Source organism: Mya arenaria, chromosome 9, assembly GCF_026914265.1.
Source record: "Mya arenaria isolate MELC-2E11 chromosome 9, ASM2691426v1".
NCBI lineage: Eukaryota > Metazoa > Mollusca > Bivalvia > Myida > Myidae > Mya > Mya arenaria.
Window position 1 is genome coordinate 39,872,254 of NC_069130.1, and position 288,358 is coordinate 40,160,611.

At 34.9% G+C, this 288,358-nt stretch overlaps 11 protein-coding genes across 27 annotated transcripts; 7 read left to right on the plus strand and 4 right to left on the minus strand.

Moving 5' to 3' along the window:
- Positions 1-12,926: 12,926 nt before the first annotated feature.
- LOC128245996 (uncharacterized) lies at positions 12,927-17,705 on the minus strand. The gene is made up of 5 exons (XM_052964204.1): positions 17,513-17,705; positions 15,092-15,302; positions 14,047-14,234; positions 13,589-13,670; positions 12,927-12,968 (listed from the first exon to the last, which is right to left on the minus strand). The coding sequence occupies exons 1-5, from the start codon at positions 17,527-17,529 to the stop codon at positions 12,927-12,929; spliced, it is 540 nt and encodes a 179-aa protein (XP_052820164.1). The 5' UTR covers positions 17,530-17,705.
- A 3,305-nt stretch (positions 17,706-21,010) lies between these two features.
- Positions 21,011-46,275, minus strand: LOC128246679 (transmembrane protein 209-like). Of its 5 annotated transcripts, none has more exons than XM_052965002.1 (18): positions 46,213-46,248; positions 45,449-45,518; positions 45,011-45,171; positions 43,673-43,731; positions 43,090-43,221; positions 42,283-42,397; positions 40,759-40,879; positions 36,734-36,878; positions 35,557-35,640; positions 33,588-33,748; positions 33,167-33,229; positions 32,546-32,642; positions 29,440-29,565; positions 29,122-29,225; positions 26,051-26,165; positions 24,563-24,657; positions 23,367-23,440; positions 21,012-22,355 (listed from the first exon to the last, which is right to left on the minus strand). In XM_052965002.1, the coding sequence occupies exons 3-18, from the start codon at positions 45,169-45,171 to the stop codon at positions 22,301-22,303; spliced, it is 1,707 nt and encodes a 568-aa protein (XP_052820962.1). In that variant the 5' UTR covers positions 45,449-45,518; positions 46,213-46,248; the 3' UTR covers positions 21,012-22,300. The 5 variants fall into 5 exon arrangements, with proteins under 5 accessions (XP_052820961.1, XP_052820962.1, XP_052820960.1 ...); XM_052965000.1 differs by having other exon boundaries at positions 46,136-46,215; XM_052965001.1 differs by lacking the exon at positions 23,367-23,440 and having other exon boundaries at positions 21,011-22,355; positions 46,136-46,217.
- A 4,736-nt stretch (positions 46,276-51,011) lies between these two features.
- Positions 51,012-77,806, minus strand: LOC128246681 (bifunctional arginine demethylase and lysyl-hydroxylase JMJD6-like). Of its 7 annotated transcripts, none has more exons than XM_052965009.1 (10): positions 77,702-77,806; positions 70,145-70,305; positions 69,405-69,639; positions 67,255-67,366; positions 64,710-64,862; positions 62,279-62,440; positions 58,945-59,030; positions 55,257-55,377; positions 54,466-54,615; positions 51,012-53,749 (listed from the first exon to the last, which is right to left on the minus strand). In XM_052965009.1, the coding sequence occupies exons 2-10, from the start codon at positions 70,284-70,286 to the stop codon at positions 53,618-53,620; spliced, it is 1,293 nt and encodes a 430-aa protein (XP_052820969.1). In that variant the 5' UTR covers positions 70,287-70,305; positions 77,702-77,806; the 3' UTR covers positions 51,012-53,617. The 7 variants fall into 7 exon arrangements, with proteins under 7 accessions (XP_052820969.1, XP_052820968.1, XP_052820967.1 ...); XM_052965008.1 differs by having other exon boundaries at positions 77,713-77,801; XM_052965007.1 differs by having other exon boundaries at positions 77,526-77,795.
- Positions 77,807-77,825: 19 nt separating this feature from the next.
- On the plus strand, positions 77,826-115,873 carry LOC128246677 (GRB10-interacting GYF protein 2-like). 2 transcript variants are annotated; one of them, XM_052964998.1, is made up of 26 exons: positions 77,826-77,938; positions 83,212-83,249; positions 83,677-83,766; positions 85,998-86,133; positions 87,036-87,141; positions 87,772-87,880; positions 88,537-88,722; positions 90,326-90,500; positions 91,441-91,515; positions 92,301-92,933; positions 94,243-94,378; positions 94,885-95,051; positions 96,135-96,319; positions 96,758-96,928; positions 97,878-98,070; positions 98,918-99,061; positions 99,532-99,819; positions 102,337-102,489; positions 103,754-103,867; positions 104,492-104,580; positions 106,281-106,389; positions 106,682-106,863; positions 107,157-107,262; positions 108,718-108,814; positions 109,510-109,673; positions 110,199-115,873. In XM_052964998.1, exons 2-26 carry the CDS (start codon positions 83,218-83,220, stop codon positions 110,409-110,411), a joined length of 4,053 nt encoding a protein of 1,350 aa, XP_052820958.1. In that variant the 5' UTR covers positions 77,826-77,938; positions 83,212-83,217; the 3' UTR covers positions 110,412-115,873. The 2 variants fall into 2 exon arrangements, with proteins under 2 accessions (XP_052820958.1, XP_052820959.1); XM_052964999.1 differs by having other exon boundaries at positions 96,138-96,319.
- Positions 115,874-122,962: 7,089 nt separating this feature from the next.
- On the plus strand, positions 122,963-131,591 carry LOC128246680 (uncharacterized). The gene is made up of 3 exons (XM_052965006.1): positions 122,963-123,443; positions 128,056-128,213; positions 128,650-131,591. The coding sequence occupies exons 1-3, from the start codon at positions 123,274-123,276 to the stop codon at positions 129,714-129,716; spliced, it is 1,395 nt and encodes a 464-aa protein (XP_052820966.1). The 5' UTR covers positions 122,963-123,273; the 3' UTR covers positions 129,717-131,591.
- A 63,308-nt stretch (positions 131,592-194,899) lies between these two features.
- On the minus strand, positions 194,900-202,588 carry LOC128245997 (FMRFamide receptor-like). The gene is made up of 3 exons (XM_052964206.1): positions 202,512-202,588; positions 196,096-196,373; positions 194,900-195,813 (listed from the first exon to the last, which is right to left on the minus strand). Exons 1-3 carry the CDS (start codon positions 202,586-202,588, stop codon positions 194,900-194,902), a joined length of 1,269 nt encoding a protein of 422 aa, XP_052820166.1.
- Positions 202,589-212,460: 9,872 nt separating this feature from the next.
- Positions 212,461-250,503, plus strand: LOC128246685 (transcription initiation factor TFIID subunit 10-like). 2 transcript variants are annotated; one of them, XM_052965022.1, is made up of 5 exons: positions 212,461-212,588; positions 244,250-244,392; positions 248,139-248,203; positions 248,638-248,743; positions 249,973-250,503. In XM_052965022.1, the coding sequence occupies exons 1-5, from the start codon at positions 212,579-212,581 to the stop codon at positions 250,060-250,062; spliced, it is 414 nt and encodes a 137-aa protein (XP_052820982.1). In that variant the 5' UTR covers positions 212,461-212,578; the 3' UTR covers positions 250,063-250,503. The 2 variants fall into 2 exon arrangements, with proteins under 2 accessions (XP_052820982.1, XP_052820981.1); XM_052965021.1 differs by lacking the exon at positions 212,461-212,588 and adding an exon at positions 230,970-231,024.
- Positions 219,525-237,753, plus strand: LOC128246682 (chloride intracellular channel protein 2-like). 5 transcript variants are annotated; one of them, XM_052965015.1, is made up of 2 exons: positions 219,525-219,667; positions 231,680-237,753. In XM_052965015.1, the coding sequence occupies exon 2, from the start codon at positions 232,040-232,042 to the stop codon at positions 232,787-232,789; it is 750 nt and encodes a 249-aa protein (XP_052820975.1). In that variant the 5' UTR covers positions 219,525-219,667; positions 231,680-232,039; the 3' UTR covers positions 232,790-237,753. The 5 variants fall into 5 exon arrangements, with proteins under 5 accessions (XP_052820975.1, XP_052820976.1, XP_052820978.1 ...); XM_052965016.1 differs by lacking the exon at positions 219,525-219,667 and adding an exon at positions 223,490-223,610; XM_052965018.1 differs by lacking the exon at positions 219,525-219,667 and adding an exon at positions 223,547-223,565.
- Positions 250,504-252,840: 2,337 nt separating the features above from the next.
- LOC128246684 (uncharacterized) lies at positions 252,841-254,467 on the plus strand. The gene is made up of 2 exons (XM_052965020.1): positions 252,841-253,209; positions 253,480-254,467. The coding sequence occupies exons 1-2, from the start codon at positions 252,885-252,887 to the stop codon at positions 253,887-253,889; spliced, it is 735 nt and encodes a 244-aa protein (XP_052820980.1). The 5' UTR covers positions 252,841-252,884; the 3' UTR covers positions 253,890-254,467.
- Positions 254,468-261,960: 7,493 nt separating this feature from the next.
- Positions 261,961-263,583, plus strand: LOC128245638 (EMILIN-2-like). The gene is made up of 2 exons (XM_052963844.1): positions 261,961-262,295; positions 262,683-263,583. The coding sequence occupies exons 1-2, from the start codon at positions 261,974-261,976 to the stop codon at positions 263,090-263,092; spliced, it is 732 nt and encodes a 243-aa protein (XP_052819804.1). The 5' UTR covers positions 261,961-261,973; the 3' UTR covers positions 263,093-263,583.
- Positions 263,584-269,993: 6,410 nt separating this feature from the next.
- Positions 269,994-273,729, plus strand: LOC128203368 (uncharacterized). Its single transcript, XM_052904768.1, has 2 exons — positions 269,994-270,391; positions 273,159-273,729. The coding sequence occupies exons 1-2, from the start codon at positions 270,070-270,072 to the stop codon at positions 273,566-273,568; spliced, it is 732 nt and encodes a 243-aa protein (XP_052760728.1). The 5' UTR covers positions 269,994-270,069; the 3' UTR covers positions 273,569-273,729.
- Positions 273,730-288,358: the final 14,629 nt, after the last annotated feature.

The window sequence follows — 288,358 nt, forward strand, 5'->3', positions numbered from 1 at the left end:
TTTTTAAGTTCTAGGTTATTCTGTAATCATTAACCATCATTGTGCCATAGATAGACCTGTGAAAAATTATTATAATGTACTATGTTATATTATTGAATAAAATACTGAACATGTTACGGTATGTTTGAATTTGGCTGATCATTGAGTAGTTGAGGGATTTTTATAGTCATATTTAGATTCCCACTGAACCTGAAAAGGTATACCATGAGGTTTTTTCATATCTACATTGTATATAACAGCGAGTGCTTTCCAATGCTTTAAAAAGATATTTCATGAAATAAAACAGATATCTGATCATCTCAAACAGTGCACATATAAAAGATAATTTTTCGAAAATTTTCCTGTTCTCGCATTATATTGAACTTTCAGTATGTACAGGGCTGGGACACAATATCATCGGTGCAATTTCCTTAATAAAATCACTTTCATATAGAATGTACAATCAAGTCATTTTATAGCCATCTTTTTGTGGATATAGTAAAAGAAAAATGTTTATTTCAATATCATGCTGCATGATGTTTCACCTTGTGAAAGAAGTGAATTTTGAGAATATCATTTGAATATGATATTTCATTGTTTGAGAAAGTGACAATATCAAAAAATATTAAAAATATTTCCATTTTTATGAAATTCAATCCCCTCAGTGACAATTAAACAGTGCAGTGATACCTATTAATTGGTGACACACATTATTGAAAGAAGAAGAGAGGTAAGCACAGAGCTTAAACACAATGTCGATGACATAATTTCTGAAATGACACTACAGTTTCTGCATACGAATTGCTGCCTTTATCTATAAAAGTGATTAAATGGCATTCAACTTAAACCCCCGTTTCAATGTAAGAAAGCAATATTGTACCTATGGCTACATGAATTTGGCAGTCGAACGTTTTTACTTATAGGTACAAATTTGACTGACAAATAACAATTTGCAAATCATAGACTAATAGAATATTTTATTTAAAAAATAAGGTAATGTAATGTAACTTTGTGAAAAGTTGTGTATACAGAACCTCATTTTATAATTCTGTCGGCCAATTCATCATGCGAGTACGCTGAGGGTCGATCTAACGTGGAATTATATTTTGTATAATCTTTGCTTGACCGACCACAGCCTTTCCATTGAAATTTCCAGCAGAACAGAATAAAACAGATTTTCATGATCTTTTTTGACACCGAAAAATATAGAGAATTTCCGGTAAATGTGTATAACCCGGTTCCCGTAGCAGTTGTTACTCCAAGAGAAAGTGGCATTCATGGTAAAACTCATTGCACTTTTTTTCTGCAAAATCCATAACGGCGGATTTTCTAGCGTCCAAATGACCTTTCTGTCGGCATTGGATTATCATATCTATTAAGACCTGGCAGTTTGTCCAAATCCAGGTGTAAAATAGTGAACAATATTACAAAAAAGGGTTTTCATCCAGCCGCAGTCAGCGTTGAAAGCCTATTTTACTCGTACAGACGGACGACCGCACTTCAATTAAGCAGACATGAACGTTTTTGTAACATGATGTTGTTTTTTTCTCAGAGAAAATGCCAAATATTATAGCATTTAAGGCTATTTGGGCTTTCATCTTTTGTCCAATGTGTTCTTAACCGCTCTTGAATACGCACCGAGATGGTACATCGGTTTAAACCGTTTCTACTCTTTAGCTGGTGCCTAGGAAAAGCGGATAGCCCTCACTCAGTTGTTATTAGCTGTAACCATTCCGATAGCATATGACTGATTAGCCTTAAACTTCTTTATGAGTTAAACGATACATTTCCAAAATGCCCATTCCCCCGTTTATTGGCCAGGTTTTAGAACCCGCTCTTGAACCTTTCTGCACGATCCGGGTGTTCACGACTTTTAGCAATCTACCATTCGAAGCATCTTGTAAGACCATACTTTAGCCCATTTAATTCGTGGGTTTATCCCTCAAATTGGCCATAAAAGGTAAAAACCGTTATCGGGACTTTGCCGTGTATGTCAATTATACCGACACAAGACGTAAAAAACACCTTTTTCTCAATATTTTAAAGCGGCGGCACCTGAGATGACACGGATCAAGAGTGTGCGTCCGTCCACAAGTCTTGAGATCAAAATGGCCATATTTGAACAGTGCAAACCTTATAGGTGAACAAATTTCCAACCAGCAGAATTTAGTTAGTACAAAATATACACTTGGATCGAAGTCTGATTTTTTTTAACGTGGGATATTTAACATAAATATGGAAGTTGGTCAGGGTCACGAATGTTGTCATGGTCAAGTTATATTGACCTTCACGCATGACCACAGCCATTACTTTATCTGATCGAGGGTCTAGTTTAAAAAAAAGGAGTTAGTCAAATATGACAAATCTACCACAAAGCGGGAAGTTTACTCGGATCGAAGTGATTTGCGTGACTTTAAGGGTCGAGAAACCCTAGATCTACCTCCCTATGGTAAGTTTCAAAACAATCTCTCGAGGGAACAGACTGATCAAAACGGACATTGGGATATCAATTTTCAGAATTTGTACCTTGCTAAAATCATATGTAGCTTGTGTCAATAACTTGTTGAATTAAGTTTGATCCAGAATTAGGTATATTGTAAAATCACCACTTTGCTTTCCTAGTTATTTCGTTTTTCGTACTAGCTTTGCATTTATGTGTGTAATTATACCTAGGAATAGAGGGCTGCTCTAAATCTAAATATTTCTTACCAATGCTTAATTTTGTTATCTTTCGAGAGTACTTGATATTTTATTCTGTTTGTCTACTTGCGTACATAATATGCATGTTTGGTTTACTCGTATTGTTTGAATATTATTGTGTTAAATGTAATTCATAATATGTGTCATTATTAGTATATATATCAATGTTTGCTCTTCATTTCATGGAGGAATAAAAAGTATCTATCAGGCTTACCTTTTACCTTTTGTGTATTAGCTTTTGACTTTGGCCAATGAGGCATTTATTACATTTTGTTACCATAAACGACTGAAAGTTTGTAATAATTAGCATTTTCATTTTTTTTCAATAATGAACATATCGGGGCAATGACTGTTTGATGTTAGCCAGCCTAGAATTATCTACTCGCTCCAGTTTCTTTGCACGACTCCATATTCTAACTATTGTGCTTTGCTGGCAATGTTAACAGACATTGCGATAATAAACAATGGTACATTCTAATTCTAAGGAAAGAATTCCGTCTGAAAGTCTCCAAACAGCAAATCTCATACATCACAAACATTACAGAAGGTTCCATACACATGTTCGTGTGAAATTCATTAATTATGAGGCAAAATCAGAGACGTTCACTCAACAATGCTACAACGAACAACTAGACCCGTAATAAAATTTTATTATAAGATCATAAAACATGACTTCAAGCATTTGATTTATAACAAATTATAACAAAACAGGAATTAAATGTTTTTTTATAAAATGAGTCCAAATAAAACAGTGTAATATATGTACTGTAACATGTGTTCTCAGTAGTTACATAAGATGTTGTGAAACAGCACGTGAAGGTGTACTTATAAGTGTGTGTACAGCTTCCATTCAGTTTACTGCCGTCTTTTACTGCAATTATTTTAAAATCGTATATTATTCATACCTAGCTTTCATTATGTGCAAGGGGTACCCAGCATGTACACATACAAGTGGTATTTAACAATATCTTCAATTACTTATGCAATATAGATTGTTATATCATACTTAAGAAACAATTTAAGTTAACATTCCACATTGATAAAATGTGTATAAGCGAATGTATGACCTTAATTATTTGTACAGAATTGGGCAATTTCAGTTTCTTCTTCTAACATTTTTAGCTAAAATCTTTCAAGTGACTCTTATTCAAAATCAAAATATACACATGTATGAAACATACATTTCGACTGATAAACCTTTAACTACTTACTAAATAATGCATTTATGGAAAATATTGATTCCTGATAACAATATTGTAACTGTGTATTTAATTCCTAAAATTAAAAATATTAAATGATTGGCGAGTGCTAAAAGATTGATTATGATCTTTATGTTTCCTGCAACCTTCTTTCAAATTCAACTCTGTATCCTTCATAAGAATCTTATTTTTTTATATAAAAAACAATCATATAAACTGTGGAATATCTAATTTGGGAGTAAAAGTGCATCTTTAAGCATAACAGAGATTGGATTCCTATTGTAATACTTTAATCAGAATCATTCCTTACATTATCAAAATCTAGATATTGCAACAAATAATGGAATTCACCAGTTGAACATTTACAGTGTAAACATAGTCTCTGCCTTATCTTTTAAAATCCACAAATGTTTCTTTTGCTGTTCTACAATTAAATAACAAAACTTGATATAAAGGGTTATACGATAATTGTAAACATTTATCAACACTTAATTGATTATTATACTACATATAATACAATACATACTGTTCACTACAGGCACTAAGAAGAACTGATCAATCAAAATTATATTGTTTGACACCAACAGATTTATGAAAAGAATGTCTTTAGATCGATCCTTCTGGTTCCCTTTTGTTTATCCACATAAAGGATGAAGCACTGAGCTACAATTCCCTCCAAGCCTTCAGATTAAGTAGTTGCACATGCCGACACAAGTAGATTGGATGAAGACGCTGTGGAAAATCTGCCTCAAACCTGAAAGAGGGATATGAATTTCTATAACAAACATATTAATTCATAGCTTTATAGACAATCAACATTTTTCTTATGTAATTATATATATATATATATAAGATATTTATGCTTTGAACTTTTAGTTACAACCATGTAAATAATTATTAACATACATTAAAATCAAGACGTGATGTATTTCTGGTGGAACTTCTGGTGGAACTTGTTGACCTTTCTCAACAGCAAAGCTGGAAGCCAAAGTTGGAAGTCTGTGCGCTCAAACTGAAACATACTAACAAACACAGCAGAAACCGAAAACAATTGCAGATGCAGTGATAATTACTAGTCAAAAGTATACGCAAATGAGAAAGTCAAACAAATATATATAAGAAGGTGAATGAAATATAAATTAAACATAGTTCATTTGATCATTTTATGATGCACAGCTCTCTGAAAATCAAAGTTGTTATACATTTCATAAAAGCCCAGCTAGTGCAGTGCTGATTTTCCTCTTGTAAGCAACTCTTTTTCTCCTGTTCCACTCATGAATAAAGAACTGAAGATAGAAACAGAAATGAGATTGTGTCATTTGTCTTGCTGATTTCTTCAGAATCTGGATGAAGCTGTTGAACTGTTCGCAGATTTCTGAGTTCACACTTTCAAATCCTTGAAGTCGAGAGCTTCTAAAAGAAGTAGAGCATTTGTGTGAATAACCATGAAAAATATCGTGAAAAAATCTAACATTCTTGTAGTACCCACTCTCTCTGTTGAGGCAATATTCCTGTAAGTTACAGGCAAAGTCATAAAACACTGCTTGTGGAGGTTTGGCTAGATGAGAGTATAATGAAGCTGATGGATCTTTTCTGCCTTCAGCCACTGTCATGTGGAATCCATAGCAATGACCAGTGATCTGGACAAAACCAAAGAAACAAGTTAGATGTGCCGGGTGCTGATTGTTGTATTTTTAGAGTAAATCTTTCTGCATCGCTCAAAGTCCATAGCTTCATCATCATGGTCATTGTTTCTGCCTGCTCGGTCCTCATCTATCTGAAATTTGCGTACATTCCTCAGTTTAACACCATGTTCATTGAAGTAATAAGCCCGGCCCAGCTTCTCAGGGTTGTATGTTCCGAATTGAAAAGTAGCATCCTCTGGGGCATAAACTGGTAAGTTTAGAGACTCATTAGTAAGATGAACTAGAAAAAGTTTAATGTCATCAGGTAGAATGTTGTTATTGTTCAACATTGATCTCCTGCAATCAAGTCCCGTATTTCTGGAGCAAATGATCTCATCTCATACATCTGTCTGTTAAACTCAAAATCTGAAAGATTTTCATTAGTTAGAAATTCCTGCAAGAAAGTGCATATTCTGGTGACAAAATGCTTGTCACAGATGCTGTTGTAGCCAACATCTTAAGGACAGATGCATAAGCTACTCTTTCAAATTCTGACATCCCTCGAGTAAATCGCTGGAATGATTGATGAGCCTCCTCAGGTAGAGCCTGCATAAGTAAATTAATTCTATCATTATTTTCTGGAATATCTAACGGTTCAAATTCTGCAAACTGTAGTTCGGGCTATATTATCCAATGCTTCACGATAAGCAATCATCTGTCTCTTTTCAACTCCAGGCTTATTCTTCAGGTAACATCTGTCCATCCGTCGATGCAATGTTTGCTGTGTCTGTAAAGAACTATCAGGTGTACTTATTTCTGTGAAATTTGAATGACGGAAACCTACGCCACTCTGGTTCCATCACAGCACAAGTCTATTAGGCTCATACCTACAAATGTCACATGGTTGTCTGAAATCAATGTTCATATTAGCTGCCCAACTAAACCACCATTTTAAAAAAAACTGTTGCATCCATAAACTTGGCCTTTGGGTCACGAGTTCTGTAAAGTTCATCCTTCATCTGACAGTATGCTGAAAAAGTGCAACCAGTTTTCATTACTGATGATGTAAACTCCCATCCTATTTCGTCACCTGCAGCTGTTTTACTACTAAAAACATGAATTGATTCACTCTGGCCTTCATTCCATGCAAGTTCACAGCGACTGTCGTCTATCGGGTTGTAACAGACTCTTTTGTAAACATCACACTGCACAGGCGCAAACTGTGTGTAAACTGTAAGAACTCGACCTAAAGGAATCAATTTCCCGTTTTCAGAGTAATCTGGATCATCATCTCGCTTCAACCATCCAGATCCACAGCAGCATGTATTGTCTGGCATATCTGGATAGAAATTGGGACCCTTCAATGAACCATCAGCCTGCCTACTTAAGGTCAAATCATTCCATCCGTCACGTTTGATGATGTTACGCCTCAACATATCACTCTCTCTAGCTGCTGCTGGATGGCTGCTCTCACACTTATACTTCCATAGACCTGTTTCAGGATCAAAATTGTCATTAGTATCAACAGGATCACCATCACCAGCATCATCATTTGTTTCATCATCTAGTAGTTGGTCATCTAAAAAAGTTTCATTAGTGGCATTTCTTTCATGCAAATCAATCCAGGATTCTGGATTATGTTTCAGCACAAATAAATGTCTGCAAAGATTGGAAGAATTCAAGTTATTTAAATATCGTTTGTGTCCCTTCTTTGATTGACACTCGCCATTGTGACAGGTCACAGTATAATTTGCTTTGGCCTTGTTGTGACTCAGTGATAAAAAAACAGGTTTAGTCTCTCCTTCTGCCAAAACTGAAAATTTCCGTGTACCATTAAAGTCACTTAATTCAATCAAATCCTTGCCAGCACACTGCTTTCCCTCCTGAACAAATTTACGGGTTTTGGTTTCTGTAGCCCTTTCATCTATCTGTAGATTTGGAAGAACAATACACTTAAGGAATGTACAGTGCATGCAGCTATTCCTGTTTGAATAATTTAGAGTTTGGCTATGAGCTATATCAAATAAAGTTCTATATATACTGCAGGTACAATGGAAGTAGTCTCCAGATTCTTGTTTTAGCCAAGTGGTATAAACATACACTTCTTTTCTTAAAGAACCAGAATCATTATAATCATTCATACAACATATCATGGTGTCTTCCTCAGCTACCTGAATATATATCTTTCCATCCTCTATTAAATCAATAGAAAATTGTTCATACATAGATTTTTTTGATTCCTGCATAACACTCAATGGCTCCACATCTTTTGTCACCTTCACAGAGGCTGTGCTTTTCCTCTTCTTAGATGGCCTCTCTAGTGCAGGAATTTCTAAAACCTCACATTGAACCGCATTTAAATCTGGGTAATATGTTCTATACTTAGTGAAAATTGTATTAATTTCATTCTGCAGAAAGAGACTGAAAGTAAGATATCTAAGTGATGTTCTGAGTCGAGGTTTTTTCTTGTTTATGAAGTTGGATGCAAATTTTGGATCACCTTTGAATAGTTCGGTTTTTCTTTTGACGTCACCTGGTAAACAATTTAATGCCTTTGACTGACTTAAAAGGGTTTCTTCTCCTTCATATTGCTGCTGAAATATTTCCCTCGAGTTTCGAGGAACCTGTTCCAATTTTGAGTGCCTAAAATCTAAAAGCAAAGCTTGAAGACGGTCTTCCTTTCCTGCAGTACAAGCATCCATAAACTTGGCAGTTGAGGTTGAAGAAAAGGGCAAAATTGATACTGCAAAGGATAAACAATTAATATTATCAGTGTCCTTCATTTGTCTTGTATCAGCAATACCTGGAATGAATTTTTGCTTAAAGAAATCATTAAGTCTGCTGCTGGCTTATATGTATTCGGCTTTTCCTTTTTATCTTTTATATGATCAGATTCCATGTTCTGTATATCTTCCACTGTTAATGTATTATGCAAAAACATATTATTGTCAGTGTAATGAAATGTATCTTTGATTTCTTGCAAATATTTCTGTTCCATTAGGCCAGCATACACTCCAGACTCAACATAGCGGATGTACAGATATTCAGCATTGTCTACAATGATTTTAAATACATGACAAACAAAAACACCTTTGGTGCAGGTTTTGGCTGATGCTAATAGAGCAGTGTCATATTCTAACTTAAGAAAACTTAGTTTTTTGCAATCAACAATTCCTTCTTCTAAAATCAAATTCAGAAATAAGTTCTGCATAGTTATGGCATGAGAACAGAATTGTAAATTTGTCAGCAAGATACTTGACCATTCATTTGGAAATGTACAGGAAGCTTTTCTTTTTACAGGCTTTAACTTAGTTCCAGAATGAGAATTTGAACTTAATTCAGGACGTGAAGTTTGGACAAAGTGGAATTGATATTTTCCACCATGGAACTGCCTGTGCTTGCGGACTTTTGGATCTGGACTTAAAAGTGAATCAGTGTCATTTTCCTCAAATTTACCATTATAATCTGACCAGTCTTCACCTAACAAAAGTCTTTTTTCAAGAATTTTTTTCTCAATATTTAAGAAATTTTTAGTATAATGATTACTTTCCAAATCCAGTGTACACAGGTGGTCGCTCATTGTGTAGGATTTGTTTGTCGGCATGTCCAGGTAGTCCTCATCAAACAGTAACAACTTCAGCTTGCTTCTCTGTAAAAGACATTGAATATTTGTGAGTGAAATATTGCTGAAAAAGACTCCTTTATTTCCACATTGAGTTCAAATATGGAAACTATTGAAAAGGTCTTACCAGGTGTTTTGGACAGAAGCGTAAATCAGTGGTTTCTGGGTCGATTCTTTTTTCTGGGAGATATTCCAGCCAATCATCTAGGGAAGGAAAGGTGATTCTGTCCTAAATAAAAAATCATTTGGGAAATAAAATTGACAGAAAGATGTCTAACAGTGTCATACATGAACACAAGGGAATGAAACAGCTAATTATTTATTGCTCAGTAGGTTAAGGAGATCATCATGGCTATTGATAAACCCTGTCATTACATTTTTAATTTTCTATTTAGTGTTATAAACATGCAAAAAAGTTAAACATTACAAAAAATTTTTGCACCATACATCAAAGAAGTGGTCGTGTATAATGTGTAACTCCAGGTCTTCGTAGCTCGTTCGCTGAAATCCATTGCATTGCGCCCATTTGCATTCCTCTTCTCGTCCATGTTGTCGCAGGTGTTGTCCCATTCTGGTTGTTGTTAGCCCGATGAATCCACAATTATTCCATTCACAGTGATAGGTCTTGGGGACAAAAACAGAAGAAATTTGTTTATATGGTAAATAAATCATTTAATTTTTTCTGAATTATTACCTTCATTCAGACCATAGAAAATGCAAAATTTTTATTACAAATCTGTTATATTGCATGTTTCTTAATATTAGTCATTAAAGCAAGACCAGTTTAAACTGTTTTATTTTTTTAAATGTCATAAACAAACTTTAGGATAACATGCAGAAGATGAAGGTTGGCACTTAACTTAATAATAGTAACTTTATATTTCATAAATTTTGATCTCTTCATTATTTTCATGTTAACATATTTTATAACTCACAGGTCCAGGATTTTGCTCAACATCATTTGATAAAAGTAATTTTAATTTGGAGAAATCGGCGTGATCTGCGATATCCAATTCATCTGTAAGAAAATCACAAATTTCTGAATTCATGTACACTTGAGCCTTAATAACTTTTATTTTTACACAGATATTAAGTTGATAAGTAAGTGTTGACAAAAAGAAGCATGAATAACATGAAAAAATTATATAAACAATGTTTGATTTAGTACCCAAGAAAGAAATTAAACCTTGATGGGGAGGTGAAGTTTTTTCTACAGGGTTCAGGCTGGATGTTGAAATGGTGCTCTTCGAGTTTGGCTGACTTCTGCTGCTCTTCGTTGATTTCTTGTTCGTAAATTGTAATAAAATAATTTCATTAAACATTAATATCCATTTTTATTATTTTAACATTAAAATTACCCTAATGGAAAGTTCATTATATATAGATGATGCTTGTTTTGTTTTTCAATGTAATATTGTAATTTATTTCACTGAACGAGCAAGATAAATGTCATTTCAGAAAGGATATCATAAATTTATAATTTGAGTTCCTGGACCCTGTTTGCACTAAAGTATGGTTTTGACATTAAAACTGACTAAAATTCAGAACAGTGTAAATAACCATTTTGTTTTACTGATAAATTTCTTTTATTAGACAGAAAGCACATAATGAATATTACATATTAATCTGTCATTTTTGGCATTAATTCAATTAAATTTGATTAACATTACAATGAATTGACAATTATTGACAAGCAAGAATCATTGATTATCTAATGAGCATTAAGATTCAGTAAATAAACAAAACTAATGCATATATACAATTATAAACATATCTTTCACTGGGGATGAGGGGAATGTCACATAGAGAAAGTAGACAATCCAATGTATCTTACGCCAATATAAATTTATTGCCACATTTTCATCAAATTCTTGTTTTAAATAGTGGTTTGGGTTGTGTGTTTTTTATAAATGACTGTATCACATTTGGATATGTGTTCATGGCTCTGTCTTATTGCATAACACAATGTAACAATCCTCCCTTTTTACATGTAAATGTTTACATCAACACCAGCTGGTATCAATTTAAACTGTTTCCAATGCCTGACAAATATGCAAGACGGTTAGACCCGTGTTGAGCATTTTTATATCAGTCAATAAATTTAAGGGGCCAGGGGGAAATTTCCGAAAAGGGGGTGGGGGATCAAAATATACCAATTTAATCATAGCCACCTTATTAAAACTTACAAAGTAGTCATGTAAGAAATGAAGATGCCAATGACTATGAAAAATTTATTATACAATGTATAATTATAAACTAAGAGGTAAAACTCATTCACTGATATAAAAAAAACTTGTTTACCGTACTACTCAGTAAATATCTAACATACCCGATGACAGAAAGAATTGTCAGTGTTCTTCTTGTATTTGGTCCCTCCAGGTACATGGCGTCGACAGAAATGGTCCAGTAGGAAATCTTCTCTAGAACACTTCACTGGGCATAGGGGGCAGTCAAACCATGTCTGCTACAGTTAACGGACACAATGCATTCAATATTTCTTGCTTCAAGTTATAAAATGAGGTTTTTACAATTCACTTCGTAATATTGCACGTTAAAACATTTCAACAGAAAGCATCAAAGCAATACACCAAAACATTCTTAGAAATAAATAGAAAAAAAATATGATAATAATAATAATGCAAACTCAAGGGCTATAACTCTGATTTTACTAAATGAAGCTGGGAATGAAATCCTCATAGATTAACAAAGGCATTGGTTTTGCATTTGCCTACCCTTTTTTTATTAAATTATTGGAAAACTGAATTGTATTTAATTTAAATGATGCTGCAATTTGTTACAAATTGCAATTTCATGTAGCATGTTCTTACCTTGTTTATCTTCTTAACTCCAGTCATTGTAGAGCAGACAGGTAGGCGCTTCTTTGTGGTAATGGCGTCTTCTTTCGTGCACTAAATATGCAAGATATCAAAGCATTTATTATCCATAACCACCATCAAAAGTGTTTCTTCTCTCTATTTCAAGAACACATCAGAACACTAGGACATTGTTATGGCTCAGAAAATGATTAGGATTAACTTTGATAATTATGTTGATTTTAATCTTCTTTGAAGAAACTACATCACTACAGGAATATTGTAACTTACCATCCAGATGCTATGTACATTGTCTGCCTTCACCTTTACTGTTACATCAGATGTCAACGGAATTTCAACGTGATCTTTATACTGCTCAGATCTACAAATATACATGTGGAAACATAATTGTAACATCAATTAATTGATTTGACAAGTAAATTAAACAGAAGCTTTAACATCAGTAAATATATTTCATTTACCTTTGAACTTTCAGCTGTCTGTGTTGCGTAAATTTTCTTCGCCTTGCCCTTCAATGTTTGTTTGATCTGTGGTTACATGGTCTGGCTGATCTAGCACATTCATCAACCTAAATATTAATAACAAAAAACGTTGGCTACCTTCTGGGTATAAGTCAATCAGGATATATAAAAATATAGCAAAATATGGAAATGTTTCAGGTTGTTTAACCCTTGTCCCTACCAAAGGTAGACAAGAAACAGACATGCTTTAAATGTTTTCATCAATGAATGTATTTAAGTTTAGTTATGTAAATGCTCATTAAATTTTATTAAAATTGTTGCATTGCCCATCTGAAACAGCTTAACAGGCTTTCAAAAAGAACACCAGCACAGGAATCTCAGATTGACATAAGTTTTTTTTTGCACTATTACCTATATTTATTAAATAATTATGTTATAATATATATTTTAAGTACAAAACAAACATAACAGAGACCTTCAATACATTGCGCCTTGGTAACTTCACATTATGCTGCACTGAGGGTAACATCTGGAACTTCAGCTGCTGGCTGTAAGAATAAAACAAATGTTCCTTTTGCGGTCATAATATGAAGTTCAGTTCATCCGTTTTATGAAGTCACTATAATTAAGAATAACCTTTGTTATCTCCTCTGAATAGAGGCATTTTCAAAATAAAAGAACAGTGGTACAAAATAGGAATTAAGGCAAAAAAACACACAACATATTTGATTCTTCCATGCTAAGGTTAAAACACTTGACATTGACCACTTTTGCCTTAGTAAATAAGTGTTAATTTACTTTCGACACAAAATAGATAAAATATATATTAGCACAAGCCCCATCCATGCACTGGTAAAATGTGTTTTGGCTTCCTCAATTTCTGGGTTTTATACTGCAGGGCTTGTTAAAAAAATCAAATGCCAAGCATTTATACATGAATTCGGGCTTGTTCATCCGAAAGACTAACTTGATGACTGACCAAATGTTACGAATATCAAATTAGAAAAGGTTCATAATTGTTTGAATTACCTGTAAATGATAACTTATGAATGAACATCCTATATCTACCAACCAACACAAGCATCTTATCAGAGAATTCAATGCTTTTGATAAATTATAACTATTCATCTAGCAAATGCCATCCATTTAGAGCAAGTGTTGTATTTACCAAACGGACTATTTCCGAGTACAAAGGCTGCTTGCTGGCCTGGACATTCTGGTCACTGACTGGTTCAACAGCAGCTGCCAGGCTTTGAAAATAGTCAGAGCTAAAAATAAGGCACCAGGAAAATATTGTTTTTAGTATCTCAGACGTAGGGAGTTAGGAACACCATATGAACTATAATTAAATGGACATCCTTCTTTTAACTGACTAACATATTACAAACCGAACAAGAGTCATACTTAACCTTGCATCATACAACAAGCAATTAAGTGAGACAGTATCGAACAATGCCAACATTTAATATAATTCTTATCATTGTAAAATATTTCATGTTAATTCATCAACACGACATGTTCATCTTATACCCTTAAACAACACTGAGGTAATGACAATATTCGGATATTTTACACAGGCAAAAACTAATTAACTCAGCTGAATTGAAATGTATTTGAAACAAATACCACTGGTCAAAGCTTGATGCATCAATCTCTGCTGAATGTGGTTGGCGTATGTCTTCATTCCAATGTACATCCTGCTGATAGGCTATTTCACTCCAGGAATACACATCCTCCTCAATCACCTGACTACAATGTCTACCACCAACACGACTCAGATGAAGTCCATCACGACCCAACACATCAGCACATTCCTTAATTGTATATAAAAACAGAATGCATGGTTTAACAAACTTTTCAATCATTGGAATATTAAGTCTTCATCTTTGCTATCTTCAATATACTATCTTGTTAACCGAGATACAGAAACAAAAATAATGATATTGCTCATATACTGTTTTTGAAAAAGTTGGTGAATATTATATAAATATTGCATGCCTTCCAGTGTGACAGTACATATTGTTAACATGAGGGAAATACTGTTACCCGAGGAGAAGCCGAGGGTAACAGTATTTACCCGAATGTTGACAATATGTACTGTCACACTGGAAGCCATGCAATATTTATTTTATTATACCGAACACAGTTACATTTATATACATGATATATAAGATTTTTACCATAACACAACTTTCAAGTTTAATCTATTTATTCTGTAATTATTGTTTGTTTACTTTAGCTGTCATTTTGTTGCAAATGTTGTTTAGAAATAAGGCAAACACCGGTTGTAACCAGATTCACAATACATTTTAATAAGCGCTTACCACTTCAGACTTGGGAAACCAAAAAATGCCTATTTTAAGATGTGCGTGCTATGTGACAGTATCATGTCAACCGGTCAAAACGATACTGTCAGTGTGTGACAGTACGAAATTGCCCATGATGGGAATATGAGAAATTAACATGGGCAGGTCACGTGACTTATAATAATGATATATGTATACCAATGAAATAAACAATATCATTATGACAACCCATATCCACAAAGGCATAAAAATGCATTACAGTTACATATTTCTACCTGTCTATATAAATAAGGATCATCTTAAATTTGCCAAATACCTACAACTTTTATTTCTGTATTGCATAAACTTATTTTGTTGATTTATACCTGAGCTCCATATCCAAGGAATCTGATGTATGGGATGGCCTCTGAAATGTCCATTAGCATGGTGTTAGCATTCTGGATCCATCTGTTGAAGACTCTCGCTAATGTTGAAGATACTCGTCTGTCATTCTTTTTTCGTGGCAGAATAGAACATAAAACAATCTCAGTTTCCGGACTCGTCTCGTGGATACTATCACATACCTCAGTGACTCTCCTTTGAAATAAGCATACATTATTAGACTATTAATAAAGCCAAGGCAAACAAGTAGTGACTTCTTCAAATAAAGCATTATAAAGTCGTAATAACACTTTGTCATAACTTTCTTGAATCAGGCATATTTCATAACATTAAAACTTGAGGAAAAGGAGATTAAATAAAATTTCATAAATTGTTTTGTTACTTAGTAGACAAAATGTGTGTCATAGAACTAGAGTACGCCAAAGGGAGTTTTTAAAAACTGGTACCTTGACGAAGCTTATTGAAAAGACTGCTTCGTACGTAATAGAATCAAACATATTTAATGTGTACATATAAAACACATCCTCTCTGGCTTGAACATCATTGGAGCTAAGATGAATATAGACACATGGGTAAAACTCCTTCTTCAATGAAAGCTGCAGAACTGCCACAAATCCCTTCTTGTCATTCACAAACTTGGCTCCTACAATTGAGGTAAACTGAACAATGGTAGCTTTTGTTTTTATGTTTTCTTTAACCACGACCCCCCCCCCCCTTTGGGTCCAGAATACCGGTGACTTTGACTCTCGGTCCAGCAAATCCCGGGTTTAACCCCAGCCCTGTGGGGACAAACTGCTAACCCTAACCCCGGTAAGGACCATTTCTTGGGGGGGGGGGGGGGCCTGGTTACAATTGACTGATGCATTAATAATATTATTTTGGTATTGGATGGTTCAAATCAATCAAGAAACATTTGATTCAATAATTAATATGGAATGGAATATGCAGTACCATATCTTGTGATATGATTGGCGCATGGAATTTAATTGGTATTAAATAAAAAAACATTTTTCCTTTTCTTTTCACATAATACACTGTTTAAAAAGTGGTCGTGTGGAGTTCTTGTTTGTCCATATACATAAAAAATTTATTCAGTTTAAATATAAACAGTAAAAAACAGTAAAAATAAAATTTATGGTCCAGTGAAACAGCCTTGAGAAGCCTTTGCACAAAATTAATCACTGGAATGCCATGCTAGTGCAATCATGGGTTCAAGCCACACACAGGATGCACTCTTTCTCGTAGATAAATGTGTTAGCTTTGTAACAGTACCTTGTTTGTTAAAATCGGTGCATAATTAAGGGAAAAACAGCGGTCAGATTAATGTTGGTATCATTTTCCCATACATTGAGTTGTTTACCTTTCAGTATATTATATATAAAAATAGATAAAAAAAAATTACCACACGCTAACCACCTGTGATCGTAAACTTCAATCTGCCAAATAAAATTTGTAAAATAAAAATCGTTTATTACAAAAAATCCGAATCGGGATTTCCGAAATATTGCTACATGCGCAAAAAGCCATTCTCAGTTTTAACACATTCTATTAACTTTAAAAGTAGCGTTTCGGGAGATTCTCTTAAAACTAAATAGCAAATATACCTTTAAATCGACGAATCGATGTTTTTAGAAGTTGGTGGTGGTCGTCTTTTTCCAATACTCGTTTATTAATCTTCGTCGTCTGTCATATCCGGATACGAACCATCCGGATACATGTTTCTTATTGTCCGATCGGAAATTTCCGTAATCACCCGACGCTATCTTAACCAATCATATAGCTCGATTGGCAAGATGTAAATAGGTTCGTTAATTTCCGGCTTTACACTTCCGGAAAACTCACCTTTCGTACCCATATTGTTCGAACATAACTCGAATCGCTCCCTATACCCATCCCTCCCTAGAAAAAACTCAACGGATTTACATATATATATTAAAATCGATCTGTGGGGCCTTAAATCCGGAATTCCGGATTAATCCGGAATTTTAACATCCCTGGACTCTACATAAAGCCCAATCTCGGCTTAATTTGGCGCTATGACAAAAACACCGCAGTCACCCGGCCCTGCGGGGCCACCTGGAAAGTAGAAACATGGCCCTTTTCACCGGCTATCCCTGGTATTCCCCCGGACCTGGGGGGGGGGGGTTACAATTTACTGGTGCATAACATAGCGTTTACAGTAATAACCATCAAATATATCAGGGAAAATTGGATACTATAAGGAATAAGGTCTTCGGGTTGATGAAATATGTCGTCTGCAAAACTGAAGGAGACTATAAGTTGAATATTGTGGCAGATTATTTGGGTCATAATACATTCACTAACATCTTTATGCAATATTGAAGCAAAATAGTTCGCCATAATCATTTAAATAACATCCATTTGCCTTTTAAAAATGTGTGTACCTGATACTGGGAGGCATCGAATAGTGGACCAATTTGGAATCGCTGCTTGGATACGATGTACGTTGGAATCACCTGCCACAAGCGCACTACCAAGACATCCACTTGAATCTGCAATGGAAGAAAACACACGCTCCTCGACCTGGATGTGCATCTCGACAGAAAAGAAAATATAGACAAATACTGCTGTTTTTTTTTAAATAAAGTCGCGAAATCAAATGACGATTCACAATACAAGCGAAAACGCGATAAATAATTCTAGGAACTTAATTCAGTCACAATTATATTCAAAAAAAAGGCGCGAGTAGTATTTTGATTTAAATCTCAGTTTCAATCTCAAGAAATTCGAATCAAATCTCTCTCGTGAGCTTTCCGTGACAGAAAGCATCAGTTTCCGGGTCATTTCTCCAGAAGTGTGCGTAGATCGTAACCTTTGCAATACGTCATGTGCTATTTTAAGCATTTTCCATATAAGGTAATCCTCTACTTCCGATACCGAAAAACTTACAACAGGCCTCTCTTACAACTCGGCTTTCTCCGGCAAGATTCAAAATAGACCACATACACACTCAAAATTGGCCGTCGGTCGCTTTCATTGGGTGGCTGGGTGAGCCGTAGGGTTTACATCGTTTCTGCCTGGCTTCTCGAAACTTATTGAAGACATTCCGAACAAATCGTAACAACTCGGCCTACTCCGGCAAGTTACGAGATAGACATCCTAAATAGTAGTAAGGATGCACGAAATGTGATGAGGTCGCCGGCGAATAACACAATTTTTAATCCGCGTAAAGAAGGCTCGCTGTGCTATCAAAACAACAAGGAAATGGATTTGGGTTGTTATTACTTGTTTCAGAAAATATATTTATTCAAATATCAAAGTATTTCCGCATCTTAATGTTTAGAAGTTCTTAAACTTCTTTACAAGGAGCACTGTAAGACCTTATTATTATTCCTAGATCATATTCTTCACAAGTCTGTGAAAAATAGGGTCTTATTCTTCACAGTTTCAAACTGTGACATATATGATTGACCAAAATGGTGGTAAGTAAGAGAATCATTTTCTTCACAGCTTGTGTCGACGACATTGCTGTTTGGTAAAATAATAAAAATAATAATAATAATAATAATAATAATAATAATAATAATGACAATAATAATAATAATAATGATAATAATAGCATGATAAAAGAAATAATAATAATAATAATAATAGAAGAAGAAGAAGAAGAAGAAGAAGAAGAAGAAGAAGAAGAAGATGCTTGGCCATATCAGGCAAGCTCGGAACAGAACTATCTTAAAACAAAGCTCTTCTAGCACTGTGGTATTCACTGCCTGTCCGATAAATAGTGTACATTTCTCAAATATCTCTGTCAATGTTATTTTTGTTAAGAATGACACTTAATAAATGAATTCAAAGTTTGTTTGTTTAGTGAATGACACTTGAACCCCGTAATAAGACTACAACACCTTTTTCCAATATGTCTATATTGGCTGCGCAACCGCTGCGTTTTCCCTATATGTTTATATTGGCTGCGTTAATCGCTGCGTTTTATACCGACACGAAATTTAGCTGTTGAAATACCTTTTCCAGTACATCTGTCTATGCCACCACAACTCACTCTACCTTTACTAGGCATACACCAACTATTACGGTGCCAACAAGAACCAATACTTATCCTACTTATACCACTTATACCCGTACACTGGCGTACAGCAACAACATTAAACTCAAAAAACAACAACAACAAAACTACTATCTCTTCAACAACCGCCACTGCGCCTTCAACTGCAGCCAACTAACAGCATCAACAACAACAGAAACGACAACAACATAATCAACGATTCTTTTTGACTAGAATATATACGCATACATGTATATTTACAAAATATATCTGCAATACTGGAAATAGCAATCTGTGACAAATGTGACTCAGTTGTAATATTTACTCTTTTTTTATAAAAAATGAGGCAATTTTTTACCTGTGAGCAATGTGATTTCATGGTACATAAAAAACGGCTTCGATCACAAATTTCCCAGGAGCTGTGACATATATGTTAGAAATGTGTGACGAATGAGATCTTATTTTTTTCCCAGCTGTTAAGAATATGATCCTATTTTTCCTAAACGGGAAGAATATGATCTGGGAAAAATAGGATCTTACAGAGCACTGAGTAAATGTATACGACAGAATCGAAATGAATATATAGTTCATGCATAAAGTAATACATCTGATTAATTGAATGTATTCATTCTGGACTAGATATTGATCAGCATTTTCTCAGTCCAAGTAAGTTTACCTTACGGAATGTGATACTTTGCTTATTTATTTCAGCCTTTTCCCCCATTAAAACAAAAAACTATTCAATCTGTAAAAACCATTGCTTGCACTGTGTAGAACTGTGTGAAGTGTGGCTGGGGACGAGAGTGCTGGTGAGCTAGCCGCCAAGTTAGCTATCAGTTGATTGCCGTTCATGCCTCTGTGTCAACGTTGTGTAGGGGGAGGCTAGCCACGGGCGCCAAGTTAGCTATCCGTTGATAGCCTGTCATGCCTTGGTATCAAGGTTGTGGAGGGGGGAGGGGGCGAACCATCCAGTTACCTATCAGTTGATTGCATTTCATGCCTTTGTTTTAATGTTGTGGAGGGGGAGGAGAATAGCCGCCCAGCAAGCTATCATTTGATCGCCTTTCATGCCTTTCTCGGACTGGGTGTAAATGACCGAATTCTTTATACTGTCCCAGAGTGTAAGCCTTCCTGCTTGGCACGAATTTTTCGAGGCTTGAGGTATCTTCGCTGGTCCATTGGAGTTCGAGCCAACGAGGTTCGACTGTACTAAATGTTGTGGCTGCATGCTTATTAACTACAAACAAGAGGCCCAAAAGGGCCTATGCTCTACTGGCTGGGTTTGTGTGGTCAACATCACTGTTTTCGAAAAGAACCAACCTCTTATGGATATCTGAATACTGTACAAGTTTCATCGAGATAAAATCAAAACTGAAGACTGTATCATGTTCGCAAGCATTTTTGTACACAATAGCATTTTTTTATACTATCAAGGCCCATAATCTAATCATTTCAAGGCCCATAATCTAGGCATGCATGGGCAGATCTAGCTATTTTTCGAAAAGAACCGAGCTCTAATGGATATGTAGATACTGTACAAGTTTCATTGAGATACAATCAAAACTGAAGACTGTATCATGTTAACAAGGAATTGTTTACAGGCACACTGATTTTTTTTATACTATCAAGGCCCATAATCTAGGCATGCATAAGCGATCTGGCTGGTTTTCGAAAGGAACTGAGCTCTAATGAATATGTAGATACTGTACAAGATTCATCAAGATACAATCAAAACTGAAGGCTGTATCATGTTAACAAGGAATTGTTTACAGACGCACGGACGCACATACTACGTACACATTACCATCGCATAAGCTCTTCTGGCCTTTGGCCAGTAGAGCTAAAAATGATAAATTTGTTTATTTAAACAGCTGTTTATTTACCAATACCAATACACATCCGATTGTTGACACTTTCTTAAATGTATTAATATATAACATAAAACCCTCTAAACACTACACGGTGTAATGTACAAGGTCTACAGACCCAGTCACAGGTTTGATTCATGCTGCTGGCATTTTCATTCATGTTTAAATTACTTCATCATTAGAACTATATTCATAAAACTAACTTTTATGTTTGTAAATTGTCACCTCAGTTAATTGAACATTTTAGATTTTTTTACAATTGATTACTTTAAAAAAGCTACTGTGCCTTTAAGTTTAACATTAAGAGTACATATACATGTAAGTGCATTATGCATACACCTATGATACACAGGGTAGTGATTCTTTTCAAATAGATGTTTCTTTCCAAATAAATGTTTAGGTAGTCGATATTATTTACTTGAAGGGAGAGAGTGGGTGGTTCCTGTTTCATCACAAGTAGTTTTATTTTAGTTTAAAATCACAGAAAGAGGAGGGCGAGGGAGGGAGGACGGTTACTGTTTTATCACACAATTTTATTCAAGTTTACAGTCATAAAACATTAAATGATGACTATGATACAATGTAGCATAATAATATAAACTTATCCTTTCTGAAAGAAGCTGAACATTCTTTTTTATCTCAGTCATTTTTACACAGAGCACAAATCAATGCACATACATTAAGGCAATACTGTCATAATAACATTTCTATGTGTTTTCTTATATCTGTAAATCCATTCTTATGTACAAATAAAATGTGTACATTGTAACTAGAAATAGGATAATTGCTCATTTTACCGAATGAAGCTTTTCATTTTGAACCGAAGGCATCACATTCAATGCAGACATCACATTCAACAAGATTTAGGGATGCTTACATGCATCTCTTTCTTTGCTATTCATCGTAACACATCCATTAAAATATAAGAAGTTCTGTCGTTTCTTCCCATACATTGCAGTTTTTCCTTCAGAGGTCATCACTGTCTTCTACACACCATGCTTTTCATGTTGTACTACCACCATATTTAGTTATGTAATTCAATTGTCCTCTGAGCAATAATACTCTTCCACTGAGTTACATCCCTTCACTTGTTCTAAAACTGTTGTTCACTAATGTCAAACTAGTTCGCCCTTTTCTATACACTTTTTTACAATATCTCGTAGGTCCATTGGTCATAAAAGATGGTATGTAACCTTACCCACCGTTAAACAGGCAAACGCCAATACCATGTTGAAAGTTATCCCCATTATCCCAGTAGAGTTATCTCCCTTAACGGCCAAATGATTGTAAGCACCTAAAGTTCATTTGTCCAGGACACATAGTAGGTTGACCCCCGACATTCCAAGATTCACTCTCCTGAAAAAAGAGGGAGTAACGATCGTTATGAAGGTAAAAAGAGGGAGTAACGATAGTTATGAAGGTAACTATGATCAATTGACTAAGCTAGTCTCATTGACAAAGCTAGTCTACTTTTCTTGGTTGGTCAGGGGACAAAACTTAGTAGGGATATTTACCAAGGTAAAACAGCGTCCAACATTATGTGTATTTATATTGTTAATATTAACATTTGAACTAATTTCTATAAGCAAGAGTGCAGCAGGACAATTGCCGACACAGGGGCATAAATCAACAATAATTGTTGCCAGAGTTACGTACCTTGCTACACATTTTGCCTGTCAACACGTGTACTAAGTTTCATTTGAATATCTTGAATGGTTTAAGAGATTTTGTCAAGGTTGGCGTTTTTGCACAACGCTGACTCATCCAATAATACTAAGGCTACCACAATACCGTGACTTTTTCTCGAGCTTTAAACTTCAATACAACATAAATACTTATTTTTATCTTTAAATACTTTACCATAGTAACACATTGGACAGATTGTTCAGAACATTGTTACAGATAACAACGTGATTATCGACATCGTTGTTAACTTTCAATCGTTAACAGTTTGATGACTGCTTATATGATTATAAACAAGAACAGTGGAAACAGTTGTGACAAATCTTGTTAGAAATTCAGCAGATCACAAGTGTATCCATTAAACTTCCTGAGCAGTTATTTTGAAAGTTTACAACAACGAAGTTAACAACGTTGTTAATTTTAACAAAACTCTGAACAATCGGCCCATTGTTTTCAGTATGCAATGAAAATGACATGCACCAAAGTATTACAACTACTGGCATGTTAGATGAGTGGGGAAAACTATTTCTGTACAGTCATTGAAATCAGACTTATGGATGAACAAATGTAGACTTCTGTTTGTGAGCCTTAGTCAATAATCTCATTGAGTTTCATATCACACACTTATTATGGAAATTACCCTTAAATGAAGGACATTAAATATGAACAGCCTAGTAAGCCTACCCTAACATTCCATTTTCCTTGTGCTGTATGTGGTACAGGAAAAACAGGATGGCATGGAACATGTTGTTTCTACCCTGAAAACATACAACTGAGATTTACACATAGTAGATTACTCTTATTGCGGAATGTCCTTTATCACAATTTTTATGTTGGGCAATATCGCTCAGTTTTAAAGATAGGATGGTCAGACGCCTTTATTTTATCATGAGCACTGGATAGGCATAAGTTATGAGTATTTTGTAAGGTTTAAAACTCTTATTCTAACAATTTGTTAAAATTGTGAATAATACCTCAGGGAAATTTGAAAACAATCTCTTGTGAATCACTGATGTGAATAAACAAAGGGAAGTAACTCTCATAACATTAAAAAGTAAGACTACACCTCTGCCTCACAAATTATGTCAGGCCCTTGTTATCCCCAAACCCTTGTGTGTGCCTAGTTTCACTCCACAAAACAGAAAGAGCTATCATGTTAACATCAAGTGAAAGGGCACATACATTTATAACAAGTCGCAATGGCTAATGGTAAAATATGTAAGGCACTAGTACTTTTAATGGTTAGCGTGTGCAGCCATTGTACTTAAACATTTTGATCCACATTTCCCAACATCCCAAAAGCCTGACATTTCTACTAAGCTCGAAAAATTGCACCAAAGCCTCCCGTATGAAATCAGATTTTGAACACTGAATGTGTAAAAAGTTTCAGAAGATTTCATCTTAAATTGTCAACTATTTTGAGCCACAAACATTTAATAACAGACCATCCGAATAACCGACAGCTTGATTCCATTATATCTTCTAATTCATAATGATATTACCAGGACAAACTGTAGCTGAACTGTACCAGTAAATATCACTTTTATACACATGGCCATTCACCTCCAAAAAGGTGTATAAATATGGGGAATTATTTAAATATTTAACAAGAGTGCAGCGGAGCGGACACCAATGCTACCCTGTTGCTGTTCATTAGTGAAAAAGGTGGCATAGCTCTACAAATAACAAAGTCAGAGTTATGGACCTTGAAATACAAGCTATCTTATGCAGCATGTGTACCAAGTTTCATTTGAATATCAAATATACAAAGTTGACAATACAGAAAATTACACCAAATCAAGAACAAAACTATTTTTTTCCTTAGAAAGAAGATGAAGTAAAAAAATTATAATTGGACAAACTAATAAGCTATAGAATACCTTGGGCAGGTTGAACACAGTGTCTTTAATGACCACTTGGAAATGTGGTGGGTTAATGCTGGTCTGGTATAGCAGTAAGTTATCCTTCTCAAGGTCTGAAATAATGGGCACCATGGCATTTTAACAACATATTTCATTTCACGATAGAAAATAGTACTTTTATAATGCTTTTCATAATAACCAATAAAACTACTTTAAGATAGAAAATGAGCAAGGTTTAGCAATCAAGTATTTGACTTGAGAAACACTAATTATATATAACTGACATTGGTAACCATTGGTAACCACAAAGGATGGGTATTGATGGAAAAAAGTACTGCCATATATCACAATATTTCCGTAGCAAACTGTTTGAATAACAAACGAAGATCTTGTGATGAATTTATACAATTGTATCCTTATTTATCATACAAGACGCCAATGCGGCAACACCGCATTAATGATTATACAAGATGCCAATGCGGCAACACCGCATTAATGATTATACAAGACGCCAATGCGGCAACACCGCATTAATGATTATACAAGACGCCAATGCGGCAACACCGCATAAATGATTATACAAGACGCCAATGCGGCAACACCGCATTAAAGCCGGATTTTTTCTTTGACGATGCAATTTTGAAAATCTAGGAATTGAGGTAGTGACCTAGTATTTTTAACCGAAAATACCCATATTTATACTTATCGGAGATATCGTTCATACAAATAACCTGATCAACAAAACCTATTCCATTTGAGTGAGGAAAAATCAACATTTTATAATTACATCAGCTTTTCCAAAAAAATCTGTCCCAGAGACCAAGTTTTTGACCCTAGATGACACAATTTATCATCTAAGATTTCTTTTTTTTATGACATCGGGAAAATAATTCCTTAGATTTGACCTAGTCACCTAGTTATTTTATCTGAGGTGACCCATATTCACAAATGTTTAAGACAACATGTAGACAAATATTCTGACCAAGTTTCATAAAGATTTGACAAAAATTAATGAATTTTTATGACCGTGTAATTCTTTCTCCTAAGATTTGATCATGTGACCTAGAATTTGACCCGGGATGACCGATATAGAAAATAAGCAAGATATTATGCAGACAAATATTCTAACCAAGTTTCATCAAGATTTGATTAAAATTGATGATTTTATTACCATGAAATATTTCTTCTAAAGATTTGACCTAGTGACCTAGTTTTTGACCCGAGATGACCCATATCATATATATTCAAGATAACATGCCGACAAATAGTCTGACCAAGTTTGATAACCATTGGATAAAAACTCTTAATTTAATTACATAAAATGAAAACTTTAACGCTGAACTGTTAACGGCCGCCCGCCCGATTTTCGTCATTCTATAACCCGTAATATTTCGTTGAAAAGTCTGGCTAAAAAGTGGAAAATGATGATTTGTTCCACATTTCAAAACACATTGATGAACCTGGTTGTCAAGTGTTATTAAAACATGTAAGGCTACATATCCTTACTAGGTTTGTCTGGAGTTTTGAGGAAGTGTTGGCTGGTGAACGTTTTCCCATCAGGGTACCTTAGGTCCGGTGGAAGCCGCGAATCCAGGTATGTGCAGAACATGTGCATCACCAACTGGAGAAAAACCAAAGTGTAAATGAATGCTTATCCTTGTCAGTGTCAAAACTGGGCAGCACAGAACAAATATTAGAGAGTCAAAACTGGGCATAACTGGACAAATATTAAGAGTCTCAAAACTGGGCATAGCTGAACAAATATTAGAGTCTCAAAACTGGACATAACTGAACAAATATTAGAGTCTCAAAACTGGACATAACTGAAAAAATAATAGACTGTCAAAACTAGGAATAACTGAACTAATATTAGAGTGTCAAAACTGGGCATAACTAAACAGATATTTGAGTGTCAAAACTGGGCATAACTGAACAGATATTTGAGTGTCAAAACTGGGCATAACTGAACACATATTTGAGTGTCAAAACTGGGCATAACTGAACACATATTTGAGTGTCAAAACTGGGCATAACTGAACACATATTAGAGAGTCAAAACTGGGCATAACTGACACATATTAGAGTGACAAAACTTGGCATAACTGAAAAAATATTAGGAGTGTCAAAACTTGGCCGAACTGAACACATATTAGAGTGTCAAAACTTGGCCGAACTGAACACATATTAAGAGTGTCAAAACTGGGCATAACTGAACACTTATTAAGAGTGTCCAAACTGGGCATAACTTAACAAATATTAGAGTGACAAAACTGAGCATAACTGAACAAATATAAGAGTGCCTTTTGGTATCATCCTTCTGCCCTCATGGAGATCAGCATGGGTACCATTCTGCCTTCAGAATTTAATGCTATCGATAATAAAGTAATTGCTTTATTCAGTTATAAAGCTTATTTTATGCTTATAAATATATTCACACTTGGTATCTATGGTAATTGGAACCTGAAACTGTTCAAGTCAACACAATTCTAACTGTTTTTGTCAAATTCATAATATTAAGGTTCAACACAACCTGATACAATATGCCCTTTCCACCCTAAGCACCCTGTCCCTTTATACAGCACACTGCCATTTATACAGCACACTGCCCTTTATACAGCACACTGCCCTTTATACAGCACACTGCCCTTTATACAGCACACTGTCCATTCATACAGCACACTGCCCTTTATATAGCACACTGCCATTTATACAGCACACTGCCCTTTATACAGCACACTGCCCTTTATACAGCACATTGCCATTTATACAGCACACTGCCATTTATACAGCACACTGCCCTTTATACAGCAAATTGCCATTTATACTGCACACTGCCCTTTATACAGCACACTGTCATTTATACAGCACACTGCCCTTTATACAGCACACTGCCATTTATACAGCACACTGCCATTTATACAGCACACTGCCATTTATACAGCACACTGCCATTTATACAGCACACTGCCATTTATACAGCACACTGCCCTTTATACAGCACACTGCCATTTATACAGCACACTGCCATTTATACAGCACACTGCCATTTATACAGCACACTGCCCTTTATACAGCACACTGCCCTTTATACAGCACACTGCCATTTATACAGCACACTGCCCTTTATACAGCACACTGCCCTTTATACAGCACACTGCCATTTATACAGCACACTGCCCTTTATACAGCACACTGCCCTTTATACAGCACACTGCCCTTTATACAGCACACTGCCCTTTATACAGCACACTGCCCTTTATACAGCACACTGCCCTTTATACAGCACACTGCCCTTTATACAGCACACTGTCCCTTCATACAGCACACTGCCCTTTATACAGCACACTGCCCTTTATACAGCACACTGCCATTTATACAGCACACTGCCCTTTATACAGCACACTGCCCTTTATATAGCACACTGTCCTTTCATACAGCACACTGCCCTTTATACAGCACACTGTCCCTTCATACAGCACACTGCCCTTTATATAACACACTGCCCTTTATACAGCACACTGCCATTTATACAGCACACTGCCCTTTATACAGCACACTGCCATTTATACAGCACACGGCCATTTATACAGCACACTGCCCTTTATACAGCACACTGCCCTTTATACAGCACACTGTCCATTCATACAGCACACTGCCCTTTATATAGCACACTGCCATTTATACAGCACACTGCCCTTTATACAGCACACTGCCCTTTATACAGCACACTGCCCTTTATACAGCACACTGCCATTTATACAGCACACTGCCATTTATACAGCACACTGCCCTTTATACAGCACACTGCCCTTTATACAGCACACTGCCCTTTATACAGCACACTGCCCTTTATACAGCACACTGCCCTTTATACAGCACACTGCCCTTTATATAGCACACTGTCCCTTCATACAGCACACTGCCCTTTATACAGCACATTGCCCTTTATACAGCACCCTGTCCCTTCATACAGCACACTGCCCTTTATAAAACCAGGCAAAAAACATAATATGTATATTGCCTCTGGCAACATGTGTACCCAGTTTCATTTGAATATCTTGAACGAAAAACAACAACAGAGGAGCATGAAAATGTAACCAATATTCAAATTTGACCAAGATACACTGCGGACGGTCTGAGCATGTTTCATGAGAATTTATTTAAACAGTTAGCTTCCAGAGTGTTCATAATGATTTTCTAAAATTTCATCAAGATTTTGACCACTGTCTTAAACTAGACTTAAATTTCTCTAAACTTCTCACCTGGGTGAATGTTTCATAAAACCACTGAAATTTCTCATTTGAGTGAATGTTCTCATTGGAGTGAAAGTTTTCATTCAGGTGAATGTTCTCGCCAGAGTGAAGTTTCTCATTTGAGTGAAAGTTCTCACCCAAGTGACAGTTCTCAACTTCTCACCCGAGTGAATGTTTTTATCTGAGGGGAAGTTCTCACCCAAGTGAAGGGTCTCATCTGAGTAAATGTTCTCACTGATTGATGGTTCTCATCTGAGTGAAAGTTCTCTCTGAGGGTACCTGACCAAGTTAATTTTCTAACCTGAATGGAGTTGAAGTTCTCACCTGAGTATCTGTGGGCAAGTGTTCGCTCCATGGTTTCCCATACTGGCCCCCACCACCACCTCGATTCCACAAGAACTCGCTGACACACCCATCACTACCCAACTCTGAAAATGTACAGGGGTATTGATACTTAACGATTAATTTATTTTTCGCATTGCAGCCTACTGTGCTTCTAGACTTTAAGGCAAGTAAAACAGAAGAATAGATATCTACACTCAATCCTATTGATAGATAGTGGACGATCATATTGAGGGTAGGTACATGTATCACTATGACCAAAGTACAACAGATCGCGAGCTTAGATGAACAGATGCCTACCTTTAATCCGCTTGACCATGTACTCCTGATTTGATGTACAGTCGAGATAGGGGACCATCATATTGAGGGTTGGAACATGCGCCACTTTGGTCAGAGCCAGCTGTTTCAATGTTGACACACCAACTTCTGTAAAATAAGGACATCGTCTGTCATTGATCATTGCAAAAAAACATTGCAATTAGATGCCATCATCCAATTGTACCATGAATGAGATTGATGTTGTCTATAGATTAACTCCCATATCAGAATGGTATTAAGAAGGCGGAGCTTGACCGTTCAATAACCTCATGCACATAGATTACAACACTATTTGATTAAAGTGCATGCTTTATATTGAATTTTGTCATTGACAACATGACATCATTCATGTTATCATTGACGACATTGTACTAAACAGTTACGCTACCCACTACCCAACATGAATGTTATCATTGACAACATTGTAAAAAACAGTTATGTTACCCACTACCCAACATGAGTGTTATCATTGACAACATTGTAAAAAACAGTTACGCTACCCACTACCCGACATGAGTGTTATCATTGACAACATTGTAAAAAACAGTTATGTTACCCACTACCCAACATGGATGTTATCATTGACAACATTGTACTAAACAGTTACGTTACCCACTACCCAACATGAGTGTTATCATTGACAACATTGTACGGAACAGTTACGTTACCCACTACCAACATGAATGTTATCATTGACAACTTTGTAAAAAACAGTTATGTTACCCACTACCAACATGAGTGTTATCATTGACAACATTGTACGGAACAGTTACGTTACCCACTACCCAACATGAGTGTTATCATTGACAACATTGTACGGAACAGTTACGTTACCCACTACCCAACATGTATGTTATCATTGACAACATTGTACGGAACAGTTACGTTACCCACTACCCAACATGGATGTTATCATTGACAACATTGTACGGAACAGTTACGTTACCCACTACCCACATGAATGTTATCATTGACAACATTGTACAAAACAGTTACGTTACCCACTACCCAACATGAATGTTATCATTGACAACATTGTAAAAAACAGTTACGTTACCCACTACCCAACATGAATGTTATCATTGACAACATTGTAAAAAACAGTTACGTTACCCACTACCCGACATGAGTGTTATCATTGACAACATTGTAAAAAACAGTTACGCTACCCACTACCCGACATGAGTGTTATCATTGACAACATTGTACAAAACAGTTACGTTACCCACTACCCGCATGAATGTTATCATTGACAACATTGTACAAAACAGTTACGTTACCCACTACCCAACATGAATGTTATCATTGACAACATTGTACAAAACAGTTACGTTACCCACTACCCAACATGAATGTTATCATTGACAACATTGTACAAAACAGTTACGTTACCCACTACCCACATGAATGTTATCATTGACAACATTGTACTAAACAGTTACGTTACCCACTACCCAACATGGATGTTATCATTGACAACATTGTACAAAACAGTTACGTTACCCACTACCCAACATGGATGTTATCATTGACAACATTGTACAAAACAGTTACGTTACCCACTACCCACATGAATGTTATCATTGACAACATTGTACAAAACAGTTACGTTACCCACTACCCACATGAATGTTATCATTGACAACATTGTACAAAACAGTTACGTTACCCACTACCCAACATGGATGTTATCATTGACAACATTGTACAAAACAGTTACGTTACCCACTACCCACATGAATGTTATCATTGACGACATTGTACGGAACAGTTACGTAACCCACTACCCACATGAATGTTATCATTGACAACATTGTACAAAACAGTTACGTTACCCACTACCCAACATGAATGTTATCATTGACAACATTGTACAAAACAGTTACGTTACCCACTACCCACATGAATGTTATCATTGACAACATTGTACAAAACAGTTACGTTACCCACTACCCAACATGAATGTTATCATTGACAACATTGTACAAAACAGTTACGTTACCCACTACCCACATGAATGTTATCATTGACAACATTGTACAAAACAGTTACGTTACCCACTACCCACATGAATGTTATCATTGACAACATTGTACAAAACAGTTACGTTACCCACTACCCACATAAATGTTATCATTGACAACATTGTACAAAACAGTTACGTTACCCACTACCCACATGAATGTTATCATTGACAACATTGTACAAAACAGTTACGTTACCCACTACCCACATGAATGTTATCATTGACAACATTGTACTAAACAGTTACGTTACCCACTACCCACATGAATGTTATCATTGACGACATTGTACGGAACAGTTACGTTACCCACGACCAACATGAATGTTATCATTGACAACATTGTACAAAACAGTTACGTTACCCACTACCCAACATGAATGTTATCATTGACAACATTGTACTAAACAGTTACGTTACCCACTACCCACATGAATGTTATCATTGACGACATTGTACGGAACAGTTACGTTACCCACGACCAACATGAATGTTATCATTGACAACATTGTACAAAACAGTTACGTTACCCACTACCCACATGAATGTTATCATTGACAACATTGTACAAAACAGTTACGTTACCCACTACCCAACATGAATGTTATCATTGACAACATTGTACTAAACAGTTACGTTACCCACTACCCACATGAATGTTATCATTGACGACATTGTACGGAACAGTTACGTTACCCACGACCAACATGAATGTTATCATTGACGACATTGTACGGAACAGTTACGTTACCCACTACCCACATGAATGTTATCATTGACAACATTGTACAAAACAGTTACGTTACCCACTACCCAACATGAATGTTATCATTGACGACATTGTACGGAACAGTTACGTTACCCACTACCCACATGAATGTTATCATTGACGACATTGTACGGAACAGTTACGTTACCCACTACCCACATGAATGTTATCATTGACAACATTGTACAAAACAGTTACGTTACCCACTACCCACATGTTTTTACATGATGTACAGAGATGTAGCTAGGAATATGAGCCTGGTTTCAATTAAGGATTACAATGTCAATGGTTCATACCCCCAATTTCTGTATCTTCACTGCCTATTTTCCGAAGCTGTAAATTGATAGCGTCAATTTCCCGTGATAGTTTCACCATTATTGTATTGCCGAGCCACTGGAAAACAAAACATTGAGGATTCCTTGAAAACACTGGTTAGCGTGGTCTTCCTACAGTCATTTACTGAATCTCACTCTTGGGCATCTTCATACAACTTAATATAAAAGCAGCTGTGTGGCACATACATATACAGTGCAAGTTGAAAACAAACAAGAGCTCTACAGAGTAAATGCCAAAACTTGTTTGTTCTGCTCTTTTTTCACTTGAACAATGGGCATAACTCAATTTTTTTAATAAACCCAGAGTTTTGCTCTTTGCTTTTATGTGCATATTGTCTGTCAGTGCTCCAGCTATGCCTAAATACCAGGGGGAGCGCCTTGCTGCCCTTTTATAGCCACCTTCTTCCCTTTTACTACACCCAGCTATGCCCTTTTGTTTGTCAGGGCTGCCTTTGATGAATATTAATATGATAATATGTATTATGTTTATATTTGTATCTTTGGCTAGTGACCTTAAGCAGAGTTCAAGTGATTCAAGTGATTGTCAATATAAAGAAGAATCATTGAGCATGTGATACAGACCTTTCTGAGGCGCTCAATCCAGAGGAACAGGTCGTCATCCGTCACTCCCAGAGGCCTCCAGACCTGAAACATGCAACAAAAACATTTTAAGCAATTAAAACATATTTATATTCATTATTCAAGTAGTTTGCAAATACAGGAGATTTACATTTACACAAATTTACCTTTTATTTTTAATAGTTAAAGGGAAGTAATCCTATTAATATCTATGTATAATATGCTTGTACTAATGCTCTCCCCTGACTCAAGTTTTCATTCATTTATATTGGATCCTATGTATTTTGGGCTGGTGGCCTTTTATAACAAATTAAACAATTGACTTGAGATGGACTTGACCTGACAGCTCTTTTTTTTACAAAAGCTTATTACCCTTCATAAAAGAGTGACCCTACTTAAACCCTGTCTCGATATTGTATATTACCTCTTCTCCCATATTATCGCTATCATCCGTCCGCGACTTATGGCTCTGTGGGGAGCGACTGGCAAGCTGGTACTGGTTTTTACGGAACACATGGCTCAGATCCAGGCTTGGACGGCCGTAACTCCAGAATGATGAACTGTTCAGCGACATGTCCTGGCAACCTGTGATCAAGTGAATATCTTATCAACCAATGCATCATTTGTTTGATTTTTGGAATCAATTGTTTTTATATACCGTAAATGACTGGGTATTAGACGCCCTTTTTTCCCTCAAATTTTGATGCAAAAAAATGCCTGCGTATAATACCCAGTAACAATTTTTTTAACTTTTTTCTGAGGTCGCTTTCAAGCCTAGAGTTGTTTAGATTTATGTAGAAAGGGATGTTACTCGAGTCATATCAATCGAGTATATATGAGTTAAAACGGCAGTTGAAGATCGGGATATGGTATATCGTAAGACGTTTATAATTTAAACAAAAATATTTTTTCGATTTAAGTTATTCAATATTATTTTGAATAAGAAATTGAATTGAACAATAATTAAACTTGCATATATAAAAAGCAAAGTTGGGCACTGTCAAAATATTTTTTGTCAGTTGTACAAGAAGGTGTGAAAAACTCGACTGCTTTTAACCTGTTTATCAATGGTCATTAACTTATTTATTATGCCTATAAGTGTAAATCCTTCATCAAGTTATTTAAAACACCATTTTATACATGCATTGAATTGAATAAACACATTCTATCGGCTTTAGATCAAAGAGTCACACTATGTGACGTCACATAACTTACAGTTATACCCACGAGGATCTTGTGGAGAGCATGGACATTGCTATGCAGGATTAATGTATAACTGTACGATTATTGCTTCATACAGTCTTTAGGTGTGGTACAAGTTTAAAAGTTTATTGGCAGATCGTTTTACAAACATGTCATGTTTATGTTTTCTTAATCCCTTGATTGCCCTTGTTGTTTCTTTAATCCTTTAATAAATATATCACACTTCCTTTTCAACAGGCAATACATCGTTTAGGATGGGGTAGTAACTAATTAACTTGTCACAGTGGTGTATATGGTTAGGTAATCTAGCCAGGCATTGTAAAGATAAAAATCAATAATCTTCGTCTGTGAAAGTTATGATTGATGTCCTTTGGGTGTCCGAAAATTAGTTACGCAAAATAAATTATTTTGGAAAATAATTATGGGTGTCCGAATATTTAGAGTGTCCGAACTCTTAGGTGAATTACGGTACTTTATTCTTTTCTGTAGGTGTTGACATTTTGAGAACAAACCCGTACAATATAAGGCTTTTGCATAACTTAACTTATCATTCTCAACAGTTTATCATTGTATTGTTTTCAAGATAACCGTAGCCATTTTCACGAAAAAAATATTTTTTGTCACTGTCAACAAACATGGTGGCCGAAAATGCCAGACGATTTGACATCTTTTCTATGCGTCTTTTAACCAAAAACATAGATTAAAAGTTTTTTTCTTGGACTTCTCACATATTTTTTTCCCTGCGTCTAATACCCCCTATCGTCTTATACCCAGTCATTTACGGTACATTGAATTCTTAAAGAATTGTTTTCTTTATTTAACTTTTTTCAAAATAAATAAATGAATACTGAACATTTCTACCAGTATTATATTGAGAAACATGTACATGTTTTTCAGGATTCTAAAGATGTTTGTGTTGTACTTGCACAAATGTAAAAGTAATTGGGCAACTAGGGGGATTTGGTGGCAAGCCAATATTTTAAAATTGAGCCCTTCATTTTCAGCATTTTAGGCCATTCTGAGAGCATTTATAGAGCACTTGTATTCTTTTCTTTAACCAAAAAAGTAAAAAGAGTAGGGCTTTTCCAAGACAAAGAAGGTAAAAGTGAGCCTGCTTGAAAGCCTGAATTAATTTACAGGAAAAAGCTAAACAACAATAGAAAGTAAGGCTACATAACACGCGAACTTACTGAGAGCTGCCTTGTAATCTTTCTCATCCTGCTCCTTCAAGTACACTGACAAGGACTGTAAGTCTGTCATCTTGTCAGATGGGGCTGAAAATTTAATGTGGTTGGTTAAACAAGATAAAAAAAACTTAAATAAGAAAACTGCAAGTCCATGACCATGCCATGAGCATTGCAAGTTCATGACAACATCAAGAGCATTGCATGTCCATGATAACGCCAGGAGCATTGCAAGTCCATGACAACGCCAAGAGCATTGCAAGTCCATGACAACGCCAAGAGCATTGCAAGTCCATGACAACACCAAGAGCATTGGAAGTCCATGACAACGCCAGGAGCATTGCAAGTCCATGACCATGCCAAGAGCATTGCAAGTCCATGACAACGCCAGGAGCATTGCAAGTCCATGACAATGCCAAGAGCATTGAAAGTCCATGATAACGCCAAGAGCATTGCAAGTCCATGACAACGCCAAGAGCATTGCAAGTCCATGATAACGCCAGGAGCATTGCAAGTCCATGACAACACCAAGAGCATTGCAAGTCCATGACAACACCAAGAGCATTGCAAGTCCATGACAACACCAGGAGCATTGCAAGTCCATGACAATACACACAGATTATATAAAAAGGGATAACTCATTACTAATTAAACATAGTAGTCATTAAAAAACGTGCAGCACAACGTAACCATTTAACCAAACAAAAACCTTATTTAAATGTGATACGCAGGCTTAAACTTACTTATACTAGTATAAATCTCCTCCAATCATATCCTTGAGCTTATCTTTTATTCTAGCTTGATTGTTTATTGTGCTAGAGATGATATAATAAAACAAAATCCATACCATTTTATAGAAAGAAGCCAGTACTTGCGAGAGTCCAGAAGCAAACTTTGGTTTGGTCATATTTAGCCAAAATCTTTATTGATTGGTCAAAATTTATACAACTTCTTTTATTAACCAATCAAATCATTCAGATATACAATCAAGCTTTAAGATGACCTGTGTGCAAGTTATATACAATTCGTAGCAAAAACAAACACTTTTAGCATAAATCAGTTACTGCAATTTTCAGGTACGCTCAGTGCAAGTAATCCCAATATGTTAATGTAGGAAGAATAAAGCATATTAGACGTCACATCTGAGGAGGTATACAGGACAAACAAGATGGATGGTACTTACAAGGGGATCTAAATGATGATGAGAGTGAAAGTCTGGATTGAAGTCCACTGCCATCCAGACTTGACAGTGACGCACCGGGCGAGTACGGAGTAAATGAAGAGTTGGAAAAACCTGACAAGTGACCACCGCTGGTTTGGAAGCCACTCTGAAATAGAAATGTGGGGTGAACAGCAGTGCCAATAGATGTTTTAACTTTAACTCTGTAAAACATGTGTAAGTATTGATAAAGGGTATCACCACACAATTGGATAATACACATTTAAATAGGATTTATCCTCACAGGTGACCGCCACTAGCTTGAAAAGTAAAGTAATTAGATGGTTCAAACAAACACATGGTCATAGATGAGTCAGAGTATCCTGACAGGGGACCGCCACTAGCTTGAAAAGTAAAGAAAAGAGATGGTTTAAACAAATACATGGTCATAGATGAGTCAGAGTATTGTGACAGGTGACCGCCACTAGCTTGAAAAGTAAAGTAATTAGATGGTTTAAACGAATACATGGTCATAGATGAGTCAGAGTATCCTGACAGGTGACCGCCACTAGCTTGAAAAGTAAAGTAAATAGATGGTTTAAACAAACACATGGTCATAGATGAGTCAGAGTATCCTGACAGGGGACCGCCACTAGCTTGAAAAGTAAAGTAATTAGATGGTTTAAACAAACACATGGTCATAGATGAGTCAGAGTATCCTGACAGGGGACCGCCACTAGCTTGAAAAGTAAAGTAAAGAGATGGTTTCAACAAATACATGGTCATAGATGAGCCAGAGTATCCTGACAGGGGACCGCCACTAGCTTGAAAAGTAAAGTAATTAGATGGTTTAAACAAACACATGGTCATAGATGAGTCAGAGTATCCTGACAGGTGACCGCCACTAGCTTGAAAAGTAAAGTAAATAGATGGTTTCAGGGCTCGACATTAACCACTGCCCGATTGCCCGGGGCAAGTAATTTTTGCAGGCGGGCAGTAGTTTTTAGAATCTACCTGCCCGATCGGGCAGTAACAAAAAAAACTCGTCATAGTGGCGACTTTTCTGGTAAAAAATAGTAGTCCGTAATCTCCTTCTTGGAGAGTATTTATCAAACCGAAACTAATGCACTCATTGGTTGTTGACTCGAAAAATCGGGTCAAACGGAGCCATTCGGAGCTCCTCGGCCATTATTTTCAAAAACAACCTCGGATGTATGCCGGTACATCAGTTGAAGTAGTCCGTATATTTTTGAATAATATCATTAATTAAATGTAGTGTTTAAGAGTTGTATTCATTGCTCTCAGTTTAAATTGATTGCCAGTGAAGTGTATTATTGCAAACATGATTAAGATTCCCAAGAGTTAAGTCATAAAGTTTAACAACTAATTCAGATTACTACGCGATCTATTTGCAGCGGACTTAAACGTACCACTTTTTGAGTATGTAAACCGTCCAAATACATCCGAGGTTGTTTTCGATAAAATGGCCGAGGAGTTCCGAATGAAACGGAGCTCCTCTGACATTTTCATTCGAAACTACGATGGCAAAGACTGCCGAATATTTTCCGATAGAGCTCGAGTAATTCCGTCTAGATCCGTTGGCCAATCGCGTGAGCTACACCAAATCCATATAGCTAGCATTCCAGTTAATGCCCTCACAATGTACACAAATCGTCAAATGATGTTTTGGCAGTCGACGCTGTCAAGTATTTTTAATGTTTCAAACGAAAAAAGGCTAAGTCATCCGAGAAAAAGACCAGCTATGAAAAGAAACGAAAACGACGCTGGGTCGAGTCTTGGGGAAACAATTTTCCTGGACTCGGACACAGCGAGAATGGTCATTTTGGCTATTTTTCGGACTGCTCCAATTTTCGGATGCTCGGTTTTTGGAACTTTACGATTTCACTTTACATTGCGATAAATTGTAAGTTACTTCAAAATAAATGTAAGATTACAAGGCTAAGATAATAAGAGGTTGACTGTTGGTTCTTATAATTCAATTTTATTTCATCCTTAATAATTTGAATGTATGTGCTATTAGTTACAAATTTCATGACAACTGATTTATTTCAAATACAGCAAGCCCTGATGTGCAGGTTGAATCTGGAAATGGGTTTTGATGTGAAGTATAACAACAAAATGAGCCCCCAAAAATTGGGCAAGTAAAAAATCCATTCGGGCAAGTGAAAATGGCTAGGTGGTTGCCCAAAGGGCAACCAAGTATTAGAATAAGCGTCAAGCCCTGGGTTTAAACAAACACATGGTCATAGTTGAGTCAAGAGTATCCTGACAGGGGACCCATGATGTTGTAAGCTCTCTGTACTTAAGTTAGCCAGGCTCGGGAACCATTTTTTCTCCCACCTCAGATAAGTAGATCCAATAATTTAACCATGCTAGATAGTCTTATCTTGCCCACGGGCGAAGATAAAATGCCCGTATGGAACTCCTTTTTATTGGTCACCACATTGTAATTACCTCCCTTGATGAAGACTGTCGTCAGTAGCATCAAGGAAATCTTGTCTTATGGTAATATTTAGAACGCTAATTAATTATTTCTCGCTTCAAATGTCACCATAAAACAGTTTTAACGCACCATTCAAGAAATAATGCTTCATTCTCCCTAGAACTATTTAAAAAGACTGATTTGACTATTAACATTAACTGGATCATTGCGCACATATTCATGACAACCACGTGCTATCGCATATCCATACGTAATTATTTTCACTAAGCACAAAAGAGTTCAAGCAAAAATAGTTTTACTAAATTTTGTTTAACTGAGGTGGGAAAAAAAGCATATTCCATAGCAGCTCGTGTAAGATAGGTTCATCCCGACCCTCGCGCAGGGTGTTTGGCGGTAAACCTCGTTTCCGCAAAACACCCTACGCTCGGGTCGGAATGAACCTATCTTACACTCTCGGCCATGGAAGATACTTATTATGGCTTAATCATAAGCAAAGAAGGTAACATCCATCAACAAGAGCACCGCGAAACGGAGCATTATACGCCCGAAGAAGATTCGGCTTGAGGTCTTTAATAAACATTTAGGTTATGCTAGTATACTGCTTACTAGGTGTGAAGTGTTTACAACAAAGGCTTAAACTTCCAATATTGAAACTTTAATGATACTTAAGTTAGCAGTGCTAATAAAAATTGCTAACGTCCCCCCCATGGTGATTCTAGCATTTGAGGTATGGACCTGGAAATTGCGCGCGACACATCCTTTTAATGTGATGATGCTTTGTATAAAGTTATTTGAAAATGACTTTATTAGTGACCAAGTTGTGGCCCGGACACAGATTTGCTAACGCACCCCATGGTGATTCTAGTCTTTGAGGTATGGACCTGGATATTGCGCGCGACACATCCTTTTAATGTAGTGATGATTTGTATAAAGTTATTTGAAAATCGCTTCATTAGTTACCAAGTTATGGCCCGGACACGGAATTGCTAACGCCCCCCAGTGAAATTAGCCTTTGAGGTACGGACCTGGAAAGCATGCTTGACAAATCCTTTTAATGTAGAGATGATTTGTATAAAGTTATTTGAAAATTGCTTTAGTAGTAACCCAGTTATGGCCTGGACATGGAATTGCTAACGTCCCCCCCCATGGTGATTCTAGTGTTTGAGGTATGGACCTGGAAATTGCGCGCGACACATCCTTTTAATATAATGATGCTTTGTATAAAGTTATTTGAAAATGACTTTATTAGTGACCAAGTTGTGGCCCGGACACGGATTTGCTAACGCACCCCCATGGTGATTCTAGTCTTTGAGGTATGGACCTGGAAATTGCGCGCGACACATCCTTTTAATGTAGTGATGATTTGCATGAAGTTATTTGAAAATCGCTTTATTAGTTACCAAGTTATGGCCCGGACACGGAATTGCTAACGGACGGACAGACGGACGGACAGACAGACGGACAGACGATGGAGGCCATAACATAATACGACCCTTCGGGCGTATAAAAAGTCATCCTTATATTGAGTGTAACATGAGAGCTACTTTTTACCAATGTGGCTAAATACCCCTTTGACACAACCTACCCTGTCTAAAGATGCGTGACCACTCGCGGATAGGAAGGAGTTTCTAGGACTTGCGTAAGTGTGGGAGGCATTAAATGACCCAAGGTTGGTTGGAGTCATGGCCGCATTACTGCTCCAATGGCTGGAACAGTAAAATAAAACATCTTAATCATCACAATCAGTTGTTATTCAATACCCTAGTGTTTATCTTGTTAATTGAAAAAATCCCACCACCACAACCAAATTTTGGATAGACTGACCAAGACCCCCTCCCCCCACCACATCTTGCATAGACGAACAAAAATCCCCTTTAACCAAAATTTGTATTTCCTAACCATAACAGACAAAATCCCAAGCCCCTTGCATTTAAACTGGCTTCCTCAATTTTATTTATCAGTTCATTCTTATTTTTGTCAGATAATTGATGATAAATGTCAGAGATGGTACACAATAATAAAGATTACCACTCTAAGCATAGGTGTCCGCCTCACACCAAAAACTGTGCTGTTTTAAAAATAAGATTTCTAAGACACTTCATGTATGAACAATGTCAATAGCCTATAAGTACAAGTAGTTAATCCTTCACTGTAACATCAGTCAATTACCAGGAAGAAAGGTACACAGTACATGAGCTAGCTAGGGAATGTATGTTTATCCTATGATGCCACTGGCCTATCCATAAGTGTCGGCCCCAATAAGGGTTTTTGTCATGAAGGGTTTTAAGGCATAGTACACAAACAGAATGTAACTCTGGTTATTTAACATTTGCCAGTGTATAGCACTGTTACATAGGACCCCCATTTGACAATAAGTATTTCAAGTTGTGAGGAGGCACTGGCACCCCATTGAACAGCCCTGAGGAGGGTGATTGAACTTGCAAACCATGGGTTGACAGTCAAGTGTCTTACAACCTAGCCACAGAACTAACACAGCCCTCCCTGAGGACAACTAGTATTTAAAGTTGAGAGGAGGGTGATTGAACTTGCAAACCATGGGTTGACAGTCAAGTGTCTTACAACCTAGCCACAGAACTAACACAGCCCTCCCTGAGGACAACTAGTATTTTAAAATGAGAGGAGGGTGATTGAACTTGCAAACCATGGGTTGACAGTCAAGTGTCTTACAACCTAGCCACAGAATTAACACAGCCCTCCCTGAGGACAACTAGTATCTTAAGTTGTGAGGAGGGTGATTGAACTTGCAAACCATGGGTTGACAGTCAAGTGTCTTACAACCAAACCACAGAACTAACACAGCCCTCCCTGAGGACAACTAGTATTTTAAGTTGTGAGGAGGGTGATTGAACTTGCAAAACATGGGTTGACAGTCAAGTGTCTTACAACCTAGCCACAGAACTAACACAGCCCTCCCTGAGGACAACTAGTATTTAAAGTTGTGAGGAGGGTGATTGAACTTGCAAACCATGGGTTGACAGTCAAGTGTCTTACAACCAAACCACAGCCCTCCCTGAGGACAACTAATATTTTAAGTTGTGAGGAGGGTGATTGAACAAGCTTGAGTGGATAGAACTACGGGTGACCATACCTGGACGGACTATAAGCAGTATGAGAGCTTGATGGAGTACTACTGGAGAATACCAGGCTATTCTCGCTATTAGATGGAGCAGAGCTGCGGATGGGTGACAGGCTGAAACCAGGGTCTGAAATAGTACATATTCTTTAGTAATATACAGAACTTTATTCAGACAGTAATTTCACTCCCACCTCAGTCTTATTTTAAACTGTTACAATGTACAATATATCAGTAACAAATGAAAGGGACACATTAAATGTTATTTATCTACTGTGATATTTCATTTAAACAGAAATATGCAGTGATTTTTTTTTGGAATTATTTTTACTGCCAGTGCCTTGCAAATTGGGAAAAAAGTCGACATTGGGAAAAATACAAAATGAGGCAAAAACAGCTAATATAATAATACATGTTTTAACTTTTTTATGCATACATTATGCTGTGAAAGAGTAAGTCTTGTCAAGATTGTGTTTATATTTCAAGAAATTGCTTTTTTATTCATTTACGTAATCTGCATTTATCAAATTTGGAAAAAAATATAAAATTTGGGGAAAAATGGACAGTTTTATGCAAGGGGAAACAGCCTTGAGAAGGCAGTAAAATTGCACCAAAAAAATCACTGATATGGGTGTATGAATAATTGCCCTGTTAATACATGCTACAGAAATAAATGATATCGGAACGCAGGCTCAGCTTTTAAAATGATGTCATCACCAACACCCTAAATGGAACTGGGTGAAAAACATGAGATTAAGAAACAAACCACAACATTTTGAAAACACCATAATGACTTGACGCAACCTTGAACATTAACCATACCATTGTCCTTGACCCCAAGGAGTCGCTTCTGTATCTGAGTGACTTCCAGTTTGTTGTTGAAGACATAGTACGAGAGGCATTTGAACACATCGGAGACAATACTGAATACTAGCACGACAATTAACGACACCTCTGAAATAAACATGGCAGGGCTTAAACCATCAGAAGAATATGGTGGATGTGCCTTTGTTTTATTTGATTCATCTTTCAAATCCTGTTCATAAATTTATTATAGTTCAGTGCTCCTTTTCGTTTGAAAGGATTTTTTTTTAATGAACTGCTACCGGTACTTTTTTTATCCAAATGTTTTGTTTGAATGTTATGTTTTGGTACTACCAGTAGTGAAAGTTTTTGTGAAAAAAAATTACCGTGTGAATGCTAGTCAAGCCAGAGTGAAAAGTGACTAAACAGAAAATATTCTCAAGTATGAGACCCAGTGGTCTAAATCAGCACAATCCTGCAAACCCTAGACAGCTTTAATGCGTTCTGGGCTTGCTCAAACTCTGGATTTTAAATAGCAGGACTTATAATCTAAGAATTCAGACTCGTTCATACAAAAGACTCATTACAATGACTACTGTACCTATATACCAGAAGACTGTCCTGCCAATCTGCAGTACTGCACTCAGAAAGAAAATGTTCCTGAAGAAGAAAGGTACATTTATATGCAAATATAGTTCGAAACTTCATCGATATTATGATAAACAAAATGCAGCCAATGTAAAATTATATAAATATCAATGATTTCATAAAGAGGATCACAGTATGTTTTTGCATATATATATCATATATAACTATTTAAAGAAACTAGAGTGCCATGGATCGAAAAACAAAGCTTTGCTGTTGTTGTTCAAGTAGTTTAAGTTAATCGGCATTACTCAATTACAATTAAAGCTAGAGTAATGTGTCTTCTCCATGTATATATATGTGTATTCAAATGTCTGTTGCAACATGTGTACCAAGTTTTATCTAAGTATCTTAAATGGTTTTCGAGTTATGGCCAAGTTGAATGTTTTTGCAATTTAACAATGCTCGTATTGAAGCCAACAACACCGACACATTTGAGCGAGGCATTTTAAAAGAAAAAATAAATATTGAATTTTATGAATTTATTTTTCAATGAAACATCCGATCATTTATAGGGACAGTTAACTAAGAAGTGGTCGTAATTTGCAGCCAGCAAGCCAGCTTGTTGAAAATACTACACAACATACTATTTGAAAATAATTTCATAACCTTTCCATTTCGTAACTACTGGATGTGGGTTATTTCGTAACCATTCTGCTAGTCAATTCATAACCATCAAGAAATGAATTGGTCATATGGTAACTATCAGTTAACGAGGTGATAAATGGTACACTTAGCACCTCGTCAAGTATATTGTCCCATACTGAATGTATATGGCACAGCAACCACGACACCAATTGGTTGACACTACTCAAATTTTCATTAACAACAAGCCAATAATTAGCGTCGAAATACACTCATCAAATAAAAATCTAAAGTTAAACGGTCAAAATGAAAAAAAATTGTCATAAGGTTATATCACAATTTGTCTAAATGGTAAAACAATCTATGAATTAAAAAATATATAACATTTAATAGTCGGCCTACTTATAATATTTCCTTAGCAACATAAAAACTTGCTAGTTTGAAATTTCTTTAACAGATAAAGTCGTGACTATGAAACACTTTTCTGATTCTATTTAATTTTGAAGACAACATGTACACTTGAACTAAAATGTTCAAAGAAATCCTGCCTTTTGTATGTTTTCTGCGTTTCTCCATGTCATTCTACGTGTATGTTAATTGTTATCGGAGTTTCATAAAACCCTTCTCTGTCTATATTATCTGCGTTACTCTATCCCTTATCTGCGTTTAATCCTGCGCCGTAAGAAGCAAAGGAAAATAACAAACTCACATGTCAATATAAAGCAAAAATATTGCTACTCCACATGCCATGACGTTCCTCTGAGCATGTTGCACATCTTTCTGTGTGAGTCGCTTCTTCCATGACTTATCCACAATAGGGCTGCAAGTCTGGCCTTGCACCATGGGGGAGGGACTGCCAGGTTGTCCCATCTGCCAAAAGCAAAAAAAAGGTAACCACTTTTGTAATGTTTATTGTTATTTGAATGTCAAGCTAGACTAGCTATATTCTATCTATCTTCTATTAATATCAAACCCCTACTGGGGATCTAAACATTCGCGCGTAAAACTGCAAGAATGTTAGTTAAGGTTGTGAAAGAAACGGAATTTTTAAAAACAAAGTTAAAATGAGGAGGTACAGATTAGGTTAAAAAAGTAAAGAGTTTTGATAGCTCATAGATGGCGAGACATGTTCAATCCGGCAGACAGCCTGATTGAACTGCTCCAGGGTAGGGCAGGCCACTATGTTTGGTGGGAGGTTGTTCCAATGGAAGACAGCTCTTGGGTTGAAAAAGAATTTGTATTAGTTGTTGGTGGCAGATATTAATCTGTAAGAGCTGTGATAATGCATAGATGGTCTTGTCAGAGGGATAAGGTAGCCAGAGATAGGGATTGCTATTCGATATATTGGCACAGCCTCCAAATAGTTTGATAGGAGTTCACTTCTCTGCTAATGGTATATAGCAAAGATGTAATTTAAGAAGTATTGTAATGTAATTCAAAGAGATTATTTAGGCATTTCGAGATTTTCTGACTTTGTTAAAGTGCAGTAATTGTTAGTATATGCTAGATAGTTGGTATGAGTGACCCCTAGTCATTCTAAAATGCCGTCCAGGCTTTTTTATTAATGATGATTAGCCTGGACTAACCATCATAAAAAAAAGCCTGGACGGCATTTTAGAATGAATAGAGTGACCCCTTGGATGAATCTGTAGATTTTTTTTTATATTTTAGGTTAAATGTCACTGAATTTTGTACAGGTCAAATGACACCAAAGCAGGAGCTCATTCCCACCAAATCACTGTGAACTTTTCAATATTCGGCCCCTAGACAATGATCTTAAAAACTTTTTCACATATCTATACAATACGATAACACGACCACATAATAATCGTACATTTCAAGTTTATTGATAGTCATACAAAACGAACAAATTCGCTCAAAAGTGCAAATATTTTAATTTTCGAACCTTGCTGATTTTTTTAATCTACGACATAAGGCGCTTTGCTAAAAGGGTTACACTACACGAAATGTTTGGTCGATGACCCGGAACTGTCGAGATCACGATACTCAACGCAGCGGTAGCTTCCCTTTGCTGTACAATATTTCAAGATAGTAGTTCTTAACCATATCTAAACCATTTAAAGTGTAAGCTCACGAACTTCAGCATAATCAGCTTACTTCCTAATTTGTGTATTGAATTCATAGAAAATGAGGATTTGAACAGAATTAAATCCACAATAATAGACCATATACTGTAAAAAGTTTTTTTTCTTTTGTCTCTTTACTTTGAAGGCCATATTGAAAATTAGAATTTATGTTCTCATAATTATGTCTAAATGTGTAACCTTTGGAAAATAAAGCTTTTATTATTATTATTATTATTATTATTATTATTATTATTATTATTATTATTATTATTATCATACATTTTAAAAATCTATGTACTGTAAACCATAAAGTAACAGTCATTGTAATTTTGTTCTTGTGATAATTTACTGGTATTCGTTTTTAGTTTCATAACATGTCTGAATACTAAAAACTCTATTAAATTTATGTTAACATGGCTAATACATGACATTTTCCTATGCTAAGAATCTATACATACATATACAAGTGTGGTATTCAGATGTCGAATATGCTAATCTGACCTTTTCATTAGAAAGGTGAAGGGACTTATCATTATTTTAATAATACATATGTCATCTGAAAGAACCCTAGCTACATGTATAACCTTAGAGTTTAGGCCCACTTACGACCCAAACAACCGAATGAAAGAACCCTGCTGTATTGTTATGTGTTAAGTATAATAAAAACACTCAGACACTTGTGTATGTAAAGGGGTAAGTCAGACCCGAAACGGGATTTGTATTATAGGTAAATTCTGTACAACAGTTAAACATAAAACAAACTATGATTCTTGAAATACATTATCACAATGCATATGATTGATGGTTCGTATAGGCGGAGCTTATCAGAGCATATCAGAGACCACTACACATACATGTATAACCTAAGGTTTATGGCCACTTGTGATGCCAACAATCAACTGAAAGAACCCTACATGTATAACCCAAGGTTTAGGGCCACTTGTGATGCACAAAATCATCTGAGAAAACATTAATTGTATGGGTATGCAAGACGTCTGTCCAGTTTATGTGAGCAAGCTATCTATAGCTTTATAAAGATCACTGTTTACTAACCATGGATTAACCCATGCTATCTTTTCGGGAATTTGAAGACATGATAGAGGGGAGATAAATAACATATAATTTATGAAAGATAATATTTTATTGTAAGCACATAACGTCATATTATATATTCTGAGCAGTCTGAACCACCATTATGTGGTAATCTAAAGATGTGGTATACATACAAACAACATTGGCAGCTATTTACATTCAATGCATTCTGTTAACTCTACACTCTTTCTGTTGAATGTAGTTAAACGGAATGGGTCAGTCGTTGGTATCTGACCATGAACTAACAGTGACATAAAAAATTCACATTATTAAAGGAAACACAGCAGTAACAACAGTCTTCATTATAAATCAGGAAATAATTTTTGGGGGTCATCTTACCAAGTTACCAACAATCATTTGATCATATGATCCGAACAATATTTTTGTTAACCTTTATTCTTGGCAACTTTGAGAAATATTTTGAAACAATAATAAAAAGTAAATAGGCTGATTGAAAAAGAATCTAGCATGTTCATATAAACTTGCAAATTTGAATCTTCATTTGATTTCCAAGCACACATGTTATATTTGTGATGTAGACCCAATGATATGATGGCCCCAATTGCCAACAAAAACAAAAACTACAACAACAACAACCAATTAAGTTCATGGTTATGACATTTTTGACAATATTAATCAATTTTGTGGTGTCATAATTTTTCTAAAGAAAGTACTAAAACTACATAAAAAATAAACATATACATGTATATCAAATAAGACAAAAATTAACAACTAGGGTTAAATCATGTTAACACGCACGCTACAAATGACTGGGGCCGATTAAATTTTGACTCAAGGTTTTTCTTCATAAAAATCTATACAGCTGACATTTTCTTTTTTTGGTAACCTTGAATATGTTTGTTAATAATTGGCATAGGTTAATTTAATGATCTGTTGTGGATGACTTGATGTGAAAATCTAGCTGTTGCCATTACTGACTAGTGACATTAGTGTATTGCAGATGATCGATTATAATCGAAAAGGCCCAAGTTGACGACAATCGATAGTGAAATTTGAACAATCAATTATAGAAACAAGGGATGTAACTGCTATAGACTATATTTCTTTTCCTGGTTAATGCTAGTTAATGATGAAACGTTAAGGTGTTACTTTGTACAGTTATCTAGTCATATTTTTATCAGGTCAGTAAATCACTACAGAACCTTATTACAAGTTTTCTTTGTAATTTAATTGCTGAAGGATTGGTTCTCAACTTTTTATGATTGTGGTTAAAAGCAATTTTTAAAACATGTTACCATTAACTTCTTAATATGTAAGAATTTATTTTTCTAAGTTTTCTGAAAGAAAGTGTTCTTTTAAAAAATATAGAATTCAACTGCTTGTTGTTCTTGTTAATCATTAAAAAGAAATTGATATTTTATAATCTTTGTCTTTATTTTACATATGTATACACCACTAAATGTAAGGCAAAAATGAGAGCCTGTGGTCTCATGTTCTGTGATAGTAACTTGTAAACACTAAAAGATAGTTCTGTTCGGAATAAATTATGTTATTTATACAAACAAATGTACAAACAATATTAAAAGGGAACATTGGTGCTTTAGACTGGTGCATGTACTGTTTCTGTATGGCTCAATGTGATTACAAAAGATTAATAATAACTGTCATGTGTTCCCGTTCTGGATAGAAAAATCCGACCCGAGGGCACCTGCGTTGCCAGGTAACGAGGCTTGCCGAGTAACCGGCTACGCAGCGTGCCCAAGGGTCGGATTTTTCTATCCGGAACGGACACACATGACAGATATTTTTTCTAGCATACATTAAATTACATTTTTTGTGAAGAAAATACATAAAATAACGCATTTTTATACGTATCACCAAAAAGTGTGTGCGATGATGTTTACTGACGTCATGACGCGCAGTAATTTGTATTCACTGCATACGTCAATAAGTTCCTTCGACATCACGTCTTTTAACGGTTATTTTGTTTTATTTTTTAAAGTTTATTTTTCTAAAGTTAATGTTAATGGAACTCATCTATTTAAATATCATAATTATGATTACATAAAGTGTATTATAAAAGAAATTGAAATTATTACGTCACAGCGCGTGACTCATCTGGCATGGGGGGATGCCAGATGGAGTTTTCCAGCACGGCTAAATTCACCGGAAATGCCTATCCAGTGTGCTAGAAAATTAAATAATGATTAAATCAATTAATAATCGATCATTGATCGGTTTCATAAACCGATTATCGATAGTATTTTTTCTGTTCGATTCCCAACACTAAGTGACGTTCCTATCTTAGTTAAAGTTTAAAGTTGAGACGAAAATCCTCAATGAAAACTGGCCCCAGTTGTGAACTATAAAAATAATGGAAACATGTAAAAAAACACATACCAAAAACACACAGAAAAATTGCATAGTAAATGTTTCAACTAAATATCTTGCATTTCCATAAATATAATAAGTTTACACTGGTGATTTCTCATATAACCAAAGGTAAGAAATACAAACATAAAAGGTAGGAGAGCAGTGTCTGGCAGTATTAGTTTTTTCACATAAGTATTGACAGGCTTTTCAAGAGATTTTGATGAAACAGAACAGCTATTGATGAAATAATACTTAAAACTAACTGAAACAGGGAGTAAAAGTTGTATGACGGTCTATTATTAAAATTTATGACGTCATTTAACTCGCACCAAATTAAAGCGCCATAGGGGGAAATCAATCAGGGCCCAATTTATGGTATGTGAGAGTAACACCAAATTAATGTGTTTTTGTCAAGTTGAATTGACTTCTATTTCGACTTGAGTATCAACACACTCAATCCTAGTAAAAACAAATGACATGGTAAGCATGTTTCAATTAAAATTATTTCATAATCATGATGTCATTAAAAATCGGCCGATTTCTGTGTTTAAACATCTGACAAATAAAGCACTAGTTATTGCCTTTTTGAAGCTGTGATGAGCCTCGCCATACTAATAGAAAAGTTGAGCACATGTTTATAAATTTTGAGTTATCTCCCATGGAAAATGAAATTACTGATATTAATCGGTGTTTATTTTTTTTTTAAATATGGAAATCAGTATTAATTTTGCATTTATTTCATTCAACTGATTTAATAAAGGTCCGTTTTTTGCAGCTTGTAACATGAAAATTAATACAAAACTGATATTGCTTTCAGGGCAAAATAAACCCATAGCCCATCGCAGTCAAATAAGCGTGACTATGTTCCACATGAAAATCTGCACATTTTATGAAAGTTTCCTATTTTTTCAAGACAAACATACAAATGTTTTTGCATATTTTTTTTGAAATTCGAAGCAAAATTACAAAATTTCAAAATAACATTTAAAGTCACCATGAAAAGATGTGTGTAAATATAATTTGCTGGCTACTGCTTTCTGCTGGCAACTACTCTCCATTTAGTACAAAATTTTAAAATAAAGTAACATCACTCTTTTATATGATTAAAATATTCAGCAGTACCTGTTTGACAACTTGACATCAAGATAAGTAGCCCCCCCCCCCCCCCCCCCCCCCCGCCCCCCTTATAGCAGCCAATCAGTCATTTGGCTATTGACCTCAGAGTCAATAGGGTTAAAAATATAAAATTGTTGTGGTAAGGATAACATCCTTTTCCAAAACAGGTAGGGTAGATAGGGTATTTATTTCATTTATTTTTTTCTGTATAAAGCTTTAATGGTTTTAAACTACAAATTACACCACCCACTTAAGAATAAAAAAAAAAATCCTGTTTTTTTTAACCAACTGTCTATAAAAATGGAAGACTCTGAGCCTTTTTTGTAGGTTGGGTGGGGTAACCCAAACCAATGTTGCTTCTTTTAGACCTAGATATCATCATTCAGCCAGTCTTGCCAAACCTACCTACCAAGTTTGAGGACCGTAGGGTCAAGTATACTCTTTGTTTTCAATCAAAAAAGCTTTTTGTGACAAAATCATTACCACTGTGACCTTTGAGCTGGTGACCTTAATATTCATAGGGGTCATCTGCTGATAATAATCAACCTCCCTTTCAAGTTCAAGAACCTTAGGAAAAAGCATTTTGAAGATATCAATCTAATAAGATCAGGTCAACCGAAATGAGTATCAACCAACATTTGCAAAGCAATATATCCCCACTTCTAAGAAGGGAGGCATAAAAAAGAAGTTAAAACTGTAAAAACAAAAATACAATATGAATTACATCTTTTTATAAAAATATGTTTTTGTTCAGAATGTTTTTAATTATAATAGCCAAAAATCACAATCTTATACCATTTTAAGTTACCAAAAAAAATACAAATTTACAATTCAGACATTTCTACAGAATATTTGAGCCTTTTTTTCTCAATCCACTCTTGTCCGACAACCCTATTTTATGAGTCAAAACAAAAAGAGCCACTGAGCGAACGCCTCTTTGTTGTCTTTTAGTAAAAAAAGGGGCAATAGCATAACTCCATGATGAATGAGGCAAGAGTTATAGCCCCTACTATGCATGTGTTCAATTACCAGTAGTTTAATTTGAACGTTTTTTTGAAATTTGACAAAGGGTTATAAAAATTGCTCACTGACAATGTTCACAGTGAAGCTCAGGCTACAACTACCGTAAATGACTGGGTATTAGACGCCCTTTTTCCCCTCAGATTTCGATGCAAAAAAATGCCTGCGTATAATACCCAGTAACAATTTTTTAACTTTTTTTCTGAGGTCGATTTCAAGCCTAGAGTTTGTTTAGATTTATGTAAAAAGGGATGTTACTCGCGTCATATCAATCGAGTATATAAGGATGTTACTCGCGTCATATCAATCGAGTATATACGAGTTAAAACGGCAGTTGAAGATCGGGATACGGTATATCATAAGACGTTTATAATTTAAACAAAAAGATTTTTCGATGAAAGTTATTCAATATTATTTTGAATAATAAATTGAATTGAACAATAATTAAACTTGCATATATAAAAAGCAAAGTTGGGCACTGTCAAAATATTTTTTGTCAGTTGTACAAGAAGGTGTGAAAAACTCGACTGCTTTTAACCTGTTTATCAATGGTCATTAACTTATTTATTACGCCTATAAGTGTATAAAATCCTTCATCAAGTTATTTAAAACACCATTTTATACACGCATTGAATTGAATAAACACATTCTATCGGCTTTAGATCAAAGAGTAACACTGTGTGACTTCACATAACTTACAGTTATACCCACGAGGATCTCCTGGAGAGCATGAACATGCAGGATTAATGTATAACTGTACGATTATTGCTTCTTACAGTCTATAAGTGTGGTACAAGTTTGAAAGTTTATTGGCAGATCGTTTTACAAACATGTCATGTTTATGTTTTCTTAATCCCTTGATTGCCCTTGTTGTTTTTTTAATCCTTCAATAAATATATGACACTTCCTTTTCAACAGGCAATAAATCGTTTAGGATGGGGTAGTAACTAATTAACTTGTCACAGTGGTGTATACAGTTAGGTAATCTAGCCAGGCATTGTAAAGATAAAATCAATAATCTTTGTCTGTGAAAGTTATGATTGATGTCCTTTGGGTGTCCGAAAATTATGTACGCAAAATAAATTATTTTGGAAAACAATTATGGGTGTCCGAATATTTAGAGTGTCCGAACTCTTAGGTGAATTACGGTACTTTATTCTTTTCTGTAGGTGTTGACATTTTGAGAACAAACCCGTACAATATAAGGCTTTTGCATAACTTAACTTTTCATTCTCAACAGTTTATCATTGTATGGTTTTAAAGATAACCGTCGCCATTTTCACGAAAAAAATATTTTTTGTCACTGTCAACAAACATGGTGACCGAAAATGCCAGACGATTTGATATCTTTTCTATGCGTCTTTTAACCAAAAACATAGATTAAAAGTTTTTTTCTCGGACTTTTCACAGATTTTTTTCCCTGCGTCTAATGCCCCCTATCGTCTTATACCCAGACATTTACGGTATATGGGATTTTCTTTGCTTATCAGACTATTTAAAAATAGACATGACAATAAATGGTACTAATTGAAAAGCGTCTCTCTCATCCACCTTATTTATAATAACAAAAACGTGGATGACAATCTACACATATAATTATCTGTTTCTTAAGAAGGCAATGAAATGTTTCCCTTTATAAACATATTTTCAACATATAGTGTTTTTCTCTAAGCTTCTTCTAATGCAGAATTGTCCAAGTCCTGTGTGCTGGACATATTCACACTCTCTAGCACAAAGTCTGTAATTTCTTTTCCTTGCTTCAATATTTTCTTTGGGATCAAAGACATAAAAAGCTTGACCTGAAATCATAAAATCATATCAATGTTTAAGTACAATTGAATACCTCTGAGAATTCATTGCATTTTTATATAACGTCATTCCATCTTCCATAACACACATTTTAAAGTCGAGTTCTGGCCCTTGTATTGTTGAAAGAACTAAAGTAAAAGAAGTTGAGTTCTAGCCTGAATTATTGAAAGACCTAAAGTTAATTAAATCGAGTTCTAGCCTGAATTGTTGAAAGACCTAAAGTAAAACCAGTCGAGTTCTAGCCTGAATTGTTGAAAGACCTAAAGTAAAACCAGTCGAGTTCTAGCCTGAATTGTTGAAAGACCTAAAGTAAAACCAGTCGAGTTCTAGCCTGAATTGTTGAAAGACCTAAAGTAAAACCAGTCGAGTTCTAGCCTGAATTGTTGAAAGACCTAAAGTAAAACCAGTCGAGTTCTAGCCTGAATTGTTGAAAGACCTAAAGTAAATGAAGTTGAGTTCAAGCCTTAAATTGATGAATGACCTTAAGTAATACAAGTCGAGTTCTAACCCGAATTTGTGAACGACCGAAAGTAAATCAAGTCGAGTTCAAGCCCAAATTGATGAACAAACTAAAGTAAAACAAGTCCAAAAACTCTTAAAGTAAACATAATTTCTTTTATATCAAAACAAAAATAGTGAGCTTAGCTTGATCCTGTTATAAGGGACTTAAAAAGTTTTGAGAAATTGAGCCTACAAACTTTTTTACCTGATCAGGGGGGAGAAGCGTGTTGAAGTGTGGAGGAAGTTGTTTCCTGTTCAAGTTCTTTCCCTTGATGATTTCCTCGAGTATCACAAGGTAATTGTTTCGGTTCATTAGCTGGGTTGAGATCGATAAGGTTTCCTCCTCATTGAAAGCCTGTAAGCATATTTATAAACTGAAATATAATTAATTAAGGTATTTGCTATTTTATCAGTTCCATCAAATTGTTTTGTAAGATATTAAAGACTTATTATGCAGTCATTGAAATTAGACCGAATTCTTTAACTTATTTTGAACAAGCCCTGCTATGTAAAAATCAAAATTGCCAGAAAGGTCCAGAGGACATTTTACCAGTGCAGGGTTTGCAGGCTTGTGTTAATTTCAACCCCTCACCTCCATCCCACATCACTCTCCCACACCTTACACAAATGCAATCCCCGACCCCTCATCGAGCACTTCTTTGTAACTTGAAACTCCGCCCCCTCACCTCCAACCCCCACCACTTTCCACTACCTTAAACAAATGCCTAACCAACCCCTCATCCAGCCTTTCTCTGTAACATGAAACTCAGCCCCCTCACCTCCAACCCCCACCACTCTCCACTACCTTACACAAATGCCTACCCTGACCCCTCATCCAGCCCTTTTTTGTCACTTGAAACTCAGCCCCTACACCTCCATCCCCCACTTATCTCTACTACCTTAAACAAATGCCTACCCAGACCCCTCATCTTACCCTTCTTTGTAACTTGAAACTCTGCCCCCTCACCTCCACTACCCCACCCCTTCCTTACAAACCTGGTGGAACCAGCCCGAGGGTATAACCAGCACTTCCCCACTATTCTGTTCTACTTCGATGTACTCAGCCTTCTGAAACTTTGGATACCACATGTAGTCCACGTCAAAGCTGTCAACTTTGCTGAAATTCAGAAAAATGAACCCCATAACTTTGATGTTATCAAGATGTACTAACATTTAAACTTAACTATTTTGACAATCTGTACATGTACAAAGAAATACCATAATATGTTATCAAAATAAGTGGTATTCTAGTAAAATTAAGACTATTTAACAAATAACATTACATTGCTTGCTACTATACCATTTAATTGAAAGGGATTAAAACAAGAGATATTTTTAAAACATGTATGCCCCCTAAGACAGCCAATTAGTTGTTTGGCCTAAAATGTTTGTGGGGCAATTTAAGGCTCTGATCAACACCTTTCCGAGTTTGAGAACAGTTGGTAAAGTTATAGTAGGGGCCGTATTCAATAAGCAACTTAGATTGAACTGAATGTTAAGATTACAAACTAAGTGTTTTGACTGGCCTGTATATATAGCTGACCAATAGGCTGAATGGAATCACTGAGGCATGTCTAAGGATAAGGATAAGATCAATATTGAATACTGGCCCAGGGGCCATATTCAATAAAGAACTTAGATCAATCTTAAATATAAGAGTGAAATCTAAGCTTATTGATTGGACTGTAAAATAAATTGACCAATCAACTGAATGGAATCACTGAGGCATGTCTAAGGATAAGGATAAGAACTTTATTGAATACCAACCCTGGGGCCATATTCAATAAACTTCTTAAATTGAATTTAAATTTACGATTAGAAACTAAGTGCTTTGATTGGCCTGTATATTTAGCTGACCAATAGGCTGAATGGAATCACTGAGGCATGTCTAAGGATAAGGATAAGAACTATATTGAATACCAACACTGGGCCAATTTTCAATATTGATCTTATCCTTAGACATGCCTCAGTGATTCTATTCAACCTACCATATTGGTCAGCTAAATATACAGGCCAATCAAAAAACACTAAGTTTCTAATCTTAAATTCAAGTTCAATCTAAGTTGCTTATTAAATACAACTCAAAGGGGCGGTATTCATAAAACTTCTTAAGTCATTTCTTAACTTAAGTCAATTTCTTAACATTTTCAAAGTCAAATGAAAATAAATGTACGAGTATATTAAAGTGTTTTTAATATTTAATCATGTTTTTTTCAATAAGGTCAATAGAAATAATGTATTTGGATTTTTTTTATTTCATATGACTAAAGGGATAATAAAATTAGGAAAGTGACATAAGTTCTGAAAGAACTTAAGAAGTTTATGAATACCGCCCCAGTTTCCAATGTTGTTATAAGAGTCAATGAGTCATAGTTTCAAGTATAACATGTATGCATCCCCTTGACAGTAGTGAATTAGTTAAATGTATTATATAAAGTTAAAAGTATGGGTAATGCAAGTTATACAGACTGATATACAGACACCAAAAATATTTAAAATAATATGACAATGGTCATTTCTTTTGCAACTTTCAAGTAAAACATTTCAGTTCTTAATCATTGTAAAATAACAAACTGATTTAAATGATGACCATGACTGTGGTCAATCTGGTGATTTGACCATTGATATAAAAGTAATTAGAAATCTTAAATAAGGATCAGCAGATCATGACCAACCTCCCTACCAAGTTTGAGTAACGTAGGCCCTAACATACTCTATTATAAATTAAACAAGTTTTTGTCACCATGACCATAACCTTTGACCTTCAGACATCAAAATCAATATGGGTCATCCGGTTTGGTCTACCACCTGACCGACATATGCAAAGCAATATACACCCACTTGTTTTGGGCACATTTGAAAAAATAAATAATTTTTTTTTAAAAAATAGCAAAAATGTCACTAGAAATTGTGATTATAAAATCTTAAACAAGAGGCAATTGTACACATTCTTGGTAAAAACATTCCTGGTGCAACTGCTTCCATGAACTCAGGTTGGCACTTAACTGTACGATATTCACAGACAAATAATTCATACAACAAAAGAATGCAAAGAGATAAAAGTCTACCACAAAATGAAAAAATATGCAAATGCATACAAACACAAAAACATACCATAGGCAAAGAAACAACATACAAACTCTAATGGTGTGCAATAAAACACTAACAGACAAACCAAAAAAAAAAAATGAGACTCCTTTTTCAAGAATAAAAGAATATAATGCTTATAAATGAGAAATATATAATGTTATGATACATGTTGACATCATTCTAGCCAACAGAAACAAGAAAGGTCTTGTAACAAACGGATGCTTAAGAGTTGTCCTTAGAGCAATCAAGAGCGATAACAGCTTAAACAATGCACCCATGAATTTATAATAGTCTTTAGAGCACTCGAGAGAGCTAACAGCTTAAACAATGCACCCATGAATTTATTTTTGTATTTAGAGCACTCGAGAGTGCTAACAGCTTGAACAATGCACCCATGAATTTATAATAGTCTTTAGAGCACTCGAGAGAGCTAACAGCTTGAACAATGCACCCCTGAATTTATAATAGTCTTTAGAGCACTCGAGAGAGCTAACAGCTTGAACAATGCACCCCTGAATTTATTTTTGTATTTAGAGCACTCGAGAGAGCTAACAGCTTAAACAATGCACCCATGAATTTATTTTTGTATTTAGAGCACTCGAGAGTGCTAACAGCTTGAACAATGCACCCATGAATTTATTTTTGTATTTAGAGCACTCGAGAGAGCTAACAGCTTAAACAATGCACCCATGAATTTATTTTTGTATTTAGAGCACTCGAGAGTGCTAACAGCTTCAACAATGCACCCATGAATTCATTTTTGTATTTAGAGCACTCGAGAGTGCTAACAGCTTAAACAATGCACCCATGAATTGATTATTGTTTTTAGAGCACTCAAGAGAGCTAACAGCTTAAACAATGCACCCATGAATTTATTATTGTTTTTAGAGCACTCGAGAGAGCTAACAGCTTAAACAATGAACCCATGAATTTATTATTGTTTTAAGAGCACTCGATAGCTTACAGCTTAAACAATGAACCCATGAATTTATTATTGTTTTAAGAGCACTCGATAGCTTACAGCTTAAACAATGCACCCATGAATTTATTATTGTTTTAAGAGCACTCGATAGCTTACAGCTTAAACAATGCACCCATGAATTTATTATTGCTTTAAGAGCACTCGATAGCTTACAGCTTAAACAATGCACCCATGAATTTATTATTGCTTTAAGAGCACTCGATAGCTTACAGCTTAAACAATGAACCCATGAATTTATTATTGTTTTAAGAGCACTCGATAGCTTACAGCTTAAACAATGAACCCATGAATTTATTATTGTTTTAAGAGCACTCGATAGCTTTCAGCTTAAACAATGCACCCATGAATTTATCATTGTCTCAAGAGCACTCCGTAGCTTTAAGCTTAAACAATGCCCCTATGAAGTTATGATTGGAGCATATGAGAGCTAGCAGCTTTTGCAAGGCACTCATGATTTTATTTTTGTCTTTACAGACAAGCTCAACAGCTATCTTTTCAGGCAACATGATTTCAGGCAACAGAAACATGTTTCCATGAACATGTAGATGATTTATAGCAGATGCTATACAGAGCTACACTAGTCTAATAAGTGCATTACAACATGGTGTGCACCTGTTATATTTTCTACAATCTAGAGGGAATCCACATCGTTGTTTGGGAGATATATACAGATATGTATCCTGGCCAGGGGGGAAAAGCTTGTAATAGAAGAGTTCAGTGTTAGCTTAGGGAAGTGTTAGCTTACCAAAAAGTTTTATTTATGCACAAATTGAATGCATGTCAGCAAGTTCTATTTTTGCACATATCATTGTTTTGCCAGGAGGCTGGGGAAATGGACACACAAAGGACTTTAGCCACTGGTTTTATAGGTTAAATAATACTAATTTTTTGTAACTCAATTGTGACAAAAGCTGAACATCAACGAGCCCCTTTCCTGGGTAGAAACCAGTATTGAAAGGTCATAAGAAAGAAGTTCCCCTTGTAGGCGATCAAATCCAACTACGCAACCCAATAAAGACCCCCCTCACCAACCCCCTAGAGCACCCCCCCCTCAAAAGCCCCCTAGAGCAACCCCCCCCCCCCCAGAGCACCCACTTCCACCTCACCAACCCCCTAAAATATCCCCCCATCAACAACCCCCTAGAGCAACCCCCCTCACCAATCCTCTAGAGCAACCCCTCCCCCTCCTCATCAACCCCCTAGAGCAAAACATTGATAGGAGCATTCTACTGCATTACGTATTATAAGTTATAAGGTTAGTAGGTGACCCGATATGGGATATGAGGGGCAAAGGAAACCACATATATGGTTTCCTGCATATATATCACGTCGACAACCTGTTAACATGGTTAAATGTTTCATTTATTCATCGGAAAGGGAAAATAGACGCCATTTTGGTCAATATAAATTTGGTGACCCAATATGGAAAAATATAGGGTCACAGCGTGACAAGTCCAGGACCAATGGTGCTGTGTCATTTATGTTGAAGGCATGATATATATGGTTATTCAGGCAGGAGTAGCAAATTATGGTGTTTCATATTGGTTATGAATTTATGGGTTTTTATGGAGCTGTTACGCTCCTTTTAAAAGGGAATGAATGACCATTTAAAAGATTAAAGACTTAAAGTATCGGATGTACAATCATGTGGTTTTTGGGTGCCAAGTGAGCCATATTATTTTGGTATCATGTAAAATTGTTTTATAAGTAGACAAAGAATACCGGTATACGATAATAAATCGGCGTTGAAATATTTCAAAATAGGTTATTTCATGTCAGATTTAAGATGATATAAAGACCATAAATATAAACATCCATTATTTCGCATATAACGGATTTTCAATCATTTTTTATGTACGTCACTAGCGAGCAATACTAGTGATGTTCTTCTAATTGATTACAATCGATATAAATTGATAAATTGAGCCTTAAATTGGCGACAATCAATTTTATTTGGTCATAATTGATTATCGATTCAACCATCAAATTGATTTTCTTCTACCTCTCGTTATTTGCATTCATTTAATTTCCACCAATTTTCTCCTTTGTGTTCATTTATACGCTAGGAAGTGTTTAGTTGTTATCATTAACAATATGGTTGAAAGCAACAACACTAAATAACTTCAAACATACGCATACCATAAGCATAGTTAAAGATTACGATTTCCAACAGTATTCAATACCCTTTTAAAAGATACCAAAAGTACATTGGATCACCCGGCATCCAAATTTAACATAATGGCAAATGGCTTGCTACTCTGTACAAGCTAATGTGTATATTGGATACCTCAAAAATCAATCTTCATCAGCCGGTACATTTTCTTGAACTTTAAGTAAAGGAACTCTCTCATATATATGCACCACATTCCATTTAAGGTAAGCCATCCATCATTAATACAATAAAATGCTACTGGTAAAGTTTCATTTAGAAAATGAAGTCGAACCCCATTGGTTGAAAATCACTTGGCCCGAATTCCTCGATGGCTCAAACTGGATGTAAAGGAATGATTTCTCTACACAGAAGATAAGAATTTCTGCTTGGCTTGAATTCTTTGAGGCTTGATGTATTTTCACCAGTCCCTGGGAGTTCGAGCCAACTAGGTTTGACTGTATTACAAGATGTTAAATTTGATTATCTACAGCTTTTTTGAAACAGGCAATATGTTATTTAAGGAACATTTAATAAATTAGCTATCAAATCATGTATAATCTTCCATTAACAGCGTTCTCAATAAGATCCGGCTGCCGGTCAAAATGTACGGTTCAAATGGCAATAGGGCCGGTTCAAATTTGGAAAACTAAATGAATTTTCAGTAGAATAAGTAGAAGCTGGTCGGTTACTTTACTATTGGAGATGGTTCAACCAAAACTTATTGAGAACCCTGCATTAATATATCATATCGTATATATATCAGGTAGCATCATAATGGTGTTATTCAAAGATGAAACCCATGCATAATATTATGGTTATTATAATCAAAATAATTTAAACATAGAAATAATCTTATTGTTAATATCTAAACTGCACTAGCACATCATTGAATCCTAATAATGTATGGCTTACCTTAAAGCTCGTTCTCACAGATTGAACGTTTTGTCAACTGTTTTATTATTTTGACTTGGAACGAGTAAATTTTTGCGAAAATCCATGGAAACCAGTGATACAAGACATGTGATAATAAATTAGATCGCAGAATTTTATATCTAAGTTCAAAAAAGGATTTTTTATGCATTTTACTTAAACCGGTAGTAACGGTTTAAGCCATGAAACATTAATTTTCGAACGGAAATATGAAAATCTACGATCTGATTTTTGTCAACAATTTTGTACCATTTGTTTGTAGATATTTATGCAAAAATTTGCTCTTTCCGAGACAAAAAATAAAAAGGTTGTAAAAATGGTATATCTGTGAGAGTGCAGCTTTAAGCTTATATTAAAACAAGAGTAATGGGCCAAATTTTATATGTCAATATTGTTCCGAGAGAATATCTTCAAAACAATTTTAATGCCTTATGTTAAAGCTCTTAGATGACAGTGACAATTATGATTATGATGATGATGATGATGCCGATGACGACGAAGACGACGATGATGATGATGATGATGTCAGTGATGACAATGATGACAATGATGATGATGATGATGATGATGATGATGATGATGATGATGATGATGATGATGACAAGACAGTAATGATGATGACAAAGTTGACAATGACAATTATGGTGGTGACAATGATGTTAATGGAAGTGATGATGATGACAGTAATGAAGGTAACAATGACAAAGATGGCAATGATGATGACTATACCCAGGCTTAGACAGTACTTTCACAATTTTTTTCAATAAACAGACATCTAAAACTGGGAAATTGGCGTAAAGTCACTCAAAACATTTAAATATTGTTGCTATATATGAATACTGATGAAGCTTAGATCAACCTTACCTTCCAACGTTTGCGGCCCCATATTACGGCACTCACGGCTGTCCAGTTATAGGGATCCATATGGAGTGTGGACCGTGAATACTTTGTTCCCCAGAGTAACATGGAGTCCCATGGTCGGATTTGCGGAGGAAAAAGGTTGAAGAAATTCTCATCTAGCAGGTACTGTGGATTTCAATGTGAAAGTATTTTTTAGCTATTACCCCGAGCAGTGTGCTGTAGTACAGCATTTAGATTTGATTTAACAAACTAATATGCAATTTCAGTATTTACTTGCAAATAAGGTGTAATATTTCAGACAGAAAATACTCTAAAGTTTCGCTTCAGTATTGTTTCTGTGGAAAATGTATGTTACGCTATACATAAATGGAGTTGTCCCAAGGGTTCAAACGCTTGTAAATATACCTCCAACAATGCCGCCACCTTCACCAAAGCTAATGCAATTCCTTAATGTCTTTCTTGAAAAACCGAAGAGCTGATGTTGATCATTACATTGGGATCATAGTTTAGAAACTGTGTTAAAGTTAACAATGAGATTAAGGAGATCGTTGTTAACTTTTTAATGTGAATTATTTAATTATGCACTATTATATTAAATAAGGCTGAAACAGATGTCCAAAATATTGTTAGAAATACAACAGACCACAACTGCATTCATAAAATGTTCAAAGCAGTAAAGATTTGCATGTTATCAAAGGTGACGTTAACAATGTTGTTAACTCGACGTTCTGAACAATCGACCCAACATTGTTGATTTTTTGCAAAAGAAAATATAATTTTCTACGTCAGAGTCTGTATTCACTAATGTCTGGGGCCATGATTACGAACAGTCTCAAGTCCAAGTCTATACTCAGACTCAGAAAAGCATTTTTATAAAGTAACAAAAAATCATATCTATTCCATTTCTTATACAAAAAATCTATAAATACTAACAAAACATTCAAATAGTAATTTAATTCAGCAAATTTTACCATCAATGCTCTGATAGTTCTGGAAAATTACAATGAAATGAAGTGTTGCCATAATGAGTCTTGAGTCTGAACTCAGACTTGAGACTATTCGTAATCACTGCCTCTGGAGTCTGAGTTTCAGACTCAGGTTCAGAAAACTGAATTCTAAAATGTTTTAAAATATCTATAATAAAACTAATTTTGACAAAAGATGTGTGCTTGAATGTTAAACAGATTATCTTTAACACTTGTATCATTTTTACCATCTTTGCTCAAATAATAGCATTTTAAAACAATATTAAAGTGACACTTTTATTCAAAATCAATACATTCACATGTTTAATAAATATAAATTTTGAGTGATAAACCTTTAACTACTTTAATACTAAATAATGCATTTATGGAAAATATAAATTACTGATAACAAGATTGTAACCGTACATTTAACAGCAGATTAAGAGCAAAAATATTAATTGATTGGTGATCGCTAAAATATTTACTACATGGTCTACTATCGTCTCATAAGCTAGGAATACCATGTTTTTTGCTCATTTCTTTCAAATTAAACTCAGCATTCTTCATAAGAACCATTGTTTCTGACATATATCCATCATTTTTGAAAAATTAAAACAATAGAATTAATTGTGGTAAGTTTTATTTGGGATTAAGAGAGCATCTTTAAAGTTAATCCTTTCTGAGTTTCAGGACTCGGACTCGGAACCTAAATGAACACGAGCCCAAATTTCATTTGGGATTAAGAGAGCATCTTTAAAGTTAATCCTTTCTGAGTTTCAGGACTCGGACTCGGAACCTAAATGAACACGAGCCCAAATTTCATTTGGGATTAAGAGAGCATCTTTAAAGTTAATCCTTTCTGAGTTTCAGGACTCGGACTCGGAACCTAAATGAACACGATCCCAAATTTCATTTGGGATTAAGAGAGCCCCTTTAAAGTTAATACTTTCTCAGTTTCAGGACTCGGACTGGGAACCTAAATGAACACGAGCCCAAATTTCATTTGGGATTAAGAGAGCCTCTTTTAAGTTAATCCTTTCTGAGTTTCAGGACTCGGACTGGGAACCTAAATGAACACGAGCCAAAATTTCATTTGGGATTAAGAGAGCCTCTTTTCAGTTAATCCTTTCTGAGTTTCAGGACTCGGACTGGGAACCTAAATGAACACGAGCCCAAATTTCATTTGGGATTAAGAGAGCCTCTTTTCAGTTAATCCTTTCTGAGTTTCAGGACTCGGACTCGGAACCTAAATGAACACGAGCCCAAATTTCATTTGGGATTAAGAGAGCATCTTTTAAGTTAATCCTTTCTGAGTTTCAGGACTCGGACTCGGAACCTAAATGAACACGAGCCCAAATTTCATTTGGGATTAAGAGAGCCTCTTTTAAGTTAATCCTTTCTGAGTTTCAGGACTCGGACTCAGAACCTAAATAAACACGAGCCCGAGATTCGAAGTGAAAAAGCCTCACATTATTGCCAATATGGCTCCTCAGCTCTGGACGTTGAAGCAGGAACATCTCGTCCTCGATGTACGACCAGTGCCGCATGTCCCCACACTGGTCCAGTAACGACAAAAACTCCTCGATGCTGCGTACAAACGCTACGCCTTCTTCCAAAACACCCTGCATGGATAAAAATAGTCAATGATAAATAAACATGTAAATTTATTAATGTTATAGACAAGTTATTACACTTCAGTGTCTAAAATCCCAAAAGCTACAGTTGTTCCTTAATTAATGGTGAAAATAAAACCATAAATGCTACACCATCCTCTTAGACACTCTCCTTCGAGAAAATATAGTTGTAAAAGTACATGTGCTATAAAGTTTGGAGAGTTTTATAAACCTGGCTCCAATTTCACGAAACTTCTTCAGTTCCTTATAACAATATTAAGCTAATATCACTAATTTTGTTTCCCTATAACTTGTGTAATGTTTTCTTTTTTTAGAGATTTTAGACTTTAAATATGAATTATGTTTATGATAATCACAATAAATATTTTGGCTAAGTAAAATCAGCTACTTAAGCCTGTTAAGCTTAAGTTGTTTTGAGAAATTGGGGCCTGCATCTTAAATCCCTGCAGCAATAGGAAGTCCTAAATGGTGTTGATATATATGCAACACCATCCCCTGACAAACCTTGCATCAAGAAAATACAATTATAAACATACTTTGTCACCTTAATGCAATAACTCAATAAACTGCATATGGAAATAAAAGCAGATTATAAGTATCTTCCATGGCAGAGAGTGTAAGATAGGTTCATTCTGACCCGAGCGTAGGGTGTTTATGAAAAACACCCCGGGCAAGGGTCAGGATAAACCTATCTTACATGAGCGGCTATGGTAGACGCTTTTTCTTCCACCTCAGTTTAACAAAATTAAGTAAAAATGTGTTTGTTGATGGAACTCTTTTGTGCTTAGTGAAAATAATTGCGTAGGGATATGCGAAAATTCGTGGTTGTCATGGATATGTGCGCAATGATTCAGATCATGTTCATAGTCCAATCGGTCTTTAAATAGTTCTAAGGGGTGTGAAACATTATTTCTTAAAAACAGAAAGGTGCTAGAAAAACTGTTTCATGGTGACATTTGAAGCAAAAAATAATTAATTAGCGTTCTAAATATTGCCACAAGTCAAGGTTTATAATGCTACAGACGACAGTCTTGAACAAGGTAGGTAATTACAATGTGGTGGCCATTAAAAAGGAGTTCCATACGGGCATTTTATCTTCGCCTGTTGGCAAGATTATAAGTATCTTCCATGGCCGAGAATGTAAGATAGGTTCATTCCGACCGGAGCGAGGTTTACCGAGTTTCCGTAAAACACCCTGCGCGAGGGTCGGAATGAACCTATCTTACACGAGCGGCTATGGTAGATGCTTTTTCTCCCACCTCATTTAAGCAAAACTAAGTATAAATGTATTTTTTGCTGGAACTCTTTTGTGCTTAATGAATATAATTGCGTATGGATATGCGATAATTCGAGGTTGTCATGGTTATGCGCGCAGTGATTTCAATTATGTGAATAGTCAAACTTGACTTCAAATAGTTCTAAGGAGAGTGAAGCATTATTTCTTGAAAGGTGCGTGAAAACTGTTTTATGGTGACATTTGAAGCGAGAAATAATTATTTGGCGTTCTAAATATTGCCACAAGACAAGGTTTCCATGATGCTACAAACGACAGTCTTTAACAAGGGAGGTAATTACAATGTGACGACCATAAAAAAGGAGTTCCATACGGGCATTTTATCTTCGCCCGTGGGCAAGATAAGAATTTCTAGCATGGTTAAATTATTGGCTCTACTTATCTGAGGTGGGAGAAAAGAATTTCTAGCATGGTTATATTATTGGATCTACTTATCTAAGGAGGGATTAATTTAGTTCTTGTACTATGGTGATATACTGTGTAACTTGTTCTATAAAATATTTAGAGGGTAAATAAAACAGCATCTTAAATACATGCAAGGCAGGATCTTCAATGATGCAGATAAGCATAGTATATTACTCCATAGTAATGAGTTAAAACTTCCAAACTTGATTTCATGGAAGTACAAAATCTTCCATAATTTTGAAGAAAACTTCCAAACTAGAAAGCATGGAAGTTCAATATATCAAAAACCTTGGGTCAATATTACGTTTATGGTCACAATATCAGTCTTTAAAAAAAGGGAAATATTTCCATATAAGTCTTTGAATTAGGCAAGATTAAGTTGCACATTAATTGAGTTTCAACATATAAGTTTAAAAAAAGAGTGGAAATAGATATTGTATTCGAGAGACTTACACTTCCACATTTCAGTGAAAAAACTTCCAAAATTGATGGACAGAAAGTTTATACTTCCAGTTTCAAATTCTTAATGGAAGCCCTACAATAAAGGGTTATACCATTCCCCAAGACTATCTCTTGGAGAGAGGCAGAAATCCATGCCACTGGAACGAAAAACCTCATGGCTAAGAGGCTTAACTATACCACTAGATCACTCTCCCTGATTTTACTAAAAATTGGTCATACCTCCACAGCTTTCAGCATTATTCTGTGGTGCCGGTAGTTTTTGAGGAAGAATTCTTTACTCCAAGTTTTGTAGGCCTCCCAATCCGGGACTATGTCTTGGACTATCACAGGCCTGTCAAGTAGAGTTTGGATTAAAGGCGAGCAAAATTATGTCGATGCAATAAAATATTTTTTGAATTTTAATGCAATTTCATGTTTAACTAATTTTTCTTTGATGCTAAACACATAAAAATAGCATATAATTTTGGAACAGATAAAAAAATATTAACCTTTCTTTCATGCTTTACGATGAAATATGGGGTTTTAACAGTGAAATAACAACAGTGAAAATATAAATTTGATATAAATAAATAAAGCTATAAGAATGAATAGCAGACCGAAACAGAAAAGTTGACAGCTATAATTATGCATGAGGGGCACCCCACGTGTAGCAGCGTAAAACCCACCCGTTTCAAAAAAAGGGGGTAATACAGAAATAAATAAAAATCAAATAAAACTCTGAAAATAAGCATAAAAGAAACAGAAAATTTGTTTATTTCAGTGTAAGATCGTATTTAATTTCACTCGTGATCGTAGAAAAAATACATTTTCAAATATGTTTTTCTATGACACTCGTGAAATAAAATACGATCTTACACTGAAATAAACAAATATTCTCTATTTATAAAAAATATTTTTGGGGTTTAATATCTATGTGGCCACAAATTCCCAAGTAAAAAAGCGCCAAAATATGGCGATAAATATTTTTTATCTGTACCTTAATCATATGCTTTTTTTTTGGTTTTGAATATTAGAGTCAAATAAGCCAGGGCTTTTTCACCTTCTTTGCTAGGGGCCGAAATTAGGCCACTTCACAATTGGGAAAAATGGCATATTTTCCCAATTTCCAGATATTTTTTTCACAATTCCCAGATATTTTTCCCAAAAAGGAAGATCTTACTTCAAAAATTTTCAATAATAATTTATTCTGTTTGAGCAAATTATTCTTTTTATCTTTTTTAGTTAACATAAGAAGAATGCTGTATAATTTAAACGTAAATTGAGGACCAATTAGTCCATATATTGTTATCAATTCTTTAACTCGATTTAGAATCAACTCTATGAAGATTAAAACTAATCTCTCTCCCTCTCTTGTCATTGCGTCATGTTAAAAAAGCGAAGTCAAAGACATGATTTCTCCCCAATAAGATCTACATGTGTATCAATTGCAAGTCCATACATTTTAGACCTTTCAAGCTTGACCCTGTGGAGTGTTTGTACACATTTCCTATTAAAAAGGTCATAAATTTTATGAAAAAAATCAGCTAGAAGTAGACTCACATGTAAGATATGAGCCTGTTTTTTGGAACATGAGTTCCAAGTTTCATATGGATACCTTGACCCGTGTTTAAAACGTGTCTTCAATCCTCATATGTGGAATTTCCCATTTTGAGACGTTTATGCATTTAAATTTCCCAATTTGCAGAATTTCACGCGTTTAAATTTCCCAAAATGAAAAGGCTAGGCCTCTTCACAATTTTTGGTGAAAAAGCCCTGTCAGTGAAACATGATAATGCAGTCAAATGGATAAATCTTGTTTGAATCAACATTTATTGGGTGTGTTAAACCTACATGAACAAATTTCATTCAAAGAGTATGGCTGTACATGTATGCCTTAGTTGTGTAATTCATTGGTCAACTATAACTGTCAAATGGCCATGTCCATTAAATTTTAGTTAACATTAGATTTAAGGTTTTACAATAAATAATTAAACCATTAAATTACCACCACAGATGATAGATATATATGAATAGATACTACCAGTAGATACTAGTAGTAGATCTCAGAAAACCTTTCTTTGGCAGTCATAATTCTTAATTTGTTTCTACAAAAAATATCAAGTTTCCTGTTGAAAATTTAAAAGGGAGTAGACACCAGATGGTCCAAAAATCAGCAAATAAAAATTTAATAGACAGAAAAACAGAAAATAAAAAATGTTGGACTATCCATTATCCACACCCCTACTGGTGAAATATTTTAAAAAAGATACAATTACAGATTTCTCCAGCCATATGTTCCATTGCTCAACCTTGTGATGAAGATCAGAGCACTGAGTGTAATTGAGTACCCGGGGTATTGAGGTTATCCCATAATATCCTTATTTACCTACCACTTAGCATCATAGAGGTCCCAGAACTCTTCCAAGGACAAAGAGGACCGCTTTTCCACTTTCTGAAAGGACGGTGAATACCCATAATGACTCAGCATTTCCTCTCTCGTCTGCTTCAGACACTGATGGTCCTGTACATATGGACGTTTTGTCATGTTCACTTCATCTGTATCGTCTATAATGTATTCCTTGTAATCAACGCTGTAGGCAATCAGCAGAACCAGGCAGATTGAAACTGAAAATTCATGAAGCATATCCAAATAACTAATGCTAAGCCATTCATATACATTCATAATGCACAGAAATAATTATAATCTTGCTATTGAAACATTTGGATCTGAGGCACTGAACATGAAATTTGATCCCAATTCTCAAATAAGATAAACTTTTTTTTAGTTTAAACTTTATCTTTTTTGCAATAATTGTGTATGAAGTTATAATAACTTAATATGCTTAGTCACTCACGTTAGCAGAATGTTACACGAAAGCATGGCATTGTGTTTTGGGTGAAAACATAGTACTCAAAGAAACCCACTTGTTTCGGCTTGGTGACTGATCACAAACTAAACTCTAATATATCTAAGCTTGGAATCAGACCCGGGAAGCCCTGTCAACAAGAAATTACACCTAACAACTGCACTACCCCGCCAGCCTCAATAAAGGTATTCCATTTACCCAACTTATATCTGTTACTATAAATAGACCAAATTCAAATCCGTTACCATAAATAAATCCATTACCAATAAGCACAAGCAGAAGTCTGCAGGGCGTAACTAGTTCCCGAGACTGTAAGTATGCCAATTCCCGTAGATGGCTACGTAACTTGTGAGGGTTTGTAGGCTTCCCTGGCATCCGCCCATCCTTCAACCAGCCTCGCTTCATCTCTCACTGTGCTCTCGGTCTGGAAAAGTACAATAATTATGAAACAATGTATTCATCGCGAAAAGAATGTTTTTATATTTTTATACCCCTTTAACGCAATCAAATACTCAGAGATTTTGGTGGTTAAGTGTATAAAGTCTAAATATGGATTTTCAGGTGAGTTCTTACATCATGAGTAACATTATTTTGCTCTCAAACTAAAATAAAGAACAAAGCAGAATTAAGTTTTTGACATTAGCTGGTTTTTCTCCAAACCTTTCTGTACAGTAACTGCACTTTCTGTTAAACAATGATTCCACCACATGGTGAACTGTGAAGTTCAGGAAACAATGTTTGATTGTTATCCAAAATGTTTTATAAACTGCGGTGTCATTTTTTTAATTTTAGATTAATGACATGACCCATTCTTTGACCATCCAAGACTTGTAAAACAGTCCATTCTTTGACCATCCAAGACTTATGACATATGCCCTTCTTTGACCATCCTAAACTTATGACACAAACCAATCATTGACCATCCTAGACTTATGAAACAAACCAATCATTGCATCCTACACTTATGACACAAAACATTCTTTGACCATCCTAGACTTATGACACAACCTATTCTTTGACCATCCTAGACTTATGACACAACCAATTTTTTGACCATCCTTATGGCATAAACCATTCTTTGACCATCCTAGACTTATAACATAAACCATTCTTTGCCCATCCTAGATTTATGACACATACCATTCAGTGACTATACTAGATTTAAAAACCAAACAATTATTTGACTTTTCTACCATAGTCTTATGACACAAACCAATCTTTGACCATCCTAGACTTGTGACACAAATCATTCTTTGACCATCCGAGACTTATGTCACAAACAAGTCTTTGACCTTAGACTTTGTCACAAACAATTATTTGACTATTCTAGACTTATGACACGAATCATTCTTTGACAATCCTAGGCTTATGACACAAACCACTCATTGACCAAACTAATCTTGTGACGCAAATCATTCATTGCCCTTCCTAAACTAATGACACATAAACCACTCATTGGCCATCATAGACTTTTGAAAACAACCACTCATTGTCAATCAAAGACTTATTACACAAACCACTCATTGACCATCCTATACTCATGACACAAACCACTCATTGACCATCCTATACTCATGACACAAACCACTCTCTGACCATCCTATATTTATGACACAAACCACTCTCTGACCATCCTATACTCATGACACAAACCACTCTTTAACCATCCTATACTCATGACACAAACCACTCATTGACCATCCTATACTCATGACACAAACCACTCTCTGACCATCCTATACTCATGACACAAACCACTCTCTGACCATCCTATACTCATGACACAAACCACTCTCTAACCATCCTATACTCATGACACAAACCACTCTCTGACCATCCTATACATATAACAGAACCCATTCTTTGACTACGTATGACACAACCCGTTCGTTGACCATACTAGATTTATGAAACAATTATTTGACTATTCCAGTCTTTTGACAAAAACCAATCTTTGACCATCCTAGATTTATGTCACAATTCATTGACCTTCTTAAACTAATGTCACAAACAATTATTTGACTATTCTAGACTTATGACACAAATCATTCTTTGACCATTCTAGACTTATGGCACAGACCACTCATTGACCATCCTAAACTTATGACACAATGCATTAATGATCATCCTAGATTTATGACAGCCCAATTTTTGACCATCCAAAACTCAGGTCTAATGGTTGTTTATGCTCTTAAATCATTTGCACAAGTTCAGAACATACAGCAGATGTTTAAGAATAAGCTTAGGATCAAGAAAGAGCTAAAGATCAAGAAAGAAGCCAATGACTGTTATAATAATATAATTATTCTCATTTTCCCTAATACGATGGTCATTTTTGCTCTTTATAATATGAAGAAAAACTTTAAGACACAACAATAAAAATACATTTTCAATTTAAAGCTCAACTTTTTAGAAAAACCTTGGTATTATAATTGATGCTTGACATTTTCCACTGTCCGCCCTCTATATATTCCGTATTAAAAGGCAGCCCACGACACCACTCTTGAAAGATAGGTTTTGGTACTTACTTGATGAAAACTTCTGTGTATTACATTAAAACAAACAATTATCCTCTTTTTTTCTTGATGGCAGAGCTATGTCTTGTAAAATTTATAAAAAATAAGCATACCTGTTTCTAAACCGCATCAAACTCAACAAATAATTTATCATTTGCTAAAATTATAAACATTTGCTGATGATTTCAAATCACAAAATAAATTATTTAAATAGAGACAAGTATTTGCAAACAGCAAAATCAATATAGCAAACTTTAGTGCCATCTAAAAAAATGAATACAAAGTTAACAGCTCTGGTGAATATTTCATAACAAAAACATTTGTTTCAGAAAATGACAAAAGAACTTTTAGCAGATACGACTTCCACTAGCCTAACTTCCACTAAAAGAAATCAATAGCTGCATGGATTACATAAACGTCTATTAAAGGGACTGAAGTTGAACTTGATCAGTCTTATTATCTAAAGGGGCTAGACACCAGATTGCAAGAAAAGACGAAAATTGTCAAAAACTTATATAAAATTGACATCGTAGTGTACAACACATTACTTACTGATGTGATCACATCACTTACTGATATATCACATTACTTACTGATGTGATCACATCACTTACAACTCATTCATCTTTTGCAGTTTTTGAGCATTTTTCCAGTTTGAAATTTACTTCAAGGTTGTCTTCCACAAAATCTCAGTAAGTTTAAAAAAGAACTGGTATATATATTTAACTGTACTAAAAGACTGATTAGAACTGGGAAACCATTCTGCACTATTTTTAAACGGAAAAACACAGATGAGACACTCAGCAACATGATTGTTTTGTTTATTATTTTAATCATGTAAAATGGAGTATGATCAGCATCCTAGCTACTATCTCAGATTGACAATTATACACTTGTTTAGAAGAAATACTCTATTTGACAATTTTGGACCATCTGGTGTCTATCCCCTTTAAGCTTACTGACTTAATATTTTTGTACCATTTGAAAGTGTTTTTATGAAAAAAAAAAATGCAAAAAAATACAAAAAAGAATACTCAAAATATTTAAAAGTGACGCTCTTATTCAAAATCAATACATACACATGAATAACAAACATACAATTTGAGTGATAAACCTTTAACTCCGTACCAAATAATGCATTTATGGAAAATATGAATTATTGATAACCGGATTGTAACCCTGTAATATTTAATAGCTGAAAACGCAAAAATATTAAATGATTGGTGAGTGCTAAAAGATTTACTGTGATCTTCTATTGTCTCATAAGGTAGAAATACCATGTTTTCTGCACCTTTCTTTCAAATTAAACTTGGTATTCTTTATAAGAACCATTCAGGCATTGTTTTTGACATTTATTCACCCTTTTTGGTATATCTAAAAACAATTGTATTAATTGTGGTAATTCTTATTCTGGAGTACTTTTAGAGTGCATCTTTAAACAAAAAAAAACCTTTCAGGCATTCAAAGACTGCAAAATATTTACTTCCGATTTCAGCTGAAACAAGTAAGAAAATAAAAACTTTCAAACCATTTTAATTAGTTAGGGATACCAGTAATCAAAAGCTAACATAAAATGGCCATAATCAGAAAAAACATGTGTTTTTTGAGAATTCCTTTACAGTGTTAACAGCCTATTAACATTTATAATTAAACATAAAGTTCCCCACAAAAATAATGGTCTAAAATCATATGACTTTAAAAGGATTTTCTCAATTTATATGACAAGCTATGATGTAAGAAAGCTGAATAAAGTGTCATTGTTGAGTGTTAAAGATGGGACAGTCATGTGACAGAATCTATTTTTACTTCACACTACCTGAGTGCTGAAATGTAATGCTACGTTTAGACTATGTTCCCGGTGGTCACAGCAGCCCCGTTTCAGACCACCGTGGAGAAAATGGGATAAACGTGAGACAGCGCGGGGGACAATATATGCAAACGTGACAGACCGTTATTGCCGTGCATGCTGGGCCAGAATTTTAAACTGTCAAAAAATGTGTCACGGCAGCCATGGTGTGCATGATACACGTAGTAGGTCGTAGTAAAATGGGGTAAACGTAATGACACGTGACAGTACATAATAGGCCGTTAAACAAATCGTCCGTAGGGGGGCGGGAATCATATGTAATCCCCGGCATTTGAAGTTCATTTCCAGTTTTGTCACATTGTACTTCGTTTTGTCACGGTTTTCACGCGCCCGGACCTGAGTGCGCCTTGGACGAACCACTTTTTCGCCCCTACGGCTTGTCACGGTTACCTTGATAAAACGTGAGGCAACTTAGCACAGCCTAACAAAACTTGTTTATGGAGACAAAAATGGCCAAAATCACACGGCGCAATACGTTTCGGGCAAGCGGGGCTGCCGTGGCCACCGGGAACATAGTGTTAACGTAGCATTATGGAAATCTTATCTCAAAAAGTGTAATGTGTGGTTAGTATGGTGGCACATTACTGCCATAAGATAACCTGGTAGTGTTTGCGAATTGTTTTCTGTTAACCACTTAATTTTGGCGATAATTATCAAGCTATCTAGTTAATATTTAGATATGTGTTTGGCAAGATAAATATCATAAGATTAAAAACAGACTTGAAAGTGCCCAAAACTGCCACCTATTACCCTTTTTTGCTAAACAACACTAAAAGGTTAACTATAAAGAAGTTTGCGAATTCCACTTAATAAGTTAAGAGGTTATCTTATGGCAGTCATTATATGCCACCATAGGTTGATTACTGTAAGACATAATGTATTTAAAACCTTGTTGACCCCAACCCTGTTGTTCAAAATATGGTCTGTCACTTAAAAGACAATTAGCTTCCCATCTATATCTAATAAAACAGTAGTTAACCTGGTAAATGGGGCCGAAATATGGCCTCATTTTCACTCCGAAATAAATAATGATGGTCTTGTCAAAAACTCTTTGCAAATTGCTTACCGGTATATATGCTGACTTCAAAACTGTTTTCTCAAAGATGTTCCAATTGATGTCAGTATGTGAATTTATTAAACAGATAGAAAATTTAAGTGATACTGTTTAAAAACAAGCTCACCCACTATTTTTAAAAAACACACTTCCTGAAATCCTTCTGTTATAAGTGTTCTGAATACACAGATTGTTAACATAATAGTTAATTTCCATTTAATTTCGGAAATGGACCTTTTAATAAATACCCCATGTTCTAGGTTTACAACTGAAAGTTTTGCCTAAAGTATTATATATACTTCCTGCTTAACAATAATTTTCGTCAAATAACAAACTAAAAATGGCATAAATTAAAGGAACTTGCTCACGATTTTAGCGAAACAAAGCAGATGTTTACCTTAATCTGATGGTTGTGATTATTGTCACTTTTATTTGGGTGTCATCAACAGTAGAGCAGATTTCTCAAGTGGATGATTATGAAGCAGAAGGCAGATATTTCAAGGACTACTTAGTGTCAAAAGTGTGCCTAGGAAAAAAGGTGTCACAGTGGTGCAGTTTGAAAGTGATGTCATCTTGTACATTTCAGAATGTTTTTGCAATTACTGTAATATTATTAATTTTGCCTATAATCAGTAAAAAGAAACATCTTCAAAATGTTCTTTTTTTTATTTATAGTTTAGTATACAGTATATACATTTTCATTTTGCTTCCAACAACATGAAGGCTAAATGACAATATCTAGCATTTTCAATTTCCCTGAAATACACATGAAACAAAAATACTAGAATTCTGCAAATTGAATATGTCACCTGCATGGTGCAACCTCTTACATTTATTAGTTATGAGTAGGACCTGTAGACTGAACTAGAGCCCTTATTTCACTTTTGGACTTGCTGGTAGGCAAAGAAGTAACCAAATTTTAAGGTAAAATTTTAATAAGAATTGCTTGAGCTAAGAGGATAAAGTGAATAATTATGGTCAAATTTTGACAAAATAAGGGCCAAAACTCATGAGTGAATAGTGTGATACGGCGATTGAAGGAACTTGATTGGGACACTTAGAATACATGTGAACATTGTTACCAAGTTTGGTAAGGACTGGATGGTAGGAAATGAAATCAATGGTCTTACCTCTGTAGTGAATACAGTGTGATCTGGCTCAGTAGTACTTTTGTCCCATTAAACATTGTGGCCAAGTTTGGCAAATAGACATGGAAGACATGCGTTTCGGCCCTGCCTTCGTCCCCTTAATTTAATTGACTAGACGTTTCGGCCCCATACAGAATTTTTACAGAGACATTTTGGCCCCTTATTTTTTATTTTGAATATAAAGAATAAACATACAAACTGTCAAATTTTATTTCAAAAGAAGTTGTACATGAGATCTGTAAATTCACAAATAGACATATATTCATGAAATATATTGATAAGATTGCAAACAAAAGCATTAAAATCTAAACCCTTATTTTTAATATATATTTTTTTTTTAAATATAAGAAAATATTTGGACAAAACTTTTAAATTTGAATTGATCAATAAAATCTTTGTAATGTCGGATTCGAAGTTGTGTATTGAGGTTGATAAGGTTGTGAGGCCTCTGCAACATGCTTTCATCTGCGATGAATGTGAGTGATGGCAGAACCGAGTGATACAAAGAGATGTTAGCAATATTAATGGTTTTTTTTTACCCAAGTGTAGATGGATCAGGGTTCTCAATAAGTTTTGGTTGAACCATCTCAAATAGTAAAGTAAACGACCAGCTTCTACTTATTCTACTGAAAATTCATTTAGTTTTCCAAATTTGAACCGGCCCTATTGCCATTTGAACCATCCATTTTGGCCGGCAGCCGGTTCTTATTGAGAACACTGCAAATAAACTTGTAAACTTGTTAAGTGTCACAAATTCCAACGCCTGACACCTGTGAGTGTGTGGAATGTGACAATTCGCCATTAGAGATTTTGAAAAATGTTGGTGTAATCTACGGCAGGCGATAGGTGAGTGATTGACACTTGATACAGTTTTTTCAGTGAACTTTATGTTAAACACATATCATTATACCTCTTGTAAATGATAGCAACATAGTAAAATAAAACGTCTAAAGATTCGTTGACAGCCATTTAGGTGGATTAATGTTTTTCTGTTCTTAATCTCATGTCTTTTATTCATGTCGTTCTCCAAAACTGTATGAAACAGTACATAAAACTTACTTTTTCAAACTTTCCTGAATACTGTCATGGTAACTGTCTTTTATAATCAGTTCATTATTTTATCCGAAACCAAACCTCTTCCGGATTATATCAAGTTGATCAACAATTCAAAGGTTATTTACAAAGAAAATGTGAACAAACACTTAATCACTATAGAAATTAAATTGATAACGAACTTAATGGTTACTTAAACGATGATGAGTATTTCCCATTGACAGTTGCAATATATGTAGCAGTTGTCTGTAAACAAAACAATGTTTGCTTGTCAAATCTTCGATAACTTCCGCCGAGTGACGAGGTGCTCGGAAAGGTCACGTGACAAACACACAAAATACAGCCATATTGGTTTTGAGCTTCGTGTTCAGAAAAAAAGTCAAAATATTTTACGTTGGTACGCGGTACAGATAACACAGGTAGCTTTGTCACTTGCATAACAATGAAAACAGAAATGTTGGCTTGCAATATTTCCTTTGTCTGAAATTGCACGTACGTGCATTTCCGTTTAGTAGACATTTTCTTTAGCGACTGTTTTGTCAAAGAAGAACTTTTGATACTTTACCACGTTATCACTTGAGTTTTGAGAAAATACGTTGCTGTCATCTGTCTATGGACAAAATTAAAAAATCAAAACACATTGTACTTGAATTTATTTTTCAGCTACCATTTCTCCGCTCCAAGCATATTTACATTTATATTGTTAGGGAGTGGGGGGTTGTGAGTATTTTTAGGATAGGTACGACAGTAGTCTAGTCGAAAATAATAGACGTGTTATACGGGATTCTTCCAATCCCTAACGTCTAAACGGGAATGTGCAAAAAACGGGGGTGTTTTAAAAATATCGAAATTGTTTTAAGTGAAGTATTTTATGGTTGAAATTGATCAGAAAGAGTTATTTTCATATTTTGCTATGTAAGTGAAATGTTATTTTGCCCTAAACAAGCATTTAATGCATTAAAACAAGTTGTTTACCTTTCCAATGAAACGAAAGTTGACTGACACAGATAACAATTATGCGAAGGGGAACAACTCGATACAATCGTAATAACTCGGCCTCCTCCGACAAAGCTTCGAGATAGACCTCGTTATACAATCGTAACAACTCGGCCATGGCCGAAATGTTTCGAGCGATTTAAAACTGTGCCCTGAAGCCTTGCAGGTGCCCTTCATGTATATATCGTTATGTTTTGACAGAATGAAATGAAGAAAAGCCGTCAAATTCATAATTATAAGTTGGATAAAAAAAAAATTATCTGGTAATATTTCTTGTTTTTATGATATTTTATAGACGCTATATGCTTTAACCCGGAATCCTCATCGGAACAACTACCCACTTTTGATACTAAACAATTTGTACGTGAAGGATTTGCCATATCAAAAATCTAAAAAAAATCCGTCAACGTACAATTATTTGGACTAGACAGTAGTCCACCTAAATGGCTGTCAACAAGTCTTTAGACGATCTTTTTATTATGGCAGACTTGTGACATCCACAATCCCAGCAAAAAGTAGCACAGGTCCTTGTGCAGAGAATCCCGTGGCCACAATTTTGAAATTATCTCCATTATAAATTCAAATTTCAACAAAAATATTGTTGCCTACTATTTTAAACAAATATTTATATATGTCATTTTGCCAAAAAACATGTTCAGATATCATCAGACAGTTACATGCGAGTTTGTTTATTAAGTATCCCGATATCTGTAAATCTGGTTCAAATCTGACAGGTTGTGTACTTTGTCTAAAATATACCAGATTCTTCCAATCCCTAACGTCTAAACTGGTTTGTGCAAAAACTGGGTGGGTTTAAAAAATATTGAAATTTTATTTAGTGAAGTATTTTATGTTTGAAATGGATAATAAAGGTTTATATTCATATTTTACCATGAAAGTACAAAGCTATTTTGCACAAAATAAGCATTAAACACATGATCTACCTTTCCATTAACCCATTTCATTCTGAGACCCAGTTAGATATGATACCTTGAATATCTGGGCATTTTCCAATAACTGATAAGCCATCTGCCTTTTTATGACCATTGTGTTGTATAAACACTAATAACTTCTTTATTATTGGTACAAGACCCAATAAAGATTACATATTTGGAAAGGAAATAAAAATATGCACAAGTTTATGTAAGTTTTATTAGCAAATGATTTTAAATAAATTATTTTTTGCAAGTTAACCAGGTGATGATGAAAAAAAAAACACCAAAAAATAAATATGCACAAATTGAAAGCAAAAAAAGCACACATATTTTTTTTCAAATGTCACATAATCCAATGTATGAAAGTTTCTAAATTAATCTGTCTTTAAAATGCAGAAAGAATTATGCATATATTTCAAATCTATAAAAAGTTATAACAGTTTATATCATCCCATGTCCACTTCGGAGCAAATCGGGCGGGTGGATGTTCATCGCGATGTTGGTTGGAATAGCAGTTTGAATCCTCGACCAGTAAGGTCCAGAAGTCTTGCCCCCATAACAGTTTTATTGATAAATGACAGTAATGCAATATCCTGGCTTTCTTGGGTCATATTGTTCTTTAGGACCACCATTCTTTGTATTCCCACTTGGAAACCTTGGGGTGATCCTCTTTGTCATTCAATCATTCTAGAACTCCTCAAAATCGTCATAAAAACTCCACCAAATAATGCAAATGTCAGAGTTTGTGATTTCTATCGATGTTTTAATATGTCTTCTGTTTGTATCAAACAAATTCACATAAACTTCGTCATTATAACCATCCCAATATCACTATCGTCACTGTGGTCGAGAGTCCTATCCATTTCAACCAAAATTTGCATCAAAATCGCAATAAAAAGCTTAAATTTAACTCGATTTTTGAGTTTTAAAATTATTCTTCATTAAAATTTTCTGCGCATCTATCTGCGCATAACATCCGGTCATTCCGGAAAACGTATAAACCGGAAACAATACAGTCAAAACGAAAGTAAATAAAGTGAAAGTTCAGTACGTCAAAAACTACACCTTTTGGTGTATCCCGCATGTAAAGGGTAACTACACCAAAAGGTGTATCCCGAATGAAATGGGTTAAAACAAAACTTGGCTGACACAGACAACAATTATGCCAAGCGGAACAACTCGACCCAATCATAATAACTCGGCCACCTCCGAAAAGCTTCATGATAGACCTCGTAAATACAATCGTAACAACTTGGCTATGACCGAAGTGCTCCGATTGTTGTAAAACTGAACTGCAGCCTTGGGTTATGTTTTGACAGAATGAAATGAAGAAAACCCCATCAAACTCATAATTATTCGTTGGATATTTATTTTTTGTGTACGGAACTAATATAAAATAACATTATCTAGTAATATTTCTTGTTTTTTTTTTATATTTTTTGGAGGCAATATGCTTTAACCCGTAATCCCGATCGGAACAACTACCCACTTTTGGTTCAAAACAATTTGTACGTTAAGGATTTGCAATATCAATAATCTTAAAAGGAATAAGTCAACATACAATTTTTTTGACTAGTTATGTACATGTATAAAAGGGTATTAGTGACCCAGAATATATTTATGTAAAAATAACGACTTTAAAGGCAAATTCAATCCAGTTTAGATCACTGTCGGGTATATATTGAACAATTTTGTCATTATTATTCAACATCGATGCATTCTATTACTGTATATTATTTTGCCCTTTGTTAAATGGTAGAGTGTTGTAGCGTTACAGGGATACATAAAAAATGTCAAATTAATGGAAAAAAAGTATCCCTGATCGCTCATTATTGTAGCTAGGTATGACAGATGGCAGTTCACTGGATTCTGATTCCATGAGCGAATAAGTGAATTTTTTTTTTATTATAAATCCTCAATATGGCAACCTTTTTGACGAAAACATACAAATCCCAGAGTGCTGAGTAGTACATTTAAACCTTAATTGCTTGGCTTATGGGCATTAGCATGTTCCGAGCTCTCCGACCCTTCGCCCTTATGAAAAGATTCATGGGAAAATCCAATCTGATAATATTAGAATTCAAAAGCAAATATAACACAAGATAACACACCTCTAAAATGTGCATTTTTAAATATGCAAGAACTCTATACTGTTTATATGGCCAATAACTGATATTGCTTCTATTTCCGGGCACATTTGGAGTTGCTATGTATATATAATATATATATATATATATATGTATAATTTTATGTAGCCCTTCAACTAGAAGAAACAACAAGGCTTAGACTGAAGTGCATAACCGTCTTCAATATATAAAGCACTATATAGTATAATTATGGTAGAGCCTGACCAGAAGCATCAGATTTTTTAGCTCGACTATTCGAAGAATAGGTGGGCTAAACTACTCGCCCCGGCATCGGCGTCCGGTTAAAGTTTTAGGGCAAGTTGGGATTTTCACTTATAAGTCCAATACCCTTCATTCAATTGACTTAATACTTCACACAGTTGTTCAGGGCCATCACATGATGAGGTTAGATAACTCCATATCATTCTTTACACAGATTATGGGCCCTGATTGACTATGGAACTTAGGTTAAAGTTTTAGGGCAGGTTGGGATATTTATTAATAACTTCTATACCCTTTGTTCAATTGACTTAATACTTCACACAGTTGTTCAGGACCATCACACAATGAGGTAACATAACTCCATATTATCCTTAATACAAGTTATGGCCCCTGATTGAATTAGGTTAACGTTTTATGGCAGGTTAAAGTTTTAGGGCAAGTTGGGATTTTCACTTAAAACTCCAATACCATTCATTCAATTGACTTAATACTTCACACAGTTGTTCAGAGTCATCACATAATGAGGTTAGATAACTCCATAATATCTTTAATACAAATTATGGCCCCTAATTGACTATGGAAATTAGGTTAAAGTTTTAGGGCAGGTTGGGATATTTATTAATAACTTCTATACCCTTCATTCAATTGACTCAATACTTCACACAATTGTTCAGGACCATCACCCTATGAGGTTACATAACTCCATATCCTTAATACAAGTTATGGCCCCTGATTGACTTAGGTTAAAGTTTTAGGCAAGTAAAAGTTAAGGGCTAGTTGGGATTTTAATATAAAATCTTCTATACCGTTCATTCAATGCACTTAATTAAATTCAAAATTATTGACGACCATCTTACAACAAGGAACATAACTCCATTTTAACTCTAAAAACAAATTATGGCTCTTGATTTTTTTTTTGATTTTTTAAAAAAAACACATTTTCATAATGGGAAATCAAGTTATTTAAATGACTTGCATCATTGTTCGAGCGGGCTGGTGGGAGGGCAGCGTCAAAGTCACCTTATGTTTCGAATAATTTTAGTTAGGTTTGACATAAAGAGACCAAACTTGGTATTATTACATTGTTATTGTATTCACTTCTTAGTCAAAGCGGCGTAGTCGAGCGCGCTGTCTTACGATCGCTCTTGTTTTACTTGGTCTTACTTGACAGACTTGAACAATTGTTGAGAAATGTTCTTCACCAGTTAAGAAACAGAAACATGAGCATCGTATAGCATTAATAACAATGTATTCTGAAAAATAATCTTATGGGTATATAATTCTGTAGAATTAAAAAATCTTGTATTCTGACAACTTAAACTTGTAAATTACATTGGTGGTTTCACAATTATTCTCCTGCTAATAAAAAGCTTGTATAATTTCAGTTACAATTGTTGTATGTTATTGTTTCAGTGAAAGATGGCAGACACCTTAAAATTTGGTCCTGAATGGTATGTAATCTTACTAATAAAAACCAGATTTAACCAAGGATTGAAATCATTCTATTAAGTTTTGTCATCAGTCATGCCTTCCTGATGTCCGAAATCACAAAGCTTTTGAGGGTCCAAAGCAAGGTTCGAAGTAACCCCTCGTTATATATCAATCTGTCCAAATGTTTATTGTATGTTGCTTGAAATTGCATGTAAATTCAGGGTTCTCAATAAGTTTCGGTTGAACCGTCTCAAATGGTAAAGTAACCGACCAGCTTCTACTTATTCTACTGAAAATTCATTTAGTTTTCCAAATTTGAACCGGCCCTATTGCCATTTGAACCGTCCATTTTGGCCGGCAGCCGGTTCTTATTGAGAACACTGTAAATTTGTCAGATTCCTAATTTTTACCACATAAAGTTAAACACATGTGATGTGTGTATTTCAGGTTGCGTCAGTTGTCAGGTGGGAACAATGTCGGGACCCCACCCCCTTCCCCCGCCCCGGGGTTTGGGAAATACAAGCTAGCAGACTACAGGTGGGAGAAAATTTTCATGATACTTTCGTTCTCTCCTTAATTTCCTTCCTCTGAGGAGATATTTACTAAGCATTAAAGCTGCACTCTCATAGATTATAGGTTTTGACAACTTCTTTATTTTTAGCTCGTCTGTTTTTCGAAGAAAAAAAGTCGAGTTATTGTGATAGCCTTGGCGTCGTCGGCGTCGTCTGCGTCTGCGTCTGCGTCGTCGTCGTCGTCCAAAAACTTTAACCTTACCTCATAACTCAAAAACCGTTCAACATTTTCACATTAAACTTGCTACACGTGTTCCTATTAACACTATGCATGTTTATAGCAGGTCATATAATTTTGCCTTTAATTAATATTGAGTTATCCCCCCTTTTCGACTTGGAAAAAAAAACAGACGAGCGTTGGCACCCACTCCGCGGTGCTCTTGTTTTGTCTTGGAACGAGCCAATTTTTGGCAAAATACGTGGAAACCAGTTATATAAGACTGCTGACAAAAATTAAGATCAATTTTTATATTTCAGCTCAAAAAATGATGTTTTATGCATTTTTCTTAAACCCTAAAACATTCATTTTCGAACGGAAATATGAAAATCTACGATGTGATTTTTGTCAGCAATCTTGAATCATTTGTTTGCAGATATTTATGCAAAAATTTGCTCTTTCCGTGACAAAAAATCAAAAAGTAAAACTGGTGATATCTGTGAGAGTGCAGCTGTAAGTCTGAGATAAACATTAAGTTCTGAAAAAACAGAATGTCCTTTTTCTGGCAATTATTTCCATGATTGGTTGGATTCCAATGAAACAACAACCTTGTGCATTTTGTTTAACTTGATCCTGTTTGTGCTATATCAAGACAATACAATTCATGAATGTGACTAGTAGGAGTTTATGTTACTCAAAGAAATTTCTGATTTGCATATTGATATTCAGTTATGACAAATATTTGACCATTTATTTTGATCCTTAGCTCACACATTTGTTAAAGCCTCTCTTAACACTATCTGTTTGAGCCCTATGCAAGGCAGCTTTTAAATGCAAACCAGGGAGATGATTTAAAAAAAAATCATCTGTAAATAGGTAGCTTGCCATGACAAAGCGAAAACTTTTTTCTTCACAGACATTGCGACAGGTAAACAATAAAATTTTCCTGTCGCAACAAATTTTTACCTGTCACAATGTTTCAAACAGTTTACAGATACATCAACCTAAATCTTAATTTTAAGCATCTTATTACCGGTAAATAAGTTTTGTGATTTTTCACTAAAAAATTCCGATTTTCTTTGTTGAATGTGTCCTACTGTTATAAATTAAACAATCAAGACAAAAAAATCAATATTTCAATATTTTTCTTCTTTCTTTGAGTCATTATTTTTTCCTCCCTTGCCTCCCAAATAAGTCATATAATTAGTCCTCCTCTGGTTCGTCCAAATCTGGAGCTTTAAATTAAAGATATGGGTATAAAATACAACAAATAGTACTACAAGTAACAAGTGAAATCAGTACATTTACAACATAATACAACATTTTTGCAAAAACCAAAGTAAGGTTCTTGTTATTAACAAGGGTAAACAGAACAGAAAGAGTGTCAGCAAGGTATATTTCATCATCATATTTAAATTAACTTGAATGCTGGTAACCACCTTGCTGAAAAAAAAATTGTACAGAGTTTTGTAAATTACTCAAACTCTGATTTAGATACCATTTAAAACTAAACATTTCAAGTGCAAAATATTTCTGATTCATAAAACACATATTAATAATAATTTCCTTTGACACTGTGAAACTGCTTTCGTTTTCTGAAGACTATAATTTTTTGACTATGACCCAAATCTAGATAAAAGAATTTCAGGTAAAGGGGAAAAAATTAATTATTTTTCAGGGAAATGGAAGCTTTTGAGGAGGGTTTAAAGCTGATCTTTGGCACTAAAATTAGCCCAAAAAATCTCCAACCATGACAACACATTTAAGTCAAATTCTCTATTTTTGGCCAGCTTCTTTCATAGGACATAACTACCTTTGTCCTAACTACCTTTTCAACAATTAATTCCACTTTGTACAAATTTTGATATACTGAAGATCAATTTAAAATTAAAAATTACTTTGTGAGTCTTTTTCTGTTGCTAGTTATGCCAGATGTAATTTTTTATCATTTACCAATAAAAAAGAAACTTGAGAAATTGCAAAACTTAATGGTAATGCGGTATCAATGATCATGTTTGTGTGTATGTTTTGGTGTGCAGGTATGGCAGAGAGGAAATGTTGGCGCTGTTCACGCCAACAGAAGGCGTGCCAGAGGAGCTGCAGCAGTTCCACGCTATACTGGCAGATAAATCACAGGAACCCATGGCCTTCATGCCACCCACAGAAGAAGAACAGGTGAAGATTTTTTTCAGGGTTTTGTAGATCGTCTGTTGTGGGTTTTTTAAGTAATAGGCGAGATATTGTGATAGCCTTTAATTCTGCCTAATACTAGCTTGTATTTGACAATTATATTTTTGTGTTTTTGCTGATTTGGAACGATCAGATCTGGGGTCTAGTCCCTTTAACAAATGATTGTGAAGACTGAAAATTGTTGTAAAATGATTCGAAACTGATGAAATAATTTCCTGTTTTTGCTTATATTTGTTGTCTACTTAGGCCCAAAAAGTTAGTTTGGTTAGGGTTACATCGTTTTCAAAAACCGGTATGGAAGGTAGGCTTTTTTTTTTTTATTGGGCTATGTTGGTGTCATCATTGGAGCATGGTATTAAAGAAATCTTTTGTTTAAAGCTTTAATGGCATTAAACTACATAATCAATTTTTTTTGAATTTCAGTATTTTTTTTTCTAACTGATACTAAACCAGTAGGGTTAGCGCCTTTTTCATAGGTAGGGTTGTTGGTTTTTAAGGCCTATGTCAGAAAAGCTATTCTTACATTTCCATTGGAGTCTGCTGGAGAGCCTGTCAAAGAGTCAACATGAACCATTATTGTATGAAAGCGTTGGGACAGTGCACAGCAGCAGACTACAATTATCCTTGCACTCTGACCAGATGTTTTCATGCACGGATAAACACAATTTTCAAATATTCAATGATTATATCGATGAACCTTCATTATTTGCAAAACTTTTTACCGAAGAATACTCCCAAGACAGTGAATTGTAGTCTAAATTATCGCAATGCAGTGTTTTTCGATGTTGTTGCATTCATCGGAATATTAATGCAATAGACAGGATATACTTTTAGCTAGGAATGTACATAATAATACATGAATATAAAAGTCTTGTACTTGTTTTCAGAGGATCTTGTCTCAGTCAGTTAACAGTCAAGCGGTGTTACGAGCGATGGGGCGTGTTCCTGCCATCAGGGGACGGGGCTCTGGTATGGAGAGGGGGCGGGGCAGAGGTAAGATTTAATTCACTATGTATTTTATAACATGCTTAATTTTTCCTGATTTTTTCATGGACTTGCTTTCTGATGAAAATTTTATGATAGCAGATGTTAAGCATTGCAAATAGAAAGACTATAAAATAAAGAAAAGTTATTGTAATAACAAGGTGATGTTGGCAACAGTGCCAAAATATTGGTTCCTGGCCGTTACTCCAAATCCATTTAAAGATACTCACAAGAAACCTTAGAAGTACTCCTGTTTTGCCTGCAGCTTGTACAGTCGAACCCCATAAACTTGAACTCCCAGGGACTGGCGAAAAAACCTCTAGCCTCCGCAAATTCCAGCCAAGCGTGATTGTTTACCTTCAGTATAAAGAAATCGGTCCTTTACATCTAACTCGAGCTAAGCAAGTTCGAGCCAAGGAGGAATTTGAGCCAAGCGAGTTTTAGCCACTGGAGTTTGACTGTATATAGCAAGGCCCATAATTTGGCTTTAATAGTTGACAAGTTATGCCCCTTGTTTGACTGAACATACAAGAACAGACAAATGTTTGCGTACATGCTTTTGTTCAAATTTTGATCTAGGTTATGCTTTTGTTCATAGTTATCAGTGTTTATTTGGATGTTTGTATGTATGCTGTACAGGTCGTGGACGGGGCGATGGATTCATGCAGCGCGGTGTGTCGTATGACGACACCGAGGGGGGTGGCTTTGGTCGTCCCCGACAACGACCAGATGGATCCTGGGAGGAAGGGTTTGTGTTTGTAGTTTATCTATTTGCTCACATCAAATACTCTTTTTCTTTTTTGTTAACTTGGCAAATTTTTACTCTCGCTTAGACATATGAAATAAAGTGCCTGATTTTACTGGCTGATGTGGAAATACACAAAAACCTTAGCTTTAACTAAGTATATGTATTACAGTATATATATCTAAAGTGTATTTAACCTTTAGACAAATTTAATGTAGAATAAAGTTAAAATAAGATCATAGAAAAATCTCGATTTTTAACACAGACCATTCATTTAAATTTAATTTAAATGAATGGTCTGTGTGAAAAATCTCGATTTTTAATTTTATTCTCCCAACCATACTAATTGTATGGTTGGGAGAATAAAATTAAAATCATACAAAATAAAACGGTTCTTATTTAGTTCTTCACAGCCTGATAAATGTGCCATTTTTCTCCCTCAGCACCTTGTCTCTCTTACGCAGCACCCAGCCTCTCTTAAACATAGCATAAACCTTATGATATATAGGCATATGTTTTCATACCTGTATATTTACACCTCATCTTCCGACATCACACATTTTAAACAGCCCAACAGCATTCATACCCCGAAAATTACATCATTCCCCTAAATCGTTCCTCAAATGGTTGAATGTTTACATTATTTATTTTCATAACAGGGAACCAAAGTATCCAAGGCCATACCAGAACCGGTACTCAGACCCAACCCAACCAAACAAGGTGTATCAGCGCTCTCTTAGCAGCGACAACTGGCGGGACAGAGAGGAGGATGACGAGGAGGGTGGGGACTGGAGAAGGGCGGGGTCAAAATGGAACAACCAGCGGGGCTCCTGGAGGGATAACAGGTACTGTATACATTCTTTGCTTAAACTGTGAAATCATTTATATTCGTTGGCATGAAATTTCGTGGTTTGCCGAAAATTTACAATTTCGTGGGTACTTGAATTCTTGGTTTTTCATTTTTGAAAAAAAAATCGAAACTGCGATCGTCCTAGATCATCTGCATTATCTGCACGCGCTGGCCTGTGATTTCTGTCTTCCACATCACTCGGTTTATGACAATCGCTCAAGTGGTACAACATGCCAATTAGTGCATATACCAATGTCAATTATCAATTTAATTGGAAATTAAGTTCATAAAAGAAGATGTATCCTGATCATAAATAAGGATAGGCGAAGCCATTAAATGCCAATTAAGAATTTTGCAAACTGTGAAATCACCGAGAAGGTCCGTATATTTGAGTATGCAATCCCAATAGATAGCTGATGTTTACAAATTTAATCACTTTTAAATATCATCTTATCTCATATCAAATCATTTCAATATTTATTTACATGTTTTTGTTTAATATGTATTATAAACACGTTGTTTTGTACATTGTCACGTTGGGTGCTCAGTAGCCTCCAATGTAATCGATTAATTATTTCATTAAAGAAAAAAATCGAAAACCAACACTCATCACTCACATCTTGTAAACCTGGAGATTTTCATGAACAACACACGTTTAGGCACGTGCTTCTCTCATTTGGTTAATAAAAACACATTTAAATGATTTAGTTTATATTTTGTTAAAGGCAGATATAATATATTAACAAAACAATTAAAGTAAGATATACAGTGAGACGGATATTTATGCTGTATACTGCAGCCTCTTGTACGAATAAACTAGTGTATGTACATAAAGTGGCAATTGAAAAAGTGAATAAAGGGTCTTTATTTCGTGGGATCTTGAATTTGATTTGAACCTAACCCACGAAAACCATGAACATTAATGCCCCACGAACATTAATGATTTCACAGTACTTGTTTATTTAAGCCGGATTTTGAAGACATCAATGTATGACTCACACTCCAGTCTGTTTCCTTTCAAGAAACCAATACAATCGTCATTTTTGTAAAGCTAAGTGGAAGTTTCCCTGCTAGAGCTTGAACCCATGACCTCTTGTCTGAAAAGCAGGAAAATAAACTAGACCACTATTATCACTTTTATGTCCTTAAAAGTCCACAAGTACATACATGCAGGGGGATCTATTTGTGGGTAATGTAAAGATGCTGCTAACTGCTATCGATTGCATATTGGCTGCCATATTGTTAACAGGACACATGCTGACATTGTTTATATAACCTGCTAACCCATTCATTGAAATTAGACTTGTTGGATGAACAAGCCCGAATTCTTATACTATTGCTTGGCATCTATTTTTTTTACAAGCCCTGATATATAAAATTCAAAATTTGAGCAAGTCAGGAAGATATTTTACCTGTGCAGGGCTTGTGGGCTTGTGTTAATTTTGACCACTGCTAACCTAGTTAGCGATGTGAGGTTACAAAAAACTGATTTTGTTTACCATAAATATTTGGTACATAGAAATTACTCAATGGGGTAAATATGGCAGATTCTCCAAGGTCCAACCAAGCCCCAAATATATTTATACTTTTTCTCATAGGGGATTTGACCCAGGCTACGAGCGTGGTACTGGCAGGGGCTACTCTGGCCAGTACACTCGACAACGGAGTGGAGGTAACTGGGACGAGGAGGAACTACCAGAGTGGAGCATGGACGGGGAAGCAGACGAACTCGGAACTTTTGATGCCAGCGGGGCGTTTGTGTCTCCGAAGAGGGTGAGATACAGGCCCCAATTTCTCGAAACTTCTTAAGTCCCTTATAACAGGATTAAGCTAAACTCACTATTTTTGTTGTTCTATAATATGCGTTATATTTACTTCTTTAAGACTTTATAAATTTTATCAGAAAAATCAGTATGCTAATTAGAAGAAACCATTTTTCATTTATCAAAATCCGTTATTAGTATGTATTTTAGCTAATTGAAATAAGCAACTTAAGCCTGTTAAGCTTAAGAAGTTTCGAAAAATTGGGGCCAGAAGATAGCAGCTTGAATTGGTTAAATCTCACAAGGGTTAAATGTTTGGAACTGTTTGCAACTTGGTCATGCTGTACACTTAAAGTGACCTGTTGAAATTTGGGGTTCACTCTCACAAATTTACAGTTTTATCAATGTTTAAAAAAAAATGAGCTGTAAATGTTTGGAAACCAGTAAGATAAAAACAGATCCCAGTTTTTCCTATTTACTTTCGAAAATTTATCTTTTTTGGCTATTGCTAATGCTTTAAGAAAAATAACCATTTTGGCAGTTTTCAAATAATAAAGATTTGTTCTATTCAGAGTTAAGTTGTTTTGTAAATTAAAGGTAATGATGCCAAAAGTTGTTTTGTAAATTAAAGGTAATGATGCCAAAATAAGCTGATTCTGAGACAATTTATAACATAATGTCAATACCGTCACCTTCAATCTCAGCTTTAGTACATGGAACTTACTTTTTCTCTGTCTGCCAAGATTTAAACCACTTAATAGGAAGTTTAGGTTTAATATATTTCTGCCCTGTTTGATTTGGATGTAGGGCCATTCACAAAGAAAGTAATCAAAAAGATAGACTTAACTTTTGTACCAAAGCTGCTGAAGACAGTCCTTAATGAAGTTGTATGTTATTCATGTAGTTCATTATGTCCATGGTTGAAAAACAAAGTTGTTGAATGTTTTCAGTTTAACCGGAGAGAGTTCGATGAAAGGGACAGTTCAATGTCACCGAGAAGTGAGGGGGAAAATGATAAAGATAAGGTACATAATTATGTAGACAGTAAGACACAATACACACATGTACAGTTAGGCTGATAACTCAGGCTTTAATAATATTTGAGTTATCATTCTTATTCAACTGAGAAAAAAACTCATAAGTAAATTGGAATTTGCTTGCAATGCTTATGTGAAATCAACGTGAATGAAAAAATGGCATAGTTTAGATCACAGATGACTCATTTTTTTGGTGCAATTTACTGGCTTCTGAAGGCTATTTCCCCATAAAAAATGTCCATTTTTCCCAAAATATTGTATATTTTGTCTTAATTTGATAAATGCTGATTACCTTCATGAATAAAAATTCAATGAATTTCTTGAGAAATAAACAAAATCTTAACAAGATTAACTCTTTTAAAGCAAAAGGCAATCATATAAAATTGAAAACCTGTTTATTTGCCGTTATAAATATTAACTATTTTGGCCTGATTTTGTATTTATCTCAAAGTCAACTTTTTTGCAATTCACAAGGCACGGACAGTAAAAATAATTCCAAAACAAATCACTCGATTATTAAAACATTTTTTTAAGAGGTTAATCAATTGGAATTCTTCATATATGCACATAGAGAATAGTTGGATGTGTCCACATTGTAACCGTCATTACATGGGTATGATTTTCAAATAAAATAACACGCCAAATCGTATTGCGCAAAAAGTTGATGTGGCATGTGCAAGACACTTAATAATAAATGATTGTAATAGAAACAGCAAAAAGGGTTTGAAGTCCTGTAAGTGCTAAACAACTTAAGTTGACGTTTGCTTTTGTAGAGTAAAGAAGTAAACGCCAGAGGTGCCGCGAATGGTGGTAAAGACATTAATGATAACCGCCAGAAGAAACTACTTCCTGAAAAATTGGACCCGAAAGGAGACCGATCTCGATCCCCGAGTGAAAACCCACCCCCCAAAGCCAGTGCTCAACCCAGTGATAACAAGTCATGTGATACAAACAATAAAAAACAGTCCCACCCAAATAGTGCTTCACCCCACCCATCTCCTAAACCTCAGGCGAAAACTGAGAAAGGCCATGCTCCTGGTGTTAAAGATAAGACTTCTGATAAAAAACAGGCCATACAGTCATCAGGGATCAGCAATGAAAGTAGTACGAATAGTAAAAACAAAAAGAATGAAGAAAAAGGCAGTGGTACTGGTAAACAAACCATGGCTAAGAAAAATGACAAGGCTGTCAGTAAGGGGGATAACAAAAGTAATGATGTGTCTGCTAGAAGTGCAAGTGGAGCACAAATATCCACGGACAAGGGGAAGGGGGGAAGGGCGGAGAATAACGAGAAAGGACATACAAAGGATAACAAACGACGAGAAAAGTTAAAGTCAGAAGCGGAAGCTTTGGACCAGTTACAAGAAACTGTAGAAAATATGGTGGCTGGAATCACGATACTAGAGGTTTGATATTGCTCTTTTTTAAAAAAAAAAATTTTCGATTGTTATGAAAGTCTTTATATGGCTTTGTTCTAGATGCCAAAAGAAACACATTGTTTCCTTATTTGAATTACCAAATGGATCTTTTAAAAGAAACTTTTTTCTCTCACTTGCATTGCATTAATTAAATTAGTTGAATAACTGATTGATCAATATATATCTTGCTTTTAAAACTTGAATGTTTTTATTATGTTTTGGTCTGTTTCCTAATTTCAAATATATGAGCATGTTTCCTTCGAGACCTTCACAATATTGTTTAAATTATGATTTGTTTCCTTTTGAAACCTTCCCCATATTGTTTAAATTATGGTTTGTTTTCTTTTGAAACCTTCCCCATATTGTTTAAATTATGGTTTGTTTCCTTTTGAAACCTTCCCCATATTGTTTAAATTATGATTTGTTTCCTTTTGATACCTTCCCCATATGTTTTTTAAAATTATGATTGTTTCCTTTTGATACCTTAATTTGTGCCAAACTTAAATTTAAGTAAGTCATGTCATTTGAAAGCAATATTCTCATTAAGGGTCGGCAGCGATGCAAAAGTCAATTGAGGGACCAAATTTATTGGAACTGCCCAATCAACAATCTCTTGTTGCGTTGTGTTGAATGCAGCTATTTTAAAAAGAGATATATGCATTTTTGTAACCAAAAAATGAATTTCATCCATGAAATTTCTTTATTTTTCTGAATAATTTTTTTATTTGATAAGATATCATCAAGATCTCTCAAGACATTGTTGAATAGGTAGTCTGGGGCATTTTAACATAAAAACAAAGTACTAATGTCGACAGACCTTTCCGTAATAATGTGAATGCCTTTTGATCCAAAATCTGTTAAAATCTTTTTTTGTAAAATTTGTTTAACTCCTTATTGCCCCCAAACATTTCGCCAAGAATAAATGTTTTACTCCAAAAAAGGATCCTTCCTCAAAGTAAAATAAACATGTATTTTTTTAACGTTTTATTTTTTTACCTTCCCCACCCACTGTTGCATCGCTGTCAGCCCTTAATATAATCAAGTTTACATGTTACACTTAACTTTCAGCAATGCCAATCTTTGACTTAGGGCTGTTCCATTCAAAGATGTAATACATGGGAAAGACACTTTTAAATAATAGCATCCTCCCCCTACAGAATCAAATTTACCCATGGGTTATATGTTTTACTTGAATAGCCCTTAGATAATTCGTTATTTGTGGCCATCTAGCTTAAAAGACCAATGTTGGCATTTCCTAGCAATTCTCTTGTTTATCCTAAAGTTATCTCCCCTGCAGGATGAAGAGGTGGTCCAAGAGCTGTCTGCCCCTGATGGTGCGACTGCCAGCAGTAAGTCCGGGACCTGTGCCCTACCCCCTGAGCATGAGCATTACAACAAATGGTTCTACAGGGACCCTCAGGGAGACCTACAAGGTGCGGACAGGGGTCACTTGACAAACACTTACAAACACTTTCAACTGTTTGTTATGCTCTGAGTTGGGTTCATTCGTCCCTTTTTGGGGCTGCAATCTGGCCCCATTCCCCTCCTTAAAAAGTAGATACTTTTCCCCTACCCAGGTAAAAAAATCCTCCAAGTTTTTTTTCAAAAGCATTGACCTCTTAGCCATTTAGCAAATGTATGAATAAAATAATCAAATTTCATTCATGTATATGTTGATTTTAAAGTTTGTTGAATGAAAGGTATGAAAACATGTTGGATATTATATGAATCATGATAATATCTTCCCCCTTTTTGACCAAATGATGCTTATTTTGCCATTAAAAGGACCTCACCACCATTCCCTTAAAAAGGGAAAAGAACTTTGGATCAAGCTGGACATTTTAGATTTTTCTTGTATTTAAATAGCAGATTTAAAGAACTTAAATTTGTCATAAATGGAAACTACAATTATATTCATTTTAAATTGTTTCCTGTTCAGGTCCCTTCAATTCCACCGAAATGGCGGAGTGGTTTAGTGCGGGCTATTTCACAATGAACCTACAGGTCCGTCGGGGATGTGATGAAGTGTTTTCACCCCTTGGAGAGCTAATTAAACACTGGGGGCGTGTGCCCTTCCTTCCTGGCCAGTGGCCTGCACCACTGTTGGTAAGTATTGTAGTTAACTACACATTTTGATAGTCTACTGTAGATGGTTTAATTCCTTAGATGGGTTACTTTTTTCTTCAAATACCATACCCTTGTCCCATCAGGATGACTGCCTCTAATTATTCAGAACCATCTCAAGTCAGGGTTCTGACTCATTTGGTAAAACTAATGATCTTCATTTCATTGTAACTTTCCTTTGAATTGTGTTTTAATGATGACATTTTATTGAATCTTATTACTTTGAATTTGTGCTATTTTTTACATTTATTTTGTAAACAAAAGATGTTTTTTTTGTAATTTGATAGAAGTGTTTTTCTTAGTCCGAGTAAAGACTCACACTTGAGATTATTGGAAATCATGGCCCCAAAAACCTTACATATTAATGACTAAATAAGAGCTCAATTACCACACAGAATGGGGCAGTCTGCCAGGGCCCTGTTTCAATAATATATCTTAGTTGTAAACTTCACTCTGCTTAAGAATGCACGGGTACACCTGTTAAAGCTACACTCTCTCAGATTGAATGTTTTTCCAACTTTTTAATTTTTTGTTATGGAATTAGCAAATTTTGGTTAAATATCTGCAAACCAGTGATAAAAGACTGTTGAAAAAAGATCAGATGGCAGATTTTCATATTTCCATTCCAAATTTAATGTTTTATGGCTTAAACCATTTCTAACGGTTTAAGAAAAAAGCATATACCATCAATTTTGGAGTGGAAATATGAACATATGGGATCTGATTTTTGTCATCAGTCTTTTATCACTGGTTTTCAGATATTTATGCAAATATTTGCTCGTTCCAAGACAAAAAATAAAAAAAGGTTGTCAAAACGTTGAATCTGTGAGAGTGCAGCTTTATATAAGGGCATAATCTGTCAGATAGATGTTAAAATACTTTTAATGAAATACTATTTTACGACCAAAACAGGAATGCGAATGGTAATTAACGATCTTAAGCTTTACAATTGTTATTGGAATGGGGCCCTTGAACCCAGCATACAGCCCTAAAGTCAAGCTCCCAAGATACAGGCCATCTGTTACTGTATATCCTTGTGACTGGTCTACATGTTTATCCACACAGAAGGCTGCAGCCAGCCCTGAGCCCGCCACTCAGCCCCAGGCTCCAGCCACTGCGACCCCACCACAACAAGCTAACTGGGCAGAGAACATTGCAGCACCTCAGGACCATCAACAACTCCTTCAGCAATACATGCAACAACAAATACAGCAGCAGCAGCAGCAACAGCAGCAGCAGATGCTCATGAGGTGGGGTTTGCATTTTTTATGTATTTTGATTTTAGCTTATCGCTCTGTTTGTCTAAGAAAACAAGTTGAGATTTTGTCATTCCTATTGTCAGTGTAATGGTGCAAGGACATTAATTCCAATTCAATTCAAACTATAATGCTCTACAAGCCCAAAAAGTCAGCAGAAAATGCAAAATGCCATGTTGAAAAGATTTGTGAAATGTTGTAACTGGCTATTTTTAGGCATCCCACTGGTCAGTCATGCAATTTAAATGGCAACATTCATAAGAAAAATGCAACACTCATTTTCACTAACTCTCAATTCAAAGCTTAAGGCAATAAAATTCCTAGTTTATAAGATGAATTCTTATATCCAGGTTGCCATAAAAGTCCATTTTTTATTTTTTTATCTTTCTCATAAACAGAGATTATAGTTTTAAATGTGTGAATGTGTTTCAGACAAATACAGTTACAACAGCAAGTGCAGCAGATAGTCAGCCAGCTCCAGGAGAACGGACAGTTTAAAGCCTTACCACCGATACAACAGCAACAGATGGCTCTACAGATCCTGGCCAAGCAGGGAGCCCTTGCCACGCCTCCACCATCACAGCCCCAGAAACTCTCTCCCAGGTAAGGCCATTGTAATACTCGTAGTGTTATAAAAATGGACGTCGTATGCACCCAGATATGGAATCAGACTTTGGTTGACTATATTTGTAAAACCTGGGGCTGCGTTTACCAACTTAGTTGCAAAATGCCTGCTTTCTTATCTGAATTTGAAGCAAGCAAACAAAGATTGTACATTTATGAGTGAATGGGCTAAATTATAAACACATATGAATATATTGGATGGAAAATAGAGGGGATTTAAGGTAGTAAGACCCTAATGGGAATCATTTCAAACTATGTTCAGCTTGATAATTTCTTAATGTGTATCATTTCCTGGAATTTAAAAACAAAAATTAAAAAGAATTACCGTCAAATAATTTTATTTCAACTATAATTACCCTACCTGAATTTCACTAAGATGCTTTATGAATACAGCCACCCGCCCCATTCCATTTATAATCCTAGGAATAATTTTGAACATCGAAGTCTGAGGGGGAAAAATGCGTCTAATACCCAGTCATTTACGGTAGATTAAATCTTAAAAGTGCAGTTTTACTGTTTTAAACCACTCCTAGGCAGTGGTCGAAATTAACACAAGCCTGCAAGCCCTGCACTGGTAAAATGTCTTCCGGGCTTGCTAAAATTCTAAATTTATGTAAAAGGGCTTGTTCAAACATTTGATACCAAGCAGTAATTTCTTATCAACACTATTCTTGTTAAAGGCATTAGACAGGATATTTAAAGTTTTAATTATGCCCCACTAAAAACTTCTTTTAAAATACGATCTGTCTCCTAATCCGATTGTTACAGTTTCTATATCGGGGTTTTATGGCTATTTGATATTTAAATTATACAGACTCCCTTGGCTAGCAATAGGTGGTCATATAAAATGTTGGTGGACTAAAGAATGGATTGTTAAATCCTTTTAACACTGTTCCATGTAACTCTATTCTTAAATTTTCTCCACCAGGTCATCAGAAGCCCCCATGGCAGTAAGTTCAGCCTCGCCGATCTCCCAGGTATCCTATAATCGATCTGTCTCCACCCCGAACACTTCCCAGGCCAGCCCACTGCCTGCCAGTATCTGGGATATCGACCCCTCAACTATTGCGAGTATGCCAGCAGGGGGGATCTCAGCTGCTGATCTCGAGGCTCAGTTGAAGGTACTTTATTTACTGTAGGGATGGAAGTGCTGTTATAAGCTTGACCACTTTTCTTGAGGAAAAAACGTCATGGTTTGGTGCAAAAGAAATTCCTTTAAATTTCCTGATTTTTAAATTGCCTTGAAAACTGCCTGACAAATGCTGTTTTTTTCAGAATTTGGAAATAGGCCTTTAATTTCCTTGTCCTGCTCAAAATGGAGCGTCTGTAATGAAAATAGGTTGTCTTTACCAATAAAACAGTTGAAGTGGAAGCTTTGCAAGTAACTCTTTGCTATTTGTGTCTCAATTTAAATGAGGACTGGGTCAGTTTATTCTCGTTTCTAGTTTCGTTTTTGCTGTAAATGTCTTGGATTTTCAACAAAAAGTTTATTTTGCTTTTACTTAGCTTTTTGACCATGAAAATAAACACAAAGAAATGTGTAAATATTGCATAAAAGTAATTGACATCAGTTGAATTGACGAGTTATGACAATATGTCGATCATTGGGGATCTTGCTACATAAAATGTATGAAAATATTTCACAAACCATAAATAAAAAGCATTCCTTTCATTTAATGAGCATTTTTTTTCACCAGCACGGCCATAAAATATTTGAATTTATTTAGGCTGTGCATGTTCAATGCAAAAAAACTTAATTGTATTTAATTTGTAAGAAAAGGGATAACTGAAATACAGAATTCTTTTTAATATAGGTTAAATGATCAGTACAAATAGTCATGTTTTAGCAACTTGACTGGGAAATCATTTAAGTGATGTAATTTTGAATGTCATCAAGAGCCAATTTTAGGAGAACCTGCTCGTGTGTTGTACCTTTGAGGTGTTATAATGTTTAATGAATGTTTTCAGGAGAAAGAAATAGAAGGAGAAAGAAAGAGAGCCGAGAAACAGAAGGAAGAGTTGCGGAAAGAGCAGGAAGAACTGCGGAGACAGATGGAAGAAATAGAAAAACAGAGACAGGAAATAGAGAGGAGAAAAATCGAGGAGCGTACGGTGAGTGGGCTAGTGTTCACAAAACATTTAAAGCCATTTCTACAAAGATGCAAAAAAATTTATAATTCTTTAAAATTTTATTGCATTATTATGTTCATCTCAATTGACCTTAATGATCAAAACAAAAAAAACAAACAAAAAAAAAATGATTTGTGTATAGATATTAAAAAATATATGCAATATTTTGACACTTTTTTAATAGGAGAATTTGTGGCCATATATCTATTAATTGAAAAAACAAACATTTTTAAAGTCCAATATTTCTTAATCTAGAATAATTTTAGGCTTGTAATAACAAATCTGATTTAAGAATTATTTCTTTTAATGGTTCTGTCTCTTACATATAACCACATACACATACATGCTTTATTGTTTGTGTTTAACAGGTCAACCAGTGATATCTGATGGTATTAATGAATAATCAACTATATGAATCTATATCTTATGATAATTAAACTCTCCGTTGACAGAAACTGGAAGAGGAAAGATTAAGAGCAGAAGAGGAGAAGAGAAAATATGAAGAAGCCCAGAGAGCCATGCAAATAGAAGAACAGAGAATACGACAGATGGAAGAGGAGAAAAGGAAGTTTGAAAAAGACCAGATTGCTAGACAGCTTGAGGAGCAAAGGATCAGGCAGGAGGAACAGCTACAACAGAGGATGATGGAGGAGGAAGAGGGAAGGAGGATAGAGGCGGAGCAAACACAGAGAGAGGAGATGGAGAGACAGAGAGAGATGAATAGACAGCAGGAAATACAGGTGAGGTTGTTGAATATCTAGTAGACTGAGTGAGAGATGGTTGAGGACTAGGAGAATAGAGGTTGAGCAAACAAAGAGAGAGGAGATGGAGAGATAGAGAGAGATGAATATACACCAGGAGATACAGGTGAGGTGGTTGAATATCTGGTAGGCTGAGTGAGAGATGGTTGAAAACTAGGAGAATAGAGGCTGAGCAAACAAAAAAATGAAAAAATGGAGAGACAGAGATTAATGAATAGACAGCGGGAGATACAGGTTAGGTGGTTGAATATCTAGTAGGCTGAGTGGAAAACATGGCTAAATGCTAAGGGAAAAAAGGCTGAGCAAACACTGAGAGTGGAGATGAAAGAAAGGGAGAGATGAATAGACAGTAGGAGATACAGGTGAGGTGGTTGAATATCTAGTAGCGTTAAGTGGAAAGGATGGTAGTAGGCTAGGAGAATAGATCTTTTGAGCAAACAAAGAGAGAGAAGATGGAGAGACAAAGAGGGATGAATAGACAGCAGGAGATACAGGTGAGGTGGTTGAATATTTAGTTGACTGAGTGAAAGAGATGGTTGAAGGCTAGGAGAATAGAGGCGAAGCAAACAGAGAGAAAGGAGATGGAGAGATAGAGAGAGATGAATAGACAGTAGAAGATACAGGTGAGGTGGTTGAATATCTACTTGACAAAGTGAATCAGATGGTTGAAGGCTAAGGGAAAAAGGCTAAGCAAACACTGAGAGTGGAGATGAAAGACAGGGAGAGGTGAATAGACAGCAGAAGATACAGGTGTAGTGGTTGAATATCCAGTAGGCAGAGTGAAAGAGAAGGTAGAATGCTAGGATAATAGAGACTGAGTAAGCACAGAGAGGTGCTTGAGAGACAGAGAGATTCATAGACAGCAGCAGCCATTTGTTTAAAACTTGAATAAGTTGTCCACAGGTTATATTTTTCACATAGTTTGCACATTAAATTGATTTGATTGGTTTATAGTACTTATTGGATAAGTAAACCAATCAGTAAACATTTAGGTTATCTTCGACCAACAAAGAATTAACCAGTTTTGTACAATTGGCTCCAGGAGATACAGGTGAGGTGTTTGAATATCTTGTTGAGGGAGTAGAAGGGGGCAAGGAGAATAGAGGAGCAAATGCAGAGAGAGAAAGAGGGGAGTTTTACAGGGTAAGGAAGTTAAAGAGACAGAGATGCAGTGGATGTGGTTAAAGATCTAGATAAGGGAGTAGAAGGGGGCAAGGAGAATAGAGGAGCAAATGCAGAGAGAGAGAGAGAGAGAGGTTTTACAGGGTAAGGAAGATAAAAAGACAGCAGGAGATGCAGCAGAGATGGTAACATATCTAGTTGAGAGAGTAGAAGGGGGCAAGGAGAATAGTGGAGCAAATGTAGAGAGAGGAGATTTACAGGATAAGGAAGATAAAGAGACAGCAGGAGATGCAGCAGAGATGGTAATATATCTAGTTGAGAGAGTAGAAGGGGGCAAGGAGAATAGTGGAGCAAATGTAGAGAGAGGAGATTTACAGGGTATTGAAGATAAAGAGACAGTAAGAGATGCAGCAGATGTGGTTAAATATCTAGACAATGGAGTGGAAGGGAGCAAGGAGAATAGAGGAGCAAATATAGAGAGAGGAGATTTACAGGGTAAGGAAGATAAAGAGACAGCAGGAGATGCAGCAGAGATGGTAACATATCTAGTTGAGAGAGTAGAAGGGGCAAGGAGAATAGTGGAGCAAATATATAGAGAGGAGATTTACAGGGTAAGGAAGATAAAGAGACAGCAGGAGATGCAGCAGAGATGGTAACATATCTAGTTTAGGGAGTAGAAAGGGGCAAGGAGAATAGAGGAGCAAATGTAGAGAGAGGAGATTTACAGGGTAAGGAAGATAAAGGGACAGGAGTATATAGAGGTGGGGTTGTTAAATATCTTGTCAAGGGAGTCAAAGGTGGAATAAATAGAAATGGATGTTATTTGGACAAGGCATCTAAAGGAGATATGCTGATAAAGGACAATGTGAATATCAAGTAAAAGTAAGTTGCACAAGGTTCCCATGGTCAGGGAAAAGTCAGGGAGATTTCAAATTGGTCAGGGAAATGGGCAGAAGTTAGAGATAAATCAGGGAAATTTTGAACATGAGATCGAGGGTTGTGAAAACAATGTGTAAAATAGCAGAAAGAAGGAAATCATTTTGATAAAAGAAAAAAAAGCCTATTCATATTATGAGAAGAGGGAGATTAGGGTTGGCTAATGCAGAGAATGGAGGCCAAAATTACCAAAGTCAATAATTACAGTCATAGATGACCAATTCAGCTCTTTTAAACACTGATTGTTTGGTGAGGGAAAATTGGGATTTTGTCATGGAAAGGAGGAGCAATAAGGCAGTAAACTATTTCTGTATTTTAAATATTTAGATAAATTATTGATTACTTTCCTTCTCTCGTTATATTTACAAAACCATGAATGCAAAAAGATTGCCGTTTGTACATAATCCCTTAGTTAGCATCCCTGATATTACATTACAGAAGGCCCAGGAATCCCAAAGACAGCGCGAGTCAGATGAGGCCCTGAGACAGCAGCAGGCTTCAGTCATACGCCAACAGCAGGAGGAGGCTCTCCGTAAACAGCAGCAGGACGCATTGCGAAAACTACAGAAGGAGCAGCTTGCCAACATGCAGGTTAGCTTCTATGAAAACATGTGGGTTGGGCTCTGTGGTAAATCTCTATGAAACATAAGATTTATGCAATATCATATAATGTTAGGCTCAAGGGTACATGCAGATTAGGCTCTATGAAACATGCAGGTAAGGCTACAAGAAGCCTGCTGGTTAGGCTTGTTGAAATAGCTGGTTAGACTATAAGAAGCCTGCTGGTTAGGCTTGTTGAAATAGCTGGATTGACTATAAGAAGCCTGCTGGTTAGGCTTGTTGAAATAGCTGGTTAGACTAAAAGAAGCCTGCTGGTTAGGCTTGTTGAAATAGCTGGTTAGACTATAAGAAGCCTGCTGGTTAGGCTTGTTGAAACATGCTGGTTCGGCTTTATAAAACATGCAGATAAGGCTCTAGGCTCTATAAAACATAAACATGCAGGCTAGGCTCTATAAAACATAAACATGAAGGCTAGGCTCTATAAAACATAAACATGCAGGCTAAGTTCTATAAAACATAAACATACAGGCTATGCTCTATAAAACATAAACATGCAGGCTATGCTCTATAAAACATAAACATGCAGGCTAGGTTCTATAAAACATAAACATGCAGGCTATGCTCTATAAAACATAAACATGCAGGCTAGGTTCTATAAAACATAAACATGCAGGCTATGCTCTATAAAACATAAAAATGCAGGCTATGCTCTATAAAACATAAAAATGCAGGCTATGCTCTATAAAACATAAAAATGCAGGCTATGCTCTATAAAACATAAACATACAGGCTATGCTCTGTAAAACATAAACATACAGGCTATGCTCTATAAAACATAAAAATGCAGGCTATGCTCTATAAAACATAAACATACAGGCTATGCTCTATAAAACATAAACATACAGGCTATGCTCTATAAAACATAAACATACAGGCTATGCCCTATGTTACATACTCAGAGTTCTGTATGAAACATACAGGTTAGGCTCTATGAAACATTAACTTAAAGGCTAGACACTATGAAGCATTAACATACAAGCTATACTCTATGAAATATGCTGGTAGTTCTGTATAAAAAAAAGTACTGTTAGGCTCTATTTGAAAATGTTGATTTGGCTATATTAACCATGCATGATTATTTTATTTACTGAAATCTCCTATTATAGTAGTTATTTTATATGCAGATAAAGCAAGAACTAATAGGCCATAGATAGAATTGGCAACAAAATGTAGGATAGGTTCTTTGGATATTGAGTTGTGTAACATCTATCTCTATCACATTTGGACATTGCAGTTGCCGTCGCACGCGCAGTGGGCAAGCCAGTCGGGTGGTTCCCAGTCTGGCGGAGGGAAGTCCCTACTAGAGATACAGCAGCAGGAGGAACAGGAGAGGATGGAGAGAGAGGAGGTAAGTGGTTTCTATAAGGCACACTGTAGTATGGGGACTTATCCAAAAGAATACAAAAATATTTTTGAACAGATGTTCAGAGTTCATGAAAATTTGCTAATATTTAATTTACCAATCTACATAAAGGCAATATGAACTATTTAGGCTTGGCTGAGTTGCAATGAATATGTAGAAAATTGATATGATGCTGTGCCACCTAGATCTGTAAAAAATAATGCCTATTTGACAATCATAGTCGCATAATTAACCCTGGTCCCCATACACATACAAACAATTTTTTTCCCCAGGATATTTTTAAGGGATGGCGGACTGAACGGGGAGGGCCAGGGAGGGTTCAATGGTACAGTTTGGGCTAATTAATCGATAAACACCAAACCTGATTTAAGCAGGGCTAATTATCTGACAATAAGTGAAATGCAAACTTTATGGCCTTCTCGCAGGCAGATTAAAGAACAATTTCACAGTTTATTACATACTTTTTATGACATGTCATGGGCATAAAGCATGTCGGACCAATTAAGGCATGTTTGGATTACAGCTCGGTACCGACACCCCAAAATGCCTTGGTGGAAAGACTGCATACAAGAAACTCACTGATTTGGTGACATGTTTTATGTATTTCAGTTGCAGAGGAAACAGATGGAAGTACAGAGACAGCAGATGATGACATTACAACAGCAGCAGCAACAGCAGAAATCATGGACCGCAACTGTGTATGTAGCTTTGTAAAACGTCATTTCTTAAAAACCTAGATAAGTTCATTTAAATTAGGAATTGGGGTGTTTGCAGTTGAAAAAGTCCTTAGATGAACTGCGTTTTAGTTGCAGTAACTTCTGCAGAATTACAGAAAATGATTTGCAAAGTGCTTGCATCGGTCACAGAAATGAGGCTCCATCACCTCATGTAGAAAGTTAGAGGGCTTAGTGCAATTGTTTCCTTTAACCATGTGATTTTATTTTTATTCAAAACATAGAATAAAGGAAAAGTTTTGCAAACTATTTAAGCAATTGTTTAAGACTTTATGCTTTTTATAGTATAAAAATCAAATAAAAAATTAATCTCTAAACATATGCAAAATATTGATTTATATATATATATATATATTAGGGATGCAAACGAATGGCAAAACAGATATTCGAATATTCGGTAATTCTTTCGATCGAATATTCGAATATTCGATTAGCGAAATACATATTTTAGAAGATGTAGTAAACTACTATTATTATTCGCTAAAGTAATAGCCTGGGCATTTAAACCCAATTTTGTCGTATCCAGTACGCGCGGCGGACCCTGATTTCCCCAAATGAGCCTTTGAAATTCTCCATTTCCAGGAAGTAAAAAGCAATACATTATAAACAGACAAACAACAAAATCGAATAATTCAATTCCGCTGCCTTTTGTAAACAATGTGAAATTAGATGGATTCCTTGTAAAACAGTGTTTTGCGCCAATGGAAGGTCTTTCCGTAGGATGATCAGCCTCGTTCTGAGATTGACCTCTAAACTGACTAAATATAACTATGGAAACTCAAACCAACTCGGGAACTAGTAAAATAGTAAAACGAAAACATAAGTGGATTGGACTTATTTATTGTACAACAATAGAGGAATTATATTCAAAAATCCATTTCAAAGCACGAAAATTGTATTGAAAGATGAAAACAGTTTAAAGCACATATATGCAACAACATTATTGAGCACAATATTACATTATTGTGGCATTTATATCATCACCTCGTTTTGCGCTATTTTGCACAGCATAATTTGCAGCCAAGACAACACATTGGTGTTAAAGCCGATCCCTAGCCAGTTATTGTAAAAGTAGGGGGACTTTTTATAGTACCCGACGAAATGTCCCTAAATGACACATGTCGCGTGTCTAGTCATCACATTCACACCTCTGGGATTAGGGGCCAATCGTTGTAAAAACAAGATAAACAAGCTTTATAAACAACATCAGTGATGAAGGCAAAATGTGTTTTGTTCTCTTTATTGATTTTTTTTTTTCGAATATTCGAATACCGATTTTGACATTCGAATACCAAACGTTTGATCGAATATTCGAATATTCGTTTGCATCCCTAATATATATTCTTGTCTACTTTTGCTGATAAAAAATGCTTTATATATGCTCAAGCCTAAAGTGGCAAATATAATGTTTAAATAAAAATATTCAGGAGGATTAATATTATATCAAAGTACAATATCTTTTTCATATTCTTGTTTTCCCCATATTTTGAAAAGGCATTTGAAACATGCTTAAAACCGAGTCAAAGTGTTGTTTTCATTCGATAAATATTTTATCAATGAACATTTAAGTACAGTGAGAGCAATTTTAGTCAAGTCGGCCGAGCTACAACTAACTTCATATCATAAAACCACATTTCAATTCAAGTTACATTTATTATCTTTAGCTCACCGAAAGCATCAAACAAGTCGTTACTTGAGATACAAGAAGAGCAGGCACGTCAGTTGGAGAGAGAAAGACAGAAACGAGACGAAAATCAACAAATTGCAGCTAAGGTAGGTACACAATCTGTGGGCTACCATGGGAAGACATGAAATTCTTGATAAGACCAGAGAAATGGAGGATTTTTGTTAAGGAAATAGAGTTTACAAGTGCATGTTCAAACAGATGATATTTCTAGATGCATAAAAATCTTATCATGATAGCCATAGGCACACACATGATACTCATAATAAATCTGTATTATACAGCTAAGAATTATTATGGTAAACATAAAACTCTTACCTATTTTAGTTTAGTGTTAGCAAGCTTTAATGGTATGTTTAAACACCTCTCATTTCTACTCAGAACATGTCACTTGGAGCTGCAAGTGTATGGGGGTCGTCCCCAGCATCAGGCAACTGGGCGAATGAGGGGGCGTGGGGTGCAGCTCTCAAACAAGCCCAGGGGAACAGTGGGCCCGGGCTTGGGTTCTGGGATGATGCTATCATAACATCTGGGCCAGTCAAGAAACAGTCAGCCAAACAGAGGTATGACAATGGTGATTTATTTCTTTATGTGAGATAAGTGTTCATGTGTTAAGTGTTAATGGACCATTTACAAGCCCTGGGTATTAGTGTGGCGTGGACGGGCTTCTTGGATGATGCTGTGAACAATTCTGGGCCTCTCAGAAAACAATCGACCAAATAGGTGGGAGAAGGAATTATTTTGGGGTTTGTTTAGGTCGTATTTTTCACAAATCTCGGGGTAAGGGCGGTGCCATTAGTTTTGCAAAGCGCTCTAGAAAGTAAAGAAGTAACATTATCCTTATCATCCATTCCAGCAAACAGCAAACTGGCGAGTTCCCAGCGCTGGGGGGAAAGAAACCTGACAAGGCCCGCAACTCCGCTCCCAACAAACCTAAACCTTCCAAGTCCAAAAAGGAGGAGGTCAGTTCACTGTGTTTTTAATGCTATTGTAGACTTCATATTTTGTAAGCATTTAACATCTCACTGTGTGCAAATGATATCATGATTCTGTTGCAAATTTTACCCTTCCACTTTTGGCCAAAACATTATTTAAAAATGGCCTTAATGTTTCAGTAGTATTGTGAATTAAAATGTATGATGGGTTTCTTGCATAAACCATAGTCCATAAGTATAAGTGTCATATTTCTAAATAAAAATGTTTTACTCTTTGATATCATAATTGTAAAAAAAATACCAAAATGTAAAAAAAAATCGAGTCAGAGACCGGGTTCGAACCAGTGTTGCCAAAATTGCAGTCCAGTGTTGTATCAACTGTGTCATGAAGGCTCAACAAAACGGATGGAATATTTAAGCTATATACCTAACTTGGTTATATCATGTGATAACATCGACTAGCCAATCACGCATAAGGATTGAATGGAAAAATACGAAAAAACTGTGAAAATAAATTAATTGTAAACTATGTGGTACTTCAGTTTTTAGTAAGTTTCAATGCATTGTTCACATCGATACCAAGTTTATGTCAGTTTTCGACAATTTTCTCTTTTTTTTCGCTATTTCATCATATGGAGAGCAGCCCCTTTAAAAGTAAATACTAAATTTAGTTACTTGTTGGTGAGAAATATATATTTTGCAGGGATTACATGAGCAATCATTGAATATGAAATTACAACTACAAAGTATTCAAAAAATGCAAGCCTGGCGTGTTTTATTTTATTACTTTTTGTAAACAATATTAACAATATATTTAATTATATTTTTATATTATATTAATATATTTTATTTTATAAAATGTATTTAATTTTGGCGCCACATTTTTTTAAATAAAGGTCTATATAATAATTAAAGGTCTATATTAATAATTAAAGGTCTATATAAAGACCTTTAATTAAAGGTCTATATAATAATAAAAGGTCTATATAATTATCAAAAATATGGCAACATCATTTTTAATGCACATTTGAATTTCCTCCGATACATTGACATTTGTACCCAGCGGCAAGTTGTGTAGGCTGTGAGTACCACATAGAGCAATATCAGAGCCCCATGCCTAAGCAAGGCCTCAAAAAACAAAACATTTGGTTCTGGTTACATCATCCTACCTATCTACGAAGTAGGCGCCATTTACTGTTTGTGTTGTCAGTTGAATAAAAAATAAAAAAATAATATTTGTTTTAAGTGTGTTTAATATGTGCAGAAGTTAAAAACCTTTAATGCTTTATACAGAAGATTACTTCAACACCATTCTCCATTGATGATAATAAGGTTCTCATATAAATTCTAGTAAACAGCTGAGCCGAACACAAGTTATAAATGACTTGAGGTGGTACCCCATTTAATGGCTTGAGGTTTATCAAAATACAGTCCCAGCTGTATACATATTGAGTTTAACACGTATATATTGAATGTGTTCAGGAGGCAGTCCAGCGATTGTTCCAAACACAGCCTAGTGAGGATGACTTCACCCAATGGTGTAAATACCAACTTAACAGTATGGCTACATCAGTTGACAGTAAGTTTCATAATATGATAATAAAAAATCTTGCTTATCATTATATACAAGACAGTCCGCATACAACCCGATGAAGCAGAGGAATGCATACCTGACTTTAATATCTCAAAAATACTCTGAAGTCAAATCCAATCTCAACTGGTTTTATCATATAACCTCAAAACTTATTTAAAATTGAATATGTTCTAACTCTTATAAGCATATTTTCTGATCATATGGGTTGATAAAGACCTTTTGTCAATATTTCACGGAAAACATATTCTAGAGGAAAAGTGTATTTGAGTAACTGCTGAACAGAGCAATGAGTCATACTTAATTACTTTTCTTGGTGTAGAATAACTTTTCTTAAGCTTTTCTTAGTTATATTGTTTTGAACCAATCTATTTTATAAGGGAATGTACTTTTAAGAAGAGTTAAAAAGATATGACTTTCAATAGCCCTTGATGTAAAACAATTGGTGACGCTTAAAATTAGTGAAGATTGAAATTTGACTTCTGTATGTTCGGGATATTAGGGCAAGGTCTTGGAGCTTTATTTAACAATTTTCTCATTTTGTCAACTGCTTACTTTTCATATCAATGCATTGTACATAATGGTTTTCTAAATAAAATTGGAAAGCTCATTTGTTTGCAAAGACATAATTTGAAGCATGAAACATATTACTATGTAATATATCATATTTGTGCCCACTTCAGTCCCGACGTTCATAGCCTTCCTACAAGAGGTGGAGTCTCCGTACGAGGTCCATGACTATATCCGCTCGTACCTCGGCGAGAACAAGGCCTCTGAGGAGTTTGGCAAGGCGTTCCTTGAGAAACGCAGTCAATACAGAAACAAAACCAGGCCCGCACAACCGGTGGTAAGGAGCGACGATAGAGTTGAATGATAGAGTTAAATTGTGTTGTGTAAAACTGATATGAATGCAAATAATGTGTGCGTGGTTGCAGCAGAAATTGGGCCCCCATTTACAATGCTAAAACATACATTCCAAATGTAAAAAAAAGATTCCTTTTTTTTATTGGTTTTTTTTACCCAAAGAAATGAGGTAGCCAAATATGCAAATAAGTGAAAAAACAACACTGCTGGCATTCTTGTGATAATTTATGGCTTAGTTTCACTCTACGATGACTTATATGATTGTAGATTTTCCTTTCGATGTATGAAATAGTATTTTTTCTAATATGATAGTTATGTTGACTTGGTTATCTTTTGCCATATGGACAAATATCTCTCTCAAAAATTCTCTTGTTTTATTTTATAAACAAAATGTAGATTATATATTAAATAGTAAATATTAAAACAATAAATTGTTTGTGGCTTTTTACAGGATGTCTTGCAAGCAGCTTAACTTGATAATAAACCTGTCTATATTTGGTGTTTCTAGGACAGTATCTGGGGTCCCGCCCCGGCAGTCACCCCTCGGGAGCTGCGACAGGCGCCACCCTGCAACGACGATGCCCAGAAGAGTAAGGCCAGCAAGAAGAAGAAAAACAAAATGATGAAAGTGGACGCCAGCATCCTTGGATTCACCGTCCATGCCGCTCCAGACAGAATAGTCGGAGAAATTGAGACTGTGGAAGCCTCGACAACGAGATGAACAGACAGATGCAGGTGGTCGGACTGACTTTTGGATACCTTTTTGAGAGAGCTGCTTTCTGGTGATCTTCTGATCTTGTTTTATATTGCTGTTGAATGATAAAAGACAAGAATGATGGGCATTACATTTGGTATGTCTTGTAAGTGTGTGGGCTTCGTAGGATTTTGCAGGCCGCGCTAAAGCTCGGTGTGAAGTAATGGCATGGAACACTGACCAATAATGGCCCTGGAAACTGACCAGTGGAGGTCAAGTTTATGAAAACTGTTCATATGTGCTAAAGCTTTAAAAGGATGGATTTAAAAATGGTCCGTTATGAGTAAAGAATGGATGGATAGTCAAAGAAATGGAAGACTGTGATTATAATAGTTTGGGCTATCCCATTTAATAAACAAACCCATCCCAGGAGGACACTTTCAAATTTGACCGTTCCTCTTTAGAAATTCAATCAGTGTAAAGAAAGCTCAAAATTAACAGGCACACAACCCCCCCCCCCCCCCCTCCCCCCCCCCCTCCCCCTTCCTCTAGGTAGAATTTCTTTATTTTGCCTTCCTGTGGTGGGTTGCACGTTCAAATGGAATATCCCTTATTGATTTAACCATCAAAAATCAAGTCATCTTTTGTATGTTAATTTGCCAATGAAAATCTTAAAAAAATTGAATAGTACTTGTTATGTATTCAAGTTTCAATATTAGGCCAACATTCCCTGATTAAAATTATTGTAACGTGTCTGAGGTTTGTTTTCTTGTGAAATGTAATGTACAAGTGCTATGCGCTATATTCGACAGACAAAAGTGTGCTTTACTGTATAAGACTAACAGTATTCGTTGCCTACAAGTTAGGTAGTTTCATATAATACATTTGCATGCTTTAAGACATCATGATCATTTGAAACTACTTGTCTGGAGCTTTGTATTGTCTAAGAGTTTTACATGTGTCTATTCAAGGAATAAGACACCTAATCATTCGGAGCCCCTTATCCATTTTTATCAAAAACAACCTCGGATGTATGCCTGTACATCAGTTAAACTAGTTCCATAATTTTGAATTATATCATTAATTAAATGTTTTGTTTTAGCTTTTATTTGTTGATCAAGTTTAAATTGATTCCCAGTGAAGTGTATTATTGCAAACATTATTAAGATTCCAGAGAGGTTAGTCATTAAGTTTAACTGCTAAATTAAATTACTACGCGATCTACTTGCAGGGGGCTTAAAAAGACCCGATTTCTGACAATGTAAACTGTCCATATACATCCAAGGTTGTTTTCGATAAAAATGGCGTAGGAGATTCGAATGACGTCTAATGATGAGTTGAAATTTCGACGCCATATAACCCAGTTTTGTGTTTGAATCATTTCAATAGAATATTATTTTTTATTTATTTTTTCACGAAAGTACCAGTACTCTTATTTTATTACGCTCTTTAAAAGCTGCAGATTGACAGACATTGAATGTTTTGACATTTTGTTTGAATTTTTTCGTATTAGAAGGAGCCAATTTTTATGAAAATGCATGGAAACCAGTGAAATAGGACTGTTGACAAAAAAACTAAGCTTTCATTATTGATGTTTGATGCATTTTTCTAAAAAGTGTAAGTAATGAGTTTGGCCATAAAACATAAAGTTTCGAACATAAATATGAAAAACTGGGATTTGATCTTTTGTCAGCAGTCTTATATCACTAGTTTCAGATATTAACACAAAAATTGGCTCATTCCAAGACAAAAAATATTAAAGTTGTCCAAACGGTAAATCTGTGAGAGTGCAGCTTTAAGATATTTATTAAAATTTATATATGTTATCTAAACATTTGATAAACATAATTCATATTCTTAGACTTCCTAAAATCATCCAAAAGATTCAGTCAACTGGCATCTAAATTTAACATAGCTAGTAAAGCTATCAAATAACTAGAAAAAAGTTGTATAAGGAATGGGAACTTAAGAGGACCATTATAATCGTAATGGTTTGGTTCTTAATGTAACTACTTTTGTACGGTTAAGTGCCCTTGTTTTAACTGTGTTTGTGTATTATTCCTTCTAAATGGTATTATAAATTTAATACTGTGTATTTTTTCTGTTTATACAATTTCTTTTTTATTTTACAAACTCAAAATGGCTCTTTGATTTTTAGTTGGTCTGTTTTTCGAAGTTATTGTTTATGTGATTGTATTGGTGTCCTGTCAATGGTATCTTTATGATCAGGCCCCAATATCTCAAAAATACTTGTGTAAATACTTGAGTAAAAATTCAATCTCAACTCAATTTACCACATAAAAGCATAGTATGATTCAAAATCTTGCATGTTTTTATACTTTTTGACAAAGTATTTTCTCAAAGAATGTGTTGATGAAGCAATCATGTTATTATAACGAAGAATATGAATTCTAGATAAAAAAAAAATATACTTGAGTAATTGTTACAAAAGATTGAATTGTACTCAAATACATTTTTGGCTGTGGATTATTTTCCCCTTGGAATCTTGATCAAAGGCGTTGATCACCATATTCTGTGATAGAATGCGCCTTTTAAAGGTGTAATAACATGTATATGGTATCTTTTTATACTACGTGGTAAAATGAGTTGAGACTGAGATTGAGATTTGACTCAAGTATTTTCGTGATATTGGGGCCAGGCCTTTATTTTATTGGCTATAATTGAGGGGGTGAATGCCAGAAGGTACTTAGGGACATTAAGACCGATATTGAATACCAGCCCAGGCCCCAACACATTTAATCACATGACATTAAAATTCATTACAAATCATATATGTTTTTTACAGTTATATAAGTGCATATTATCATGGAATATGCTGATAAAAGCCTTTGGTCGAATTCCAAGGTAAATATATTCTACAGCCAAAAATGTATTTGAGTACAATTCTGTATTCTTTATAAAATACTCAAGTATTTTTTATGCTCTAGAATTAGTTTTCTTTAAAATATTGACAAAATTTATTAGAAAATACGTTTTCAAAAAAGTATAAAACATGCAAGATTTTGAAGAATATTATTAATTTATTTGGTGAAATGAGTTGAGACTGAGTTTGATATTTAACTTAAGTATTTTCGTGATATTGGGGCCAGATATCCTGATATTTTTTACTTAAAGATGCACTATTACTCCCAAATAAGATCGAACACATTTTATACAATTGTTGTTTTAATTTATCATAAAAGGATGAACAAATGTCGAAAGATATGGTTCTTATGAACGATACAGAATTTATCTTAAATGAAATGTGCAGAAAACACGGTATTGCTATCTTATGAGACCATACTAAATCGCAGTAAATCTTGTAGCATTCACCAATCATTTAATATTTTGCCGTTTTCAGCTATTAAATACACAGTTATAATATTGTTAGTAGATATTAGTATTTTCCATGAATGCATTATTTAGTAAGAAGTTGAGGGTGTATCACTTAAAATTTATGTTTGTTATACATGTATATTTATTGATTTTGAATAAGAATGTCACTTTAAACTATAGAAGGTTCTGGTTCCTTCTGGCATCTTAACCCCATGAAATTATGTCAGATTTGTATGAATTTTGGTACACATGTTCTTAGTGCTATTATGCATATGTGTAGCAAGACCTTTCACCCGGCCTTTCATTTTGGTTTAATGAAAACCTCTCATTTTTTGATATACAGGCTCCAATTTCTCGAAACTTCTTAAGCTTAACAGGCTTAAGTCGCTTATTTCAATTAGCCAAAATACATACTGAAAATGGATTTTGATTCATGAAAAATGGTTTATTCTGATAATAATACAGATTATTCCTACATAATTTCTAAAAATTCTTGAAAAAGTCAATATAACACATTTTATAGAACAACAAAAATAGTGAGATTAGCTTAATCCTGTTATAAGGGACTTAAGAAGTTTCGAGAAATTGGGGCCAGGTAATAAGTGAATGCCATATTCTATTCTAAGTTTTCTTATATTTAAGCCACCGACTCCTTGTTTTAGTTTTAAGCTATCTCCTTTAATTTTAAGTGCACCCATTGTTTTATTTTTTTTTTGCATCGGTTTCTTTACTGGTTTATACTTTACTTAATTAAAAAAATAAGTAGATCAATTCAAGTGTTTTCTGCATGTCCTACTGAAATGTATGAATATATTATTATTATAATTCTTACATTTTTCTTGTAGGAGCTTTTAAAGTGATCTGATGATTTCTGTAATTCAGTAGCTAATTGTATTCCACCATGAATTCAATGCTAATCATATAGACATTCTATCGGAAAAAAGACTGGGCCTTATAACAAAATTGTTAAAAAAGTTCAAGCTTTTTGATTATTACATGAGGTACTTTCTCAGAGCTTGTGACAATTTTCAGAATTTTGAAAATGCTACCTGGTATTCCTGGGGTACTTAAGACCTTCTTTATTATTCTGTTGGTATACTTGTAAAATGTATGAAGCGCAAGCAGATTTTCATATTTATGTTCAAATATTGAAGTTTTATTGTTAAAAGCGTTGCTAAGGCTTTAAGAAAAAATTAAAATTGCGGCAGTTTTCCAAACAGTTGCGATCTGTTCAATAGTGAGTGATCTTATATAACTGAATTGAAGGCATCGATGCCAAAATCAGCTGATTCTGAGACAAAAAATTAAAAAAAAATGTCTAAACTGGAAAACTGTCAGATCGCAGCTTTAAACACTTATTTGCATTTTCATTTCTCTGTCAGCACATTTGTTAATAATTTTGAACTGAAACACCTTTTGAATTTCGATTTGTTTATGAACCAGCTGCTTGAACCTTGACCTTTCCCAATGCTGGAAAGTTTTGCAATTGGCTGCTGAACTATTTGAACCCATTCTCAACAATGACTTAATGCTGATGGATGAATAATTTGTTCCCTTAAAGCTGCACTCTCACAGATATACCATTTTTACAACTTTTTTAATTTTTTGTTTTGGAAAGAGCAAATTTTTAATTTTTGCATAAATATCTGCAAACCAATGATATAAGATTGCTGACAAAAAATCAGATCGTACATTATTATATATTTCCGTTTGAAAATTAATGTTTTATGGCTTAAACCGTTATTTATGGTTAAAGAAAAATGGATAAAACTTCATTTTTTTAACTTAAATATAAGAATCTGCGATTTTATTTTTTGTCAGCAGTCTCATATAACTGGTTTTCATTGATTTTCGCAAAAATGGCTCGTTTCAGGACAAAAAAAAGACAAAAAATTGTCAAAACGTTCAATCTGTGAGAGTGCAGCTTTAATATGAGAATAGATCGAAGTATTAATTACATCGTAGTTGAGGGAGGTTTTTAACAAAGGCTTGAAGGTATTATGAAACATTTATTCTTTTTAGATGTTGATATGTTTATATAAAATCCTTACAAATCATGTTTGGAAGAATTTGTACTTTGTTTGAAATGTTGATGTCTTAAAAGCAAGAAAATGGCACAAATAAAAATTATAAAACAAATAAATGATTAATAAATGAAATTGTTTGGCTTATTTCTGGTTAGTTAACATTGTTTGACTCTTAAGATTGGAATATTGGGCAGGGATCAGTGATTTTTTATGGTGCAATTTACTGCCTTTTAAAGGCTGTTTCCCCTTGCGAAAAAATGTCCATTTTTCCCAAAATTTTATATTTTTTCCCAATTTGATTAATGCTGATTACGTTAATGAATAAAAAAAAGTAATGATTTTCTTGAAATTTATACAAAATCTTGACAATACTTACTCTTTCACAGCAAAATGTGTGCATAAAAAAGTTAGAACATGTATACATACCACTTTATTAGCTATTTTGGCCTGATTTTGTATTTTTCCGAAAGTCTACTTTTTTCCCTATTTGCAAGGCACAGGTGGTAAAAATAATTCCCAAAAAATCACTGGGAATGGTAAGAACAAACCATAAACATAAGAAGTTACCCAAAAACGTTTTTATTCAGTTTAAGTACTAAAATCTGGGACCAATTTAAAATCCTACTCCCAGCTAAAATACAGTCGATAAGCCTTTGAGCTGCTTTTTTCGGTGTGTTTTGTTCGTTAAGACCGCCTCCGGTTAGCGCATTCGCTTCTCACCAAGGCGACTAGGGTTCGAATCCTGGACTGGGCGCATGTGTGTTTGGTTTAGTGGTCAACAAGCCGGACAAGTAGGTTTACTCCGGGTAATCCAGTTTCCCCCACAACACAAGACCACACTCCCGCGCAACATCGTGTCAACGTGAGTGACCTAGTATAAGTTATCACAACTTCCTTCGTAATCGTTGTAAACTATATATGTTTAAAATAAGACTGCCTGTATATCTTGAACCCAGTTTCGTAGAAAAGCATCCAAGCTAATCGGCGCAAATGCAGGGGCGTACCTGAAGCATTTTGAATTGTACACCCGTACACTTTAGAGCGGTGAAAAAAAGTAAAGGTAGTTCTATATTCTGGTCCCTATATGATATATGGGGTTGGAGCGGGACCGATATCCCCTGACGTGGGACTGTTTTACTGGCCATTTTGCGGGAACCTTAATTCATTTGTACGCCTGTGCGTACTGGAGTATGCCTAGGTACGCCCCTGCAATGCATATCTGCTCATTAATTTTGAATTATTACTTTAAGACTTCTGACAGGTAAAATGGGTAAGAGAAGAACACATTCTTATACTCCTTATGGTATATATTTGTATACACAAACAATTCACCATCCCCTTCCAATAGATATAGGCCGGATTTCACATAACTAGGTTTTCCCATGCTGGTACAAATAAAAGGCGAATATTTCGAGCTATTGAAGTTTATGTTACAGACCAATGACTTTATCTGTTTCCGAAGTAACGTATGTACATCAAGACGGTATATTTTTTGTTTGTGCCGGAGGATTAGCTTTGAAAAAACCCCAGAATATTTAGAATTCCGGGCTTAAAATATTCTGCCAACTCATGATGTTTGGCAATCTAACAAGGTGTGCGTATATCACGTGATAAATGACGTCATAAATGCTACGCCGGAAGGCAATATTTAGCTTCGATTGAAGACTTAAAACAACGATAACTTTTCATTATCTTTACCATTTCAAATAAAACAACGCGCAGTCTATGCAGCTTACGGAGCCCCGCCTTCGGTCTTTTACCAAATTTTGATTGAGAGTTTAGTTTCTTATAACACTTCGACAAACCTTTTCACAATACGGCCGTCTGACGGAGCACTGTCAAAACATTGTTTTGGAAACAGGTTTGTCGAAGTGTTTGAGGAAAATAATCACCTTATCAAACTCCGGTTATAAAACAAAGGTGGGGCTCTTTAAGCGGCATAGACTGACCTTTGTTTCATTTAAAATGGTGAAGTAAGCGAAAAGTTATCTTTGATTTAAGTCTTTATTTTAAGCAAAACATTGCCTTCCGACGTAGCATATATCACGGTCTGATCAGACTAAAAGTCCGAAAAGTATGACGTTCTGACGGAAGACAGACTGTTGTCTTTATAATACGAAACACATTTATCAGAAGTCGCATAATAAGGAAAGCATTGAAGATGAAATTTACTCAAAACATGTTGAAGGTTGTTTTTATTACTGCAAAAGTTCAGGTGTATGTTTGGGCAAGAGGTGGACTGAACACAGTCTTGAACACCTTATAGCTGCACTTTCACAGCTTGAATGATTTGACACCTTTTTTATTTTTTGTCTTGGAATGATGACATTTATGCGAAAATGCATGGAAACTAGTGCTATAAGACTGCTGATAAAAATCAGGTCGAAAATTTCATATTTAAGTTCAAAAATTGATGTGTTTTTTTTATTTTTTTCAACCGCTAGTAACGCTTTTAGACATAAAACGTTAAGTTGAGATATCTGATTCGAGCGATTCGGTCCCTAGGGTGATCTCTTGGACTGAGAATTTCAATGAATGATAAAGATTGTATACATGTAAATATTTGATATGTAAAAATATACAACCAAAAGTGGATTATCTGTTTATAATGTGAATGATAGAGTACAAGAACACACTTTTTTATAATTCTCAATCCAAGTGATCACCCTAGGGGCCGAGTCGCTCGAATCAGATTGCTCGACTGTCCATAAATGCAGTCCAAATACCAGGTAACTGTGATCAGAACAGTACCCAAAAGGCGGAGCTGAATCGTGCCAATAATCGCATGCAGACGAATAACAACGCTATTCACGTATACGCTAAGGAGAATTTCAACGTTGTCTTCAATCACATGTTACATTGCAATTATATCACCGAAAATTCTCGTGAATGAAATAAAAGTTACACTACTAGCGCAACGCGCTCGTGTATAATTTCATTAACTATGATAGCTGGTGCTTTAGTGTGTTTTGTAGCCTTTCCTATATCAACCAAACTCATCAAGTATGCATTTATACGCATAACTAGTCGTCCCGAAATCGTTTTGAATCAGCGCTATTAATGTGCTAGTGGCAAAATCCGTAATCATAATCCATCATGTGACTAATGTGTATTTGTTAAACGAGACATGAAGGACGTGAATGACTAAACATGTACATTTAAATGTCGAACATACGATTAAGTACGGTAGCCAGTACGCAACACGTAGCTGCATTTTAAAAGGCATTAGTATCTCGTTATGACAACTAAGTATCTCGTTATATAACGACTGAGTATCATTTTTTTAACGACTAAGTATCTCGTTAAAACGACTTTGTATCTCGTTATAACGACTTTGTATCTCGTTATAACGACTTTGTTCCTCGGTATGACGACTTTGTTCCTCGTTATGACGACTTTGTATCTCGTTATGACGTCTTTGTATCTCGTTAAACAACGACTGAGTATATCGTTAAATAGCAAGTATAGCGTTAAAAACTCTTTGTGCCTCGTAAAAAAACTACTTACTAGTATCTCGAAAACGAGTTCGTGTCTCGTTAAATAACAACTTAGTATCTCGTTATAACAACTAAGTATCTCGTTATAATGACTTAATTTCTCGTTTTAACGACCTAGTATCTCGTTAAATAGCAACTTAGTATCTCGTTATAACGACTTAGTATCTCGTTATAACAACTTATTATCTCGTAATAACAACTTATTATCTCGTTTTAACGACCTAGTATCTCGTTTTGACAACTAAGTAACTCGTTATAACGACTTAGTATCTCGTTATAACGACATAATATCTTGTTAAAACGATTTCGTGTCTCGTTAAATAGTAACTTTGTATCTCGTTATAACGACTTAGTATCTCGTTATAACGACTTAGTATCTCGTAATGACGACTTAGTATATCGCTATAACAACTAAGTAACTCGTTTTGACAGCTTAGTATCTCGTTATAACGACATAATAACTTGTTAAAACGATTTCGTGTCTCGTTACATAGTAACTTTGTATCTCGTTATAACGACTTAGTATCTCGTTATAACGACTTAGTATCTCGTAATGACGACTAAGTATCTCGTTATAACAACTAAGTATCTCGTTTTGACAGCTAAGTATCTCGTTATAACGAATTAGTATCTCGTTATAACGACTTAGTATCTCGTTATGACAACTAAGTATCTCGTTATAACGACTGAGTATCTCGTTATAACGACTTAGTATCTCGTTATGACAACTAAGTATCTCGTTATAACGACATTGTTTAAAACTACTTACTATCTCGTTAAAACGATGTCGTGTCACTTTGAATAACAACTAAGTATAACGACTTTGTATCTGGTTATATAACAATCTAATGTATCTCGTTACATAAGGACTAAGTATCTCGTTTGAACGGCATTGTTTCTCGTATTTACGACTTAGTATCTTGTTATTGCGAGTTAGTATCTCGTTATAACGAAGATGTGTCTTACTCATATGAAATAGGTTGGGGTAAACAAACAACTTTAGGAGGGGGTCCAGAAATTGACGTTAGAGGGGTCGTAACTTACGGCAAAACCTTTTGACATGCGTCCCTCCCGCAGAACCAAAATTAGATTAGTTTTAAATGGTGACAGGGTTTTTTCGGGTACTCCCTCAAGAATTTGTTTACAATTTCTTTTTCGAATTTGTGCATTTTAAGAGTATTTTATTATCTTTATTCTCCGATTTGACAAAAAAAACCAAATTTGGACGATGGGGGGGGGGGGGGGGGGCGTGCGCCGGGTGTGACACTATGACGCACGTACATTTAGCACAGGTAAATTGAAAACTTGCGCGTATTCTTAACTTACTTATCTATTGATTAAGATACTTACATCAAAGAAAATAACAGCGCACCAGATCGAAAAACTATAAGACAGGCAGACAGAAGTATATATTGTCGTGAACAAAACAGTTTCTTGGCAAATATACATGGCGCCGGGAATTATAATTTGAATAAACAGTGATTCCCTTTGTATCTATTTCATGCCGGAAATCATACCGCGCGTTAATTTAAAGCAATAAGATGACAGATCGAAGAATCGACAAAATGTTAGCATTAAACTATACGATAGTTTTAAATGCCTACTTTTCCATCAACATTTCAGCAGCAAATTATTCTATCATTGTTTGATTTCCGTCATGTTTTAAACCAAATTTTCTTTCAGCTTATTTGGACGTTAAGTTAAAAATGTCCGTACAAACGAAAACTGTCTGAGCATAAATATGCGGTGATGTAAAGAGTTCCCATCATCGTAAGAAGGAAGTTTGAAATCTCTAAATGGCATCTTTCAAAGGTCCCTTGCTTAATGCGCTGGTAGCTGATACGTTAATGCCCCTGATAAAATTTCACTTATATAATGAAATATAATACTTCTGTGACTTTAAATAACATTAAATGCCTGGCATATTTTCAAAAAATAAATACAACCACAAAAAGGCTCTCTCGTAAAAAATAGTTGTTTCAGGTAACCCGATCTAAACACTTTGTTTCCCTACCTACCTTTTTCAAATTTTCCGACCTGTGATTTTTTGTTTAAGGTTTCCCTACCCAGCCTGTTTGTTTCCCGACCCAGCCTGTTTGTTTCCCGACCTAGCCTGTTCGTTTCCCGACCCAGCCTGTTCGTTTCCCGACCTAGCCTGTTCGTTTCCCGACCTAGCCTGTTCGTTTCCCGACCTAGCCTGTTCGTTTCCCGACGTAGCCTGTTCGTTTCCCGACCTAGCCTGTTCGTTTCCCGACCTAGCCTGTTTGTTTCCCGACCTAGCCTGTTTGTTTCCCGACCTAGCCTGTTTGTTTCCCGACCTAGCATGTTTTTTTCCCGACGTAGCCAGTTTCTTTCCCGACGTCATCTGTTTGTTTCCCGACCTAGCCTGTTCGTTTCCCGACGTAGCCTGTTCGTTTCCCGACCTAGCCTGTTCGTTTCCCGACCTAGCATGTTCGTTTCCCGACCTAGCCTGTTCGTTTCCCGACCTAGCCTGTTTGTTTCCCGACCTAGCATGTTTTTTTCCCGACGTAGCCAGTTTCTTTCCCGACGTTATCTGTTTTTTCCCGACCTAGCCAGTTTCTTCCCCGACGTAAACTGTTTGTTTCCCGACCTAGCCTGTTCGTTTCCCGACCTAGCCTGTTTGTTTCCCGACCTAGCATGTTTTTTTCCCGACCTAGCCAGTTTCTTTCCCGACGTTATCTGTTTTTTCCCGACCTAGCCAGTTTCTTCCCCGACGTAAACTGTTTGTTTCCCGACCTAGCCTGTTTGTGTCCCGACCTAGCCTGTTCGTTTCCCGACCTAGCCTGTTTGTTTCCCGACGTCATCTGTTTGTTTCCCGACCTGGTCTGTTTGTTTACCGACCTAGCCTGTTTGTTTCCCGACCTAGCCTGTTCGTTTCCCGACCTAGCCTGTTTGTTTCCCGACCTAGCCTGTTCGTTTCCCGACCTAGCATGTTTGTTTCCCGACCTAGCCTGTTTGTTTCCCGACCTAGCCTGTTCGTTTCCCGACCTAGCCTGTTTGTTTCCCGACGTCATCTGTTTCTTTTCCGACCTAACCTGTTTGTTTCCCGACGTAATCTGTTTGTTTCCCGACCTAGTCTGTTTGTTTACCGACCTAGCCTGTCTGTTTTCCGACCTAGTATGTTTGTTTCCCGACCTAGTATGTTTGTTTCCCAAACTAGCCTGTTTGTTTCCCGACCAAGCCTGTTTGTTTCCCTACATAGCCAGTTTCTTTTCCGACCTAACTTGTTTGTTTCCCGATATAGCCTGTTTGATTCCCGACCTAGCCAGTTTCTTTCCCGACCTAGACTGTTTGTTTCTCCGAACTCCCTGTTTGTTCCCCCAACCAACACTGTTTGTTTCCCATTTTCCCGACCTCCCTGTTTGCCCTCCCCCTCCCGCTTGTGGTATATCATACAATTAAGATAATGATGTTTTGCTTACTCATACCAGCAGGCAACAGAACGAAAATGCACCAATCGGTGAAGCAAAAATTAAGCCAATATACCGCGCTTAATAATGCTGTTCTATTGTGACAAAATGGCGCATTTTGGGCACTTGGCAAAATCAAGAATAGGCAGCAATCAAGCACCATACTTACAAAACCCCCCATCATTGTTACAGTATACAAACTATAATTTAACTTGCCGTGATCTGTGGTATATAAAAGAAAACGTTAAAAATATCGGTTCAAAATTGGTAGACTATAAAACTGAGCATTCACACAATAGACTATTAAAGCGGATGTAGGTATAGTGCAAAATGAATGGTAATGAAGATACATATGGAGAAACAAAGTGTGCATTTAGCGCTTGTTTTGCTGCCAAAGAGAATTTGAAAACTTGATAATTTATTCCTCCAAATGAATAACAGAAAAACTTATGGTAATACACAGACTTTTTATTTATTTTTTTGAAGTCTATCGTGCAAACCACATTTTTTATTATGGTGTTGTTCTTCTAGGATGTGAATTGGAAAAAGAAAAACTAAATATAATTAAAGTTTTTAGGCAGATACTACTAAGAAAGAAATGGCGACAGCTTGCACTAAAACTGGTGATGGAAACAGCACCGTGCACAACGATCCGTCCAAATCCAATATTCTGTGTCCATCATGTGCCGGTCGGGAGACAGCTGATGTAGATCGACATGTTGAACTGAAACTCCGAGGCAATGGCAGGGTCAAGGTCGAGTGTTTTAGGTAAGCAAGTAACTTTAAAGATGCACTCTTACTCCCACATAAGATTTACAACAACTGATACTATTATTTTAATATTCCAAAAAGGATGAATAAATGTCGAAAACAATGGCAATGGTTCTAATGGAGGATTCCTATTCTAATTTAAATACAAATGTGCATAAAACACAGTATTTCCATCTCATGAGACAAAAGTAGATCACAGTAAATATTTTAGCATTCACCAATCATTTAATATTTTTGCGTTTTCAGCTATTAAATACACAGTTACAAACTTGTTATCAGTAATTTTTATTTTCCATAAATGCATTATTTAGTAGGTAGCTCAAGGTTTATCACTCAATATTTATGTGTGTTATACATGTGTATGTATTGACTTTGAATAGAGTGAATAATGAAATTAATGCAACGTTTAATACATGCCATATGGTTGTAAATGGCTGTTATTTTATTTGCCCAGGGTCTGCCTAATAACATTAAGTGAAAAACACTACCACAAACTTTAAGGAAGTATGTCTAACATACATGGTTTCTTTTTCCAAATAAACTAGATGCTAACAATTCTTCGTTACTAATGTGTTTTTTTAATCATAAGCATGTGTCAAGCGTGCAAACATTGTATAGAACAAACTGTAGAAATCGTAATTTACAAATCAGGTTGCTGAAAATTTCTTGCTACTACTACTACTTAAGTGTATGTTTTTTGTTGTTGTTCTTTTGGTAAAACGGAGCGACCAATGATTATAAAATGACCTGAGTTGAGTGAACGGGACAACTTACTGTTGTGTCACATATACTCATTACTGAGAAAAAACTGCACCAAATCAATCACTTACTATCAATCAATAACTTAATGATGTACTCTTACTCCCAAATAAGATTTACCACAATTAATACAACTGTTTTGGTATACCAAAAAAGATGAATAAGTGTCGAAAACAATGCTTCTTATGAAAATACCGAGTTTAATTTGATTGTATGGTATATGTACGTATTAAATTTAAGGTATGTGTATGTGTGCATCTTTTGGTACGTGTATGTTTGCAATGTATGGTGGGGCATGTATGTCTACATTGTATGGTGCATGTATGTTTACATTGTATGGTGCGTGTATGTTTATATTGTATGGTGCGTGTATTTTTACATTGTATGGTGCGTGTTTGTTTACATTGTATGGTACGTGAATTTTTACATTGTATGGTACGTGTATGTTTATATTGTATGGTACGTGTATGTTTACATTGCGTGGTAAGTGTATGTTTACATTGTATGGTACGTGTATGTTTGTATTGTATGGTACGTGTATGTTTGCATTGTATGATACATGTATGTTTGTATTGTATGGTACGTGTATGTTTGCATTGTATGGTACATGTATGTTTACATTGTATGGTACGTGTATGTTTTCATTGTATGGTACGTGTATGTTTGCATTGTATGGTACGTGAATGTTTACATTGTATGGTACGTGTATGTTTACATTGTATGGTACGTGTATGTTTGCATTGTATGGTACGTGTATGTTTTCATTGTATAGTACGTGTATGTTTGCATTGTATGGTACGTGTATGTTTACATTGCGTGGTACGTGTATGTTTACATTGCGTGGTAAGGGTATGTTTACATTGCGTGGTACGTGTATGTTTAAATTGCATGGTACTTGTATGTTTACATTGCATGGTACGTGTATGTTTACATTGCGTGGTAAGTGTATGTTTACATTGCGTGGTACGTGTATGTTTACATTGCATGGTACGTGTATGTTTACATTGCGTGGTACGTGTATGTTTGCATTGCATGGTACGTGTATAATTACATTGCATGGTACGTGTATGTTTACATTGCATGGTACGTGTATGTTTACATTGCATGGTACGTGTATGTTTATATTGCACGTGTATGTTTACATTGCGTGGTACGTGTATGTTTACATTGCATGGTACGTGTATGTTTACATTGAATGGTACGTGTATGTTTTCATTGCATGGTACGTGTATGTTTACATTGTATGGTACGTGTATGTTTACATTGTATGGTACTTGTATGTTTACATTGCATGGTACGTGTATGTTTACATTGTATGGTACGTGTATGTTTACATTGTATGGTATGTGAATGTGTACATTGCGTGGTACGTGTATGTTTACATTGTATGGTACGTGTATGTTTACATTGTATGGTACGTGTATGTTTACATTGTATGGTACGTGTATGTTTACATTGCGTGGTAAGTGTATGTTTACATTGTATGGTACGTGTATGTTTACATTGTATGGTACGTGTATGTTTACATTGCGTGGTAAGTGTATGTTTACATTGTATGGTACGTGTATGTTTACATTGTATGGTACGTGTATGTTTACATTACGTGGTAAGTGTATGTTTACATTGTATGGTACGTGTATGGTATGGTAGCGTGGATGCATACACATAGCGACGTTCACTACAAATGGGTTAATTTATACAAACACATATATTATAATAATAATAATAATAATAATAACAACTTTATTTAACGAAGGTAACATACTAAGTGTACAACCATTTCAGACATACTACTTATTTCCACACAAAATGTATAACAAAAACACATACACTAACTTACATATTAAGCAACATACAATCACACTATCACTTTCATTCTTTTCTCATATAATTCAACACAATTATACATGTATTCAACATTTCTTCGACAAACACAACTCAGTTCAATATGATGATTATAAATGGCAACAATTTCATCCTGTAAATAATGTATTCAGTAAAACCACATTCAATAAATATATTTTCAACATTTACACATTTGGTAGTATCGATTACAAGTAGTTACAAGAATGTCATATACGTACATTATAATAATAATAATAATAATAATAATAATAATAATAATAATAATAATAATAATGATAATAATAATAATAATAATAATAATAATAATAATAATAATAATAATAATAATAATAATAATGATAATAATAATAATAATAACAACTTTATTTAACGAAGGTTACATACTAAGTGTACAATCATTACAGACATACTACTTATTTCCAGCATGGCCTTCACACAAAAAGTATTACAAAAACACATGTACTACATGAATGTGTAGTACATATATATATATATATATATATATATATATATATATATATATATATATATATATATATATATATATATATATATATATATATATATATATATTGAAGTTTAAGTTTGATTTGTCAATATCTTGCATATTGAATATCAAATTAAAGAAAAGAGGAAATTTTTAAGATTTTTTTTTTATCATTAATATAGGAAAAGAGGCAAAGAGAGAAAACCTGAAATTCCAAAGTCAGATTGCAAACAAAAAAATAATTCACATTTTCATAAAAAAAGACATGTTTAAAATTCATAAACCAGATTATTACCTTGTTTTTTAATTTCGCCAAATATAAATTATTAAATTATTGGACTGTGTCTGGATTGTTTGTATGTTTGTGGGTTATATTTTTTGTTGTATTCAAATACTCCGGAAGTAGGGTAACCTACTTCCGGAGTATTTGAATACAACAAAAAAAACAAACAACAAAAAGTAAAAATGATTTAGCTTCGTCTTTCCTAATTATGTAGATGTATACACATTTAAAACCCCTTCTACATCTATTTTAGACTGTACAATATTTTGGCGAAAGTCTTAAGTGCACCCTGAAACGAGAAACAGACATTTTAAAGTGGGGGAGGGCTGACATATTGAAAAGGCGACCAAAAAGGTTCAATCGCAAACATTTGAATACCAAAAAAGTTGCCGACCACACGGAAGGCTTTGATGTAATTTTGTAAGATAATTCACACAAAAAAATAAAGGAACCCTGTTCGTCCTTGACTCATTTTACTGTCAATGTCACTCGAGCGTTTCATACGTAAAATTATGTTCCAGATACTTGCTTCTAACAATTAGAATCAGATAAGTTTGTACTAAACAGTGCGTTACACTACAAAGATATGCTACACCTAACTATCTTAATACGTTCAAAGTAAAGTGTAATTTTAATAGTTCATAATGCTTACAAAAAATCTAAAAATCCTAGTGGAAACAAAATACATTTGATCTTATATACATGTACATACCAGACTGAACAACCTCATCTGAACATAAATACAACCAGATTATGTACATTTCTACATGAACAAAACAACGTACATGTACAAATAAATATACAATTTTAAAGCGCGAGATAGTAACCATACACCCATAATAAGTTTGTATCGTAACCATATGCTTACTAGCCCAAACGTGTGTGTGCATGTAAGCTTATTTATACTCGCACTCGGGTCTTGCCCATTCGGCGAGTGCTCCGTTAAGATTGTTAGTCATTTTAGGTTGTTGGAAGATAGTGTACAGACAGAATGTAACCCTGGTTAGAGGTACCCTTATTCTTTAAAGTGCACCAGTGTATAGCACTGTCACACGCGACCCCCATTTAACGTCCCTCCCGGAAGACGATTAGTATTTATAGGGATGCGACGGGAAACCGAACCTGCGACCCCTGGATTGATAGTCAAGTGTGTTACCACTAGACCACGGGTCCGCCAACTTACCAAAACAACTAAACTATGCATTTATATACAGTGACGACACGGCCGATGGTAACCCGGAAGTGGCCTTGGATATTTGTCTGACCTCGAAACACTTGCTACATCATCCCGTCACGGTGGTGCTCCCAGTCGATATAGACGCGGATCACTTACAGATAAGCAAGAAGGGGAAAATAACATGCGACATTACAGGTATTAAATGACATGTTGACAACGTAGTATGTCCTACTTTTGTATACCCAGGAAGTTTGGTTAAACATACTTACTTTGCATCTAGTATTACATATGTTCTACATATTAAAGCTGCACTCTCACAAATTGAACATTTTGACAACTTTTTTTATTGTTTTGACTTGGAACGAGCCAATTTTTGCGAAAATGCATGGACACCAGTTATATAAGACTGTTGACAAAAATAGATCGCAAATTTTTATATTCTATCTTAAACTCTTTGGCCTTCACCACCCACATGCGTTTTCAATATGACAGAGATACACAGTTTTGAAACTATAAACATTATTCGATGTACTCATGTTTTAAAATGTTCGCCATGTTTATCACCTTATCATTGTAACTGCAAGGACCACATGCGCCATTTCTATAAAACATCAATCTCTCTCATCTTCAGATGTCAGCAGCCTCGATAATGAGAATAAGCCCCGTTACAAGCAGGTATCCGACCAATGTGAGCAAAGAGGAACATTTAAACCCAACAATAGTAATGAAACTTTGTCTCTGAAGACCCACCGTAGAAGTCATAGCGATTCTCATTGCATGTCGAAGACAAAACATCGTGACCGTACCCTTTCCAGTGATGGCAGAACCAACCATGATTTGCCGACACACAGTTTGAACATCCCTTGTGATGAAATGTTAAAAAGACAATCTGTAAGAAGGAACAAAAGCTGCTCTCTGATTAAGGAAAACACAGTTAAACACAATCCGGGCCATCACAGAAATCTTAGTGATACTCTTGTTATCTCGATTGAAAGAAATAGCAACTGGAGCAAAACGCCAGCCGAAATTCTAGGCCACAGAAATTCTAAGCCAATTTACCTGTCACAAGAGTTGGAATCTTCTGACTACGACAGCGAGCTACACGGAGGTGATTTTAACAGACCAGTTAATTTCAACGCCGAAAACACCTCGAAAAAATACGTGCCAAATCGCAACTGTCTGGATCATAAATTGTTCAAATATAAAGACGTCGATGATGACATAATTCCTGCTATGAAAGCTGGAGTAAAAGTGTTTGATATGTTGCAAGATGACCAGCAAGGAAAGCTCAACGATTTATCAAAACAATCGAGACGAAAGAGCAATGAAGAAGACACGACAGCTTTTGATGTTGAGGGATTAGTTCCTGGCCGGTTTGAATTACAAGATGACCCGCAAACAACGCATAACGAAAATATAGAAAAATCTAGACGGCGGTCCCTTGAAGATAATACGGTAATATCTTCTGATTATGAGAGTTTCGTTTCTGGTCATTTTGAACCGCGACATGTTGAAGAACACAGCTTCAAGAACACTCTCCCAGATGAAGAACAATTTGCACATTCCACACTGCCAAAGAACTTTACCGACAATGCGTTACAAAGGCTTATAAATACAGTGAACAAAGCCAAGGCAGACCTTAAAGCAGAGATTAAAGCGATGACGCAAGGCGGGTGCTATATACAAAAACAGTCATAAAGTTCTTACCACAGATTACTGATTTCGAAGTAAGTTGGAAGTGCTGGTAGGCAGCTGGTGGCCAAACGAATATGCAGCATATTTATGACACATGCCACTTACAGTGTACTTCTTCAAAATATATGTTTGGACAGTACGAATTTATCCTGCGAAAACCGTTATTGTCTGTAAACATATTTGAAATGTACATGAAGTCTTTGCGCACTTGAATGTATGTGTGATAGGATAAAGTCCTGGTTGAACACCTGCTTGAATTGTAATGATGTCTAAACTACGCACGTGAATTCACGCATTAATATGAACGAAAAATGATATCATGCGCCGTGCATTTTCTTGTGCTAAATATGGACAAAACATGATATGATGCACAAGGCATTTTATTGTGCTTAATATGAAATTAACATGTCACCATGTGCCTTGCATTCCATTGTGCTAAATATGAAATGAACATGATATGATGCGCCATACATTCCATTGTGCTAAATATGAACGTTACATGATATGATGCGCCAGACATTTCATTGTGCTAAATATGAACGATACATGATGTGATGCACCAGACATTTCATTGCGCTAAATATGAACGATACATATATGATGCGCCAGACATTTCAGTGTGCTAAATATGAACGATACATGATGTGATGCGCCAGACATTTTAGTGTGGTAAATATGAACGATACATGATGTGATGCGTCATGCATTTTATTGTGGTAAATATGAACGATACATGATGTGATGCGTCATGTATTTTATTGTGCTAAGTATGAACGATACATGATGTGATGCGCCAGACATTTTATTGTGCTAAATATGAACGATACATGATGTGATGCGTCATGCTTTTTATTATGATAAATATGAACGATACATGATGTGATGCGCCAGACATTTTATTGTGCTAAATATGAACGATACATGATGTGATGCGCCAGACATTTTATTGTGCTAAATATGAACGATACATGATGTGATGCGCCAAACATTTTATTGTGCTAAATATGAAGTGATCGGCATTATTATACGCTTGTGTGAAATGGTCAATGCATGTACACCTGACATGTAATAATGTTAGGGTGCAAGGGAAGTGTATTATTGCACAAATAATAATGAGTCATAAGAGTAAAATCCTTGGGCTAACTGCTAAATTGTAATTACTACGCGATCTACTTACGGCGTAGTTTAATGTAACGAATTCTGACATTGTAAATCGTCCATATACATCCGAGGTTGTTTTCGATGGAAAATGGCCGGGGGAAGTTCCGATTGCTTGATTATTTCTCAGTTTTGTTTATTCTTGTCTGCAAGTATATTCATATGACTTAAGCATACACAACCATCCTCCCCTTGCTTTACATATTGTTATGCATTTGCCTTTTTAACCTGCTTTGTTTGAAAGTATTAAGGGCTTAGAGTAGCGATGTTTACATGTATTTCTGTACCTAATTATAATGATGAAAGTTCTTGTTAATTTACATTATACTTAAATAATAATTGATCGCATGGAGAACACGTCAATGGCAGAAAACAACAATGGGCTCTTAAACCGGAACACGTATGTGTCATGTACTAGGTACATATCATTCTTTATACACATGATATGGATACCATGCCTGTTGAGTATCTGAGGAGTTGTTTTTAAATAAAGTCCAAACTCGTTATGTCGAGGTAGTCGGGACTTAGTAAAATACTTTGGGAAAACGAACATTTGACATAGCCGAAATACAAAAAAAATAGCAGCCAACCCCAAATTATGTCAAAACAAAACCTCCCAAAACACCAAAATCTCTTCGAACACCGCCATTTTATTCCGCATCACACATTCCCTTACTTAAAATTCGGAAAACACAAAACACGTTCAACCCCCTGATAAAGGATCCATAAAACTGTACTTGAACAAATTAATTGCAATAAATCACCATTTGCTCCTGGTCTTATTGCTGAATACGACCTTAAAGTAACTCGCTCATGGTTTGTAAAATGCACTTTTTTAATTACGTAATAAAGTATGGCAAACCAAAAGGAGTGTTTAAACAAAAAATACCAAAAGTTGGAACCCTTCAGCAAATGTTGATTTTTGCTCAAATATCGTCTTTGAAGACAGCAATTTTCATTAGCATTTATAACGCGATTGAAAATTAATTACGGTTGTGGCGTTGCGTGATTGGTTGATTGACATTATCACGTGATGTTATCAATGTATCCTTAACCGGTCAACAAATCCTACACTTTTTTAAAGTCCGGGTGGCCGTGTGGACTAGCCAGTTGTTTTCATTTTTTCTTGACTTTACCGGCGTGGGCTCGAACCCCACTTAAACCAGAATACTTTTGTATGCTAAAACTGTATTTTCTTTTCTGCAATTTCGATATCATAGGGTAAAATAATGATAAAATAAGTGTTTTCAGATACTAGTTTTTGGTCCCAAAACATTAGCGAGTCACTTGAATTTAAGCGAGGCTTACGGAATGGATGGCAATCTTAAAAACAGATGGAATACAGCGACCATGCACTGGCAATTCCATGAACTGAAACTATTGCGATAAACAATCTTAAACCGATAGGCGAAGTAAAGATTAATAAATATGCCATCAAAGTGAATGTGTCATTCACATCATGTAGTTTGTTCTTGGATATCATAGAACAACGACACTCGTCTATCTCTATTTATGGTTGGTCGCAAAGAGGACTCGAAGACGGTTTTTACTGTCTAGTCCATCTAGTATCATTGTCACAAAAGTTATTGCTAATGGAACGGTATTAGCAAGTGTCATCAAGATTCCCTATGTGCAAGGCAACATGCATATTTTGATTCGTAATCTTGCTGTGTCGGACCTGTTGGTAGGAGCAGGGCTTATTCCAGTTGAATTTGTCGGGAATATGCTTCAATTAAAAAAAACCCCGATAACTCCTGCTCGACTCATGGACTCTTTGTTTTGGGACAAGGCCCATTGTGTTATAACTTATTGCTGATATATTTTGAACACTTTATTACAATTATGTACACTACACGTTTAAAGAAGAGCGACTATTGAAATAACACAAATGACAATTATGACATCAGTGGGATGGTTTGTGTCCCCATTCAACGCCTCTGTACCCTTGTTTGGGCTTAATACTTTCACAAACAACAGTTTTTGAAGTTGACGAGGTTTTGACAGATGGATATAGAAATTTACTCGGTTCCTGAGCTGACGTTTGCACTATTGTTTAATTTGAAAAACCGAAAATATTCCTCCGGACATGGAAACGCTTATCCATACCAGGCATATATAAAAGAATGATATCAACTGCACACAATGGTGATTATATTAGGATTGTTTCTAATCAGTCGGATACCCTATTGTGTAATGGGAATGCAGGTCGCTATATGGCATACGGAATTGGATGTCTTCATAAAGATCTGTACACTGATCCCGGGACTTTTGAATTCTGACGTCAATTGGATCATATACGGCTACTGAAATAATGACCTGAGGGCAGCGTTGTTGTCAGGTCCCAGTTTCACGAAACTTCTTTAGCTTAACAGGCTTAAGTAGCTGATTTCAATAGGCGAAATACATACTTAGATTGAATTTTGGTTTATTGTGATAATCATTATCATAATTCCTATCTAAAGTATTAAACACTCAAAAAGATGTATATATTACACATATTATTGAAAAACAAAAAGAGTGAGCTTAGCTTAATCCTGTTATAAGAGACTTAAGAAGTTTCGAGAAATTAGGGCCAGATGTCATTCTTACAAAGCCATTCATAGATATCGACAATTTCTTATATTAATGACTAAAAGGGATAAGACACAAGATGAAACATTTGCAAGAAAAAAAAAGAAAATTGGAAAAACAAACTTACATAAAATTGAATTTCACTTACTGATGTATCACATCGCTTACGACACATGTATTTTTCGCAGTTTTTGTGTATTTTTCCATGTCAAAATTTATTAAAAAAAGGTTTTAGTTTTGAGTTTGCTACAGCGTGAAAAAGAAGTTGTTAAAAGTACACTATATAATTGCTATATAGGTGTTTTGCGTAATAAGACAATCAGATATAATCAGATATAATGTTCAGGGAATGCACCAATTGACGTTAATGGTATACAATTTATGTTTTGCGTGATAAGACAATCAGATATAATCAGAAATAATGTTTAGGGGATGCACCAATTGACGTAAATGGTATACAATTTATGTTTTGCGTGATAAGACAATCAGATATAATCAGAAATAATGTTTAGGGGATGCACCAATTGACGTAAATGGTATACAATTTATGTTTGTCCCTTTGTCACTTATACTGTAGAATACCTTCTACAAATATCGGCAGATATATGTGTTATTGGAAGAAGTTTAATTATTGATTTAAATGGTTAATTTTATCACGATTCCCATAAAATACTGAAACATGTATAATTACTACCATCGATACTAGAAAATGTTTCTCAAATTAATTCCAGGTTGAACAATGTGAAAAAAATAAAAAAAAATTTTTTATTTTTTTTTATAAATTAATAAGACATAGTCTAATTGATACAAATAAAGAAAGTGAAGCATCTTTAATAACATTTTAATCACTGATCTTTTGTAAGTTGTGTTAAAATGTAGGTTACGTTCAGTTAATATTGCCGTAAAGATACACTTACCTGTAATAGGCTAACCAAGTCAAACTATTTGACATCGAAGTACAAATAAACAGTTTTATTACGCTGTCCTATGTTAACGAAAATTTAAACATTTTTGAAATTTAGTTGATATTGGCACACTGACCGAAAATGGGTCATCACCAGGTGGTGGTGGTGATGATGATGATGATGATGATGATGACGACGACGACGATGCTGATGTTGGTAATGGTGGTAGTGGTGGTGGGTATGGTGGTGATGATGATGATGATGATGATGATGATGATGATGATGATGATGAAGAAGAAGATGATGATGATGATGATGATGATGATGATGATGATGATGATGATGATGATGATGATGAATATGTAGCGATGATCGTGTTGATGGTGATAACAACGATGATGTCTTCTAAAGAATAAAAATACGGTCTTTTTCTCTATTCCGATTATTAAATTACACCATAAATGCTCCGTCGGAAGGCAATATATTGCTTCGTATGAAGACTTTAAACAAAGATAACTTTACTGTTTCTTTTAAATGAGCCAAAGCGCAGTCTACGCCGCTTACGGGGCCCTGCCTTTCGGATGGTTAGCAGAGTTTGATTGAGAGTTCTGCTTCTTGTCCACAATACGCGCCTGATGGAGACCTGTTAAAACATTATTTTGGAATCAGGTTTGTCGAAGTATTTGAGGAAACTAATTACATAATCGAACTCCGTTAACAAACGCGGGGATATTTAAGCGGCACAGTCTGATGTATGTGACAAAAAATAATCGAGGTAATCATATGAAGTTAAAGCTTAAAAATATATATGGGAACAACTGAAAAAATTGTTCTGGAACAAGACTTTGAAATGCTGTTGCACCGAATAATGCTATCATTAATGACCAAGTATAAAGTCGAAGAATACATTCGGAACTCCTCGGCCATTTTTATCGAAAACAACCTCGGATGCATTTGGATGGTTTACATACTCGGTTTGTTTAAGCCCGATGCAAGTACAGTGCGTAGTAATTTAATTTAGCAGTTAAACTAAATAACTTTACTCTTCGAAATCTTGATTGTGTTTGCAATAATACACTTCACTGGCAATCAATTTAAACATAGATCAATAACTACAAGCTAAAAAAACTACATTTAAATAATGATATAATTATTTTTTTTAGAACTACTTTATCTGATGTACCGGTGTATCGTTGTAAACTGACCCCCATAGAATAATAACCCCCGGTCATTATTTTATAAAGGATAGTGATCCCCCGGTCATAATATTATGACACCCCCACACGTAGAAAAATGACCCTCACATAGAATTGTGACCCCCTATAGAATATTAACCCCCTAACCCTAACACATCTAAGGTACACTTACAACATGATTATCCCCGCCGATAGGCATCCGAGGAGAATGTGGTAATGGCACCCGTTCGTGCGTGCGTCCGTGCGTGCGTCCGTGCGTGCGTACGTGGAACATCCTTTTGTGACCGCAACTCTTCATTCGTTATTGGACGGAATTGATTCAAACTTTCAGGGATTACTACTACCGATGCCTAGTTGTGCAGAAAGAAAGAAATGGATTTGCTCCACCTGTTCGGGAGTTATGGCCCTTAAATTCGAAGAACATCTTAGTGTCATGGGCGTCACAAAACATGGGACTTCCCCACAACCGGTTTGCATATTTTCAGCCTTAAATTAATATAATTGTTTACTTTTTCTACTTAAAAACGCCTGAAAAGTGACAAATACCCCAATTCCAATGAAGGATGTCTCTTCAACAATATTCTGAGTATATATGAGTGACATATAGGTGACATAAAGAATGTTTAGAGTATTTGACATCACTTTCAGGGTTGGCATAAAACATTGTTCTTCGCCACGTATGAATTGCCCTTTTTAAAGTCTTGCAGTCCAGAAAATGAAATATTTTACCGTCAATAGCATTTTTTCGTAATGAGCCCGTGAGCCCATGCTATTATGAAATTAATGCAACATGTAGAATGCAATAACAAACTGATGTTTCTTCTAAAATTTTGGACAAAATCACCGTTACTGTAAGTTCCAGAATGCTTACACTACATTATACAGAAGGTAAATTAATAATTATATACATGTATGCGTAACATAATGAGTTGTCACAAAATTTCGAGGCTGTTAAAGGTACTATCTCAACGAATCTTGGAAAAATCTTGGAAAATAAAACTTAAGCCTGTTGAAATACTTCAAGCATGATACCTTTACAGGTAACAAAAAGATTTATATCTAAAACATGTTCTTAACAAAAAGGCATGCACCTTTAAAGCAAGGGTTTCGTGATCTATGTTCTAAGTATGTTCTGCCGTGAACATTGAAAGATGCAGGGGAAAAGTCGTGGCATAGCCAGTGAATGATTTAAAAGCTACCCAAAGGCATGGCTTTCTTTTTTAGCACATTGATTTAAGCGGTGACTGAACAATACCACCGCGGTATGAACAAAGGTTATCTGACGTCACTCAGTAGAAAAAAATGTTGCCTTTTAAGTTGTAAACAAAACCTGAAGAATGAAACTTTATCAACAAACATTTTCGCTGATATGCAATAATGTGTGTAACGACAGAAAACGAATATACACAGCAAACAATTAGAATGAGTGACCAATAAAAATGTGATTGACTTCAGATCGCTGATAGCACATTATGTGAATCTTTCTAGTCTGGTTTTCTTCGGGTTTTAGTGTTTATCAAATGTCATATCTGGAGAAGCAAAGAAAGAATCTTCTCCGTGAAATAGGCTGTATAAAGACCCAAAATCGATGACGAACCAGCATATAAAATATATTTCCAAATGTTTCTATTTTCGTAAATGCTTTATTTCTATAGGATGATCTCAATTTCTATCAAGAAAACATGGCCAGACTCATTTCCGATGACTAATAAAAGATGATAATACACTCTTGTAAACAGAACCAAATTATCCCCCAGTCTAAATATCAGTTCTCTCTATTTCTATAGTAACCTTAAAACGACTTAGGTATATATATCTTATATTATTGTAATATTTTTCTTTAAGTACAATAATGATAATTCAAATGAAAACCATTTTAAATTTCATTTTCAATAGATGTTATTTCTAAGCGGGGCCTCTAAGTTATACTGCTGTGTGTCAGCTGTAGACGCAGCAGCAGCAGCAACAGCAGCAGCAGCAGTAACAACAACAACAAATATAAGCAATAGAAACACGACAATGACTTGAATTGATATAGATTATGTTAGTAATAGGTTGTGTGGGGGGTCAATATATTATAGATCAAATTGGGGGGGGGGGGTCATTATCTTATAAGGGGTGTCAGTATTTTATAGAAAGGGGTCATTATTCTATATAATATAATGACCGTGGGTCATTATTCTATGGGGGTCAGTTTACAACGTAACACCGGCAGCCTCATCACATTTTCGTATATCTTAAAGCTTATGTACGAGATCCATTCCGAAGCTTGCCGGAAAAAGCCGAGATGTTACATTAATATCGTGAACACGTTTAGTTGTCGGCATGGCCTTGTTGAAATCATTATACATTTGTTATTTTAATGAGTTCTCATAAGTTAACGGATTACTTTTTGTGGTTTCCTTAATTAATTGCATTAAATGTTCACGTGATTTGACATCGAATCAAATTTGGTAGCCTTTCAAAGGTCAAGCATGCAATCTCCAAAACGATTTGATGTAAAATCACGTGATCGCCTAGGCGTGGGGAAAATCTATCTGAATTACGTCATCGTGGTCAACACTACGATCAAGCTCTATGTAATCCCTTTTCTGACCTACTCTACTATTTGTATCACCAGTAATGAAAACTCTACTAACTTGGGAGAAATGTGTGATATCTTGCTCTAATTGCATAAATATATCAGTATCATAAATATTATGCACAGGGCTTATATAAGTTGAGCACAAATAAATCGGTGATTCGAGATTAAAAAATGTTTTATCGAATTCTACCCATACTATACAATCAAAATCATTTCGAATTACAGATACACCTTTCCTAATATTATTTTTTTATATAAATAATAATACCTCCACTAGACCGTTTCGCTCTGCGGTTTTGAAATCTTCTAAAGGAGTCAATTGGTTTAGTATTGTTTTTTAACTTTTGATTTTAAATTTGTCCATGTTTCACAGCTGCACTCTCACAGATTTACCGTTTTTTCAACTTTTCTATTTTTTGTCGTAGGATGGGCAAATTTTTGCATAAATATCTGGAAACCAATGATAAAAGACTGCTGGCAAAAGATCAGATGGTAGATTTTCATACTTCCTTTCCAAAATTAATGGTTTATGGCTAAAACCGTTACTAACGGTTTAAAAAAAATGCATAAAACATCAATTTTAAACTTAAATATAAACATCTGCAATCTAGTGTTTTGTCAGCAGTCTTATATGATTGGTTTACATGAATTTTCCCATAAATTGGCTCGTTCAAAGACAAAAAATAAAAAAAAAAGTTGTCAAAATGGTAAATCTGTGATAGTACAGCTTTAAAGCATATGACATCATATTAACTAGAAATAAAATCAACAAACTCGCGTTATGTTCGTTTCTCCGCACTTAATCCTTCAATGTTCCATGATAAACATCTGAGAACACTCTCACGGTTTTCCTAGTCACTTTCTTGTCGATAAATAGTTTGTCGACTTTGATGTAGGCGTCCTTTTGTTGTTTTCGGGCTTCAATCATGATGGGTATGAGTTTCCTGCCTTTCTCCATGACTCCGCGGGGGTACTGCTCAGATATACCAAAGGTCGCCCCCTTTAATTGTTTGGCGGCCTGGCGGACGCGTTCGCAATCGGGGTATAGCACGAACTTTGCGACAATGGGGCGAATCTTGCCGTCCTTACGACCTCCTTAAAGAAAATACAAAGTATCTTCAGTAAATTATTATTAACAAAAGATATGATAACACGGAGCGATTTATAGGTCCCTGGCATTAATTTTAGTTTTAGCATTTATTAGAATTGTAAAATATGTAACAATGAAAACAAGAGTGAGCGTGAATGGAGGGGGGGGGGCGGCTGCGGTTATCGTTAGTTATCGTTTAATATGCGAAGAGACCGCCGGCGATTAACTCAATTATCATTACGAGTTAATGTGACACACTTATTCAAAATCGATACATACACATGTATACCAAACATCAATTTTGTTTAATAAACGTGCACCAGTCAATTGTAACCAGGCCCCCACCGGTCCGTGGGTATACCGGGTATAGCCGGGGAAATGGACTGTGTTTTTACCTTTCAGGTGGCCCCGCAGTGAATGCGGTGGTTTTGTCTTCGCTTTAAATATAGCGGGGAATGAGCCTAACCTAGGGTCCCTGGGGTGCGGGGCATTTGGCGGGGATTTTACCATCAGTTCGTCCCCGAAGGACAGGGATTTTAGCCGGGGTTGGCTGGACCGAAATTCAAAGTTCCCGCAATTCCCCGGACCTGGGGGCGTGGTTACAATTGACTGGTGCATAATGTACTTACTAAATAATGCATTTATGGAAAATATTAATTAATGATGTATTGTGTAATGTGAAATGTGTATTTATGAGCAGGAGGCGCAAAAATATTAAAGTTTATGATTGGTGAATGCTAAAAGATTTACTGTGGTCTTCTATCGTTTCATGAGGTAGAAATACCGTGTTTTATGCTCACTCCTTACACACTCGGTATCCTTCATAAGAACCATTGTTTTCGACATTTATTCATCATTTTTTAAATATTAAAACATGATTATTAATTGTTTTTTTCTCCCAAAAACATAAAATATGTGCATTGATGGTTGAAAAACACTTAAAACACGTTTCTATTATGGGCGCCGGCATGATAGAATGTCTTTTTTTACCGACTCGTATGATTTCGGAGGTCGAATATATTGGATAATTGCCCAGGTGTTCCGATTGGATATTAATGAATGTAATACCAAACGGAACAATTTGGCTATACGACGTTGTTTCGTCGAGGGAAATGGCCAAGATGCTCCGATTTAGTCTCAACTCACCCTTACCAAAACAAACACCGTTTATGCTGACGAGACTAGTTTATTTGTGGCAACAACGGATACAAGAGGTGCCAACAACAAAAATCCAAACACAAGAGTGTACTATAACTATTATTAACTTCTTTGCGTGTATATAAAACTATACCATCATTTTTACGTATTTTCATACAAAACGTTATAACGTTATAACATGTACATAAGTATACATATATCACCCCCAAACTGAGCATGTCACAATCCTATCGAAAAACATATGTGTCTGAATCAGTAACGTATGTAAAAAGATAAGATCGAATATTATTCTCTGGGATACTGGCCGTCCAGGAAAAACCTCGCTTATCTTTTTTAAATGTGCGAGGAAACCTGTTTTCGTAACAATGCTTTAGTGTTTCTCAGACTAACCCTCCAAATATGAGACAACGAATATATCTCAACATGCTCCATTATACAAATTCAAAAATATGATTTAATTGAACATACAATATCATTGCGGTTATATTGTGAAATAATATAATTTTCACCAAATTACATGTTCATCACGAAAATATAATTCAAGTTTGATGTTGCCCGAACAGCAGTCTCGGTAGAAATGACCAAAGCCCACTTTACCCGCCTAACTACGTCATTTCCCGCGCTTTATAGCGCCACCTACAAAACTGACTCAACCAGTTTTTGACAGGCTATTTTGAGACAATTGTTCTCCGCTATACGGTGTAACGCTGAGAACTATATTTACAAACTTGAATGACGTACCGAGAAATATCGGAAACTATGCGTCATTTATACTGGCCGGTGTATTAATGGAAGTAGTTCGTGAACTTAATAAAAATAGTGTTAATTAATTATACACTGTTTTAACGTGTAATTTGTATTACTAAGTTCAAATCAATTCCCACTAAAGCGAACTATTGCATGAACACTCAAGATTCCTCAGAGTAAAGTGCTTTTATTTAACTGCTTAATTTAAATTACTACGCGATCTACTTGCAGCGTAAAGACAACTGTCCATATACTCCGATTTTGTTTCCGATAGAAACTGGCCGAGGTGTTCCGATTTATTCCTAACCGTCCCAACAGGGCGTTTTATCTGGTCTAGCTTCGCCCCTGAGTGCATAAGAGAGGGGTATACACTCGGACTTTAGTTAATTTCAGCTACAGCCGATGCGTTACCTACGTCATAAATAGTTCTGTCAATTGTCCATATTGCACTAAGCAACTATAAAACATTCGATTAATAAAACATGCATAAATATACTGAACACTAAAAGGAACTACTGTTTCAAATATAATAATTATATGCATTTTTAACTACGCTCCACCAGGACAGCACCCATTAGAAATCAAATATAATGCATGCATACTTAAACAACGCCCCACCAGGACAGCACCCATCAGAATACAAACATAATGCATGCATACTTTAACTACGCCCCACCAGATCAGCACCCACTATAATACAAAAATAATGTATACACACTTCCACTACGCCCCACCAGGGCAGCATCAACTAGAATACAAATATGATGTCTGCATACTCTAACAACGCCCCATCAGGACAACACCAACTAGAATACAAATATAACGTATGCATACTTTAACTACGCCCCACCAAAACGGTACCCACAAGAATACAAATGTAATAATGCATAATTCAACTACGCCCCATCAGGACAGCACCCACTAGAAAACAGTCATACTGTATACATACTTTAACAACGCCTCATCAGGACAGCTCCCACTTGAATACAAATTTAATGTATGCATACTTTAACTACGCCCAACCAGGACAGCACTCACCAGAATACAATCAAAATGTATACATACTTTAACAACGCCCCTCAGGACATCACCCACTAGAATACAAATAGAATGTATGCAACTTTTAACTTCGTCCCACCAAGACGGTACCCACTAGAAAACAAATATAATATATGCAAACTTAAATAACGCCCCACCAGGACAGCACCAACTTGAATACAAATATAATGTATACATACTTTTACTTCTACGCCCACCCAGGACAGCATCCACTTGAATACAAATACACTTTCATACACTAATTACGCCCCGCCATGACAGTACCCACTAGAATACAAGTACAATACATGCATACTTAATCAACGCCCTACCAGGACAGCACTCACTGGAGCAGTATATATTTCAAGTAATCCGTGCAAGTGTAGCGCACATGCTCAATTAAAGCATTATAACACAATAGAACGTGTTATGATATTATATTGAATTTGAACAATGAATTATAGCCCCTGGACTCGGTATATTTAAGTTTGAGTGAATGAAGTGTCATGTGGTCAGCATTGCATGTATATTGATCAGGTGAAGGCAGGAGCGTTACAACATGAATGTTTCGTAATGGCTGTCATTAGGACAACACGCTTCTGTTTATAGGTATTTGAGCGTGTGTTAAATGCATTTTGCTTCTTGATATTACGATTGGTGGGAATTTGCCTCATCAGTGTTTTATTTTTTCACTAACAAACGGACGCGCACCGTTCATGTCAGTAACACTCGGAAGAGGAGTTGACATTAAACAGAGATAGATAGATATATAAATGAATTGCTATCCGAATGGGAACTTATGAACGTCCATTGCGTCATCATCGCAAGAAAACCTCGCAGGATCGAACATAGTCACCCCCGCACTCCACGTCAAGTTGTCAACCCAAACAATGTACTGCGTTATGACGTCACAATGATATACAGGTAATTTTAATTTTTAATTATATTTTAGTATTATGTAGTATGTGTGAGGGTTAGAACCAAAGCGCCGTGCAAGTGTTTCCAGGTTTACACATTAAGAATTTGTTGAAAACCAAATCTCATTTGCATTTTAATTCACGGCGGAAGTATTACAATTAAAACGTTTTGCACAATTCGGATAAAAATAATTCAAAAGGCATGTTTAACTAATGCACCAGTCAATTGTAACCACGGCCCCCAGGTCCGGGGAATAGCGGGGACTTTTACTTTCGGTCCAGCCAACCCCGGGTAAAATCCCCGCCTTGCGGAGACGAACTGATGGTAAAACCCCGGCCAAATGCCCCCGCACCCCAGAGTCTATGTAAGGCCCAATCTCCGCTAAATTTGGCGCTAAGACAAAACCACCGCGGTCACCCGGCCCTGCGGGGCTACCAGGAAAGTAAAAACACGGGCCTTTTCCCCGGCTATCCCCGGTTTACCCCCGGACCTGAGAGGGCTGTGGTTACAATTGACTGTTGCATAATTAAGTCATTTTATATCTCATGAGCTTGAATTTTATATGTCATGAGCTTGAATTTAAAGCTTCACCCTCACCGTTTTTCCAACTTTTTTTTGTCTTGAAATTAGAAAAAAAATGCGTAAATATCTGCTAACCAGTGGCAAAAGATCAGATCACAGACCTGCATATTTCCATTCCAAATTTCATGGCTTAAACCGTTACTAACGGTTTAAGAAAAATGCACAAAACATCAATTTTGGGACGGAAATATGTAAAGCTGCGATCTAATCTTTTGTTAGCAGTCTTATATCACTGGTTTGCAGATATTTACGCAAAATCTTGCTCGTTACAAGACAACAAAAAAAGTCAAAATGTTCAATCTGTGAGAGTGCAGCTTTAAGAAATACACGAGAAACAAACTGCATTTGGTGTTAGATATCTTTCCCGTTCGACCTCTAACCAGAGTATCAGAAAACTAGCGCAATTAACTATTTTCTGCTGATATTTTCTTACTTTCGGACTGTTCAAAAAAGATTCCGTGAAAAATTCAAATTGGGCGAATTTACCTAGAAGAAAAGAGACATAAATTATTTTATAAGTAAATCTTGACATCAGTTCAATGTATGACATAACTAGCAGAACTAACCGAAGAAGAAGATTAAGGAAAAGAAGAAGAAGAATTCTGCTGCTGGTGCAGCTACTGGTGCTTCTGCTGCTGATGCTGCTTCTGCTGCTGCTGATGATGCCGCTGTTGCCGCTGCTGCTACCGCTACGGCTGCGTCTGCTGTTGCTGCTGCTGATGATGAAGAGGGTAATAATTACAGATTATGCTAGATGAAGATTATGACAGGTGAAGACGATGATGATAGTAATGAGAATGAATAAGGTGGTGAGAAGAAGAAGAAGAAGAAGAAGAAGAAGAAGAAGAAGAAGAAGAAGAAGAAGAAGAAGAAGAAGAAGAAGATATCATTGCTTACTTGGGAATTCAAGATATTTACATTGCAAACATGGCTGATGAATCGATTCGTTAATATTTGTCAAGTTTTACCCATTTAAAAGTTAATTAATCTCATTTACTCAGGTTGGCGGGATGCGGCTTTACCAGCACAGGAGTTCGCTTCCTCTGCTGCTGTGGACAACACCATCAACAAAGTTATGTTTCATCTTGCTTGTTTTTCAAGAATTTGCTGAACGTCCGAAAATCTGTTTCAATCAATAAGTCAAATTTTCTTTTTTAAAGAAAAGCACATAAATGAATAGGCATTTTCTGTTGGTTTTTGAAAGCTTACAGTGAACATGCTAAAAGGCACCAGCATTGTTCCCAAGATCTCTCTAACCGAACCCGTGTAGTAGAAAATGTTTATTTAGTTTTCGTGTATTTCAATAAACATAGTACTGTATATTGGATGGGGCTTCGGTTTATTTGGATTAAATGTTATTAATAATATATTCTTCAACTTGAAAGGCTTAAGCAAACCTGATTTTTTTTGATTTTTTTGAAAATTACTCCTTTATTAACAATTGTATTCATATGTTCAATATTTGTTTGTATTATTATTGTACATGATTTATTATACATATAAAACTTATATGGGACCATATGGTGCTGCTTCTGTTTAAATGTTTTAGGGTCCACTGTACCGGAAGAGTCCATCAATCAACCCGAAGAGATGTCCCTTGCAGTGGAGTTGACTACTGATGACCCCCATCAATGAGGCGATGGCTCATAGCGGCTCTGGATGAGGTAAGAATAGGTATTGAAACCTTATTCATATACATATTGGTAAAAAAGATAATGATAATTGTAATGAGTAAAATGCGTGCAGTTAGTGAGAGTTCAAGGGTTAAATATGCACTAGATTGGGTTCATGGTCATGCATTCGGAAAATGATGCTGATGAGGGAGGTGAAAATAGGGAGGAAGATGAGTATGAAAAGAAAGTAGAATGCTTCTGCTGCTGCTGCTGCTGGTGATAATGATGGTTCTGGTGGTGCTGCTAATGCTGCTGGTGCTGGTGCTGCTGCTGCTGATGATGATGATGTTGATAAAGATGAAGATTATGACAGATGAATATTATGACAGGTTAAGGCGACGAGAAGAAGAAGAAGAAGAAGAAGAAGAAGAAGAAGAAGAAGAAGAAGAAGAAGAAGAAGAAGAAGAAGAAGAAGAAGAAGAAGAAGAAGAAGAAGAAGAAGAAGAAGAAGCTTACTTGGAAATTCAAGATATTTACATTGCAATTATGGCTGATGAATTGATTCGTTAATATTTTTCGGGTTTTACTCATTTAAAGTTGATTAATCTTATTTACTCAGGTTGGTGGGATGCGGCTTTACCAGCACAGGAGTTCGCTTCCTCTGCTGCTGTGGACAACACCATCAACAAAGTTATGTTTCATCTTGCTCGTTTCTCAAGAATTTGTTAAACGTCCGAAAATCTGTTTCAACCAATATGTCAAATTTTCTTTTTTGAAAATAAAAACACATAAATGAATAGGCATTTTCTGTTGGTTTTTGAAATCTTACAGTGAAAATGCTAAAAGGCACCAGCATTGTTCCCAAGATCTCTCTAACCGAACCCGTGTAGTAGAAACTGTTTATTTAGTTTTCGTGTATTTCAATAAATATAGTACTGTATATTGGATGGGGCTTCGGGTTTTTTAGATTGAATGTTATTAATAATTTATTCATCAACTTGAAAGGCTTAAGCAAACCTGATTTTTTATTCTTTTGAGTATTACTCGTTTATTAACACTTTTATTCATATGTTCAATATTTGTTTGTATTATTATTATTGTATTTGATTCATTATATATACAAACCTTATACGGGAACATATGGTGCTGCTTCTTTTTAAATGTTTTAGGGTCCACTGTACCGGAAGTGTCCATCAATCCACCCGAAGAGATGTCCCTTGCAGTGGAGTTGGCTACTAATGACAAACCACCAATGAGACGATGGCTCATTGCGGGACTGGATCAGGTAAGAATAGTTCTTGTAACCTTATTCATTTATATATGTATTGGTAAAAAAGATAATGATAAAAGTGATGAGTAAAATGCGTGCAGTTAGTGAGAGTTCAAGGGTACAATATGTAATGGATGGTGATAATGGTTTTGCATTCGGAAAATGCTGTTGCTGCTGTTGTTATTGTTGATAATGACGAAGAAGAAGAAGAAGAAAAAGAAGAAGAAGAAGAAGAAGAAGAAGAAGAAGAAGAAGAAGAAGAAGAAGAAGAAGAAGAAGAAGAAGAAGAAGAAGAAGAAATTTATTCTTAATTTAGATATGTTGTTATACCTGATACATACTTTCATTGTTTCTTTCAGGGAAGAAAATGGATTCCTTTTTGAGGGAAACAAGATGGGAAAGGGAATATGCAATTGAGAAGACCGGTTTATATTGATGTTTGATGTGACAAGTTGTTCTTAATGTAGCATTCCAATGTTGATGGGACATTCTTAAGTTGATGTGATAACTTTATAGTAATTTGACTTTTTAATGTTGATATGACATCTTCATGTTGATGTGGCAACCTTTTATTGTTGAGTACTAGGTGACAAAGTAATGAGACATTATAATAATATGACAACCATATATTGATAACTCATTCTAATTTTTATGTGACAACCTTATATTGATTTGACATTTTTATTTGTAATTCTTAAGTTAAATGACAACCTCTTTTATCATTCATTCCTCCGATGCCATTTGATGTAACATTTCTATTTTAAATTGAAAATACATTTTTCCATTTTCGACGAATGAAACTTTTTTTTTTCATTTATATTTTGAAATTAATTTCTTCCACTGTTAGTTTTGCATTCTTAAGTTGAAACGGCATTCTTTGATTGCCAATTGATGTAACATGTTCCGTTCTGATTTTGATGTGACATTGTTTTCCTTTCTTAAGTATATAGATGTGACATTTAAATGCAGAAACAGCAAAATTATGACTTCAAATCGATCGTTTATGAATTGATCGATTATTTTAATACTATGAATTACATGTATATGTATACTAAATATAATTGATTTACATCTTTAATAATGTTCAAAATGATGTATTTACCATAATATATACTATACCATCGTACGCATTTTCCATATACATTACTATTTCTAAAACACTGAATTTTATTATTTCGAATGATTTTTCTCTTATTAAAAAAGGTTACATGTAAATGATATCAAATTATTTTTATTTTTCCAGAAACTCGTTTTCAGCAACAGCTGAGTATGTTTTGTTTTTGTTTTTAGCTTACTAAGATGATTAATGAAGTTAATAAAACAAATACATACTTATATTTTTAACAGTATTTACGTGTTTGTCTTTCTGTCCGTCCATACACACTTTTTATCTCTTTTAGTTAATAACATCGAATAAGATATCAAATTCATACTTTCTTAACTTCTTTATAGTAACAACACGCTCTACAGTAACAACATGCATTTTTGACAAGCAATACAAATACAGTTGTCAAGGGAGCTCATGCCACACTAATCAAAGATAGAATGCCTGCTACAACAGTTGCCAATAACCTCATAACTTGTATTCAAACCTTTCATTCGGGACCCTTTTCACTCCTGGTTCTAGTGTAATACAGTTTTGCTGGGCATACACGAATTATTTAATATCTGAGAAGTTCTGGTTGTTTTTTTTCCCTTCATTTTCCTGGCTAGTGCACGTCGTTTTTGCATACGGAAACTCTTGTTTTGTTCTTTCAAAAGTAAACTTAGGGATAAATGAAGTCATTTTGTTATCTTTAAATATCATTTGTATCCTAGAGTATTGATTTTGATAAATATAATAAAAGCGTTAAATGTAATGTTTTGCTGTGTTAATTTCCTGGTCGGAGGAGGAGGTATGTTATGAAATAATTATCCACACCCTCGGAGAAAGAAATGTAAAACGGTCGAAAATAAATGAAATCTAAAGAAAATTGTTGAGTTTAGTACAATATCGTATTTTATATCACTCGTGGAAATAACAAAATAACACTCGTGAAACAAAATCCGATCTTATACTGAGATCAACAAATATCCTCTACATCATCACTGGGATCACCTCATTAACAAACATATCGTGAGAAGTGTTTTCTTCAACTCCTATAGTTTGGTTGTATTGCGATATATTGAAAAAAACATAGCTTTGATATTGAAAATTGCAAGTTACAAAGCATCCACGACTCAAAACTACAAATCTTAATATCATGGATAAACAGCTATTTGAAAAGCATCACTACATCGTTCGTTTCAATGATAAACTGCTTACGAAATCTGTTTTTTGAATCGCACTTTTGGAACTGTGTCAAGCTCTTGCAAAACACTTAATGCAACATCTAGCAAAATCAAAATTTGTCCTTTCTCATTTGAATAAATTTTGCAGTTGATAATAAACAGAATTGAACACAGTATATTTTTTAATGAGATGACATTGTATCATGCATCTAAAGGATGCAGACATGCGGTTTACAATTAAAGGCAAATAACCAAAGAATTGCAATGAAAGCAATTGCAACAGCATCATCAGTAAGCTGTTTTTCACCCTATTTTAGGCCCTTATAGTAGACTTATCCAGATATCTTTTGTTTAAATTGATATTTACATCGTATAACTAAATCACATATATTAGGGCCCCACCGCATGGGTACTTGGTTGAACACGAACGTAAAAAGTTCTGCTTTTCTGTAAGGAAAGTTTTCATCTCACCTCTTTCGTATTACAAAAATGAATAAGTAAATGTTTACCTAAATGTTTAAAGCTATGTTTTGAATTCCCAGCAAATTATGGTACCCGCATGGTTTCAACAAAGCTGGAAAATGGACTTCTTTGAGCCGACATAAGATGCTTATGAAGAGTGTAAGTTGGAAATGAGTTTATATTTCTGGCTCTATCCATTTTAACGAGTCTTGTCCCGATGATAAAAATATCCTAAACTTGTTTTCGCCCTGTGTGTCCGCTTATAAATATACTCGCCCAAAAGAGAAACGATACAATATTAATATTTCAATTATTTCTATAAAATTAAGTAAATATTAAAGTAAAATAAAGTAGGGATGCAAACGAATATTCGAATATTCGATCGAACGTTTGATATTCGAATGTCAAAATCGGTATTCGAATATTCGATTTTTTTTTGTTTGATAACAAATAAACCTTTTGCCTACAACTGTGTTGTTGTATTTATTCACTTGTCTTGTTTTTACAACGACTGATCCCTAATGCCAGGGGTGTGAACGCTATGACACTATACACGTGTCACATGTTAATAAGGGACATATCGTCGGCGACTATATAAACAGTTCCCGTAGATTTACGAAAAATGGAATCTCGTTCGCGCTTTCGTAGTGTTAACATCTTCCCGTGTCGTGTTCAAATTGCTTCGTGTGTTTGTGTGTTTGAATTTAACCGGACATATTTCGTTTAGCTTAAACGTACCTTAGTTTGGATTAAAGGATTAATAATATTGTCTATTATTGGTAAAGTTATGTGAATTAGTAAATAAATATATAGAATCTAATACTCCGTAATCCGTATAAGATAACAAAGTTCCCGGGAGCTATTCAAATTTAAGTGATTAGATATATCTCTAGATATATATTATTCTTGGAATCATTCAGTCTTAGACTTTGTTAGATAATTGATGTTTACGCTCGGTTTTTTTTTCTCATATCTGTGTGTTTTGTGGTTGTGTTAAATGTGAGTGGATCGTCACTAGTTGCAGTGTTCCTGGTCTCCAGAAATAGCTAAGTCAATAAAAGTGACACTACTTTCACTAACAACCAAAACTAACAAATTGTTATCTGAATTAAGATTATTTATTTTAGATATAACAATTAAAAGCTGAACAATTTGTCAAATAGTTGTATGCCAAAAGAATTAAGTCTTAAGTAAAATGTATCAATAGGTTTGGTACAGTTTATAATAAATAAATAATACAAAGTGGTGTCCCAAGTATTATTGTAATAGTTAACAAATATATACGTATTATACTATACATTTACACTATTAATCGTCGGAAAAACTATTATTTCCTTATTTATTAACTTCTACTTTAACTCTTCAGTTTTAACAATTTTAGGAGAAAGGAAAAAGAAAACAAACTTACAAAAGCACTAATTGACTCTGATAAATTGGTACACTAAAGCACTAATTGGCATTAAACAAACTCGGTGACACCTGCAAAGCAACTAACAAAAGGCTGACAGGAAATTCTTAATAAGCAATCAACAGGTTCTTAATTGGCATTGACAGTTTGCCTGTCAGACCAATTGGGGCTAGCTGATCAAAACGAGAAGGGCCAATTAGTGGTACCAATAATTGTTAAGTGTGAATTTGTCAAAACCTTAAACCCAATAGACATTAACAATTTACCACTGATTAAAATTTCATTATTACGTTCCCTCCCATAGAAAATTTAATTATTTTCAATTATTCTTTTAACATAAATTTGCTCATCTACCAACACAATTTAATCTTATCACAGAATGGACACTGTCTTTGAAACACCAAACAGAAAGAGAGTCCATGAGGAGGTGTCTTTTGATTCCTCTGTGGGTTCGCCTGCTTTTAAGCACCTCTGTGCAGAGGAGACAGCGAACTCCACGGAGGGGAATGGAGATACCTCCAAGTCTTGGGCCGGGTTATTTGTGACGCCCAACAACAAGAAAAGGGGTCATGATGACGTGTCCCCTGACTCGTCCGCGGAGTCACCATTACGAAAGCTGCACATCGCACTTGAGGAGTCTGGTGACTCATCCGACGGGGCAGAGGAGACCTCTCCTTTAGGTTCACCAAAAGAGACCTCTACCCCGGTTCAGGTCCAGACCAAGACCTCTACCCCGGCAGAGGTCTCTCCCAGGCCTGATCCGGCAGCTTGTTTGGTTTGGGTGTCAGTCACCCTCATGACGGTGGGGGCTGCCTTCCCGGTAGGTAAGGCGGCTGAAATAACAATGAAATTTGTATCCTTCATAGGAAACGGTTTGTGTCGACCGGTAAATAAAAGTAAAAATGGAATCATCCTTAAAATCAGACAAGATCTTATCAGTAAAGCAAAAAACTTCTCGTTTCAATCATATGACTTTAAGGTCTCCCAAGACCAACCCAAAGTAAAAGGTATCATAGAAATCCCTCCCAACAAAACGTTCAATGAAATTAAGGCCTCGCTGGAAAAAAGGAATAATGTTGCCAACATTCAGTTAACGAAAAATAAACAAGCAATCGCTGTAACTTTCACAAGCAAGGACCTGCCTCTAAATGTTAATGGCAATCAAGTTAAACCAACCTTAAAGAAAGAAAATAGGTTTCTCAATTGCCAAGAATTTGGTCATTTTAAAGGAATTTGTACAAATCAGACAAAATGCCCTCACTGTGCTGATAATCATACACACAGTCAGTGTCTTACAAAGAACTTAAAAAAATGCGCAAACTGCCAGGGAAAACACAGTGCAGCATACAAAGGGTGCCCAGCTTACCTCAAGTACACCGAAAAACTAGAAAAACACAATGCAATAATAACAAACGAATACCAAAACAAATGTAAGATAGAAGGCATAAAACCTGACATGCCGAAAACACTCAAAGTAACAGAAAACCAGATAAAGTCTCTTGCTTCACTTCTCGTGGGTAAAACAGAAGCTGAAATTGAAAATATTCTCACTGAAAAACTTGTGGCAGAGTCCAATTTAAAAACACTTAAGATCACTCAGATAAATGTGGAAAAGAAAAAGCATTCCCCATCGCAAACCGCAAATAAAACTTATGTACAGACGAACTCTGTCAAATCAAGAAAGAGTGGTCACTATATTAAACAGTCCATAAAACAAGTTCCCTCACAAGCTAGGCCACCAATATTCAGGCCTTTCCCGCCCAATTTTAGGCCCCAAATGGCGTCGCCGCCTAATTATTGGCAAAAGACCGGTCCACCATTCCGAAGACGCCCCCAATTTCACATGGCGGGCTCCTTCGGAATGTGTGCACCTCCTCCCTTTTTATGGTATGGCCCTCCCAGAGCTTTCAATGGAGGCCCTGTGCCCCGCCCCTTCCGACATGTTTAGGTTTATGTAACGGGATAAAAACAATCATTAGGATAAAATAAAAACTTCAATATGGCGGCGACATTAAATAATACTAAAAACATTGATACAAACAATGGTCTCGCCGTCTTGTCATGGAATGTTCGGGGAATGAAAACCGACAACTCACATAAAATTAATGAACTCCAAAATTACTTAAACAATTCAACAAACCAAATAGATGTTATTTGTTTACAGGAAACACATTATACAGAAAAGGACAAAACCTTCAAATTGAGGGGTTACCAACAACCTATCAACAAAATTAGGAAGTCTGATAAAAGTTGTAAAGGAGGTGGAGTATGCATCTATGTAAGAGTGGGTCTTCCCTTTGCAGAGAACATGATAACTCACAAATCAGACATAGAAGTCTGCTCTTTGCAGATATACGGTAAAAAAGACCCCATCACAATATATAATGTATATGTTCCTAAAACTAAATATAATAACATAAATACATATCAACACATATTCAAAAACTTAGGACGAAACACCCTAATTGTAGGAGACTTTAACTTAAAACACATCTGCTGGAACCCCGCAGGAGACTTCCGGTATGACGGCGAGGCCGATGACTTGCTTACATTCCTAAATGACAATAATCTAAATTTCTTAAATGATGGACAAATACGAGAGTATCCGAAAAACAAAACGAATCAGACAGTGCTATTGACTTATCACTCATCTCATCACATCTCCACTCCTCTAGTGAATTCTATGTAATAAACAACACTTTTGGTAGTGACCATCTACCATTACTAACGTCAATTGAATATTCCACAAATAAAACAATAATCAATATTACAAAAAAATGGAAAACAGAAAAAGCCTCAACTGAATCATGGAACAAATTCCAACAACTCTGTCATACCGAACTAAACTATGATATAACTGAAAATGATATTCAATATAATTTCAATCATTATTATGAGAAACTTACGAAAATTCTCGATAGAACCTTACCAAAATCTAAACCAAAAATTAAAAGAGTAAAGAAAATTGTCCCATGGTGGGACACTAAATGCGACAATGCTATAAAATTAAGAGAAAAATGTAGGAAAATTTATAAAAAAGACCCAACTTCTATTAAACATGAAAACTGGCTAATGGCTAGGCTAAAAGCTAAGGAAACAATACAAAATGCAAAAAAGCAAGGATGGCAAAATTTCTGCTCGAAAATAACTCACAAAACAAACTCTAAGGAACTTTGGGACTTTGTCAGAAAAGTAAAAGGAATTCCATTGCCCGATGAACCACCATTTAAAATAGGCGACAAGGTAATACACAATCCCAAAGATAAGGCAGACATATTAGTAAAACATTATGAAAAGATCAGTAGCGATAATGAATATACACAAGACTTCATTGAATTAAAAACAGGACCAATACAATTATAAGTGATGTAATTAACACAGAAACTCGTAGGGAAGATATTGAGTATAATGCAGATTTCAGTATGGTTGAACTCAACAGGGCACTAGCTAATTGTAAAAGTGGCGCACCTGGTGAAGATGGCATACACTATGAAATTCTTAAAAAATTACCAACATCTGCAAAGCAAACACTTCTAAGCCTCTTCAACCAATCTTGGAAATCTGGTTCAACACCAGACTCATGGAGTGAAGCTGTAATAATCCCTCTCCTGAAACCAAATAAACCTAAATATGATCCCGCATCATACCGGCCAATCTCACTTACATCAACTTTCACCAAATTAATGCAAAAAATGATAAAACCTAGATTATGTAACTTCCTTGAAACAAACAAACTGATATCAAAATTCCAATCAGGTTGCAGAGCCAATCATTCATGTGAGGACAATCTAGTTAGACTGGAACATGATTGTAAAAGGGCACAACTTGACAACAAAATACCTAGTGGCAGTATTTTTGGACCTCAGCTCAGCATTTGACAAACTATGGGGTCAAGGAGCTCTAACATACCTACATAAAATAGGAATAAGAGGTAAAATGCTCAATTGGATTAATGCATTTATCAAATCCAGGAAAATTAAAGTATAACTAAAAGGAGAATACTCAGAAACCATAGAAACAGCCAATGGCTGCCCACAGGGTAGTGTCTTATCACCAATCATATTCTCACTTTTCATGAATACACTAAGAGACTCAATCGAAAAAAGTAACTCAGAAATCCAAAACCCTGCCTACCATAGTGACCTATCTCAGTTTGTAGATGATGCAGCGATATGGACAGTTTCTAAAAAACCTGAAATAGCAGTTAAAAACATCCAACATACTCTAAATAACATAGAGACATGGAGTGAAAACTTCGGATTCAAAATAAACCCAAATAAAACTCAAGTACTCATAGTACACAAAAAAAGAGTGAAACCACCGGACAACTCTCTAAACTTTCCAAAACTAAATCTATGTAATCAGACATTTAATAGATACAACGAAAAAGCTACATGCTTAGGGTTAACATTCGATAAATACCCAACATGGGACTACAGCAAATACTCACTCATTGCCCGATGCGAAAAGGACCTTAACCTCCTTAGAACTATCAAAGGAAAGGAATGGGGTACAGACAAAAAATGTTTATATACAATATATCAATCACTTATCAAATCAAAACTAGACTATGGAAGTATAGTTTATAACTCTGCTTCAAATGACAAACTAAAGAAACTACAAATTATACAAAATAAGGCATTAAGGATAATAACAGGTGCTTATCGAAGTGCACGTACAATAGCACTACAAGCAGAATGTGGTGAACTTCCACTGAACTACCAAAGAGAAATAAATATGTTAAAATATTGGGTTAGATCCTCACGTCAAGATGATGATCTACCAATCAACAACAAATGTAACAGAGACCCAATCTTTGAACACAAAGCCAACAAATTAAAACTCTTTAAAGTGCCATACAGCCAGACAGTACTACCATTAGTGGAAGCATGTTCTCTCACAAAAAATAAAATAGCACAACCCCATTTCTTAAACCTAATCAATAAACAAGAACTCAATATAGACTTATGCTTAACAAAAGTTATAGACAAGAAAAAGGACCCTAACATTAACCGCCAAATAGTAAATGAACACATCAATATCAAATATTACAACTCATGGCAGGTCTTCACGGATGGAAGCAAAGACCCGCACCTCCATTTGGCTGGGGCCGGGATAGTAAGCTTATCTCAAAATATGACACCCCTTTTTGAATGTGGGTTAAAATTTGACTTCAGGCTTTCTATTTATTCTTGTGAACTGGCGGCAATTGACCTTGCACTAAAAATGCTGCTCCAGCAAGCAGAAGCAAACAATATACACAACAAAGTAACAATACTATCAGACTCTTTAAGTGCACTCATGTCAATGAAAACAAGCTTTTCTAGGTCACGACCAGAAATTTTACAGCAAATACTTAATAATACTACACTGCTTCATGATCTAGGAGTGTCAATAACATTTGTCTGGATTCCTAGTCACATAGGCATCTTAGGAAATGAAATGGCTGATAAAATTGCAAAACAAGCATCAAGGCAAGGTTCACGAACAAACATCAAATTAAGCGTCCCTGAAGCATACAGCTGGATAAAGAAACTAACAAAAAACAAATTTGTAAGAGACTTTGAAGTATATAAACTTGAGCACAATTTTGAGTATGGGGAAATTAACACTACAATCAAAACATATAGTACTAATACACTAAAAGATAAAGTATACACACGACTTCGTTTAGGAACCAGTATGCTAGCTGCTGAGAATTATACAAATACTGACTGCTGTATCCAATGCGGAGACAAAGAAACATTCCATCACATTTTCTTTAAATGCCCAACTTATATGGAACAACGAGAAAGCCTGAAAATAGAACTTCTGAAACTAAATATGTCAGTCATCGACAGGTATCATCTGCTGTTTCCCGAACCTGATATTACAGAGAAGGTAAGGGAAGCAGTGTTTGCATACCTGTCGGGAATAAACTACCTAAACAAAATTTAATACCACACAAAACAAAAGGTTCTATAAGAAATAGGGTCTAAATAGCACAGCACTTATTAAACAACATATGCAAAACATGTTCATTGTATACGCCGTGTACCTGTTGTTGTGACCCTTTTTGAAAAGGGTAGTAATACAATGACTGTTTTAACATCAATAATAAGCACAAAGCATAAATAATAATCTTCAAAAAATAAAAAAGCACGTTCATTGTATACGCCGTGTACCTGTTGTTGGGGCCCTTATCAAAAGGGTGGTAATACAATGACTGCTTTAACATCCCAATGAAGCGAAAAACATACATTAATAATAACTTAAGAAATAAAAAATAAAACAAATAAAAAGCACGTTCATTGTATACGCCGTGTACCTGTTGTTGGGGCCCTTTTTTAAAAGGGTGGTAATACAATGACTGCTTTAACATCCCAAGGAAGCAAAAAACATACATTAATAATAACTTGAGAAATAAAACAAAATAAAATAAAAAGCACGTTCATTGTATACGCCGTGTACCTGTTGTTGGGGCCCTTATCAAAAGGGTGGTAATACAATGACTGCTTTAACATCCCAAGAAAGCAAAAACATATATTAATAATAATTTGAGAAATAAAACAAAATAAAATAAAAAGCACGTTCATTGTATACGCCGTGTACCTGTTGTTGGGGCCCTTATCAAAAGGGTGGTAATACAATGACTGCTTTAACATCCCAAGAAAGCAAAAAACATATATTAATAATAACTTGAGAAATAAAACAAAATAAAATAAAAAGCACGTTCATTGTATACGCCGTGTACCTGTTGTTAGGGCCCTTATCAAAAGGGTGGTAATACAATGACTGCTTTAACATCCCAAGGAAGCAAAAAACATACATTAATAATAACTTGAGAAAAAAACAAAATAAAATAAAAAGCACGTTCATTGTATACGCCGTGTACCTGTTGTTGGGGCCATTTTTTAAAAGGGTGGTAATACAATGACTGCTCAAACATCCTAATGAAGCTTAGAAAATAATTCCCTATAAGTAAAACTTTATCTTAGTGAGGGGCATCACGATCCCCTCCGGCGCCTTGCTTAGAGATACGTTCATTACAAACAACAAATATGGCAGGTTTACCTGACAACTACAAACACATTATATTATATTGAACAAGAATGAGCATAGAGGGAACGAAACGATAACCGGCACCTTAAGCGACACATACGATAGTGATTCACACGATGAACGAAATACTAAGCTAACAGCCAAATGTATATAGAATATTTATTGTTTTACATATTTTACCTTTTGGAATTACCGAAACATACGAATGGAATTCATGGATTTAAGCAGGTTATTTGGAACGATGAATACCAAATCGACTATCCATTATTATCAAGTCCGGTAAACAAACATTTCATTCCTGGAGTTATGAGATGAACGCGTATAAATTGGATCTCTACTACTTTTAGTAGCTATAAATCACTGATTTTCAATCTACATTATGGTGACAAAACATTTCTTTTCTTTTCTTCTTTCGTTTTCACATGAAAGGATGAGGTATTAAGGAGTATGATGATATACATCGATTTAACCATAAATTATTAAATGCAAGTCACCATAACCTAAAACGAAACCAAATTATTTTTCGGGCGAAGTTGTCAAGAAAGAAAACCAATATCGGTATAAACTGTATAAAGACATTTTGAGTTAACAATTCTACCGATTTAAACCGTTACATCCATAGTGCTATTAGAAGTCCATGATGATTTTACATGCTATGGTGATGGTGTTGTAATATAACGCTTCTGGTCCAGGTTTATTGTTAGGAAAAACAGTTTTTGACCCTAGTCCTAATTCATTCATTCACTTAAAGATATTGAAATTTTGAAAATATACATGGTTACGACCTATTGATAAAAAAGAGAAGGCACTGGACCAGGGGCTACATACCTGTGTATAGAAAGTATACTATGTATTTTTTTTATCCTGCACATACATATTTAAATGGAAAAAATCGGGCGCAGGCAGTTTTTAAAAAAAACTATATTATTAATCATTATTATTTTTAAAACAACCATAATAACCCTCTATATATATGTACATGTACATTAAAAACATGTAGGCAAAGTAATGTCAACGCACTCTCTGGTCTTGAAGAATTTCCAATAAGTAAATAGTGAGGCAATATTCGGGCATCGACAACAAAGTGGTCAGTTCATATATATATTAGAAATATTAATACATATAGTGGGCAAAAAGTCCTGTTCTCACAACACTTTCTTTTCAATGAACTGACCGTGAGTCTTGCCCATCCTTCAAATAAATACCATTCTTACACGTAAATGTTTTTTAAGATACAAGACTGGAGAAATTAAACCATATCCAATATTCAGAGCTGTGGGACCTCCCTAGATGTCATTCATCGCAGGTTTCGCGGCATTTTGGGTAAAAAATTACTCCTTTGACGAATATCCCATCAACCGATGGGGGTAAAACTCCCCTTTTGGCTTCAAAATTCTGTTTAAGTCACACTTGGGGATGTGACGGGGTCAAGCCATAATGCAGCCATTATAGGGCGCGGGCAGACCTATATAAACTCAACAACAACAACAAAAATTACGAAAAATGGCTATTAGAGAAGTGACATCAAACAAGTTTCAATTATTTTCGGTAAATTTTTATGACCATGCCAATAAAGGATATACGGAATCAGCAACCAAAGTGGTGTCATGACTGCCAAATAAGCTGTGCAATATAGCTCAAATCGCCGTAATGATATGAATGACATGTGCTAGTTATGTGCTCTAAACTGTTTTCAATGTTTCAATATGTCGCTCGTGCACTGAATGTAACTGTAAAGTATAGCGTTTTAGGATATTATTGTACAATAAATGAGTCAAAATTCAGGGTCATTTTCGTTTTATTACTGAACTAATCCCCGATTAGGTTTGGATTTACCATAGTTATATTTAGTAGAGATCAATCCCAGAACGAGGCTGCTCGCCCTATGGAAAGACCCTCCGTTGGTGATCACGACAATCGACCGGGAATTTACGATCATTGCTTTTTTTTTGCAAATATGAATGCTGTTGAATTGAAATTAATTTGGGTTTTTATTTGTTCAAAATATTTTGCTTTTTGTTGGATTTATCAGAGTCCGTCGCGTGTACCGGCTATGGCAAAGGCCCCGGCTACAAATGTAGCGAACAATAATAGTAGTTAACTACATTTCTTAAATATTCATTTTGTTAATCGAATATTCGAATATTCGATCGAAAGAATAACCGAATATTCGAATATCAATTTTGCCATTCGTTTGCATCCCTAAAATAAAGTGATTATAGTTCATACATGTAAATCATAGGGATTAGCTTAATTCATTTAAGCATTTAAGTAAACGACCTAGCTTAAGATGTACACGTGCTGCATGGGTACGGGGTACATGGTACATGTTGAGTTTACGTGAATATTGATTTGTGTAAGGGTTGAAGTACAGTTGAAGAAAAAACACATTAATTATACGGTTTCTTTCGCAATCGGGCTATTGGTATGCTACTGGCAGTCGCACGTCATGGTGACATCGCTGCACGTTTTGGTGTGTCACGTGTGACTCTATCTCGTCTGGCACGTCGTTATCGAACACTTGGCACAGTTAATGATCGGCATAGATCTGGCAGGCAGCGAGTAACGACCCCTGCGCAAGAGCGCTATATGAAAACGTTATATCTACGTTACAGATTTTTGCCGGCTTCCACCGCACCTATAACACCTTGACGTACCAATGCCAGGAATTTTAGCTGAAACGGTGAGAAATAGGCTTGCCGAAAATGGACTTAAGGCTAGACGCCCACATTTAGGCCCGTGCCTTACAGCCGAACGTCGACGTAAACTACAGGATTGGGAACACCAACAGGACCGTTGGACAACAGTGGAACACCGTGTTATTTAGCGACGAGTCACGGTTTTGCTTGTATGACGCTGATGGACGCATACGTTGTTATAGACGACGCAACGAACGTTTTCGGACGCATGTGTTCGTCAAGAAGATCGTTTGGGGGACCTTACGTTTTAGTGTGGGGTGGAATATCCTTTCATTCTCGAATCCATTTAGTTGAAGTACAAGGTTGGCTAACAGGAAAGCGATATCGAAATGAGATATTGGAGTAAGTTCTTGCACCATTCATCAACCCCCCTCCAAACGTCATTGTATAGTCACGCTAGGTGCCATACCGTTCAAATTTCAACCATCTACCTTCAGAAGAGAAATATCCAAGTTCTTCCATGACCTGCATTCTCAACTGTGTTCGACGGCACACTTCTCAACATGCTAATGAGCTTACACGTTTAGTGCACGAAGAGTGGGCTGCGATACCACAGAAAACGATTAAGACCCTGATTCGCTCCATGCGACGTCGCTGTATTGTAGTTAGAGACGCACATGGTGGAAAGACCAGATACAGTTTTCTACTAATGTCATGAAATTTTATTTAAATGGTTGTTCAACATTAAATTAAAAAAAAAAATCAGAAAAAGTCATAGAGAAGAGAAATACAGTGTGAACAATTCTATGTATCGTTTCTTTTTTGACTGAGTGTATAGTTAAAAATCTTTGTGACGTCGTTTAAAAAATGTATCTTTGTGATTTTGCCTTAAGCTTTTGACATAAATTGAGGTTTATGATATCAGATGACATGTTCATAGTATAAGTTAACATATTTTTTAACATTTAATATAATTATATCGGAAATGTGTTTTGCCATTTTTTCTTACATTGTCAAGGACGTGAAACTGTCATGTGACACGTCATATTGGGCACTTAACTGCATACGTGGTCAAAACTGTATTTTGTCTGATGGGATGGAAGTATCTATGAAACGTTTATCAAAAGTTTAATTTGTCACACAGTTTGTTTTCATTTATAAAAGTGTCTTTCAGTGCAGATGCCAAAAGGTGGTTGAACTATTTTCAACACACATTTAGGTGGTTAAACTAAAATAAAATTACCATAAAGGCTCTTGTACAGCAAAGGAATTGTCAGGAAATTAAAATACCACATTTAAATAATGTTAAAGCAGAAAGCATTGCAAGAATATGTGTTTTTGGAACTTAAACGTCAAAAAAAAGTATCAAAATCTCGCTTCCCACATTTGTAAACAACAGACTGGCCGAAGGTTTTCCTTCAATAACTTGTTTATTCCGTAACCTAAACGCATGAAATAAAAAGCCGAGTGAGACATGGTAATTGTAGAGCCGAATGTGCGTCGTGATATTTTTGAAATATATACTTTATACCACTTACCAGGTGAAAACAGGTTCCAAAATCCTTTCTCGTCATGGTTTCGCCGCCATCTTGCATATCAAGCTCCAAAACCTCACTTAAACCCTTGCAAATTCGGAATACGTGTACCCCCCTGCTTAAGCTTGCTTTAAGTCTAATGATATTTATCTTTATACCGTAAAAGTTTCGCGAATATTAACTAATTATCCCCAAAATTAAGTGGTTAGCACGACAATATTCGAAATTGTTATCATGTTATCTTACGGCAGTAATATGCCCCCATAACTAAGCAATTGTTATGCCACTATGATCTTCTTATGTACACGAGTCTGTTGAATATTATGATTATAAAATTATGTTGCATTTTCTATTATAAGGGCGTTTTGGAAATGTTACCTCCAGTGGATAAAAGTAGTATAATCATTAACAGCATTATTATAGTACTGTGTAGCGGGTATGGCTAAAATATACTAAAATCGGCTATTTTCGCGAAAATAGGGCTATTGTCGCGAAAATAGCATTTTTGACTAAAGACGAAAATAACCTTATTGTCGTATTTTAGTGTGAAAAAAAACATTATGTTTGAAATGAGTTAGATTTTTGTGTGATTAAAACTAGAAGTGTATAACATTCTTAAATTAAGATGATGGTTATTAAGCATTATTTAATGATTCTTAGCGAAAATAAGGCTATTTTGGGCGAAAATAAGATTATTTTGGCAAAATAAGCACAAACTACGATATTATTATTGTATTTCTTAATATTAATTTGTAATATATTATAAGAGCGTTTAGTTGTATATGGATAACTTTTCTAATCATAAGTGGTAGACAAGGCCACACCACGTGACGGCGCTCTTGCTATGCCCCGTGTGTTATTGAATGAATTAAATAGTTTGTTAGTGTGTAAATGAATGAATGAATGAACGAACGAATGAATGAATGAATGAACGAACAAACGAATGAACGAACGAATGAATGAACGAACGAACGAACGAACGAACGAACGAACGAACGAATGAATGAATGATCGAATAAATGTGTAGTTTTAGTCGGTGTGTAAGGCACCCGGTGAAGCCTAAGCTCCCCTTCCCGACTAATGACTGAATGAATGTGTGTAGTTTAGTCGGTTTGTAAGACACCCGGTGAAGCCTAAGCTCCCCTTCCCGACTAATGACTGAATAATATGTATAGTTTTAGTCTGTGTGTAAGACATCCTGTGAAGCCTAAGCTTCCCTTCCCGACTAATGACTGAATAATTATGTGTAGTTTTAGTCTGTGTGTAAGACATCCGGTGAAGCCTAAGCTCCCCTTCCCGACTAATGAATGAACGAATATGTGTAGTTTTAGTCTGTGTGTAAGACACCCGGCGAAGCCTAAACTCCCCTTCCTGACTAATGAATGAATGAATATGTGTAGTTTTAGTCGGTGTGTAAGACACCCGGCGAAGCCTAAACTCTCCTTCCTGACTAATGAATGAATGAATATGTGTAGTTTTAGTCGGTGTGTAAGACACCCGGCGAAGCCTAAACTCCCCTTCCCGACTAATGAATAAATGACTTTATGTAGTTTTAGTCGGTGTGTAAGACAGAACTAACGAACGAACGAATGAATTAATGAATAAATTAATAACTAAATAAATATTTTTTTGTTTCTAATTAACTAACTAAATGCCTAACTAACTTACTTCAATAAATAACTTTTTAACTAACTAAGTAAATAAATGACTTTTTGGTTAGTTTTAAAGGCCAAATAATTAATATATAAATACTGAATAAATGAATGCATGCAGTCATGGGTAGTTGTTGTCGGTGTGTAAGAATGAATGAATGTGTAGCTGTAGTTGTCTACAACCTACGTTTGGCGTCTGGTGTTCCCTACATAGATCTTTCAATTCGAGACCTTTTTCTTTGATGTGGTTTCCGTCCACCTGTTGGTGTTCGGTATGTCGATCTTTTCCCATCTGCAGAAATCACATAGTTGCTTGATGTTCTTCCACAGTCCGTGTGGAATTTCTTAAGTTTTTTGTTTCGCTGTTCTTCAAAAAGCCTTTCCTAATGTTCAAGTTCTGTTTGATGGTGTTTGAAGTTTGTTGAGAGCCTATAATTCTCCATATCTCGGATTGCCCTTGATCTTTTTTCTTCCTGTTCTGCTGTTATGATGTGTTGCATTAGTTTGAATGAATTTAGGCATATCCATTAACTTCCATTTTGTAGCTTGTTTAAGAATGTGGTTTGTTGATTAACAATTGTTGTTTGTCCATGATGTTGTTATTTTGCCATTGTTTGTCCATGATGTTGTTATTTTGCCATTGTCTGTAGGTCCGATGATGTGTTATTTTAATGTTGGTATTAGTTTCTTTGTGAAGTACGGTAGGAATTTTTCTCGCCTACTTCGTTGTGTCTTTTAGCTATTGATGCTGAGAGGCGTTCGTATCTAATGTCAAAAGTTAAAGGGAGTGTACACCAGATTAGCACCAAAAAAAAATGTTTTCTGTAACAAATCTCAGGACAATTATTTAATAGAACGCTTTGATATCATAATTGTGAAAAAAGTATCAAAATGTAAATCAAAAAGTTGTGTCGGAGACCGGGTTCGAACCCGTGTCGCCAAAATTGCAGTCTACTGTTGTATCCACTATGCTACGAAGGCTTACTCTAAACGAGTGGTATATTTAAGCTATATTTCCTAACTTGGTAATATCACGTGATAAGATCGACTAGCCAATCACGCATTAGGAATGAATTCTTCTAGGTAGTCATACCCAGTAATCTTTTAATGGAAAAATACGAAATAACTGCTAAACTTAAATAAATTGTAAACCAACAGGTACTTCAGTTAATAAGTTTCAATGCATTGTACACATTAATACCAGTTTTTGACAATTTTCTTTCTTTTTTTCGCTATTTCATCATACGGAGGTTTTTTTGTGCCAATCTGGTGTACTGTCCCTTTAAAGCAGTGTGGAACAGAGCGCGTGTTGGTGTCGGCCATTGTACAGAGAGGAAGATTTCCGGCACATACGAACTTGACACCAACAAAATTAAAAAATAATCAGAAAATCCGTAAATGAAAATTTAAAAAAGGCTCTTGGTGAAAATTATTTTGACATGAGGAAGCGTCTGTGTTTCCCCAGACATTATGATAGAGACTTGGTTCACCCGGGTAATAGGGAAGGCGGCACGGACGTGTTTCTTGGAACTGCCCTAGGCTAAGATCATTCACATAAACGCAAAAGGCGGAAACTGGCGATAAAAGTAAAGTGCTCTTGGCTGAGGATGAGGATAATAGACTGGTAGTGTGTTTAAACTGATATAGACTGGTAGTGTGTTTAAACTGATATAGACTGGTAGTGTGTTTAAACTGATATAGACTGGTAGTGTGTTTAAACTGATATAGACTGGTAGTGTGTTTAAACTGATATAGACTGGTAGTGTGTTTAAACTGATGTTTTGTTTTATCTACTTATCAAAATTGTTACTTCAACCTATTTGTACTCCATTATATGTTTCATTGCTTGTGTTCGATTTGGGCATGTTTTAACATTAAACATATATAAATCAATGAATAAAGAATGAAAAAGATCCATATTCGTTGTTTCCTTGGTTACTTTTTGTAAATCATTACCACTGCTCAAATCAAATATATTGGTGCTCAAAAATATTCACTGTGCACAATAAAAACCAAATATATACTTCGTGTCCATATTTCGTGTTCATAATTCTTTTGCACAAAATTGACTATGACTACGATAAGCGATAATGCAATTTAAATATTTTATTATTTAAAGAAACATATATACATGTATATACAACATATACAATGTTTAAGTCTGTATTTTGAATGTACAAACCCACTTTTAGAATAAAACATGGTATATAAAAAAGTTACACATTTGGGGATTGTTTTTGTTGTTTTGTGATTGAATTCCGGAAATCCGCATTTTTGTCTATGCTTTCAGAACATTTGACTTGTTTGATCTGATAGCCTACTGTTTTTAAATGTTATTTCGCGCGAAGCTCATATCATTTCTTGGAACATTATTGTTCAGTGTTTTATCCAGATTGTGATAGTCAAATACTTTTCTTTCTTTTTCCATTTCTTTTTTTAAGTATTATACATTATATTCAGTTATATAAGCTGATTCCAAAATTAAATTAAGTATTTCTCAATATAACATACATTAAGAATAACTATTGAGAATAATTTATATTGAACAGAATATTGCTTAATTCCAAAAATTCCTCTTTTTTGTTTTAGTTTTTATGATTCACGACCCAAAAAAAATCAAATCGCGTACAACACGGTGATTCTATACTTTAGGTATGTTTTTGAACAGAACAGAACATATTTTTTTACACGTAAACTATATACAGTTTTTTCTGTGTTTCATATACGTATTAAATATATTACCATTTCAAGTATACAATGTAGTGTGAAATATTAAAAATCTATGTTTAAAGATGAACTGGAATAGAAAATCACAAATCTATCAAACTGTAATAGTATACAATACAATAACCAATAGCTTTTTATATACTAGTATATGTTGGAACAAATGATATTCAATTGATCAATTTCTAACGTTAAAACATACTAACATTGTATATATAAACATAAATGGTACACATATTTACAAATGTTAACAAAGCATACTCCTGCTTGAGATAAATATGTGTATCAAGGTTTATAATTATTGTCCTTTCCGATAACTTGGTTACTTCCCCTGATTTCTAAGGGAGGCTACTCCATTTCCTACTTCCGGGGAATACATTTTGCAAGATGGCCGACGTAGACAATGAGATCACTGGGGCGTGTATGAATAACAATGAGTTGACACCATTTAAGGTCGTCGATTTGAAAAGATACCTTGCGAACCGGAAATTGAATGTATCAGGTCTTAAATGCGAATTGATTGAGAGGATAAAAGGCGCATATATTCATTAATAAAGTAGAACGCACCCTAAATGGTTCCGATATGTATTTGCTCAACATAAAGGTTTCAGATGTGTTAAGCAGTTGCACAAGTTTAAACATACTAGGTATTATTCTAAAATAACCTTTAATGTTATATTAAAATATAATATCTATAAAATACAGGTAATCTGGTAATTTTGTTGCAAATATTTGACACAGTTATTGACAAACTCCAAAAAATCACATTCTTGATTATAACAGGTATTTATTATTTATTCATTTGAACGCAAAAATCACATTTTACACCAAACAATGTTTCTATACTTAGTGCATATTATACTGACATAAACTGTCGATTTTATTAATTGATTCACTATTCCTGGTCATTTTATTGCAAGTTTTGATAGTTAATGGCAAATTCAAGAAATTCTGATTTTCGTTTAGTTGTTAAAACATTTTACCCCCAAAATCATATTTCACAAATTACAGTTACTGTTGCTTTTAAATACAGTAATTTCTGGTAATTTTATTCTAAAATTTGACACAGTTATTGGCAAATTCCAGAAATTCACATTTTTATTTATTATTTTCCATCCTTTTAACCCCAAAATCACATTTTGCAGCATACGATTGTTCTGTTCTTTTAGGTTTTTTAAATAAGGTGCCTGATATGATACAATACACCAAAATGATTAATTTTGTGCATTTTTCACCCCATTTTTTATTTTCCCCGGACTAAAAAAAACGTACTAAATGAGCTAAAAAAACTAAAAATAACGGAAGAATGAATTATTAAGGTCAAAAGTAAATGCGAAAATAAGTATTAAAGGCCTGCTATAATTGCCTATTTCTAATTATTTTAAAGGAACTCGAGCCAATGCCGTTCTAAACCAATTTGTTGTCCATTATTTCTTTTCTGACTTCACGCTGATCAAATCCTATTTTGTTCTTAAATGTGCGTATTTCTAACACCTGATCAAATGAAAAGAATATGTTTATTATTCAGAATAATCCCTTTGCCAATTAATCTTCCCACTGATGCAATGACCAACGGAACTTCATGGTCAACACTATCGTATTCCATTAATTAATGGTATGAAATACCAATATAAATAATACAGAAGTTCTTTCTTTTTTCAACTTTTAATACCTCTTTATATAGACTATTATAATGGTTGAAAGTCAATCATATCTGTCCAAGAGTTGAAATCGCTGTCTCTACGTATAATTTTCGTTCTTTGAAAATAAATCAGATTTCTGAGAGTTAATTACTTTCTTCTGTTTTTTTTTCAACCAACGCAAAATGATTTTAAAGGCAGGTTAAATAACATTGTACATATATTTCATATTAGTAACATTTGAGGAAAGTCAATATTTCAAATACTTGATATAATATAATTGGTTATTTAACAGTAGTATAAGTATATTTCGCAACGTAGTAGCATAAAATAATAAGACACATAAAATACTACCTCGGAATCATCAATCATTTGAAAATCGGATTAGAGCCGAACATGTGTTAAGCTCGGTGATAGGAGACCTCATTTGTTCTTCAGGAGATTCATTTGTTCTTCAGGAGACTCATTTGTTCTTCAGGCTCATTTGTTCTTCAGGAGATTCATTTGTTCTTCAGGAGACTCATTTGTTCTTCAGGCTCATTTGTTCTTCAGGAGACTCATTTGTTCTTCAGGAGACCTCATTTGTTCTTCAGGAGACTCATTTGTTCTTCAGGAGACCTCATTTGTTCTTCAGGAGACTCATTTGTTCTTCAGGAGACTCATTTGTTCTTCAGGAGATTCATTTGTTCTTCAGACTCATTTGTTCTTCAGGAGACTCATTTGTTCTTCAGGAGACTCATTTGTTCTTCAGGAGACCTCATTTGTTCTTCAGGAGACTCATTTGTTCTTCAGGAGATTCATTTGTTCTTCAGGAGACTCATTTGTTCTTCAGGCTCATTTGTTCTTCAGGAGACCTCATTTGTTCTTCAGGAGACCTCATTTGTTCTTCAGGAGACTCATTTGTCCTTCAGGAGACTCATTTGTTCTTCAGGCTCATTTGTTCTTCAGGAGACTCATTTGTTCTTCGGGAGACCTCATTTGTTCTTCAGGAGACTCATTTGTTCTTCAGGAGACCTCATTTGTTCTTCAGACTCATTTGTTCTTCAGGAGACCTCATTTGTTCTTCAGACTCATTTTTTCTTCAGGAGATTCATTTGTTCTTCAGGAGACCTCATTTGTTCTTCAGGAGACTCATTTGTTCTTCAGGAGACTCATTTGTTCTTCAGGAGACTCATTTGTTCTTCAGGAGACCTCATTTGTTCTTCAGGAGACTCATTTGTTCTTCAGGAGACTCATTTGTTCTTCAGGAGACCTCATTTGTTCTTCAGGAGACTCATTTGATCTTCAGGAGACTCATTTGTTCTTCAGGAGACCTCATTTGTTCTTCAGGAGACCTCATTTGTTCTTCAGGAGACTCATTTGTTCTTCAGGAGACCTCATTTGTTCTTCAGGAGACCTCATTTGTTCTTCAGGAGACTTATTTGTTCTTCAGGAGACCTCATTTGTTCTTCAGGAGACTCATTTGTTCTTCAGGAGACCTCATTTGTTCTTCAGGAGACCTCATTTGTTCTTCAGGAGACCTCATTTGTTCTTCAGGCTCATTTTTTCTTCAGGCTCATTTGTTCTTCAGGAGACTCATTTGTTCTTCAGGAGACTCATTTGTTCTTCAGGAGACTCATTTGTTCTTCAGGCTCATTTGTTCTTCAGGAGACTCATTTGTTCTTCAGGAGACTCATTTGTTCTTCAGACTCATTTGATCTTCAGGAGATTCAATTGTTCTTCAGGCTCATTTGTTCTTCAGGAGACTCATTTGTTCTTCAGAAGACTCATTGTTCTTCAGGAGACCTCATTTGTTCTTCAGGAGACCTCATTTGTTCTTCAGGAGACCTAATTTGTTCTTCAGGAGACTCATTTGTTCTTCAGGAGATTTATTTGTTCTTCAGGCTCATTTGTTCTTCAGGAGACCTCATTTGTTCTTCAGGAGACTCATTTGTTCTTCAGGAGACTCATTTGTTCTTCAGGCTCATTTGTTCTTCAGGAGACCTCATTTGTTCTTCAGGAGACTCATTTGTTCTTCAGGAGACTCATTTGTTCTTCAGGAGACCTCATTTGTTTTTCCTTCAAGAAGAAGATGGTTTATTTCATATCCAAAAAGCCGTACGGCCCATGCGGACAACCACAATATTTAGAAATATTTACAATGTAATATACACATACATGCTTTGGAGAAGGCACATAAAAATATTTAAACAATTCTCTAAAGAAAACAATGTTACTTTATAAATAGTAAGTTGTCTAACATCGCCAATTCAATCTTATTATTATTATAGTACTATATGCGTCAGATTTGAAATTATATCAAAATCATTTAAAAAGAGGTTTCAATATGGCATGAGATGTTATGATGAGTGCATGCTTAGAACTATAACAGTTAAATGATTTATAAAGAAATATCGTTTGCATCTGTTTATAAATTTAATATGTTAATCTGTTTACATATCTAATCATGCAGGAGCTGACCTAGCCACTGGTCGAAAACGAAAGTGTGTCTAGGAATTTTGACATGGCGACATTCAGATATATATACATATACATAATATTTCAAGTATAAACGGATCAAAATGGTTGTATAAGATGCATACTAAATACACCGTCATTTTCGGCAACTACCGATTTAGACACTAAACATTTACAAGGAAATAAAACACCGCCCATTTTCTATTTTTACACTTTCGAGTTCAAGTGTGTACCTTTAACTAAACTGACTGAACCGATACAGAGTATGTAGAATATATAACGCTGTATGTGCGTATGGATACTGCGAGACTTTAGGCGTTTCCAGTTAAGAAAAAGACTATTGGCGGACTATTTGCCTGCAAACAGACTAAAGTTCTATCAACACAATTGAGGTAATTTTTTAGATAAATTAAATGATGTTAATGAAGAATTTTTAACGACAAGAAGTATGAAATTTTATAAATAAAAAAGCGCACTTAGATTTAAAGTCACATCGCAGATTATTTTACAACCAACATTTTTAAGACGTGAGTTTGTTTTATTTTCATAACGAAATATTGGCCAGAAATTGTGATTTGATTTGATAATGTCTATGTTAATTTCCATTTTTAACATTTGGTGCATTACATTAATTAACAAAGGAATATATCATAGGACTATGTATGAAGAATTATCACATATATCACCCTGATTTAACATCACTAAAATGTAACGACTAATTTTTTTTAATTTAGTAACTGTTAAGTGTAATACATTATGTGCCTGTCATTTTTGTCATAGTTTCAGACGATGATTTTTTCAGCTCTTTCTGTTTTTGTTTTTTTTTAAGACAGAAACATTGTCTATACAATTTCTTACGTTACCAGTGTGTGTATACCTCTCCAAGAGTAATAGACTGCGCTATAATTCATCTAAAATGGTGAAAAAATAGGGAAATTATATTTGTTTTAAGTCTTCATTCGAGACAAAATATTGCCTTCCGACGTAGCATTTATGACGCAATTCATCACGTGGTATACACACACTGGTAACGTCGTTATGCTTCACAAACTTGTCTTTTCATACTAGTCCCGTTTTCATAATAGATAGTTAAGAAATACAAAGAAATAGAGGATATTTGTTTATTTCAGTGTAAGATCGAATTTTATTTCACGAGTGTCATAGAAAAACATATTGTCACGAGTGGCGAAGCCACGAGTGAAAATGTAGTTTTTTTTATAATCACGAGTGAAATTAAATACGATCTTACACTGAAATAAACAAATTTTCTGTTTCTTTTATGCTTATTTTCGGAGTTTTATTTGTTTTTTTATTTATTTCTGAATTACCCCCTTTTTTGAAAAGGGTGGGCTTTTAGCCGCTACCCGTGGGGCGCCCCTCATGCATAATTGTAGCTGTCAACTTTTCTACTTTCGGTTTGCTGAGAAATAGTTCTCTGCTATTCATTTTTATAGCTTAATATTCGCTCGTTTTTTATTGCAAAGCTTTATGAACAGTAAACAATGAAGTATTATTAGTTCACATATGTTCCAAAAAATAATGAAAACACTTTTTATTTTAAGATGGGCATGAATACATAACCAAATTACTACGCCGCTATATTTAAAGAATGAAAATTTGGAAGGTCAAATGCGTTAGTAAAACAAATGTGGATACTCATTGGATTTTAACCATTCTTCTTAGTTTAAGACTGCATGTACGCGTGTTTTTATAGTAAGTTAATATTCTGTCATCTTACTGTCAGAGACCAGTCTGTTTCGCTTTAAAAGGTTTGTTTTCCAGATAAAAAGTAAATGCCAAGCTAGTTTGTTGACACATTTGGAGGAGTGGGTGGGGTAAAAAATATCGGATCTATCTGTAAATTGTTGTGTGAATTCTCTAGGAAGCTACTACAAGGGTTAACGGTTCAAAATACATTTGAACGATGATATAAAATTGTATTTATGTTCGAACAGTTGTTTTTGTCTGTATTTGTTAAGTATGAAAGCAAATGTTCGAACATTCAGCTTCAACGATCAGTAAAATGTTTGATAAACGGGATAACCGGTAATAAGCGGTAAGTTGTTAATTTCCAATTATATATTTATCTAAATTTATAAAATATTATTTTTCCAACATTTTTTGACATAACTTACTGAAGTCCAGTGTTCTGTTTTGATCAAGGCAAGTACATGTAACAACAAAGGAATTTAAAAGTAATTCTGAAAATTGATATTTTCACTCCTTATTTTGCAGTGAAAATATCAAATTGATATTTTCACTGTTGTTATTTCACTGTTAAAACCTCATATTTCATCGTAAAGCATGAAAGAAAATCATTTAGTTACTCAGGCGAAATGAACTGGATGTTCCTGGGTTCTACTTTGTGAGATAGAAATTATCGGAATTCTTTCAGATCACTCTTCGTTTAATTCACGGTATTTTTATCACATTTTATACTAGGCATTGAATTCGCGTGCACTTACATTTCCTGATGTTTTGGATGGTTCTTCTGTTATGTTTCTATCAGCAGTATTTAAATGATTTTTGTAATATTTCTGTTGTTTCTGTTGCTGATTTTCATCACATTATTCAGATGCAATATTTAGAAAATCATCTGCATCAAAATTTGTCCAAAATCGGAATTATTTTCATTTATTTTTACATGTTTCTGTGACAATTAATCTTTGAATCACAAACTGTTTTGTTAGCATTTCTTCTGTTGCCAAAAGTGTTGCAGATGTGTATACATGTCAGTTGGCAAGGGGGGCATTCAATTTGAGGATTCAAGGAAAGTACCTCCAAATTAAGAAGTAGTCGCAAAAGTTGTGATCTAGCAGTGCAGTGAAAATATAAAATTGATATTTTCCCTGACTTTAATTGAAAAATAAAACTCCATTTTTTATAAAAAAGCAGTAATTAAATTCAAAAGACTAATAACAACAAACTCTTGAAATAAGAATAATGTCAAATGGTACCAGTGTTTGCTGCTGTATTTTAAATGAAAAGTATTAAATATCTCATGAATAAATGTCTTAAAAACATGACCAATTATGTACGAGTCATTAATAGAATGTCATAGACGGAAAAATACATAGGAGCAACTGTAAGTATAGGTTATTTATAGGAGGTCTTTATGGAAAGTAAATGCTGAAGCCTAGCAAAACTTACCGGCAGGACACGTTCTATCCAAACGAACGTGTTATTGTCCCTAACGTTGTTTATATGTAAGCTTAAGGAACTTAAAGGTCTAGTTTAAGCCTTCTATAAGTGCCCCCCCCAAAAAAAAAACCAAAAAACAACAAAAAAACAACAAAAAAAAACAAACGTGTATTTGTACACAACCTCTGTTAATTGATCTTAATCTTATTGCCTAATTGGCTTATCAGATCTCCAATCTGAGTATCCTGCTGTGCGATTTTTTATTATACAAATGGACCCTAAATTGCCCTGAGCCAGTACATAAATACACAGGAAATTGGCCCTTACTGTGACACCAGTGCAATGCAGGAGATCCAAAACAGGGGATTATCATGCCAAACATTCCTTAAACTAGGCCTTAAGACTTAATTTAGTATAGGTAAGCTCATTTTAACATGGCTAGTTTTTGACGTAGGGTTGCCTCCTTTTTTTAAAAGCCAGATTAACTGTTCATTAGAATAGGGTTTTATCATGAAAAGATGTTGAACATTTAATAAAAACAGTTTAATTCTACTTGCATAATTAAATATGAATTTTGAAGATTATTATTGTATAAAATGTGTGTTTTCGGTCCGTTATCGCGGTGCGGTAAAACGTAAAAACCCGGGCGTTATCGGTAGAAAACGTGCATTATTCAGTACATTCTCGTGCCGTTAATGACCGGCTTTTTGTTTTACATAAGCGCTGTCAGGGCCCGCATCATAACAATAGACGCTGAGCGCCCTGGTTTCTGACCGAAAGTGGGTCCGCGGTGAAAACTTTTGCACAAAACATATTTCAGCATGTATAGCTGTATACAAATATTAAAGAGATGAAATAAACAACATTTAACTTACATATTTTCTTCTGAGTTGTCTTTTCCTGGCAAGCTGAGGTGACTTACTAGACAGTACTTTCTGCCGTTGTTTTGACTATTTATTTGCTTTAAAGGCACTTCAATTTTAAAAGTCTAAAAAAATAACTCTTCCCAACTTTAGTTATTTCTGTCGATTTTATTCAGAACAAACGACTTAAATGGACATGATTTCAAATGCAATGAACAAAAAAATCAAATATTTTTTTTCTCTGATGCTGTACATTTTATCCAGAACATTTTAACATTTTTTCCGGTTTAAATTAGTTGCCAAATCATACAAATGTTAAAATGGTAATGGATTACCCGATAGCTATTGTGTGTAAATAATCCAAGTAATCCAGTAAATTTCTAAAAAAAACCCCAACACTTTCCAATATAATGAGCACTGAACAAAATAGCGTCGAAACAAAAATGCAGCTGTCGTGTTATGTTGCGGCCCTAATCGAGCTTAATATTTAACTTTTTCAATGACATCACTCGTGACGTCACACACGTACCTGTTATGGAGGCTAGTTTGAACTAAATGTTTTTGCATTTTCGTGACATTTAACAGCTTTTTTTAACATAAAAGTTGCTCATGGTGTATATTTTATGCAATAATAGCGATAAAACACCTTTGTTCGGTCGAACTGTAAACCATTTTGCGGGCATTTGTAGATGGTAACGACCTCAAAAATATGTATTAACCCTATATAAAACCATTTTCCTTGTTTAATGATATGACATCGGGCCAACATATGTGTAGATTCATTCATGGCATTCAAAGTCAGTCTCACAACAAAGTTATCCATTCTGATATAAGCACAACAACATTATTGCAATTACCCTCGTACTTCTAACATAATTTTTGGATAACATTTTTAATAAAATTAAAATCATTAAGTGTCGGTCAATATGTTATTTAAAGTCGAACAAAACAATGAATACAATAATAACATTGGTTTAAAATGATTTTCAACAAAATCGAACATCAGTAGCCTTGGCTTATGTTTAAACTTTTTGCTACCGAGCTTGTTTCTGTAGCTTTTCGCACAAATATAGGAATTGAAAATAGTTTAACAATGTGAGTTTTTTAACGATCAACTGGTTAATAAAAACAATCGCATAAATATTGTTTCATATTTAATGAATGAACGCATCAAAATATGTTTGTGCAAGTAAAACAATTCACCCTTTTGATTCGTATTATATTGTTAACTTTCAGCTATGCCGATATGAACAACGCGACTGAAGTCGTCAGAGCAGTTACCTTTGCCGCCGGAACAACGCTCATAAACAGAGTTCCAGCCTGGTGTAGATATTTTATGACGACGTTCCTTGCCGTAGCATTTCTCCTTGGCATACCTGGAAACTGTTTGATTGTAAAGGTCCACTACAACCTTAAGAAAAGATCAGTCACAGACTGGATGGTATTCTATTTAGCGGTCTCTGACTTGTGTTCGCTATCAATATGTGCGCCCTCGTTCATCATGGCAAATGTTGGCGTATGGAATATAATCATGCCTTCCTGGATGTGCAAAATCCATTTCACTACCGCGAACATGGCGTACCTCTCTTCAAATTTCCTGGTTGCATTTACAGCACTAACAAGGATGAGAAAAACTATAGGAAAATTAGATCTGTTATCATCAAAAGAAGCATGCTATTTTGGAATAGGCATTATAATCGGGTCGCTTTGCTTTTCTTCTATTGCCTTTATTCTTACTGGGAACAATATAGAGGGCCATTGCTATTTCATACCAGAAATGAAAAAAATCCAAATGTACGTCTATATCTTATATGGTGTAATAGCACTTATATGCAGTGGTATAACATTTGTCAGTTATGGTAAAATAATACATCTGCTAAGAAATAGGAGACGAATTGGACCAGGCGAAGGAAACGTTAACAACGCCTTCAGCAGAAATTATCTCCGTTCGATGCGAAGTAGTAGAATAATGGGAGTTGTTTCTTTTGTTTTTGTCGTTTCTGCTGTTATTCCTAGCACCTCTCTATCCATTTCAATGGGTTTGAATTTGCAAAGCAATTCGCACGTTACGAATATTCTCATATTTCTTTTCTCTAGGATGTACTTCATCGGCAATTTTGCTAACCCGATATTATATATCTGTATGTCATCGTCGTTCAGGAAGAACATGTTTTCAGCCTCGTGCTTGTCGAAAAACAACTCTTCAGTTACATAGGAAAAACGCTACGATAAACTATCGATGAACTGCATTTACAGATTTCTTAATAGTTTACTGATTCCTCTAAACTTTAATTCAATGTCAATAAGGAAATATCAATGAACGCTTCGTGTCTAAATAAAGACGTATGTAATGAAAATACTATATTATTGCATTTATATGAGTAAAAATGAGGTTTGGAACTTTACACCTCAGAACAAAAGCAGATAATGTCAGATAAGTTAAATAATTTAATCATTGCATACGCATAGAAATTAGTTTTTGTTTTGGTCGAAAACATGGTAAAAATGGAAAATAATGGTTAATGGTTTATAATGGTTAGCCTTGGTTTTGCTTTCATTAGACCAACGCGTGAATCGAAAATGTGAGTATATAGTCATCACTGACTTGGCATCACGTGGCATCAGAAGTGAATATTTCGCGCGCTCATTCGTTATGAGGTTAGATATAAAAATAAACAGATGTTTCCCGGACCAGTGAGAGTGATGCTAAAAGTTGTATACATCGAAACTCAACAGTTTACACATCATTAAATGAAATCGGACGTTGTAAACACATATAATAATAATAATAATAATAATAATAATAATAATAATAATAATAATAATTATAATGATGATAATAATAATAATAATAATAATAATAATAATAATAATAATAATAATAATAATAATAAAATAATAATAATAATAATAATAATAATAATAATAATAATAATAATAATATAACAAATATAATAATACATGTATTTTTTTAACCTTTAGTTAAAACATAATTTGAGTAGAAAATATTCTGTAATTGTTCCATATTGCATAGTGTCTCTATGTTTTCGTTGACTTTTTCATTATCAAAACGGTAACCAATTGTAGCAGAAACATCAAATTTCAGTGTTATAGTCATGTGATACACCATTGTAAACGTATGGTCATTTTAAATCATCCATATTTGTTAATGTTTGAAAGTGTTATGGCCCTTTTCTGTCAAAGAACCTTTATACTAAAAATCGGAATTAAAATGAAACAAATGATTTAAACAAATCGTTTCGATTATTTTCTATGAAATTAATACCAATTCATAAATATCAGAGCAAAAAATGTGCTTATCAAGTTGTTTCATGATTAAATTTCAATAAAAAGTAATTCAATTTAGTGTAAAAATGCTATATATTACTAAGTATGCGCAGGCATATGGTAAAGTCACAGAACATACCCAAAATTTATCGTCAAATTGTTCCTATGTCTTTAAGATGTGAATCATTTGCTAGTGTATTTTTCAAAACTTTGTTGTAAAAAAGGCAGGTATCTAAATTCAACCTAAAAAAACAACAACTTGTTTTTTGACTGTTTAGTTATTCTTTTTCACCAAGATGCTTCATGAATACATTCCCACATCCTTCTTGATCGAAAACGCTCGTTGAGGAATAGCTACATAATTCTGGAAAAGGGGTTGAAATCCCTATTAGACTGTGTTCTTGTCAATTTGCTCGAGAGAAGGGAATGTATAACATCGCTTAAGCCGGTGCTAGCACGGGCTGGTCATTCATCTAACCACTCGCGTTCAAAGTATAATTCAAACAGACATTGTCTGCATTTTATTCGATCAAAGGTTTTATACTCTAGAAATCTCTTAAGCTGGCATTTAGTGCGCAAACTGCTGTACAGATCCATATTTTCTCAATTAAGTTACTTCTTTTAAATCAGGTGCCGAGGAATCATTTCATAAAGTTTGTCAATTCTTGAAAACAGAAAAACAATATTACAAAAGCTAGAATAAGCTTGAATGTCTGGTTCAGTTGGTCCTTCCATAGTTGTCAATGAACTGTTTTAAAGAACGGAGAATACTGCTATTTTCATATTTTTGATGTAGTTTGTGTTTCCAACGGACATCTGTTCAATATTGTTATTTATGCTGAATAAAACCAAAGTATGAAATATAACTCAATCAATCAAATCTTTATTTCCTCCTATACAGAAGATATGCAAATATATTTACAACGTGTAAGGTGCTCTAACATTGAGCAATATAGAACAAGTTAACACAATAAGCAGGGAAAACGTATCTTACATAATTATATATAATATGTATACATTTAGTTACACATATGTACATTGGATGCTTTTGTTTTTAGGTTTTGTATTCTATTTTTTTTCATCCTATAACGGGTCCACATTGTTATTTGAGCTAGCGATTTAATTAGTGATTATAAACATAGCTGTGATGAGTATAATAACAGGTATGTATAAGAAAACGATGCATGCATTGTATACAAGTATTGCTGTGTAATCACACTAACGAAACAGAACAAGAGGCTTTTACGGAACATGTTTCTATACTGTTCGGTTTAGCTGTGCACGTAGATAGGTTGAGGTAAAAGTGATTATGATTATGGTTATAATCGGTAGTTGATTAGCAACCAAGCTCGGTTATTATGATAAGCGCTATTAAATGTCGCTTCAGCAAACTCTAGTCAAAGTATGCACTTATACACCGTAATGTATAATTGTATGAACATTGCAGAAGTAGAGCGTTGTTGTCCGTGTCTATAAAAGGTTCTAAAGGTGCTCCGAGAAGTCGCAGAGTCCATTGTATTTGTTCTAAGTTATTTAAGCTTTCATAGTCATGTTCATTCAAAATAGTATTGATTTGGGTAGTAAAATCTTCTCTAATTGCTAATGTGTGGTAACACTCGCTTAATATATGTACAAGCTCTTCCTGAAAGGTTAAGTTACACTTAGCACAATGTCTGTTTCGTAAAATCGAAGGTCTGCACCACAATTTTGCTATACTCCTTGCTGTGCGACGAAAACTACTTTTTCTTGAAATGGTATACATAATAGCAGGTTGTAAACATGGATGAAGAATACGAAATAACATAAAATCGCAATCATTGGAAGTACGGGTATCCCAGCATAACTTGCATTTAAGTATAACAGCATTGTTAACCATGCATTTCCAAGTTTGTTTATCTGGGGTGGCTCTTTCTACGGAGAAGTAGCTATTTAGCACAAATTGCATGTTATATTTGGTCAGCAGCTTACATATATCTGGTATAAATCCTCGTTTAATTGAGTTGTTATCAAGAACGTAAGAAATATATTTTCTCACAAAAATTTGTTTGCTTATACATTTGTTTGGAAGCATTAACAACTTGTGTAAGAACATCAGTTTTCTTTTTTCGACGTAGGTATCTAACTTATTTAATCCTAGAATAGATTCCGACATATCCGATCTGGTAGAGATAGGCAGTCCTTGTATCTTTTTGGCTACGAAGTGTTGGAGACGGTTGATGGCTAAGGTGTCAACGTTAGTCATTGAGTTCCAGAGTTCGGAGCCGTAGAGAGCAATTGGAATTACAATTTTTTTGTAAAGACTTGTGGATACTAAGGGGTTCTGTAAGCGTTCTGAAATGCGTGTACGTATTTTAAGGCTGCCCTCTTGGGAAATGCCTAGGTGCGTTATTGATGTAACCTGTTTTATTTCTTGGTCCCCATAAATGATGCATACTTGTGGGACTCGGCGGGCTTGAGTAAATACGACTACGTTAGATTTATCGACATTGATATCAACGTGCCAACGTTTACAGTAACTATACACAATATCCACCATGCATTGCAGCTTATACGGAGATAACGAGATGAGAGAGATGTCGTCGGCAAATGTTGGGCTGCCGCAATTAACAGACATAAGCCGAGAGCCATGCTTTCTTATCTCTAAGTTTTGTAATAGGCTATCGAGATAAACGAGATAGTAAAAACTGGACAAGACTCCCCCTTGACGCACGCCGCGGACTACGTCGAAGGCATCTGACATTAGGTCTTGACAAACACGTACGGTGCGGGATTTGAGGGATTCATAGGAGGACTTGATGACCCTTAGTAGTTTACCATTAAGGCCAAGTCGACCTAATTTTAGGAGTAATGCAGAGTGCCTTACTGTGTCAAAGGCGGCTTTCTGATCAAGACATGCAACATATGCATTGCTACCTTTGTCTATAGCATAGAAAATTGTTTCTTGGAGATTAAAGGATGTGGTCACACAACTGAGACCCTTTTGGAATCCGTTTTGTTGTGGGCTTGGGAAGGTGTTACTTGCTGACGACACATGAGAGTTGATCCGTTCGGCCATAACCTTTTCGAAAATTTTGCAAAAACAAGGGAGTAATGATATAGGTCTGTAGCTTGAAGGGTCACGTTTGTCTTTTCCTTTACCTTTATATACAGGGATGATAACGCTGGTTTTCCAATCTATTGGTATTTTCTCATGCATCAGGACTAAATTGAATAGTAGTGTAAGCGCTTTTGTGACAGCAAGTCCGCCGAATATGACATGTTCGTTCATTATTCCATCATGACCAGGGCTTTTTCTCTTCGCGAGGGATTTGATTATTTTGTTAACCTCATCTAAGCTAATTGGGGTGACGGTGTTGTTAGTGGTTTTACATGTAAGATAACACTGAAGTTCGAACAAATCATCTTCTGATAGGATGTCATGCTCGTTTGGGTGACTAAAAACTTTTGAATAGTGGTTTTTAAATCCGTCAGTCACTCTGTCATCTTTATAACTCGTGTCGTCTATTTTCAACTCAGAGCAAGTCTCAAAAGATCGTTTGCTGTTTCGTTTTAACAACTTCCAAAACATTCGATAGTCTACTTCAGCTGTTCTATTAAGTTCGTCATATAATTGGTTTTCATGGGACTCGCGACAATTCCGCTGTATTCTCCTGAAAGTGCGTTTGGCTTGTTTATAGTTTATGAATGAGTCTGACATTGTACTGCGGGGTCTGCCTTGAATTAACCATATATGCCGAGCGCATCGGGCCTGCGCATGCGCCGCTTTGACCTCTTCCGTCCAATACGGTTTGGCTTTTCGGTTAAACTTACTTACAGGAAGTTGTGAGACGGCCTGTTTTAAAGCATTGCAAAGCCATGAGTTAATAAAATCAGGGGAGCATCCATCGGTGTTTTCGTTCGTGATGCTATTTAGTTCGCTTCTTAGTTGGCTTTGGTAGTTCGATATGTGCCCCTGTGTGCATTTATTCCATGCTATACATGTTCTATGCACTGTGGGTTGTGCATTTCTCCCTAGGTCGAGGTTTATAGAAAATAATATTGGCGCATGATCTGAGGTAAGTATGTCTCTTTCAGGTATAACCGAGAATGAGTGAAACATATCTAATGATGAGTTATGGACTAAGACATGATCTATTGTCGACTTCGTCGGGTGGAAAGTATATTCGTTTGTATTTCCTATGTGCTCTTTCAGCGACGTAAGTTGGTGTTTAGCTACAAACTCTGTAAAAATACGGGATTTTGGGGTGGATGACTGTGTGCCGAATTGAGAGTTTATTTGCGCATTGAAATCTCCGGCCAATATTACATTTCCGATCCGGGAGTAGAAGTTAAAGAGAGCACAGACGTCTTTCAGGGTTTCCTTAAATAGTTCAATGTCGCTACAAGACGGCATGTATATGCAGAAAATATACGTCGGAACCTTTTTGTGAGAAATAATCTCGATCGCTGATATTCTATCATTATCTATGGCTGTGATTTTACTTATTTTACAACCAATATTGTTCTTAATCATAATTGCTGTCCCTCCCTTACCACATTTTAAGACGTTAAAGTGGCCTAGCGATTCATCGATAGTGTAATATGAGGTATAATTCGGATGAACGCTATCCAAAAAATGGGCTGAGTGAGGTAACAACTTATGCTCAGTAAGAAGGGCGATATCAATCGTATCGTCATCGAGTAACTTAGAGAGAGAGTATGCTGATGACATGATCCCTCTAACATTCCATACTAAAATATTAAGTGACATAGGTACGATGAAAACAATAACAAAATGAGTCCAAAAGGAGTATGGCATTATAAAATGATGCTTGTAAGACTGGATCTTGTCAGTATTTTGTCACTAAATATTATTGTTAGTCCCTCGATGGGTCCCACTCATCAATATCGTGGTAGTCGTCTCTATCAGAGTACCATGGGCTGTTCCTGTCATTGTCACGTGAGCTGGTGTCTTCGACTCTGTGTTGTCGTTTGTTGTAGGAGTCATCGTATCGGTGGTAATGACGGTATGGCTGGTGCCTTAGGTTGTCACGACGTCGCTGACGGGACTCCCCCCGTTCGCGCTCCCACTCTTGTTTGCTGACCCACCGACGCCAAGTTACATTTTCGGGCCAAAATGAGTTATCTTCAACTGTTTCTTCGTCTTCCGGATATATGTTTAGTCGTGCGGATGAACCATGACGTCCACGAAATAGTGTAAGACGTTTCACTCGAACTTTCATATCTGTCATGTAATCATGGATATCCTGTTCGACGACGTCTGGGTCAATATTCCCCAAAAAGTATGATGTAGTCTGGCGGTGTTTCACGGCGATGAATCGATTGTTCGGGTGGGGAGTTGTATCGCTTGGTTCCGGCGTAGGATGTTTTGTAAAGTTTGTTCTACATTCCTCGCTTCGATTTTCAGACCTTAGGCTTTGCTTTGAGCAAGAATTGGCAGTGTTTCTGTTATTTCCCGTTGTAGCGTAAGAAGTAGATTGCAAGGTGGTATGCTCTTTAGGATCGATATGGGTTGGGTTTGCATTGCTATCGGTATTCGTTTTTATTTGTTCGGTAGAAATCGTTTCCATGCTGGGAGCTGTAATGTGCGTTTGCATATGGTTTTGAGCTTTAGCATTTGAGTCGTTTGAAATTCGCACGGGAGATGGAGAACTAACGACCTCGCTGTACATCATTGGCTGATAGTCCTTTTTCGGTATACTGACGTTTGTATGCGATACCTTGATTTGTGAGTCTACGAATCGCTTGTTTATAGTTGTGACTGCTGACTCAAGCTTGTCCATGTCACTTTGGAGTTTAGTTACAATTGCACTTCCGGCCGAAGGCAGAGAGGCAAGAATACTGTTTAACGTTCCTTGAAACCGGCGGAATGCTATCGCCATGTTGCAGACGTCTGTGTGCGTCTGCTGAATTATGACGGAATCTTCAGTTTGTTTGCGCGTTATGTCTTCAACACTCGACTGAATACTGAACAAAACTGCATAGATATCTGGTTTAATAAAGTCATTTTCAGTGTCACATTCGATTACTTCGGCCTCCAGAGTCACTGTCGATGGACATGTAAAAACGTCATTTATTTCGCGTGACCGTTCGCCATCAATGAATGATTGAATAACGTAACAATCGTTAGCACATTTTTTTTTCCTTGCTTGCAGCGGACGAATTTCTCCTGTTAACAAGTCTTGTTTCGGGACACCCTAGAGTTCCACGGGCCCTCACAGCGAGTCTCTCGCGATAGGCATTTATTTTGATGAAGTTTTGTTTGCAAATCTTCATTAATTCATCTACATATGATTCTTTTGGTAGATTAAACAAGTTATTATCTAGTTCCTGGTAGAAGCGTTGTGGCAGAATAGAGGGCTGTGATGATTCGACTTCGTTGTTGCATACTTCTTCGTAGTCGTAGTCATCGTCGTCGAGGCTCGAGTTCATTTTACTTTCATTCATTTCTTTTTTGATACGGAGTATGCTTGCATTTATTAAGCGCTTCGGGTCAGTTTCATCAGGATCGCTAGCCGACTCCATAACTGTTAATGCGTAATCCCCTTAGGGAACGTTCGTATATGTATATATATATATATGAGAGATCAAGCGGCGAGTGGTTAGTTAATTGGGCATTTCCATTAACGGTAAATCAAACCAGTCATGCGTGACGATCCGATTGTCAGGGGTTTGTGAGCGTCGCTCACTCTCTCCGTGACAACTTTGACCTCTAAAACATAGCTTCTTTATTCATATTTTGAAGACAAAGCGTATATAGTTTGATGTCAAGAAATCAATTTAGCCTTCAAAATTCTTCAAGTAACTTGAGTTATATGTTTGTCTACTCACAATAGTCCTAATATCCTTTTTTCACTCAAGTTATAACTAGTTAAACACTATTAAATTCCAAAAACTGATCGGTGATTTAAAGTGCGACTTTATTCAACCGGAAGCGGAAGTAATAATTGTGTTTATGTACAGAACAAAAACACACATGTATGTATAATTAGAGTAACGGCTCTCAGTAACCTGTTTTATCGCTGTATCATTTACTAATCAAACGTCAATTATTAGTTGTGTGTGACCTACGCAAAATGTACCAAAAGAAATGATGACGTAACTTCCATTTTCCGGTAACACATTATTTTCTCCTCCAAAATTCCAATGCCCCTAGCATTAGTTGTATATCCCTGCAGTTAAACCCAAGCCTAAAAGTTAAAACTACAGATTCCATAATTATACCCTATTATCTTGTCTGATTCTCGAGTTTGTTAGTTTTTATGGGTTGTCATAATCAATTTCTTACAAGTTATAGCTACAGAACAGGCATTTAAGGGTATCAGAAGCTAGTAATTGATTCATTGGACAAAATATGCGCTGTTTTTTTCGCGTTCATTGGGTCGTACGGTTAAGCCTACTTGTGTCAACGAGGGCTCGGGACAGCGCAAAACCGCCATACGGGGGATTGTACCATTGCGGTTGTTGGGGTCGGGGCACCAATCACAACAGTTCAGAAAACTACTTCACCTATTACCGTGCCGCTGTACACCAAGGTCTGTTAAAGAAGGTGGTGGCGACTTCGATGTGCGAACATATTTACATATCAAAGAAACCGCCTTACGCAGTCCGGTACCGCTGATTACCAGGGTTCGCTGCGGACGGTGATTAAATACTAGTATGTAGTTTAAATATGTTTAGGTTGTAGGCCGCTAGGCATCCAGACTTTTATAACCGTATCTCGGAAATCGCATCGGCAGATCGACATTACATTTTTAACTTTTGCCGAATTTATAATTTATGCGCGCACGGGCGTATCAACCACAGCGCGATTAGAACAGTGGTGGTCACCGACCTAATTTACATTAACATTAACATCGAAAAGACCTAGTAAGCAATCTGCTCTTACAGCTACGGACTGCGTTCTGCATATTAATTAACTTGCTATAAATAGCGCTGTAATGTGTTTTCAATCTATGTTATTCGGTTAATATAGTTCGAATAAGCTGCGTTTTGCGTAATATAACGCAATTGAAATTGTACAAAAAGCAATTATTTTAATATCGGCGAGTTACAGAACGCAATATAAAAAGCAGAATCCGCAAATAGTTTCAAAATAAACGCGTACTGAATAAATAAAATACATTATATTCCTGTGTTTAGATTTTGATTTGGCCGAGGACCGATCATATCTACATGTACATTGTAGTTAAGAATAGAATGTGGGTCATCGCATTCGGACAGGTGTATTCCTCGGAAATAAACTCTGAGAAGTTGTTTAAACCCGGAAAATATATGGATTGCATTATGATGCATGTTAATGCTAATTAGGCGTAAAATGTTAAATTATAATTTTTTAAATGAAATTATAATACTTCATTTTATCCTACAATCAGATTGTTGTGATTGTAGTTCATTCATAAGTATATTTTCTATGTTTTAAATTCGTAGAATCGTACTGTCGTGTTTTCATCATCGTACTGTCGCGTTTTCATCATCGTACTATCGCGTTTTCATCATCGTACTATCGCGTTTATAGCATCGTGCTGTCGCGTTTTCATCATCGTGCTGTCGTGTTTTCATCATCGTACTTTCGCCTTTCGGCGCGCATGCGCAAAGAAGAATTGTCTCCATTTGACAAAATGTCAAATGCATGGGTGCGTTTCAGAGCATTTTTACGATCTGCCATTATCTTAAATGCACGATCATAATAACGACCAACTTAATGACAATTACAAAGGCGTTTAAAAAAGTCTCGTAAACTCTCCAGTTGTTTAGAAAAAACTAACGATAGTGAAGATTCCAAGCGAATGACACATCCTGAAGTAAAACGACGCCACGTCATATAAACGCTTCTTCTACTGCCACTGCCATTGCCACCGCCACTTCATCTGCCACTACCCCTACCACTACCACAACTATCACGACTACCACTACCACTACCACTACCACTACTACTACTACTACTACTACTACTACTACTACTACTACTACTCACTTTTCGCGTTTTCATCATCGTACTATCGAGTATCGAGTTTCAGATCAACACATTCATAGGCGATGGCCCTAATCACCGCATTAGAACGGTCAGTGAAACTGAGTTCAATGGAACACTAGTCTATGACGAGATGAAAATCTTAAAGCTGCACTCTCACAGATTTACCATTTCGACAACTTTTTTATTTTTTGTCTTGGAACGAGCCAATTTTTGCGAAAATCCATGGAAACCATTTATATAAGACTGCTGACAAAAAATAGATCCCAGATCTTTATATTTAAGTTCATAAATTGATGGTTTATGCATTTTTTAAGCCGTTAGTAACGGTTTAAGTTATAAAACATTAATTTTCGAACAGACATATGCAAATCTGTGATCTGATCTTTTGTCAACAGTCTTTTATCATTAGTTTGCAGTTATTTGCGCAAAATTTGCCCTTTCCAAGACAACAAATAAAACAGTTGTAAAAATGGTAAATCTGTTAGAGTGCAGCTTTAAGAGCAACTGTATATACTAGTATGCGGTTTTTCAACGTTTAACACTTTAACGAGTTATATTGAACTTCGAAGTGTTGGATTTGAGGATGTAACTTGCACACTCTTTGCTTTATTTTAAGCACACAAACTAAGGCCTAAAAAAATGTTTGGTTAGGGTTACATCCTTTTTAAAAATAGGTAGGGTAGGTAGGCTTTTTTTAATATTTTTTTATTAGGCTTTATATAAGAATATCATTTTCATCATTGGAAAATGGTGTTAAAGCTATCTTATGTATAAGCATTTAATATTTAAACTACATATTGAAAAGCAATTAAAAAAAAAAACGAAATATATATATTTTTTATTTTTTTATTTTTTTAGTTTCTCATTTTTTTTTCAAACTGACAATAAAAACGGTAGTGTCGGCGCCTATTCCGTAGGTAGGGTCGGGTAACCCGAACCAAATGTATTTTTTAGGCCTAAGCCAGAATTAAATTTAAGCTCATATATAAATGTATGGTTGTCGTTGGTTTGCCTATATCAACAGGATTATGCTGTCAATGGAAATTGTGAAATTAACAACTTGTCTAATCAATTAAAACCTCGGCAAAGATCGTCGTTATGTAACGGTCGCGGTCACAAAAGAAGTCTTTGTTATTCTAAGACATGTCACATGCTTTCAAAACAAAATAAAAAGAAGAGCACAATTATTCACTTCTTATATTTTACTTAAAGTAAGCCTTTTGTTCTTGTGTGTGTTTTTAGAATGATGTATTACATCAAATTTATATAGTTATATGATAATTGCTTCAGGGATAATATGTCGTTTTAGTTTTAGAACATCACAATGATTCTTTTTTACACATAGATATCTTCGGAACACATTTTTTTAGACATATAACAGAAAATATTGATAACCGTATACATGATCTAAGTAATGAGATTCCTGGATGAAATAGAAAAAACAACAGGATTTGTTTGACGATATGTGTTAACATCAATATAATATATAGAGGATATTTGTTTATTTCAGTGTAAGATCGTATTTTATTTCACGAGTGTCATAGAAAAACATATTTTCACGAGTGGCGAAGCCACAAGTGAAAATGTAGTTTTTTATGATCACGAGTGAAATTAAATACGATCTTACACTGAAATAAACAAATTTTCTGTTTCTTTTATGCTTATTTTCGGAGTTTTATTTGTTTTTTTATTTATTTCTGAATTACCCCCTTTTTTGAAAAGGGTGGGCTTTATGCCGCTACCCGTGGGGCGCCCCTCATGCATAATTATAGCTGTCAACTTTTCTACTTTCGGTTTGCTGAGAAATAGTTCTCTGCTATTCATTCTTATAGCTTAATATTCGCTCGTTTTTTATTGCAAAGCTTTATGAACAGTAAAAAATGAAGTATTATTAGTGCACAAATGTTCAAAAAAATAATGAAAACACTTTAAATAATGAAAACATTTTAACCAAATTACTACGCCGCTATTTATAGAATGAAAATTTGGAAGGTCAAATGTGTTAGCAAAACAAATGTGGATACTAATTGGATTTTAACCATTCTTCTTAGTTTAAGACTGCATGTACGCGTGTTTTTATAGTAAGTTAATATTCAGTCATCTTACTGTCAGAGACCAGTCTGTTTCGCTTTAAAATGTTTGTTTTCCAGAAGAGTAAATGCCACGCTAGTTTGTTGACACATTTTGAGATGTGGGTGGGGTAAAAAATATCGGATCTATCTGTAAATTGTTGTGTGAATTCTCCAGGAAGCTCATTTTACGTACTACAACGGTTAACAGTTCAAAATACATTTGAACGATGCTATAAAAATTTATTTATGTTCGAACAGTTGTTTTTGTCTGTAATTTGTTTGGAATGAAAGCAAATGTTCGAACATTCAGCTTCAAAGATCAGTAAAATGTTTGATAAACGGGATAACCGGTAATAAACGGTAAGTTTTTAATTTCCAATTATATATTTATTTAAATTTATAAAATATTTCTTTATTTTTTTTTATCACTCCTTATTTTGCAGTGAAAATATCAAATTGATATTTTCACTGTTGTTATTTCACTGTTAAAACCCCATATTTCATCGTAAAGCATGAAAGAAATATATATATATATATATATATATATATATATATAGTCCATAGCACCCACGCTACGATCAATGTAGCAGAAAAATGTTTTAAGAACTGTAGAATTACTGTAAAACATAGCATGCTCGCCGAATGGGTATAACCCGATTGCGAGGGTATATAAGCTCACCCCCCCCCCCCCCCCCCCCCAATATCGAACAGTGAAGATGCAAATTAATTAAAGAGTGGTCAAACATTCAAGAAAGTAGATGTCATTTAACAAAAAGACATGGTAACAATTTACGTATTCCAATACGTTCAGATAACTGATCAATTTATTGAAGTGTTATTGCTATTATGCCTGTGTTCTTAGGCAAAATACGAAACAGATAAATTTCGTTAAGTTGTTGATATAGTTAACAGATGTTAAGGACATAAGATTGTCATTTTTTTAAGATTCGGCCACGAGTTGTAATAAGGTTTGAGATATTGCTATCTGTTTTTCACAAACTTGCGATTTTTAACACCCGGCAATTATTTGTTTGTTCTGAAACACGCTTTCGGAATTTTTTTGTAGAAGTACGACATCGAGGGAAGTATAAGGTTTTGTGCATGATTTGCGCATTTTGGACCGACAGTGGGGCTCAAATATTTGATTTAATAATGGTTCAATCTATCGTTAGTATATTTTATATGAAAATAGAAGGAATAATGGTCGGAATAAAGCCTCGACCTCGACTGATCGCTAGTGTTCGACAGACCGCCTGTTCGAACGGTCGAAGTTTAACTATTTATAAAAAATACAGCGAATGAATACATTACGTCAGTGAACCCTCAGATGCGGCTTGAGAATGCAGATAGCGCGTTTACGGCTATGAACTAGGCCACAAGTGTCCTAGTCCAAAAACAGCAATAAATTGGATAACTTTTTAGATTTCACTCAACTATAAAACTGAAACTGAAAGACATAAAACTATGCTATATGCTTATAAATTGCATATTTGTTATCATTGATTATTTTATAATATTTTCTTTGATAATATGTTTTGATGCATGTTCTCCTTAGTTATAGTATATATTTGATATGTTTGTAATGTATTCTAAATGTAATACTAAATGCTATATCGACTATTGTTTATATGTATGATCATGTTTATGGGTGATGAACTGTATGTTTAAATCCAAATGTAATATTCTATTCTATTCTATTCTATTCTATTCTATTCTATTCTATTCTATTCTATTCTATTCTATTCTATTCTATTCTATTCTTTAACAATCGCAAGTAAAAGATAAGTTATTGCTGATGGTATTAAAGAAGTCCAAATCAATGTAGCCTTACACATAAGCATAGCACAATTATTCACCATTTTATTATTATTATTATTATTATTATTATTATTATTATTATTATTATTATTATTATTATTATTATTATTATTATTATTAAACCTTTTTCCCCATTCATTTGTTCAAAAGGGTAAACTTCATCTGATTACATAATTACGTGGAGATTGGCTTGGGGGTTATATTTCTTGTTAGTTTTAAGATAGTTCAAGTTCAAGTTCAAAGTTTATTGGCAGTAATCGGCATACCAATGCATATCGCCATTAAACACATGGTCATGGTGATAATAGAAACAAATACAACTACACAAAGATTAATTAGTAAAGTAGAGAGCATAATACAAAACAAGACACCAAACAAACTAACATAATAATAAGACAGTCAAGTTAAAAATCATTTATACTAATTCAAAATCAAGACATACACGTGTATAACAAACCTAATTTTTGAGTTATAAACCTTTAACCACTTCCTAAATATTAAGTACTGATAACAAGATTGTAACCGTATATTTAATAATTGAATAAGCAAAAATATTAAGCGATTAGTGAATGCTAAAAGATTTACTGCGGTCTACTATCTTCTCATAGGGTAGAAATACTGTGTTTTCTGCACCTTTCTTTCAAATTAAAATCGGTATCCTTAATAGATTAGAAACCATTGATTCCGACAATTATTCTTCCTTTTTCGGATTTCATAATGGAAATAGAAAACAGGATTGGTTTGACGATTTGTGCAAACATAAATATGAAATATATAAAAATGCAGTGCGTCAGTTTAATCTTAACCGTTCTGATATTGATAGAGCATCTTTGTATAACGCGAAGAAATACTACAAGTATCAGTGTCGGAAGCCTAAAAATGTATATAACTATGCATATTGTCGTAAAATGAATGATCTAAGACGAAAGACCCCAAGAGAATTTTGGAAAATATTTAAACCATTGAAAATTGTAAATGGTGCCGATAAGATCACTAACGTAGAATTTCGGACTTTTTATTAGTAACCTCATGTCAGGTGTTCACTCTCGTGATATTTTTATGATGACTATGATGATTTTGTTGGCCAGTTAGATGCAGAGGTAGAACATAAGATTACGTTTGATTCATTGGACGCACCTATCACAGATGATGAAATTGGGAAACTAGGCTCAAATAAGGCAGCCTTTATTGACAATGTATTAAACGACTATTTTAAGGTATAAGTTCCACTATGCGTGGGCTATACTGGGCAAGTACCTAAATCGGAACACTTTCGGCACTATTTGTGAAATATGTTTAGTTAGACTTGCACCACAACTACAAAAATTTTCATCAACATACTAGGACTCAAGACCAATTGGTTGATATAAATGGCATTTTTCAAGATACTACCAATCTGCATGAAAAGTACTTTATTAACTGCACAATCAAGGACTGACATTTTCGTCTTTGGAGTACCTAAATATGGAACAGTTTTAATTTGTTATTTATTTTTATGTATTCTTTTGAAATTATTGCTCCATGTTTTGTTTAAGTAAATTAATAATTTCAGCTTGTCCTTTTTTGTCATTTTTGTCAGTAAAATTTGATGATTTCAGTAAAATACAGGCTGTACCAGTATACTGTGATTGTGGCAAGCATGAAGTCTTTCCGCCGCGTACCATGTATTGACATTTGAACATGAAAAACTTTAAATGATCGCAGTATTTAAAATACTTACCGAAGAATCGTGTTCTTTGGAACTTTTATCTGAAGCAAGCGTCTTTATTGATTAAAATCGTAAATAAACTGATCTCGATCCGAAAAACACTTTTATAATGGGTGTTCCATATTTAGGTACTGTTCCAATTTAGGTACTCGCCCAGTAGAATTCCCGTTTAATCATATATTGGACATGAAGTCATTTCCAAGTTCTTGGGCATCTGGTGTTATTATCCCAATCCATAAAAAGGGTGATCAATCAGATCCAAATACTTATAGGGGATAACTCTTACTGACTGTTTAAAAAAAATATTCGCCGTTATATTGAATGAAGGACTAAAAGCGTGGGCAGAGGGAAATAGTATATTAACAGATGCGCAGTTCGGGTTTAAAAACATGAAAGTACTGTGGGTCCTGTTTTTATTTTGCACTCATTGATTCAAAAGCAGTTTGAAAAGAAAAACAAGCTGTACTGTTGTTTTATTGATTATATAAAAGGTTATGATTGCATTGATAGAAACATACTCTGGTATAAATTTATTAAGTTGGGAATCGATGGTAAAGTTTTGTCCTTAGTAAGATCTATGTATAATGAGAGGAAAATTAGTGTACAACACTTGGGAACATTGTCAGAATTTTTCAATAGTAACATTGGCCTGTTTCAAGGGGAGATAACCGTGCCGATATTCTTTTCTTTTTTCCTTAATGATATTGAAATGCAATTACCGAAAAACCTGGAGGTCGGTTTGAACTTTGACCATGTTTCAATTTATTTGCTGCTTTTTGCCGGCGATGCGGTAATTGAATCTGAGACTAAAACAAGATTGCTTAATTCTCTCAAAGTTAACATTCCTATTGTCGCAAATGGTATCTCACTATAAACATAGATACTTGTACAACCTAGGTTATGGTTTTCAGGCAGGTTGGAAGAATGGAGTTTTATGATAAATTGTTATATAATAACAAGGAAGTAGACATTGTTAGTTCTTTCCTTCGTTCATTATGTTCAATTTTCAAATTTAATAGTGGAGTTCATTTATGCAAGCTACAAAAACACTTTAGCTGGAAAGGGGTTGAGATATCTTCACTCTTTGATGGCGATAGATCGTAAAATCAAAGTTCCAATAAATACAATGTTTATTTATTTGACGCAAACGTATTATCAGTTCTTCATATGGTTCTAAAGTCTGGGGTTATAAGAATTCGGACGCTGTTGAAAGAGTCAACAGAAGTTCTGTAAATGGGTATTGAATGTGAAGCAGTCTACCAAAACTTTGGATATGGATGGTGAATTGGGCTGGTTCCCTTTGCATATTGAAATCCATGTTGGAATGGTATTTCTTAAAGCTTCACTTAGTGAAGCAAAATATTTTGTATTTTAAATGCTACATTTCAGGATAAAATTTAAAGTGTTGAGAATTATTTTTTACAAACTGGGTATCAAAAGTTAAGGAGATTCTCCAATCATCTGGTGTTTATGGAGTTGGTAATTACCTGGGTCTGTAAAAATTGAAACGTTTCATCCCATAATAAAAAGTATACTTAGATATATTAATATCAGCAATCGGAGGTCTGGGTTAGACTTGTCTTCTTCTCTACATGTATTCAAAGAACTAAAGACCAGTTTTGAACAATCTTCAGACACAGAGAATACAAAGTATAGAAATACTTGATCTAAACTACGCTTATCAGCCAATAAACTAACCAAAGAGTTAGGTCGACACAATCATTTTCCTAGGAATTTAAGATAATATATATAATCTGGGTTTTTTTTAAATGAGTAAATTATAAAATTATAAAATCATATGTTGATTATTACAATGCATTATAAAGTGCAACTCATAATGTTGGATGGGACACAGTCCGCCCTGACAGTTCTACCAACCATTCGGAATACCTAGCCCATTTCCATCAACACGTTATGTTCTTTGGTAATTAACAGATAAACCACGGCATATATACACGAAATCACTTTGTTATACTCCAACATAAGATGTCTCTATACCCAAAATCATTGATCAAATAAGTCACTGTCTTCAAGCGTCGGAGTAGTCTGCCTTTGGTAAATGTTTAAGGCACTGACATATTTTGCTTCCAATGACATTCTAATATCCAGCCCGAATGCAGATATTGAGTCTATGAACTAGGAAAAGTAAGTATGACCTTTATCTAGACACGACGAAAAAGCACATCTACATGTTTTGTCTAGAAATAACACTCAACCTTATTTGTTTGAGCCAGAATTGTCATTTACAACAACGACAAGTGCAAATGAGATATACAGGGTGAGGAATTAGGTAATTAAAAGGGTTATCACATTGGCCACCACGGGTCACAACCTATGTAAACAGATCTTAAGTATTTCTCAAGTGTAGAAGCAGTAAATAGAATACTATTTTATAGGCTAAGAAATATTTTCATATATTTTCTTTCAAAAACGTTATTTAGAAATGAACGTCGCTTACTTGTTTGTTTACAACGCTGTGACCATGTCTACAACTTTTGAAAAACATTATCATAACTAAATCAATTTCTACGGAATTTTCAGGTCATGCAGATGTGACCAACATGTTCAAACAATATGTACATGTATTTCGTATTATAGCATATCAAAATATTGAACATCATTTGTACAATAAAGCTTTGAAATTTCATAAAAATAGATCATCAAATATGTGTGACAATGTCTTCTGTGTTTATCAAATCGTATTCGTTGTCGATGTTGAAGTTGTTGTCTCTTAGTTGCACATGTGTAGTAACTGTCACTTCTTGTTCTTTGGCAGCCCGACCTTTAGCATCCGGTTGAAATGCAACGTTCAACCTGCCAGTTGCGATCTGTTTGGCCCTATCAGCCCTTTTGTAGAGTTTAACGGAATCTACAAGGGGGTTTATACTAGCCGAACCAGTGTTACTATTAACTGTAAGCGATATGGTATCTGTAGGCACGTATATCTTGTGTCCAAACTTCTTGAGAATAGAGTCGTTGCAGGAAGACTGTTCGGCATTGCACAGTCGTTTTGTCGAATATGACGAACGTTGGGAATCTTTTCTGCATTGACTGAAACTTGCTGCCATTAGGTGCGGGGAACATCCGTCACTGTTTGACTCTCGTTGACTTAATGATAAACTCTGCGCTCGCTGGATTTTCTTCCTATAAAACATATCCATAACTTTCTGTCTGAATTTGGTCCCGCTAAGGAAATATAGAATAAAGTTTATGGCGTGGTTCAGATACATTAGAAGGTTGACTATTGCCCATCCAATTGCCTGGACTGATGTAAAACCTTGAGCAGAATCAACCCAGTACGGCATCCCTATTAAGAATATTGAAATCGGTGTTGTACAAAGTACAAAAACTGCGTTCACTGTGAGCAGCATCATGGTAACTGATGCGCTCTTGTCATGGAGTTTTCTTGCAGACGAATCTATATGTAACATTAGTTTTCGTAGTGTCCGGCTTTCAATTATTTTACGAATGATGATGATATCACCAATGACCAAAATGACTGCTGGAATGAGAAAATACATTAATAGATCCACCCAAGGATATATAAAATTAAAGAAATCGGCGTAACTATGGTCTTTTAATGGTGAACACGTAGTTTGAATAACATAACGGTTTTGAGTGTGTGTTGCTTCAACCGAAGGTATGGGTGGTGAAGACATATTATGAAATGATACTTTAGTAAAGCTTTCTGTTGACATTGTTGCGCTAGCATCTATGTTCAAAGTTGTAATGGTTGCAAATGAACTATGAATATCATTAGAAGTTGTAGAATGACCTTGTGTAGTTGCTAAGAATCTGTTTAGGTCAGTTATTTTATTTTGACTGAAAGAGCTATTAGATACACCGCTTTCCGTACTGTTTAGAAATGCTTTAACTATAGAGGTAGAATTCGGAAATTGTGTGTGGTTATTAAATCCATGTTCTTCCACCATCACGCTCCCAAGATGCATCCCAAAAAGAATATGCGATGTTCCACCATAAATTGTGACGACAAGTGATAAAATGACGTAGAACGCCGAACGCCGTGTGCACAACACACGCACCTTGTGAGGCCACATTGTACTAATTATTCGTTCACACGTGACTGCTACCAGTAACCATGACGACAGCTCTGTAGAGGCGAATATGAAGAACCTGCAATGCATGTTTTATAATTATAATATATGTAATATAATTAAACTATTGATTATGTATAGTGTTATAATTCAAGAAGCGAGCAGTGGTGCGATTATCAACGCTCGTCTGTTACTAAATGATGCTATTATGACTTGTTCAACAGTGTCGTTAAAGCTGCACTCTCACAGATTGAACGTTTGATAACTTTTTAATTTTTTGTCTTGGAACGAGCCAATTTCTGCGAAAATCCATCGAAACCAGTAATTAAGACTGCTGACAAAAAAAAGTTCAAAAATTGATGTGTTATGCATTTTTCTTAAACCGTTGGTAACGGTTTAAGCCATAATACATTTTCGAAGGAAATATGAAAATCTGCGATCTGATCTTTTGTCAGCAATCTTATATCATTGGTTTGCAGATGTTTACGCAGAAATTTGCTCTTTCCAAGACAAAAAAAGTAAAAAAAGGTGTAAAAATGGTAAATCTGTGAGAGTGCAGCTTTAAACTGAATTAACATTTTAAATATGAAACATTGCACAGTAGCAGTAAATGAAAAACATCGGACTGCACTATAACTTGGTATACCACTAGTTAATTCGATGCGGATTTGTTTATTTCGTGTTGACCTAAAATTTCGACGTTGAGCCCTGACTTTAAACGGACGTTTTTAATCTAACTAGATATTTTAGTTTTAGTTTATGCATAAAAAGGATATCAATTTACAATTAATTGTTGCTCTTCAGAAAAGCGCGCCAAATGGTATGCAAACGTAACGTCTTACCGGAAATGACGTTGTTGAAACTGTGTCCCAGCCCTGTGCGCACTGACGTTATATTTGGTAGTGAGAACGGACTTAAATTTCAAAACAGTAAAAAATATCAAAATGTTAGTTCACTGCTTGAAAAAGTAAAATATCAATTTGATTCACTAATAAATCTCTTTAAACCAACAGAAAGCATATGATAACATATATTTAACCGTCACGGTGTGTTTGAGGTACGGACAGAAACGGTAGGTAAGATGAACACTTGATTTTCCGCTTTTATATCAAATATGAATACCATAAGAAAAAGCACTCTTGTAGTTATATTTTCCTGCTCGTTGACACATTGTAGCTTGGTCGTGGCAGCCATCCCTTTACTTCCAGCAATATTTGTCTGGCACTTAAGTATTAAATCTGCTTTCTCACAGAATGACCCTTTTAAGATCTTGATTTTATTTTTTTGTTTTAGAATAAGTAAAGTTTGGCGTAAATGTCTGAAAACCAGTGATTTAAGACTGCTGACAAGGGATCAAATCGAAGTTTTTCATTTTTACATTAGAAAATTTATGTTTTATGCCGATTTTTTTTCTAAAAGCGTTAATAACGCTTTTAGCGTCAAAATGATTTTAGAACTTAAATAATAAAACATGCCATTTGCCATTTTGTAACCAGTCGTCTATCACTGGTTTCTAGATATTTCCGCAAATATTGGCTCACTCAAAACATACAATAAAAAAAAAGTTATCAAAACGGTTAATCTGTGAGAGTGCAGCTTTAAAAAATGAATAAAGTAAAATTAAGAACTAATTAACATAAGTAAGCATTAAGGAAAATGAATCTATATTAGAACGGCGCGATGAGTTCAGACGTTTTTGAAAACAATCTATTGTCAACAATCAATGTGTTGAGTCGGATTGTTCGAAGCAGTTTAATAGGGCAGTACAACATGACTTTATCTTGAGTACAAAACCGTGAAATTTCTGTGTTTATTGGGTCTACTTGCAAAGATTGTCGCTTAGAAATGTAAAAATAGTTGTATTGATTAGGCATAAGAAGGAATTCTAACAAAAGAAATATGCTTTTTTGCTGTGTCTTCAAAATTGAATTTGGACATAGACCGCTGGCTCCTCATAAGCGGCAGGTCGAAACGTGCATGTTAATACGCCACCATCGAACTAGATATTTAGCATCGATTTAATTTCTCTAAGCATGCGTAAATATCGCACATGGACGTCTCTTTACAACCTTGCTAATTTCCTGGGATATTGATACCTTTTTTTATCTTTCATCTAGTTCATTTTCAAAGCGAGTTTTAATAGGTTAATGTTGTATAGTCCTGACACAATTGTCAAAGTGGATTGGGCTGATGCTGGCTCCAATAAAGCTTATACATGTACATTAAAACACCGCTATTCCGGACACCGTTTATCCGAAATTATCGCTATTTCGACACTATTTTTCGCTCCCGATTATTTTCCTTCTTTGTTTAACTAAATTTTAATCAATTATCCGAAATCGCTATTTCGAAGTAAAATGTACGGTTCTGATTTGGTATTTCACACCTTATATCAACCGTTATTTCGCATGTTAAAGGGACTATACACCAGATTGGCACCAACAAATTTCTGTAACGAATTTCAGTACAATTATTTATTAAAATGTTTTACTCTTTGATATCATGTTTGTAAAAAAATACCAAAATGTCAAAATAAAAATCGAGTCGGAGACCGAGTTCGAACCGGTATGGCCAAAATTATTACAGTCCAGTATTGCATCCACTGTGCTACGAAGGCTTACCATAGATGGTTGGAATATTTAAGCTATATACCTAACTAGGTAATATCACGTGATAACATCGACTAGCCAATCACGCATAAGGAATGAATTCTACTAGGTAGACATACCCAGTAAATTTTTTTAATGGGAAAATACGAAAAAACTGCGAAAAATAAATTAATTGTAAACTATGTTGTACTTCAGTTAGTAAGTTTCAAATGCATTGTACACATTCATACCAAGTTTAGGTCAGTTTTCGACATTTTTTTTTTCGCTATTTCATCATACGGAGTACAGCCCCTTTAAAGAATGACGCTGGTTTACAGAAGCTGAATATAATTTGAAAATGGTACATCAAATTCGTTCGCCACATTACTCACTCGACCCGCTACCAAACATCCCGAGAAGAGCCCGGTAACCAATCCATCCGGGAGGACATCTTGATCAGTGATAAAAGGAGAGGGTGTTACAGTGTGTGTATATCACGTGATAAATTGCGTCATAAATGCTACGTCGGAAGGCAATGTTTGAAAAAAGATTTTAAACAAAGATATCTTCACTTTTTATTTACCATTTGAAATAAAACATAGCGCAGTCTACGCAGCTTACGGAGCCCTGCCTTCGATTTTTTACCAGATTCTGATTGAGAGTTTAGTTTCGTTAAACACTTCGACAAACCGTTTGGCATACGGCCGTCTGACGGAGCACTGTCAAAACATTATTTTGGAAACAGGTTTGTCGAAGTGTTTGATGAAACTAATGACTTTATCAAATTTCGGTAATAAAACAAATGCGGGGCTCTTTAAGCGGCATAGACTGTCCTTTGTTTCATTTAAAATGGTGTTGTGAAACAAAAGTTAACTTTGATTTAAGACTTCATTTTAGCAAAATGTTGCCTTCCGACGTAGCATATATGACGTAATTTATCACGTGATATACACACACTGTGTTAAGCGGCGCCACAATTCGAAAAGCTACCAGCAGAAGTCATTCATTAAAGCTGCACTCTCACAGATTTACCGTTTTGACAACTTTTTTTTATTTTTTGTCTTTGATTAAGCCAATTTTTGCGTAAATATCTGCAAATCATTGATATTACACTTCGGACAAAAGATCAGATCGCAGAGTTTCATATTTCCGTTCGAAAATTAATGTACTGTGGCTAAAAGCTTTACTAACGGTTTAAGAAAAATGCATAGAACATCAATTGTTAAACTTAAATATAAAAATCTGCGATCTTTTTCTTTGTCAGCAGTCTTATGTCACTGGTTTCCATGCATTTTCGCATAAATTAGCTCGTTCCAAGACAAAAAATGAAAAAAGTTGTCAAAATGTTCAATCTGTGAGAGTGCAGCTTTAAAAATAAATTCAACATAAGTGTATTCTAAACGATCATGCATACCAAATCTAACATGTTGGTAGTGTATAAATGACATTGCAATCTTCATGACTTAATATTTTACGTCAGTTGCGTTTAGTTGCGAACTGTCATTTTCTAAAAATTGTTATTCCGAAATATCGTTATTTCGAAATTGCTATCTGGGACCCGATGATTTCGGATAAATGGTGTTAAAATGTATTTTTAATGTCGTAGTTCTTGATAACTGTTGGGACAAGTGCGACGTTATGCGCATATGTTCCAGTGACATATTGTTCCTCTGACCGTTCCAATGCGGTAATCATATATCGATGAAGCTTTTTTTCTCATTTATTTTTTGCATAACATTCAGTTTAAGAACAACTTCATATAAAAACAAATATTCTATGCATTTTTATATGCGCATACGCACAAGCGCACACACGCGCGCTCACACACACACACGCGCACGCACGCACGCACGCACGCGCGCGCGCACACAGACACGCGCAGAAACACAGACACACAAGCATACATTCTTGCTCTCCCCTATGGATTGTATGAGTATTGTTATAGCATAAAGAGTAGAAAAAAACAGCTTATCATGGTTTGTGCTATAATTGCTGTGATATTTATTTTATTATTTGATTTTTAAACACTGCCATTTCTTTATGTGGGTTTCATATTTTATTGTTCGAAGCTATTTTGATGCGCAAGTGTTTTGATTGAATTTTTGAGTCTCGCGTTCAACGTCGTTAAAGCTGCACGCCCACAGATGGGACAACTTTTTTGTCCTGGAATAAGTAGATTTTTGGGTAAATGACTGGAAACCAGCAATATAGGAAGGCTGACTAAAGGTTAGATCGCAGTTTTTTTCATTTTTATGGTCGAAAATTGATACTTACGCTTTAAGAAAATTAAAGATTTCGGCCATTTTTCGAACAAATGAGGTCTGGGTCGTATACTATAAACAACTTTAATTTTAGTTAAATTTAAGATTAGAAATAAAGTGTTTTGATTGGCCTGTATATTTAGCTGGCCAATTGGCTTAATGAAATCACTGAATCATGTCTAAGGATAAGTAAAACATCAATATTGAATACTGGCCCAGATTTTATTGTGAAATTTTAATATGATATTGAATGAATTTATGCCAAAGTCAACTTTTTCTGAGACAAACATTTGAAAATGTCAGAACTGTCAATATGAGCGAGTGCAGCTTAAAGGTCTTTTACTTGCGCTTCAAAACAATGTTTAAGTTTGAACTTTTAACTTTTGGCCATGTTCTTGTAGGTGTGATTCTACCATTTATATATGCGGGCATTATTGATCTAGGGTAGTATTCAATATGCAACTAAAGTCAATCTTATGGCCATTCATCATCCGTTATTTATATCAAGTAATCCGATTAGCTACATCGTTCTTTGATCAAACTAATACCAATATTGAATATCACCCCTACAATTGTTTTATGTTTATTTATGGTTTAATTTTACTAAAAATGGCACATGTTGGAATATGCACGAGTAGCCCCACCCTATAAATAATAAAACAATTTACCAGTATTTATGCAAGTTGTGTTTTGTGTCTTAAATTATTCCCATTGATTGTCGGATATGGTTTGACTTTTAATAATGAGTGTGCCTTCAGTGTAGTTTACTTGATATTCATTTTGTGAAACAAGTTATTGCAACATTATATTAATCACTCTCGTTGGCACGATGTTACTCGAGAGTGTGGTCTTGTGATGTGGTGGGAAACCGGACCTCCCGGAGGAAACCCACTTGTCCGGCTTGGTGACCACAAACCAAACTCACATGCGCCCAGCCAGGAATCGAACCCGTGTAGCATATGAGAGAAGCGTTTGCGCTTACCACTGAGCTATTGTAACCACGGCCCCTCCAGGTCCGGGGAATAGCGGGGACTTTGACTTTTGTTTCGGCCAAGCCCGGGTAAAACTGATGGTAAAATCCCCGCCAAATGCCCCCGCACCCCAGGGACCCTAAGTAAGGCACATTCCCCGCTATAATTGGCGCGAATACGAAACCACCGCATTCACCCGGTACTGCGGGGCCATCGGGAAGGTAAAAACACGGCCCATTTCCCCGGCTATCCCCGGTATACTCCCGGACCTTTGGGGGCGTGGCTACAATTGACTGGTGCATAAGTAGACAACATGTGCATTTGACACGATACTAGTACATTTTCGGCTACTTGGCTTTTCTCTGTAGCTGGTAGTCCGTTACCTTATTATACTTACCAATGCAGACGACAACCAACGTCCCCAAACAGACGGACGTCAATGTCAAACACATAGATTATCCACCAACGAACCATCCCTGAAACAGCAGCGAATGTAAACATAAATATTATGAGCGTGCTACGTTAAAGGCCTAGTTTAATCCTTTTATAAGTAACCCCCCCCCCAAAAAAAAAAAAAAAAAAAAAAAAAAAAAAAAAAAAAAAAAAAAAAAAAAAAAAAAAAAAAAAAAAAAAAAAAAATAATAAAAAAAAAAAAAAAAAAAAAAAAAAAAAAAAAAAAAAAAAACGTGTATAGTTAACATCCTCTGTGTATTGTTCTTAATCTAATTGCCTAATTGTTTTATTAGATCTCCGATCTGAGTATCCTGCTGTGCAGTTTTGGAGGTTTTAGAAAAGAAATGCACACTAAATGGCCCAGAGCCAATAAACTAATACACAGGAAATTGGCCCCTACCGTGACATCAGTGCAATTTACAGGATATGCACAGCAGGGGATTGTCATGCCAAACATTCCTTAAACTAGGCCTTTAAGAGCTTGTTGTGTTCACAGACCGTGGTGACCCACACATTTACAAATAATATTCTTTTAACAATATAGCATACATTTGGTGTAACAATAGATCACGCCTTCAACATAAATGGCGCAACGCCGTTAGTTAAGAACTTGTCACGCGGTGACACAATATTTTTTTTTTTCAAATTCTGTCACTAATCTGTATACCTAAATGGCGTCTTTGAATAAAAAAACATTATTAATCTTATTGGGTGTTGTTATAAAAGAAGCAGCGAAGCGGATAAGCCTGACGAACCTAGGTTTCAAAAAGGGATTATAACGAGATAAGATATACAAAGCCGTAGGTTAACATATGTTATCAATGTATTGTTCTAAGGTTAAAGTATCCATATCTGCTGTATAATTCTTGAGGCCTAGTGGTTTAGGCGACGATTTTATAAAAAAAATATATTGTTAATACTGGCGCAAGATATTGTAATAACTTAAGATTTTATAAGCATTACACACATTTATTCCCGACAAGCATCACAGCACAACTGAATACATTTAGACAATGCAAACCATAAGTAATATCAACCTATAGTCTATTTCACATTTCTACCGATATCATATAGCAAAATAATGGTAAAATGAGTGTTTTCAGATGCATAATCGGGAAAACGTTCTTTTGGTCCAAAAACATGAGCGATTCCCTTCCAACCCACTCTTTCCATAAAGCTTTGCTCACGATAATTGCATTTCAGTCGATCCGTTCGCACATGTTAACGAAAGCAGAAAAATAGCAACATGGAAATGCAATACAATGTGATCGTTCGGGCATTTATCATAAAAGACCATCGTTTTTTTCAGGTAAAAACGGATATGGATACATCATTGTCAGATGTTTGCTCATTAGCTGTGCAATTATTCATATGCGAATTGTAGCTGTGGTTTTTATATCATATTTTGATTTTGTCAGAATTCCTGCACGGTTTTGACTGTAAGATTTGCTAGTTAAGTTTTCTAGTCCAGAGTGTATACATAAAGCAAAATAGAATCAAAGCGCTTAAAGCGTTGAAAGGCTTTCGGTCTTCAACGTTTTGTGAGTATAGCCATGAAATTGTAAAACAAATACACATAAACATCTAAAGATACTTTAAGATACTACAGGCATGCTAATGTTTTTCATGTTTTCATGTCTTCGCAAAAACATTTACTTTTTATGCTGATTCTAAATTAAAGCAAAACCATGGAATATCAGTCATTTAAAATACTCATTTAATATGTGAAGTACCCAAATAATACATAAGTATGGAGTAATACGCAATTACATATCAAATTTCGGTTTTATAAACAGTGCACTGCCACGGATAAAGTATTTAAGCATTTAAAGCATTTTAGTAAAATCTACTCTACACTTCTAACATGATTGAGTCGTATTTACAAGGTATGCCTGCTAAACCAAATGCGTCCAAAAATGCATAAGACATGTTAATAAAGTTTATGTTTAAGGTCTATATCTACAATGACTCGCGAATTCATCTGGATCGAAACCCCAACATACTTTGAATGTCCTGTATGTATTGATGTATCTTAATATTGCCCTCGACCTATGTCACTCGTGGACAAAATGAACCTATTTATAGCAGTGGTTTAAAAATATGCATACATGCATCATCCTCAAGGCTCTGGGCTGAAATTACTGAGACAAAATGAAAATACTTCACACACTTTTGGTTCCATTTGGCATTACGCGACTATCTCACAAATCGTAGTAGGCCGAAAGCCTGTCAACGCTTTGATCTTAAAAGTAAAAGTGTACAATATGCATTTAGTAATGGTTGAAGGTTGTTAGTATGTACTTACACAAATAAATGGTTTGATGCGACACCATCAGTTGCTTAACCATTTCTTTTGTCTAAGTTGATTATAACAATCTTAATAAATTGATGCATGAATATTTATCAACAAAAAATGATAATCGTATTTGTTCAATTTACATATTGGTTTTATATTTTACGCCAATTTAGCATTTCATTGCATTTTTTTAATAGGATCAATGCTTTTCTAGGTTTTACAAAGCTTTCCTGGTTAATTTCCGGGGGAAATCCTCTCCGAATCCGATGACCCAGATTCTAACCGAAAGTAACTTGATCCCCGGTCGCGGCCAATATATAAACACAGATATATACATGTTTTGTTTTTATGGAGGTCGATGTTTATATGAAACTAATAGTCAAACTAGCTTTTCGGCATGTATAAGGTAATCCATCATAAAGGTACACTGCAACGAAGTGAATAAGAAAAAGATACTTGCATACCGACATCGAGTCAAATAAGAAATGTGTGCGCACATATTTAAAACGTCTCAAAAAGATTTACTGGCAATCAAACTTATAGACTTGGAGGGTCACTATTTTGAGTACTCAATATCGTTTAAAACAATACGATTTGTTCTGTTCTGTGATGACGTCGTGTACCTAAAATATATATTTGGGGTTTATCACATTGGATGCATTTTTTCACAAATCTCAAAACATAATTAATGGATAAGTGAAAAGTCAGCAGCATACATAATAGCATCGTTAAAGTTGTCTTATAATTATCAATATAATTAATACTATGTTATTTACATAGGAAAAAAATAATAAAATTTATGAAATATTGGCATGGCGAAATATACAACCTGTGTACAATACTATGAGGTCCGAGACTGCCAGGGCGGTCAGGTAGGTGGCCGTGGACGACTTTCGAGAAGATGGCCGCGTCAGCACGAGGATGCTGAGAATGTTACCAACTGTGCCCAACAAGAATAACACTGGGGCAACAATCTGCCACAGCAAGGACGCGATCTCACTGCTCATGTCTTGTTATGTTTTATGTATTTCTCTACGTTAACTTCCGGTATTTAAGGTTACCTTCTTCCTAACCTCGCATCCGCTATTAAGATGTGTCAAAGCAGTATAAGTAACTTTTAGTCAAAGCACATATCCGGTTTAAATCTACCAATATCTTAATGCTCTTTTCCGTAATTTGAAGTTAGATCTTGTGACACTGTTATCAGCCCCAATGTCACTTGCTTGCAGAACTGGTTTGTGTTCTATGCATTCCTTATTTGGAGCACAGTTTTGACGATTTAAAGAACAATATTACTTTGTGTCTATTATAAAGACTAATGAAGATTTTTTTATTCTCAAAATTCTCAACATGAGATAAGTTGGTGCGAGATATTTCACTTACAAAGTTGTATTTCCGACCGAGGCTCACCTTTCAGATGTATTAGAGATATAATTACTGTTCATTAAACCAAGTTTGTGAGACGGTTTGTACAAATTTAGCTATCTAACAAAGGGACAATTGTGCAGAACATGCACTTAAAAACGTTGTTCTTTGTGTTACCTTCATCGCTGTTAACTTTCAAACTATCACTAACGTTGAGGTTTCAGGAATACACTTGTGGTCTACTGCATTTCTATGACGATTTGAGACAGCTTTTTCAGCTGTACTTAATGTTTATATCTAAATATGTTATCACATGATAAAACATTTCACGTTTGCAAGTCAGCATCAATGTCTTCAATCACGTTGTTAACTAAAACACAGTTCTTAACAATCGGCCTTAAGTTTGCAAATAGCTACTGCATGCATTTTACCGATTCGTCCTTCGCCGTAAAACTTAATTTTATATTTTAAGCACAAAACGGCGCGTCCGGTGGGTAGAAATGCGATTGTTTTTCTTTGTCACTCATTTAACACGTAACACATTAATATGTTTGTCCTCGTTGACGTGTTAAGCGTAACTGTCAGAGAACGCCGCAAAAATGTACAGCATCTGGAAACAGAAGCTGGTAACCGGGTTATATTGCTTCTGTCACGTATTGGAATTGTATTCAATAACATAATCGCCGAGTAATATTAAAATAAAAGCTTTATTCGATAGGTCCAGTGAAATAAATAAGAACACGCAATAAAACGGCTGATATTCCTTAAATGAATTCACACAATTATGAAACCTAGTAGTGTAGCTTTGTAAAGCTTAGTGTAAGCACCATTCATTAATATTTAATATTGTAATTTCCTATCGTAGTTGCACTGTGGCGCTGCAGGGATTCATGTATAGGCTAACACGTTTTCTTTAAAGGTTTGAAGGCCACTTTCATAACCTTTTGATCAATAATCGATGCATATGATTTGCGGAAATTCTTGAAAAGGTCTTTTAGCTAATTAATCCGCTGTTAGCCAGCCGCATTTCTTTCTCAAACTATTGGAAATCCAAAGGTTGGAGCATCATAAACTTAAACTTGTCTGATAAGTATGGTGGCATATAACTGCCGTATGATAACCTGTTAACGTTCGCGAATTGTTAAAAAAACTGGCTTAAAATGCCCAGGACAATCACCTGTAATCTTTTTTAAGCTGTAAACCATTAACAGTATAACTAGGTATGGTTTGCGAATTTGCAACATGATAACTTGTAAACTAGATAAGATTTGTGATAAGTACTACGTATCCATGTGTCATTCGGAACTCCTCGGCCATTTTTTTCAAAAACAACCTCGGATGTATGCAGGTACATCAGTTGAAGTAGTTCGTAAAATTTTGAATTATTTCATTAATTAAATGTAGTGTTTTAGAGTTGTATTTATTGATCTAAGTTTAAATTGATTGCCATTGAATTGTATTATTGCAAACATAATTAAGAATCCCAAGAGTTAAGTCACAAAGTTTAACTGCTAAATAATATTACTACGCGATCTACTTGCAGCGGACTTAAACGCACCACTTTTTGAGTATGTAAACCGTCCAAATACATCCGAGGTTGTTTTCGATAAAATGGCCGAGGAGTTCCGAATGATCCATGTGTATTATTGACTTCTTGCAGTAACTGATTATCTGGTTATGGTTTGCGGATTCCACCTTGTAAGTAATATACAAACTTGTTACCTAAATAGGATTTCTGTAACAATTACAGTGAAATGAAATTAGTAAATTATAAGTAAATAACAAGTTGTATAGTCTAATTATATATTACTGGTAACACGAATCTTTCTTTTGTAGTTAACCTGTTATTATGTTATTTACTAAGTGGTATTTGCTAATCATGACCAGATAACCAGTTACTGATAAAAGCCTGCAACCGATTGTATAAAACTGATTCTTTAGTTGGTTTGGATTAAGTTTATTGATTGGTCAATATTTAGCAAATGATAACTTCTAACCTATCAAATCGTTTATTGATTGGTCAATATTTAGCAAATGATAACTTCTAACCTATCAAATCGTTTATTGATTGGTCAAAATTTACCAAATGATAACTTCTTACCTATCAAATCGTTTATTGATTGGTCAAAATTTATCAAATGATAATATCTAACCTATCAAATCGTTTATTGATTAGTCAACATTTATCCAATGATAACTTCTTACCGATCAAATCGTTTTAACGAGTCAACTATACAATTTGGTGCAGAGATTATAAATAGAATTCCACCCTTGAACGAAACTACCAACTTTGATACCGGTACAGATAGATATTTTATTTCCCTCAAAAAATGTAGAGCAAAACATATATATAGCAGGTTTAATTGGTACCAAAATACATTATAAATGTCAAATAATGCATTTTTCTATGTACACACCAAAGTCAACGACGTAGTGGTTTGAAAGTCGAGAAATAAATGCACCTCTACTCGCAATGTAAGTGAAGAAAACTCAGTTATCAAAACTATATACTATTATTATATGAATGAGTAATACTCATGGTGTTTGGTTTATTTGTTTATAATTGCAGGGTTTTGGAACCTAGAAGCGAAAGCAAAATTCTAAATTTGCAAACTGAATAAGGGGACTCAAAATGTTTAGGATTTGAATTATATGGATATACAAAAGTGAAAAGATATCTGGTTTATATTACCATGGAGGTTAAAAGACGTTTGTAGAAAAGCCCATCGTCAGACGCGGTCAAAAGCTCGCCTTCAAACCAGAAAACAAAGATATACAGTTGAGGAATGTTCTCGGACCAATAATAAGCTTTCATGTAGCGCAAAAGACGACATCAAACACTCGAACTGTTCCTGAAAATCAACCTGTTGGTTTTCAATGTTTGTTAATTGTTGGTTCTTGCAAAGTAACTTTTTCAAAACACTTTTAAAATAACCGACGATAATAATGGTGATAGCTCGATAAATGTTGGGGTAAAAGTTAAACCAATATAATATATACTTCTACAATAGTAAAACAATGATTTAATCCACTGAGTAGCTCAAAGCTTGGTTTGTTTGAAACATGAAACATGAAACATTTTCATTTGATAAAACGCCTATTTTGACGTAAAACATATTCAATGGCGTTGTACAAATAAATATAAAAATGTAAAAGCAGGTTAATAAAAGCAATGTACATTATACTGCTTACCTGGTAATACTTTAAAAAGTAAGAAGCAATGTGAATAAATTCGTGATTTAAGAAAATGTAAAAAGCATTTAAAGACACATGATGCACTTAATGAGATACAAAGTAAAAATAAAATCAGTTTTCTGATACACTTTTGTTACAATCACAGCCACTACAGTCTCTAAAATAATGCATAAAAGTCTCGAAAGTAATGTGTTTTCAATTTCTTCTTAAAAGTTTCTACAGTCTCTGAGTTTCTGATACTAAGAGGCAACTCATTCCACAATTTTGGTCCTACGGTAGAAAAACTTTTGTCACTAAAAGTTCTCCTCTTATTAAATGGAACAACATAACACCCGCTTACGGGATGGGACGATCGTAAGTTCCGTGTCGGGGTCTGTTTTGTTAGAATCTATGTAAGGTAGTCAGGAGAATTACCAACAGAGCAGTTGTACATAAAGGTTAACACTTTGAATGTAATTCTTGCTTTGATTGGTAGCCAATGCAGGTCATGAAGAGTTTGTTTGGAGCTGTCAAATTTCTTGGGATTCAGAACTAGTTTTGCACACATATTTTGAATACGCTGCAATTTGCTAATCTCACTCTGTGCGATTCCGTAGAGGATTACATTACAGTGGTCAAGATGAAAAATGACTAGTGACAACACAAGTTTCTGCAGATTGTTTGGTGAGTTATTTTCCAATACTTCTGATTCTGAAATAATTTAACATGGCAGTTCGACTTTTTCGTTTAACATGTTCTTTGAAATTTAATGGTTCGTCAAGAAATGCTCCAAGATATCTGATACCGCTTCCTGATTTCACTTCATCTCCTGCTATGCAAATTGTTTTTGTGTTACATTTATGAAGCTGTTGCCTACAACCGAACATAATAAACTGAGTTTTTGAAGTGTGCATTTTAAGTTTATTTCATTCATCCAGTTGTTGATTGTAACAGCACACTTTTCTAGTTCCTGTATTGCTTGAGTTTCAGATATTGAAGATGTTGGTTTAAAACGTTTGTTCGCAGTGTGGTCATCTGCAAAGCCAAAAAGTAAAATAGATGGAATTACATCAAACAGTGTCCCTGCATAAGTTAGGTAGAGCCACGGTCCTAAACAGCTGCCTTGTGGAACGCTACAATGAAGCTGACGTGTTGAGGACAGGGCTGAGTTCACACTAACACGGCAACTCCTTGGTCGTAAATAGGAGCTGATCCAGTCTAGTGCTGACCTACAAACACCATACTGCTTGTTTAGCACATCGAGGAGAATGTCATGGTCCACAGTATCAAAGGCGGCGCTAAGATCGATTGCAATCAGCGCCGTTACTTCCTGTTTCTCCATGGCATCCAACAAGTCATTCACAAGCCTCAACAAAGCTGACTCACACGAATGATGACGTCTATATGCAGATTGTTGACGCAATTTCAGTTCTTTCGCCCACGACCGCTATTCGTGGTTCTTGACAAACCATGTTTAAACAATTGGGCTTGGCATTGAAGTCGAGACTTGTCTGCGTTTAGTTTGTCTTAACAAGTTAGTTGAGCTGCACTAATTTTGGTGAAACGAAAATTCATGTGTGTTTTTGACTGTTTGAAGTGACACGCGAATCCTTCTTAACGTAAAGGAAGCACCAACTTCTTGTTTATTTACCTTAGATATTAGCTGATTGAAAATGTAAATTAAAATCATGTCTCAAACCAGTTTGTACTATAATCAAGTTATTGTCGAATGTCTGTAGAGGTACAGGTTTCCGCCTCTGACCCCAGGGGTCGGGGGCTCAATCCACACCATAGAATTGTTCTTTTAGTCCCTCAAAATGAACACTTTACTCATTGGCATTCATGCTTATGAAGAGGATTTAAGAATGAAAACAGAACTAAAGGCAATTGATTTAAACCATTTTTGTCTGAGCACAAACTTTAGCGATAAGAAAGAAGCTATATTATGGAAGTTAGACCTTCAAGAACGGTGAAAACGATAAAAACTTCACACAACCACCTGCGCAGTACTCTCCCCTATCGGTGAAGTTTTACTAGTATACATAACTGTATAGAAGTTTGTTTCAAAGTAATTAAAATTTATGAACTCATGCACACAAACAACAATTAAAGAGTAAAATGAGTAATGACAACATGAGAATAATTATTCTCAACTGAGGATAATAATATATATTTAATACACATGTCTTGAGGGGTTCAACCTCGGTTTATACTTATTTATTTCACAACTTCTACGATTGTTAAACAATGTATTACAATATAATGAATCATTCTTGTTGGCATGAGGTAACGAGAAAGTGGGGTATTGTGTTGTGGAGGAAATTGAAGTACCCGGATGAAACACACCAGTCCGGCTTGTTGATCGCTAATAGAACTCACCTGGTAGAGAGCAACATTCGGAACTCCTCGGCCATTTTATCGAAAACAACCTCGGATGTATGCCGGTACATGACTTAACTCTTGGGAATCTTAATTATGTTTGCAATAAAAAACTTCACTGGCAATCAATTTAAACTTAAATCAATAAATACAACTCTAAAACACTACATTTAATTAATGATATAATTTAAAAATTTACAAACTACTTCAACTGATGTACCGGCATACATCCGAGGTTGTTTTCGATAAAAATGGTCGAGGAGCTCCGAATGCATGAGCGCAAACCACTGCGGCCGATTAAATAAATGTTGGTAGAATTAAAAAAGTTAGACCCTAGGGCCGTGTTGTTCATTTCTGTTTTTCTGCGTGAAAATTCGCGATTTTCAACGATGACTTTTAGATAATATTAGCATATTTTTTTAACAAGTAATTAAGAACCAAAAACATTTTCTGAAAGCTTGTTGTTTCTTTTTTACAACGATACCAAAATTTATTAAATTGGTAAAGAATTAAAAAAGTTAGACCCTAGGGCCGTGGTTTTCTTACCTATGCCTCTGGTAAAGGCCTTTTAGAGCCGGATTTTATACTCTGCCTTATTAAGTCAATTATAAATCTTAACTCTGTGAACAGAGCAAATTATATGTTCCTCGAATTCTTTTAATGCTTCGATGTCTCTTATTTTAGAGAAGAGTCTGCAGCGAAGGCAAACCTATATAGCCTAACTTGTTAGGGGAGATTACTGCTGGCGGGATATTATTTAAATCGATTAGACTAGAAGAAAAATCAAGCGACGCGATATGATAACAGGTTAGTAATCATGAATAATTTTCAATTAATCAATGGCTTTATTTGCATTTTAGAACTTTGAATTGTATAAATATGATTCAAAGGTTGTAAATATTAATAACATAGCTCATCACAAATAAATAGTGGAAACAAATGCGACTTTATCGCTTGTCATTTAATTTCGCGATGGCATTAAAATCAGGCTACACACAACCAATTCAATTTAGTAATCGAATTCGGGGATAGGGGTCATTTTAGTCTAAAATAATAGACGTGTTATACGGGATTCTTTCAATCCCTAACGTCTAAACGGGAATGTGCAAAAAACGGGGGTGTTTTAAAAATATTGAAATTGTTTTAAGTGAAGTATTTTATGGTTGAAATTGATCATAAAGAGTTATATTCATATTTTACAATGTAAGTGAAATGTTATTTTGCACTAAACAAGCATTTAATGCATTAAAACAAGTTGTTTACCTTTCCAATAAAACGAAAGTTGACTGACACAGAAAACAATTATGCGAAGGGGAACAACTCGATACAATCGTAATAACTCGGCCTCCTCCGACAAAGCTTCGAGATAGACCTCGTTACACAATCGTAACAACTCGGCCATGGCCGAAATGTTCCGAGCGATTTAAAACTGTGCCCTGAAGCCTTGCAGGTGCCCGTCATGTATATTTCGTTATGTTTTGACAGAATGAAATGAAGAAAAGCCGTCAAACTCATAATTATAAGTTGGATATTTATTTTTTGTGAACGGAACTAATATAAAATAACATTATCTGGTAATATTTCTTGTTTTTATGATATTTTATAGACGCTATATGCTTTAACCCGGAATCCTGATCGGAACAACTACCCACTTTTGATACTAAACAATTTGTACGTGAAGGATTTGCCATATCAAAAATCTAAAAAAATCCGTCAACGTACAATTATTTGGACTAGGGTCATTTATGTTTATTAACTGATTGCTGTTATTTAACTATGAATAAGGTTGAGGCGTTTTGGATATGCTTCATCCTAATCAGGTTTTTCAAATTTGAAGTGACTCGCTTTGCCATCAAAAATGAGTTTTCAGAAACTTCCACTCTATCTCATATGCAAACATGTATATTACAAATATTTGACTTTGATATATACTGAAATTGCAAAAAAAAATATAAGTATAAAAAAAAACTTAGTGGTACACTACAAAGTCAAGAAAAAATAGAAAAATTATACCATAAAAACTCCCCAACTAGGACTCCTACTAAGCTGAGTGGTATTTAAACCTTTATTAATTACATTGGTAGCATCATGTGATAATGTCTATCGACAAATTATGCTACATGTATCCTGAATCACGTTTATGACGCTTTTCATTATGATGGACTTCAAAGACAATATTTGAGCATATATTTATCAACATTTATGGAATGGTTCCAGCTAGTCTAAAATTATAGACGTGTTATACAGGATTCTTCCAATCCCTACGTCTAAATGGGTTTGTGCAAAAACCGGGGGTGTTTTGAAAAATATTGAAATTGTATAAAGTGAAGTATTTTATGGTTTAAATTGATCATAAAGGTTTATATTCATATTTTACCATGTAAGTGAAAAGTTATTTTTGCACAAAACAAGCATTTAATGCATTAAAACACATTATTTATCAATCCAATAAAACGAAAGTTGACTGACACAGACAACAATTATGCCAAGCGGAACAACTTGACCCAATCGTAATGACTCAGCCACCTCTGACAAGCTTCGAGATAGACCTCGTAAATACAATCGTAACAACTCGGCCATGGCCGAAATGTTCCGATTGTTTTTAAATTGTGCCCTGAAGCCTTGCAGGTGCCCTTCATGTATATATCCCTATGTTTTGACATCAAGAAATGAAAAAAAACATGTCAAACTCATAATTATTCGTAGGATATGACATTTTTATGTATGGAACTGATATTACATAACATAATCTGGTAATATTTCTCGTTTTTATGATATTTTTTAGATGTTTAATGCTTTAACCCGGAATCCCGATCGGAATAACTACCCACTTTTGATACTAAACAATTTGTACGTGAAGGATTTGCCATATCAAAAAACGTAAAAAAATCCGTAAACGTACAATTATTTGGACTAGGTTCCAGCCATCAGTACAATGTATCTTACATTTAACACTCCTAATGATTTGCCACACTGTATGTCGTGATGGAATAATTTTTTCCTTTAAATATGCTTGATACTAACAATGAGATGGTCCTTTTAAGCGGGCTCTATTAAGTAATTTTCGTAATGTTTTTTTAGGCTACTATTCCTACTAGTCCCACTATACTTAATTTATTGGAAAGTCATTTGAGAAATAATATTGGGTTTAAAAAATGATTCTGAGTCAGAAAGCCTTTGAATGCTGAAATTAAAGTTTATATTTAACAGGCCCTCACAAATCCACTCACCCGCTCACATTTGTGAGTGATAATCGTGATTATCAAGGTCAGGCGAGAAAAAGTTGTCCGCCTGTGCTAGTAAGATTCTCCAGATTCAATCTAAATCCTATTTCATTTCAAAATGAAATGATTGGGATAAACATTAATAATGAAATACCGGATTTAAACAGTCAAATCAAACCGGAAATGTGACCTCAATTCTTCAAGGAATGGAAGAAAACAAATGATTTAATTGTTAAATTATTTCATTACTATTAAATTAATTATTAAAATGTTTTTGATAATTTATAATCGATTAGAAGCCGTTGATATTAATAATTTACTACCTGGTTCCAGACTTTTTCTTCAATGAATCGTGCAGCAGTTAGTGGCTGGGATTAGGTGAAAGAACACTGTTACATTAATCAAGCAGATTAAAGTTTAACATCTTTGAAAGTAAATTCGATTGGCTGGGAAAGAGGGAAACTTATTTATATATTATATAAGTATAAGCTTAAAAGCTGTGTTATATATATATATATATATATATCCTTCCTTTAGGTCAGAAAATGGCTGAAACAATGACACATACACAAGTAAATAGTGGTGACCCATCACGCATCTCCTTGCATGTACATGTTACGAATGTAACACTTGTTCTGATTGGACAATAAATCAATGTGGATTGTTCCATCTAACAAGTAAACAATGAATTTGTTGAAAAATACATCTAGAATGCATTAAAACACCAAATTTTGATAATATAGGCCTGACCAGTAGATGACCCCTATTGATTTTAGGGGTCATCGGGTCAAAGGTCAAGGTCACAGTGACCTTCGTGATGAAGGGTTGTCCGATTGGTAATTTGACAATGCCTGCACCCATGGCCCTCAATCTTGACTTGTAGGTTGGGTCTGACCAGTTGATGACCCCTATTCAGGGGTTTTCTTAAGCGGACGCCCGCTTGCCCCCGCCGGGTTAAAATCGCTGCGGGCAAGTGATTTTTCAAAGCAGGTAGCCCGCCGGGCAAGTGAGCTTTCATTGTGAACACTTTCCGGTAGTTTTATTTTTATTTTTCTTTGGGTTAAAATATTTCCTAACGAGTGAAAGTTAAACTAATTTTGATTGGTTATTGGAGTTTAGAAAGCCAATCAAACGAATTGTAACATATAGCGTTTGTCGGACTTGGCAAGATGGCGGACGGAGATAAACAGGCTGAAACTGAACAATAGCTCAGATGAAAATAACAATGATGAAAACAACAATGATGCTAATAACTATGAGTCAGAGAAGAAAAGTAAATTAGTTGGTGGTGACTCTCCAATACCATGTTATACATGCCAAGGCAGGCAAACTGATGATAATAGTACTGAAGAAATAGTGATGGATGATGATGTATTACAGCAGTGACTGTGACTTTTATGAAGAAGAATCAACAGTGTGAAGAAAGCTATTTGAAAAAAGAATTCAATATGAAGACAGCCTAATATTAGCAAAAAAGGCATAATAATGAATTCCTCATGGTTTTAAACAGTGAGGCTATGGTGTAACTGTTGTTGGATGATGCTCGTTTGAAAATAAAATGTAGCAATTAAAATCTTAATTTATTTTTTGTGTTTATTAATTAATATCATTGCCTTTAATACAGATTGACTAAAATGGTATACATAATTTTATAAACATTATCAAAGTTCGGGCAACCCAATTTCACAGGGGGAAAGTAGATGTTCAAATTGACTTGCCCCTGGGGCAAGTGAAAGTCGAATCGTTAGGAAAACCCCTGCTATTTATATTGGGGGTCATCAGGTCAAAGTTCAAGGTCACAGTGACCTTGAAGGCAAACTCGACAATTCCAGGACCTATGGTCATCAAACTTGACATAAAGGTTGGGCCTGACCAGTAGATGACCACTCTTGATCTTGGGTTTCATCAGATCAAAGGTCAAGGTCACTGTGACCTTTAACAAAAAAAAGTTAACAAAGCTTCTCCCAGTGATATCTCAACAAAGCCTGGACCTATGATCATCAAACTTGACTAAGGGGTTTTGCCTGACCTGTAGATGGCCCTTTAAATTTAAGGGTTCAAAGGTCAAGGTCACAGTGCAGAGTGACCTTGAATGCAAAAAGCTTGTGTGATTATTTGACACTGGCTGCCACCCATGGCTCAAAAACTTGGAGGTCCATGCATATTTCATTCAATTGTCCAAATAATCCTGACAACATTGGCACTCAGGGGTGCATATAATGTTTGACAAACATCTCTTGTTAATATACATTTGGCAGAAAAGGCTATAAATATATGGTTAGAAATGTATTCAATTATAATTTTAGATTTCAACTGCCATAATATATTGAGTTTGTATGTATTTTTAATCAAATAATTAAAATACATTTTTAAAATGAAGCAAAAGATAAAAACTATGTGATAATAATTATAGCATTCAAATTTCAATTCTAAGAAGGCAGAAGGCTGCACATGCTTGGCTGAACAAGAGCAGAGGAGTGCTACCAAAACAAAATTGTACTTGAAAGATTAAATGGGAGTTTAACATTCCATCAAAGTTCAACAGGACAAACATAGATGTTAAACATGGTCAGTAACTTGTCAACTTGTCAAAACACGAGATATGACGGACTGTAGTTATAAGGCCGAAGTTTGTTTAATTACTGGTGTATCTGTTTGTGGTCAGTGATATATGGTCATGCCCACATGCTTATCAATCAGAAACCAAACTTGTTTGATGATTTAATGATCAATACTGCAGCTCTGGGTAGGGGATTTGAAGCCTCTCCATTGGTGTTCGGATCAAGGCATTGATGTCCCCTGTTTTGTCACTTTAAGTCTTGAGAATTTCACAGGGATGTCAGTGACATGTTGACAAATAGAAACTGTTGTGATTTAACTGTTAAAATCACTGTGGTGATCATGTCTGTGGCATATTGTCCTATAGTTGTGATTTAATTGTTACATCAGACTTACTAATAAAAGTATTTTCGATAATGACATATCAGGGCTGTATTATGTGAATGGGATAGGGGATCCTGAGAAAGGGAAAATCAGCGTTATTTAAAAAAAAAAGGGAATTTCTGCAAGTTGCAAGAACAACACAAAACAAAACACAAAGCTCTTATTTTATTTGAATTCAATCTTTTATAAAAAAAAGAAGAAATTATCATAAAAAAAACTTTATGGGATTGTTGTTTGTTTCGTTGCATTAAGATATATTTCACACAGTGAACATCAAATTACATATTTCATCAAGGAGGGGGCCAAAAGTTAATTATTTACTTTTGGTTGTTCACAAACTATCGATCTTTCTTTGATCATTTACCTAAAAAGAATATAAAATGACAGTTAATTGTAGTTTTTCAGAAAAATGCGCCAACTTGTAAGCATTTAAAACATCATATTGAATGAAAATCATCTTCAAAAACCATCAGGTACTTTCTTCTGTTAAACTTAATAAGAGGTGGGAAAAAAAATCTTTAAAATATGAAGGTATACATGATGTAGGGGAACTCACCTTCCAATGAAATCACATGTTACGTTCAAATAAACACTCTTCCATTTCTCTTTATTGTCTGCTCCATAGGCGAGTGGTCTCAGTGACTAATTTTGTAGTTTTGAAATTTTGTAGTGATCTGGCAGGTCGAGTTCATTTCAAACTTTTGCCAGAATACATTTTTCTATGTGAAAACATTAGTATGAGTGCATATTTCGCAAACAAGGAACCAGTGAAACTGTCTCATTAACTATGAATGATAAAGAAAAGTTCCTAACCAAATTGCCCACGATTCACAACAAAGTTTTGCGCAGTACTTAGTGTCTAGTGGGTATCCGAGGATGATAGAAAATTAAATAGCCGAATTATGTCCCAGCCCTGTGAGTGTTGAAATTTTGATTTGGACATGTAAGTGCTTACGGGCCAAATTTCTTAAATATTTACAAGTATCAATTAATAATTTTCACTTTTTGCAGTAATATTTCTTAATAAGAACTGGCAGCCGGCCAAAATGAACGGTTTAAATGGCTATTGGGCGGTTCAAATCTGGAAAAATAAATGAATTTTAAGTAGAATAAGTAGTAGCTGTTCGGTAACTTTACTATTTGAGACGGTTCAGCTTAAACTTATTGAGAACCCTGGTTTGAAACAATGATACATGTATATCATTTCACTGATTAGTCTCTATAATCCACCACAAAGCATCATCTTATAATTATTATTCTTTTCTCTGATGAGCGTCTACTGGAAAGATGAGTATAAAATGTGTAAATCAAGGAACTACTTGACTTTCCATTCATGTAATATCATGTGAATCATCCCTGGGAAAGAATCTTTTTAACTATGATGCACTGATGGTTGCATCGAAGACAAAAACTGTTCTCATCAAAAATGTTATCATCTGACTTATTTTTGTTAGCAGTTTATCTAATCCAGACCTCAAATAGCTAATGTTTAACTTACCTACATTTTTGCCAGTAAATATCTTGGCAGCTAGGTGTAGGAAACATGTGGGTTGTCAAGTTTTCATTTTTCGTAGATAATGAAATTGGAAGGGGAATTAAAATGGGCAGTAGTGGGCTTAAATGCCTATTTCTTAAATCTGAAAATAGACTAATGTCTGACCCCACTGGAGATACTTGTATTCAAGGAGTTTGAGTGTTTTTTTATGTCCTAAGGTCGAGGTGAGAAAAACATTCGATTTCTTATGTAATATTAAAATTCATATATATTATTATGTGGTGTGAACTTGATATTGGTTAAATTCTACAACCAGTTCCCATTTGTTGCGTAACATTCTATGGTATTAAATAGCTGCGTGACATTCTACGATAAAGCTGTATTTTAATCTTCATTAATTTACTGACATTGATACAGCACGTTCTCAAGGCAATTTATATGTTCTTGCCAGGGGCATATCCACAGTTTGACGTTAGAGTGGGGCATAACTTAGGGGCGAAATCTTTTGACTTGCACCCCTCTATCAGAACTGAAATTTATCTGGTTTAAAATGTTGGCAGGGGTGTATGGGGTACACCCCCTATGAAATTTTACAATTTCTAGTGCATTTTGGGCGTATTTTAATACTTTGTCCTCCTTTATTGAAATAAAAGGTTGACTTGGACAATTTGGGGGGGGGGGGGGGGGGCCTGGTGCAATATGGCCGAAAGCAACATCAACACTAAATAACTTCAAACATAAGCATAGTAAAGGATTATGGGTTATTGTACAAGAATAAAAATACAATTAGGGTATTGTCAAAAAATGATTGTACTATCGTTGACACAATGTAGGTTACTTGATTGGAACCGATTATTACTATTCAAACTGGAACCGATTCCCAACACAGTGAGTAAAACATGTAGACACATAATTCTAAGAATACATGTATGTGTACATTACAAATTATGGAACAGAAAATCCTAAGAAATAACAACAAAATGTATCTTTATTGTGCTTGATTAAAAGAGTATATTGCTTATTATAAGAGCTATAGCCAGTAATAAATACGTAATTCTAAACATGCATGTACATTACATAATAATGGAATAGAAAAACCTCAGAAATAACATCAAACAATTCTCATTAATGGTTTTCCTGTCAGTGTTGTAATCAGACAGAGCTGGTTCCTGTCATCAGAGATTGGTTCTGCTGGGTAATTGATTAACATCACTGTATTGGATGTTCTTATTTTAGTATTTTTTCCTCTGGTAAATTGGTATCTTCATTTATTGTCTGCGGTTTTGATGCTTTTGTCTGTGTTTGATTTGCATTGTTTTTTTACTTTGATTTTTGCTACCCAGATTGTGGATCGACCAATCAAATTTTGTAAATAGAATTGGTGTTTGATTACAAAGCAAATAAAAGGTTTTGATTGGTTTATATTTGAATTGGAAGGGCACAAAATGGGTGTATCTTGAAAACATAATTATAAGGTTTTACAAGATCTTTATTTACCTTGAATTTCGGGAACTTGTTAAATAGATAATTTGTGGCTTGGATTTTAAAGCAATTGCCAATAGGAATATCATTGACGCTGGATGTTTTTGTATAGAAATAGGTTTACATTTAATTGGCAGTGTTTCATTTTCTCAACTGTTGAGAGAGTGGTGGCGGAGCCCTTTGATAGAGGAAAAATAGCGTCTTTTTGGCAAAAAGGGAATAATACTTTAGAACATAATTCATGTAATGTTCAACTTGTTTTTAAACCTTTTATTATATGCTTTCCAGTAGTCTATAGAGATTTATCAGTGATTATATGAAAATGATATTTCACTGTTTCAAACAGTGAAAATATCAATTTGATATCTTTCACTGTTTGAGATTTATGCCCATTCCCAGGTCCAGATCAAATATATCAGCATGCACAGGGCTGGGAAACAATTTCAGTAACGTTATTTCCCAAATGATGTTCCTTTCACATACAATTTGGCAAACTTTTATGAAAAAGTACAATAAATGTCATTTTATATCCTTTCTAGCATATAATTAAAAGAAAAATTGTTGGTTTCAGTTTATTGTTGCAAAACATTTCACCTTGTGAACACCAAAAGGAAATACAGCTTTTGGTGCTTACTCAGTGAAATATAATGTGATCTTAGACTGAATCAATAATTATCTTGTATGATTCCACAAACCTATTATATGGACATATTCATGAATTGCACTGTATAGCCCAATATGTCAATGCACCTCAAAAAAATAAATAAAAATGAATTGATTTTTTTAAGGGATTTTTTTACGTGGGAGGTAAAAAATATATAAATTTCAACAGAAGGGGTCAACCACTGGGGCCGAATTTCCTTTGGTGTAACCCAAATCTCAGCACAATTCCCAATGCTTTTTCTTTTTTTCTCAAATGTAAAAATAAAATTATGAATTTTATGTTTTGAAAAATAAATAAAATTGGACCCTGGAACAATTTTGTACTGAAGTGTGAACTTAAATATATCACAATCTTTAATGTTTTCAGTCTATTTTTTAAAGTATCTTTGCTCATTTTTACTCAGCATTTTACCCAATCCAACTGGCCCCAGACCCATTCTGAAATGAAGGGGAAAAACACTGCTTACTTAGTAAAGTGGTCAAACATGGAACATCATAGGGCAAAATTTGCCATTCAACTCTGGAACTGAAACAGCTAGCAAGAGCACATGTACATGGTAACATTTATGTTCATTATAAGTCTTACATGTACATGTAGTATTACTTTACAAGAAAGTAGGGAACTGACTAGGAAAATTTCCGAGTTTATATTTCTGACATTATTAATTATGCATCCTAACATTATAAGACTAGGACTCAGGTATGTTGATAATGAGGATTGATGTTGTACACAATAAACAATGGTATAATAAGACATGGCAGTAATTCACTATCCACAAAATCTAGGGGAAAGTATAAGACTATTATTATACTTATGTATATATCTGTAAGTGATTTCCTAATGCTTATTACTGTGGAGCACTGTGAGATAATTTTCTGCATATTGTTTTTTAGCTGGTCTGTTTTTTTGAAAAATAAAAGTTAAGGTACAATGTACATGTTCTGTCACCGTCTTGTTGTCATTGTTGGCATTGTTGATGTCAGCATGCAAAAGACATATGCACTGTTGAAAACCAAGGCCCATAACTCTGGTTTTTATAATTGTTGTTATATTAATACCCCATGTTGGACTTGGGAAAACAGAGGAGCGTACGTGGTGCTCTTTAGGGCTCTTGTTTGGTACAGAACAGACATCTTCATGTTTTGTAATAATTCCCACTGAGACTTGTCATTTCTTGGATACAGTATTTACTGTTTTTGCTGCAGATACCATTTTTAAAGCTGCACTCTCACAGATTTACCATTTTTACAACTTTTTTATTTTTTGTCTTGGAAAGAGCATTTTTTGGGTAAATATCTGCAAACCAATGACAAAAGACTGCTGACCAAAGATCAGAGCACAGATGTTCATATTTACTTTAGAAAATAAATGTTTTATGGCTTAAACCGTTACTAACGGTTTAAGAAAAATACATATAACATCAATTTTCTAACTTACATGTAAATATAAAAATCTTCCATTTTATTTTTTGTCAGCAGGCTTATATAACTGCCATGGATTTTCGAAAAAAAAATGGCTCGTTCCAAGACAAAAAATAAAAAAGTTGTCAAAAGGGTCAATCTGTGAGAGTGCCGCTTTAAGGACTTGAATTGCAACCTCCGGAAGAGACCTGCCTCTGCTTTTGTGGTTGTATTCATTTGCATTCTGTAACAAGCTTCTAATTTCATTCAAAATTTTTCTAGATCTATCAATAACACAATTACAAAATGCATCCATTCATTATTATTGATATAAAAGTTTGGATCTCTTTTCCCAATCATTGAATTTTACACCTAACAATTGAGCTTTAGTTGGTTATAATGAGCCCCCTCTGACAACAAAATTAATATTTTTTATGCTTTTTCCATAGCTTTCTGCTTCCGTAGACCTCACAGTCTGTCTCTATAGTGTCTGTGTATTACAACAAGTGTACCACATTATTAGTGTTGTTTAAGGATTCTGTACAGTATAGGTTGTTATAAAACTGTGTCATATTGGTATACAATTCTGTTGAGTGCTATGTAGGATATATATATATGTGTGTATGTAATTATCAAGTTTCATTTCATTTATATTACATTATTATCTCATTTTCTTATTCGTGGCTGTATTGATTATTGACTTAATTATAATGTACCAATTGTCTTGTTCTTCTGTGACATTAACAGGTTCTTTGAAGCAATTTTGTGACATTGTTTGGTTCTTTGAAGCAATTCTGTGACACTGTCTGGTTCTTTGAAGCAATTCTGTGACACTGTCTGGTTCTTTGAAGCAATTCTGTGACACTGTCTGGTTCTTTGAAGCAATTCAGTGACACTGTCTGGTTCTTTGAAGCAATTCTGTGACACTGTCTGGTTATTTGAAGCAATTCTGTGACACTGTCTGGTTATTTGAAGCAATTCTGTGACACTGTCTGGTTCTTTGAAGGGATTCTGTGACACTGTCATGTTCTTTGAAGCAATTCTGTGACACTGTCAAAGTGGTTCTTTGAAGCAATTCTGTGACACTGTCTGGTTCTTTGAAGCAATTCTGTGACACTGTCTGGTTCTTTGAAGCAATTCTGTGACACTGTCTGGTTATTTGAAGCAATTCTGTGACACTGTCTGGTTATTTGAAGCAATTCTGTGACACTGTCTGGTTCTTTGAAGGGATTCTGTGACACTGTCATGTTCTTTGAAGCAATTCTGTGACACTGTCAAAGTGGTTCTTTGAAGCAATTCTGTGACACTGTCTGGTTCTTTGAAGCAATTCTGTGACACTGTCTGGTTCTTTGAAGGGATTCTGTGATACTGTCATGTTCTTTGAAGCAATTCTGTGACACTATCAAAGAGGTTCTTTGAAGCAATTCTGAGACATTGTCAGGTTCTTTGAAGCAATTCTGTGACATTGTCTGGTTCTCTGAAGCAATTCTGCTACACTGTCTGGTTCTTTGAAGCAATTCTGCGACATTAATGTCTGGTTCTTTAAAGCAACTCTGCGACATTAATGTCTGGTTCTTTGAAGCAATTCTGCGTCGTTGTCTGGAAAACGAAATGCAACATAATGTCTAGTTCTCTGTTGGGAATTTGCAGCATTGTCTGGTTCTCTGTTGGGAATTTGCAACATTGTCTGGTTCTCTGTTGGGAATTAGCAACATTGTCTGGTTCTCTGTTGGGAATTTGCAACATTGTCTGGTTCTCTGTTGGGACTTTGCAACATTGTCTGGTTATCTGTTGGGAATTTGGAACATTGTCTGGTTATCTGTTGGGAATTTGCAACATTGTCTGGTTATCTGTTGGGAATTTGCAACATTGTCTGGTTCTCTGTTGGGAATTTGCAACATTGTCTGGTTCTCTATTGGGAATTTGCAACATTGTCTGGTTTTCTGTTGGGAATTTGCAACATTGCCTGGTTCTATGTTGAGACTTTGCAACATTGTCTGGTTATCTATTGGGAATTTGCAACAGTGTCTGGTTATCTGTTGGGAATTTGCATCAGTGTCTGGTTATCTGTTGAGACTTTGCAACATTGTCTGGTTATCTGTTGGGAATTTGCAATATTGTCTGGTTCTCTGTTGGGAATTTGCAACATTGTCTGGTTATCTGTTGGGAATTTGCAACATTGTCTGGTTCTATGTTGAGACTTTGGAACATTGTCTGGTTCTCTATTGGGAATTTGCAACATTGTCTGGTTTTCTGTTGGGAATTTGCAACATTGCCTGGTTCTATGTTGAGACTTTGCAACATTGTCTGGTTATCTGTTGGGAATTTGCAACATTGTCTGGTTATCTGTTTTGACTTTGCAACATTGTCTGGTTCTCTGTTGGAAATTTGCAACATTGTCTGGTTCTCTGTTGGGAATTTGCAACATTGTCTGGTTATCTGTTGAGACTTTGCAACATTGTCTGGTTCTCTGTTGGGACTTTGCAACAGTGTCTGGTTCTCTGTTGGGAATTTGCAATAGTGTCTGGTTATCTGTTGGGAATTTGCAACATTGTCTGGTTCTCTGTTGAGACTTTGTAACATTGTCTGGTTATCTGTTGGGAATTTGCAACATTGTCTGGTTATCTGTTGAGACTTTGCAACATTGTCTGGTTCTCTGTTGGGAATTTGCAACAGTGTCTGGTTCTCTGTTGGGAATTTGCAATAGTGTCTGGTTCTCTGTTGGGAATTCGCAACATTGTCTGGTTCTCTGTTGGGAATCTGCAACATTGTCTGGTTCTCTGTAGAGATTCTGCGACATTTTCTTTTTTTAATGGAATTTTGCAACATTGTCTGCATTGTATTTTTCTTTGACATATATAGTTCGTTTTAAGTAGGTATTCTGTGACATTTTTCTTTGTAGCAGAACAGTGAATTTGTCTGATTTTCTGTAGCAATTCAGTGACAATGGGCTCATGCAGTTCAGAGGGAGATGCATATGTCAAAAGGTAACGCTCCCAAGTTATGCCCCCTCTAATGTCAAATCCTGGGTTGCCCCTGTGTATACAAATCACTGTATGGAACTAACAAGTGGGTACAAAATTGTTAGTAACTGCTGCAGCCTGGTAACATTCTATGGTGAACTTCAGAGATTGTATGAGTAATTCAATCAGAGATTAAAATCATACAATAGCTTTGATTAAAGGAAGATCAGAAACTCATTTAATTGATGTTTTGTGAATTTTTGAAACATTTTCCCTTTTCTTTAAACCTTCTCATTTCTCAAATTTATAGAATTTTTCTCTTTCAGAAGTGTGATAGATGGAATTTTTCACAAGTCATTGAGTGCCATTATCAATTTAGGTGCTCTATAGTTGACTATCTATCTCCAAGAATACACAGCCAAATTGTTTAAAGTTGATAGAATTTATAGGTAGTTGGGTCAGGGGTTGTTTGCTAATAGATAAATGAGCATTTTCATGCTGGTGAGTGTTGATTGAGAAATAAAAGCAAACCAGGTTTACACTTTTAACAGTGCTATTAAATTTAGAAACTGCTTGGCCTAGGAGTCTCTAGTGTTTGAGGTTGGAACGATCTTAAGGTTTTTATTTTCTGTTTTCACATGTAGAAGTATTTTGAATATCCGATGTGTGTCGATTTTGGGGAGATATATGCAAATTAGATTTTGGCTTAATGTTTGCAAGTACCAGGGTAAGTCTTGTTCATTAGATTGTGTAACCCAAAACTATGAATTAAAAATAAGTGGAATGGTTATAAAGATGATTTGTTAATATGTATTGAAATTAAAATATTGTTGGAAATGAGAGAGACATAGATATAACATATGACTGGGAATCATTTGAGATACAACCAATTGTAGCATGCTGAAAATGCTCCAACATGTCTCAGGTTGCAGTGCCTATAAGTAATAATGGAGGGAAAGAGCGAATAATGGTGCCTTATTTTATTTGTTTCTTTCAGAGGTTTGATATATATGAGTAAAAATTCAAAAACCAGGGAATGAAGTTCCACAATTTTATTAGGATGAACTTTTTGTTGTGTTAAATGTAAAAGTTCGGAATAAAATTCAAAATCTTATTGACAGTAGAAGTGGTATTGCTATATTATTAGCTTCATGTTGACATGGGAAATATCTGGATTTACATGAGAAATGTTTTTCTGCAATTAAAAAAATAAGAAACCGTACTCACGTCCATTTTCTACTCATTGGCAATACAACGGAAGATGCTTTGAAGCTTTTTCAAAACGAGTACCAAAATTTTGTGGCTCCAATGATAATCCCGGCAATTAACAGTACAACACCAGGCGCGTAGTTGACTATACGCAAATACGCAGTTGCGTACCGTAATCAAATTTTGGTAGATGACATAACAAACCCTTCTCAAAAAAGTGTGGAAAACGCGCGTTTAACGCGCGTTAAACGTGCAGAAAACGCGCGTTAAACGCAGCGGTATTGGCACTGCGTTTTAAGCGTATTTTTCTTACCGAGTGCGTAAAAAGTGAATAAAATTGAACAGAAAAGCGCACTTAAGCGTATTTTTTCTGCGCTTTTTACAAAAAACGCTCTAAAAACGCACTTGAGTGTATTTTATGTGCGTTTTTTAACAAAAAAAATACACTTAAAACGAACTTACACACAAAAAAAACGCACTAAGTGTGTTTAAACCGCGTTTTTTTAGGATAAAATGCGCACTTAATACGCAGTTGAGTGCGTCTTTTCTGAAAGTGCGTTTTTTACCTCCAAAAAGCGCAGTTAAATGCGTTTAAGTTAAGTGCGTTTTTTTAGAAAGAATACGCACTTCTTGAAAGTGCGTTTTTAGTTCGCTTTTTGGAGGTAAAAACGCACTTCTAGAAAAGACGCACTCAACTGCGCTTTAAGTGCGCATTTTTGGGTTAAAAACGCAGTTAAACGCACTTCAGTAAAGAAGTGCGTTTTGATCCCTAAAAAACGCGCTTAAAACGCACTTCCGTTTTTACTGATTAAAAGTGAATCTTTTGCTCCCAAATTTTATGAAAAAAATGCGTTAAAAGTGCATTTTTTTCTGCATTAAAAGAGCATTTTTCTGTGTTAAAAAAGAGCACAAATTCACTCAGGTGCACTTTACCTGCATTAAAAGTGTCCATTTTTGCAAAAATAAAAAATGGACACTTTTAATATATTATTTATATATATAAATATATTGAACCATCAAAAATAGAACACATTTGAATAAATAAATACTGATTTTGTTTCATTTAAATTTCCTAAACATGAGTTTGTGTTACATATATAAAAAAAATATCTCATAATTAATTTAACATGACACCTTGTAACTGGACATAATGTATTTACAGTCAGACAAACAAGTACATATTTGTCAAATTTAGCACTAATAAAATAACCTTTTACTCAGTGGCAAAAATAATTGATAGAAAATCATGAAACTGTAAGCTACAAATTGGAAAATGACAGTCTCAAGAATCTTTTGTTATATTTTTTGTCAAATCTAGAGATTCCTGACAGCTCTGGAATAAAACAGGGTATCATATTTTAAATAAGTAATGACTTTATTAGTACTTAAATTGATTGACCCAATTTGGCCAGTTTCCAATAACTGGTAAGCCATGTGGAAGATGACAGTTTTATGACCCCTCCAAAAACCAACACTGTAATCATTTGTATAACTTTAAAGGTGCTAGTGTGCATATTTATGGAAACATGGCAATTTCTGCTTAATATGTTGATATTAATTAACATATATAAGGATAAAAACAAGTGCATCTTCATAGAGTTTTAAAACTATATCTACCAACTTCCAGCTACTATCTTCACCAGCATTGTTATTTATTAAAATATGTGCACTAGATTGAAAGTTGACAAACAAAAGTCCCACAAGTAGTCAAGTGTCATAACAGTGAAATTAACAACTGAAATAAAGAATACATACCATGACCTGAGTGCTTTCACATGTCAGTTTATCACAAATCATCCAATAGTGGTATTGTCATGTTTCTAGTCATAGTTCATATTCACCTGATCTAATGATCATTATTTTATTTCACTAATCCCTTTAATATTAATTTGTTTTAATTGGTGTAAATCCATTTATTAATTAAAACATCATCAATATTCTTTTAATGAAATCCCAACAAAATGGCTACCAGTAGCTTTGATTTGAAATTGGCTCCCTAAATGCTGAGATTTAATTGGTCCTTGGTACAATCAGATAAGATCAGGCTTATCATGCATGTTGTAAAATTGGAAAGGAAATGACAAAGAATTTGGTAGTCATTACAAGAAACTTAAGGAATAATAATTCTATAAATGTTGTAATTACATGCAATTGATTCTTGCCTATAAGTAAAATGTGTTCTTTTGATTACACAATAAATAAGAAATTATAATATATTTTTGATTTTTAAAATAATCTTTCTTTTTATTTCATTATTTTATTTTTTTTATTTTGAAGGTATATTGATCAATAATAAAATGCTTATTTACTGGTTGATTTATTCATTCATTCATATTCTTGTATTTATGTGTGTATTTCATAAATGTTATTTTGAGAAGGGCATGATTCACATTAATATTAAAAAAAGTAAAAGATTCACTTCTTAACAAAAAGACGCACTTAAAACGCACTTACTGGTGGTCAGAAAAATATCAAAATAAAAGACGCACTTAAAACGCACTTATTGGTGGTAAAAAAAGAAACAAAATAAAAGACGCACTTTTCCCTTAAAAGATCCACTTAAAACGCACTCTGCTGAAAACAAAAACCTAAAAGATTCACTTTTAACGCACTTCTGTATAAAAAGCGCACTTATTGACAGAAAAAATACACTTAAACGCACTTCTGTTAGAAAAGACGCACTTATTCACACAAAAAACACACTTCAGTTAACAAAAGACGCAGAAAAAATACACTTATTTAGAAAAGATACACTTATAACGCAGTTATTCATAAAAATACGCAGAATAAATACACTTTTTCAGAAAAACGCAGGAAAAATACACTTTTTAGTGCGTTTTAAGCGCGTTTAGGTAAAAAGTGTATTTTTTTTTGCGCGTCCATAGCCGTCGAGTTTGCCGGTCCAACCCGGGGAGCCGAGCCTCGGCACGGCCGCTTAGTCCCGAATTTGAAATAAAAACCGAAGGGGGGTACGGGGTGAAGGGGTTAATATGCTGTCTGTCATTGATCTGTGTAATCCGAAACTGGCCCTAGCTACACGCCGGTACATGTCATTTCAATTTTGCATATAAATTTTGATAAGAGAATGATTTATTCAACTCGCATGCAGCTCTGACATGAACTAATGATTTATTTGTCATATCTTGTCATGTTTATGAACATTTAGTTTAAAAGGAATAAATTATAACAAAAATAAGATAAGATAAATTATATGCTTCCAAAGAGAACAATAGAACAATGATTCAGCGTTTTTTTTTTTTTGAATTATTTTTAACGCCTAGCTGTGCCTTGCAAATTGGGAAAAAAAAGTTGACTTTGGGAAAAATACAAAACCAGGCCAAAACAGCTAATAAGATGGCAAATTGACATGTTTTAACTTTTTTATGCATGCATTATGTTGTGAAAGAGTAATTCTTGTCAAGATTGTGTTTATATTTCAACAAATTCACTACTTTTTTATTTATTAACGTAATCTGCATAATTATGTCAAATTGGGAGAAAATTATAAAAATTTGGGGAAAAATGGACAGTTTTTCGCATGGGGATACAGCCTTTAGAAGGCAGCAAATTGCACCAAAAAATCACTGTGAGTGTCTATATTAGTGTTTTATATGGAGATGTGGTGGGGGGAGGGATAATGGCAACAGCTTAAAATTATTCAGAGTGATTGTAATGGGTAAAGCATGTTTTATTTAAATCATACTTAAAAAAAAAAAGGGAAATGCTTGAAAAAGATATCAGTTGCCTAGACCTTGAAGATTAAATACGCAAATATAACACTTAAAATACATTAAAACCAGAGCTTGCTAAGGTATGTAGCTGAATGTTTTCTTTTGACAAAAGTGAGCAGGCCTCGATTAATGGTAAATCTTTGTTACCGAATGTGATTAATTTTGTGAAGCTATCTGAAGGGCAGCTTAATTTAAATAGTAAGCGGTGATTAATAGGTGAATTATGATGGAGGAGGTTGTAGGCAAGGGTAGGGCAAGTGAAATAGTTTCATTTTATGTTTACAACTGGTGACAGTTGTATACAAGCTCAGAGTTAATTTTGTTTTGATGTTATTTTCTTACCAGTTGAAGTTTTAATTGATGTTTGATTGCATGGATTGGCCATGCGTTAAATTTACTCACGTTTGTGCACCGTATATGATTGGTTGAAATTAATTAATATATTTTGCTTGAAGGAATTGTAACTTGTGATATTTAAGAGTGAGTTTTTTCAACAGATTTGGACCTATTTATTGAAACTGGTATATTATGGTATTTTATAGTGATATAATTTCAAATTAATTTCGAAAATGTAATTCTTGTTAGTGTTAAATGTCAGATCTGACATGCATTAAATGTCAGATCTTGACATTTTTATCATGCTAATAAACACACCATATTTGATAGCATGTTGGTGTTGTTAATGCTATTGTAATAAACAATAGTAAGTAAAATTGCATTTCTTCTTTAAAGTCTCTTTATTAAAATCATTTCTGGACTTAACTCTATATTTTTCCTGTCTCTTCAGGTGCAAGAAGCTAACTACAGTTCTCTCCCTTTTGATGTGATGAGAGTAATCTCCCTTTACTCTTCAATCAGAGTGGCTGCCCTTCCTTCAAGCGTTGTGGCCTTTATTTACTCTAATTGTGCAAATTTGAACTGCATGATATAACTGATTGCATCTGAAGAGACATTGACCTTATACTTTTAATCCTTCGGTATTTCCAATAACTCTTAAGCCATTTCATCGGATATTTTGACTTCGCAACATACAGTGTGGTTGTAACAGAATAACAGTGATAAAACATTAAATGTATTAATAATTTTAAAGCCTTTAAGCTATCAATTGAGCCATTCTGTAAACTTCTAGTTAAAAAATATCATAAAAATGGATACAAACGGAGATAGTGCGTCTTCTTCTAACCACTTGGAACTGTACGTGAAGGCTGGGGAAAATGGTAAGAATTACGGGGCGTGTCCATTCTGTCAAATGGTTTACATGATTCTTGACTTGAAAGCAAGAGATGAAGAGCTTACTTACGACGTTATCACCATAAGCATGTCACGTCCACCACAGGAGTTTAAGAAATTGGCCAATCGCTTGCCAGTGTTGAAACACGGGGATGAGATTTTGACGGACAATGATGAGATCGTACAGTACTTGGATAAGAACTTCCCGCACCCTGATTTGCGATATGACAATGTAAAAGCCAATGCCGTCTGCCTGAACTTTTTCTCGAAGTTTTCCTTCTTCATAAAACAAGTGAAAAATAGCCCAGAAAATTTGCTAAAAGAGCTCGGAGCAATAAATAACTTCCTAGAGTCAGCTGGTACCCAGTATCTCTGCGGGGACACAATTTCCAATCTGGATTGCCTTGTCCTGCCAAAACTGCAGCACATTCGCGTCGCCTGCAAAGCATTGAAGGATTTTGACATTCCGGCCACGATGACTGCAATCTGGAAATACATGGGACAAGCCTACACAAGCACGACCTTCCGTAAGACGTGCCCTTCAGATCAAGAGATCGTTCACCATTGGAGCCAGAAGGCGGAGACTCCGCACCTCTCAGAGGAAAAAATGAGGCAGTATTCCACTGATACCGAGCCACGGTTTTCCATTGATATTCCGTCTGATTAGAATATTCATTTGTAAGTTCTATCTTTCATAGGGACTTAAGTAAGTTTTGCTTTAGCAAAGAGAGTGAAGATTGTAAAGTGTATTAGGGAGAAAGTCCTTGGCACAACCATCGATGTCGCTTAGAACTCGATGCTTTCGCCTCTAAAATGTACATTGTAGCGTGTACTACAGAAGTAATTATTTTATTGTATAAATAGATTGTTGTTATTATGACTTTTGAGGGACTGCTTTTTCGTGCTGTGAAAGATATTACGTTTACCGATACATATTCAATGTATTTTTATAAACATGAAGTGTATCTTGCTTGTCTTGAAAAAATTCAGTTGTTTTGCTTGCATTTTTTTGTTTGGAAATATATATATGCATTTTCAAGGAATTTATTAACTGTAGTGTCTATCATGTGATTTAGATACTTGTGCTTTTTCATACCATATATTTGTCTTTTAAAGTATAAGACGCAAGTGCCCTTATAGATGTGCAATGGTTCTTTTAAGTGGGCATTTTTAGAGTTTCAAGGACCTCAATAAATTATTATTCTTTTCCTGATTCAAAACATTTAAAGAAATGAGTTTGTTTGGCTGTTAAAAAAATCTGTCATTATTTTGTTTATATTGCACATGCTTAAATTTTTACATGTACAAATCTCTACCCTAGTGTACCAACTCATAGGTTACACACCACCAATTTTTAGTGTATGATGAATTTGGAAACAAAACTACTAGACAGTCTGAAATATGACAAATCAAAGGTGCGTCTACTAGGACAAATGTGGTATATAGGATATTATAGTTTATACAGAGCCTTATGAATCAATGTGGAATGTTTTACATGTCAGTTGTGCCATTTTTTCCTGGATTTTTACCGTATTTGTCTCAACCGTTGTTTTCAGCTGGCTAAATTTTCCAGATTTTAATCCTATGAATAATTTAGAATTCCATTTTCATTGTGTATGTTACTCATGCACAACATTCTGAATGATGACATTCTTTTATTTTGAGCATTTTATTATTTTTTGTAACATTATGGTCCTTGACAACACGTCATGTTTTAAGTAATTATTTACTGAAGAGATTGATTAATTTATTTAACTAAAGTAGGTGATCAATTTGCAACTAATAATTGTTTCTGACAGATAAATCAATTTTCAAAATTATACAGCTAAATTACAGATATATTCAGTTAGTCATCTGCAATATAGTGGTACATGTAACTCAGTGTTTATTCAACCATCTCAATGAAATGGTACGGTTCTTCATTTTCTACTTATTTATAACACACTGCAGCTAATTGTATAAAACTCTGATAAGTTGTCAACATATCATCTTGTGGCTTGTTGACTCATTAAAACAATTTGACTGGTTTAGTAGTCTTTATTTGATAAATATTGATCAATCAAGATGCATTTTGGATAACTTCGACCAAACCAAAAATTGAACCGGTTTAATACAATTGGCTACTCTATTATATACAAATATTTCTTAATGGTCAAAATTTTGTGTTGTTTAGTTATTTTAAGGCTTCTGTTAAATGATTTTGACAGGCTGGACATCAAATAATATAATTTATTTTACAATATTTGAGAATGATATTTATACGACATTGACATAACTACAATAAAATGTAGCTTATATAATTCTTGAGTTCCAACGGAAACTAAATTAACAGTCTGTTTACTATTTACTTTGCTTGTAAATTTTATGCAAAATAAATTTGTTATATATTTTGCTTTTTGAATCGCAAGTTATACTTAACTTACCTCATGCTAGAAGTGCTTGCATTTATTGTATTATTTCTTTATATTCTGGACATTATTAGGAATTCCATCATTATGTCATCAGTGTTTTTCTGTTGGTTAATTTTTCTGCCAAATACTGGCCATTTTCCATTGCCAAAAAGCGTATTTTGATTCTCTTAATATGCTCATTTTTCCAAATTGTAAAAAAATGAGTACTTCTGAAATCAAAACGGGGCAGATTAATGTTGTTATGAAAAGTGAATAATAAATTAAGAAAAAGCAGAAAAATTAAACATTTCTCTTATTTTCCCATTTTTAGGACTTTTCGCGCATATTTTTCCCCAATAAAAGGCTCAGGCAGTAGATCTATTTTTGACAGAGAAAGAATCACAGATCATACAAACTCATGTTTTATAGAATATATAATAAGTATATCGTTGTACTCTTTGTTAATGTGTTGTGGAAGTATGTAAAAATATATTTGTTATTGTTTTTTGTAAGTGCTGCTCTTAAGAAGTGCAAAACTAATGTATTGAGGCTTATAAGAGCTAGCTTGCATGGTTACATATGAAGGGGTGTTATATTATTGTGGAGTTGCATTGCCAGGAGGGGTCAAGTCACATAGAAATATAGAAGGTTTTCGTACCTTCTACCAATTTTACCTCATGTTATAACATGTGGCTTAACAGCTTTTATTGGGCCATTCTCTCAAGAGTGGTCAACACATGACTCTTTTATGATTTTCAAAAAGAATGTTATATTTTGAGAATCATTGATAATGTTACATGTAATAAATAGTTGAAAAGAACATTTCTCATGCTAGAAATGATCAATAAATATAAATTTCATTTTAATTTAGGATTAAGTGTCAATTTAAGATTATCTTTAAGCGTTGCTAAGTGGACAAACATGCAGGAACCAGTCTGGCGGAATGCCCCTTGAAGCAATACTTGTGAAAAGATTTAAAACTCATTAAGCAGCTCTTTATAGCCATTCTTTGTTTGCTACTGTTTTGATGCAAGCACTTATACACATATTTAGATGGGATAAATTATGAGCTCTGTCTAGGTTGTTACTGTTTATTGTTTGAAATAACTCGGTCGTGATTTTAAATTTGCATATTCTGTATTGCGTAATAACAAGTAATGCGCAATGCTCTCGAATATATATGGCGAAATTAATTGTTTACTGTATGTTATTTAGAACAAAAGGCAAGCGTTTTTTTGGAAGCTTTTTGTAGACAGATTTTAATGAGTTTTGTTTAACTATGTGGGATAAGTGAATTAGCATTAAGAATATAAACCACAACACTGTCTCCGAAATGTATAGACTGAAAGCTGCACTCTCACAGATATACCATTTTTACAACTATTTTTATTTATTTTTTGTCTTGGAAAGAGCAAATTTTGGCGTAAATATTTGTAAACCAATGATATAAGATTGCTGACAAAAAATCAGATCGAAGATTTTCATATTTCTGTTTGAAATGTTTTATGGCTTAAAGTGTTACTAACAGTTTAAGAAAAATGCATAAACATATATTTTTGAACTTCAATGTAAAATCTGTGATCTTATTTTATTCACAGTCTTATATAACTGGTTTCCATGAATATTCTCAAAAAGTGTCTCGTTCCTTGACAAAACATAAAAAAGTTGTCAAAACTTTCAATCTGTGAGAGTGCAGCTTTAAGGCTTAAAATAAACTTTTTGTTTCCACCAACCCTACAGACCGTTTATTTTCCTCCTGACCCTTCATAATTTTTTGCTGTATCATAGATTTTTTTTTCCTTATTTCCTAAAGAACGTGCATTTTTTAGTGAACATTTTAAAAATTTGACCACCTTGTATTTAAATTTTTCTACAATGGTGATATACCCTGAAAAAGGTGGGTTAAGTACACACTCCCTGTTCTCAAAAAAAAATAAAATATGTGCCTACTTACACTAAAAAAAAAAATTGAAATGTTAGTGGAGACAAAGATTTTTTTTGGGGGGGAGGAGACTTATCCATTAAAACCTGGTGGGACTGTTTTGCCATTCGATATTTATACATTTTATATGCTATTTTAAATAATTTTTGTTCACTTTTTGTTAATCATTCATTCTCTCATGTGTATTATAGTTGCAAGTAAGTGAACTGTTTTGCTGTTAAAACGTTGGCTTTTATCTGTTGACACAAAAAAAATTTTAACAAGTGATGCACACAAAAATATTTAATAATTTTGGAATTTTTATTTTACATGTATATATTTCTACTTTTAATGTACTTTTATTTTTAATTTTACATTTTATTATTTTATGCTGGTGCTAACTTTAATTTTGCATTGTTTTATCAGACTTAAGTGTTTTACATTATTTTATCTGACTTTAATGTTTTGCATTCATTTATCTGACTTAAGTGTTTGCCTTAATTATTTAATCTGACTTAAAGTGTTTGGCATTATTTTATCTGAAATAAATATTTTGCTTATGTTATTTTCATAATGTTAATGCAGTAATTTTTTTCTGACCAATTTGAGGCCAAATTCCCACTGCTAATTCAATTACTATAGTATGTTTTTTTCCCAAAGCTGATCAAAGTCCAATTTTGTCTGTAAAATAAGTGGACCCCTAACCATATGGATATTGAAGAATTAGTTTATTCTTAAAGAAAGGAAAAGAAAGGTTCCGGCCTATTCCCAAAATGGTCAGAAAAAAGCACTGTAATGTTAAGTAAAATGTATTTGTGTTGTGATTTTTTTTTATCTGATTTTACATACATTAAAGACTTCGAAAAATTATAAGGAAGACGGACATTAGACATACATAGCTATGATTATATTAACATTTCCTGCCAAATTAGTCCTATGGCAGCACTCATATTTTCTTCAAAAACCTGATATCAACAATTGATTGGATAGCAAGATTTTAAAAGTAAAACATTTCAACCATGTAAAAGTTTGAATTAAGAGAAAAATTATAACCCAACACAAGGGGAAACTAGCAGATTTTTAATTGAGTAGCTATGTATTTTGATTTATCTCCCTTGGTTATTTAACTGACAGCTGTATATTATATGTGTTGTGAACTTGAATGATCATATGTGTTGAAGTAAGATGTATGACTTGCATGGTGCAGCTTCAGATAGGCACATATATATAAAAGCCCAGGCCTGCACAATTTTTTTACGAAAAAGAGATGGTATAGTCACAAAATTTGAACTTACATTTAAGAATAAATAAACATTTTTTTTTTTAAAAATGAACAATTTAAAAAAATAAATGACAATACCCTTGGACACCCTAGCTTTTATTCTGGGTTGTGTATAGTTTATTGCTGCTTTGTTCATGAGAAATTCTTGCCATGATTTTGCTAGTCTTTTTATATTGTGTGTACATGTAGTCATTTCTTAGCTAGTCAATTTCGTTGAAGATATTGTGCTTGTTGTAGTGTATTGAAAACTGCAAAAAAATATGGTTTAAATTTCAAGGTCTAGTCTGTTTAAGTTTGACTTTGTTCTTCTATCTTTGGATCTAGTGAATGTGCAGATTTGGATTTCTGTTTACCTTTAACATAATTAAAATTCAAGCTTTCCTTTCACTGAATAAAACCAATATTTACTGAATTATTGTTCTCATTAACTGTTTTTTTATTGGCTTAATTAATGTTGTGACGATTTATAAACATTAGATCGGTTATGAAACATTACGTATATGTGTATTTTTATGTGTAGCTACACATACAGGTCAAAGATGTTGTTGAGTTTAAAGGGGCTAATCACCAGATGATACAATTGCAAGAAAATTGTCAAAAATATAAAATAAACGTCAGTATATTTTATAATTTATTTGTGCAGTACTCATACACAGATATAATTTAAACTGGGAAACCATTATGCGCTACTTTTACACAGGGAAACACAGATAAGACAGCAACATGATGTATAATCAGCCTCCTACTAGATTGCATTGCTTGTTTTGAGGAAATACTGTATTTGACAGTTTTTGGACCATCTGGTGTCCAGCCCCTTTAAAGGTCATTAGGGAAAATTTCCCACGTTATGACCTTATCACCTTCATGACAGAGTGCACAAAAAGAAGTCCACACATACACATAAAAGTGGTTTTTACAACCTCTAGTGTTAAATAAACTACAACACACCAAAAATCTTACAACCTCACAGTTAGTTTATCGAATAGCCTGTATTTAACCTTTCTATGTATATAATTGAATATTACCATCAAAATTTGATATGATTTCCCTCATCACCAAGTTATATAAATTCATGTGCTCTTGAGGTGACTTAACCTTTGAATCCTATAATTTAATATGATATCCATTTCATTTCTGTAAGGCCAAAAAAAGTGGTTCGTGTGACACGCCTGAAAAAATAGGGTAGGCAGGAGTTCCTTTTATAGGAAACCAGTATAATTTATTTATTTATGCATTAATGCTTCATGTCTGCATTAGTTTTTCATTTGTCACTTCTTGTCCTTAGTTACACACTTTCATATCCCAGATTTACCAAATATTTCACACTATTTTTTCATAAAAGAAAAATAGGATCGACCTTATTTATTAGAGTTTGGGTCACCAGAAATAGTCTTAACTTTTTAGGCCTTATACAAATTATAGTTACTGCCTTTTTCTGTCTGTTAACCAGGCTTTTTCGTGTTTGCTTCCAATGTAACTATGTGTATGTGAATAAAAATAAACGGAAACAACTTGTAAGTGTTTTATGCGATGTCACAGTGTACTTCGTGTGTGAGTCTCATTGCTTGTAAATGCAGTCTCGTAAATCAGTCAATTTGGTCCACGCACGACTGAATTATCGACCTTATGCAGTACTTTCTAAAGGAAGACAACTTTGTACAGAGAGTTGTGCATTATTGCAGTAGTTTATTCCCTTTGCCTGAAAGCAAAAAGTATTTTCAAAGGAAGACAACAGAGTTGTGTGTTATTGTAGTAGTTTTTGCCCTTTGTGAAATATGATACACTGATTACTTCCCTTTGAATGTGTGAATTCAGAGTAAAGGCCCTCGAGGGCCTCTTGTTTATTTATACGATAGACACGATTTAGGAATAAATAACGCGATGAAAACTACAGGGAGAAAATGTGTTGAGACTGAGTTTGAGATTTGACTTAAGTATTTTCGCGATATTGGGGCCGGAGATCAAATTTAAATATAAACTCTGTTTAGAAGCACTAGGTAAGGCCCTTACGAAACTGAATGAGAGACATAAACACTGATTTCATCGTAGTTTAAATGAAAGGGGATTCGCATAATGAAATCATGTGACATATTAGTTAATACCCGTTACCTTTCGTGTGCAATTATGCCTTGTTATTGCGTACTGAACGCACATCCCTTATAAGTGTTGCCGATATATTGAAAAATATTTAAATAAAAAATGCCATCATTTTAAAGCTGCACTCTCACAGATTGAACCTTTTGACAACTTTTTTATTTTTGTCTTGGAACAAGCCAATTTTTGCGAAACTCCATAGAAACCAGTTATATACGACTACTGACAAAAAATAATCACAGATTTTTATATTGGTGTAAAAAATTGATGTTTAATGCATTTTTCTTAAACCCTTTAAACATTAATTTTCGAACAAAAATATGAAAATCTGCGATCTGATCTTTTGTCAGCAGTCTTATATCAGTAATTTGCAGATATTGACGCAACAATTTGCTCATTCCAAGACAAAAAAATAATAAGGTGTCAAAACGGTAAATCTGATATAGCAGCTTTAATGTTCGGTACTATTTTGAACTTAATTTGCTGAATCAAATTATTGTAATATCTTTATACTCTTGAGAACCAAAAATATAATGTCTGCACTCCGACTAAGTATAATTTAAGCGCTACTCAAAATGTCAAGATGCTCATTAAAAGTTCGAACATGTTTTGATTAAGGTGATTATATGGACGAACTAAAGTTGTACACCGATAAGAGAAAAGTGCGTTCCTTGATTAAGATCAGCTTTTAGAGAAATAATTTGTCACTTAATAACACTAAATAAGTTTAATGTGAGCCCATTTGCTATGATGCATTTTTTTTATTGTTTTCCTGTTGGACTAAATGTACTCGAAACCTCTACGGTATAAACACAATGGTCTTGCTTAATGGAAGCGAAATTTTATCAGACTCGCTTCGTCGTTGAATGAAAACCTTCAAATACTAAAAACCCAACGAACTATTTTAAGTTCTTGTCAAAAAAAGTTTAAAGCAAGTCCACAAGGTGGTGTATAGCCAATGTATGTGCAAACTGATTTTTATGTCAAACGATTTAAATAATACATTAACGGGATGAATATGTTTTCATATTCAATTATGCAGGGGTCTTGAGGATTGGTTCTCGAATATCGAGTAATTGAGCCCAGTGCGGATATATTAGTTAATGTTCAATGTTGTCTTGAAGAGATATTTTTTTCCAGCCCTTTTTCTTCCGTTCCATAACAGACAAACAGCTTGACACTACGACCGCATTTTATTCGTTAGGACACACAACTCAGTCTAAGAATACAGGGGTTCAAAAGTTCAGATAAATCATGAAATCAGGATTGAAAGCTTTTAAAGGGGCTGTCTCACAGATGATAAAATAGCGGGGAAAAAGAATATTGTCGAAAACTGACATAAACTTGGCATCGATGTGTACAATGCATTGAAACTTACTAACTGAAGAACCTATTGGTTTACAATTTATTTAAGTTTAGCAGTTACTTGTTATTTTTCCATTAAAAAAGATTACTGGGTACGTCTACCAGGTATAATTAATTCCTTATGCGTGATTGGCTAGTCGCTGTTATCACGTGATATTACCGTGGTAGGTGTATAGCATAATTATGTCAACCGATTAAATTAAGCCTTTGTAGCTCAGTGAGTAAGCCGCTGGACTTCAATTTTTGCGACGCGGGTTCGAACCCGGTCTCCGACACGATGTTTTTTTTTTCATTTTGGTACTTTTTTTATTATGATATCAAAGCGGAACACATTCTGTTAGATAATTATCCGAATATTCGTTCCGATTGGTGCCAATCTGTGACACAGTCCCTTTAATTCCAGACTTGTCATGCTCAAGTTATAAAGGTTCTTTTCTCAGACATGCATATAAAAGTAGTAGGAAGTGCCATGAAATTAATATAAAATACTTTGGAGACAATATCAAAACGGGTCTAAGCCCCTTTACCCTTCGTTAAGAATCCATCAGACACTTAAGACCCCCGGCTATTTTACAGGGTCGACAATTATCAGCCGTTAGAGCCCCTGAAGAGTAAACCTGTTGTATAAGGCTATTTTTGACAATACTCTCCTTCCTGGTACTTTCATACAGAAAATTTGCTTTTATCAACGTATCAAGATTTAAGTTAGCCATTTGAACATAGTTTAGCAGCGCATACTTTGAACATAGTTTAGCAGCGCATACTTTGAACATAGTTTAGCAGCGCGTACTTTGAACATAGTTTAGCAGCGCATACTTTGAACATAGTTTAGCAGCGCGTACTTTGAACATAGTTTAGCAGCGCATACTTTGAACATAGTTTAGCTGCGCATACTTCAAACAATACTTAAAGCATTTTTTATACCCCAGAAAAGTTTGTGGAGTATGTAGAGGATGGTTGCTGTTTTCAGTGTAAGTTCGTAATACATTTAACCGAGTTAGCACCAAAGTAATGTTTCACGAGTGGTACACATCTGTAACATAGTGTTATGACCCCTGTTTTATTTAGGATTTGCTCAAAAAGGGGTATCCGCGTGGTTTAACAGGACCAGGGTTCTTTTACACTCTAGCATACAGGTTCAACTATGGTTACAATCCACCACTGTTTAAGAGAGTTATGGCCCCTTTCTAAGAAAATGTTAACCATATCTGAGTCAAGACGCCTTGTGGGGATAGCATGTGATAGCTCTAGTTTGTTTTACCTTTAGTTACATTTAACAATTATTTTCGGTCGGTTTCTTTTCTCAACAACTAGTTGTACTTTGAGCCATTTCTATATTTATATCAGTTGAAACGGTTATATCAAATGACACGTTATACCTTCATATATGTATATGATATACAAAACAATTGGTTAGATCAAGTTCTGTTTCCAAAGACTTTAATTGACAGTCAAATATTCCTAATTTCGCCTTGGAACCTGGGTTGTTGTATCCAATTCAGGTTTTACACCAATACAATGTAATGAAAAGCACAGACCCTAAAACCAACCAACATTTTGTAAAAGGCAAAATTGTTGATGTCTCTTTATGGTTCACAACCAAGAGTCCAGTTTACAAAACCAACCAACACTTGGTAAAAAGCAAACTGACTGATGCCTCTAAATGGTTCACAACCAAGAGTCCAGTTTACAAAACCAACCATCATTTGGTTAAAAGCAAACTGACTAATGCCTCTAAATGATTCACAACCAAGAGTCCAGTTTACAAAACCAACCAACATTTGGTAAAAAGCAAACTGACTGATACCTCTAAATGGTTCACATCCAAGAGTCCAGTTTACAAAACCAACCAACATTTGGTAAAAAGCAAACTGACTGATGCCTCTAAATGGTTCACAACCAAGAGTCCAGTTTACAAAACCAACCATCATTTTGTAAAAAGCAAACTGACTGATGCCTCTAAATGGTTCACAACCAAGAGTCCAGTTTACAAAACCAACCAACATTTTGTAAAAAGCAAACTGACTGATGCCTCTAAATGGTTCACAACCAAGAGTCCAGTTTACAAAACCAACCATCATTTGGTAAAAAGCAAACTGACTAATGCCTCTAAATGGTTCACAACCAAGAGTCCAGTTTACAAAACCAACCAACATTTGGTTAAAAGCAAACTGACTGATGCCTCTAAATGGTTCACAACCAAGAGTCCAGTTTACAAAACCAACCAACATTTGGTAAAAAGCAAACTGACTGATGCCTCTAAATGGTTCACAACCAAAGTCCAGTTTACAAAACCAACCAACATTTGGTAATAAGCAAACTGACTGATGCCTCTAAATGGTTCACAACCAAGAGTCCAGTTTACAAAACCAACCAACATTTGGTAAAAAGCAAACTGACTGATGCCTCTAAATGGTTCACAACCAAGAGTCCAGTTTACAAAACCAACCAACATTTGGTAATAAGCAAACTGACTGATGCCTCTAAATGGTTCACAACCAAGAGTCCAGTTTACAAAACCAACCAACATTTGGTAAAAAGCAAACTGACTGATGCCTCTAAATGGTTCACAACCAAGAGTCCAGTTTACAAAACCAACCAACATTTGGTAATAAGCAAACTGACTGATGCCTCTAAATGGTTCACAACCAAGAGTCCAGTTTACAAAACCAACCAACATTTGGTAAAAAGCAAACAGACTGATGCCTCTAAATGGTTCACAACCAAGAGTCCAGTTTACAAAACCAACCAACATTTGGTTAAAAGCAAACTGACTGATGCCTCTAAATGGTTCCCAACCAAGAGTCCAGTTTACAAAACCAACCAACATTTGGTAAAAAGCAAACTGACTGATGCCTCTAAATGGTTCACAACCAAGAGTCCAGTTTACAAAACCAACCAACATTTGGTAAAAAGCAAACTGACTGATGCCTCTAAATGGTTCACAACCAAGAGTCCAGTTTACAAAACCAACCAACATTTGGTAAAAAGCAAACTGACTGATGCCTCTAAATGATTCCCAACCACAAGTCCAATAATGAAGCAAGCAATAAGACTGTGTTTTTTGTTTGGCAGATGATAGTTCGGGATCCAGTATGATGAGTCCAATCAGCCAACCGGGCGCTCCGTCCGCTCCCCCTGCCCCTAAACAGGAGTCAAAGCCGCCAACTGTGCCACTGGTGGACTTTGTGCAACAGCTGGATGACTACACGCCCACCGTAAGTCTCACGTCTGTAGTTTGGCATGTTGTTTCCATAGTCATTCCCCCAATGAACTCATTTACTGTATTTGTTAAAAGGCAATCCGATAAGCTACATTAATATTCGTTTCAATTAAGACCAATATCAAATACCACCCATATTCATAAGACATATAAAGTCATTTTCTAACCTAAGTTATTTTCCTAACCTAAGCCATTTCCTAACCTAAGCCATTTCCTAACCTAATTCATTTCCTAACTTATGTAATTATGTTATATTATGATATCATACTTAATAACAAAAATTATCTGAAATACTTTATTGAAATCATACTTAATAACAAAAATTATCTGAAATACTTTATTGAAATCATACTTAATAACAAAAATTATCTGAAATACTTTATTGAAATCATACTTAATAACAAAAATTATCTGAAATACTTTATTGAAATCATACTTAATAACAAAAATTATCTGAAATACTTTATTGAAATCATACTTAATAACAAAAATTATCTGAAATACTTTATTGAAATCATGCTTAATAACAAAAATTATCTGAAATACTTTATTTTCAATAAGTTTATCAAAAATATATATCTTAGGGGAGGTGTTAGGCTTTAGCAACCGCACATGTGTGTTGGATCCCTTCGACAAAAATGAGTTAATCTAACAAGAAGATCTGATTACTTCCATTGGATTACCAAATCAATTGTCTAACACACTGAAGCCTATCTAAGGACAAGGATGAACACATGTTGACTGAATGAATGCTCTTTAGTGCAAAATGACCATATTATATACAGGAATTTTAGTGGTATCTGCGAATTATAATACCGTTGTTAGGTCAAGACCTGCCTGGTCGCTGTCGTCCTTCAACAAGCATCGGAAATGTTATAAGTTTTAATCGTAACAAAAGAAATATTTGACAGTCCTAAGCATTTTATTCTATGAAGACAGAAGGGTGCCTATGCTTGTCTCGCTGATGGCAAAGGGGAGCTACTAAAACGGAGACAGTTTGCATCCACCTTTATTAATAAATTACCCTAGGACTAATTCGTTAAGTATGTAATTCATTTGAAATGTTTTCCGCGTGTTATAAATGGTATTTATGAGGTCTACACCATGGCAAGGCAATGGAAACTCGCATTAGTTGATTTGTCTGTATTAACATAAACATGAACGAGTCATGGTCAAGAGATTTAACTTATAAGTAGAGAATTTACAAGTCAGCCAGTGATATGCCTGAACTAAATTAAGACCCCGTTCTCAGCTTTGCCCAATGTTTCTGTGACATATAATATTAAACAAACGTAACTATTGCTCATGTTAAGCCCACTGAGGGCGGAATTCACCTATGGCTACATTTAGTCCCATTCAGTACTAAACAAACCCCAAAGCATGCTCATTTATAGACCAACAAACCCCGATTGTACAATCGTGTCTTACAAGCAAAAACTTGGTATACGTCAGTCAAAATGGGGACTGTATAAATGTTTTGCCCATCTTTTAAATGTACCAAGAAGGATACATACACATTGCGTAATGTTGGCATCCCACCATATATTATGGAAGATATCAAAACATCGGTTTGAGAACAGTTTTTCTTGGTTCCCATCGCTATGTTTTCACTTGAACATTGTTAACTACATAGATTAAGCATTGTTAAAATTCGCCACTGCCATTTTAGATGCGTGTAATTTAGGAATAATTTAAATGTGTGCCGCAGATTTACATGTTGATTGTTTAGCTGGCCCTGTATCACAATGAAAACTCCAGCCTCTCTGTCAGTGTTAAATATTTGAATTCAGAAACGTGAACTTGCTTTCTCATGGCAGCTGGTAGAAATGATATGTACGGACATAATATCGTTTTTCAGGATGACTCATTGATGGCAATGTTTATTTATTTCAACATGTTCTCTTCCTTCTTTGTATATTTTTTTGTTGTTTTACCCATGTCACTTCCAGTCTCGGTCGGTAGCAATGTAGGGCGGGTCTGAAAAACATAACATTGACTTTCCATTCGGCCACTCAGGCCTAAAAAGAATGTTTGGTTAGTGTTACATCCTTTTCAAAAATAGGTAGGGTAGGTAGGCTTAAGAATGTCATTTTCATCATTGGAGATTGTTGTTAAAGTTATCTTCTATATAAGCATTTAAGGTTTTAAACTTCATATTGAAAAGCAAAAAAAAAAGCAAAATAAAATATAAAAAAGGTAGGGTCGGCGCCTATTCCGTAGGTAGGGTCGGGTAACCCGAACCAAATGTATTTTTTTAGGCCTCACTCCAATGAAGGATGCCAGGATCACTAATAACAAATTGCATACATTCATTATCAGACTCCATCAATTATGATTCTGTGCCATCACTCTGACTACCATAAACATACTCAGTGAGATCTATATTCCTGATCAAGCTACTTAACAATGTCTCATCCCTGAGGTATGTTCTCCTATTCTAGTCAAATGTCCAGCCGTTTACCCTGATATCCCTCATCACCCTGGACAACCGCAGCGAAAACATCCATTCACTATCCCTGTCACGTTATGTGCCTTATTGTTTAAGAACTTAGTTGTAGTTGTGTTGTCTATTATAAAATAAAATAAAACAATTCATTGAAATTACAAGTTATGTTTCTTTGTTAATATGTTTGCTTTAATGTCTGTTTTCTTATTCAAGGTACTTAAAACACAATTCAGACCCCTTTCATTTTTTATTTTTTATGGACAGTCAAACTATTTATATTGAAGGCGATGGTTGACGAGTTCTGATCAGATATCACTTCGGCTATTTAAAAGCTATACGAAATGCCTTATGATGTTTTGAGCTCACATTTTCAATTGTAGCATGCTATATTTGGTTAAAGTGACGTACATTTTGCCTTTGAACTATTATTGTGTTACTATTTCTCGATGAAGATGAATAAAAACGTTACGTTTACTCTGTATAGGTGAATGTCAATGGTACAACATGAACAAGATACGATTAAATTTGAAGCCTCAAAAACTCATGTAAACTTTTAACCCAGATGTCCGGTTCGAAACTCGCTTGCCGTCAACAGAAACGTATTTATGTATTACTGCTTTTTCTTTGTTATTTTTTTTACTTCCAATCAGCTAATGTGCCTTTAAATGAGTGTTCAGTAAGGGAAATGAATGATTTTATTACTTATAATTAGCTAATGCGCCTTTAAATGAGTGTTCAGAAAGGGAAATGAATGACTGATCTTCATGTGATCAATTTCCATTTAATTTTCTATGAAGTAGGAAACAAATATCCGTATTGAATTGTCAAACATCCGTATTGAATTGTCAAACATCCGTATTGAATTGTCAAACATCCGTATTGAATTGTCAAATATACGTATTGAATTGTCAAACATACGTATTGAATTGTCAAACATACGTATTGAATTGTCAAACATCCGTATTGAATTGTCAAACATACGTATTGAATTGTCAAACATCCGTATTGAATTGTCAAACATACGTATTGAATTGTCAAACATCCGTATTGAATTGTCAAACATACGTATTGAATTGTCAAACATACGTATTTTAAACATAACCCAATGATAAGAAAGGGAAAATAAGCGTGTAGAAACCTGTTAGATTGTGAATTCTTCTTTGCTGTTATTATTTGATTAATTAATTTTATGAAGTTATGGCCCGATATTAAAACGTACAATGTGTTTTGCCTCCGCATGCGGTGCGTCTCTGACATTCAAACCGAGCAATACTGAGTGTGAACTTGAATTTCAGATTCCTGACTCCGTGACAGCCCATTATCTCAGCAGAGCCGGATTTGAGCCAACAGACCCACGCATGTAAGACACTTAAAGGCTGCCTTTGGTTAACTACTAATTTTGTATGTCGCCTCAGTTCCTCTGAAGTTAGTTTTGCCTTATTCCTTTCCGCGTACAATTTCTAAACTATTATCCAAACGGGATCAAACAGTATCTGTAAATCGTCAAAGTTACATCACAGTTATGGCCCTTATACATTAAAATGGGGGTTGCTTACTCTTTTGATTGATATGATAATCAAACAAATATCAGAATTATCTACAAAGTTTTGCTCCTTTTACATTACTTTTTTATTTGTTTAGGAAGGGCGCTTTAAACAGTCGACATATCCAATTCCGCGGAAATATAGTCTTATATAATAATAATTTAAGTTTGACAACCAAAATAATCTAGTTATAGTGGTTGAAAAAGTATTCGCCATGAATGGTCATTTTAATAAAAATCAAAATTTGCAGTATTCGACTGGTGTCTCTGGCTGCCCAGAAGTTTGTATCAGACGTGGCGAACGACGCCCTTCAGCACTGCAAGATGAAGGGCGGGGCCATTAAAAACAAGGGAAAGGTGAGAAACACATTAGCTCACAACTTTTTAACGTACATTGCATCAAACTGTCAAGTGTCCTGATCGATTGTAAGGGTTTGTTTTTACAGCGATGTTGAGAAATCGCCACACCATGTTTATTTTATTTGTTTCGAAGGGCTTAATAGGTTTTGATAAATGCTGTATGTGTGATGCGGTTGAATCGAAATTTGAATCTATTGGCACAAAAATACCCCCTCGAAAATGAATCAATCTACTTCAAAGTGTATTTGTAAAGTTTGAAATAGTGAAGAAATTAAAACTAAAGATGGACACAACTGCGCAGCTGAACCTGTAATGGTTCTAATCACAGTTTTATTTTATTGGCCATTGGAAGGAATCAAGCGAAATTTTCTTGGTTTTTATTTTGTCTGCGTTCACACAGATACTACACAAACGAGTGATAATCTAAATTAACTCGAGTTAATTAGTTGAGATTTGTCCTTTGTGTCAACTAGACATTAATCCTGCCGCTTGCGTTGCACTTCACTTTATTGATGTAATGTGTCCTAAGAAAATGGCACCATCAAGCTAAATTGTGTTTTCTGATGTGGAGTCGTTAAGCTAATTGTTGTCTTCTGGTATGTTTGCGTGCAACTTATCATAGCAACATCAAGCGTCATTTAGATTGTGACATGATTACATAAACCGATTAACATCAGGCTAAATCCGTCTATGACCTTATTCTTGGAAGAATCAATTTATATAGTAACATCTGAACTGACTGCGTACATTGAAGTACTTAGAACTAATGGAGGTGTAGAAGTGGCGCCCGCCCTTGCTAAGTACAAGATCAACCATACGACGTCACAAAGCAGCTAATGGGAATAAATATGTAACTAAATAATCAGTGCTAGGCAGACAGTTTGCTCTTAAATGTACAGGTTAACCGAGAATTTTGTTGGAATTTTCTTTTTTCCTGTGTTGCCTTTGGCTTTCTGATTGCTCGGTATAGGCCAACAAGAACAGTTGATTTCTTTTTTTTCTTCTTTTTATTGGTGTATAGGAATGACACAGTTAGCATTATTAACTAACACGTATCGACGAATTAAGGTAACCATTCATTGACCAGTTGGAAATCTGTCTCCCACTATCCAATCAAAGTACAGAATATCATTATTATAAACCGTTTGGTTAGCGAAAGGTGTCCGAGGCCGATCATTTGAAACCGACTAAAAATGCTATCAAAAATCAGTTATTTTTTCTTGCAGGACAAAAAGCTTGTGTTGACAATGGATGACCTGACGCCTGCCCTTGCTGAGTACGGGATCAACGTAAAGAAGCCGCTATACTTCTCATGAGTTTGCGATCATCGGATCACATAAAGAATAAAGAATAGTTTGTTTTTGGCGTTTGGTTTGTGGCTTTGGACTAACTGTTAAAAAGTTTTCAACTTGAATAAGTCGCTATATTTCTCACGAGTCTACGATCGTCTGGAAACAATAAAGAATAAAGAATGTTTTTTGTGGCAATGGATTTATTGTCGAAGGTTTGACTTTTAAACTGACGCGGATTAGATTCTTTGTATTGTCTAATGCACTGATAACTTGGAAGTTTGTTTAAACGGAATACTATAAAACATTTAGGTAACATTACATTTGATATTGTTATTTTTACCAAATACACACTTGGATGCGTTGTTTTTTCTTGTGTTTTATAGACAAATATGTACCCTGTCAAGTAATGCATTTGCCTTTTTGAAAATTTTCTTTAATAAATCAATCTACCTGACTGCAAACAAATATGTTTTGTTTTATTTTAGACTCCTGCATGTTGACATAATGATTTCATCAAATTGTTTGTTTCTTCGAATACCACTATTCATAGTTATGAAATATGTATTGAATTTGATTACATGTAAATATCTTGACACATTTATTGAGGAGTTTTTATCCTCAGACTCCAGTTCTTATCCTTCTGTTACCTTAGGCCATTACTAGCGAACTAAAACTTTCATAGATAAAATTGAAAAAGAACTATTTGTTAAGATGTGGTGATAAATTGAAAACAATATTAACGCTTTGGACCCTAGTGTATCACAAAAACGTGAAAACGGGGTGGATGTAAAATTAATGTTACAATACATCTAGCCAACATACCGTGTAATTTTATCATGTTTACTGGCTTCAAAATTCATTTTCACTTACGTGCATGCTTCGCTTTTGTATTGCTGAAGGCGATTGCCGAGTGGCTTAAGTGAGTGGTCATCTTTCTGGGACATTTTGTTGACTTACAAGAGATGTGTGTGCGGGGGGGGGGGGGGTAAATTACGCAAATATAATCAATTCTCAGAGTGTCATTGTATTATTACAATTTTGTAATTTGTGTCGTTTAGGAAAAATGAATTTACTTTTTTACATATTTGCGAACTGAGCAAGCTGTTGTGCATATATCAATCTCTGCAATAGCAATAAAGTCTTTTGATATTATCGGTGTTGTTTATCATGAAAATAGCGAACTAAACATTTTTTTACGACTGTGTGTAATACGTGACATCTAAATAACATTTTGTTTTGTAAATACTGGAATGGTTAGTCATTGGAAGTAAGCACACACGCATGCACATTTCTTTTGTATTGTGAACCAATCAATGTTATATTTTGTTATTTTACAGTACATTTAGGGCGCAAAATGCCCCCAATGAGCTATTGGTATCGCTAAATGTTCACTGTTAGCGATTCCTGGAAATGTTATCATGGAAATGTTTGACCTTTTGTTCTCGAATCTATCTTTGCTAGCATATTCTTTGCATCAGTCAAAATTGGTTCCGGTTCAATGATAAAAATGGCAGTCGCTGTGAGATTATGCCCAGCTTTGATATTTGGTAAGGAGTATCAGTATGAGGTTCTAAGCCAATACTTTCATGCACCTGGTTGTATTTGGACTAAAAGGGGTATACCTTTTAATACAGCTTGTTGAAGCCAGATGGCGTGGAGCCTACGTAATTGGTATCAAGTCCTATACCAAATTTGTTCAAAGCATACCCTGTTACGGGATTGTCATCGTACTGGGGCTAATAGTTACTCCATACATTTACAGAACATTCAAATTAAGGTATTTCTGTTCAAAATTTCTAGCCCTAGAGAAACGTTATTTTGTTTAAAGTATTAGCATAAGGTCCTGTACCATTTTTTTAGAGGTCAGAGTTGGTTTGGAATATTTCTGTATACACTTGTATATAAAAAAAACGTTGAAAATGGGTTTTCATTTTAGACTTGAAAGCTGAGACCTCAGATAGTTTGCATTAAAATGCACTGGTAGAGGTCTGATTTCTCATTTGAAAGGTTCTAGGTCCCTTCCAGTGCATGTCATGTTTATGTTCGCCTTTAGGATCGTTCTAAGTCCTACGTCCACAATGTATATTGGCAATGTTAATCATGATCAATTTAAACCAAACCTCATTGGAATGATGCGCTGCACATTTTCAGAGGTGTTTATTTCATGCAGAACGGTAGATATCATGGCAACTGAAATTAAACTAACTTGTCCAAAACAGGTGGCATCTTTTGAAACAAGTCTAAAACCGTTGGCATATTTTGAAACAGTTTCATTTAGTCCTTTATTGACCTTCTACTTATGCTGTTCAAGCTGACGTGATTTTTTTTTAATTTCAACAAATGGCCGCATGTCGGCTTAAATAAAAACAGTAATTTCTATGTGAAAGCAAAGGCCTTATTACAAACAGCGGAATGCTCCTTGGACGACCTCATACGAGAGATGTGCAAAGGAATCATTTAAAACGTGATATTTAATCGTGTAATCAAACACTTGTTATAAAAAGTGCCAATTAAGATGAACAAGTTGTGATTAAGTTGAGATTGCCCGGTTTAAATGTTGTGATATAAAATCTCGAGCATTTGTTTACGTCATTTTAGTACTTTTAATTCAATCATCCGTTAATTTATCGCCTTAGAGAGTTCTTGTATCTGTTCAAGTGTGGTGTGAACTCTTGTTCAAGTTCGTGTATCATTTGTTTTGTTCTACCTGATCACGTTTAAACATGTACTAGTAAGATAAAATAAGCACAAGCTCAGATAGTCAGAACGGCGTTGATCTGTTATTCTTTAACATTTACCTTATATTCAAGGGTAACATATTTCAACTGAACAAACGCTATAAAAGTATGGGAAATTTTCTATACATCTTGGTGATATGTCTTGTGTGTCTGATGTCTGATCGTTTTGCATTTGGAAATGAGCCACACTGTTCAAAATTTCACTATGAAGAAAAGTTGTTGGAAAAGCTTGTTCGCATGGAATTTAACATGGAACAGCATGAACAAGAACATAAAAAAGTTTTGGCAGAACTAAAAAGAATACAGACAGAGACGCATGCATCCAATCAGGTAGTGCTTCAAGAACTAGAAAAGGAAATTACGGCAATACGGAAAGAAAATAAAGAGCTCAAACAGGCACTTGTAGACGCTGTTCCACATATCGGGAAACAAGGTAAAATGCTTTTGGTTTCACGAACTTTGTCCGTAATGTACTCAATCAATTATTTTCTGGTTCTTCGGGTTATTTAAACCCTTACGAAACAGAATTCAAATAAACTACCAAATGGGCAAAACATGTAAGGGTAATTAAATGACCGCAAGATCTTTGGAGCATTAGCTAATGGCGTTAAATGCAAGAACTCCGCACAAAGAAAACTTTAAATTTTAAAAAGGGTTCTCTGTCTCTTGCAATAGTAACCCGTAGGTGAAATTGTTATTCCAGGTAATCCATCCGATATAGTCCTGTTCAAAGCCCGAAAATTAAAAGATATTGAACCGAATTCCAAAGGGACCTTAATCTTCAAAGAAATCCTTACAAATGTTGGAGGTGGATACGACAACTTAACGGGTGTTTTTACCAGCCCAGCCGATGGAGTGTTTCTTTTTACAATCCACATTTGTATTAGCAACAACAAGTACTTTCGATATGCTATCATGGTTGATGGCATCAAACACACAAAAGGCTCCATCAAAAATGACGATTGGGGAGACTGCATAACCGCGGAGAGTATCGCCATCGTGAAAACCGGCAGTAGAGTATGGGTTGAGAACTATGGAAACGCTGGATTTTATGACAATGAAAATAGTTTTAATCATTTCTCTGGTATAATGATATATAGTGGACAGTTCTGAGGAAAACTCGAGTTGCATTTGATCATGTTTTAGAGGAAAATTGTGCATGATAGGAAATTTGTCTGAACTTATACTTAGTCTTGTAGTTTGCTACGCCTGAATGTTTAAACAAACGTATGCACCTATGATATAGACTGTTGGTTCTTCTTACAATGCGCTAGTTTTTTTGGTTAAATATACTTCTACGGTTTTTTGTTGTTATATATAGGAATAATATTGTCCCTTCTGTCCGTCCTTCCGTCCTGGGACATCGGGACAAGTCTACTTGTCTCCATAACTATAAACGTTTATTTAAAGGACTTCCTTCAAACTTCATACACATATTAACTGTGTTAAGGAAAAGTGCTGGGTAAAGGAAACATTATTTAGTGTATGGCAATTTTAGTGCCATTCCCCTTTGATTATTTTAATACTTTTACAGTTTTAACTGGTACACGTCTACCTTTTTCATAATTCCATACGTTTTTGAGATATCCACTTCAAACGTCATTCAAACATTGTCTAGGCGAAGTGCTGTGTATCAGAAACATTGTATTGTGTATGTTATGTTTAGATTCATTGCCCTTTATTTATTCTTTTACTTATGATTTTTATTTCTCTTCACAATTTGTATATGTGTTTCAGGTCATGACTTTAAGTGTACAAAAGAAACTTATTTAGGTAATGATACACATATTGTGGTAAGGAGAAGTGCTAAATATTCATTATTTTGTAATGATATATCTGGTTTTCCCTTTGATTACTGTTATTATGTAACAAATCTTTACTGGGGCAAGTCTACTTTTCTCCATAACTCCATATATTTTTAGGTATTGGCTGAAAACTTCATACACATGTTGTTTGTGTTGAGAAGGAGTGTTGCACATATTTTTTTTTGATTTTGTTTAGGTGTTTTATAATTGGTATAAGCATTTTGATAACAATTCACACGAAATAGAACAAAATCGATATATGACCCTATAACACGCGAATTTGTCCTTATATTACAAATTGATAAAATGAAACACTGAGATGATATCGACATGGTAATGTTGTTTTAGATAGAACCAAGCATATTGTCACATATAAACTACATGTATTCATAATCTCCAATCATATCTGCGTTTTGATGAAAATCCGTTTTGATTGTCCTGTTCATGCAGTAGTTAGCGCAATCGTTTATCACCATGGCGTCCTATGTTCAATTTTTAGCCAGGGCGTAAGTGAGTCTGGTTTTTGGTCAACAAGCCGGACAAGTCGAAATTTCTCCGGCTATTCCGGTTTCCAACAAACGAGAGTGACTTATAAGCTTATATAACTTTCTTCAATATCGGTGTAGAATAATAATAGTTTTAACTAAATCTTTTTAAGTGTTATTTCTACATACAGAGGGAATTAAATTTAACATATTCCGGTAAAATATTTATACACACACAAGCACACAGAAATATGTTCCTGTCCTAATAGAAACTTAAGAAAAATATATTTTGAAAGTACTATGTTGACCATTCAAACCAAATTGTTGCGGCATTCCCTGTTCTTACATTAGGTAAGTATTTTTACAGTGTTTTTGTCATGTCTTATATGTTTGCTTATACAGGCTTTATTATGTATTGAAAGTTATGTGTAAAAGTGTAAACGTAGTATACATTTTCAATAAAACGTCTTTTTTTCGTTTATTTAAATTCTGACAAACGCGAATCGGGCGAAAATAGTTATGTGGGCCTGGCATGGCCCGGCATGGGCGACAGCAAAATCTAATGTATGCCTTTAAACGTGTAGCTACATGACTTGTAAAGTTTAAAACCTCGCTGATACTCGCATAAATAATTTCCATCGAACTATTGAATATGCTATTCTAATCGTACACTATACAAATACCTTGTCGCGCCCTCTTTTATGCCTAAGACTCATTTTGCAGACGGCATCACATATGTTAATGTGTTCTCGTTGATAGGATTGAATCTACATGTATATACCTGTAACTAAGCAGAAACGAGACCTGGAGAGAGCATCGTCCGTCGATAAAATAAGCTTTATGAAAAAATGATAATCATTCTTCCACATTATATCGTTGGATTGGGTGCTTATGAGACATATGATGTTCAGAGTAGCTCTCTAATACAAGGAAATATATACTTTTTATGATATACCCTTTTGAACTTGCAATAAATGTCATGTTTTGAAAGAAATATAGTGTTCAGTTTTACTCGTTAACTCTTTTCCTTTGAGTACTCCGGTTTTCCTAGGAAACAGAACAACACTCGATCATCTCGCAATATCTTATTTTACACCCGTTGTAGAAAACAGAGCAACACTCAAATATGTCGTTTAATAGCAAACATCATCGCACCACTGACCTGAGATTCATCGCTGTTCACACCAGATTTTCGCCATAAAAAGGCTATGTAGTCCGTTAAGTGTTCCTCATCGTCGGACTGAAACATCTTCAACTCAAAATATTTACATTCTCCTATTCCTTTATGTAGATTAAACTTGACGTTCATATTGTATAACACGCAAAGAGTTGCGACGTCATTGTTTTCTTCAATATAGCTCTCTGGCCCCAATTTTTCGAAACTTCTTAAGTCCCTTTTAATAAGATTAAGCTAAGCTCACTATTTTTGTTTTTCAAAAATTTGTGTTATATTTACTTCTTTAAGAGTTTGTATACTTAAACTAGGAATTATCTTTATGATAAACACAATAAACAGTTTTACATATCAGAATTCAATTTAAGTATGTATTTCGGCTAATTGAAATTAGCTGTTAAGCTTAAGATGTTCCAAGAAATTGGGGATCGATTGGATTAGAGCGAAATCATTCAACATATGATATACAACATTACGAAATCAGCTCCTCTTTTATACAAACGTATGATGTCGGTTACACTTCTTTATGAACAAAAACTCAATTGCTGAAGATACTGCTGATTTTAAGCAATGAATATTTTTTGTAAATGTAAATATAAGTATTGATCGCATTTTTTCTTGCGTTTTTTTTCTGTATTTCATTTGCTCGTGTGCCCTACTGCGTTTATACATTATAAACGCAAGGAAAGGTGCGATAAATCCTTAATTAAACTAAGTATTTATTGAATTTATTGATGGGCCATGAAGTCAAGAGCAGGGCCGGCTCTGAGCCAACTGACACACACATGTAAGTTAGACTATTTATGTGTTTTTTTTTCCAATTTCTTTTTAACATTATTGTTCCGAATCTCTTTTTGTATCGGCCGAAAAAGGCGACATGTAAGTAACACTTTTTGCGTCGTTGGCAGCGTGGGGTGCGACAACATGTGTCAGAAGAGCCTTGTTAAATATATGAAAACTATGAATTTACTTTTCAATCATGATGAAACTTGACGGAAGTGTTTCTTTTCAAACTATACTGTCTGTCGATGTTGCCACATGCTGTCAATTGTTATGTTGACATTTAACCTATTTTATTACCTGTTGTTGTTATGTTTTTCATTTACGATTTAGCACACATTCAATGTTTTCAATGTACTGACTACATATTATTTTCAATATCAAAAGAATGTTTCCGTTTACGTCATGAATGGTTATTTTGAAAATAAATATTTTTGCAGTATTCGACTGGTGTCTCCTGCTGCCTAGAATTTGTATCAGACGTGGCGAACAACGTCCTGAAACACTGCCAGATCAAGGGTGGAAGCATTTAGAACAAGGGAGATGTGAGAAATACAAGATTTATCAACTTATGAAGACTGCGTTATACTACCAAAAGTCCTGATTGATTGCAAGGATTTGTTTTAAACTGTTATGTGATGTTCATGCTTTGTTGTTCTCATTTGTTCCGAACGGTTTTTGAATAGGTTTTCATAAATAATATCGGTAGATTTGAAATTTTTATTTATTTGCATAAAACATACCCTCTCGAAAATAAATAAATCTACGTCAAAGTGTAATTCTAGAGTTTGAGATAGTAATTCAACAAACAACTGACACAACTGCGCAGCTAAACCTGTTTTGTCCAAGTCCAAGTTTACCATTGGAAGGCATCGAACGAAATTTTCTTCTTTTTGTCTGTGTTCAGACGTAATCAACGCAATAATGAGTGACAATCTAGAATAACTTGGTTTGATAAGTTGAGATATGTCCTGTAAGTCAACTAGAGATCAATCATGCCGCTTGTCTTGCATTTAGCTATATTGATGTAATGTGTTCAAAGAAGATTGCATCATCAAGCTAAGTGTTGACTTTTGATGTGGAGTCGTAAAACTAATTTTTGTCTACTGATGTGTTTGCGTGCAAGTTATCATAGCAACATCAAACGTCATTAAGATTGTGACATGATTACATAAACCGATTTACATCAGGCTTAATCCGTCTATGACCTTATTCTTGGAAGAATCAATTAATATAGTAACATCTGAACTGATTGCGTACATTGAAGTACTTAGAACTATTGTAGGTAAAGAAGTGATTGATTTGGCGCCCGGCCTTGGTGGATCAAATTAACGCTACAGCTTAATTAAGTAGGGTATCATTCGGAGCTCCTCGGCTTTTTTAGTATCGAAAACAACCTCGATATTTGTACGGTTTACATACTCAAAATTCGATATTTATTATTCCGCTGCAAGTAGATCTCGTAGTAACTTATTTTCGTTGTTGAACTTAATGACTTTACTCTTGGATGTCTTAATTATGTTTGCAATAATACCCTTCACTGGCAATCAATTTAAACATAGTTCAATAAATACAAGCCAAAACACTACATTTAATTTATGATATAATTAATTTTTTTTAGACTAACTGTAAAAGATTTGACGTTTTTTACTGACGCGATCTCAATTAATTGTATTGTCCTATACACTGTCAACTTGGAAGTTTGTTATTACAGAAGACAGAAAGTACAGATTTTTTTTATTGCAATTTACATTAAATTTTGCTATTTTTCTTTCCTGCAAAAAAAAACTACTTTGATGCGTTGTTTTAAAAGAATAAAAATACAACATCTCACTTTTGTATAATCTTTTCCTTAATTTTATCATGGAAATATATGTAAAAGATTATTTTATATAGTCTTGGATTTTCTGAACTCATATGTACCTTGTCAAGTAATGCATTTGCTTTTCTGGAAACATTTATTGTATAAATCAATCTATCTGACTTCTAACAAATAATTTATGTTTAATTTTTGACGCAAGCATGGTGGCGTTTTCTGATTCCGTATCTTACTACTACCGTGTGTAGTTAAGGAACTACTGTTCAAATTTCAGATACACAACCTTATTTTACCGATGCCACCAGAAGCATGTTGATGTTCAGGAACGTGGTATTCAAAGAAACATGAGGATGAGTACGAAGCAGAGAACACTTCCGATCGTTGTAGACAACTAGTTGTTTGCCAATTTGAAGATCATAAATTATAACATAATCATTAACATGAGCAGATCGCCAATAAAAAGGAAGCCGAAGTCTTGTCATATATAGTAATTGTGTTACCTCAGTTCTGCATATAATGATAGTCAAGAAATCATACGTGTATTCACTTTGATAAAATGGCCGTGTTACTTCTTCAGGAAATGACGATTTATTTAAACTCGTTAAATAAGAACCGTTCACATTTATTATTTTTTGTGCTTTGACATTTAATTGTTGTTTTCGTATTAGCAATTTGCCTATTTTGCTGAGATATTAAACATTTTCTTCTAATTTTGCTCAGTGAAGTGAACTTCTAACTTCGTTTCGCAGGAGTAGCCTCCCTTGACTTCAAAACACCAAAGTACTTACCATAGTTATACGTGCAAGCCATTCCATATATTGACATTTGTCAGATAGCGGTAAATTTAAATCAAACTGAAATCGAAAAAGTTAAAAGAAAAATTAAATAGTAAGGTAAACAATAAATGGAATATTACGATAGGACGCTTTTCTGATGACCTGTATCACGTCGTGTAAACACATATCCGTCGAGTACGCAGTATGAATAGTTACATTCTCTGTTAAAATGTCGTGATAAATTTTAAACTTTTAATGTCGCTTTCGACCCCTACGTTGTAACAAACGCAAAAAGACACCAAGTCTAGATTTGATGCGCATTTATTTTACAACAAATCTAAACACATAGCGTATAATATTACCATGTTTAATGGCGTCAAAACTCATATTCACTTGCGTGTATGATTTGTCTTTGTATTGATGAATGCGATTATCATGTGGTTTTTTATGACACCGATCTGGGGCATTTTTTACGTAAAAGATATAGGGGGATTAAGCGAACATAGATAATTAATTCAATAGAGTGTCGTTGTAATATTACCATTTTTTTCGTTTAGGAAATATTGACTTTTTTACATCTGCGCAAGCTGGCGCATATATCAATCTCTGCAATAGCAACTAATTTTTATTTAGTAATTTGTAAGTCTGTTGAAATCATGTCTTTCGTTGTATTTGGACTTCGAAAGAAATATGCGTCAAAGAAATAAGGTTGAAGCCGGAGGGCATGGAGCTTGATTAATTTGTATTTAGTCCTATGCACGTTTGTTGAAGTCATGCCACTGATTATATTTGGACTGAAAGAGCAAAACTTGAAAAAGAAATGGGCATAGAACTTAGATAAAGATTAAATAGCATCAGCTTAACTATTTTACCAACTGTGTTTCAATCATGCTCCCGGGTTCAGGATGCCTACAGCCTATGTCTTATAGTACAAGAATTGCAGTAACATACTAAATTAAGCTATTTGTTTAAAGTCAATGGCACCAGAGCTATGTTTTTGTAGAATAAGTTTGAGGTCCTATATGAAGTCATTTCAGAGTCTTATAGTTTTCTATACACTAATGAAGAAATAGAACAGATCACTAAGGGCCTCTGCATTTATAATGACCGACCAGTCAGCCTTCAAACACTGAGCGGACATACGCCGATGGCTGAGATTCATTCAATGTTTGTTGATGTGTTGTCACACATAATAGCTTGGAATTTAATAGAAAAAAATATCTCTTCATGGTAACATGTATAAAAGTATAACTGATTACGCTGGACATGTGTTTTTCAAATAAGGCTGTACATACATAAGACTGAGATCTAAGATGGTTTTCCATGAAATGGCCATATTCAGAGTCTGATTTCTCTGGAGAGCTAGTACTGAGTCAATTATCACTTTGATCTTGAGTCTAAGTTCGAGAATTTAAATTGTGTTGTAAAACTTCAGAAGCAAATATGGTCAAAACGGTTAGAAATAATCTGTTCTACACTAAGACACATATATTTTGTCAAAATCTGCTATATTAAATACGTATTGAAACATTTCCGAATACAAACGCAGACTCTTTTCATTAGTTGTATGGTCCGTGGCGTCCTCCTTGAGCTTGTTATGCACGGATTTATTTTTCCATGATCATAGTCCGTCCGTCGCGCCCAATAGTTATCATTGACCAAAACCGCAGTAATGCTGATTTGGAAATCTTCTTTCAGAGGAGTTTAAAGCAAAACATTGCATGCTGGACCGTGGATGCAATGCCAAAACAAATGAAACACTTAATCTTGTCAAAATTGGTGGACTGATTTTTTTTTAAATTATTACAAAGAAAATTGTCAGTTTGTGACAAAGTCGTTCAAGTTGGCGTGGTTTGTGAAATAAAAAAAATCGCAAGGCGGGGATCCCTTATATGGCTACAGTGAAGAGATAATCAATACCATTTTGTTGACACAACTTTACATAATACTTCCGTGGACGACCCCCTACCAAAGATACTCGAAGCAATTCGTCAATTAAAATGCATTCAAAATTTAAAACTTTATACTAAATCATGTAATCAAACACTTGTAATCAAAATTACCAAGTCTGTTGAACACGTTGTAACAAGGTTGAAGTGATGTAATATAAATTCTGAAGCATTTGTGAATGTCTCTTCAAGTACGTTCATCCATTTATGAGTTCTCGTTTATGTCTGAGTGGTTCCTGTTGAAGTATTAAGATATCAATTGTTGTTCTACATATGCACTTGTAAACATGTACTAGTAAGATAAAATTTCGCAAGCCCTGATAGAAAGAATTGCAATTGCGTTATTCTTTAATATTGGCACGACATTCAAAGGAACATCTTCCAAACGATCAAAGTCAAAGATAAAAAAATGAGAAATTTTCGGAAGATTTTCGTAATATTTTTCGTGTGTATGTCTGATCGTTTCGCTTTCGGAAATGAGCCGCACTGTTCAAAATTTCATTATGAAGAAAAATTGTTGGAAAAGCTCGTTCGCATGGAATTTAACATGGAACAGCGTGGAAAAGAACTCAAAGAAGGTTTGACAGAACTAAGTAGAAAACAGACAGAGGCCCAAGAATCCAATCAGGTTGTGCTCCAAGAACATGAAAAGGAAATTACGGCAATACAGAAAGAAAATAAAGAGCTCAAAGAGCACCTTGTAGACGCTGTTTCACACATCGGGAAACAAGGTAAGATATTCTTTGGGTCACGTACTTCGTCCATTGTGTACGGATAAACAGTTATTTAAAATTCAAAAACTGGGGGGAAAGTTACTTTAATGAATGCAAGATAATTCGTTCATTCGATAATTGCCAGACATTTGTCTGAATGAGAACATGTATTAATTTTGAATCCCACGAAAGGCTTAATAATCGGGCCGCCCGTCTGTTTGTCCGTCAGTCCGTCCCCACGATTTCCGATCTAAAAGTTGTAAAAGCTTACGCGTGGGGTCCGAAAAATTGGAAGACAGGTTGGCATTGTCCAGCAACTAAACCTTATCTATTTTTGGTGAGTAGGTCAATAGCGTATTGGTATAGAGCTGATAAGCCATACACGATGAATAACTGTATTTACAGGTGATCCACCCAACAAAGTGCTGTTCAAAGCCCGACAATTGAAAGATACCGCACCGAAATCTGGAGGGACCTTAATCTTCAAAGAAGTCCTTACAAATGTTGGAGGTGGGTATGACAACTCTACGGGGGTGTTTACCAGCCCCGCCGATGGGGTGTTTCTATATACCATCCATCTTTGTATTAGCACCAACAAATACTGTAATTACGCTATCATGGTTGATGGTATCAAACACACAAAAGGCTCAATCAAAAATGACAATTGGGGTGACTGCATAACCGCGGAGAGTATCGCCATCGTGAAAAGCGGCAGTAGAGTAAGGGTTGAGAACTATGGAAACGCTGGATTTTATGACAATGAGAATAGTTTTAATCATTTCTCTGGTATAATGATATATAGTGGACAGTTCTGAAGGAAACTTGAGTTGCATTTGATCATGTTCTAGAGGAAAAAGTAATTGTGCATGATAAGAAATTTGTCTGAAATTATACTTGGTCCTGTAGTTTGCTACGCCTGAATGTTTTAAACAAACGTATGGACCTATGATTTAGACTGTTGGTTCTTCCTACAATGCGATAGTTGTTTTGGTTACATATACTACGGTTTTATGTTGTTATATATATATAGGAATCTTGTCCATTCTGCCCGTTCTTCCGTCCTGGGACATCGGGACAAGCCTACTTTTCTCCATAGCTATAAACGTTTATTTTAGGGATTTACTTCAAACTGCATATACATATTAACTGTGTTAAGGAAATGTGCTGTGTAAATGAAACATTATTTAGTGCATGGTAATTTTAGTGTCATTCCCCTTTGATTATTTTTTACTTAGTTTTACCTAGAACGTCTACTTTTTTATAATTTCATACGTTTTTGAGATATTCACTTCAAAACCTCATTCAAACATTGCCTAGGAGAAGTGTTGTGCATCAGAAACATTAAATTGTTTATGGTACGTTTAGACTCATTGCCCTTTGTTTATTATTTTACTTATGATTTTTATTTCTCTTCACAATTTGTATATGTGTTTCAGGTCATGACTTTAACTGTACAAAAGAAACTTATTTAGGTAATGATACACATATTGACTGTGGTAAGGTGAAGTGCTGCGCTAAGTATTCATTATTTTGTTATGACATATCTGGATTTGCTCTTTGATTATTGTTATACAAATCTTTACTGGGACAAGTCTACTTTTCTCCTTAACCCCATATTTTTTTAGGTATTGACTGAAAACGTCATACACATGTTGTTTGTGTTGAGAAGGAGTGTTGCACATATTTTTTTTTATTTTTTTTTAGATGTTTTATAATTGGTATAAGCATTTTGATAACAATTCACACGAAATAAAACAAAATCGATATATAACCCTATAACACGCGAATTTGTCCCTTTATTACAAATTGATGAAATGAAACACCAGGATGATACCGACATGGTAATGTTGTTTTAGATAGTACCAAGCATATTGTCACATTTAAACTACATGTATTCATAATCTCGAATGGTATCTGCTTTTTTATGAAAATCCGTTTCGATTGTCCGGTTAGCGCAGTAGTTATCGCACTAGTTTCTCACCATGTCGTCCTAGGTTCAATTCTTAGCCAGGGCGTAAGTCAGTCTTGTTTTTGATCACCAAGCCGGACAAGTCGGAGTTTCTCCGGCTACTCCGGTTTCCAACAAATGAGAGTGACTTATAAGCCTATATAACTTTCTTCAAGATCGGTGTAAAATAATAATAGTTTAAACTAAATCTTTTTAAGCATTATTTCTACATAAAAAGGGAATTAAATTTAACATATTCCGGTAAAATATTTATTCACACCCAAGCACACAAATATATGTTCCTGTCCTAATAGAAACTTAAGAAAAATATATTTTGAAAGTACTATGTTGACCATTCAAACCAAATTATTGCGGCATTTCCTGTTCTTCTGATGCAGTATTAACTTTTGGTTAGTATTTTAAGAGTGTTTTTGTCATGTCTTACATGTTTGCTTATACAGGCTTTATTATGTATTAAAAGTTGTGTGTAAAAGTGTAAACGTAGTTTACATTTTCAGTAAAACGTCCTTAAAATGGTTATTTTTCGTTTATTTAAATTCTGACAAACGCGAATCGAGACGAAAATAGTTATGTGGGCCTGGCATGGCCCGGCATGACCCGAAATGCGACAGCAAAATCTAATGTATGCCTTAAAACGTGTAGCTACATGTACATGTAAAGTTTAAAACCCCAAACCTCGCTGATACTCGCATAAATCATTTCCATCGAACTATTGAATATGCCATTCTGATCGTACACTATACAAATACCTTGTCGCACCCTCTTTTATGCCTAAGACTCATTTTGCAGACGACATCACATATGTTAACGTGTTCTCGTTGATAGGATTGAATCTATATGTATATGCCTGTAACTAAGCAGAAACGAGACCTGGAGAGAGCATCGTCCGTTGATAAAATAAGCTTTATAAAAACAAATGATAATCATTCTTCCACATTAAAACGTTGGATTTGGGTGCTTATGAGACATATGATGTTCAGAGCAGCTCTCTAATACAAGGAAATACATACTTTTTATGATATACCCTTTTGAACTTGCAATCAATGTCAGGTTTTGAAAGAAATATAGTGTTCAGCTTTACTTGGTAACTCTTTTCATTTGAGTACTCCGGTTTTCCTAGGAAACAGAACAACACTCGATCATCTCGCAATATCTTATTTTACACCCGTTGTAGAATAAGAACATTTGAACTGGGATATCGAATATGTCGTTTAATAGCAAACGTCATCGCACCGCTGACCAAAGATTCATCGCTGTTCACACCAGATTTTCGCTATAAAAAGGCTTTGTATTCCGTTGTTCCTCATGATAATCGTTGGCAGCGTGGGGTGCGACAGCATGTGTCAGAAGAGCCTTGATAAATACATGAAAACTATGAATTTACTTTTCAATCATGATGAAACTTGACGGAAGTGTTTCTTTTCAAACTATATATCGGTCACTTTGGGTAACTTGCGTCGGTAACTCCTGAGTTCATATAATAAACAATTATTTATGTATTGTTATCCAATCATAATAAAATTTGATGACAGTGTATATGGGTGTTCGGTCAAGTTCCATCTTGTAGTAAATCGCCGTAATATATCTTGAGAATGGCCATGTTATAAAATATAAAAAAAAACAATGTCTTTTGCAGACGCGAACTTAAGTATTTATTATTAAATAATGATGACACTTGTTGACCATGATTGTGACCATAATGTCGCGATCATGTGTTACTCGCTTCAGACACTTTTTAGTTTCCTGCCTTTTACAGTAAAATATTATTTGTATACGTGTGCAGACAAATTAGTTTAATTATCAAATCTGGAATAAACAGTATTTGTTTTAAAAAATACTTCACCAAGTTCGATTGTGAGGTAAAGCTATACCACAGTACCCTTAAACATTAACATAAAATTTGCCTACTTTTTAGATTGAGCATGGTAGTCAGACAACGTTCTGAACTTAATAAAAAGTTTTGCATCGTTTACATTATTATTTATATAAAAATATGTTTAACTATGATCCATTTCCGCGAAAACCTAGCCTTGTATAAATATATTATAGTTTGAAAACCCAATAATTAAGTCATAGTACTGTAACATAATGTTTGAACAATAATGATGATACTTACTATTGATTTCATTTTTAGACAATTTCGTACTGTCTGTCGATGTTGCCATTTGCTGTCAATTGTTATGTTGACATTTAACCTATTTTATTACCTGTTGTTGTTATGTTTTTCATTTACGATTTAGCACACATTATGTTTTCAATGTACTGACAACATATTATTTTCGTTTACGTCAAGAATGGTTATTTTGAAAATAAACATTTTTGCTGTATTCGACTGGTGTCTCATAAATACATGATATTTATACTACCAAAAGTCCTGATTGAATGTAAGGATTTGTTTTAAACTGTTATGTGATGTTCATGCTTTGTTGTTCTCATTTGTTCCGAACGGTTTTCGAATAGGTTTTCATAAATAATAACAGTAGAATCGAAATTTTTATTAATTTGCATAAAACATACCCTCTCAAAAATAAATAAATCTACGCCAAAGTGTAATTCTAGAGTTTGAGATAGTAAATAAATTCAACAAAAAACTGACACAACTGCGCAGCTAAACCTGTATTATCCAAGTCCAAGTTTACCATTGGAAGGCATCGGACGAAATTTTCTTCTTTTTGTCTGTGTTCAGACGTAATCTACGCAATAATGAGGGATAATCTAGAATAATTTTGGTTTGATAAGTTGAGATATGTCCTGTAAGTCAACTAGAGATCAATCCTGCCGCTTGTCTTGCATTTAGATATATTGATGTAATGTGTTCAAAGCAGATTGCATCATCAAGCTAAGTGTTGACTTTTGATGTGGAGTCGTAAAACTAATTTTTGTCTACTGATGTGTTTGCGTGCAACTTATCATAGCAACATCAAACGTCATTAAGATTGTGACATGATTACATTAACCGATTTACATCAGGCTAAATCCGTCTATGACCTTATTCTTGGAAGAATCAATTAATATAGTAACATTTGAACTGATTGCGTACATTGAAGTACTTAGAACTATTGTAGGTAAAGTGACTGATTTGGCGCCCGTCCTTGGTGGATCAAATCAACGCTTCAGCTTAATAAGTACCGTACCATTCGGAGCTACTCAGCCTTTTTTATCGAAAACAACCTCGGTATATGTACGGTTTACATACTCAAAATTCGATATATTTTATTCCGCTGCAAGTAGATCGCGTATTAATTTATTTTAGCTGTTGAACTTAATGACTTTACTCTTGGAAGTCTGAATTATGTTTGCAATAATACACTTCACTGGCAATCAATTTAAACTTAGTTCAATAAATACAGGCTAAAACACTACATTTATTTTATGATATAATTAAAAAATTAGACTAACTGTAAAAAATTTGACGTTTTTAACTGACGCGATCTCAATTAATTGTATTGTCCTATACACTTCAACTTGGAAGTTTGTTATTACAGAAGACTAAAAGTACAGATTTTTTTATCGTTAAGTTAAAAGAAAAATTAAATAGTAAGGTAAACAAAAAAAGGAATATTACGATAGGACGCTTTTCTGATGACCTGTATCACGTCGTGTAAACACATATCCGTCGAGTACCCAGTATGAATAGTTACATTCTCTGTTAAAATGTCGTGATCAATTTAAAAAAAATAAATAATGTCGCTTTCGACCCCTACGTTGTAACAAACGCAAAAAGACACCAAGTCTAGATTTTATGCACATTTATTTTACAATACATCTAAACACATAGCGTATAATATTACCATGTTTAATGGCGTCAAAACTCATATTCACTTGCGTGTATGATTCGTCTTTGTATTGATGAATGCGATTGTCATGTGGCTTTTTAAAACACCGATCTGGGGCATTTTTTACTCACAAGATATGGGGGGATTAAGCGAACATAGATAATTAATTCAATAGAGTGTCGTTGTAATATTACCATTTTTTTCGTTTAGGAAAAATTGACTTTTTTTACATCTAAGCAAATTGCGCAAGCTGGCGCATATATCAATCTCTGCAATAGCAACTAATTTTTATTTAGTAATTTGTAAGTCTGTTGAAATCATGTCTTTCGTTGTATTTGGACTTCGAAAGAAATATGCGTCAAAGAAATAAGGTTGAAGCCGGAGGGCATGGAGCTTGATTAATTTGTATTTAGTCGCATGCACGTTTGTTGAAGTCATGCCACTGATTATATTTGGACTGAAAGAGCAAAACTTGAAAAGGAAAATGGGCATAGCACTTAGATAAAGATTAAATAGCATCAGCTTGACTATTTTACCAACTGTGTTTCAATCATGCTCCCGGGTTCCGGATGCCTACAGCCTATGGCTTATAGTTCAAGAATTGCAGTAACATACTAAATAAAGCTTTTTGTTTAAAGTCAATGGCTCCAGAGCTATGTTTTTGTAGAATAAGTTTGAGGTCCTATATGAAGACATTTCAGAGTCTCATAGTTTTCTATACACTAATTAAGAAAAAGAACAGACCACTAAGGACCTCTGCATTTATAATGACCGACCAGTCGGCCTACAAACACTGAACATACGCCGATGGCTGAGGTTTATTCAATGTTTGTTGATGTGTTGTCACACATTATAGCTTGGAATTTAATAGAAAAATATCTCTTCATGGTAACACGTCTTGTTCTGTAAATCAAGCAAATTCTATTTCAATTGACAGTCTTATTTGAGCTGGTACTATATTATATCAGTCTTGTAAATTTAACTCATGGGTTACACATAACTAGTCTTCAGGCGGCCTTACAAAAATGAACGGTCACTGTTATTTTATAAGGCACGCTAAACTACATGTTCTAAACGATACTTTATCAAAGCCCGCTGTAACCTACATACGTTAAAAAACATACTAATGTAAGGTATAAAAGTATAACTGATTACGCTGGAAATGTGTTTTCAAATAAGGCTGTACATACATAAGACTGAGATCTGAGATGGTTTTCCATGAAATGGCCATATTCAGAGTCTGATTAAAACATTTCCGAATACAAACGCAGACTCTTTTCGTTAGTTGTATGGGCCCGAGGCGTCCTTCTTCAGCTTGTTATGCACGGTTTTCTTTTTATATTTCCATGATCATAGTCCGTCCGTCGCCCGCAATTGATATCATTGACCAAAAACGCAGTAATGCTAATTTGGAAATCTTCTTTCAGAGGTGTTCAAAGGAAAACATCGCATGCAGTACCGCCATGCCAAAAAATGGAACCAATTAATCTTGTCAAAACCGGTGGACTGAATAATTAAACGATTACAAAGAAAATTGTCAGTTTGTAACAAAGTCGTTCAAGTGGTTTTTCAAATTAAAAAGAACACAAGTCCCTAATATGGCTACAGTGAAGAGATAATTAAATGCCTTTTGTTGACACAATTTTACATCATACTTCCTTGGACGACCCCCTACCAAAGATACTTATAGCAATTTGTCAATTAAAATATTTGTCAATTAAAATATTTTTAACATGTAAAACGTTATACCAAATCATTTAATCAAACACTTGTTATCAAAATTACCAAGTCCATTGAACAAGTTGTAGCAGGGTTTGATGTTATGTAAAATCTGAAGCATTTGTGATCTTCTCTTGAAGTACGTTCGTCTCGTTTTTGTCTGAGTGCTTCCTGTTTAAGTATATAAATATCATTTGTTGTTCTACATATGCACTTGTAAACATATACTAGTAAAAAAAACTTTGGCAAGCACAGATAAACAGAATTGCGTTATTCTTTAATATTGCCACGACATTCATCTTTCAAATGAACACAGTCAAAGATAAAAATGAGAAATTTTCGGAAGATCTTCGTTATATTTTTCGTGTGGATGTCGGATATTTTCGCTATCGGAAATGAGCCACACTGTTCAAAATTTCATTATGAAGAAAAATTGTTGGAAAAGCTCGTTCGCATGGAATTCAACATGGAACAGCGTGAAAAAGAACTCAAAGAAGGTTTTACAGAACTGAATAGAAAACAGACAGAGGCCCAAGAATCCAATCAGCTTTTGCTCCAAGAACTAGAAAAGGAACTTACGACAATACGGAAAGAAAATAAAGAGCTCAAAGAGAAACTTGTAGATGCTGTTTCTCATATCGAGCAACAGGGTAAGATATTCTTTTGGTCACGTACTACAAGCATTGGGTACTGGTAATCAGTTACTTTCATTGTAATTCAGGCTTGTACAATCCTTATAAAAATAATTCGAATAAAACTATTAAAACAGGGGAAAGGGGTACATTAATGACTGCAAGATAATCCGTTCATTGAAAGTATTCTGTTATACGGCTTTTAAACCAAAATGAAGCGAGTGAGCGGAATACTTTTTTTTCCATTTTTAAAATATAACAAAGCGATGAAAGGCGATTTTGATAAAGATACAAAACTGCAGTCTGAAGGCCAGTGAAATGTTGAATATATAATTACCTGCAAAACCCCATTTCATTCTTATGTATACAAGTTTTAGTAATCATTATATAATTATTTAAACAGGTACAAGATAAAATCAAATCACCATAGCAGTAGGTTTACATGAACAGTGCGTTTGAAATTGAAAATACCAGCACGTAATCTGAACATTGTTACAAAACCGAATAATCTACTTTTTGAGCATGCCACTTGTTAACTGATTTATTGAACGCTGATTTTGATTAAACACCATTTTACCACAAGAGTCAGTAGTACATGTGTAGTAGTCCATATAAACAGACGGTAAACTAGCAATCACTGGGAAGGTTTTCTGAACAGCTAATATTATAATTGTTTCCAATATTCAAATCAGAGTCAAATTCTCATGAACTTTCTTCACTCCAAATACGCAAGTTATGACTGTTTACTGCCGTGATTGTTGAATATTGCCAAGCCAATTTCTTGTCCTGTTGATGTCTTAAAAAGCAGAAAATATTTTGGAACTGCTTAGCACAATCACACTTTCTGCTCTCATTGTGCCTATAATTATTTTCCTAGGATTGGCTCATTAAATAAAATGAAATATAATCTCATGTCAGTCATAATAAGTCGAACACAAAATGATATCCGAAAACACAACCTGTCCAAATTGAATGACAGTAATTTACCAAGACAAAAAAACCCTGCTCTGCCATATGGTCTAAACCAACCTGGTTTCGGGCTCAGTTTGTGGATAGTAAGTACCATTTGCATGTCTTAAACAGACAATTCAGACAGTTTGAAAAATACATTTTTTTCAAGAAAATGCCTAGATGTATTAATATTTTCTGTATATCCCCCCGAAAGGCGGCATATAATAATCGGCCCTTCCGTCCGTCCGTCCGTCAGTCCGTCCCCACAGTTTCAGATCAATAACTTGTGAACGCTTGGAAGGCAGGTTGGTGTCCAGCAAATGAACCTTATTGATTTTGGGTGAGTTGGCCAAAGGTCAAGGTCGTGTTGGCATTAAACTGATGAATAACTAAAGAACCGTTGGGCCTAGGGCTATCAAACTCCGTAGGCAGGTTGGTCATGACCAGAAGCGTGACCTTAAGGATTTGACGAACACATGGGTCCAGGACCTCAAAATTGGTAGGAAGTTTGAGCAATACAAGCGGGTGCTCCCTATTGATAATGGATACCAGGAATTCAATACGGTAAACATGATTAAGCTATTTAAATACATCATCACTTAAATGCTACCCAGTGCTAGTTTCTGCATTCTCCTTATATTAATTTAATAGTTCATACTATTTCCCTTATATTCTATGTTTACATTAAAAAAATGAATAATAATCGTACTGTTCATACATTGCTTTTTAGAAAAAATGTTAACGATCAATATGTCCGGGTTGCATGAAAAGGTATTATTAGTTACACTGTTAGTAGATAGGTGGTATGAAACCACTGGGGCTGGGGTGTATATCACATACCCCCCCCCCCCTCCAGCTACTTACAGTGTAACGAATATATCTCACCGAGTACTTTCAATAATACGATTATATTAAGATGTAATGTATTTGTTATGAAAATATTCAGCACAAGTGCTTAAACAATTTCTAAAAATTATTTTAAGAAGTACAAAAAAGTTTATGTAATCAAGTCTATTCGGAACAAATACAACAACAATGTTAATATATAAATACAATTGTTAAACATCATATATATTTTCTCAGTACAGTAAGGTTTCTTTAAATTATAACTGCACAACTTACAGGAAAGATGTATCACAGTCATTAAATGTAATAATAAGAAAAACAACAACAGTTTAACAATTAATTGTTTTAAACACTTAAATTTTAACAATTTCTTGAAGGTAACTCCTCAGCACATTTGCAGATTTATTGTTGCATCGAAGCGTCTCTTCTGAATTTAATTTTAACCTTTTTTCGACAGCTTCGTCACTTGTTGTGCTTGCAAACCGTTTTTAGTCGCCATTTTGTAACCAATGACCCATGTAAACAGTCGGTTGCACTCAACTGATTGCTTAAATAAAATGGATATTCAATATCATAAGTTAGCTCCCCGATAGTGAAAATATAAGCCGAGAGAGAAGATACAAATTATTCGGCCGCCATTTTTTACGTATTCTGCGGAGTATAAAAATTACAGGGGTGGTATGAAACATACTGGATATTACAAGGGGGGGGGGGTGTAGATTATATACGTCGTGCACGTGACCGCTCTAGGCCAATCGGATAGCGTCATTCATGTCGGAGGTGAGATATATATATTCCTGCCCTGCCGATGGAGAGTTTCCTTTTACCATCCACCAATATATATACTAAAGACTATCCGTCCATACATGCCCAAATCTAATGCTATTTGTTCAATGAGACCTTTCCAGAGAGGGGTGCATTGACCAAATGCCTGTGCCATTTCCTGTTCTCTTACAATATAAATTCCTAGCCGGACTTGTATTTACAGGTAATTCATCCAACAAAGTTCTGTTCAAAGCCCGACAATTGAAAGATACGGGCGCACCGAACTCCGTAGGGACCTTAATCTTCAAAGAAGTCCTTACAAATGTTGGAGGAGGGTATAACAACTCTACGGGTGTGTTTACCTGCCCTGCCGATGGCGCGTTTCTTTTTACCATCCACCTTTGTGTATACACCAAATACTGTAATTACGCTATCATGATTGATGGCATCAAACACACAAAAGGCTCAATCAAAGATGACGATTGGGGAGACTGCATAACCGCGGAGAGTATCGCCATCGTGAAAACGGGCAGTAAAGTATGGGTTGAGAACTATGGAGATGCTGGATTTTATGACAATGCAATTAGTTTTAATCATTTCTCTGGTATAATGATATACAATGGACAGTTCTGAGGTAAACTAGAATTGCGTTAGTTTTTATACGATCGGAAATGAGTGAATGTGCATGATTTTGTCTGAAATAGTAGTTAGTTCCGTTATTTCTTTTAGTTTTCGGTGTTTCAATGATTTAACAAATGTATGCAACTGTGAAATAGAGAGCAATCATTCAGGAATCGGTATATCTTTGCAATGTCCAACAACGTTATTCCGCTAGTATACAATAACAAAGGTACAGTGAATCAATCAGAAAAGTAATCTTCTCAATCAAGAAAGTAGGCGCCAATTTCTCAAGATTTATTTTCAAGTCAGACAAATTCATTTTTAACCATTTTCTTTTTACAGTCCTATCACTCTTTAACGGGATAATTAGTGATTTTATACCAAGACAGACGGAACGGTGTGCTGAGCTTGATACTGTAAAACAACTTGTTCAAGACATTAGTGCCTGTCATATGACTCTTTCACAATACAGAAGTTGTTGGGGAAAGACAAACATTTCAACTTCAACATATTTTTTTGTCATTTATTAAGTGGTAAAATATAAGTTCCTTTCACATGTATGCATGACGGATGGAAAATTTCGGCCCGAGGGCACGTGCGCAAGTCGTTAACGAGTCTTGCCGACTAACCGGCCACGCAGCGTGCCCGAGGTTCGGATGTTTTAATCCGTCCCACATAATTTTGAACGATACCTTTTCCTGCATACCGAAAATTTGAGTGCAATTTTGACGGTGTAAGTGTTGTTTTTAGATATCATGTATCATTCCTGCGTGGTTAACAGTACTCGTCGTTGAAGAAAATCCGAGTAGGGATCTAATCCGGGAAACTTGTTTTTAATGTTGTTTAAGATATTTTACATACTTTTATGTACACAGACCATAGAGCAACTGCCAGAAACTTATTTAGTTCAGAAAAACTGCCCTTTCTGCATCTTGTTACGTTTTTCAATAATTATTAACAATACAGCTCGTCTGAACTTTTGTAGACGTTTTATCATAGTTAAAACGAAATAAAAAAGATCGATGTCTGGCACTTTAATACATGAGAGTCACTTTCATACATACTGATGGAATAAATCTCCAAAAGGGACATGGGCAGGACAGTATTGCTTTTGGATAATATCAAATTACAAGTATTTATAATACCGAAGCATTTCTGCGTTAATATGCAAAACCCTTCAGTTCTCCATATATAGCGCAGTGGTTAAGCCACTCGCTTCTCAATACTTCGGCATGGGTACGATTCCTGGCCAGGGCATATGTGAGTTTGGTTTGCGGTCACCAAGCCGGACAAGTAAGTTTTTCTCCTTTCTACTCCGGTTTCTTTCCACACAACAAGACCACACTCTCGCACAACAGCGTGCCATCGAGAATAACCTTCTTCAAGTCGTTGTTAAATAATTATAATTAAAAACTATTTTTTTTAACTAAACGTCATTTCTACCATTAGAGGGTATTAAATTAAACATATTCCGGTATTATATTTACTCATCCCAAAAGTGCACATAAACCTGTTACCTTCAAAAGGATGTATGTACATTTTTGTATATGTTTGCTAAACTTTAACATAAGAAAGAAATATATATTTTTATGCAAAAACTATGTTTGAACATTCAAACAAAGTTGTTATTTGGGGCGATCCCTGTTCATCTCATACATTATTAACTTTGATTAGTGTTTTTTACTGTGTTGTTTCATCTCTTATATTCGTACTTATATATTCTTTATTATGTAATAAAAGTTGAGAAAGTGTATGTTCAGATTAAATATTCAATCAAATGTCCTAATAACGTTTAATTTTCGTTTATTTATCTAAATTCTTACACACGGTAATCAAGATGAAAATAGAAATGAAAATTTGGCATGGCCCGTCAGGGTCGACAGCAAAAACGTATAATTATTTCATAACGTGTAGCTACATGACATGTAAATTTAAAGGGACTAGACACCAGTTGATACAATTGCAAGAAATAAAATTGTCAAAAACTTACATAAAATTGACATTGTTGTAAACAACGCATTGAATCTTACTAATTTATCACATCGCTTACGACACATGCAGCTTTCGCAGCTTTTGTGCATTTTTAGAATTCGAAAAAATACTGGGGTTGTCCAACACGTTCATCTCAGTAAGTTTTAAAATAGCGTCGATATAATTATCTATACTCATTAACAGATTTAATTTAACCATTATGCGGTATTTTAAAACGGGGATGAGACAGCAACAGTATCGATGTGTTTATTCTTTATTTATGTACAATGATGTATTGTCGGCCTCTTACTAGCTCGGATTGACAATGCAAGGCTTATTTTGAGGAAATGTTGTATTCGCATATTAAAGGAACATCTGGTGTTTAGTCCCTTTAAAACACTATGTCGGTACCTCGCTACTACTCGTATAGATCACTTTCATCGAGGTAGAGGAAGTTGTTGTTCGTATCGTTTGTTTAACAAGAACCGCAACGGATTTTTGAAACTGTTGAAACCCCCTCCGGATGCGGTTTCGTCAGTTGGTGCAATCCGAAAACTAGTTGAAAAAAAACACAAAAAAACAAGGCGGACAGTGATCCAACACGTTGAAACAACATTAAGTTAAGTTAGGCAAACGACCACGGTCGACATTGTTTTGAAGAAACTCAGATCTAGTGACTAGAAGCTCCACCATATTGTTAAAACTATACACAAACCATGCATTTGTTACTTCAAGCAAAACTTACCAAACCACCGTAGCCATGAAACCAAAACTGAAACTAGTTTGGTATCAATAAAAACGCCCATAATCAATGCTATTCTAATCGTACTATATAAGTGTACCCTGTTGTCACTCGTCTTACATCTCGGACTCATTTTCGCAGACGATATCACATATGTTAATGTGCCCTCGTTAATAGAATTGTCTCCACATGCATACTGAAACTGGAACGGGGGGCACATTTCAATAAAGGGTTTTATTCGTAACTTAATAATCTAAAATCTATAACTATAAACACCACAACGATGGCTAGATATTGACTTTCTTAATTCCTCAACTGATGTTCATTTTTAAAACTGGCTAAAGTTCAGTTTATTCAAATGTGTAGCCAATTGATGAAACTTCGACACTTAGTTAATTTTAGTTCACAACACGAATCTACATATGATCGTTATTGAAATGGCCCTCATGTACATGAAGAGAGCATTATCCGTCAATAACAAATTCTTTATTTCGGTATCATTTTGCAACATATTTTGTATCGTTAGATTGGGTGCTAATGAGGCGTATTATTGTCAGAGTAGCTCTCTAATAGGAAGAAAATTCTCTTTTATATGAATGCCCTTTCGAGCTTGCAATTTATGTTATAAAAGTATGTGATACTCCGGGTTTTCCCTAAACACTGGACAACACTCGATAATCTTGCAATAACTTCTTCCACAAGCCTTGTAGTATAAGTACGTTTGAGCTACGAAAAAGAAGCTGTTTTAAAGCTAACATTCGATCTACCATCACTCCACTGACCTGTTTTTTTGCAATTTACTCCAAATTTCTGCCAGTTAAAAGATAGCTTTGAATTCGTTATTCCTGTTCGTCGGACTGCGACACCTTCAACTCAAATTTAATTTAGTATTACTCGATAAAGTCAAGATTAATCGGCATCACTAACTCGACTACTACCTTGATATATGCTAATAAAGGGGATACGTGGGCGGAGCAAAGCGTTGTTTAAACAGTACTGGGTAGCTGCCTAAGCATGAAATTGTGACCAAATGATTTTGGGTTTATATACAATATAAACATAAATGAAAGGAGGTTACATACTTAAAGTGACACTCTTATTCAAAATCAATACATGCACATGTATAACAAACATAAATTTTGACTGATAAACCTTAAACTACTTACTAAATAATGCATTTATGGAAACTATTTATTACTGATAACAAGATTGTAACCGTGTATTTAATAGCAGAAAGCGTAAAAAATATTAAATGGTTGGTGAATGCTAAAAAATTTACTGTGGGTTACTATAGTTTTATTAGGTAGAAATACCGTGTTTTATGCTCATTTCTTTCAAATTCAACTCGGTATCCTTCATGAGAACCATTGTTTGACATTTATTCATCCATTTTGGAATATTAAAACAAAAGTTTTAATTGTTGTAAATCTTGCATGGGAATAAGAGTGTATCTTTAATTTAGCCACGAAAGATTGTAAGTAACAGGGGCCATTTAACGCAGAAGATATTCTGAAGTGTTTTTAATCAATTATTTTATCAGTTAATTTGAAAAAAAAACAACACAAAAAACAAGACCAACATCTTACCTGCAAACATTTTGTCATTGCAACAAATGGGAAATGTAAAAATGCAAACAAATCTAAACAAACTACGCCGGTAAGGGACCCTGTTTCGTCATAAAAAGGAACCTCCGTGCTGAACACCGTTTTAAACGAAATTTCAACAAGTTACTAAAATTAAGCTCATGTTTCTAAAATAAATGCGATGCAAGCATTTTGGAATAAAAAAACATATCAATGGGACATTGGTGTTTAGTGAAAAATCACCGATTTAATCGGTCTATACCAATTGTCTTATTACCTCCCTTTGTTTCAAATAAATATAAGCTATCTTTCAATTGAAATATTTTATGAAAATACAGTGCCAGTAAGATTGTTTTGCTAAAACCGTATTTAAACTATTTTATTTTATTTGAACTATAAAATAACTACTATATAGAACAGTATAGTCTTTATCGTTTTAAAGCATCAAATCGGTGGTTTAGCGGTAACACACTTAATTTTCTATCTAGGGTTTCCCCGCTGAACCTCTCAAAATAATACTGACCGTCCACTGGGAAAGACGTTAAATGGGTGTCGCGTGTGGCAATGCTATACTGGTGCACGTTAACAAACCAGGGAAGCTCTAACCAGGGTAACATTTTGTCTGTGAAATATGCTAAGAATGACTAATATTTACTTATAGAATTACTTTTAAAATCAAAAGTGTAGTTACTTCCCTTACAGTAAATGTAATATTCATGTGGGTAACGTAAATGTTATCTCTCTGTGTGTAAGGTAAATGCAATATTTATGTGGGTAAATGCAATATTCATGTGTGTAAATAAATGCAATATTCATGTAGGTAAAGTACATGTCATCTTCATGAGGGTAAAGTAAATGTCATCTTCATGTGGGTAAAGTAAATGTCATCTTCATGTGGGTAAAGTAAATGATATCTTCTTGTGGGTAAAGTAAATGATATCTTCTTGTGGGTAAAGTAAATGATATCTTCTTGTGGGTAAAGTAAATGATATCTTCTTGTGGTTAAAGTAAATGATATCTTCTTGTGGTTAAAGTAAATGATATCTTCTTGTGGTTAAAGTAAATGCAATATTCATGTTGGTAAAGTAAATGCAATATTCATGTGGGTAAAGTAAACGTCATCTTCATGAGGGTAAAGTAAATGTCATCTTCATGAGGGTAAAGTAAATGTCATCTTCATGAGGGTTAGATAACTGCTATCTTTAAGTAGGTAAAGTAAATGTCCTTTTTATTAATTTGCTATACATGTACGTAACACTCATTGGTCCAAACAATCAACACGAATGACAAGGAAGCTGGTTTTGCCTCAAACATAGAAATTTGCAATAATCAAAAACATATACGTAGTGTTGTGAATATGACAAATTATAACAAGACATTTTGCCAACTGTCGACTTGTTAATTTCTTCAATGGATATGTCGACAAAAATGTCGAACACACCATGTGGAGTTTACTGTAAATGAGGTATATACAACTTCTTTTACCATATTTGTCGACAAAAAATGTCAACATTCAAGTTAATTAGTAAAACAGTCGATAAAATTGTGGAAACGTGTCGTGTTATATCAAGTCGAATTAAAAACAAATTGATAATATTACCGGTTGGTCTTTTTTATTTTTAGTATTTACAAAGAAGCCTTCACATTCAGTTTATATAATTAAGTATTAACAAAGGATACTACATAAAAAAAAATATTTATGCAACAAGACTGATGAAGCGAATAAAGGGACACATCAATGCATGTGCTAACATTATTATAACGTGCCGGCGCCCCCTGTATACCTAAACAGCTCACTTATACAATGAAAGCACTGATAGTACTGAACGGCTTGAGCGATGGTTCTTTCTCATCATTAAGCTAATTTCACTGCTAGAGCAGAACAGAAGGGAAAACAATCGCATTGAATTTATTATGTACTGTATATCTGAGTTCCCTCCCCTGTAGAACCTTATTTTTAGAATTATTATGCAATCTTATTGCAATGAGGTCAAAACCGAAAACTGCCAAGAGTGTTCCTATTTTTGTGGTCTATATAAAAAGTCTGGAGCTAGAGCTCAATATTTTTGCAAAAAGCTACAGAAAACAGAAAACAGAAAAGTCAAGCCTAAAAACCGCATTGACCACAGTCATATACAGAGCCGGTATTCGTAAAACATCTTAAAGTCATAAATTAACTTAAGTCGATATCTTAAAACATATCATAGTCAAATTAAAAGAAAAAGAAATAAGTGATGTTGGAATAATGAAAGTATTTTTAATAAAATCAATGAAAATACTAATATAATAGCGAATAAAGGGACACAACAATACATGTGCTTACATAATTATAACGTATAGCGGCGCCCCCTATATATCTACCAATAGCTCACTGAAACAAACATCGCATTCACTACTTGCCTATGATATACATGGTTGGTTTTCATAAAACATTTTATGTCATTACTTAACTTAAACCGATATCTTAAAACATTTCATAGTCAATGTAAAAGAAAAATATATGTGATAGTATAATAAATGAATGTATATTCAATAACATCAATGAAAATAGAGTATTTCAGATGTTATCATGTTAATATATCATATAACCAGTAAGCATTTATGGAAAATATTTATAACTGATAATAAGTTTGTAACCCTGTATTTGATAACAGAAAACGCAAAAAAAAAATTAAATGATTGGTGAATGCTAAAAGATTTACTGTGATCTACTTGAGTCCAATAAGGTAGAAATATAGTCTTTTATGCACAGTTCTTTCAAATTAAACTCAGTATCCTTCATAAAAACAATTGTTTTCGACATTTATTCACCCTTTTTTGGAAAATTAAAACAATAGTTGTATTGTGGTATATCTTCTTTGGGAGTAAGAGTGCATCTTTAAGGAAAAGTACACGTATAGATACTTCTACAGAAACCCGATAGGAAGATGTAACCTGGTAACAGTTTCTCGTCTCAGTTTGTTGGTGTGATCTGACTTGTGAAGATGCCGGGGTAAGTTATTGCGTTTTCTATCAACTGTCTATACATATAAGAGGGACGAATTAGGAATATACTTAAGGATTGATTCTAATTTTTGTGCGTACATGCGGTATGCACGCACGGTTTTGCAAATTCATGGAATATATATGTAAATATATAGAGATGATAGAAAATGTGTATTTTGTTATATGAATGTAATTGAAAATGAATACCATTTTTATCGAGTAAGCTTATTGTATAATTATAGTTTAAATATGTTTTTACTTTAATATTATTGCAGCTGGCCAACTCAGCAAGAACTTTGTAGTTTGTAAATTGCGGAGAATACATCTTTGATTCGCAAACTTTCTAAGCATACTTTAAATGCAACTGAAAAAAGTAAAAATGTTATAATTGGATAAATACGTACATAATCATATCCTGTAAAAATGTATATCTGATTCGGTTATTATGCTCTTCTCATTAAACAAATGTTATACTGCCTTAGTTAATGTGAATTTATATATGTGTTGGGCTATGAGCATGTTTATGCCTTATAAAAAATGTTCTGTTTAGTTAATGAAAACCGAAAAGGTCTTTTATTTCGCCGACACATTTTTTTTCAAAGGGAAAAAATGCTTTAATTTAGTAGTTATATTTTCTTCTTTTTCTCTTACAAAAAGTCCTTTGTTGTTAAAACAGCAAGATATAAGCACAAAGGTTTGCAAATTAAATTAAATTTAAAGATGACTCAATTTCTGGAAGGAAATTTATCATCGCGTGAATGAAATCTAAAATAAACTCAATAGAGGTTTTTGTTTTCAGATAAACTTTTAAAAAAGTACGTGGCTAAATATGCACTAGTCAATTGTAACCAAGCCCCCCCCCCCCCCCCCCCACACACACACACCCAGGTCCGGGGTATACCATTAATAGCCGGGGAAATGGGCCGTGATTTTCCTTCCTGGTGGCCCCGCAATGCCGGGTGAGTGCGGTGGTTTTGTCTTGGCGCCCAAAATAACGGGGAATAAGCCTTACCTAGGATTCCTGGGGTGCGGGGGCATTTGGCGGTGATTTTACCGGCAGTTTGCCTCCGCAGGCCGGAGCTTTTACCCGGGGTTGGCTGGACCGAAAGTCAAAGTCCCCGCTATTCCCCGGACCTGGGGGCCGTTGTTACAATTGACTGGTGCATAAAATACACAGAACATTTGTTTACACTGAATGAAATCAATGGAGCGGGATATTTAAAACGAATGCAATGGTGTCTAAGCAACTATACGGCCTTTCTATTTGACCTTATAAAAATTGTTGTTATCATTTAAAATCACTCGGGTGGTTTTGACAAAACATCTTAAGTCATTTCCTAAAATAATTTATGTTCTTAATTTAAGTGGCTAACAGGTGAAGGATATTATTTCTTGATAACACCAATCAAAATTGCTTTTATACTCAAAACAAAAGTCGAGCATTTATTAAAAAAATCATAAAATCGTTTAATTTAACTATGAAAAGTTAAGAAAATTTACATCAGTTAAGAAATGACCTAAGATGTTTTATGAAAACTAGCCCTGCTGGTAAACATAGAATATACTTTATAAAAAGGCATACTTACAATAGAGACGCGAGTCGTACTTCTCACTTATATAATAGGGCAGGTGCATTTTTTCATAGTCTTTTAACATTTAAAGGAGTTCCGAATGCCCTTTTGGTTGATTTCTATTCAAACGTCGTACTCGCATTAACGATTTCTGAATGTCGTAAAGGGATTCGCTCATGTTTTTGTAAAATGCTCTCTTTTGTATAGTGAAAATAATAGTGTGGAAATCATTAAAAGTGTTAAACTAAGATACCAATAGCTGGGTACCTTCAACAAATATACATATTTGCACAAAAATCGTCGTCGAAGATCTAAAGTTTTAAAAGCGTGATTTTTATCTTGACTTTACCGTTGTTGGTTCGCATCCCACTAAAACCTAAATTCTTTTTTTTATACTAAAATTGTATTTTTCTCGACAGTTTCGGTACCAAAGAGTAAAAAAGTTATAATAGAAGTGTTTTCAGATAAATTACCGTGAAAAAATGTACAAAATCATGCGCGTGTCCCTTTAAAATATGGGTCAGTAAATATTTACGAAAGAGACTCGAGACTTCTCATGTAAACAATAGAGCAGGTGCGTTCAAATTCGAGAAGAAAAAAATTGTTTGACCTAGATTCGTCGTCGTTATATTAATATTTATATAACAACATTTCAGAGGCCGTACTCATAACATTGCTTCAGTCATTACTTAATATATGTAGATTTCTTAAACTTTTCATAGTCAAATAATTTTATAAGAGCGTGTGTGTGGTGTGAGTGTGTGCGTTTGCGTGCGCGTTCGTGTGTGTGCGTGCGTGCGAGTGCGTGCGCGTTCGTGTGTGTTTGTGTGTGCGTGCGTGTGTGCGTGCGTAGGTGCGTGCGTGCGTGTTTGATTGTGTGCGCGCGTGTATGAGTGTGATTCTTAACATAAAAGTATGGTTGTTTTTTCTCAATAAGGTCAATGAAATAATGTATTTCAGAAAGTATTAAGTTAAATGTGTACATCTTATTGTCAATGAAACTCTTAAATTAGGATAGTGACGTCATTGGGAAATGACCCCAGTTGCTTTTGAATACCAGCCAAGCCTGTTTGTCGCTTTCTATTCAGAGGTCGTACACTTTCTAAAGGACTTAGTTAAAGCTAATCTGGAGACGTATAAGGGTTATTAATCGACTTATGGTCTTGAAAATCAGTCAGCGCAAAATTAAAACGAAAGTGCAATAACGCTGTCATGCTAAATAATTGAATAAAACCTTATATCAGAACATTATTCTCGACAGGTCAACCAAAGCTCTGATTAAGAAAGACGACACGTTCAATATTATTATAAAGTATTAATAATGAACAAAATAAACTACTGAATTTGTCGGTAAAATCTAGGGAAATTGTTAGATATCAAAGGAAACTTTGCCAATCGAATCAAGCAGGGACGTATCTGTGTATATTCCAGTTCGCCCGGGTGTAGAACTGATCTTTTTTTGGTTCCCCCGGAATGGCAAGTGCAAATATGATTAGAATTTGAAAGCTAAAACATACATGTAACGTTCAACTGGTTAAACTTCTTATAATGGCAGAGCATGTCGGCATTCAGAATGCTTGAAAATGGTTCTTTCATTACTGTTTTCTTCAAATTGTCGCCCGGGACGGGATTCCGCCCCCACCCAATATAGCATTTAGAGACTAAACTTATAGCAGATCTCGACATGCCCACGGCTTAAGTTTTTCGTGGTACAATTTCTAAATTAGGTACGCCACTGTCATTTCGATACATCCCTGCAATCAGCGATAACGCTAAGTGTGATATATTCGTCGTGTTGATGCAAGATCACGTTCAAACCATAATATTCATTTATTTTCCATACCCAATTGATTTTATGATTAGACTGAAGTATTAGATTAAAAAAAAACCTTCAAGGCAAACAAATATCTAGAAATATAAAAACATGTTTATGAATTTGCCCACAATTCAACCAATTTGTTATGTTGTATGTTTGCTTTACTGCGCTCTCACAGATCGAACGTTTTGAAAACTTTTTTATTTCATGTCTTGGAACGAGCCAATTTATGCGAATGTGCTAACCAGTCATATAAGACTGCTGACAAGACATTAGATTGCAGAATTTTATATTAAGTTTGAAAAAATTATGTTTTATGCATTTTTTTAAACCGTTTTTAACCCAAACAATAGGCTCATTATAGAGTTTATTTCATTTGACATTTGTCATTTCGCGCAATGCTAGGTCAGAAACTCTACAATATATCGACATTTGTCATTTCGCGCAATGCTAGGTCAGAAACTCTTCAATATATCGACATTTGTCATTTCGCGCAATGCTAGGTCAAACACTCTACAATTTATCGACATTTGTCATTTCGTGCAATGCTAGGTCAGAAACTCTTCAATATACCGACATATGTCATTTCGCGCAATGCTAGGTCAGAAACTCTTCAATATATCGACATTTGTCATTTCGCGTAATGCTAGGTCAGAAACTCTTCAATATATCGACATTTGTCATTTCGCGCAATGCTAGGTCAGAAACTCTACAATATATCGACATTTGTCATTTCGCGCAATGCTAGGTCAGAAACTCTTCAATATATCGACATTTGTCATTTCGCGCAATGCTAGGTCAGAAACTCTTCAATATATCGACATTTGTCATTTCGCGCAATGCTAGGTCAAACACTCTACAATATATCGGCATTTGTCATTTCGCGCAATGCTAGGTCAGAAACTCTTCAATATATCGACATTTGTCATTTCGCGCAATGCTAGGTCAAACACTCTACAATATATCGACATTTGTTATTCGGTAAAATGCTAGTTAAGACAATGCAATATATCGACATTTGTCATTTCGCGCAATGCAATTTCAGAAACTTAACAAGGCATTTAAAATGCCAACGCGCGTGCCTTCGGTCCGCTTTTTCGATGCGGACCGGAAACGCATGATAAATACTTATATTCCTTCCATTTTTATTAGGAAGCCAACCCATTAAAAATAATAAGACATTTTTTCAAAAAAAAAGTGAGGGAAATAATGAGCCTCAAGTATAAAATGTATGCTAAAATCAATATTAAACAAACAAACAAGAAAATAACGCCGATAACTTTATCCTTGCTTTGCTTCAATTTTATCGGATATGTATGCACAGAATTTAATTTCTATAGTAACTGGAATTTTATCAGCGACAGTTTATTTATTTCCCCGTAGAATCTTTTATAAAATCAATAGAATTCCAATGTTTCTTCCTCCTCCAAGTCTTAGTAAGCTCGAATTACCCACGGAAATATGGCGTTAAATTAGCGTGAATCACGAGGACCTGGACTGTGACACGATTATTAATAGAAATAAGAATGGTAGATATACACGTTTATAAAATTATGTTAGGCATTTTATTATATTGAAACCTTTCACGTTCATTTACCTGCAAGGAAATTGCCCGATCGACAAAATGGGGATTCCATTATATGAGAATTAGCAGAAACGGAAATAGACTTAAGCCGGTGCTCATGTAAAAAAATCCAGATTGGGCAATTTCCTCCATTACGAGATGAATGTTAATGTATAAGTTTATATAATGTTTCAATATTTTTTTGATTCCAATTTATTGGAATATCTACTACATTGCAAAATTATACCATTTATTTACAGTTTTGAAAATATACTAACGATTATAATAAAAACAAGCAAAACCAAGAATTGATAAACTTCGACGAGGATTTTATAGGTAACTAACCAAACGTACCAAGAAACAAATGTAAATTCGAAACTCCTTGTCCATTTTCATCGAAAACAACCTCGGATGTATTTGGACTGTTTACATACTCAGATATTTGTATGTTTAAGTCCGCTGCAAGTAGATCGCGTAGTAATTTAATTTTGCAGTTAAAGTTAATGACTTACCTCTTGGTAAACGTAATTATGTGTTCAATAATACACTTCACTGGCAATCAGTGTAAACTAAAATCAACAAATATATATTTAACTACTACATTTTATTAATGATATAACTCATTTTTCAAGACTTCAAAAGTAATAGCGTCTCAACCTCTCCCTCCCATTAGGAGGTAGTGGATACGTCAATGTCCTTTCCATCTGTCAGTTTGTTTGAATGTAAGAATGCCATACAGATTGTTCAAGTGAATTCTACAAAACTGCTAGAAGAATTTTGATGAAACTTTACAGGAATGATAAGTATTAAGCCTAGTTTGCATTTACATTGGCATGCTTTGCTTGTGTAATTTGTTTCCGAAATAAAGCCCCCTTTTGTACATGTAGAACATATAGAGATACATGACTGCAAGTATTCTCAATACATCGTAGTTCTACCTTGGCACAGTGACTCAACAATACGAGTTTTCAAATAGCACTCAAAATGGCTGACTGGTGGCCATACCGGATTTTGTTCGTCATCACAAAGATTGTTATAGCAAAATCTCCTAAACTGCTGAAGATATTTTAATGAAACTGTACAGAAATGATAAGGATCAAACTAAGCCAGATGTGCATTGTCATCGGAATTTTTGCTCGGGTATTTTTACAGAGTTACTGCGCTTGTGATTTAGTCCGAACGTAGTATTCAAAACATGGTCATATAAATTCTTTTCTACTTTGGGACAGTGACTTACCATTATGAGTCAATGTGCGTTACATAAAAATTTCCAATCTCATTCAAGATGGCTGACTTATGACCATGTTGTATTTTGACATTCAGTATTTTCATTTCATATCAATGGTTATTTCATAGTAGTAGATATTGGTCATTTTCGGTCTAGTAGATCATAGTTCAAGTAGATTGAATATAAATATTTACACCACAACTTTCAGTCCTTTAACGAACGGGTTTTCGGCAATTGCGATTATCATCCGATAAACGCAACATCTTTGGATGTGTTTGGATCATGAAATAATGAACTATTGGTGTAAATATAAGTAATCAACTGCAGGATTGATGTAATTATCGGGGATATGAACTCAGTTGGGCTGGTTAAAGTATGCTTAAAGTCCTTCGGACTCCACATCACAGCCCAACTGCGTTCATACCCCGATAATGACACCAAACCTGCAATTCATTCTTTAAGTAATCAAGCGTTTAACTTTTTTTTTCGCTGGTAAATATCGATAAACCAACGGAAAGCATGTAATAATAGTTGTCATTTGGTCTATATTCTTTTCCAGCACTAACGTAGCCTGCAAACACTTTTAATGTATATTTGTTTGTTCCTTTACCCGGAATGGAACGCAAATATACCGGGGCGATAATCATGTGATTTAAAGGGGTTTTCATATGGTTCACCACGGGTCGCAACCCATGTAAACAAACAAGTAAGTTTAATAATGCAATCTTTGACCAAAATTTAAACCTGACGAAATTTTGTGGAACGATGCAACTCTATTTTTGTCAAGGATTGCATTATTAAAATACAAGCAAATCTAAAATATTTTACACGCGTAGAAGCAGAAAATAACACAGTCTTTAATAGGCTGAGACATTTTTTTCAAAGCTTTCTGTCATGAAGTTATTTAGAAATTAACGTCACTTACTTGTTTGTTTACATCGGTTGTGACCCGTGGTGACCTATGTGAGAACCCCTTTAAGTCACGTGATACCTTACCTTGTATACATTTAGTGACAAAAGCATTCTTTTACATGTCAGTTGTAAGTAAAATAAAGAAAAATCACTAAGCAATGTATCACAATCAAACTGACCCTATTTCTGAGTGAGAAAAATGGACGTTCATAAAAATAGTGGTCCAAATATTTCTAGATTATTATCAGGGTTAATTTACATTCCATGTCAGCTAATGAAGGGCATTAAACCATTTATGAGTTAGGTAATTCATCTCATAGTGATGTTATGAAATAAAACTAATTAAAATAACAAATGAATGTGATTTGTGCCAGGCAGTTTGCTCTTGCACAAACCATAATAAAGGTGAAACTAATTGGATTTTTATGAT

Excerpts from the sequence above, each read along its gene's own strand:
- LOC128245996 (XM_052964204.1), bottom strand. Across the intron at positions 14,235-15,091 it reads TCCTTGGATATGGAGCTCAG|GAATGTGCTGATGTGTTGGG; the intron begins GTATAAATCAAC and ends TATACAATTAAG. Across the intron at positions 12,969-13,588 it reads ACTCGGAAATAGTCCGTTTG|CCAGCAGCTGAAGTTCCAGA; the intron begins GTAAATACAACA and ends TTATTCTTACAG.
- LOC128246679 (XM_052965000.1), bottom strand. The coding sequence starts at position 46,158 with ATGACTATCAATAAACTTGAAAT. Across the intron at positions 36,879-40,758 it reads GTCACGCATCTTTAGACAGG|AGTGGCTTCCAAACCAGCGG; the intron begins GTAGGTTGTGTC and ends TTTCTATTTCAG. Across the intron at positions 32,643-33,166 it reads GGATTGAGCGCCTCAGAAAG|TGGCTCGGCAATACAATAAT; the intron begins GTCTGTATCACA and ends TTTGTTTTCCAG.
- LOC128246681 (XM_052965009.1), bottom strand. The coding sequence starts at position 70,286 with ATGAAGCGAGGCTGGTTGAAGGATGGGCGGATGCCAGGGAAGCCTACA. Across the intron at positions 59,031-62,278 it reads GGGGCCGCAAACGTTGGAAG|CTTTTCCCCCCTGGCCAGGA; the intron begins GTAAGGTTGATC and ends TTCTATTACAAG. Across the intron at positions 53,750-54,465 it reads CGCTTCTCCCCCCTGATCAG|GTCAAGCTTTTTATGTCTTT; the intron begins GTAAAAAAGTTT and ends TTATGATTTCAG.
- LOC128246677 (XM_052964998.1), top strand. The coding sequence starts at position 83,218 with ATGGCAGACACCTTAAAATTTGGTCCTGAATG. Across the intron at positions 96,929-97,877 it reads CCCCAGAAACTCTCTCCCAG|GTCATCAGAAGCCCCCATGG; the intron begins GTAAGGCCATTG and ends TTTCTCCACCAG. Across the intron at positions 98,071-98,917 it reads ATCTCGAGGCTCAGTTGAAG|GAGAAAGAAATAGAAGGAGA; the intron begins GTACTTTATTTA and ends GAATGTTTTCAG.
- LOC128246680 (XM_052965006.1), top strand. The coding sequence starts at position 123,274 with ATGGCGACAGCTTGCACTAAAACTGGTGATGGAAACAGCACCGTGCAC. Across the intron at positions 123,444-128,055 it reads GTCAAGGTCGAGTGTTTTAG|TGACGACACGGCCGATGGTA; the intron begins GTAAGCAAGTAA and ends ATTTATATACAG. Across the intron at positions 128,214-128,649 it reads AATAACATGCGACATTACAG|ATGTCAGCAGCCTCGATAAT; the intron begins GTATTAAATGAC and ends TCTCATCTTCAG.
- LOC128245997 (XM_052964206.1), bottom strand. The coding sequence starts at position 202,588 with ATGGTTCGTTGGTGGATAATCTATGTGTTTGACATTGACGTCCGTCTG. Across the intron at positions 196,374-202,511 it reads GTTGGTTGTCGTCTGCATTG|GTTCTTCATATTCGCCTCTA; the intron begins GTAAGTATAATA and ends CATGCATTGCAG. Across the intron at positions 195,814-196,095 it reads AGTTAAAGCATTTCTAAACA|ACCATAGTTACGCCGATTTC; the intron begins GTACGGAAAGCG and ends CACCATTAAAAG.
- LOC128246685 (XM_052965021.1), top strand. The coding sequence starts at position 230,985 with ATGTTTTCTTTTGACAAAAGTGAGCAGGCCTCGATTAATG. Across the intron at positions 231,025-244,249 it reads TGAGCAGGCCTCGATTAATG|ATGATAGTTCGGGATCCAGT; the intron begins GTAAATCTTTGT and ends TTTGTTTGGCAG. Across the intron at positions 248,744-249,972 it reads CCATTAAAAACAAGGGAAAG|GACAAAAAGCTTGTGTTGAC; the intron begins GTGAGAAACACA and ends TTTTTCTTGCAG.
- LOC128246682 (XM_052965015.1), top strand. The coding sequence starts at position 232,040 with ATGGATACAAACGGAGATAGTGCGTCTTCTTCTAACCACTTGGAACTG.
- LOC128246684 (XM_052965020.1), top strand. The coding sequence starts at position 252,885 with ATGGGAAATTTTCTATACATCTTGGTGATATGTCTTGTGTGTCTGATG. Across the intron at positions 253,210-253,479 it reads TCCACATATCGGGAAACAAG|GTAATCCATCCGATATAGTC; the intron begins GTAAAATGCTTT and ends TTGTTATTCCAG.
- LOC128245638 (XM_052963844.1), top strand. The coding sequence starts at position 261,974 with ATGAGAAATTTTCGGAAGATTTTCGTAATATTTTTCGTGTGTATGTCT. Across the intron at positions 262,296-262,682 it reads TTCACACATCGGGAAACAAG|GTGATCCACCCAACAAAGTG; the intron begins GTAAGATATTCT and ends CTGTATTTACAG.
- LOC128203368 (XM_052904768.1), top strand. The coding sequence starts at position 270,070 with ATGAGAAATTTTCGGAAGATCTTCGTTATATTTTTCGTGTGGATGTCG. Across the intron at positions 270,392-273,158 it reads TTCTCATATCGAGCAACAGG|GTAATTCATCCAACAAAGTT; the intron begins GTAAGATATTCT and ends TTGTATTTACAG.